The 242,635-nt window shown below is 37.2% G+C and overlaps 6 protein-coding genes across 7 annotated transcripts; 5 read left to right on the top strand and 1 right to left on the bottom strand.

Moving 5' to 3' along the window:
* Nucleotides 1–16,592: 16,592 nt before the first annotated feature.
* On the top strand, nucleotides 16,593–45,853 carry LOC117334614 (DNA mismatch repair protein Msh3-like). The gene is given in 22 exon segments (XM_033894316.1): nucleotides 16,593–16,923; nucleotides 22,533–23,210; nucleotides 23,780–23,898; nucleotides 24,339–24,454; nucleotides 24,706–24,836; nucleotides 25,912–26,078; nucleotides 26,951–27,060; nucleotides 28,016–28,130; nucleotides 28,546–28,740; nucleotides 28,967–29,102; nucleotides 32,897–33,084; nucleotides 33,922–33,982; nucleotides 33,984–34,091; nucleotides 34,265–34,329; nucleotides 34,993–35,109; nucleotides 35,800–35,907; nucleotides 36,670–36,787; nucleotides 37,402–37,559; nucleotides 37,881–38,067; nucleotides 39,491–39,605; nucleotides 42,491–42,689; nucleotides 44,999–45,853. Coding segments are annotated over 22 exon segments (3,492 nt in total). The 5' UTR covers nucleotides 16,593–16,737; the 3' UTR covers nucleotides 45,114–45,853.
* A 5,747-nt stretch (nucleotides 45,854–51,600) lies between these two features.
* On the top strand, nucleotides 51,601–98,381 carry LOC117334920. 2 transcript variants are annotated; one of them, XM_033894769.1, is made up of 22 exons: nucleotides 51,601–51,702; nucleotides 53,703–54,080; nucleotides 58,477–58,948; nucleotides 60,059–60,093; nucleotides 73,401–73,958; nucleotides 74,303–74,431; nucleotides 74,790–74,912; nucleotides 76,078–76,152; nucleotides 77,623–77,747; nucleotides 80,909–81,001; nucleotides 81,890–82,000; nucleotides 82,328–82,438; nucleotides 84,910–85,141; nucleotides 85,428–85,577; nucleotides 85,967–86,049; nucleotides 86,270–86,340; nucleotides 86,607–86,711; nucleotides 88,660–88,807; nucleotides 91,823–91,896; nucleotides 92,790–92,872; nucleotides 95,441–95,855; nucleotides 96,288–98,381. In XM_033894769.1, exons 2-18 carry the CDS (start codon nucleotides 53,708–53,710, stop codon nucleotides 88,763–88,765), a joined length of 2,952 nt encoding a protein of 983 aa, XP_033750660.1. In that variant the 5' UTR covers nucleotides 51,601–51,702; nucleotides 53,703–53,707; the 3' UTR covers nucleotides 88,766–88,807; nucleotides 91,823–91,896; nucleotides 92,790–92,872; nucleotides 95,441–95,855; nucleotides 96,288–98,381. The 2 variants fall into 2 exon arrangements, with proteins under 2 accessions (XP_033750660.1, XP_033750659.1); XM_033894768.1 differs by having other exon boundaries at nucleotides 95,441–98,381.
* An 18,531-nt stretch (nucleotides 98,382–116,912) lies between these two features.
* On the bottom strand, nucleotides 116,913–140,257 carry LOC117333997. The gene is made up of 18 exons (XM_033893417.1): nucleotides 140,196–140,257; nucleotides 138,212–138,284; nucleotides 137,524–137,642; nucleotides 134,731–135,869; nucleotides 133,725–133,753; nucleotides 133,324–133,395; nucleotides 133,064–133,186; nucleotides 132,765–132,887; nucleotides 132,287–132,361; nucleotides 131,454–131,584; nucleotides 125,606–125,692; nucleotides 125,140–125,229; nucleotides 120,782–120,901; nucleotides 118,735–118,912; nucleotides 118,219–118,362; nucleotides 117,765–117,850; nucleotides 117,288–117,358; nucleotides 116,913–116,997 (listed from the first exon to the last, which is right to left on the bottom strand). Exons 2-18 carry the CDS (start codon nucleotides 138,246–138,248, stop codon nucleotides 116,913–116,915), a joined length of 2,709 nt encoding a protein of 902 aa, XP_033749308.1. The 5' UTR covers nucleotides 138,249–138,284; nucleotides 140,196–140,257.
* Nucleotides 140,258–140,357: 100 nt separating this feature from the next.
* Nucleotides 140,358–181,692, top strand: LOC117333995. The gene is made up of 21 exons (XM_033893416.1): nucleotides 140,358–140,419; nucleotides 141,502–141,994; nucleotides 149,419–149,486; nucleotides 151,119–151,257; nucleotides 152,515–152,582; nucleotides 153,322–153,445; nucleotides 154,257–154,349; nucleotides 155,391–155,578; nucleotides 155,857–155,970; nucleotides 167,592–167,725; nucleotides 168,172–168,301; nucleotides 168,716–168,961; nucleotides 169,389–169,568; nucleotides 170,204–170,347; nucleotides 172,961–173,061; nucleotides 173,303–173,412; nucleotides 174,273–174,400; nucleotides 176,965–177,145; nucleotides 177,626–177,791; nucleotides 181,369–181,444; nucleotides 181,681–181,692. The coding sequence occupies exons 2-21, from the start codon at nucleotides 141,535–141,537 to the stop codon at nucleotides 181,690–181,692; spliced, it is 2,862 nt and encodes a 953-aa protein (XP_033749307.1). The 5' UTR covers nucleotides 140,358–140,419; nucleotides 141,502–141,534.
* A 222-nt stretch (nucleotides 181,693–181,914) lies between these two features.
* LOC117334926 lies at nucleotides 181,915–192,829 on the top strand. The gene is made up of 4 exons (XM_033894776.1): nucleotides 181,915–182,099; nucleotides 183,229–183,352; nucleotides 191,221–191,364; nucleotides 192,146–192,829. Exons 1-4 carry the CDS (start codon nucleotides 181,969–181,971, stop codon nucleotides 192,413–192,415), a joined length of 669 nt encoding a protein of 222 aa, XP_033750667.1. The 5' UTR covers nucleotides 181,915–181,968; the 3' UTR covers nucleotides 192,416–192,829.
* A 2,825-nt stretch (nucleotides 192,830–195,654) lies between these two features.
* On the top strand, nucleotides 195,655–229,698 carry LOC117334925. The gene is made up of 35 exons (XM_033894775.1): nucleotides 195,655–195,731; nucleotides 196,529–196,654; nucleotides 198,100–198,230; nucleotides 200,747–200,824; nucleotides 201,533–201,673; nucleotides 202,022–202,759; nucleotides 204,362–204,500; nucleotides 205,255–205,449; nucleotides 205,967–206,132; nucleotides 208,901–208,971; nucleotides 209,195–209,295; nucleotides 211,647–211,793; nucleotides 214,118–214,207; nucleotides 215,195–215,301; nucleotides 216,141–216,228; nucleotides 216,553–216,699; nucleotides 217,259–217,420; nucleotides 217,657–217,767; nucleotides 218,929–219,026; nucleotides 219,793–219,940; nucleotides 220,136–220,253; nucleotides 220,604–220,696; nucleotides 221,412–221,514; nucleotides 221,987–222,218; nucleotides 222,416–222,591; nucleotides 222,926–223,028; nucleotides 223,999–224,181; nucleotides 224,764–224,940; nucleotides 225,573–225,693; nucleotides 226,278–226,330; nucleotides 226,929–226,973; nucleotides 227,314–227,470; nucleotides 227,961–228,061; nucleotides 228,509–228,723; nucleotides 229,552–229,698. Exons 1-32 carry the CDS (start codon nucleotides 195,668–195,670, stop codon nucleotides 227,383–227,385), a joined length of 4,524 nt encoding a protein of 1,507 aa, XP_033750666.1. The 5' UTR covers nucleotides 195,655–195,667; the 3' UTR covers nucleotides 227,386–227,470; nucleotides 227,961–228,061; nucleotides 228,509–228,723; nucleotides 229,552–229,698.
* The last annotated feature ends 12,937 nt before the right edge of the window (nucleotides 229,699–242,635 follow it).

Genomic DNA, 242,635 nt, shown 5'->3' with positions numbered 1-242,635 from the left:
CTTACAAGCTTTCCAAAAACTTACTCCAAAAACTTTAAAGTGGGTTTTGGTGCCAAAAAAGTTAAGTCCACTAAATGGTAAAATGCGAAAAAATCACAATTTTTTCCCGCATGATATTGCCATAACATCACTCCTAGACCTCTAATGAATTCATAAACTAACTTAGAAGGGCCTGAGGTGTATACTTTTGGACTTACAAGCTTTCCAAAAACTTACTCCAAAAACTTTAAAGTGGGTTTTGGTGCCAAAAAAGTTAAGTCCACATAATGGTAAAATGCGAAAAAATCACAATTTTTTCCCGCATGATATTGCCATAACATCACTCCTAGACCTCTAATGAATTCATAAACTAACTTAGAAGGGCCTGAGGTGTATACTTTTGGACTTACAAGCTTTCCAAAAACTTACTCCAAAAACTTTAAAGTGGGTTTTGGTGCCAAAAAAGTTAAGTCCACTAAATGGTAAAATGCGAAAAAATCACAATTTTTTCCCGCATGATATTGCCATAACATCACTCCTAGACCTCTAATGAATTCATAAACTAACTTAGAAGGGCCTGAGGTGTATACTTTTGGACTTACAAGCTTTCCAAAAACTTACTCCAAAAACTTTAAAGTGGGTTTTGGTGCCAAAAAAGTTAAGTCCACTAAATGGTAAAATGCGAAAAAATCACAATTTTTTTCTGCATAATTTTGCCATAATATCACTCCTAGACCTCTAATGAATGAATAAACCAACTTTGAAGGGCCTGAGGTGTATACTTTTGGACTTACAAGCTTTCCAAAAACTTACTCCAAAAACTTTAAAGTTTTGGGGTGGGACGCGGACGCGGATGCCGGGGTGACAGCATTAGCTCTCGGTTACTCGTAACCGGTGAGCTAAAAATAGTAAAGTGATCTGACCTTGTTCCCCGAAACTGAATCTTGATTGAGATAGTGTGGTCCTTTGTAATTGTGTGAAGTTTTGATCAAAATCCCTCAAGGAATGAAGTCACTCAAGCAGTGACAATTATTTTGATATTGTAATGGTGACCTTGACCCAATATCCCTGAAACTTGACCTTGAATCTGCTAGAGTGCAGACAAACTTCGGTAATACCTACGTATGTAACCAGACAGATGGAGAGGAAAACTTTAGTTCCATAGTTCCATCCCTCCCCACGTCAGTTCAATGGTAGGGGTCTAATAAGACTATTTCATATGAAGAAACAATGAGGAGAAAATATTCACAATACAGGTTAAAGGTCAAATATTGGAGCCAAACATTTCTTACAGATATGTCCTCTTATTTTGGACATTGTAATGTTAAACAATAAAACTGTTCAATTAACATCCATTTTTAGTTCACCTTTCCTGTGACAAACTCGTACACATTGTAGCTCATCTTTTGGCCATCTCCAGCGTTCAGTGTCCAGTCCCTCTCGACACTCAATACATGGTCAGCATCCAGAGGCTGTTTGGTGAAAAGTCCAGTCTTAGGAGCACTCTCTAGATCATGAAGAACCAACAGCTTGTAGGTGTTGAAAGCCTGAAGTGATTTATCTGTAAACATAAACAAAGATTATACATTGTATATGATATCTGGACCCTGGATATTTCAAAGTCTGTTTGTCATTGATATCGCAAATACACAGTTATCTTAGCTGTGAGAAATATATGGTATCCAGAATTGCATTTTGTGGGAGGAATATACAGCAATCCTCTTTTTCTCATAACATGGTGTCAACTGATCAGAACTTGATTCCAAGTGATTACATACCGATTAGAGCATTGGCCGACCTTTTACTGTACTCGTCATACGGTGGTGATATCAGAGGACAACCCTTTAAGTTTACTTGGTTTAGGTACTTTGCTACAAAAAGGGAAAATGATGGAAAAAACATTTAGTGACTCAATGGAAATATATTACAATAGTACACATACTATTTACAAATGTATGTGACAATTGAGAAACAATCTATACCAACATACATTTTATGTTACTCTCTCTTGTTGGCCTGGATGAAAGCTCGACCAGTTAGGAAATCGAACCCCCGCTGTCTAGGCGAAAGGCAAGTGTTTTACCACTATGCCACCTGGTGACCACTCCCTTCATTTTTGAAGAAATGTCAATTTCAAAATAGTAAGTTAAAAGTGGTTCACAAATAAGCCCTCTTCAAACTTGAGCACTATATTTAGGGGAGCCAGCTTACCCGAAGATAAGTATAGTGCTTGTCTATGAATGTACTATAATATGTAGCTGATATGTACACAACATTACCTGGAAGATGACTTGGGAATAAACCACACGATGTAGATGTTAGATCTATGAAGTTGCATGGGCTAGTTCTATTGAACAGGTTGTAGATACATCTGTGGGTCAGCTTCTTACAGCCTTTTAATGCAATCTGGATACAAAGAACAAAAATGACAGCAGAATCTTTTAATCAATTTGATTTGACCTAATAATCACAACTTGTATCAATTTAACATACACAAACAAAACCGGAATTTTTGTCTCTGAGAATGATTCTCAATTTATTTACATTTTCTGTCCAGATTAGATAATGGTTTTCATTTTATTTACAATCCTTTCTCATTAGATAATGGTTTTCAGTCTATTAACAATTCTTTCTCATTAGATAATGTTTTTCATTTTATTTACGATTCCTGCCTGATGCAGAATGATTTTCATTCTACTGGTATTTATAATTCCTGCCCGATGGAGAACAATTTTCAGTTTATTAACTATTCTTACCCAATAGATTACCATAATATGAAAAACACTCAATCTACAATTATGGCCTAATGGTAGATTGGTTATTGAGTTTTAATAGTTGAACAACCTAAACTAGAACTTAGTGCTACTTTTTTGACACCTATCATCTCTGTAAGGGACTGTAGATGATCATCATACCTCATCCAAATTTAGTTGTGGTATCTTGGACAGCCATTTGATCCCATCATCGGTGATGTGATGACAACCTGAATACAATCAAAGATCAGGAAATTAAACCGACAAAAAGGTAAACAGACAGTGCTGCAGACAGGAAAAATATAGGGCTAGGAAGAAACATAACTGTATCAAGTGAATACAAATGTAACATTAATTAGGGTCTACGATTTACCAGATTTATCTGTCAATGTAATGACAAGGGACTATGATTTATCTGTCAATGTAATGATTAGGGACTATGATTTACCAGATTTATCTGTCAATGTAATGACAAGGGACTATGATTTATCTGTCAATGTTATGATTAGGGTCTACGATTTACCAGATTTATCTGTCAATGTAATGATTAGGGACTATGACTTACCAGATTTATCTGTCAATATAATGATTAGGGACTATGATTTATCTGTCAATATAATGATTAGGGACTATGATTTATCTGTCAATATAATGATTAGGGACTATGATTTATTTGTCAATATAATGATTAGGGACTATGATTTATTTGTCAATATAATGATTAGGGACTATGATTTATTTGTCAATATAATGATTAGGGACTATGATTTATTTGTCAATATAATGATTAGGGACTATGATTTACCAGATTTATCTGTCAATATAATGATTAGGGACTATGATTTATCTGTCAATGTAATGATTAGGGACTATGATTTATCTGTCAATGTTATGATTAGGGTCTACGATTTACCAGATTTATCTGTCAATGTAATGATTAGGGACTATGATTTACCAGATTTATCTGTCAATGTAATGATTAGGGACTATGATTTATCTGTCAATATAATTATTAGGGACTATGACTTACCAGATTTATCTGTCAATGTAATGATTAGGGACTATGACTTACCAGATTTGTCTGTCAATGTGATGATTAGGGACTATGATTTATCTGTCAATGTAATGATTAGGGACTATGATTTACCAGATTTATCTGTCAATGTAATGATTAGGGACTATGATTTATCTGTCAATATAATGATTAGGGACTACGATTAACCAGATTTATCTGTCAATGTAATGATTAGGGACTATGATTTATCTGTCAATATAATGATTAGGGACTATGATTTATCTGTCAATGTAATGATAAGGGACTATGATTTTCCAGATTTATCTGTCAATATAATGATTAGGGACTACGATTTACCAGATTTATCTGTCAATGTAATGATTAGGGACTATGATTTATCTGTCAATATAATGATTAGGGACTATGACTTACCAGATTTATCTGTCAATGTAATGATTAGGGACTATGATTTATCTGTCAATGTAATGATTAGGGACTATGACTTACCAGATTTGTCTGTCAATGTAATGATTAGGGACTATGACTTACCAGATTTATCTGTCAATGTAATGATTAGGGACTACGATTTACCAGATTTATCTGTCAATATAATGATTAGGGACTGCGATTTACCAGATTTATCTGTCAATGTAATGATTAGGGACTGATTTACCAGATTTATCTGTCAATGTAATGATTAGGGACTATGATTTTCCAGATTTATCTGTCAATGTAATGATTAGGGACTACGATTTACCAGATTTATCTGTCAATGTAATGATAAGGGACTATGATTTTCCAGATTTATCTGTCAATATAATGATTAGGGACTACGATTTACCAGATTTATCTGTCAATGTAATGATAAAGGACTATGATTTATCTGTCAATATAATGATTAGGGACTATGATTTACCAGATTTATCTGTCAATGTAATGATTAGGGACTACGATTTACCAGATTTATCTGTCAATGTAATGATAAGGACTATGATTTATCTGTCAATATAATGATTAGGGACTATGATTTACCAGATTTATCTGTCAATGTAATGATTAGGGACTACGATTTACCAGATTTATCTGTCAATATAATGATTAGGGACTACGATTTACCAGATTTATCTGTCAATGTAATGATTAGGGACTGATTTACCAGATTTATCTGTCAATGTAATGATTAGGGACTACGATTTACCAGATTTATCTGTCAATGTAATGATAAGGGACTATGATTTTCCAGATTTATCTGTCAATATAATGATTAGGGACTACGATTTACCAGATTTATCTGTCAATATAATGATTAGGGACTATGATTTACCAGATTTATCTGTTAATGTAATGATTAGGGACTATGACTTACCAGATTTATCTGTCAATATAATGATTAGGGACTATGATTTACCAGATTTATCTGTCAATGTAATGATTGGGGACTATGACTTACCAGATTTATCTGTCAATGTGATGACCTACGACCTCTATTACACGACTCTCTTGTACCTGTAGCAATGACTGTAGTGCCCGAGCCCTACTGAAATCTCCTGTTATAAGCCCAGATAGGCTACACATCAAAATGAGAAAGTATGGAGTAGGATAATGACAAAGTGTTGGTAGACATTTTTCTCTACCTGCAACAACACATGACAGAGCTGGCTCATTTCCAGACATGGTTTTATTGTCAGTACATGCTTGTAATGTTTTACCTGTCACTCATTACCAGACGTAGTTTTATTGTCAGTACATGTTGTAATGTTTTACCTGTGGCTCATTACCAGACATGGTTTTATTATCAGTACAGGCTGTAATGTTTACCTGTCGCTCATTACCAAACATGGTTTTATTGTCAGTACATGTTGTAATGTTTTACCTGTAGCTCATTACCAGATGTAGTTTTATTGTCAGTACATGTTGTAATGTTTTACCTGTCACTCATTACCAGACGTAGTTTTATTGTCAGTACATGTTGTAATGTTTTACCTGTGACTCATTACGAGATGTAGTTTAATTGTCAGTACATGTTGCAATGTTTTACCTGTCACTCATTACCAGACATGGTTTTATTGTCAGTACATGTTGTAATGTTTTACCTGTCACTCATTACCAGACATGGTTTTATTGTCAGTACATGTTGTAATGTTTTACCTGTGACTCATTACGAGATGTAGTTTAATTGTCAGTACATGTTGCAATGTTTTACCTGTCACTCATTACCAGATATTGTTTAATTGTCAGTACATGCTGTAATGTTTTACCTGTCACTCATTACCAGATGTAGTTTTATTGTCAGTACATGTTGTAATGTTTTACCTGTCACTCATTACCAGACGTAGTTTTATTGTCAGTACAGGCTGTAATGTTTTACCTGTCACTCATTACCAGATATTGTTTAATTGTCAGTACAGGCTGTAATGTTTTACCTGTCACTCATTACCAAACATGGTTTTATTGTCAGTACAGGCTGTAATGTTTTACCTGTCACTCATTACCAGACGTAGTTTTATTATCAGTACAGGCTGTAATGTTTACCTGTCGCTCATTACCAAACATGGTTTTATTGTCAGTACATGTTGTAATGTTTTACCTGTCACTCATTACCAGACGTAGTTTTATTGTCAGTACAGGCTGTAATGTTTTACCTGTCACTCATTACCAGATATTGTTTAATTGTCAGTACATGCTGTAATGTTTTACCTGTCACTCATTACCAGATATTGTTTAATTGTCAGTACATGCTGTAATGTTTTACCTGTCACTCATTACCAGATGTAGTTTTATTGTCAGTACATGTTGTAATGTTTTACCTGTCACTCATTACCAGATGTAGTTTTATTGTCAGTACATGTTGTAATGTTTTACCTGTCACTCATTACCAGACGTAGTTTTATTGTCAGTACAGGCTGTAATGTTTTACCTGTCACTCATTACCAGATATTGTTTAATTGTCAGTACATGCTGTAATGTTTTACCTGTCACTCATTACCAGATGTAGTTTTATTGTCAGTACATGTTGTAATGTTTTACCTGTCACTCATTACCAGACGTAGTTTTATTATCAGTACATGTTGTAATGTTTTACCTGTCACTCATTACCAGACATGGTTTTATTATCAGTACAGGCTGTAATGTTTACCTGTCGCTCATTACCAAACATGGTTTTATTGTCAGTACATGTTGTAATGTTTTACCTGTAGCTCATTACCAGATGTAGTTTTATTGTCAGTACATGTTGTAATGTTTTACCTGTCACTCATTACCAGACGTAGTTTTATTGTCAGTACATGTTGTAATGTTTTACCTGTGACTCATTACGAGATGTAGTTTAATTGTCAGTACATGTTGCAATGTTTTACCTGTCACTCATTACCAGACATGGTTTTATTGTCAGTACATGTTGTAATGTTTTACCTGTGACTCATTACGAGATGTAGTTTAATTGTCAGTACATGTTGCAATGTTTTACCTGTCACTCATTACCAGATATTGTTTAATTGTCAGTACATGTTGTAATGTTTTACCTGTCACTCATTACCAGACATTGTTTTATTGTCAGTACATGTTGTAATGTTTTACCTGTGGCTCATTACCAGACATTGTTTTATTGTCAGTACATGTTGTAATGTTTTACCTGTCACTCATTACCAGACGTAGTTTTATTGTCAGTACATGTTGTAATGTTTTACCTGTCGCTCATTACCAGACATTGTTTTATTATCAGTACATGTTGTAATGTTTTACCTGTCAGTGTTAAAGACTGCAGTCCTGGGAGCTTGATCTCCTGAAACTTCATAGCTAGGAAGAACATATCTGTGAGCTGTTCTACACCTGCCAGATTCAGTGTTTGGATTTGAGACCATTCTGTGATCTTACTCTCCAAATGATCCTTAAACAACATAAAAGTACACCTTCAGAATGATTCTGTCATCAATTTTGCCTATTTTCTTTCATTTGATATTTGGATATTATACACCATAATAAGAGGAGGCATTTAAGGCAAACTCACCATTACAAGATACATGCAGAGATGATCTTCAATTTTAAATTTGTCAAACAAATTTGTTCTATCCAAATGCACTGCAAATTAAAAGAAGGAAATCTTATTAAATTGATGATAAATTCATAAATTGAGTATGATTTATAATTTATAGGCAAAAGATACACCATAATCACAAAGGAATTAGGATTTTTTTTTTAATCCATAAAGAAATAAAACATACACATAACCATCCATTCTTACCTGGCTGTCTGGGTTTGGTTTGACGAAGATTCTTTTTTGAAGACAGAAGTTCTGCGACTGTTACTTTTGGTTTATTCTGATTTGGAACAGTCCACTTCAGATAATCAGGTAATTGAGATATATTTTGTTTGTTTGGTGGTGGAGGGGGTGGGGGTGGGGGTGCAGGCTTTAGATTATGCGTAGAAGGGGCAAGGGCAGCATTGTCAGAGCCAGCATAACTGCTAAAAGAGTCCATTCTGTCCAGTCCATCTGAAAATGATAAAAAAAAAAAAACAGAATAGTTTAAAGATTGTTTTTTTTCCCTTTATGAACTTTTCTATTTCTATATTTTCACTTTCCAATTTGTTTCCTGTATAATTATACATGTTTATGTCAGATGCATGACCTTTATATTTATATAAAAATTATATGACCATTATGTTTACATGACCATTATGTTTACATGACCTTTATATTTACATGACCATTATGCTTACATGATATTAAGTTTACATGACGTTTATGTTTACATGACTTTTATATTAATAGGATCATTACACTAACATGATCAACATGTTTACATGACAATTATATTTACATGATGTTTATATTTACATGAAAATTATATTAACATGATGTTTATATTTACATGATGTTTATATTTACATGAAAATTATATTTACATGACGTTTATATCTATATGACCTTTATGTTAACATGATGTTTATATTTACATGAAAATTATATTTACATGACGTTTATATCTATATATGACATTTATGCTTACATGACCATTACATTTGCATGACAATTAAGATAACACACCCATTGTATAACCTGAACAATAAAATGATGAGGACATAAAAACATAATACATGATTATTACCTTGTTCTGGAGGAGGGGAAGAGGAGGTAAGAAACGAGGATTGCGAGTACATTCTTTCCAGTTCCTTATCAGGTACAGGATTACTTTGTGCTGAAAGAATAATTAAAATAGCACAGCATCAAATGATCATTTTTCTTCAAAACATGAGTTTAGAGTATTAAACTGTGCAATATATTCACACATACAATAATATTTCAACCTTGATTTACTGCTATCTTGGTTGTCTTGTAAGTCTTTAGTCATTTTTTGGCAACAATATTATCACATGACATATAATCTTTAAAGTTATCAAACTTATTGCAGATCATTATACACTATGTTATGAAGATCTGATGGTGGCTGGTTAGGGGTCATGTTCAGATGACCTTTCATCCCACCAATCATAACTCAACTGGCAAAATTTCCTCTCAGTAACTTCAAGGGTAACGTTGGTCCTTATTGAATAGATGATATCCAAGTGTCCCAAATGTCAACCAAACTTAGATGGCTGTGCCCCCTGACAGCCACCTCGCATTAAGAAACGATGTATTTAGTTGTCAAAGTATGGATAGTTTGTGGATTTTCCATTGTTGTGACATACAATGCTCGTGATCAGGATGGAAATGAAGTAGCAAAACAACAGATAGATCAGAGGCTAATTAACACTTTCAACACTGTTCTGATTACCCCTTTAATTTGAACACACTACCAAACAGGCAGTGAATTAATAGCTTTTTAAAAACAAAAATCAAGCACTTCAATAATCAAAGAATATCTTGTGAAAATAGTCGAATCGAAATGCCGATATATTATGTTTATGAAGCAAACCAAGCTTCAAAAAATCTGTTGAAAATCTATGGAAAAACAAAAGTTTACGAGGATGGACAGATGACAATGCCATGTGATAATACTCCTGTTAAGTTTGACTGACATATGAAATGTAACAGATTTAAACATGAATTATTACCTTTCTGTGTGGTTTGGGTTTGAGGAGGAGCTGGAGGAGGGGATGGTGCCCTAAATCTGGTCAATGAAGACCTTCTTTGGAATTTTTTAGCAGGTGCTGAAAGTATAATAAAAACAACACAATAGGAATGTATCCTTTGCATGTCCAAGACCTTTGACATGAACAAATTCAATTCAGTCAGCTCAAATCTATATAATTAATTTTTCTTTGTATTTATGGAAAATACTCAAATGTGATTGGTCGAAAAATTCTTTTCATTCTTCTATGAAAGAAATTCTGAGAATGACACGAAAAAATGTGACATCACAATACGACAATTGACGTTGCGTATTGATTTGAGAAAAAGAATCCCAAATAAAACCCGTAAAATTGTACATAAAACATGTTTTGAATGAGAAAGAGACAATTAACTGAAGTTAATTATAAGCATTGAGGTTGATTTTTTTTAATTTTCATTGGGGTATGAAAAGAATTTTTTTGCAAACTTTGTAAGAATCCGCGTACCGGTATATATTAGTGATTATAGTGATTACAATCTAACCCTGTACAGCTATCACTCTCTACCATAGTGATTACAATCTAACCCTATACAGCTATCACCCTCTACCATAGTGATTACAATCTAACCCTGTACAGCTATCACCCTCTACCATAGTGATTACAATCTAACCCCATACAGCTATCACTATCCACCATAGTGATTACAATCTAACCCTGTACAGCTATCACTCTCTACCATAGTGATTACAATCTAACCCTGTACAGCTATCTGTCTCTACCATAGTGATTACAATCTAACCCTGTACAGCTATCACCCTCTACCATAGTGATTACAATCTAACCCCATACAGCTATCACTATCTACCATAGTGATTACAATCTAACCCCATACAGCTATCACTCTCTACCATAGTGATTACAATCTAACCCTGTACAGCTATCTGTCTCTACCATAGTGATTACAATCTAACCCTGTACAGCTATCACTCTCTACCATAGTGATTACAATCTAACCCCATACAGCTATCACTCTCTACCATAGTGATTACAATCTAACCCTGTACAGCTATCACTCTCTACCATAGTGATTACAATCTAACCCTGTACAGCTATCACTCTCTACCATAGTGATTACAATCTAACCCTGTACAGCTATCACTCTCTACCATAGTGATTACAATCTAACTCTGTACAGCTATCACTCTCTACCATAGTGATTACAATCTAACCCCATACAGCTATCACTCTCTACCATAATGATTACAATCTAACCCCATACAGCTATCACTCTCTACCATAGTGATTACAGTCTAACCCTGTACAGCTATCACTCTCTATCATAGTGATTACAATCTAACCCTGTACAGCTATCACTCTCTACCATAGTGATTACAATCTAACCCTGTACAGCTATCACTATCTACCATAGTGATTACAATCTAACCCTGTACAGCTATCACTATCTACCATAGTGATTACAATCTTACCCTGTACAGCTATCACTCTCTACCATAGTGATTACAATCTAACCCCATACAGCTATCACTATCCACCATAGTGATTACAATCTAACCCTGTACAGCTATCACTCCCTACCATAGTGATTACAATCTAACCCCATACAGCTATCACTCCCTACCATAGTGATTACAATCTAACCCTGTACAGCTATCACTCTCTACCATAGTGATTACAATCTAACCCTGTACAGCTATCACTCTCTACCATAATGATTACAATCTAACCCCATACAGCTATCACTCTCTACCATAGTGATTACAATCTAACCCCATACAGCTATCTCTCTCTACCACAGTGATTACAATCTAACCCTGTACAGCTATCACTCTCTACCATAGTGATTACAATCTAACCCCATACAGCTATCTCTCTCTACCACAGTGATTACAATCTAACCCTGTACAGCTATCACTCTCTACCATAGTGATTACAATCTAACCCTGTACAGCTATCACTCTCTACCATAGTGATTACAATCTAACCCTGTACAGCTATCACTCCCTACCATAGTGATTACAATCTAACCCTGTACAGCTATCACTCCCTACCATAGTGATTACAATCTAACCCTGTACAGCTATCACTCTCTACCATAGTGATTACAATTTAACCCTGTACAGCTATCACTCTCTACCATAGTGATTACAATCTAACCCCATACAGCTATCTCTCTCTACCATAGTGATTACAATCTAACCCTGTACAGCTATCACTCCCTACCATAGTGATTACAATCTAACCCCATACAGCTATTACTCTCTACCATAGTGATTACAATCTAACCCCATACAGCTATCTCTCTCTACCATAGTGATTACAATCTAACCCTGTAAAGCTATCACTCTCTACCATAGTGATTACAATCTAACCCTGTACAGCTATCACTCCCTACCATAGTGATTACAATCTAACCCTGTACAGCTATCACTCTCTACCATAGTGATTACAATCTAACCCTGTACAGCTATCACTATCTACCATAGTGATTACAATCTTACCCCATACAGCTATCACTCTCTACCATAGTGATTACAATCTAACCCTGTACAGCTATCACTCTCTACCATAGTGATTACAATTTAACCCTGTACAGCTATCACTCTCTACCATAGTGATTACAATCTAACCCTGTACAGCTATCACTCTCTACCATAGTGATTACAATCTAACCCTGTACAGCTATCACTCTCTATCATAGTGATTACAATCTAACCCTGTACAGTTATCACTCTCTACCATAGTGATTACAATCTAACCCTGTACAGCTATCACTCTCTACCATAGTGATTACAATCTAACCCTGTACAGCTATCACTCTCTACCATAGTGATTACAATCTAACCCTGTACAGCTATCACTCTCTACCATAGTGATTACAGTCTTATAACCCTGTACAGCTATCACTCTCTATCATAGTGATTACAATCTAACTCTGTACAGCTATCACTCTCTACCATAGTGATTACAATCTAACCCTGTACAGCTATCACTCTCTACCATAGTGATTACAATCTAACCCTGTACAGCTATCACTCTCTACCATAGTGATTACAATCTAACCCCGTACAGCTATCACTCTCTACCATAGTGATTACAATCTAACCCCATACAGCTATCACTCTCCACCATAGTGATTACAATCTAACCCTGTACAGCTATCACTCTCTACCATAGTGATTACAATCTAACCCCATACAGCTATCACTCTCCACCATAGTGATTACAATCTAACCCTGTACAGCTATCACTTTCTACCATAGTGATTACAATCTAACCCCATACAGCTATCACTCTCTACCATAGTGATTACAATCTAACTCTGTACAGCTATCACTCTCTACCATAGTGATTACAATCTAACTCTGTACAGCTATCACTCTCTACCATAGTGATTACAATCTAACTCTGTACAGCTATCACTCTCTACCATAGTGATTACAATCTAACTCTGTACAGCTATCACTCTCTACCATAGTGATTACAATCTAACTCTGTACAGCTATCACTCTCTACCATAGTGATTACAATCTAACCCTGTACAGCTATCACTCTCTACCATAATGATTACAATCTAACTCTGTATACAGCTATCACTCTCTACCATAGTGATTACAATCTAACCCTGTACAGCTATCACTCTCTACCATAGTGATTACAATCTAACCCTGTACAGCTATCACTCTCTACCATAGTGATTACAATCTAACTCTGTACAGCTATCACTCTCTACCATAGTGATTACAATCTAACCCTGTACAGCTATCACTCTCTACCATAATGATTACAATCTAACTCTGTACAGCTATCACTCTCTACCATAGTGATTACAATCTAACCCTTTTAAATACATGTATAGTTGAATCAAAGTACTTTTCAGGGACAATCTAATTAAAATTAGACTTGTAATTTCTGTTCCTCTACGATACACTGCAATACTTGTATTGCAGTGTATCGTACAGGAACGGAATTTACAAGTCTTATTTTAATTAGATTGTTTTCAGGGAAAGACGAGGCTATAGCAGAAGACATCATAGACAATCAAAAGTTTACGCAAGACGGATGTCGCTATAACATAAATCCATAGGGTAGGATTAATCATTTTATTTGTACAAATATTGTAGATGGTACCAATTAATAGTCCAATATGCAAACTAACTACTGTAGTCCTATGACAGTATAATGTAAACAACCTGTCAATCCAATGTGAAATCTGACTCGTGATTCCAATTACATTGTAATTGTTGTAATGTATCTTTGATAAGTCTTTGACAGATTTCCATTATGCTGGTGTTTTCAGCTACCATTCAGTTAAAGTTACACATTAAAAAAAATCATTTTCTTTTTTTCATTTTTCTTTTCTGAAAATGAATCTCCAAAACATACCTGCACACTACATGTATATGTGCAAATTTATAGTTTTCCTGTTAAATTTTGATGGGCACATAAAAAGGGTTAACTTCTTAAAACTATGACATGCCTACAGTAGTGCATCAGATTGATGTAGGTACATGTATATGATGTAGGTACATGTATATGATGTAGGTACATGTATATGATGTAGGTACATGTATATGATGTAGGTACATGTATATTGAACCACACACCTCTACATGTGATCTTCATCTGAGGTTGTCTTGTAATGATGCAGTACTGACGGGTCCATGAGCTATCAGGACGTCAGTTTGTGGTAACAATCTAGATTAGTTCTTGTTCATGAGACAAGTTTTAACAGTGCAAACTATTATATAAATAAAATATCAAACGTTATCTCACATACCTTTAGACATGTTGATTGTTGGTTTATTTCTTTCCAGAGCTCTATCAAAGAATCTGTAATTTCTATTGCTCTATAAAAAGCTTCAGTATACCATTGTGAAAATGTAGAGGTCACAGCTAGACAACCTACAATGTAAGAATGAAGGAATTAAGAACTGAGTAAACCAACATGATAGTTCAGGCATATAGGTTCTGTAATCAGGTATTACAAGTACCTGTATACTAAATAGTCTGCATTTAAATTTCTGCTAAATGACTGATCCTAACACAACTTAGGATCAATTAAGTCATAAAGATCAAGATTTCTTCACTGAAAAAAATACAGTTAAAGCTAGTGTGAAGATGTCAAAATTGCATTGTTTCCAACTGCAGTAGAACTGAACTAAACTGACTGCCTGTGGCCAAAACTGTTTAAGTTGGCAGAACATATGTGAAATTTTTGTCATCGATGATATTACTTTTTGACACATATACACACCAAAACTACATTAAAAGGTCCTGGGTTCAACAATTTTTCCAGGCAAATTGTACCCTAGTATTTTAGTAGATCATTGATTTAACATACATCCTTTTTTAATACTCTATATGCTATGACTTTCATTATCTTGTGTTGCTCAAACTTTAAAAGTATCTGGTACTCATGTGATCATCTTATGTTTGTGCATGCTTTTCTATGTTGCTTTTATCTTTCAATTTTGCTTTAATAGAAAAATTAAGTTAACTATGTATGTAATTCTATTAGAGCATGGTCAATTGTCAATAACCAAATGGACATATATATAGCTAGATTTGATATGACCAACACAGAAAGTAATAATAATCCCACCTCTGTTACAGACCGTTGAAATAAGGTACGTAACCTAAGTGAGGTAATGGTTTGGTTTGTTTTGTTTAACGTCCTATGAAGAGCTAAGGTCCTTTAAGGACGGCCTCTCGTGCGTGCGACTTGCATGCGTGCGGCAAGTGCGTGTGTGTTTTGGGAGGCTGCGTTTATTTAATGTTCGTGTTAAGTCTCCTTGTGATAGGTTGAAACTTTTGGTATAATTGATCAGAAGCGTATCCAAGTGTATCTTCAGATGCATTGCATTATCTTTATTGAATGAAATCTATAGATGGATGTAGTTTTGTTAATAATAAAAATGAGAATGGCTAATATATTTTTTTGTATGAAGTAACAGAACACAGAAATTCTATAAAACAATTAAGGTGTTTACATATTTTTTCTTGTTTGATTTGCTTTTGTATTTTTTTCACCTGTTCTATTTTTTCTTTAACCAACAGTATCAAATGATATAACTGTTACCAAATAAGCATAGGCTATATGGATACCTAATCAGGTACTCCATCGGAAAGTCAAGACCGTCTCAATTATGCGAGGGTGTTCACAACTATAGGGCCATACAACTCATTATAATATTCAGTTTGTGTATTTGGATATATCCAAATTGCATATTTTCAGACGCATGTGTTATTTTTATCGAATAAAATCTAGAGCCCCCCCCCCCCCCCCCCCCCTAAAAAAAACCCAAACAAACAAACAAAACCCAAACAACAACAACAAAAACAACATAACCGAAGACTGAAGCAAATTATCAGGTCTACCTATTCCCTGGTGAAAAGGTCTGGCGGTAAGGTGAGTATCTGCTCTCTTCAAAGGCCTTGCCTCCATTCGTATGTACAGTTCTGTATGCACCAATATAGTTTGTCAATCAATGAATCACATCAAACTGGCCAAACTCACCACTGTCAACGCCCTACAATGTGGTGTGCAGTTATAATTAGTCGTGAATTTGTTGTCGGTCGTAATTATGTCAATAAAGATATATCTTACCTCGTATCACCTCCTCAAATAGTGTACAAGTGTTGTAACTAAGAACGCCATAGTGTAAATACCAAAAAACCGTAAAATGACTTGATCGTCATCGAAGCGCTTCACCAAATTCCTAATCCCCGCAGGTCGTTTCAAACACTTCTGTCATCCCGACGATCGAATCCTATTCGGAATGCCTTGGACGTTTTCATTAGAACTTGATGGAAGATACTTCGGACCCGATTCGTATGGCGGCAAAGAATTTAATGCAGTGGTTTGCAGAAAATGGTTAATAAACATTAGCGACTCACCTTTGAAGTAGACCTAGTTTGATGATGTCAGCAAGGAAAGGTCTTACCAGACTGAAATCATTTTCAAAGAGAACTTGTGAAGCTGATGTAAATGAGAAGAAGCAGGTGACAATCTCGAAATTCTTTGCATCCCAAGCTTCCAAAAATGACTCCGAAATTGTGATTATAGACGATTCTTCAAGGGATAGAAACCCTGGTGGAAAACAGGTTAGTAGCATTTCCGTTTATATTTGTGTTTTGGTTTAAGTGAAATATTCCAGGATCAAAGATTGACATATCATTGCAGGCTTGGCTATACCCGCTACAGCACGCGTACATGTAGTTTCGGGCAAAAACGATCCTGTGACCGTGTCTGTGAAACCACAGGTGCCTGACTCGTTTTATAAACTAATATCATATAGAGTACATATAAATCTCATTTATATGTACTCTATATGGTATTATTTTATAAAACGAGTCAGGCACCTGTGGTGAAACCCAACTTATTGAATTTATGGAATAAACAGCTTGGATAGTAATAAACAAACAGATGTACTAATTCTTGATTTTTCAAAAGTATTTGATAAAGTCAATCACAACCTGTTTACTCCACAAGCTCCAGCACTATAGTATCAGAGGGACTGTCGACACCTGGCTTTCAAATTTTCTGTCAGACCGAACACAATATATCAATCCAAATTGAAGGTGAACTATCTAGCTATGTATGTAGTCGAGTCGAGTAATATATGTGTTTATACGTAGCTAGTTCGGGGGATTTATTACATCAGAATAGCGGTAATATGATTGTTTGATATAACTACCAGCTTTAGAAGCGTTGTATGCAGTTGGTACGACGGCGTTCGCTGTTACAGGATAGATATAGCGCCTCTGTTATTCCGTTCTCGCTCTCAGGCAGCCATTTTGGAACGTGTGTCGGGATGTAAACATAGTGCAGATTTCTCATTGGCTGAGCTCAACACCAGTAGCCAATCAAAATGGACCGCGGCTTATATAAGCCGGTGTTCCCGTATAGACGAGGCAGACAGGCCTAGGGCTGGACAGCTCGTCAACAGTAATCTATGTCCAGGTAAGGATGGGTTAGCTGCCACTTTAGTATAGGGCCGGATGGCTCGAGAGACCCAGTATAGGCGTATGGATAGAGTTAGCACGTGCCAGCACGGGTTTATGGCTTGGTAGCCAACTTACAGTACCAAAGATATTTACAGCAGAACAGCTGATTGAGGGGTGTTTACATGTTATAAACAATAGGTCTATAGTTACCATAGTATTGAGGGAGCACAGCGCCACTAGGTGTGTCCGGAAAGTTTATCCGGATCCGGATTCTTTTGTAAACGTTTTGTTATTCTCCTCGTGTTTCCGGTTTAGCCATAGTAAAGTTTTGTGCGTTACAACATAACGTGTTTTGTGGTTCTGTCACTCACTGGCGTGGTGGCAGCGTTTGTGAACTCGCGTTTGGACAACAATAACGTAAGTGGCAGTAACAGTTACACGTTGTGAAGTATACATATTTGATCATGGCGCACAGGGCCCCGAAGCAATGGAGCCTCACAAAAACTGAAACTGTCAATTCATTCGAGAACTGGAAACAAAACCTCGTATATACTCTTTCACTTGACCCTAATTTTGCTCCATTTCTAATTGATGGCGCACATTGGGAAAGGAAAACGAGAGCCGCACCACATAGGGGCTTTGTAAACGACGGCGAAGATGTTGCCGAGGCTATACGTAAGACACGCGAACAAAAGGTAACCACCTTAGAACTTATGTTAGGACAAATAGCAAATTATGCCCCCATAATTGCCAGAAACACCATCGTTAAAAACTCTACCTCAATTGCATTTATCTGGCAACAAATCAGATTACATTATGGATTTCAGTCGACAGGGGCTCACTTCATTGACTTTTGTTCTATCAAACTTGAACCCACTGAAAGACCTGAAGATCTGTATCAAAGATTGATGGCATTTACAGAGGACAACCTGTTACGCACTGATTCCGGTATCACGCATCACGGTGAACAAATAGTTGAAGATGAGGAAATGACTTCCTCTTTAGAGAATTTTGTGGTTTTAACGTGGTTAAGACTCATTCATAGTGATCTCCCTAAATTAGTGAAGCAAAGGTATGGGACAGAGCTACGATCAAGAACTCTCGCATCCATCAAGCCTGAAATTTCTCAGGCCCTTGACTCATTACGCGAGGAGCTCCAAACTACTGAAGACACTAGAGCGATGCGTACCGGGGCATCATATCCATCAAAACGATCCTCCGCACCTCCAAAAACAGTACAGTTTAGAAAACCATGGAAATCATGCCCACTGTGCAAAGCAGAAGGAAGGGACAGTAACCATTTTTTAAGTAAATGTAGCTTCCTTCCAACACAAGACCAGAAATTTTTCGCACGTGCACGACAAATCATTGGCACTTGTGAGGATGATAGTTCAGACCATAATTCTGAGAGTGAAGAGGCTCTGCCTCCAGTCATAAACAGGGTCAGAGTTCAACAGTCTCCATATTTGGATGTGTTTTGTTCCCATACTGTAGTACTGTAGCAACACAAACTTCATCAGATGCCCCAGCATCAGTCGGCAGTCAATTTGCAGCCGACATTATCAAACGTGAACGCCAACTCATCCTTCTCGTACGCGAATGTGTTACATCATACACTTCAACCATGCTCATTGAAGACGAGCGTCGAGACACTCTACGGGATGGTATTCTGTGTTTGTGTGTTCCGCTGTGCCCATTGGATGGCCCTTTCGCAGTTATACGCACCGATGCTGCACCTGGACTCAAGTCCCTTGTTGGGGACGAGCTTCTAAAGAATCATCGCATCAGTATCGAGATCGGTAACGCGAAAAACATCAACAAAAACCCAGTGGCCGAAAGAGCGATACAGGAACTAGAGGATGAAATTCTTCGTCAGGACCCTTCTTGCCGTATGGTGTCTCCTTTGCAGCTCTCTCTAGCTACTGCGCGTGTCAACACGCGCATCCGAAGTCGTGGCCTTTCATCCAGAGAAATGTGGTTTCATCGCGATCAATTCCTAAACCAACAAATCCCCTTGGACGATGAAGCTCTTGCATTGAATCAGAAATTAGCCAGAGAGTCAAATCACACGTTTAGTGAGAGATGTAAAGCCCCTTCTGGCTTACGTCCGAAGTGTCCAACAATCTGCGTCGGCGACCTCGTCTACCTTCACTTCGACAAAAACAAACACAGAGCACGCGACAGGTATCTTGTCGTTAAAGTCGAAGGAGATTGGTGCAACATTCAGAAGTTCGTTGGCAACCAACTAAGAGCCTCCTCTTATCGTGTAAAACTCACTGAATGTTACAAAGTGCCCGATACTTACCCTAAGGACTCTATCCACGCTTGTCCAGGTGATGCCAGATTCACTGATCACGAAGAAGGAGAATCGACAACTCCTGTGCCCCCACCAAAAGTGCCTGATATTCCTACAGCTATATCAGTACCACTTGATAATACTCCACCCGAACATGAACTTGATCCCAATATTGACAGTAATGACTTATATACTACCAGTGCACCTGACTCTGCTGTTGATAACACGGACTCATCCGCTACCCATAGTACCACAGAAAAATTACCCGTCGCTCATCAGCCTACATTGAGCTCTCGACCAGTGCGCGAACACAAACTCCCAACACGTTTCGAGGACTATGTTATGGATTCATAAAAATGATTCTTTATTTAATATGCTGGGTCAAGTAACCCTTTCTAGTCTTAATTCCATCACCGTGTAAAAACTCAAGTATTTCTTGTTTTAATTCAGTCATGATTATGCTTTTAAGTTAAGTTATAATTGTCTTTACTCCAGTTCTAGTCAATTGTTTTCCAAACACCTCAACATTGTGACACTTCAGTTACCTCAGTGACTTTTCATATGTGACAATTTATATTACAAAAAGAGGAAAAGTGGTAACGCCACTAGGTGTGTCCGGAAAGTTTATCCGGATCCGGATTCTTTTGTAAACGTTTTGTTATTCTCCTCGTGTTTCCGGTTTAGCCATAGTAAAGTTTTGTGCGTTACAACATAACGTGTTTTGTGGTTCTGTCACTCACTGGCGCAGGACTGAGTACAGTTCATATATTTCCCCTGTGTAGAAATGTAATAGACCGTTTAACACTAGAGACAGCAGTCTCACTGTGGCAAGGTGGTAGTTTTATGAGCTTATGGGAGAAATATATGAATATTGTCAGTGTTAGGTTGAAATATAATTGCTAAGGTGAATATAATGAAGATAGGGGAGTAATAGCTAGATAAATTTCTAGAGTAGAATTATGTATAGCTCTGGATGCAGCTATTCGGGGAAGTTATTATATAGGAACTATTTAGGTAGTATTTACTGGTTTACTATCACATTATGTCTATAATTACAAGTTAAACTTAAGGACACTAGTCTCTGTGATAAAGTTTTTGATACTACTGCTGTCCATATTTTACAATGGCAACAACCTTTACAATTGTTATGTTTTCAGATGATGATTTGTTATGTTATTAAATACTGGAACTGTTATTTCTGACTCAAGTTTTCATTTCTCTTATCTCCCGCCTGATATAAAAGAACATTGTGGACGAGGGATATTGAGGAATGGGTGTCTGACATATAAGATCACAAAATTAAACACAACGCGAAGTACAAAATCATACCCGCTATATCCGGGATTGACACCTATTCGCCAGAAATCCCTTTTCTACTACATGTATACCAGTCATATTAGGAGTCCCCAGTGGGCGGTTCGCGGGTCAAGCTTGTTTTGTACTACATAAATGACATGCCTTGGTCTTGGTCTCGGTCCTCAGTTAGGTTTTGCCGATGATACTATTGTTTACATCGCAGTTAAATCCGCTGAAACATCAAACACCCTGCAGCCGCAGGCGGCCTGACTTTTTACTCAAATAACAAGATGGGAAAAAATGGAATTCCATCCCCAGAAGTGCAATTTCCTGTCAATTATCAAAAATAAAACTTCTCTGAAATTTAAATCATTTATGATTTTAATTGAGAACCTCGTTGGGCAGTAACCCAGCCTCTTGAGATGAAAATGAAGGTAATTTTTGTTTAAAATATTAAGAAGTTTTCTTTGCATGGTTAAGTGTGAATCATAAAGAGTACTCTTGAAATTAAATTTCCACACTAACTGAGTAACTGAAATAATTTTAATTTTACCAAGCATTATTGTCAAACATTCACATCAAACCATTAGAGAGAGCCATGCCTGCTAAAGTGTCATAGTGCTTTCTCATTCCAAAAGTACAAGAGTAATCTACCTTGAAGTGATATCTGTTGACAATTAAGCTCAATCAGACCAGGGGGAATTTGCCTTTAGCCAATTGGTGGGATGTTTGCCTTGAGAGCGGGAGATTTGGTGCTGTTGACCATTCCAAACATAGGAAAATTGAGAGGCTTCCTTGGAGCATAAGACCTTGGGTTGTGGCTTTCTTTTAGGGCGAAGAATTTGTTAAGGAAGTGGAGAGTGTATAAAGTAACCTCATTAGCTAGCTCAGGCGAGCGACAATTTCCCTCTATCCTACATGTAGTTAGTGGTAGGATGTTTGCCTTGTGAGCGGGAGGTTGCTAGTTAGAGCCCCAGCATATATATAGCGATATATGTAGTCTACATGTGTACTTTGACCACTTACATTGTACTATAAAAGGAACCAAATTTTTAAACACTGTCTTATGTTTGTGGTTTGATCACCTTTCCATGCTGTTTGAATATCTAATTAAAACTTAATGACAAAGTGGAACAGGTGACAATTAAGCATAATGCTTGTTTGTTTTAATTAGGTTTCATCGCCATTGAAGAAACGACGTAAGGTAAACGCAGATGATGATAATGGATCTAAAAAAGAGTGTTTAGATGAAGGAGGTGTGGATTGCCACATTCAGTTTTCTGATATGGATGTAGAATCAAGACTGTCTTCAGGCATCAACACTGACAGGAAATGTACAAATGAAGCGGAGTGTCTCAGAATCCCTAATGTTTCAGCAGATCACAAACCGTCATTGTTAAGTGAAAATACAAGATGCAAATTAAAGCTGTTTGAATCCATTGGAATTAAAGATGAGGAATCTAATACTAAAGAAGTAATCAGTTTATTGGAACTAAAACGTATCAGAAATTTACCACATACCCATACATCCTTTGAATCTAGCAGTTTGTTGAAAGAAAATGACTTGGAAGCTACAAAAACTAGAAAAAGCGATGAAGAATATGATGCTCCATGTACCTTTAATTCAAACATGACAGCACATACTTCTTCATCGACAAAGAGCAGGTGTAAAGGTAAAAGTGGTTCAACTTTGGCAAATAATAAAACTGAAAAGTCTCCTACAACTGCAGGCAAAAAGATCAAATACACTCCTCTAGAGCAACAGTTTGTCGACATCAAAGAAAAATATCCACATGCGGTTTTGTGTGTTGAATGTGGATACAAATACAGATTTTTCGGAGAAGATGCTGAGGTAAATATACATACATATATATACTGCTTAAAAGTTACCATTTTACCTAACATAGGTTTCCAGAGATGCAGGTTGACGAAGGTCATGGGAAAGATTTATGGTAGCCAGCATGATGTCATTTGGATTCTATTTCCTTGTGTGATATAAAGTTAGACGTGTTTGATGCTTCTTAATATGCCTTGTAGTCCTGTTGTCAAAATTCAACAGAACTCTGTCGAGCTGTAATGCATGTTTACCTCAAGAATGTTTACCAACAATATATCAGGAAATTAAAAGGGCATATAAATTCCTAGAACTTGCTTGTTATTTTGAATTATGGTTTCATTATAATGTATCTTTTTTGGATGTTTTAATTTGTAAATCTTGATGAATGTATATTTAATCAATTTTTAAATTAGCATTTTGTAGAAATGACCGTAAATTAATTGGCTATTTATTTTAACCTCACTGAGAATAATAACATGTTTTAATGAACAGATTACTGAAATATTTTCATGATAGGGCTGCCATGGGTCAAACCATACACAATTTTTAACTTCCAATAACTGCATGATGACTCCTTTCTTTAGATTGCTGCTGAAGTTCTGAAGATATTTTGTCATCTAGACCATAACTTCATGACTGCCAGCATTCCTACTCATCGCCTATTTGTTCATGTCCGAAGACTGGTTGCTGCTGGTTACAAAGTTTGTGCAATATTTATAAAGAATCTGTTGAATTCACTTGTTTAAGAAATCAGAAAAGGTTCCATATGATTCTTTAAAACTACAGCTTTTCTTTTTTGTTCAGCTATTGTCAATTGTAAAGAAATGTTTAGTATGATAAAGAGACTCCAGACTTTTTCTGAGGGCTTTTTGGGGCTTTTAATCGGCCCCATATTCCCAATTGAAATGATTTCATATTTAATCCTAAATCCCAAATTTGCAGTTTACTACTCAAGAACTCTTTTCCAATTCACCAATTTTTCTTCTAAAAAAATATAAAAGGCCTCATCCCAGTGAGAAAATGCCCTGAGAGTTAACCATATCTGAGTTTGAAGAGAAAGATTCAAAAGACTATATGGACAAGGTAACCTTATTCTCTCTTTATTTTTGAATGCGAGTAATTTGTTCTCTGTTTTCATAGGTCGGGAGTTGTAAAACAGATGGAAACAGCAGCGTTAAAAGCAGCAGGGGACAATCGGAGTGCACCATTTACTCGAGAGTTATCTGCCCTTTACACAAAATCAACATTAATTGGAGAGGGTAACTGAAAACAATGTCAGAGTGACAAGCTTTTGAAAAATAATTTTCAAAATGACCAAACAGAGACTTTCTAAATATTTTAAAGTGTTTTCTTTTTAATTCCTCTTCTTTTTAAAAACTTGTGATGAAAAGAAAAATTAAGCTTATTTTTTATCTCCAAAAAGTTATTTTTTTAAATACTTAAATGATCAGCTTTCAACTGATGGGGCTATATGTTTTATGAGTACCAAATTTATACCTGTTTTTAACAGATGTGAACCCACTCTTCAAAATGGAAGATTCTGACAACTCTTTAAGTGGTACCAGTAGCACTTCCTACCTCATGTGTGTGTATGAATCACCTCTAAACAAAAACAGCAAACAACTTACTACTGCCATCTTTGTAAGTTTACTGTGACCTCTACAAGGAATTTATCTTGTGTTTAAAATTAAATATGTATTATCTCCCATTGATGAAAAAAATGTTCCTAAAATTTAGATTGAATTAAGGTTGCAAAACTTAAAGTTTGCTTACATTTTAGCATTGGTAATAACTTTTCAATGACTTTTTATGTGACTACAATGTATGTTGAATGATCCTTACAACTTTGAAGATAGACACTTTCTTTTTTCTGATGTCTCTCTTGACACTCTGCTTCATTTTTGGTCTTTAGTTGAGCATTGTGAGGAAGGTTTTGGGCTCTGTCCCCAGGCCAAGACATATAGCATTATTACAAGGTGTCCCCAGGCCAAGACATATAGCATTATTACAAGGTGTCCCCAGGCCAAGACATATAGCATTATTACAAGGTGTCCCCAGGCCAAGACATATAGCATTATTACAAGGTGTCCCCAGGCCAAGACATATAGCATTATTACAAGGTGTCCCCAGGCCAAGACATATAGCATTATTACAAGGTGACAAACAAGAAGATACTGCTGTCTCCCAATACATGCAAGTCATGCATACAAATTCACTACATGAATCTCCCACAGTGGGGAGGATGTCCTTAAGTGATCATAGTGGTTGATCATGTGTTAAAGGACATTAGACAGTGATCAATCCAGGATTAGCACCAAGAGGGCCAGTTGGGCCCATCGTGTTAAAAAATGGGGGCCATTTGAAAGGAAAGAGGGCTGTTGAAAGTTGAATGTCTAAAAGATTAAAGAACTACGAAAAACACTTTAACCTGTTTTACGAATGGAAATGAAACATTTTTGACAATTGTTGCAACATAATGTGACTTCAGCTCAAATGAAATTTGAACCAGGCCAGCTAGTTTGATTATTTTCATAATACCAGCTAATTTGATAATGATACAGTATACATTCATTAATGCTATTCAACTCTCTGCCGGGAATTTTGTATATGAAAGCTTTGAGGATAATGAAATATATTTATACCCAGGCTATTCAGCCCTCGACTGGGGATGTTGTATATGACAGCTTTGAGGATAATGAAATATATTTATACCCAGGCTATTCAGCCCTCCACTGGGGATGTTGTATATGACAGCTTTGAGGATAATGGCATGCATGGAGAACTTGAGGCTCGCCTGTCTCACCTTCAGCCATCAGAAATCCTTGTTCCAGATGACATACACGAGGATACATATACTTTTATACAGCGTCTCACATCCATCAGGTATAGTGAACTGTGCTTGCAAACGTTTCAGATTTTCTGTAAGGGAGACATTGAGAGTGTCTGAATTTCGAAATTTCAACTCTCAGAAATTAAATTAAATTAGTTTATTTTACCCCATTAAGCAAATAAAAACCTAAATTTAAAACTATATGTTTTTACTTGCTATTGTTTACTATGTTTCTGGTGATCTGATTGAATTTTCAAATTTATGATATTAATGATAATTTATGCTTATGTATAAAATAATGGTAGCTTGCAATTGCCTCCAAAAGAGAACAGATTTAAATAAAAAAAATCAATGGAATACAGTTTAAGATGGTTATAAAGTCACTGATTTTTATTGAAAATACTTCATTTTCCTCATATTTTGTGGTAAAAGTTATAGCAATATATAAACAGATAAATAAATGTATTGAAGTCACTTTTTCATATGAAGATAACTGTAATCACAAGCACATAATTGGCAATGCACAGAAAAATAATACCACAGTAGATATATATATATTCAACTAACTTAAATTATGGAATTCTAGAAAAAAAAAACTATTTCCTGAAGGATGAAAGAGAATGGTCAGTGGAATGTTAATTTATAACAGAATCCAGGCATTATTAAATCATTAAGTATTTCAACATATTTTATTGACTGATGTTAATTATATCAATATAGGATTGGACATCAGGCAGAGCCTATATATTAAATCCTTGGTTTAAACATAGTTTTATTGCTTTGAAAATGACAAAAAGGATTAGGCACATATTTTTTTTAACTTAATGTTAACTTTAATCATTAAAAAGATAGTTTTACCTACAATGTATTTCTCTAGTCCGACTGCTTTTCAATGCATTCTACTGAAGATTTTGTGTGTTGACAGCTCCACCCCTGATGACCGTATGCGAGTAGAAAGGATCAACAGTCAACAGTTGGAGTATAACACAGCTTTCCAAACTGTCTCTAAATTCTACATGTATGGAAACAACACTGGTAAATATGCAGGCCCCAGTTCATCAACATTCCTTTATTAATTCAAAATTTTCCACTAATATATTGACTACCCTGAAACAGGTAGAAGAATTATTTCTTCTGTAAGTTTATGTTAATTTTTAGCCCTCCATCAACAGATGGTGGTGACTGTCACATCTTTTTCAGAAAGTCTTACATGGATATTTAATTGGATTCTCCGTGGTCCCTATGATAGTTTATGTGCAGTTTCAAAACAGATAAGAAAAGCAATATGGTGGAAAGGCATCTAGTTTGTATTTTGACACTTGAAAGTTTGGTATAGCTACAAATCATGAAGTACTGCTAGGATCTTTCTTTAATTCCATCTACATAGAATACCTTTGATCCATATTTTTGTGTATTTTGTTCTTTTGAATTTTTTAAGACTGATTTGAAAATACAAACAGCTAACAGGTAGCTGGCGCCCATCTTGAATTTTGACAGATGAAGTTTGTCATTTACTATTTCTCAGAAAGTAATATGTTGATCTTTTCCAAATGTTATTAATAGGTTCCTCTTTGTCCCTACATGTATATGGTAAAGTAATAAGAACAAAAGTGCTGTCATATTTTGTCAACTCAATAAAACAGGTTATTAAAAGAAAAGACAAGAAAAGAAAGAAAAACAAACCCCACATAGAACAAATACAGATTATAGAAGGCCCATTTGCAATGCATAATCTTAGAAAAGTCTCCAAAATTCATTTATACTGGAGATAATTTAATAACCAGAAACAGAAAGGGAAACATAGATTGAAGCAATAAAGATTATTAATTTTGATTGCGGATATCAAGATTTCTCTGGAATTTCTTGTTAGGAATATATATTCAAATTGGAAGGGAAATGTTTCATATCTTCACCTTACAGTTACCCAGGAACAATCTCCCAGATAAGTTTACTTAAACAAGTAATCTTAACCAGTTAATTTTGTATCCAGGAATCAATCGCTTACAAGAAGTCCTAAGTCTGCCTCGTACAGTCATTTCCTGTCTAGCCGGAACAATATCATATCTGTCGGACTTCAACCTAGAAAAGATTCTTACATTAACCAGGTAAGTTCAATAAAACCTTCAAATAATAAAAATGTGAAAATTACAAAATGTTATTTCATCAAATAAAAAATGTGAAAATTACAAAATGTTATTTTAGAAGATAGTGTTTTGACTGAAAATGTAAGTTTAAGAATAAGAAAAAATTCTCTATATTACTCTACAATGTTAATTTGTGTAAATTACTCATGTTTGATGTTTGTCAAAATTGTACAAGCCTTTTAAACAGATGTTTTGCATTGAATATAAATGTTTCAAAAGAAAATGGTAATGAAATTGGATACTAAATAATTTCTATCAAGTAAATTAGCCAAACATAACATCTTTCTACGTACATTTCTTTCATTGAATTATATGCAGCTAAAGAATATAAATGAAATATGTATCTGCATAATTTTTATCATGTTTTCATTTCTAGCAATTTTACACAGTTTTCTGTGAAGTCAAAGTTTATGCAACTACCTGGTAACACTGTACGGAATCTGGAAATCTTCCAGAACCAGACAAATAGCCGTGAACGAGGGTCACTGTTCTGGGTTATGAACCAAACAGTGTCCAGGTTTGGAAGTCGAATGCTACGAACCTGGCTGAGTAGACCCCTGCTATCTGTATGGTGAGTCCATATGGAGAAGTTCATTAAGTTTGATTCAGAAAAGTGCTAATAATGCAGGCCCCTTGGACCTCTTGTTAGAGAAAGATCTTTATAAGTTATTGGTTCACTGTTGAAATGAATACCTGTCTTAAGTATCTTTTTAAATGGGAAATTACAATGAGAAATATATGGCAATATCACTAAAGACATTTTGTTATCGTGAGGAAATAAAAAAAAATCTTTCTAGGGATATCAAAGAGAGGCAGACTGCAGTGCAGGATCTAATAGATGGACCATGTGCTGAATCTTTGTCCAAACTACGGGCTCTCCTCGGGAAAAGTCCAGATCTGGAAAAAGGACTTGCTTCAATCTATCACAAAAAAGTAAGCTTTATTAAAGGATATTTTAAAAAACCTTTTTAATACAGCCACCACTATTATAACACAACAGATGTTGATTCAGCCACTGTTAATACTGCCACCACTATTATAACACACGACATATGTTGATCCAGTCACTGTTAATACTGCCACCACTATTATAACACAACAGATGTTGATCCAGTCACTGTTAGTACTGCCACCACTATTATAACACAACAGATGTTGATCCAGTCACTGTTAATACAGCCACCACTATTATAACACACGACAGATGTTGATCCAGTCACTGTTAATACTGCCACCACTATTATAACACACGACAGATGTTGATCCAGTCACTGTTAATACAGCCACCACTATTATAACACACGACAGATGTTGATCCAGTCACTGTTAATACTGCCACCACTATTATAACACACGACAGATGTTGATCCAGTCACTGTTAATACAGCCACCACTATTATAACACAAGACAGATGTTGATCCTGTCACTGTTAATACTGCCACCACTATTATAACACACGACAGATGTTGATCCAGTCACTGTTAATACTGCCACCACTATTATAACACGCGACAGATGTTGATCCAGTCACTGTTAATACTGCCACCACTATTATAACACGACAGATGTTGATCCAGTCACTGTTAATACAGCCACCACTATTATAACACACGACATATGTTGATTCAGTCACTGTTAATACTGCCACCACTATTATAACACATGACAGATGTTGATCCAGTCACTGTTAATACTGCCACCACTATTATAACACGACAGATGTTGATCCAGTCACTGTTAATACAGCCACCACTATTATAACACGACAGATGTTGATCCAGTCACTGTTAATACAGCCACCACTATTATAACACACGACAGATGTTGATCCAGTCACTGTCAATACAGCCACCACTATTATAACACGACAGATGTTGATCCAGTCACTGTTAATACAGCCACCACTATTATAACACACGACAGATGTTGATCCAGTCACTGTTAATACTGCCACCACTATTATAACACACAACAGATGTTGATCCAGTCACTGTTAATACAGCCACCACTATTATAACACACGACAGATGTTGATCCAGTCACTGTTGATACAGCCACCACTATTATTATAACACACGACAGATGTTGATCCAGTCACTGTTAATACTGCCACCACTATTATAACACAAGACAGATGTTGATCCAGTCACTGTTACTACTGCCACCACTATTATAACACGACAGATGTTGATCCAGTCACTGTTAATACAGCCACCACTATTATAACACACGACAGATGTTGATCCAGTCACTGTTAATACTGCCACCACTATTATAACACGACAGATGTTGATCCAGTCACTGTTAATACAGCCACCACTATTATAACACACGACAGATGTTGATCCAGTCACTGTCAATACAGCCACCACTATTATAACACGACAGATGTTGATCCAGTCACTGTTAATACAGCCACCACTATTATAACACACGACAGATGTTGATCCAGTCACTGTTAATACTGCCACCACTATTATAACACACAACAGATGTTGATCCAGTCACTGTTAATACAGCCACCACTATTATAACACACGACAGATGTTGATCCAGTCACTGTTGATACAGCCACCACTATTATTATAACACACGACAGATGTTGATCCAGTCACTGTTAATACTGCCACCACTATTATAACACAAGACAGATGTTGATCCAGTCACTGTTACTACTGCCACCACTATTATAACACGACAGATGTTGATCCAGTCACTGTTGATACAGCCACCACTATTTATAACACACGACAGATGTTGATCCAGTCACTGTTAATACTGCCACCACTATTATAACACGACAGATGTTGATCCAGTCACTGTTGATACAGCCACCACTATTTATAACACACGACAGATGTTGATCCAGTCACTGTTAATACTGCCACCACTATTATAACACACGACAGATGTTGATCCAGTCACTGTTAATACTGCCACCACTATTATAACACATGACAGATGTTGATCCAGTCACTGTTAATACTGCCACCACTATTATAACACACGACAGATGTTGATCCAGTCACTGTTAATACAGCCACCACTATTATAACACATGACAGATGTTGATCCAGTCACTGTTAATACTGCCACCACTATTATAACACACGACAGATGTTGATCCAGTCACTGTTAATACAGCCACCACTATTATAACACATGACAGATGTTGATCCAGTCACTGTTAATACTGCCACCACTATTATAACACACGACAGATGTTGATCCAGTCACTGTTAATACAGCCACCACTATTATAACACATGACAGATGTTGATCCAGTCACTGTTAATACTGCCACCACTATTATTATAACACACGACAGATGTTGATCCAGTCACTGTTAATACAGCCACCCCTATTATAACACATGACAGATGTTGATCCAGTCACTGTTAATACTGCCACCACTATTATAACACATGACAGATGTTGATCCAGTCACTGTTAATACTGCCACCACTATTATAACACACGACAGATGTTGATCCAGTCACTGTTAATACTGCCACCACTATTATAACACACGACAGATGTTGATCCAGTCACTGTTAATACAGCCACCACTATTATAACACATGACAGATGTTGATCCAGTCACTGTTAATACTGCCACCACTATTATAACACACGACAGATGTTGATCCAGTCACTGTTAATACAGCCACCACTATTATAACACATGACAGATGTTGATCCAGTCACTGTTAATACTGCCACCACTATTATAACACACGACAGATGTTGATCCAGTCACTGTTAATACAGCCACCACTATTATAACACATGACAGATGTTGATCCAGTCACTGTTAATACTGCCACCACTATTATTATAACACACGACAGATGTTGATCCAGTCACTGTTAATACAGCCACCCCTATTATAACACATGACAGATGTTGATCCAGTCACTGTTAATACTGCCACCACTATTATAACACATGACAGATGTTGATCCAGTCACTGTTAATACTGCCACCACTATTATAACACATGACAGATGTTGATCCAGTCACTGTTAATACAGTCACCACTATTATAACACACTTCAGATGTTGATCCAGTCATTGTCAATACAGCCACCACTATTATAACACACGACAGATGTTGATCCAGTCACTGTTAATACTGCCACCACTATTATAACACGACATGTTGATCCAGTCACTGTTAATACTGCCACCACTATTATAACACAGGACAGATGTTGATCCAGTCACTGTTAATACTGCCACCACTATTATAACACATGACAGATGTTGATCCAGTCACTGTTAATACTGTCACCACTATTATTATAACACACGACAGATGTTGATCCAGTCACTGTTAATACTGCCACCACTATTATAACACATGACAGATGTTGATCCAGTCACTGTTAATACAGCCACCACTATTATAACACACGACAGATGTTGATCCAGTCACTGTTGATACAGCCACCACTATTATAACACACGACAGATGTTGATCCAGTCACTGTTAGTGCTGCCACCACTATCATAATACCACCAAAACAGCAACAATGATTGTACTTTGATCCTTTTTGTTTTGAAAATATTGAAATATCTTAAAACAAATTATTTGGCTAAATTAAGTGTATGCAGTACCATGTTTAAATATTGTCTTCATAACGAAGAGTAGGAATCTTTATATAAAACCTTCTCCATTTCTGTTTATTGTTTGTATCTAGTTAAGAAACCTATAATTTTCCAGTGTAGTGTAGCAGAGTTTTACACGGTGTGTAAAACTTTTAGCCAGCTACAGAAAGACATCCAGCTACTGGCTGAATTGCAGTGTCCACAGCTAACCTCTGACCTTCTGAAAACAATTCTGACCAGTGTTCCAGACCTTCTACAGGATATTGATTCATTTGTGTCCTCCATTAGAGAGAAGTCAATCAGGTGATTACACAACAAAACTTATAAACTTTGAAACAAAATTTAAAAAAAAAAAAAAAAAAAAAGATTTTCTGTCTTATTAACCTAGCTAGCAAAAATACAATGCCTATGTCTGTTTTAATCATAAATGTCTCTCAGTGTCTATGCTACTGTAAACTTGGTTATTTTCGCGGGGGTTAATTTCGCGATTTCGATATGTAAACTATACCCGTTGGGGTAATTTTCGCGATCGATCCACCTGTGTTTGTAGTTTGAGATTATGCAAATTGATATCAAAATAATACGCTTGGGGGAAATGTTCGCCAACAAAAGGACTCTGTGTAATTAGCATAAATTACCCTCTCGTGTAAATTTCCACGTTTACAGTAATAGAATTTAGCTTTTAACCTTAAAATTTATTTTTATGACAGTTGCGAAATATAATAAAAAGTTGATATATTAATCATTCATGTTGGCCCAGATGGAATCATTTGAGGGTACAATATGGAATGGTTTCTGGATACTTCATCCAGAAGAAAATTCAAACATGCGATAATCAGCTGTACATTTACTTATCAAATATTTAATCTACCTCTGTGTCAACAAACAGATATGCTGTAGGGTATCTAGCTTGATAAGTAAATGTTGCTGACTTTTTTCCCCCATAGAGAAGATCCTGTTAGATATACAGAACACATTGAGTTACTTGTACAATTTTGCTTGAAAATTTTGAAGAATTGATATACATCTGTGAGTTAGGTTAGTTCACATCGTTGTAGGTGAGCGATACGAGCCTATCAAACCTCTTGTTATTAGGTAGGAAAGCCTTGATGTCAACTAGTTCTGTTTTTCATTATTCAGAGACAATGACAAAACTGAGATATTTATGGATGAAAGTAAATTTCCGATAATAGTAGAGAGGAAAACAGTCCATACAGGACGTGATGAAGGAGATCCAGGCCCACAGACGTGACGTCCGTTTGATTCTACGTCTGCCAGCACTCGAGTACATCACAGTCATGGGAATAGAGGTAGGCAATAAGAATTCACTATAGCTCTCAACCAGTGATCAGTAGATGATACCTCTGGAAAATCTCCACTGTTCTTATGAAGAAAAAAAATAATTGAAAAATGCAGTATTTGTATAGAGTCAAAATATACCAGTGTATTTGGTGATACTTTCTGCATTTTCTTTTTACTTTAGTTTTTGATTGAAGTGAAAAACAACTCTGTCAACTTGGTGCCACAGGATTGGATTAAAATCAGCAGGTAATTTTAATCAAATTACATGGACTAGTTATGATAAAAAAACGTGGACTAATTGTAATAAAATTACTTGGACTAAATTATATTAAAATTACATGGACTAATTATATTAAAATTACATGGACTAAATTATAATAAAATTACATGGACTAAACTATAATAAAATTACATGGACTAAACTATAATAAAATTACATGGACTAAGTATAATAAAATTACATGGACTAAATTATAATAAAATTACATGGACTAATTATAATAAAATTACATGGACTAATTGTAATAAAACAACATGGACTAATTGTAATAAAATTACATGGACTAATTATAATAAAATTACATGGACTAATCATAATAAAATGGAGCTTCTTTATCATGGCAAGTTGTGGAAATTGCTTTGTATATTTTGTTACTAAGCACCGGTATCATGACTAGACAGTTTGTTATCGAACATGTGAACATATTCTGTATCTTTACTAGACATTATGGTAGGGGATATATTGTGTTATCATTACAGAATTTGTAGCAGTAGAAGACTTGTGTACTGTTACTACAGCATTGGCTATTGGTTTAGTATGAAAGGTTGGTCATGCAGATTATCTCCCTTGTCAAATTATGTTATACAGAGCAGTAGTTACTACAATATAATTCATGTTATACATTGCAGTACGAAGGCTGTGAGCCGGTTCCACTCACCGTTTATAGCGAAGACATATCGGAGGCTTCAACAGCTCCGAGAACAATTGAAGCTAGACTGTCACCAGGTTTGGCTGGAGTTCCTCAGGTATGATGGATGTTTGTATTGTATTGTTATGTGTTAGCCAATGCAACAATAATCTAACAATAAAACATACAATATTTATTGTATTTAATTTTGTGATTACATGGCAACCAAGAAAACAATAAAGGTTTACACATAACAAACAGCTAGGGTCATTTTGAGGCAAGGTATCCTTGTAGTAGTTGGTGACTACTATGCTGGACAACATACAAGAGGTGTGTAACATGCCATTCAGATCAATTAGAATAAGATATCGTGCGCTAGCATGCGACCATGACAGTACAGACCAGCCCGTTTCTTAGCTTCCCGAGAAATACAAACGGACACAGACAGGGATCGTCAAACCATTCACCTTTGATCTATACCTATAAGGTTAATTACATAGCGGGCACTGAGTATTGCAGCCCCTTGCCTAAAGGAGGATGAACATGGATGAAGGGTGATTTAAACAGACCACCATCTAATGAATGCTGATGGGCTAAACGTAATTAGCAGAACCATCCAATGAATGCTGATAGACTAAACGTAATTAGCAGAACCATCCAATGAATGCTGATGGGCTAAACATAATTAGCAGATACCACTACTGTAGAATTATGTATATTTTTATCATTGAAGGGTTAGAATGAATGATCATGAGTAAACATTCAAGTAATAAAACCATCTACTAATCAGTTATTTCTATATTGACAGCTCATTTGGAGAAAATTATCAGAACTACAGAAAGGCTGTTCAACATCTGGCTACTTTGGACTGTTTATTTTCACTGGCAGCTATGGCTAAACACCATGACTACTGCAGGTAAGTTCTCAAATAGCTGTTTTATATTGGCTATACCGATTACCATGGTTACCACTACCAGTACATACTGTAGTGATTTCCTTGCTGTTGAATACTGACTATTGTCAGGGAACACACATACTAATTATAGGGGAATCATGTTGGCATAAAACAAACCAATTGTCTGGATCTACCTGTCCATCAAATGCAAACAGCCTATAAACACAATATCTCATGAACCTCTCAGTAAAAATGTAAAATATTTATTTTACAACAACTGTGAAACAAGTTATACCAACTTATATTGATCATTTTTGTTGGCTTGGATGGAAGCATGCAAGGGGTTTAATTGTGGGAAGAAACTTGATTACTCTGAGAAAACCCACATTGTCAGATAGGTGAATCGACCCGGACTGTCTAGGTGAAAGGCAACACTTTGCCACCAGACCAACCAACCTCTTGGTAAGGTTGGGTAATAAACAAAATTAAAAGCTGGTGTACAAGTCCTTAGATAGCTTGTGAGTCCCCTAAAATATTTTTATTTATGGGACAGGGGGCTTCACCATAGTATTGTATTGTAATATAAAGTTCTTTATCTATTAAAAAGTCATAATGATTGTATTTATAAATTCAAATGATTTCTAATTTGGTATTGAGGTGGTTTTTTTCTGAGAAATCAGGTATATTGTATTGAAGTGTAACATGATACCCGTCATCCTTGTGTTTGATGACATTATTTCTAAATGAAAGGTACACTATCCTTTCTCCTAAAATGTTTTTCAGACCTGAAATTGTGGCTGATGATGAATTCTGTATCCAGATTGAAAATGGCCGGCACCCAATTATTCAACAGTTAATTGGGGAGAACGAGCAATATGTCCCAAACAACACCAGATTGTCTGTAAGTAATCTCACATTGAGTGTAATATATGTTGAATTTCCTATCAATCTAAGAACATTAGAATAAACTTTTTGATGTTGGAGATAAATTCTGAAAGTATTATAAACATTTTGTGATGATGGAAAAACAGGTATTAATCAAGGATCTATGGAAACTACCCTTTTTGGACAAAAGAGGAAAATCAGTCAGGCAAAGAGGAGATTTGAAAAATCACAAAGTTTTAATTTTTTACCTTAAAGACACATTTTCTGTGTGAAAACAGCAAATGATTAATAGAAAAAGCAAATCTGGAGGATTTTGGGATATTATTGCCATAAAAATGAGGGAAAGTACAATATTTCAGTGAATTTAACATAAGTCTGAGGGGGAAAATGAAACAAATTCCTGAGAAGATACTACCCATAAATGGTAGCGAAAAATATCTAGAGTGATCCCTGAAAAATGTCATGACAAGACTGGAAATAAAACCTTGGCCATCCGTTATTTAAATAGGTGCTCTTGCCATTTAAGTTATCTGGCAGTTGTTGACATGTGTTGGATGGGATTTACTTTGCAAGAAAAATAGGGTAATAATTGTGCTGTATTGTTGCCTGAATTTGCTTCTGTTTTTGTAGAGAGGATCAGATAGAGTAATGATAATCACTGGTCCAAACATGGGAGGAAAAAGCTCCTACATTAAGCAGGTAGCCTTGATTACGATAATGGCCCAGATTGGATCCTATGTTCCTGCTGAATCAGCGAGACTGGGCATCTTAGATGCTGTTTATACAAGGTAATGGGATCAACACTTTTGGCCAAAAACAAGTCGGCCAAAAACAAGTCGGCCAAAACAAGTCGGCCAAAAACAAGTCGGCCAACTTTATTAACGTCATGGATTTTAAATCTTAGTCATTCATTGCTACATAGCATTCCAAGAAGGTTGTCATCATGTCTTAACAAAATAAGATTAGTCCAGTGGGCAGTTTTGTTCATTGTTTTCTTTTGCTGCCTGAGGATGCAAAAATTACCCTTGGACCCAGTTTTCTATTGCCCCTGTTTCCATTGAAATGGATGGTAAATTCACCAAGATATAATTAAATTATGATTTATATAGAATGGGAGCCTCAGATGAAATCTACAGCAGACGAAGTACCTTTATGGTGGAATTACAGGAAACATCAGATATCATAGCAAATGCCACCAACAAATCCCTTGTCATATTGGATGAGTTAGGCAGAGGAACAAGCACTCATGACGGAACAGCCATCGCACACGCTACCCTGGATTACTTTATTGAAAAGGTAAGTCATTGTTAAAATTTAGATTGGATATTACATGCCGTATGACAGAATATCAATATTTTTACGAGTGGGAGGACGAACCTACGCTGTTTCACCCTGTGGTACCACCTTTGTATCAGACCTACATTGTTCCACCCCATGGTACCACCTCTGTATCAGACAGACCTACATTGTTCCACCCTGTGGTACCACCTCTGTATCAGACCTACATTGTTCCACCCTGTGGTACCACCTCTGTATCAGACAGACCTACATTGTTCCACCCCATGGTACCACCTCTGTATCAGACAGACCTACATTGTTCCACCCCATGGTACCACCTCTGTATCAGACAGACCTACATTGTTCCACCCCGTGGTACCACCTCTGTATCAGACGGACCTACATTGTTCCACCCCATAGTACCACCTCTGTATCAGACAGACCTACATTGTTCCACCCTGTGGTACCACCTCTGTATCAGACAGACCTACATTGTTCCACCACATTGTTCCACCCTGTGGTACCACCTCTGTATCAGACAGACCTACATTGTTCCACCCTGTGGTACCACCTCTGTATCAGACAGACCTACGTTGTTCCACCCCGTGGTACCACCTCTGTATCAGACAGACCTACATTGTTCCACCCTGTGGTACCACCTCTGTATCAGACAGACCTACATTGTTCCACCCTGTGGTACCACCTCTGTATCAGACAGACCTACATTGTTCCACCCTGTGGTACCACCTCTGTATCAGACAGACCTACATTGTTCCACCCTGTGGTACCACCTCTGTATCAGACAGACCTACATTGTTCCACCCTTTGGTACCACCTCTGTATCAGACAGACCTACATTGTTCCACCCCGTGGTACCACCTCTGTATCAGACGGACCTACATTGTTCCACCCCATAGTACCACCTCTGTATCAGACAGACCTACATTGTTCCACCCTGTGGTACCACCTCTGTATCAGACAGACCTACATTGTTCCACCACATTGTTCCACCCTGTGGTACCACCTCTGTATCAGACAGACCTACATTGTTCCACCCCATGGTACCACCTCTGTATCAGACAGACCTACATTGTTCCAACCTGTGGTACCACCTCTGTATCAGACCTACATTGTTCCACCCTGTGGTACCACCTCTGTATCAGACCTACATTGTTCCACCCTGTGGTACCACCTCTGTATCAGACCTACATTGTTCCACCCTTTGGTACCACCTCTGTATCAGACAGACCTACATTGTTCCACCCCATGGTACCACCTCTGTATCAGACCTACATTGTTCCACCCTGTGGTACCACCTCTGTATCAGACAGACCTACATTGTTCCACCCTGTGGTACCACCTCTGTATCAGACAGACCTACATTGTTCCACCCTTTGGTACTCGTGTTGATGTCTGTAGTACTATTTTGATTTATTTACAGGTGAAATGCCTATGTCTGTTTGTGACCCATTACCCAATGCTATCAGAGCTGGACCACCAGTTTCTGGGGATAGTCCAAAACTTCCACATGTCTTTCTTTTTGAATGATAGTGAAGGTAAATATATCATTTGTTAGTATGACTGAAATTGATCAGTAAAATTTTATATGAGCGTGTTCCCTGTGTCCTTGATATCTAAACCAGACTGTAAGACTTGGCTGGTCAGTACGAGGTCTGCCCAGAAAAGGCTAATGTAGGATTATTTTTCGCACATACTGTACTGTAACAAATTGTAAGAAGTTTTGAATCTTTTTCGTCACACCATCGTCAATGTCCCATAAAAATGTGCATCGTAATTGATGATGTCATCAATTGATGAGTTGGTTACACTATTGTGAGTGGCATCATATAGTGTCATGTGCCAGTTGTCTTTCCCTATCAGTTGATTTCATCCCTAGAAACCACAGGATCACCCTGTCAAGTATGTGAGAATAAGTGTAGTAGAGGATCACCTTGTCAAGTATGTGAGAATAGGTGAAGTAGGGGATCACCCTGTCAAGTATGTGAGAATAAGTGTAGTAGGGGATCACCCTGTCAAGTATGTGAGAATAGGTGTAGTAGGGGATCACCCTGTCAAGTATGTGAGAATAGGTGTAGTAGGGGATCACCCAGTCAAGTATGTGAGAATAGGTGTAGTAGGGGATCACCCAGTCAAGTATGTGAGTATAGGTGTAGTAGAGGATCACCCTGTCAAGTATGTGAGAATAAGTGTAGTAGGGGATCACCTTGTCAAGTATGTGAGAATAGGTGTAGTAGGGGATCACCCTGTCAAGTATGTGAGAATAGGTGTAGTAGGGGATCACCCTGTCAAGTATGTGAGAATAGGTGTAGTAGGGGATCACCCTGTCAAGTATGTGAGAATAGGTGTAGTAGGGGGATCACCTTGTGAAGTATGTGAGAATAGGTGTAGTAGGGGATCACCCTGTGATGTATGTGAGAATAGGTGTAGTAGAGGATCACCTTGTGAAGTATGTGAGAATAGGTGTAGTAGGGGATCACCCTGTGATGTATGTGAGAATAGGTGTAGTAGGGGGATCACCTTGTCAAGTATGTGAGAATAAGTGTAGTAGGGGATCACCCTGTGATGTATGTGAGAATAGGTGTAGTAGGGGGATCACCTTGTCAAGTATGTGAGAATAGGTGTAGTAGGGGATCACCCTGTCAAGTATGTGAGAATAGGTGAAGTAGGGGATCACCTTGTCAAGTATGTGAGAATAGGTGTAGTAGGGGATCACCCTGTCAAGTATGTGAGAATAGATGTAGTAGGGGATCACCCTGTGAAGTATGTGAGAATAGGTGTAGTAGGTGATCACCTTGTCAAGTATGTGAGAATAGGTGTAGTAGGGGATCACCTTGTCAAGTATGTGAGAATAGATGTAGTAGGGGATCACCCTGTCAAGTATGTGAGAATAAGTGTAGTAGGGGATCACCCTGTCAAGTATGTGAGAATAGATGTAGTAGGGGATCACCCTGTCAAGTATGTGAGAATAGGTGTAGTAGGGGATCACCCTGTCAAGTATGTGAGAATAAGTGTAGTAGGGGATCACCCTGTCAAGTATGTGAGAATAAGTGTAGTAGGGGATCACCCTGTCAAGTATGTGAGAATAAGTGTAGTAGGGGATCACCCTGTCAAGTATGTGAGAATCGGTGTAGTAGGGGATCACCCTGTCAAGTATGTGAGAATAAGTGTAGTAGGGGATCACCCTGTCAAGTATGTGAGAATAGGTGTAGTAGGGATCACCCTGTCAAGTATGTGAGAATCGGTGTAGTAGGGGATCACCCTGTCAAGTATGTGAGAGTAGGTGTAGTAGGGGATCACCCTGTCAAGTATGTGAGAATAGGTGTAGTAGGGGATCACCCTGTCAAGTATGTGAGAATAGGTGTAGTAGGGGATCACCCTGTCAAGTATGTGAGAATAGGTGTAGTAGGGGGATCACCCTTTCAAGTATGTGAGAATAGGTGTAGTAGGGGATCACCCTGTCAAGTATGTGAGAGTAGGTGTAGTAGGGGATCACCCAGTGATGTATGTGAGAATAGGTGTAGTAGGGGATCACCCTGTCAAGTATGTGAGAATAGGTGTAGTAGGGGATCACCCTGTCAAGTATGTGAGAATCGGTGTAGTAGAGGATCACCTTGTCAAGTATGTGGGAATAGGTGTAGTAGGGGATCACCTTGTCAAGTATGTGAGAATCGGTGTAGTAGAGGATCACCTTGTCAAGTATGTGGGAATAGGTGTAGTAGGGGATCACCTTGTCAAGTATGTGAGAATCGGTGTAGTAGGTTTCTCCTACTGTACATGTTGTTTTAAATTACATTATTTTATCAGGTTGTAAAAAGCAGATGTGTGTGTAGATGGTACACAGCCTCCAGAACATCCAATGTTTAAGTTTACTATCTTGGATCCAGGAAAGCTAGTCGTTCAGAATTGTGTTTTCAAATTGAAACAGTATGGTTGTGATCTTTACTAAAACTTCATTGTAGAATGATTCCACAGACTACAGACTTCCAAGAAAAACTATAAATCAATATGTATATAGGAATTGATTTATAAGATTCAGTGTTGATTTTCAGATTACCTTACAGATACACAAAGTATTGGTCCTATGACACACTTGTGACTGCTTAGCAGCAATCTCATTTGCATCGGGAAAAAATTAAAATGTTGTAAAACTTTCTTAATAATAAACAATAGATCTTTCATGATGAAGACGCTTAATGATATCTATGATGCTGTTGATGCATTGTTCAGGTGTATAGTCTAACATAGTGTTAGGATTTTGAATGATGAGTAAGATCATTTTTGCCCCAAGAAGAAATGTTCAGATATGTTGTACGTGTTTTGCAAAATGTATTTTATAATTGACTTCCATTATACCTTTAGCCATGGATATCCCGGTTCCTAAGATTTTAAACCGGGCAATTTAACACGTCTTTTGTTGTAGAGACTGTAACAGAAACTGAACAGACAGTAAGTGATACTTCCACGCCGGAATCCATCACCTTCCTGTACCAGTTAGTCACAGGTGTGGCTGGACGGAGTTATGGGCTTAACGTTGCCAGACTGGCTGGTATCCCACACAACATCATCAGGCAGGCAGCATATCAGTCACATGACCTAGAAACCAAAATTATGGAAAGGAGGTGAAATAAAAAAATATTTTTCTAAAGTATTCTGATTCATATACGAAATATAAGAAAGAATCTTTGCATACTTTCTTTTTACAAAATATTATTGGTTTAAAAATCTTAATCAAATTTATTACAGCGTGGGGAATCTCAATATAAACCTTATGATACAGCGTGGGGAATATCTGTATAAACTTTAGGATACAGTATGGGGAATCTCCATATAAACATTAGCATACAGTGTGGGGAATCTCAATATAATCTTTAGGATACAGTGTGGGGAATCTCCATATAAACTTTAGGATACATTGTGGGGAATCTCAATATAAACTTTAGGATACAGTGTGGGGAATCTCCATATAAACTTTAGGGTACAGTGTGGGGAATCTCCATATAAACTTTAGGATACAGTGTGGGGAATCTCAATATAAACTTTAGGATACAGTGTGGGGAATCTCCATATAAACTTTAGGATACAGTGTGGGGAATCTCCATATAAACTTTAGGATACAGTGTGGGGAATCTCCATATAAACTTTAGGGTACAGTGTGGGGAATCTCCATATAAACCTTATGATACAGTGTGGGGAATCTCCATATAAACTTTAGGATATAGTGTGGGAATCTCCATATAAACTCTAGGATACAGTATGGGGAATCTCAATATAAACTTTAGGATACAGTGTGGGGAATCTCCATATAAACTTTAGGATACAGTGTGGGGAATCTCCATATAAACTTTAGGGTACAGTGTGGGGAATCTCAATATAAACTTTAGGATACAGTGTGGGGAATCTCCATATAAACTTTAGGATACAGTGTGGGGAATCTCCATATAAACTTTATGATACAGTGTGGGGAATCTCCATATAAACTTTAGGATACAGCGTGGGGAAGCTCCATATAAACTTTAGGATACAGTGTGGGGAATCTCCATATAAACTTTATGATACAGTGTGGGGAATCTCCATATAAACTTTAGGGTACAGTGTGGGGAATCTCAATATAAACTCTAGGATACAGTGTGGGGAATCTCCATATAAACTTTAGGGTACAGTGTGGGGAATCTCCATATAAACTTTAGGGTACAGTGTGGGGAATCTCCATATAAACTTTAGGGTGCAGTGTGGGGAATCTCCATATAAACTCTAGGATACAGTGTGGGGAATCTCCATATAAACTCTAGGATACAGTATGGGGAATCACCATATAAACTTTAGGATACAGCATAGGGAATCTCAATATAAACTTTAGGGTACAGTGTGGGGAATCTCCATATAAACTTTAGGGTACAGTGTGGGGAATCTCAATAGAAACTTTAGGGTACAGTGTGGGGAATCTCCATATAAACCTTATGATACAGTGTGGGGAATCTCCATATAAACTCTAGGATATAGTGTGGGAATCTCCATATAAACTCTAGGATACAGTGTGGGGAATCTCAATATAAACTTTAGGATACAGTGTGGAGAATCTCCATATAAACTTTAGGATACATTGTGGGGAATCTCCATATAAACTTTAGGGTACAGTGTGGAGAATCACCATATAAACTTTAGGGTACAGTGTTGGGAATCTCAATATAAACTTTAGGATACATTGTGGGGAATCTCCATATAAACTTTAGGGTACAGTGTGGAGAATCACCATATAAACTTTAGGGTACAGTGTTGGGAATCTCCATATAAACTTTAGGATACAGTGTGGGGAATCTCCATATAAACTTTAGGATACAGTATGGGGAATCTCCATATAAACTTTAGGGTACAGTGTGGAGAATCTCCATATAAACTTTAGGGTACAGTGTGGGGAATCTCCATATAAACCTTATGATACAGTGTGGGGAATCTCCATATAAACTCTAGGATATAGTGTGGGGAATCTCCATATAAACTTTAGGATACAGCGTGGGGAATCTCCATATAAACTTTAGGATACTGTATGGGGAATCTCAATATAAACTTTAGGATACAGTGTGGAGAATCTCCATATAACCTTTAGGGTACAGTGTGGGAAATCTCCATATAACCTTTAGGGTACAGTGTGGGGAATCTCCATATAAACTTAAGGATACAGCCTGGGGAATCTCAATATAAACTGTAGGATACAGTGTGGAGAATCTCCATATAAACTTTAGGATACAGTATGGGGAATCTCCATATAAACTTTAGGATACAGTGTGGAGAATCTCCATATAAACTTAAGGATACAGTGTGGGGAATCTCAATATAAACTGTAGGATACAGTGTGGAGAATCTCCATATAACATCATCTTTTATATTTTTGATGAAGTGTTTGGAGTGACGTGTTGTTTTGTTATTGCAGAGATCAGCTGAAGTTGTTCCAAGCATTATTTACCTGCCCAGAAACAGAGATGACAGATATTTTACTTGAACTTCAGGGAAATGAAAACCAACAGCCATCATCCTCTACAACATAGTTATCCAGAAATAACTCTATTACAGCATGGGTCCTGGTCACCGACATCATACCTGTCCCTAATTGCTGGACACCTGTCTAATGTCATACCTGTGTTACTCTGATAGCATCTCATATCAATGTACGGTTACTTGTAGAGCTGTCTAATGGAAATTGGAAGTCTGTGCCTTTATCCACAATTTCAGTAGGCCATGTTTCTGTCGCTCAAAAAAGCTGTGCCTATCAATTTGTCCAAAACAAAACATAAAAACATGCCATGCCACAATCATTATGACATCTTACAATATGGAGGGAATTGTGAGAACTTATGTTAACATTCTTAGGAGATGCGAAACATTACAAGACTGACTTAAATGTGAAAAAAAAAACTTTTTATGCTGTATGTGCAATGAATGTTTTGTGTACATGAAATTCAAAAATAAATGTGATATTTTAACAATTGAAAGTCTACACAAGACATGAAATTGCAAAATATTGATAAAATCATTACACAAAATATTCCATTTCCTTTTGTAGATAGTAGACATATTAAATTTTGATGAGTAATGAAGTTTTATTAATATACAGTGAAACCTGACTTTAGCGACCACTGACTTAAATGACATCCTGTATCATCTGACTATATCCATCAGAATCGCAACAGACTCCACTATCATTTCTGCTGTGGTGAGATATGCTTGGTTATGTATTTTACTGTTAATGTATTGATTACATTGGTACAGAATAAACTTTTAATCTCTATAATGTTCCAGTTGTTATTTATACATGTATATCAAATTTGACGGAACCATTATGGTATGGCGTCGTCCATTCGGCATAAACTTTTGTTTCTCTTGAGATCTCCTGCATTTACTAACTGATTTCTTTGAAACTTGGTTGAATTTACAACCATAATATATACTTGTGTTTCCCAGAACAGCATTTTGATTTGATTGTTTTTGCAAAAGTTATTACCCTTTTTTATGTTGGCATTTAATTTTTTTGTCCAGAGATATCCTACATTTTTCAACCAATATCTTTTTAACTTTATTAGCTTTAATTATTACCATGATATATAGTTGTGTTTCCTCGAGAAGCATTTTGATTCAACTCTATTTGCAAAAGTTACTGCCCTTTGTTTATTTCAGTGTTTAATTTTTGTCCTGAGACCCTACATTTTTTTAATGATATCTTTGAAACTTACTAGGCTTTAATATAATCATGATACCGAGGCTTTAATATAATCATGATACCGAGGCTTTAATATAATCATGATACCGAGTTGTGTTAAATGAGTTGGAAACTCCTGATCACTGGTTTTCCTCAAACTGTTAGAAAATTCAACAGTGATTTTGTAGTGAAAAGTGACGGTGAAAATTCAACAGTGACTTTGTAGTGAAAGGTGACGGTGAAAATTAAACAGTGACTTTGTAGTGAAAGGCGACGGAGAAATCATGTCATCTAACTACTTATAAGGTGATGTAAGTCATATTTCAATTCACAATAGTTTATAATTTGAGTAGTGTGGTGTAGAACAATATATAGCAGTTGAATACCAGATAATGTTCTACTCCTGGTACATTCACTAGTTGTCACTATAGTGTATCAACACATACCAAGGATTTCATTATAGATGCCAAGATAGTACATGTATATTTACACTATGACACTTGACTGGTATAGTCTGTTCCACCTAACAGTACTCTTGAGGTAGTATATTTACACTATGACACTTGACTGGTATAGTCTGTTCCACCTAACAGTACTCTTGAGGTAGTATATTTACACTATGACATTTGACGGGTATAGTCTGTTCCAACTAACAGTACTCTTGAGATAGTATATTTACACTATGACATTTGACGGGTATAGTCTGTTCCAACTAACAGTACTCTTGAGATAGTATATTTACACTATGACATTTGACGGGTATAGTCTGTTCCTCCCCACAGTGCGCTTGAGGTAGTATATTTACACTATGACATTTGACGGGTATAGTCTGTTCCAACTAACAGTACTCTTGAGATAGTATATTTACACTATGACACTTGACTGGTATAGTCTGTTCCTCCCCACAGTACGCTTGAGGTAGTATATTTACACTATGATATTTGACGGGTATAGTCTGTTCCTCCCCACAGTACGCTTGAGGTAGTATATTTACACTATGACATTTGACGGGTATAGTCTGTTCCAACTAACAGTACTCTTGAGATAGTATATTTACACTATGACACTTGACTGGTATAGTCTGTTCCTCCCCACAGTACACTTCAGGTAGTATATTTACACTATGACATTTGACGGGTATAGTCTGTTCCTCCCCACAGTACGCTTGAGGTAGTATATTAACACTATGACATTTAATGGGATACTGGTATCAATCTAGTATCTCTGTCAATATATATCTACTTGATGTAAGGGATGAAATTGTGGCCTGTAGCTAACATCGGGATATAACTATCTTTTTTTTTAGATAAATGACCTTGACTCTAGCTCAAATGCCACAGTTTTTGCTATTTGTGTCCTGAAGTTAATAATTGTATATTGACACATTCAGCAGGTGACAGGTGTTACATGTACTGTCAGGTATTTGGAAATTATTTAACACCAACATAAGAACTATTAATTTAGTCTTTCTGTTTATCTTGTAGATGAGGTTTAGGACATACATATGTAGTATCAGTTACATGGAGCTTTAAGTTTTAGAATGGATTGCCAGATATACCATGACTATCTAGCATTCAATATTGTATGCTAAAAGTTTGCCAAAAAAATATTATTAAAGTTACAGAATTGTGAGACCCAAATTTTATCTGGAGAAATTAAAAATCTTCAATTTTCAAGATGCACAACCTAAAAAAGGCATTTATAATGTTGGTACATATTCATCAGGTAAATATTTAATTAATATGTACAATACAATAATTATTGTACATAAGTACAACTATGTGATTTTCTTCACCAAGTGCAACAGATATTACCTTAAAGAAAAAAGAGAGAGACAATATTATGCAGTGTATGCAGTCGGATATCAACAAGATCTCGGACAAGTTTGAAAACGGGAATTATTTGACCGTAACCTACAGAGTTATTTCCCTTTGTAATAACATTATTATTGGACCATGTAAACACGATAACTGGAGTAAATATCAGACAAGTTTGATAAAACTTTGTATGCAGCCTTATATTGACAAGATCTCAAATGAACTCGAAAATGGAAATTATTTGACGGTAACTTACAGAGTTATTGCCCTTTTTAATGATATCATTTGACCTTGTGTACACGATAACTGCAGTAAAATTATCAAAAAAGTTTTATGAAACATTATATGCAGCCATGTATCAACAAGATCTCGGACGAGTTTGAAAATGGGAATTATTCAACTTACAGAGTTATACCCCTTTGTAATGATATGATTAATCAACCATTTTTAGCTCACCTGCTTATGCCGTGGTGCGGCGTCCGTCGTCCGTCCGTCCGTCGTCAACTTTTTCATTCAAACAACTTCTTCTCAATAACCAAGAGGCCCAGGGACTTGATATTGGGCCTGTAGCATGCTGGGGTGAAGGACTACAAAGTTTGTTCAAATAAATGACCTTGACCTTCATTCAAGGTCACATGGGTCAAATAGGCTATAATCTTCAAATGACTTCTTCTCAATAACCAAGAGGCCCAGGGACTTGATATTGGGCCTGTAGCATGCTGGGGTGAAGGGCTACAAAGTTTGTTCAAATAAATGACCTTGACCTTCATTCAAGGTCTCATGGGTCAAATAGGCTATAATCTTCAAACGACTTCTTCTCAATAACCAAGAGGCCCAGGGACTTGATATTGGGCCTGTAGCATGCTGGGGTGAAGGGCTACAAAGTTTGTTAAAATAAATGACCTCGACCTTCATTCAAGGTCACATTGGTCAAATAGGCTATAATCTTCAAACCACTTCTTCTCAATAACCAAGAGGCCCAGGGACTTGATATTGGGCATGTAGCATGCTGGGGTGAAGGGCTACAAAGTTTGTTCAAATAAATGACCTTGACCTTCATTCAAGGTCATATTGGTCAAATAGGCTATAATCTTCAAACGACTTCTTCTCAATAACCAAGAGGCCCAGGGACTTGATATTGGGCCTGTAGCATGCTGGGGTAAAGGGCTACAAAGTTTGTTCAAATAAATTACCTTGACCTTCATTCAAGGTCTCATGGGTCAAATAGGCTATAATCTTCAAACAACTTCTCCTCAATAACCAAGAGGCCCAGGGACTTGATATTAGGCTTTCAGCATGCTGGGTTGAGGGGCTACCATTTTTGTTAAAATAAATGACCTTGACCTACATTAAAGGTCACAGGGGTGAAATCGGCTTAAATCTGTAAACAATAATTTTGTGATAGCCAAGAGCCTCTGAGACCTGATATTAGGTTAATAGAATGCATGAATGAAGGACTAGAAAATTTATTAATATGAATAAACCTAGCTTACTATGATATTTGAATAAAGAGGTAATCAGCATAGTATCTGTAGAAATGACATCAATCAACTTCAAAGTTGCTGTAGAGCCAGGTGAGCGATACAGGCCCATTGGGCCTCTTGTTTAGCTCACCTAGACCGAAGGGCTGGTGAGCTCATGAAATGGTGCAGCATCTGTCTTCCCTCTGGAGCATTACAATTTTGTATTGGGGCAAAAGAGATCTAACATATAAAGGGAGGGTGTGGTTCCCCAGGGGCTGGAGGGGTGGGGCCCAATAGGGGAAATTGAGGTTAATTCTTTAAATACTGCTGAATGGAATTTAAGGAAATTTGGATTGGAGAATTATTTGGCAATGTTGTATGTTGTATAAATGAAGGATGTGACACCTTGTGGGAGGAGAAACGGGGCCAATAGGGGAAATATATATAACAACAACAAAAAATGACTGATCTTTATACCTTTATGCAAAGTTCACAATTTATGGTCAAATGTGTTAAAACCCAAGAGCCTCATGCAGGGGTGTGATATTGGGCCATGAGTATAGCATGTTGGGATGAAGGGCTACCAAGTTTATTCAAATAATGATGACCTATTTTGGAGGTTACAGGGGTCAAATGTGTTAACAAATTTTCTACGACTTCTTTCGGACAATAACCCAAGAGGTCCAGCATCCAGATATTAGGCCAGTAGCATGTTGTGGGAAAGGGCTATACCAAGTTTGTTCAAAATGATAACAATTTACCTACAGTACATGGTACTTTCGACGTCACAGGGTCAAATGTGTTGAAATCTATGAAGAACTTTTCAGTAACCAAAAGGTGCAGATATGGGCCTGTTGTGTTCTGTATATCAATATGGAAAGAGCAATTATAAGTTGTAATAACTTGTGTCCAATCCTTTTGTGGATGTTTTGCAATAAAATATGCTGAAATTATAAATATATAAAAAAATCTAAATTTGCTAAAGTCATTGGACTAACTACATTAATCAAAGGTCAAGGTAAATGTTTAGATCCTTAAAACATTAGCTCGTAAAGAATTCTGTGTCTACATAATGATTCAAAGTTAATTGGTATCAAAAGTTTGATCACAAACCCAAGTTTGGGCAATCAAATCAAAATTTGATGTTCAATTAACTCTGTATGAATTTTATTACATATAAATTGGTAGCTTAGCTGAGTTTCCGCTGGCCCGGACACCAGATATGGGGCCAGGTCATTTTTGCTGACAAACCGTTCATCAGTTTTTAAATGTAGTATTTCAAACATGCATCTTGACGGAACAGTAGATATTAAAACAGACCATGGAAGTCTTTGTCAAGGCTCGTCTGAAAACAATATGAAACCACCCGGTCTGTCTATATTTCATAAACGAACAACACCGGTCCAACTGTAACAGGAGAAGTAGAAAATGTAGCAGCCAGACCAGGGTTCGAACCCAGGACCCTCCAAACTTTAGATGGACACTCTACCACTGAGTAAATATCTGGTCACCGATGATCGACCAGTCCAGTTCCTCTACATTCCTCCCTCCTTTTTTCATGTTTTCGCTCCCGAAGACCACATGTTTCGATAGCACTTTGCTAAGTATACTCCAAATGCTTAAATAAGGGTAGGCAAGCTCGTCAATTATGTAACAGGAGAAAATGTAGCAGCCAGAATGGGGTTCGACACTCTACCACAGAGCTACCTGGTCGCATATGATCGACCCAGTCCAGTTCCGCTACAAAACCGTTTGGACCGCAAAAACGAAAACGGCCTTGGTGTCAGGGCCAGAGGAAACGTGGGCTAGTAAATTGGGTACTGGATAATGTTAAGGTAGAAATGTGGTATAAGGGTAAACATTTTATTAAATTATTCATTTAGACAAAACTATTCCTAATCGAATTCATGAAATTGTTTCATCACTTCCATATGACATTGACGCCGGCTAAATTATCTTGGCCAATTTACTGATTTCCCTTTATGACGATACAGGCATCCTTAACATCTTGGCAAAGCGTTTTGGTAACGCCCTGTGACGCGATCATACTGACGCTTGAATTGATTGTGTAAAACGAAAGTATACGACAGGACACGGAAAGATTTTAGGTTTAGATGGAACTTCTATTTATTTGAACATTGTTGATTTACAACCACTTTCGGTAAGTTTAAGGAAGTTTAAGTTTATCAAATGTTTTGTTTACATAAATTCGACTGTGACAAGGAGAGATAGAATCGACTTTCGTTTTGCAGCTAACAACTGTCACTCGAATGTAACCCAAACAAAATGTGTAATACGTTTTGAAATAACTGCATTGTGAATCGAGGCACAGATAATTAATTATATCAGAAACATATCTTTGCTTAATTTAGGAACAAATATATGCAAATTTCTCTGAATTTGGATAATGGTTATAATTCAAATACATTCTTAATATAGCTCGGGGAAATCCCATTCTTGCGTCTGTGTTAAAATTTTGGGATTTCACGGTTTTTTGAAATGTGAATGAGTCATTTTTCCAAAAATCAGTGCTGCTATACATATATGAGTGAAAAAGAAATCCCAATGCACTCGTAGGGTAAGTACAAAATTAATGTACTGTGCGCATTGTAAGCAGATCAAGCAATACGTAATGGAGGAACACCAACGTGCAACAGAATAACCTACATTTAAAATTTGTAATTAATGTTTGTAGCAAAATCCATTACTTTGTAAAGACTCCTTTTCATGTTTAAGAATGTTGAAAGTGGAAAATATCTCCCTAAGATAGAGTTTTAATATTTATGAAGGATTTTGGCAAAAAAAACCATAAAAACCAACACTTTTAACTTAAGCTAACATTAGGATAAATACTAGTGTTTATGTGATATACAAAGTGTATGTTCAAGTAAATATGTGCATTTTGATGCTGCATATTTCATGATATGTATTTTAATGCTAATAATCATACCCAGTCTCCATCTTCCATACAGTAAAATCTTTTCCTTATCTACTACAATGTAATTGTATATACATTGCAACAGCTACATCTCATTCACAAATTAATTTTAACAGTTACAGTGTTTAGGTTAACATGGGTTGACACTAACTTCATCACCTTGACAGACCAAAGGGTTGCCAGGTTTCGAAACAAGGCAGCCCGAGTTGTCTTATGCATCAAACTGAAAATGTTGGCAGCCCACAGAGCTGCTGGACTGGACATTCTGGCAGCCCGACCACATTCCAAGCAGCCTGCAGGGCTTATGTATTGTTAGTGTCAACCTGTGGTTATATTGACCAACTTTATTTCCTCTTCCAGAAGTATGCTGATTTCCCTTCCTGTAACCATCGTATATGTTGACACAGTACACTGTATATTGGCAGCTGTACACTAACATTGTTAGTGTCAACCTGTGGTTATATTGACCAACTTTATTTCCTCTTCCAGAAGTATGCTGATTTCCCTTCCTGTAACCATCGTATATGTTGACACAGCACACTGTATATTGGCAGCTGTACACTAACATTGTTAGTGTCAACCTGTGGTTATATTGACCAACTTTATTTCCTCTTCCAGAAGTATGCTGATTTCCCTTCCTGTAACCATTGTATGTGTTGACACAGTACACTGTATATTGGCAGCTGTTTCTCTTTTGGAACATTATTATCAGACCTGTTGTAAACATGTATTTATTGTTCTTCTTCTATTGGGACAACACATAGATACCATAAAGATGTTTCATACAGTAAAAATGTATGCACAATTTGCTTGTAGCAATTTGGTGGTCATTAGTTTAAATTAAAGGTCAAAGGTCACATTTGGCCAAGTTTGAATTAAAAAAAAACAACTTGCATTTGTACACAATTTCTCAAGGAACGATCGCGATGGGCAGATTTAGTTAATTTTCACACCATAACATAACACCATCAATTTCTACATCGTATTAGATTTTGGTGGTCACCAGTCAAGGTTACAGGTCAAATGCCTGTGACACTTTCAGAAAGCTGGTACACATGACATGATATCTCGTGCACAGCGCAGAATGTTATTATATACTGTATGTACTAGGTATGTGTATTATTACTTACGTGCAATATTACATGTTAAGCTGAGCCCCCTCTCACTTTGCTTTTAAATTCATACAATGACCACAATGTACTATGTGTTATAATTTTTTGTAGGCAAAATGGAAGGTATTCAGGATTTGTTGAGAGGAATACAAGAAACTTTAAATCAACAGGGGATGCTTCTACAGAAAAATAACAGAAAGATAAATAGCATTAATCAACGAGTAAAAACTATTGAACGTCAGATTTATACCAATCACAGTGCTACAGCAACAACTCTAGAATATGTACACGAGGATTGTCAAAACATTTTTGACAATACAGTTGATTTACAGTCCAAAGCAAGGAGATCCTCTCGTATCATAAAGAATCTTGGTAATGGATTAAAGTTGCCCATGGATAAATATATGTCTGACTCTGACAGTTACAGTAGACGAAGTCATCCACCTGGGAATCGTCGTAATAAACAGATGAGAAGGAATCTAGAACCAGGTAGGTATCGATATGCTTCTATATATTTTTTTTTGTTAGCTTAAATTAAAAAAAAATTATTCGATTATACTGTTAATCATGATACATTATTGGTGTGGCATAAATGTGGTGTAATGTAATTTATTACACTGTTAATTATGATACATTATTGGTGTGGCGTAATGTATTTGATTACACTGTTAATTATGATACATTATTGGTGTGGTGTAATGTATTTGATTACACTGTTAATTATGATACATTATTGGTGTGGTGTAATGTATTTGATTACACTGTTCATTATCATAATGATAGATACATTATTGGTGTGGTGTAATGTATTTGATTACACTGTTAATCATGATACATTATTGGTGTGGTGTAATGTATTTGATTACACTGTTCATTATCATAATGATAGATACATTATTGGTGTGGTGTAATGTATTTGATTACACTGTTAATTATGATACATTATTGGTGAGGTGTAATGTATTTGATTACACTGTTAATCATGATACATTATTGGTGTGGTGTAATGGATTTGATTACACTGTTAATCATGATACATTATTGGTGAGGTGTAATGGATTTGATTACACTGTTAATTATGATACATTATTGGTGAGGTGTAATGTATTTGATTACACTGTTAATCATGATACATTATTGGTGAGGTGTAATGTATTTGATTACACTGTTAATCATGATACATTATTGGTGTGGTGTAATGGATTTGATTACACTGTTAATTATGATACATTATTGGTGTGGTGTAATGTATTTGATTACACTGTACATCATGATACATTATTGGTGAGGTGTTATGTATTTGATTACACTGTACATCATGATACATTATTGGTGTGGTGTAATGTATTTGATTACACTGTTAATCATGATACATTATTGGTGAGGTGTAATGTATTTGATTACACTGTACATCATGATACATTATTGGTGTGGTGTAATGTATTTGATTACACTGTTAATTATGATACATTATTGGTGTGGTGTAATGTATTTGATTACACTGTTAATTATGATACATTATTGGTGTGGTGTAATGTATTTGATTACACTGTTAATTATGATACATTATTGGTGTGGTGTAATGTATTTGATTACACTGTTAATCATGATACATTATTGGTGAGGTGTAATGTATTTGATTACACTGTACATCATGATACATTATTGGTGTGGTGTAATGTATTTGATTACACTGTACATCATGATACATTATTGGTGTGGTGTAATGTATTTGATTACACTGTTAATTATGATACATTATTGGTGTGGTGTAATGTATTTGATTACACTGTTAATTATGATACATTATTGGTGTGGTGTAATGTATTTGATTACACTGTTAATTATGATACATTATTGGTGTGGTGTAATGTATTTGATTACACTGTTAATTATGATACATTATTGGTGTAGGTGTAATGTATTTGATTACACTGTTAATTATGATACATTATTGGTGTGGTGTAATGTATTTATTACACTGTTAATTATGATACATTATTGGTGTGGTGTAATGTATTTGATTACACTGTTAATTATGATACATTATTGGTGTGGTGTAATGTATTTGATTACACTGTTAATTATGATACATTATTGGTGTGGTGTAATGTAATTTATTACACTGTTAATTATGATACATTATTGGTGTGGTGTTATGTATTTGATTACACTGTTAATTATGATACATTATTGGTGTGGTGTAATGTATTTGATTACACTGTTAATTATAATACATTATTGGTGTGACGTAATGTATTTGATTACACTGTACATCATGATACATTATTGGTGTGGTGTAATGTATTTGATTACACTGTACATCATGATACATTATTGGTGTGGTGTAATGTATTTGATTACACTGTTAATCATGATACATTATTGGTGAGGTGTAATGTATTTGATTACACTGTACATCATGATACATTATTGGTGTGGTGTAATGTATTTGATTACACTGTACATCATGATACATTATTGGTGTGGTGTAATGTATTTGATTACACTGTTAAAATGATACATTATTGGTGTGGTGTTATGTATTTGATTACACTGTACATCATGATACATTATTGGTGTGGCGTAATGTATTTGATTACACTGTTAATTATGATACATTATTGGTGTGGTGTAATGTATTTGATTACACTGTTCATTATCATAATGATAGATACATTATTGGTGTGGTGTAATATATTTGATTACACTGTTAAATATGATACATTATTGGTGTGGTGTAATGTATTTGATTACACTGTTAATTATGATACATTATTGGTGAGGTGTAATGTATTTGATTACACTGTTAATTATGATACATTATTGGTGTGGTGTAATGTATTTGATTACACTGTTAATCATGATACATTATTGGTGTGGTGTAATGTATTTGATTACACTGTTAATCATGATACATTATTGGTGAGGTGTAATGTATTTGATTACACTGTTAATTATGATACATTATTGGTGTGGTGTAATGTATTTGATTACACTGTACATCATGATACATTATTGGTGTGGTGTAATGTATTTGATTACACTGTTAATTATGATACATTATTGGTGTGGTGTAATGTATTTGATTACACTGTACATCATGATACATTATTGGTGTGGTGTAATGTATTTGATTACACTGTACATTATGATACATTATTGGTGTGGTGTAATGTATTTGATTACACTGTACATTATGATACATTATTGGTGTGGTGTAATGTATTTGATTACACTGTTAATTATGATACATTATTGGTGTGGTGTAATGTATTTGATTACACTGTACATTATGATACATTATTGGTGTGGTGTAATATATTTGATTACACTGTACATCATGATACATTATTGGTGAGGTGTAATGTATTTGATTACACTGTTAATTATGATACATTATTGGTGTGGTGTAATGTATTTGATTACACTGTTAATCATGATACGTTATTGGTGTGACATAATGTACTGATTACTGATCATGTATTCTCCCATCATTCACAGACTTGTCTCCTGTTTTACTTATTCAAAATTTCTCTGTCACCCCCTAGGGTGTGATTTCTCTGTCACCCTCTAGGGTGTGATTCCTCTAGGGTGTGATATCTCTGTCATCCCCTAGGGTGTGATTTCTCTGTCACCCTCTAAGGTGTGATTTCTCTGTCACCCTCTAGGGTGTGATATTTCTGTCTCCCCCTAGGGTGTGATTTCTCTGTCACCCTCTAAGGTATGATTTCTCTGTCTCCCCCTAGGGTGTGATATCTCTGTCACCCTCTAGGGTGTGATATCTCTGTCACCATCTAGGGTGTGATTTCTCTGTCATCCCCTAGGGTGTGATATCTCTGTCTCCCCCTAGGGTGTGATATCTCTGTCATCCCCTAGGGTGTGATTTCTCTGTCACCCTCTAGGGTGTGATATCTCTGTCTCCCCCTAGGGTGTGATTTCTCTGTCACCCTCTAAGGTGTGATTTCTCTGTCAACCTCTAAGGTGTGATTTCTCTGTCACCCTCTAGGATGGGATTTCACTATCAACCTTGGGGTATATCATGGCAAAAAAATCAATGACTTCACAGTTCACATCAACAATTTAATCACATCATGTCAACATTGTTGCAATATTTGAACAACTGGACCCTGTGTAAATAAAATAGTCTACTGATGAAAGGAAAATCTCCAATCCTTTGGGTGAATCCTTGGGGTGAATCCTTTGGGTGATATCCTTGGGGTGATATCCTTGGGGTGAATCCTTGGGGTGAATCCTTGGGGTGATATCCTTGGGGTGATATCCTTGGGGTGAATCCTTGGGGTGAATCCTTGATTGCCAGACCTCAAATGAGTCTCCGGTTAGACATCCACGAATGTCACCCCTTAGGTTGCAGATTTCTGTGTCACACCCTTAAAGAATTAACTAGCTATATGTTTTCTGACCTGACATCAATACTTAAGAAATATATTATAATTCATTATGGAATTTTACTTCAGATTTACTGATTTTTATAATCTGATTCAGAATTGGTTGAACACTGTTATTGTTTCTTAAAAGTCAATCTTCCTATTCTATAACTCTTGAGTTTGAGGGAGATGCCTCATTTTCAACAAAGTACAAAATGACTACCAATGAAATGTAGCCCTCTTGAACTTGATGTCAATTATGGTTTATGTTTTCACTAGATATCAAGGAATGCTGTTGTTGGTGTATTGTTCATAAATAGGTTTGTTTTGGTCTACAAATGTTGAGAATGATCAGAAGATTTTTACATGGCAAAATTTAAAATGAGATATTACAACTTTGTGTCATTGTTACATTGTGGAAAGAGAACTTATTAAAAATAAGTAATTTTTGTATTTTCAGTGATTCAATTAAAAATAAGTAATTTTTGTATTTTCAGTGATTCAGAATCACAAGCCATTTAGTACACCGGCATCCGACAGTGACAGCGATGATGACGTTGATATGTTTGTGAATGAACCACAGGCTGGAGATCACCGATTGATCCCTAGTGGCCATAAGAGCCTATCACAGAGCCAATCCCAGGGGGAGCCACATGTCACAGAGGAAGTCCCCACCACTGTGCCACCCATGAATAACATGGTAGATGACATTAAAACCCTTCAGTCTGCAGCCAACAATTCACAAGGTCAATATCAACCTGATGGTCAGTTCAGTCCTGTCCCGGGGCAACCAGCAAACATCTCGGGACAGACAGTATCTACAGATTCCGCGTCGAACATACTTATGTCGCCAAAAGAACAACTGTCCTCTAGTACCAAATCTAAAAATCTCTCCAGTTCTTTGAGTTCTAATGGCTCCACAAACCAAATGGAACAGAGTAACGCTCTGTCTCCGTCACAATCAAATATGTAAGTCACTCTGTGTATGTTTAACTCTTTTCCTACTGGGTATAGTTTCTCCCCTATGTACAGGTATCTTACATAATAGAACTGTACTGTTTATAATTGCATTGAAGTCCAATTTAATCTTGATATTTGTACACATAATCAGTACCTAAGATATGTAGTTGAGTGCTACTGCATGCAGGTTTGAAGCTTGTACACATGTTTTTATCCCCCGCTCAACAAAATTGGCAGGGAATATACAAATGGGTTCCGTCCGTCCACCTGTCCGTCCGGTCGTCCGTCCGGTCATCCGTCCAGATTAGCTTTCCACATAATATATTTTGAAGAAGTAATCAGATTTTTATAAAACTTGCTTGGTAGACTTATTACCTAAACCCCTTGCTGAAGTTTTATTATCATTATATTCTGCATATATTTAAAGAGGCTGCTGTGATCTGACTGACTGACTGATTTCTTTCCGTGTGATATCTTTTGAAGGAATGATCAGATTTTAATGAAACTTGCTTGGTAGACTTATTACCTAAACCCCTCGCTCGAGTTTGATTATCATCATTTTTCGCACATATTTAGTGAGGCTGCTGTGATCTGATTGGCTGATTGCTCTCCACACAATGTCTTTTGAAGAAATGATCGGATTTTGATGAAACTTGTTGGTAGACTTGCTACTAATTTTGTAGCTTTCACAGGAACTTGATGATTGAACACAAATACATGTAATGATTCCAAATGCTATGTCACATATCTTATGTTTTCATGCATGGTGCCCACTTTAATTTCATGTAATACAGTATTTGCCTTAGTGGGGGATCATGACAACTATGACCTTGTTCATTTTGATGATTTTCCTGGGAGTTTACCCCTCTTGTATAGTTTTGTCTGAAGCCTTAGTCCTTGACCCTCCCAACCATTGTTCATGAAACCTTGTACACATGAACAGTACATAAGTTAGTTGCCACTTGCTGTCAGCTCTCTTGAAACTATCCTGTGAATTAATATATAGCCTCTCTACTGATTTTATTACACAAATTTTATTTAGGAGCAGGGCTTTGTACTTTAGTTATCCTTTGGCTTAAAATTCTAGCAAACATTTCAAAATCTTTTTAATATTTACAGACCACCACAGACAAGACAGAATGTTTTGCCCTCAGGTAAGTGTACAATAACTTATATTAACATAAAAACAATGACATGATGAATGAAGTGTCGAAGTACGATGTGTGTGGGTACCTAAACCTGACCGGGGTTTTGTTACAATTGTAACTCATTCATCAGAGGTAGTTGCACTTCAACCTTGAATCACACTTCGATCATTACGGGATGTAGAGTATCAAATCATTCATATCCTTGACACGAACTCCTCATCCTCTGAAAGATGTAGAGTATCAAATCATTCATATCCTTGACACGAACTCCTCATCCTCTGAACCCACCTCCCACAGGAGACAATCAGAATACTACTGGACACACCAATTACCCTGACACCACTGGGGATCAATGTCCAAGGGTAACGTTGTATCCTGCTGGACACACCAATTACACACACTGACATCACTGGGGATCAATGTCCAAGGGTAACGTTGTATCCTACTGGACACACCAGTTATACACACTGACACCACTGGGGATCAATGTCCAAGGGTAATGTTGTATCCTACTGGACACACCAATTACACACACTGACACCACTGGGGATCAATGTCCAAGGGTAATGTTGTATCCTACTGGACACACCAACTATACACCCTGACACCACTGGGGATCAATGTCCAAGTGTAACGTAGTATCCTACTGGACACCCCAATTACACACACTGACACCACTGGGGATCAATGTCCAAGGGTAACGTAGTATCCTACTGGACACACCAACTGTACACCCTGACACCACTGGGGATCAATGTCCAAGGATAACGTTGTATCCTACTGGATACACCAATTACACACCCTGACACCACTGGGGATCAATGTCCAAGGGTAGTGTTGTATCTTACTGGACACACCAATTACACACCCCGACACCACTGGCGATCAATGTCCAAGGGTAACGTTGTATCTTACTTGATACACCAATTATACACCCTGACACCACTGGGGATCAATGTCCAAGGGTAACGTTGTATCCTACTGGACACACCAATTACACACACCGACACCACTGGGGATCAATGTCCAAGGGTAACGTTGTATCCTACTGGACACACCAATTACACACACTGACACCACTGGGGATCAATGTCCAAGAGTAACGTTGTATCCTACTGGATACACCAATTACACACACTGACACCACTGGGGATCAATGTCCAAGGGTAATGTTGTATCCTACTGGATACACCAATTACACACCCTAACACCACTGGGGATCAATGTCCAAGGGTAGTGTTGTATCTTACTGGACACACCAATTATACACCCTGACACCACTGGGGATCAATGTCCAAGGATAACGTTGTATCCTACTGGATACACCAATTACACACCCTGACACCACTGGGGATCAATGTCCAAGGGTAACGTATCTTACTGGGCACACCAATTACACACCCTGACACCACTGGGGATCAATGTCCAAGGATAACATAGTATCCTACTGGACACACCAATTACACACCCTGACACCACTGGGGATCAATGTCCAAGGATAACGTTGTATCCTACTGGATACACCAATTACACACCCTGACACCACTGGGGATCAATGTCCAAGGGTATACAATGCTGGTTATTTTCACTTTTATTCCTTTAGGGATTTACATCAAACTTCAGATATTTGTTAGGCCTTAAAAAAACCTGTGTTTCCGCTAACCCAAGTCAAGATTGCTTGTCTATTTAACCTTAGTATTAAAATCTGTTTCAAAAATAAAAAGATTTCGCTACCTACCTACCTGATTTTTTTCTGGCTTATGGAAACACATTTAAGCCTTAAGGATAGCAATAGCTAGCGGTGGCCAATAGGGGGCATGTATTGCTTTAGCAATAATATTTAGAAGTGTTAGAAGACTTAGTATGTTTGTTAGAAAGTAATTATCAAAAACATGAATACATAAATTTTGCTAGTACAGATCACTGTGTTTTGTGTAGTAATATCATAATTTTGTTGTTGTGTGTATTGTTGTATATGTCTGGGAAATATGATTTATAGAAATTTTGTTGTGTGTATATTGTTGAATATGTCTGGGAAATATGATTTATAGAAATTTTGTTGTGTGTATATTGTTGAATATGTCTGGGAAATATGATTTATAGAAAATTTGTTGTTGTGTGTATTGATTTTGATTTTGTTGAATATCAATCTCAGTAGTTTATCTGCATATATTTGTTGATTAACAGGCAGTGATTGTGAAGGTGAGAAATGAAAGCAAAAATTCATGAAAAATAAATGTGTATTTGACAACACTTTCCTGCACAAATTTTATAAGGCTAGTTTTGCAATGCCTGTCTTTAAACACTGTCTGAACATTTGTAAGATCACCTATCGAGACTTCAACTGCTTAAAGCTTAATACTCCTAATGATTCACTTTATATTTATTTATATAAATTTCAACTCAGTTTTGTAACAAATAATTCTATTTTAAAATAAATTGACTTAGTTTGACTGTTCTTTCTATGGTAAAAGGAAGAGATAATTTTGAGGCTCAAAGTAATAACCTCCTGCTTTCTCAGTGTACAACCCCCGTATACATCCTAACACTTGCTGAAGTGAAATTCCTACAAGCCTGAGCTATTATGGTAACCATGTCATCCAGTTTTTCACAACTTTCTCTTTCATAAAGTCTTCAGCCATGAAGATGAATAAATTCTCTCAATCTTCTGTAGCTTAATACATTTGGGGTTATCAGTGGCACCAAATCAGTCAAAAAGTATCTGCCTATAAAATGACTTGTTTCTAAAGCCATATGCAATAAAAAATTATCTGTATTATTTTTCTGAAGTTAATCAAAACATATCTGTCTATCAAGAGTACCTGTTTCTAAAGTCAATTATTGTCTATGAAAACTACCTGTTTATAATGCCAATCAAAATGTATCAATGTCTATGACAACTACCTGTTTCTAATATTAATGCCAATTAAAATGTACAGTATCAATGTCAATGAAGACTGCCCGTTTCTTCAGCCAATTAAAATGTACAGTATTTATGTCTATGACAACTACCTGTTTCTTCAGCCAATTAAAATGTACAGTATTTATGTTTGTGAATTAAGACTACCTTAGGTATCTTCCTCAGTTACAATGTAATTATGATTTTCTTTCAAATCTACATGCATCAGCCATTTCAATAATTATATAATCCAGAATATGACAATGTAAACTTTTAAATATTATCAATTAGCATATTATGTAACTTTAAACTAAAACTTGGTAGTTGAGTGAATTCCATTCATTTTGACTTGAATGTTCATGAATGAGTTACAAGATAGCAGGATTGTTAAGTATTTACTATAATATTAATTTTATCAGTGCAAATAAAAGAATTTTTTTCTAATTTCCTCATATTAGAATTATTGATCATGTCTGATTCACTTAGAAGGAAGTGATTTATTAAAAAAACAAAACAAACACCTAACTGATGATGTGTGGAAGGATCCAAACAAAGAATTCGTGTAAATTTTAAGGTATGATATATTATAGTGCATAAATGGGCATAATAGCAAAATGGTAATGTGCATCAGATATTTATGTATGCTAAAGAAATGTGTACAGAGCAGTAAGTCCCTAAGTTAGTTCAATTGAAATATTTCCTTGTTAGTGATCTATCCACAAGGTTATATATATGTGTGTGTGCGGTAGTATTGTATTTTTAGGTCACCTGAGACGAAGTCTCAAGTGACCTATTCTAATCGCCTTTTGTCCGTCGTCGTGCGTCGTGCGTCCATCAAATTTTTACATTTTCGACTTCTTCTCCAAAACCGCTTAACAAAATTCAATGAAATTTGGCAGAAAGTTTCTATGGCTGAAGGTCAACCAAAATTGTGAATTATATGGTCCCCACCCCCCAGGGGCCTGAGGGGTGGGGCCAAAAAGGGTCAAATTGACTAAAACTTCAAAAATCTTCTTCTCTACTCTCAGATATGGTGGAGTCAAACACTCTTTATAGATGAAAGGGTCTTGTGGTGCTTTACCAAAATTGTGAATTGCATGACCCTGGGGTCTCACGTTTGCCCCTGGGGAGGGGGTAAACTTTACTATAGTTTATATAGGGAAATCACATTTTTGACTATTATTTGTTGGATTTGTATTGGAATTCATTCTAACTTGGTTCAAATTATCAGCATGGGATGACACTTTGATGGTATGTACATGTTGGCCCTAATTGACCCCCAGGGGCTGGTGGGCGGGGCCAAAAAGGGTCAAATTGACTAAAACTTCAAAAATCTTCTTCTCTACTCTCAGATATGGTGGAGTCAAACACTCTTTATAGATGAAAGGGTCTTGTGGTGCTTTACCAAAATTGTGAATTGCATGACCCTGGGGTCTCACGTTTGCCCCTGGGGAGGGGGTAAACTTTACTATAGTTTATATAGGGAAATCACATTTTTGACTATTATTTGTTGGATTTGTATTGGAATTCATTCTAACTTGGTTCAAATTATCAGCATGGGATGACACTTTGATGGTATGTACATGTTGGCCCTAATTGACCCCCAGGGGCTGGTGGGCGGGGCCAAAAAGGGTCAAATTGACTGAAATTTCAAAAATCTTATTCTCTATACTCTCAGATATGTTAGAATCAAATACTCTTCATAGATGGAGGCTCTTCAGGTGCTTTACCAAAATTGTGAATTTCATGACCCTGGGGTCTCACGTTTGCCCCTGGGGAGGGGGTAAACTTTACTATAGTTTATATAGGGAAATCACATTTTTGACTATTATTTGTTGGATTTGTATTGGAATTCATTCTAACTTGGTTCAAATTATCAGCATGGGATGACAGTTTGATGGTATGTACATGTTGGCCCTGGTTGACCCCCAGGGGCTGGTGGGTGGGGCCAAAAAGGGTCAAATTGACTGAAATTTCAAAAATCTTCTTCTCTACTCTCAGATATGTTAGGATCAAATACTCTTCATAGATGGAAGGCTCTTCAGGTGCTTTACCAAAATTGTGAATTTCATGACCCTGGGGTCTCATGTTTGCCCCTGGGTAGGGGGTAAACTTTACTATAGTTTATATAGGGAAATCACATTTTTGACTATTATTTGTTGGATTTGTATTGGAATTCATTCTAACTTGGTTCAAATTATCAGCATGGGATGACAGTTTGATGGTATGTACATGTTGGCCCTAGTTGACCCCCAGGGGCTGGTGGGCGGGGCCAAAAAGGGTCAAATTGACTAAAATTTCAAAAATCTTCTTCCCTACTCTCAGATATGGTAGAATCAGATACTCTTCATAGATGGAAGGGTCTTCAGGTGCTTTACCAAAATTGTGAATTTCATGACCCTGGGGTCTCACGTTTGCCCCTGGGGAGGGGGTAAACTTTACTATAGTTTATATAGGGAAATCACATTTTTGACTATTATTTGTTGGATTTGTATTGGAATTCATTCTAACTTGGTTCAAATTATCAGCATGGGATTACAGTTTGATGTTATGTACATGTTGGCCCTGGTTGACCCCCAGGGGCTGGTGGGCGGGGCCAAAAAGGGTCAAATTGACTGAAATTTCAAAAATCTTCTTATCTACTATATGTTAGAATCAAATACTCTTCATAGATTGACCCCATTAGGACTGATGGGTGGGGCCAAAAAGGGTCAATTTAATTGGCCGAAATATTTCAAATCTCAGGTGACCATTAAGGCCCTTTGGGTCTCTTGTTATGAGTACAGCAGATATTAATTAGGTGTTAGCGTTGACTATACGGTAGGTAGAGGTTAATTTATCCACACTATATATGTCAAGAGACAAATGTTATCCTTGTACATTTACTGTACAGTTCTATTTCATCATGCCAATATATTGTTATTCAGAACATGAAAAAAAAAAAATTATAATTATAAGGTAAAGTTATAGTGATATTAAATGGATAATCTGACAATTATGCACCAATTTTTTAGGTCACCTGGGAAAGTCATGTATCCTATTGTGATGCATTTTGTCTGTCCGCGTCTAGCATGTGTGTGTGTGATAAACAATCAACATTTTTAACTTCTTCATTATAAGCAAGATGCCCAGAGTTATAATATTTGGCAGGCTAGAAGCATGTTGGGAGGAAAGGCTACCAAAATTGTTCAAATAAATGACCTTGATGTACTTTCAAAGTCATTGGGGTCAAATGTGTTGCAATCTTTTAATGACTTCACAATAACCAACAGGTCAAGGCCAATCTGTAAACGACTTCTCAATAACCAACAGGTCAAGGCCAATCTGTAAACGACTTCTCAATAACCAACAGGTCCAGGCCAATCTGTAAATGACTTCTCAATAACCAACAGGTCCAGCCCAATCTGTAAATGACTTCTCAATAACCAACAGGTCCAGGCCAATCTGTAAATGACTTCTCAATAACCAACAGGTCCAGCCCAATCTTTTAATGACTTCTCAATAACCAACAGGTCCAGCCCAATCTGTAAATGACTTCTCAATAACCAACAGGTCCAGCCCAATCTGTAAATGACTTCTCAATAACCAACAGGTCCAGCCCAATCTGTAAATGGCTTCTCAATAACCAACAGGTCCAGCCCAATCTTTTAATGACTTCTCAATAACCAACAGGTCCAGCCCAATCTGTAAATGACTTCTCAATAACCAACAGGTCCAGCCCAATCTATAAATGACTTATCAATAACCAACAGGTCCAGGCCAATCTTAGTAAATGACTTCTCAATAACCAACAGGTCCAGGTCAATCTTTTAATGACTTCTCAATAACCAACAGGTCCAACCCAATCTGTAAATGGCTTCTCAATAACCAACAGGTCCAGGTCAATCTGTAAATGACTTCTCAATAACCAACAGGTCCAGCCCAATCTGTAAATGACTTTTCAATAACCAACAGGTCCAGCCCAATCTGTAAATGGCTTCTCAATAACCAACAGGTCCAGGCCAATCTGTAAATGGCTTCTCAATAACCAAGAGGTCCAGCCCAATCTTAGTAAATGACTTCTCAATAACCAACAGGTCCAGGCCAATATGTAAATGGCTTCTCAATAACCAACAGGTCCAGCCCAATCTGTAAATGACTTCTCAATAACCAACAGGTCCAGGTCAATCTGTAAATGACTTCTCAATAACCAACAGGTCCAGGCCAATCTGTAAATGACTTCTCAATAACCAACAGGTCAAGCCCAATCTTTTAATGGCTTCTCAATAACCAACAGGTCCAGCCCAATCTGTAAATGACTTATCAATAACCAACAGGTCCAGCCCAATCTGTAAATGACTTCTCAATAACCAACAGGTCCAGGCCAATCTGTAAATGACTTTTCAATAACCAACCGGTCCAGGTCAATCTGTAAATGACTTTTCAATAACCAACAGGTCCAGGCCAATCTGTAAATGACTTCTCAATAACCAACAGGTCCAGCCCAATCTGTAAATGGCTTCTCAATAACCAACAGGTCCAGGCCAATCTTTAAATGACTTCACAATAACCAACAGGTCCAGCCCAATCTGTAAATGGCTTCTCAATAACCAACAGGTCCAGCCCAATCTGTAAACGACTTCTCAATAACCAACAGGTCTAGCCCAATCTGTAAATGACTCCCCAATAACCAACAGGTCCAGGTCAATCTTTTAATGACTTCTCAATAACTAACAGGTCCAGGCCAATCTTTTAATGACTTCTCAATAACCAACAGGTCCAGCCCAATCTGTAAATGACTTCTCAATAACCAACAGGTCCAGCCCAATCTGTAAATGGCTTCTCAATAACCAACAGGTCCAGGCCAATCTTTAAATGACTTCACAATAACCAACAGGTCCAGCCCAATCTGTAAATGGCTTCTCAATAACCAACAGGTCCAGGCCAATCTGTAAATGGCTTCTCAATAACCAACAGGTCCAGCCCAATCTGTAAATGACTTCTCAATAACTAACAGGTCCAGGCCAATCTTTTAATGACTTCTCAATAACCAACAGGTCCAGGTCAATCTGTAAATGACTTCTTAATAACCAACAGGTCCAGGTCAATCTGTAAATGACTCCTCAATAACCAACAGGTCCAGCCCAATCTGTAAATGACTTCTCAATAACCAACAGGTCCAGCCCAATCTTTTAATGACTTCTCAATAACCAACAGGTCCAGCCCAATCTGTAAATGACTTTTCAATAACCAACAGGTCCAGGCCAATCTTTAAATGACTTTTCAATAACCAACAGGTCCAGCCCAATCTTAATAAATGACTTCTCAATACCGTATAGCGGGAAATTTTAGCGGTCATAAAATTTGGCGATTTGGTCATGAAAACTGGAAGTTAAATTTTGGCGGGTTAATATTTAACGATTTCCCTCAAATCGAGGGTTTTAATTTGGCGTTGAGCATATGTGTTATCTACCGGTATATATAGATAATTATGTTATGTCCATACATCCAATCCATGTTGATTAAGTGTGTTGTGTATTATCGATTCTCTGTCTCGAAACCGGAAACTATTACCAAAAATTTTCAGACGAACACATACATGTAGATTTACTAAATTGGTGTTTATATGAGTAATGTGTGCAAACAACAGACAAAGAGAATTTAATCAATCGTATTATATCGCGTGGTTATCTATTTATGATGTGTATACGTACAGGTAAGTTTAACAATGAGTATACAGGTAAAGTGTTAACATCAGTTCAATGAAAGGTATGGGTAGATGGCTTTGTTTTCACACAAAAATAATTATAATGCGGTAATTGTCTTTCCTGTATAGCTATACATGTATCGTGAGTAGTTGTTCACTAGCTACTCTTATGTAACTATCGGTATTTTGGCCGAGAGTTGCCAGGCAACAACCATGTTACGCATCACTCATTACTCCCGGGAGTTATCAAAGGTAAATGATGGTCGAACGGAAACTATTGGCGAAATTGAAATTTTAACGTCTTTTAAATTGGCGGTGTTAAAATTTGTTGGGTTAAATTTTGGCGATTAATATACGGACCCGCCAAATTAAAGCTCCGCTAAAATTTCCCGCTATACGGTAACCGACAGGTCCAGGCCAATCTTTAAATGACTTCTCAATAACCAACAGGTCCAGCCCAATCTGTAAATGACTTCTCAATAACCAACAGGTCCAGGCCAATCTGTAAATGACTTTTCAATAACCAACAGGTCCAGGCCAATCTTTTAATGACTTCTCAATAACCAACAGGTCCAGGCCAATCTGTAAATGGCTTCTCAATAACCAACAGGTCCAGCCCAATCTTTTAATGACTTCTCAATAACCAACAGGTCCAGGCCAATCTGTAAATGGCTTCTCAATAACCAACAGGTCCCGGTCAATCTGTAAATGACTTCTCAATAACCAACAGGTCCAGCCCAATCTGTAAATGACTTTTCAATAACCAACAGGTCCAGGCCAATCTTTTAATGACTTCTCAATAACCAACAGGTCCAGCCCAATCTGTAAATGGCTTCTCAATAACCAACAGGTCCAGCCCAATCTTTTAATGACTTCTCAATAACCAACAGGTCCAGGCCAATCTGTAAATGGCTTCTCAATAACCAACAGGTCCAGGCCAATCTTTAAATGACTTCTCAATAACCAACAGGTCCAGGCCAATCTTTTAATGGCTTCTCAATAACCAACAGGTCCAGGCCAATCTGTAAATGACTTCTCAATAACCAACAGGTCCAGGCCAATCTGTAAATGACTTCTCAATAACCAACAGTTCCAGGCCAATCATTAAATGACTTCTCAATAACCAACAGGTCCAGGCCAATCTGTAAATGACTTCTCAATAACCAACAGGTCCAGGCCAATCTGTAAATGACTTCTCAATAACCAACAGGTCCAGCCCAATCTGTAAATGGCTTCTCAATAACCAACAGGTCCAGGCCAATCTTTAAATGGCTTCTCAATAACCAACAGGTCCAGCCCAATCTGTAAATGACTTCTCAATAACCAACAGGTCCAGGCCAATCTGTAAATGTCTTCTCAATAACCAACAGGTCCAGGCCAATCTTTAAATGACTTCTCAATAACCAACAGGTTCAGGCCAATCTCAGTAAATGACTTCTCAATAACCAACAGGTCCAGCCCAATCTGTAAATGACTTCTCAATAACCAACAGGTCCAGGCCAATCTGTAAATGACTTTTCAATAACCAACAGGTCCAGCCCAATCTTTTAATGACTTTTCAATAACCAACAGGTCCAGCCCAATCTTTTAATGACTTTTCAATAACCAACAGGTCCAGGCCAATCTTTAAATGACTTCTCAATAACCAACAGGTCCAGGCCAATCTGTAAATGACTTCTCAATAACCAACAGGTCCAGCCCAATCTTTAAATGACTTCTCAATAACCAACAGGTCCAGGCCAATCTTTTAATGACTTCTCAATAACCAACAGGTCCAGCCCAAACTTTAAATGACTTCTCAATAACCAACAGGTCCAGGCCAATCTTTAAATGACTCCTCAATAACCAACAGGTCCAGGCCAATCTGTAAATGGCTTCTCAATAACCAACAGGTCCAGGCCAATCTGTAAATGACTTTTCAATAACCAACAGGTTTAGGCCAATCTATAAATGACTTCTCAATAACCAACAGGTCCAGGCCAATATGTAAATGGCTTCTCAATAACCAACAGGTCCAGCCCAATCTGTAAATGACTTCTCAATAACCAACAGGTCCAGGCCATGATATTGGGACATTGACATGCTTGTATAACACTGAAAAGTTTGTTCAATTGAATGACCTTGTGCTACCTTAGGTCACACTGGTCAGATGTATTCAATTCTTAATCCAAAAAGAACAAACATCAACTTGCAATATCTAAATTGTATTTCAGAACTCTACAGGAAGGGTAACATCATGCAAGCTAACTTTTTCATGCTATATTGCCTTTGATAATAATTATGTAAATATTGGAGGAGGGGGGAGAGATTTTTAATGATATACCTAGCCCTGTTACCGTATAGCATTTTTTCCTGGGGAGATATTTTGTTAATTGGCGGATAATGGATGTGATCACGAAAATTTGATCCATAACATGACAAGCATAAATGTTATCCGCGATATAAATGATATCAGCATGGTGACTAGCAGGCATGTTCATGTTGAATTACAGTCTAATCTGTATGAAGCGACCACTCAAGGGAAGTTGAAAAACGATTTCTTAATAGATGATCAAAAGCTTTTTATTCACCTTTTAAAATGACAATAATAATTACTAACATATATGAAAAATAAACCATCCAATTGAACAAAATAAAATTTAAAAAAATATTGTAAAAGATTTTTTTTTTTCATACTTAGAACTAATTATTTTTTTTTAGATAACAAAACACATTGTTATTAAACATTAGAAATATTTTTTTGTTAATTTGATTACTTTCCAATGCCTATGTACCATTTATTTATTTATCTATTTATTTTAATTCTTGAAATTCTGGTTCGAACATCCATCCCAATTATTAGTTACATTACTGTATTTCCTACTTTATAAACAGCGACTTTTTCACTGGCAAATATCTGTTCTAATGTCTCAAAAAGATAACAAATCATGATTTGTAAGTTTGACTGTTTAAGCTTTCCTTGTTTATACTTTTCTTGCATTTATATAGTTTAACAGTCAGAACATCTGAAAATCATCAAAATTCTATAATGTCTTATTATTTTCTCCTCCTCTCCCGTTCTTTTTCACAAAAAGAAGAACTACTTGGGAGTTATCAAGACAAAAAGGCTAATGGAAGGCATTTTGGAGAATTCTGGTCACTTAGTAGAGTTTTTTTTTTAACACAGGTAAAAAATTTGCGGTCAATGGTTTATGTAAACAGGGGGTTGCTTAATAGAGTTAAAATATAGAGCAAATCTGTTTAGGGGAATTGAAATGGTGACTTCGAACAGACGGTCGCATTATAGAGATGGTCATTTGGACAGTTTGGACTGTATATCTCTTAACTTCTGGTATTTCGGCAAGTATGATTGTTAAGAAAACATTGTTTGTAAATTGACTTGTTAGATTTTAATGTAAGACATAGAAGACTTACATATTAGAATAACATCCTAATGAGTAAGTAAGTCGTGCTGATATAATTAATATCCCATGTTCCACTATCGTTTGAATTGCTTTATATAGCATTTGATAAATCGCCTACAGAAATACCAATGTAGTAAATGAAAAATGCAGAGGAAATCGAACATTATAAATTAGCTCATACAGGTAAGTTGTACAGGTGTACACTGAGATCGGGTAAGCTGTACAGGTGTACACTGAGATCTGGTAATCTGTACAGGTGTACACTGAGATTGGGTAAGCTGTACAGGTGTACACTGAGATCTGGTAATCTGTACAGGTGTACACTGAGATTGGGTAAGCTGTACAGGTGTACACCAAGATCGGTTAAGCTGTACAGGTGTACACTGAGATTGGGTAAGCTGTACAGGTGTACACTGAGATTGGGTAAGCTGTACAGGTGTACACTGAGATTGGGTAATCTGTACAGGTGTACACCAAGATCGGTTAAGCTGTACAGGTGTACACTGAGATCTGGTAATCTGTACAGGTGTACACTGAGATCGGGTAAGCTGTACAGGTGTACACTGAGATCGGGTAAGCTGTACAGGTGTACACTGAGATTGGGTAAGCTGTACAGGTGTACACTGAGATCGGGTAAGCTGTACAGGTGTACACTGAGATCAGGTAAGTTGTACAGGTGTACACTGAGATCGGGTAAGCTGTACAGGTGTACACTGAGATCGGGTAATCTGTACAGGTGTACACTGAGATCAAGTGAGGTGTACACTGAGATCAAGTGAGGTGTACACTGAGATCAAGTGAGGTGTACACTGAGATAAGTTCAGTGGTAAATACAGATGATACATTGATGTTAATAAACTGAAACTGATTCAGTAGTGTTAACTGGTTGTCATCATTTTTAGAATTAATTCAGTACACAGTCCTCTGTATTGAGCAACAGACCTCATTGAAATGAATATACTTAAGTTGACCCTATTCCAGAAGGGGATAGTTGTCCTGAACTCAGGAACTCTTAGCAAGTTACATCAGAAACAGTTCTCTTCAATGATAGACATTACAGGGTAATAGGTAATTTTAAAGAGGACATTATCAGCAAAAATAATATTTAATCATATCTCTGGAATTGTGACAATTTAATTTGTGCAAATTTGATTTCCTCATTCTAAGTAAAAATCACAAAAATTTAGATCCATGAAAAATAATCGGCTATACGGTAAATTTCAATTGCAAGAATGCTCTTGGTACAGTTTTAAATAATATTGCTTTAGCACAATAGTGATTTTGTTATTAACTATAAGGCCATTTGTCTTATTTTTATTTTCAGGAAAAGATAAGTCGTCAAATTCCATGTTTCTGGATCAAAGACCGAATATCGACGTCCTTCCACATACACAACCAGAGACGTCATCTTTGTTGCTTGTCCCAACCACTACTGAAGTGGTCATACCCCATCAGGCTTCACAACAGACCACTACCTCACCGTCTTTATCAGAAGCCATACCCACAACTCTACAGACCACACCCACAGCAAGACGGACCACACCTGCACATGAGGAAGCCACATCCACCTCACTACAGACCACACCTACATCTATTCAGACCACACCCGCTTCCTTACAGACCACTCCCACAACTATTTCTAACATACCATTAACAAATTCTTATCATACAAATGTCACACAGGCAACACCTTCATTACCAGTAGTTACAAATGTACCAACCACACTCTCATCAAGAGGACCTGCAACAGCATCAGCTCCTTGGACAGGTGAAATGGGTTTGTTCCTCGAGCCAGACTTCAGTAGTATTGAGAAGGTGATTGGATCTCTGGAACTACCAGACAACAATGATACAAAGAGAGCAATCAATACTGCTTTTGCAAGTAAGGATCAACTTTTGTCACAGAAAGTTAGCTTCGAAAGGTTTCTGAAATTACAATCAGTATTATGTCGCTACAGAATGCCATGTATTGTTTACTTTTTCTCCATGATGGAGGCATGGTGGTCTAGTGTTAGGATAATTTCAAGGCTGGTGACTCAAGTATCTTGATTATCTTGTTCCAGACTGGGCATAGCATATCATTCTTGAACAAGATACTCAACACTCTGCAGTATTCCAGTTATGAATTGGTTCATAATCATTGTGTATTGTATCCATCAAATCTCACCTAAAAAGTTTTTCAGATTTGACCTTTATGTTATACTGACCTTGACCTTTGTTACCTAGGTGATGTTGAGCCTTCCATGGAGCGTCCTAAGGGCCTATACACTGTTTTGTTGGTAGATACTTCCTTTAGTACTAGTTCTTCTGTAGTAAAGACTGCCATTAAATCCTTTATCGAGGGCTTCATGGACGGTAAGTAGTTATTTCAGTTGATAGTGTTCGTCATCCATTCTTGCATACCGTATTCTCTAACTGGTTTTCCATCAGCCTGTGCTTGCATGAATTGGTAAAATATAGAAAATATTTTAACTTAGTTCATTTTAGAAAAACCTTTAATATATGCTTGGGGAAAATTTTTAATTGTTTTCCCTATTGTAATATAAATACCTCATATGGTAGCTTCTTTATTAATAAGTTTCTACTTCACTGATCTTCTAAAATCCTCACTTAATATGCAAAGTTGAGACAGTTAGCTAGACACGTGTACAAATGTAATTATTTTTCATTGAAGTGGAAGATTTGGTTCTTGATTCTTATCTTCTTTTGATAGAGATTGAAGATTCAGCAGCAAATGAAACGCTAGAGGAAAATGTTGCCTTGGTTACGTTTGGCAGGAATACTGGTGTTCAGCAGGGTTTTACAAACGATTTCTCTCTCATCAGGGATGCATTTGGTAAGTATCTTTAGCCTGAACTGGAAACTATTTTATCATTACTAGTATTGTTTGAAATACCCAGGATTTCATATAAAACACATAGTGTAATTACACAAGTTTAATAAACTTTCTTACTATATTTGTTGCACGGCCAGAAGCTATATTTTTGGTTTAGATCCAAAATCTTATTTGATTGATGATTCAGTGTTTCATTATTTAGTGGATCTAACTCAAGTGTCCATAGACTATTTTATTAATTTCGGGGAGTTGATGTCTCGTGTGTGATGAAGTCGCGAAGTGAGACAGAAGTGGTACTTTTTGGTGGCTGCTACAACGGCAACATCCGCGTCGGCGTCAACATTTCTGATAAACTCTAAATTTCTCTTGAAGCAGTGATATATCTTAATAGAACGTTGGATATACTTGTATCTATGTATAACCATCCAAGTGCAAATTTCAGATCCAGAATTTAAATTTTACTTTAATTGGACCTTGTTTATTAATACTGGGCCATTTTATTATAATAAGTTTCCATAATAGCTGGGGGTTGAGTTTAATTTCTCACAAAGTATTTATTATGTACTGTCAGAAGTTTAGTTTATTATTGAGTTTAATTCTCATTAAGTTGGATAGGTTGGTGTTAATGATGAGTTGTGTAGACATAGACCAAAGGTCATAGGTCAAGGTCACTGTTACTATAAATGAAAAATATAGCTGAAAATAGATCATTTATTTCTTTTTTTTTTGGGTCCATCAAACTCAATTTTATGAAGTTTTTCTTTAACACAAGTACTTGTATAGGGTAGTTTTTATACAGATCCGAAGGTCATGATCACTGTTACTATAAATAGAAAATCTGTTTCTGTGCAATAAATCTCCGAATCACCCAACTTTCTGCCCAGGCGAAACATCCACTTCTGTGGAATTCTTGTTGATGAAATAAATTAAACAGTTCAATGCTTCCTGAACAGGAGTGTTAGATTCTATTTATCATGCATGTAAAACTGGGGAAACATGCTTTTAAATGTGTTTTAATGTTCCTGTATACATGTCGTTACATTTGAAAGAAGATATATCAGAATAAATATATATAATAAACCATACCAAGATAACTGAGTATTTGGTTTATATAATAAACCATGCAAGATAACTGAGTATTTGGTGTCTTTAATAATTGTTTCAGATTCTCTGCCATATGCTGGAAGGTCCCCCTTAGCCACTGGCCTTGCTGTCTGCTTGACATACATGGAGAAATCAAGTTAGTTTAAATACTGTATTTATCCTCAAATAAGCCCCTACCCTTATTGTAAAAGTTCAGTATCATAATTATCCTCAAATAAGCCCCCTCCCCACTAGTGTAAAAGTTTAATACCATATATATCCTTAAATAAGCCCCCCTCTTCTATTGTTATATTTCAGTGCTGTACCTATCCTCAAATTAGAAAAATAAGCCCCCTTCCCAAGTGTAAAATTTTAGTGCCAAATTTATTCTCAATTAATCCCTCTCCCTTAGTGTAAAAATTAAGTACTGTATTCATCCTCAAATAAGCCCACTCTGTTTCAATGTTGTATGAAAGTTAAAAACCGGCCATATCTATTCTCAAGTAGGCCCCACTCCCTTAGTGTAAAAATTAAGTACTGTATCTATCCTAAAATAAATTCAATCTCTTAGTGTAAAAGTTAAGTAGGGGCCATATCTATCCTCAAGTAAGCCTGCCTACCACTGTTGTAAAAGTTCATTTCCATATGTATCCAAAAGTAAGCCCACTACCTTAGTGTAAAGGCTTATTATTAAAGTTTAGGGGTGGCTTATTTGTAAACCACTGTTACCTTACTATTTCAAAATTGAGGATTCTACTAAAAATAAGGGGGGCTTATTTGTAGGTTGAGAGCTTATTTGTTGATAGGCTTATTTGTGGATTGAGAGCTTAATTGTGGACAGGCTTATATGTGGATAAATATGATACAATTATATCTCTGTCCTGCATCCATGTACAGGTCCCATCTTTTGAGTAAATGTGGTCTGTACTGAAATCAGTAAATAAAAGTCACTGAACTAAGTGGATACTGGTATACAATGGCTAGTCGTAAGTATTGGGTAATGATGGTGACACTTTTGAATTGTTATGCAGAAAAATGAGGATGCATTACAATTTGTTAGTACTGTAAACATGCTAAGTAAGGTCATTAGCATATTATCAAATTTTAACGGATTAGCGGAAATCATGAATTATCAAATTTTAACGGTTTAGCGGAAATCATGAATTAGCTCACTATAGTATATGACATAGAAATAGTTGTAAAGTATGTAATCAGTAGCCATGATATAGAGGAAATCTTCCACTGCAAAAATCTCTAAAATATGCATGTTTATTTTATTTTGATAGATATTCAACATGCATTGCAAAACCTTAAGCATTTCTAGTTTATCTGTACTGGTACTGTGACTACACTTGGAAATCTCATTGTTAATAATGTCATATAAAGATTATAACTGAGCTGTATTTTCCTTGTTTTGCATTTGTAATCAATGCATACCACTTGGCTCTAGAATTTTCTCTTTAGCTTGATCGGTTGAGAGTAAGACTAGAAAACCAGAGGTTTGACCCAGTAGTGGAAGCATTGGAATGAATATAATTACCTCCCGTTACATTTATTTAATGAATTGGCCATATTTCAATGTCATACCTGTTCAAAACTCACTTGTATTTGTATTGTTGGTAATTAGGTAAAGAGTTGCAGCAGAATGGATTGGAAATTTTTCCCCGATTAATCCTTTTGACTGACGGTTATGCAACAGAAGATGCAGAGTTTGCTGATGACAATGACCAACCTGATCCAACTGCAGTTGATGTGAGTACTGCTGATAATGCAGGTGGCAAGATGACTCCAACTTGTCCAGAGATGACATTCCACAGTTAATGTCCACTGTCAGTTCCCACAGCCAATGTCCACAGTCAATGTCCACAGTCAATGCCCACAGTCAGTGCCCACAGTCAGTGTCCACAGTCAGTGCCCACAGTCGGTGCCCACAGTCAGTGCCCACAGTCAGTGTCCACAGTCAATGTCCACAGTCAGTGCCCACAGTCAGTGTCCCCAGTCAGTGCCCACAGTCAGTGCCCACAGTCAGTGCCCACAGTCGGTGCCCACAGTCAGTGCCCAAAGTCAATGCCCACAGTCAGTGCCCACAGTCAGTGCCCAGTCAGTGCCCACAGTCAGTTCCCACAGTCAATGTCCACAGTCAGTGCCCACAGTCAGTGTCCCCACTCAGTGCCCACAGTCAGTGCCCACAGTCGGTGCCCACAGTCAGTGCCCACAGTCAGTGTCCACAGTCAGTGTCCACAGTCAGTGTCCACAGTCAGTGTCCACAGTCAGTGTCTCCAGTCAGTGCCCACAGTCGGTGCCCACAGTCAATGTCCACAGTCAGTGTCCCCAGTCAGTGCCCACAGTCAGTGCCCACAGTCAGTGTCCCCAGTCAGTGCCCACAGTCAGTGCCCACAGTCAGTGCCCACAGTCGGTGCCCACAGTCAGTGCCCAAAGTCAATGCCCACAGTCAGTGCCCACAGTCAGTGCCCAGTCAGTGCCCACAGTCAGTTCCCACAGTCAATGTCCACAGTCAGTGCCCACAGTCAGTGTCCCCACTCAGTGCCCACAGTCAGTGCCCACAGTCGGTGCCCACAGTCAGTGCCCACAGTCAGTGTCCACAGTCAGTGTCCACAGTCAGTGTCCACAGTCAGTGTCCACAGTCAGTGTCTCCAGTCAGTGCCCACAGTCGGTGCCCACAGTCAATGTCCACAGTCAGTGTCCCCAGTCAGTGCCCACAGTCAGTGCCCACAGTCAGTGTAGTCTATACTTGGTGGAGCCTGTGTGCAGACATATTTATGTACTGTGCAGGTGCCATTTCCAGTTTATCATACATGTTTTCATATTATAAACTTATTTTTGCTCTACAGGTAGGGCATAAGAATTGTACCTGCTGTCCCAATTGCATGAGCGACTTATTTTAGAATCTTATCTTTTTTCTTCTTTCTAGCAACATTATTCCTGTTAATGTCTCTCTTGACACTGCCTCACTTTTGGCCTTCAGTTGGGCATTGGCCCCTGTGAGGACGACTTCGGGTCCTGTCCCGTGGCCGAGTCATACCAGAGTCTATAAAAATGGTAGTTGTTGCTCTTGCTAATGCTCAGCATTTTATAGGGAGCGGGACAACTGGTCTGCGTCTGCCAATTGTAAGTACAATGTGACCAGTTGAGGTGTCCTGCTGGGTGTCTTGGCAGTATGCTTCAGTGAGGTAGCACTATAAAGTCAACAACAGTTTCATACTATCACAAGGAGACAAACACATACATACCACAGCCTCCAACAACACAGGTATATACTACCTACATCTCACACACAGGGAGACAACACAAACATACCACGGCCTCCAACAACACAGGCATATACTACATACATCTCACCCACAGGGAGACAACACAAACATACCACGGCCTCCAACAACACAGGTATATACTACATACATCTCGCACACAAGGAGACAACACAAACATACCACAGCCTCCAACAACACAGGCATATACTACATACATCTCAAACACATGGGGGGCCATCCTTAAATGAATATAGATGTTGATAGGATGTTAAACAATGCCAACCCAACCAAACTATAAACTGATTTGATCATCCTGTCCAACATCTTTAACCACAGAGATTCATATAACCAGTTTACATTATACTGTATGTTGATAGGTAATTTAAAACACACCTAAATACTAACACAATACATGAATGGTTGCATTGTTCCAATAACCGGTTACATTTAATATTGCTTGTTATAATTATATTACATTTCAATTATCGTAAGTAACAACAGAGAATACATTAAAACGAAGCCGAATTTCTAACTCAGAATAAAAAATGCAGGCAAATCAAACAAAAACATGTATGTTTGGAGGCCCTTGAAAAAGTAGTAGTATAAGACCATGTGATATGGAAGGGTCTTTAATTGCTTTATCAATGACATCCGCCATACAAATCTATTATTATTCAAGACATTTGGTTGAGGTTATTATTGTTTAACGTCCTATCAACAGCTCAGATCATTTAAGGATGGCCTCCCATGCATGCGATAAGCGTGCATATGGTGAGTGTGTGTGTTTTGGGAGGCTGTGGGAACTTTTGCTAATTTATAGTGCTATCTCACTGAAACATACTGCCAAAGACACTCAGCAGAACACCCCACTCGGCCACATTATACTGATAGCAGGCAAAACAGTTGTCCAACTCCCAAAATGCTGAGCGCTAAGCATGAGTAGTGACTACCATTTTTCAAGACTCTTGTATGTCACGGCCTGGAAAAGAACTCACTGGGGTGAACGCTTAAATAAAGTGAGGCATTGTCAAGGGAGACATTAGGAAGAGAATAGTTGTTAAGAAAGAAGAAAAAAGATACAATCCTAAATATGGCTGTGTCTTACGATCAATGCAATGGGGGCAGCAGGTTAAGACACGTTCTGTACATGAGAACTAAGGAGGAACCACCATGCATATCATTAAACATCAAACACATCTGACTTCATATCAAGGGAGTAGACTATTTCTCAATGAGGTCATGGTGATAACCATAAAACTTTCCCGTTGTCTTTATCGACCTGCATCTCTTGGAATTTTGTTGTTAGTTTTTTCTGTTAGTAGATCATATCTGTCTGCATGAAAATTGTGATAGTTGGTAGAGAAACAGCTCCACATTTCATTATACAATTGATAAGTCATTGGATATTTTCACATGTAAAAGTCACATAATGATGTTCTTCAAGTTGGAATTACCATTACTGCCAACTTTTTTCCCCATTTTATACACTATTTTATTGTCCAAAGCATATGGAACACGGTCAGATTGCCAGAGTTATGGCCATTTGGTTCAGCTCTCTTCAGTAGTATTAATTCCCGCCATAGTAATATGGCCCTCCCCAGTATCTCATTTCCTGATTCATTGTTTTATATTGTTTTGTAGGTGAAGGCTCGTGTTATACAGATAGTGCGGCTCTTTCACGCCAAAAAATACCCACTGTCCTGTGGAGCTGTCAATCAAAAATACAGTGATGAGGTAAGATTATTTTGGGCATGAAATGAAAGTTATCATATTTTAAAATCACATTAGAAAATCCAGTATCCATGCAAGATTGCATACCATATGAGCAAATATGTCTAGACATCAATATAGCCAAGATCCATATTGATAAAATTTGATCCCATAACAGATGTTTTCATTATAGTTCCATAGATTTATCACTGCAACTTATTGTACTGTAAAAATAATTATCTGTGGTTTAGTGTTTAATGACCAAACAATAAAAGACATTAAATGTATTAAAAAAAAGGAAAGATTATTCTTGCTAAATTGATAGAAAGTAGTTCAAAATGGATCTTGTATATAAGAATTATTTTGGTATACATGTGTATGTTTTTGATTTGTATCTGCCAACATTGGAGCATATTATACTATTGTGATATCCATCTGTTGGTATATCCTCACCAAGCTGTATAGATGGACTATGCATATTACCTCCAGAATATAATTGTGTACCTTTAATTATACATGATTTTGAGTTTTTAACAATAGGTGATTATCTGTAAAGAATACTTCACAAAGTACATACTGTACCTGCATCTTGTACATGACAAGTGAAGTAAAGTTTGTTTTTAAGAAATAATTCACACATTTTCAGCATTAAATAACAAATATAATATTCCCATTAGTTCCAAGAAAAACATTTGAAAAGTTGCAAAAAAAAAAAAAAAAAAAAGATAGAAAAACAAATAACTAGAATTTATTTTTAAAAAATGAATAGAATTTACTTTCAAATGACCAATTCCTTAGCAGAGGTTTCATGCCTGTTGCTCAGTATTTCGAGAATTAAATTGTATTATCCCACAGTCAGTTTAGGGCCTCTGTTGTTACCATGCTAACAGGGTTATTCACTTTGGTTTACAGGCTATGATCGATGATATTTCTGCTATTGGAGGAGGGACAAAGATTGAATTGTTCCCGCAAGCTAATGGTCTGGATCAAGCAAAGGTTCTTGGACGATATTACTTGTATCAAGTAAGTTATTAAACACATTATTGTTAATTTAATCAGTGGATTGATCATGATGTTTTATTGTGGTGCACTGTCCATACAATTTAAACTACGGTACTTAATTTAAAAAAAAAAAACATTTTGTAAGAAATAATGGGAATCGGTGCTCTTAGTAGTTTTAATTCAAAAATACTTAAGGAAACTTTTTAATTAGCATTTCTAATTCAATTCATTTGTAAATATTAAAAGATGAAAATAGAAATTTGCAACAGGAAGCTTTTTACGAGTTCATTTCATCAGAGTTGTGTTACTGAGATCAGTGTTTTTCATAGCAACATGATTCTTTGACAGACAATAGTTGCCCAGGTGAAGAATGAACTTGAAGAGAGTGGAGGTTTGGGAGATGCGAGTAAGATCCTCATGGATACAACCGAAAACAAGACTCTCGACCAAAGAGATAGGGTAAGGCTTATTCACACTTAACATGACTCTCAATCAGAGATAGGGTAAGGCTTAGTCACATTTAACATGACTCTCAATCAGAGATAGGGTAAGGTTTAGTCACACTTAACGTGACTCTCAATCAGAGATAGGGTAAGGTTTATTAACACTTAACATGACTCTCAATCAGAGATAAGGTAAGGTTTAGTCACACTTAACAAGGGTCTCAATCAGAGATAGGGTAAGGCTTAGTCACATTTAACATGACTCTCAATCAGAGATAGGGTAAGGTTTAGTCACACTTAACATGACTCAATCAGAGATAGGGTAAGGCTTAGTCACACTTAACAAGGGTCTCAATCAGATATAGGGTAAGGCTTAGTCACACTTAACGTGACTCTCAATCAGAGATAGGGTAAGGTTTAGTCACACTTAACAAGGGTCTCAATCAGAGATAGGGTAAGGTTTAGTCACACTTAACAAGGGTCTCAATCAGAGAGATAGGGTAAGGCTTAGTCACACTTAACATGACTCTCAATCAGAGAGATAGGGTAAGGCTTAGTCACACTTAACATGACTCTCAATCAGAGATAGGGTAAGGCTTAGTCACACTTAACATGACTCTCAATCAGAGATAGGGTAAGGCTTAGTCACACTTAACATGACTCTCACTCAGAGATAGGGTAAGGTTTAGTCACACTTAACATGACTCTCAATCAGAGATAGGGTAAGGCTTAGTCACACTTAACGTGACTCTCAATCAGAGAGATAGGGTAAGGCTTGGTCACATTTAACAAGGGACTCTCAATCAGAGATAGGGTAAGGCTTAGTCACACTTAACATGACTCTCAATCAGAGATAGGGTAAGGCTTAGTCACACTTAACAAGGGTCTCAATCAGAGATAGGGTAAGGCTTAGTCACACTTAACATGACTCTCAATCAGAGAGATAGGGTAAGGCTTAGTCACACTTAACGTGACTCTCAATCAGAGAGATAGGGTAAGGCTTAGTCACACTTAACAAGGGACTCTCAATCAGAGATAGGGTAAGGCTTAGTCACACTTAACATGACTCTCAATCAGAGAGATAGGGTAAGGCTTAGTCACACTTAACAAGGGTCTCAATCAGATATAGGGTAAGGCTTAGTCACACTTAACAAGGGTCTCAATCAGAGATAGGGTAAGGCTTAGTCACATTTAACATGACTCTCAATCAGAGATAGGGTAAGGCTTAGTCACATTTAACATGACTCTCAATCAGAGATAGGGTAAGGCTTAGTCACATTTAACATGACTCTCAATTAGAGAGATAGGGTAAGGCTTAGTCACACTTAACATGACTCTCAATCAGAGATAGGGTAAGGCTTCGTCACACTTAACAAGGGTCTCAATCAGAGAAATAGGGTAAGGCTTAGTCACACTTAACATGACTCTCAATCAGAGATAGGGTAAGGCTTAGTCACACTTAATATGACTCTCAATCAGAGATAGGGTAAGGCTTAGTCACACTTAACAAGGGTCTCAATCAGAGAGATTGGGTAAGGCTTAGTCACACTTAACAAGGGTCTCAATCAGATATAGGGTAAGGCTTAGTCACATTTAACAAGGGTCTCAATCAGAGATAGGGTAAGGTTTAGTCACACTTAACATGACTCTAAATCAGAGAGATAGGGTAAGGCTTGGTCACATTTAACATGACTCTCAATCAGAGATAGGGTAAGGCTTAGTCACATTTAACAGGACTCTAAATCAGAGAGATAGGGTAAGGCTTAGTCACACTTAACAGGACTCTAAATCAGAGAGATTGGGTAAGGCTTAGTCACACTTAACAAGGGTCTCAATCAGATATAGGGTAAGGCTTGGTCACATTTAACATGACTCTCAATCAGAGATAGGGTAAGGCTTAGTCACATTTAACAGGACTCTAAATCAGAGAGATAGGGTAAGGCTTAGTCACACTTAACAGGACTCTAAATCAGAGAGATAGGGTAAGGTTTAGTCACATTTAACATGACTCTAAATCAGAGAGATAGGGTAAGGCTTGGTCACACTTAACATGACTCTCAATCAGAGATAGGGTAAGGCTTGGTCACACTTAACATGACTCTCAATCAGAGATAGGGTAAGGCTTAGTCACACTTAATATGACTCTCAATCAGAGATAGGGTAAGGCTTAGTCACACTTAATATGACTCTCAATCAGAGATAGGGTAAGGCTTGGTCACACTTAACAAGGGTCTCAATCAGAGAGATAGGGTAAGGTTTAGTCACACTTAACAATATTCAGATGTCATCAATTCTGTTTTTTGATTTTTCTTTAATAAGAAACTTTGCTTTATTTCCAATCCAAATATGGACTAAATATTCAATTTGTTTTCAAATTAAAATGCTTCGGACATTATTGTTAGGGGTCTGAAACATATCAGCAAGGCAGGTTCTGAAGACAGGTTACCAATTCATTTTAGTTGATTATTTTGGTTACCATGACTACAGGTTGAACTGGTCGACATGCTGCGTTCACATGACATTGTGGCAAAATTTGATGAGCAGCTAGCTGGAGTAGGAGGCTCTGAGGAATCGGACAATGAAATGCTGAAGAGCTATACATTTCAAGAGCTAGCACACATGCCACCGATAGGTAGCCGTGTAAAGAAAGGACCGCAATGGAAACAAGGGATGTCTGATCCAGGAGGGCTGGGAACAGTTGTGGCACATGCTTCTGAAGGTATAACCTACTTATAGTCTGTAGTCAACTGGTTTTGCTGGCACAAGTCAACGAAGCAGTATCTCTCATAAAATCATCTATGTAATAGTTTTGTAGATATCACTTGTGAAATATATATGTACCCTGAAGCATTGTTCATTGGCTATGCAAGTCATCCAGACATGAACATTGAAATGGGAAAAAAGATGAGGGTGTAAATGTTGATCCCTATTAAACTGTGGTCTGTCTTAAAAGGATGTTGTGCTGAATATTTCTAGGATGAACTGGTCATTGTTTTGTCCTGTAGGGGTTGTGGTGGTCAAGTGGGATAAAGGTAAGGTTGATCGCTATCAATATCGGACGGACTTTCAAGAGGTGACATTTCCTGGTGGACCTAGCCAGCCACGCCAGTTCCGGTCTGAGCGGGACATCAATGTGGGATGCTGGGTAAAGCGAGGTATGTTGTTGGATGGATATAACCAAATGTTATCATACATGTAGGTAATGCATTTATAGCAATATATCAACATTGAACTCTGATAACTCTGATAACATAAAGTAAATATACATGTAGTTGTGAAACCTAATAATTCTCATAGCAAGAATAAGTTCTATAACTCCAAGGAATCCTATCAATTCTCCTAGTTTACACTTGGAGTGGTCAAATTTGGCACTAAATCTCTAATTGGAAGGAGTAATGAAAAATACCCTACTCATGCTGGGCTTCCAACTAGTGAATGCTTGCTCTCAAGGCAAATATCCTACCACTAAACTAACGGGAAATCCCTTTACATTATTACAATTTTGTGTGACAGTTTTAAGTTGTATGTTCTTGTCTCCTCACAGGACGTCACTGGAGTAAAGGTGACGAGGACGGTCAAGCTTCCCACGGAGTGGTCGTTAGGCGCCATAGAAACATGTCTGTCACAGTGAGTCACTTTAAGTCAGTTTTAAATATCATATCTAATCCCTCTAATTCTCAAAAATTGCCAGTAGGTACATGTACATGGAACGGAAGTTTTCTGATATAAACTATGCATTGTTACTGAGATCCTAAAATCAAAGGTGGCTAAGCTACCAGTAGGTCAATGCTACTATTAGATATCTGGAAAGATTTACTTTTGTCAAACTTTAACTTGTGATTGACAGGTGAAATGGCCAATTGGTATTGTAGAGAGGTATAAGTGCGGACAAGATGGTATCATGGAGGTGGAAGCTGTGTAAGTATTTTCTTAATGATAAAATACTAAAATATATATGCCTGGCATAACTATTTTCAGCTGAGCATGATTGTAATCTCATATGCCTTAAAACTGAATTCTATTTTCTTGTTCCTTAGAAGTAAAGGTTAATTATCTGGATTCCTGATAAATCTTTACACCTGTTTATCGTTGTACTGATTATAAATTATTCTGCTGTTTGTTTATGACTCTGACTCCTTTGGGACAATACAGTTTGACAATGTGGTGTTGTTTTTCCCCCACAGAACCTACGCCCCTGAGTCTCAGCTTCAATCCAATGGTCAACAGCCTCAGTCCCATGGTCAACAGTTACCCGTCCCGACAAGATACTGGGGCTGTGGGAGCACCAGGTACAGTGTTTGTTTGTGTGGGGATTTATCATCTTCAAAACAGTAAATTGAAAAGTGAGATGACAGTGGAATTCTTTAACGATGAAGTCAGCTACACCAAGGTTACTACTGCTAGGGTGGCTGTGGCCTCTAATACCAATTGACCCAGTCCATAGTCGTGTCATACACTGGTCATGTGATGATAAAGGTGTGGGAAATAGTCGTGTCATACACTGGTCATGTGATGATAAAGGTGTGGGATATAGTCGTGTCATACACTGGTCATGTGATGATAAAGGTGTGGGATATAGTCGTGTCATACACTGGTCATGTGATGATAAAGGTGTGGGATATAGTCGTGTCATACACTGGTCATGTGATGATAAAGGTGTGGGATATAGTCGTGTCATACACTGGTCATGTGATGATAAAGGTGTGGGATATAGTCGTGTCATACACTGGTCATGTGATGATAAAGGTGTGGGATATAGTCGTGTCATACACTGGTCATGTGATGATAAAGGTGTGGGATATAGTCGTGTCATACACTGGTCATGTGATGATAAAGGTGTGGGAAATAGTCGTGTCATACACTGGTCATGTGATGATAAAGGTGTGGGATATAGTCGTGTCATACACTGGTCATGTGATGATAAAGGTGTGGGATATAGTCGTGTCATACACTGGTCATGTGATGATAAAGGTGTGGGATATAGTCGTGTCATACACTGGTCATGTGATGATAAAGGTGTGGGATATAGTCGTGTCATACACTGGTCATGTGATGATAAAGGTGTGGGAATAGTCGTGTCATACACTGGTCATGTGATGATAAAGGTGTGGGATATAGTCGTGTCATACACTGGTCATGTGATGATAAAGGTGTGGGAAATAGTCGTGTCATACACTGGTCATGTGATGATAAAGGTGTGGGAAATAGTCGTGTCATACACTGGTCATGTGATGATAAAGGGTGGATAGTCGTGTCATACACTGGTCATGTGATGATAAAGGTGTGGGATATAGTCGTGTCATACACTGGTCATGTGATGATAAAGGTGTGGGAAATAGTCGTGTCATACACTGGTCATGTGATGATAAAGGTGTGGGATATAGTCGTGTCATACACTGGTCATGTGATGATAAAGGTGTGGGATATAGTCGTGTCATACACTGGTCATGTGATGATAAAGGTGTGGGATATAGTCGTGTCATACACTGGTCATGTGATGATAAAGGTTGTGGGATATAGTCGTGTCATACACTGGTCATGTGATGATAAAGGTGTGGGATATAGTCGTGTCATACACTGGTCATGTGATGATAAAGGTGTGGGATATAGTCGTGTCATACACTGGTCATGTGATGATAAAGGTGTGGGAAATAGTCGTGTCATACACTGGTCATGTGATTATACCCGGTATAGTTAATATTAGATATTAGTTAATAAGTTGAATGGAAGTAAAAGACAAATGCCCTGTGGTACTACTATAGAGCCTGATTGGTGTCACCACTGACCACTGATATGTATAAGATGATACTGGAAGTGTTTAACCCATTTCATTCCCATAAACAATGAGGCTCGATATCGTTTGAAATGTTCAAACTAGTCAGATGTCTGAAGTGAATAAAATATCAAATTTCGTAAGCAAAATCTCACATGGGAGGATAGGTTTGAAAAAAATGAACGTGCATGGTTTGTCATCGAGATTGCAATTAATTAAGAAAAAAACAACATAATTTGATACCAAGTTTTAATACTTGTCCAGATAGTAAATTTTGATACTGGTCATGATAGTAAATTTTGATACTTGTCCTTGTTGTAAATTTAGATACTTGTCCTTGTTGTAAATTTTGATACTTGTCTTGATAGTAAATTTTGATACTTGTCCTGACAGTAAATTTTCTATACTTGTCCTTGTAAATTTTGATACGTGTCCTAATCGTGAATTTTGTGCGTTGTCCACAGTGAGAGGAGACGACATGGTGTCCTGCTGGCAGTTCCAAGACGGACTCAACCAGTGGCGAACTTTGACCTTGGAGGAGAGTGCCAAAGTGGACAACCACGCCGATAACAACAAACAAGGACTGATCACAGTCACACACAAAGGAACACAGTCAGTGCTTAGTCAAATGGTTATATCATCACATTAATATCAAAACAGGAAAAAATAATCCCTTTTACATTAACGCTACAGGTGTACTATTTCAGTTTAAGGATTATAAGAGTAGAGAAAATTGAAAATTGCATTTATTTATTTATTGATAAAATAAACAGTCCATCTTTATCCTGAATTGTTAAGTCTACCCCCAGATGTGTTGATGACATCATATCTTTTGTTTTTAGCTCACCTGGTCCTAAGGACCAAGGTGAGCTTATGCCATACCGTGGCGTCCGTCGTCTGTCCGTCGTCCGTCCATCCGTCCGTCAACAATTGACTTATTTGACTTCTTCTTCATAACCGCTGATCGGAATTTCACCAAATTTGGTCAGAAGCATCCCTATGGGTAGGGGACTCAAAATTGTACAAATGATGGGGCTGACCCCCTGGGCGCCTCTAGGGCGGGGCCAAAAGGGGTCAATTTAGCTATTTTGATATAAATGACTTCTTCTCGGAAACCGAGCATTGGATATCGCTCATATTTGCTTGGTAGCATCACTATGGGGTGGGGATTCAAAATTGTACAAATGATGGGGCTGACCCCCTGGGGGCCTCTGGGGCGGGGCCAAATGAGGTCAATTGGGCTATATTGATATAAACGACTTCTTCTCTGAAACCGAGCATTGGATATTGCTCATATTTTCCTGGTAGCATCACTATGTGGTGGGGATTCAAAATTGTACAAATGATGGGGCTGACCCCCCAGGGGCCTGAGGGGCGGGGTCAAATGTGGTCAATTGGGCTCTATTGATATAAACGACTTCTTCTCTGAAACCGAGCAATTGATATCACTCATATTTGCCTGGTAGCATCACTACTGAGTGGGGACTCAAAATTGTACAAATGGTGGGGCTGACCCCCCGGGGCGCTGAGGGGCGGGGCCAAACAGGGCCAGTTTGGCTAGATTGATATAAACGACTTCTCTGAAACTAAGCAATGGATATCTCACATATTTGACTGGTAATATCCCCTTGGGGTAGGGATTCAAAATTGTACAAATGATAGGGCTGACCCCCCTGAGAGCTGAGGGGCGGGCCAGAAGGGGTCAATTTGCCTAAATTGATATAAACAACTTCTTCTCTGAAACTAAGCAATGGATATATATATATCGCTCATATTCGCTTGGTAACATCCCCTTGGGGTAGGGATTCAAAATTGTACAATTGGTGGGGCTGACCCCCGGGGGGCTGAGGGGCGGGGCCAAAAGGGATCAATTTGGCTAAATTGACATTTTTAGAATTACAATAAAAACAATGTTCATGTAACCATATAAAATGCATATGCATAAATATTGACATAGCAATACCAGTGGCAAATATACTTAAGCATAGTTCTTGTTTCATATCTCATGAAACCAGGTGAGCGATACAGGCCCTCTGGGCCTCTTGTTTGGGTTTTAATTTTAATCATATTTGCCATTTTGCATTGTCAATAGATTAGAATATTACAGTATTATCTGTGTTGTTAGCATCCACACATAAACCAAGAAATTATTTGTAGTTATTAAGCTAAGACCTATCGGTATGTATATAGTTGATGTTAATTTGTGACACTATAGCGGGACTGTTAGAAACACCACTATATAGTTGATGTTAATTTGTAACACTATATAGGGGGACTGTTAGAAACACCACTATATAGTTGATGTTAATTTGTAACACTATATAGCGGGACTGTTATAAACACCAGTATATAGTTGATGTTAATTTGTGACACTATATAGGGGGACTGTTATAAACACCAGTATATAGTTGATGTTAATTTGTGACACTATATAGGGGGACTGTTATAAACACCAGTATATAGTTGATGTTAATTTATAACACTATATAGCGGGACTGTTATAAACACCAGTATATAGTTGATGTTAATTTGTAACACTATATAGCGGGACTGTTATAAACACCAGTATATAGTTGATGTTAATTTGTGACACTATAGTAGAACTGTTATAAACACCAGTATATAGTTGATGTTATTTTGTGACACTATAGTAGAACTGTTATAAACACCAGTATATAGTTGATGTTATTTTGTGACACTATAGTAGAACTGTTATAAACACCAGTATATAGTTAATGTTAATTTATAACACTATATAGCAGGACTGTTATCAACACCAGTATATAGTTAATGTTAATTTGTGACACTATATAGGGGGACTGTTATAAACACCAGTACAGTCTGTATGTAATACTATATAGGGGGACTGTTATAAACACCAGTACAGTCTGTATGTAATACTATATAGGGGGACTGTTATAAACACCAGTATATATAGTTGATGTTAATTTGTAACACTATATAGTAGAACTGTTATAAACACCAGTATATAGTTGATGTTAATTTGTAACACTATATAGCGGGACTGTTATAAACACCAGTATATAGTTGATGTTAATTTGTAACACTATAGTGGGACTGTTAGAAACACCAGTATATAGTTGATGTTAATTTGTGACACTATAGTAGAACTGTTATAAACACCAGTATATAGTTGATGTTAATTTGTGACACTATAGTGGGACTGTTATAAACACCAGTATATAGTTGATGTTAATTTGTGACACTATAGTAGAACTGTTATAAACACCAGTATATAGTTGATGTTAATTTGTGACACTATAGTAGAACTGTTATAAACACCAGTACAGTCTGTATGTAATACTATATAGTAGAACTGTTATAAACACCAGTACAGTCTATATGTAATACTATATAGTAGAACTGTTATAAACACCAGTACAGTCTGTATGTAATACTATATAGTAGAACTGTTATAAACACCAGTACAGTCTGTATGTAATACTATATAGTAGAACTGTTATAAACACCAGTACAGTCTGTTTGTAATACTATATAGCGGGACTGTTATAAGTACAGTCTGTATGTAATACTATATAGCAGGACTGTTATAAGTACAGTCTGTATGTAATACGTATCATTTTGAAGTTCATTTGTTAAACTCAGATACCGGTTTGAGCTGCGGAACATGAGGTACAGAGAGCAGGGAGGCCAGACTCAGGGAGCTATACAGCACACATGTTAGTATATTAATAGAATTTTATATGTCACAAACCTTTACCGCAATTCCCTATTTTCTCTCAGAAAGTACATTTACTATCGTGACTATCATGTGATTTATTCGTCATAAAATTCATGCTGGCACAATAGGACTGTTAAATGTGTTTGACAGTATTTAGTACATGGTTATATCAAATGGTAGACCAGCATGCAGGCTATTTTCATCATAAATACATAGCCTTGTTATAAGTATGAGAGACAAAATTTAATGATAAATTGCATAGTAATAAGAATGTTCTTACTTGTCAGCAGCCCTAATTATAAACACTCATATCAAAGAAAAAAAAATCTAATGATATTTATATATAGTTAGAATGAAGTGAGATATATTAAGAGCTGAAGGTGTTTGTGAGATATATTAAGAGCTGAAGGTGTTTGTGAGATATATTAAGAGCTGAAGGTGTTTGTGAGATATATTAAGAGCTGAAGGTGTTTGTATCATATGTTTATATATTATCTAATTATACTGTAATATATTATCTATCATACTGGAATATATTATCTATTATATATTATCTGTCATACTGTAATATATTATCTGTTATATTGTTACATATTAACTATTATACTGTTATATATGATCTATTATACTGTATTATATTATCTATAATATATTATCTATCATACTGTAATATATCATCTATTATACTGTTATATATTATCTATTATACTGTTACAGTAATATATTATCTATTATATTGTTACATATTAACTATTATACTGTTATATATGATCTATTATACTGTATTATATTATCTATAATATATTATCTATCATACTGTAATATATCATCTATTATACTGTTATATATTATCTATTATACTGTTACAGTAATATATTATCTATTATACAGTTGTGAGTCAATATGAGTACCAGACTAGAATGATGGTGGAGGATATCGGTGCCTTATAACTATGGAGAAAGATATAACACAAAGTAAGATATCGGTGCCATGTAACTATGGAGACAGATATAACACAAAGTAAGATATCGGTGCCTTGTTACTATGGAGACAGATATAACACAAAGTAAGATATCGGTGCCTTATAACTATGGAGAAAGATATAACACAAAGTAAGATATCGGTGCCTTGTTACTATGGAGACAGATATAACACGAAGTAAGATATCGGTGTTACTATGGAGACAGATATAACACAAAGTAAGATATCGGTGCCTTGTTACTATGGAGACAGATATAACACAAAGTAAGATATCGGTGCCTTGTTACTATGGAGACAGATATAACACAAAGTAAGATATCGGTGCCTTGTTACTATGCAGACAGATATAACACAAAGTAAGATATCGGTACCTTGTTGCTATGGAGACAGATATAACACAAAGTAAGATATCGATGCCTTGTAACTATGGAGACAGATACATGTATAACACAAAGTAAGATATCGGTACCTTGTAACTACAGATATAACACAAAGTAAGATATCGGTACCTTGTAACTATGGAAACAGATATAACACAAAGTAAGATATCGGTACCTTGTTACTATGGAGACAGATATAACACAAAGAAAGATATCGGTACCTTATAACTATTGAGACAGATATAACACAAAGTAAGATACCGGTACCTTGTTACTATGGAGACTGATATAACACAAAGTAAGATATCGGTGCCTTGTAACTATGGAGACAGATATAACACAAAGTAAGATATCGGTGCCTTGTAACTATGGAGACAGATATAACACAAAGTAAGATATCGGTGCCTTGTAACTATGGAGACAGATATAACACAAAGTAAGATATCGGTACCGTGTAACTATGGAGACAGATATAACACAAAGTAAGATATCGGTACCTTGTTACTATGGAGACAGATATAACACAAAGTAAGATATCGGTACCTTGTTACTATGGAGACAGATATAACACAAAGTAAGATATCGGTACCTTGTAACTATGGAGACAGGTACATGTATAATACAAAGTAAGATATTGGTACCTTTACCGGCTTGTAACTACAGATATAACACAAAGTAAGATATCAGTACCTTGTAACTATGGAGACAGATATAACACGAAGTAAGATATTGATACCTTGTGACTATGGAGACAGATATAACACAAAGTAAGATATCAGTACCTTGTAACTATGGAGACTGATATAACACAAAGTAAGATATCAGTACCTTGTTACTATGGAGACAGATATAACACCAAAAGTAAGATATCGGTTCCTTGTAGCTATGGAGACAGATATAACACAAAGTAAGATATCGGTACTTTGTAGCTATAGAGACAGATATAACACAAAGTAAGATATCGGTACCTTGTAACTATGGAGACAGATATAACACAAAGTAAGATATCGGTGCCATGTAACTATGGAGACAGATATAACACAAAGTAAGATATCGGTGCCATGTAACTATGGAAACAGATATAACACAAAGTAAGATATCGGTACCCTGTAACTATGGAGACAGATATAACACAAAGTAAGATATCGGTACCCTGTAACTATGGAGACAGATATAACACAACTTAAGTTATCGGTACCTTGTAACTATGGAGACAGGTACATGTATAACACAAAGTAAGATATTGGTACCTTGTAACTATGGAAACAGATATAACACAAAGTAAGATATCGGTACTTTGTAGCTATAGAGACAGATATAACATAAAGTAAGATATCGGTGCCTTGTAACTATGGAGACAGATATAACACAAAGTAAGATATCGGTGCCTTGTTACTATGGAGACAGATATAACACAAAGTAAGATATCGGTACCCTGTAACTATGGAGACAGATATAACACAAAGTAAGATATCGGTGCCTTGTTACTATGGAGACAGATATAACATAAAGTAAGATATCGGTACCGTGTAACTATGGAGAAAGATATAACACAAAGTAAGATATCGGTACCTTGTAACTACAGATATAACACAAAGTAAGATATCGGTACCTTGTAACTACAGATATAACACAAAGTAAGATATCAGTACTTTGTAGCTATAGAGACAGATATAACACAAAGTAAGATATCGGTACCTTGTAACTATGGAGACAGATATAACACAAAGTAAGATATTGGTACCTTGTAACTATGGTGACAGATATAACACAAAGTAATGATAACATCAGCTTCAGAAACTGGTTTATTTTTAGCGTTATTAAATCATGAACCTTCAAGGCAAATATTGCTCAGGGAATTAGCAGAAAATGTTAAAATTTAAAACAATGCCTATAAATGAAAGTACTGTGATTCAAAAGTACCAATGAAGCATAAAAAAAAAGATCGAAAAAAGAAATAGTTAAGGTGAAAATGAATAAAGATATGATAAGTTGCTGTATACCTGCTAACTGTATAGAAAGTGTTCAAGGACTTTGATCCAATACAAGGCCTAATGCATGATGAATATGCATGGATCATATTTTAACAGAGAAACTAAATCTACCTTTATGTTTCTGTAATCTGTCGACTATTGAGGAGATTTGTTCCTCAGTAATTTACAGGACTGTTCTTTGTTACAGTGAGTAAAACCATCTGATGGAAATCTGCGATACAAGCTCTTGGAACAGCGTCTTGGAATCTCTGACGGGAATTGCTGGACATTCTGTTTTTGCTTCCAATCATGGAGAATTATAATTGTTTCACACAGTACTTACATTAAAAATTAATGTTTGTGGTGAAAACTGCTGTGATGTTGGAGATGGACAGATATGAAGGATAGAATGTGGTTCCTAGCTACCTTAACTACATCTTATTTATATTGTAAAGGAATATCCAAAGAATGTGGTGCTTCAATCCTCTCCCAGCTTGTGTAGGTCATCAGAAAAAAATCACACCCCTTGGTGAGCACCTGAAGATTGGACAAAACAGATTTTCTGATGAGTCTGATAAGTGTCATTGTATCGAAACTGGACTGGGCTGAATGGCGGTAGCTAGGTATGATAAGTGTCATTGTATCGAAACTGGACTGGGCTGAATGGCGGTAGCTAGGTATGATAAGTGTCATTGTATCGAAACTGGACTGGGCTGAATGGCGGTACCTAGGTATGATAAGTGTCATTGTATCGAAACTGGACTGGGCTGAATGGCGGTAGCTAGGTATGATAAGTGTCATTGTATCGAAACTGGACTGGGCTGAATGGCGGTAGCTAGGTATGATAAGTGTCATTGTATCGAAACTGGACTGGGCTGAATGGCGGTACCTAGGTATGATAAGTGTCATTGTATCGAAACTGGACTGGGCTGAATGGCGGTAGCTAGGTATGATAAGTGTCATTGTATCGAAACTGGACTGGGCTGAATGGCGGTAGCTAGGTATGATAAGTGTCATTGTATTGAAACTGGACTGGGTTGAATGGTGGTAGCTAGGTATAGCTAAAATGGTTAGATCATCTGTCTATAGTTCCGAGGTTCCAGGTTTGAGTCCCGATCGGGTTGTTGCATTTTTCCTCTCCTGTTACATCATTATTAAGAACATTGAAGTTAATGTGTTGATATTACATTTATTTGATGTGAATTGTAACTGCTTTTTGCTAGATTTGACAGTATGTCCTGTCATTACAGTGGATGATTCAGATCTGAACAAGGCACAATCCTAGAGAAAGCCAATTCAAGATGAATTGTTACCGTCTTTAGGGTGTAACTAATTAGCTGGTTGTCTAACAATACAAATTCAGCATTCACAGTTCATTAAATTTGTCCCAAAACCAACTCAATTTATTGCCTTGTGAAATTGGCTAAAGCAGGAAACATCTGATTAGATTTGGTAATATCAGTGAAGGTTAAGGGGTCAAAGATCACGCTGACCACTTGTTAGTTTGACAGTTATTTTTAATCCTGCTAGTAATTTTCTCTCACTGTGCCTATCATTTTAATGCATAACAGGAATGATTAAGCTGAAAACAACATGCATGTAAAAATATTTATCATAAAATATCATTGACCAAAAAAATGGATTTGAAGGCTAAATCCTTCAAGGTACATTTTGTACCTGGTGAAAAATTGACCAAAGTGTGTCAGAAGGATTAATTGAAAGGGATAGTTCTGCCAGTACAATTTTACCTGTAGTTAACCTATCAGGGTAAATAGTCCTACATTGTTTGGTACTATTTTACCTTTACCTGTAGTTAACCTATCAGGGTAAATAGGCCTACATAGTTTGGTACAATTTTACCTGTAGTAAACCTATCGGGGTAAATAGGCCTACATTGTTTGGTACGATTTTACCTGTAGTTAACCTATCAGGGTAAATAGTCCTACATTGTTTGGTACTATTTTACTTGTAGTTAACCTATCGGGGTAAATATTGTTTGGTACAATTTTACCTGTAGTAGACCTAGCTATCGGGGTAAATAGTCCTACATTGTTTGGTACGATTTTACCTGTAGCTAACCTATCGGGGTAAATAGTCCTACATTGTTTGGTACGATTTTACCTGTAGTTAACCTATCGGGGTAAATAGTCCTACATTGTTTGGTACGATTTTACCTGTAGTTAACCTATCGGGGTAAATAGGCCTACATTGTTTGGTACAATTTTACCTGTAGTTAACCTATCAGAAGATTAAATAATCCAACATTACATACAAGATGTTTGTGTCTGTAACTGGGATAGTTGAATAGTATAAATTAAGCTTAATCTTAGCATCATACGTTTTATTTGAAAACATTTCAAAAGAGATCATTTTTTTGCCCAATTTAAAACTTAATAGTCATATATATTTTACATTTCTATGTACATTGTACCTTTGTGTTCATATTAGCTGACATTACTCAAAGTGCCAGTGAGCTTAATGTATGGCGTGCGAGTGGATGTCCGTTGTCCAGTGTCCGTCCATTCGCTAACTTTTAACTTCTTATAGAAAACTTTAAGCAACTGAGAACTGATAATTGGCCAGCAGGTATATTTGTAAGAATACATGTACATTTAAGTTTCCTCATTTCAATTACTTTGACCTATTTTCAAGGTCAAATGGGCCTTCTGCAGCCAGGGTTGTATTAAGAAATGCCAAAGGACACGAGCAAATGTTCATGATCTTGGCTTTCTGTGAAATATAAACTGTATTGAGTAATGTTCAAAGATACAGTCGCGATGTTGGTAACCTTTCACCCCTGAGTATTGATCAATGATTGGTCACCTTTCACCCCTTCTGAGTACACATTGATTTTGAGGGACAACATTCCTGCCTTACAGATACATGTATTTTCTTTATTTTTCTGGTGTGAACTGATTGCATTTGCTCAGTAACTATATATTAAGTGATGAAAGACAGGATTTTGGTTGCATCTAAGTTCATGCTGTGAAAGAGCATGCATTGTACATTTTCTCAAGAGTAAGGTGAGATTGTGTTGTCACAGAAGCAGACAGCAGTTACTGTATGTCATGTTCTGGGATTGTCACCAGATGGTGTCTGACAGTTGCAGGAATTTTAGTGCCAAAAAACAAAAAAACAAAAACAAAAAAGGATGATCAGAAAAGGAAAAAAATCATAAAACCAGTAAATGTACAGTTAAATAAATAATATACTATATATACAATTGAGTTATAATATACTATATATACAATTGAGTTATAATATACTATATATACAAATGAGTATCCAAATTACCAGTGAAGTTTTAAGTACCTAGCTATATAGGTATAAATGGCTATTCCTCAAAGGTTATATATATATATAGGCCTCCCGTCATGTATACATATTAGGGAAGTTTTGTAGCTGAAATTTTATAATATGTAATGATAAAGGTATTCATGTGTAATGAGTTGTTGAACATTTGTCTTTTTACTGTTAACCTCTGTTTTCACGCAATACAAAATGTTAATTTTTTTAAAATTGACAAATGTTATTTTTTATCTATTGGTATAATTTTCCATATCAATGATAACTAGATTGACTGTTAAGTTTATGTTCACATTAATTGAGGCTATATATGTATGTGTTATGGTGTCATGCTTTATTTAATGGATGAAAAAATGTATGCTGTAGGTGGTCGAGGCTGTATGATAAAATATTTATCAATCGCAATGCTTTTTTATATCCCTAACTTTGCAATTGCATTGCAGAGAGGTTATTTTTACAAATGGATTTTTATTCAAAATCAACGTAACTTTACAATTGACCGTGAATATTTTGTATTTGACAGAAGTTTCTGCTGTAATAGTTCATACTAATTATGTATGTGATGACTCCAACATTCTCTAGCTTTGTATATTACCTTCAGTTTTTAGCTCACCTGCCCGAAGGGCAAGTGAGCTTATGCCGTGGCGCGGCGTCCGTCGTCCGTCCGTCGTCCGTCCGGCCGTCCGGCCGTCCGTCCGGCGTCAACTTTCCATTCAAGCAACTTCTTCTCAATAACCAAAAGGCCTAGAGACCTAATATTGGGCCTGTAGCATGCTGGGGTGAAGGGCTACCAAGTTTGTTCAAATGAATGACCTTGACCTTCATTCAAGGTCACAGGAGTCAAAAAGGCTAAAATCTTCAAACGACTTCTTCTCAACAACCAACAGTCCCAGGGAGTTGATATTGGGTCTGTAGCATGCTGGGGTAAAGGGCTACCAAGTTTGTTCAAATGAATGACCTTGACTTTCATTCAAGGTCACAGGAGTCAAAAAGGCTAAAAAAAAATTAGACAACTTCTTCTAAATAGCCAAAAGACCCAGGGACTTGATATTGGGTCTGTAGCATGCTGGGGTGAAGGGCTACCAAGTTTGTTCAAATGAATGACCTTGACCTTCATTCAAGGTCACAGGAGTCAAAAAGGCTAAAATCTTTAAACGACTTCTTCTCAATAACCAAGAGTCCCAGGGACTTGATATTGGGTCTGTAGCATGCTGGGGTGAAGGGCTACCAAGTTTGTTCAAATGAATGACCTTGACTTTCATTCAAGGTCACAGGAGTCAAAAAGGCTAAAATCTTTAAACAACTTCTTCTCAATAACCAAGAGTCCCAGGGAGTTGATATTGGGTCTGTAGCATGCTCGGGTTAAGGGCTACCAAGTTTGTTCAAATGAATGACCTTGACTTTCATTCAAGGTCACAAGAGTCAAAAAGGCTAAAATCTTCAAACGACTTCTTCTCAATAACCAAGAGTCCCAGGGAGTTGATATTGGGTCTGTAGCATGCTGGGGTGAAGGGCTACCAAGTTTGTTCAAATGAATGACCTTGACCGTCATTCAAGGTCACAGGAGTCAAAAAGGCTAAAATCTTTAAACGACTTCTTCTCAATAACCAAGAGTCCCAGAGGCCTAATATTTGGCCTGTAGCATGCTGGGGTGAAGGGCTCCCAAGTTTGTTCAAATGAATGACCTTGACTTTCATTCAAGGTCACAGGAGTCAAAAAGGCTAAATCTTTAAACGACTTCTTCTCAATAACCAAGAGTCCCAGAGACCTAATATTTGGCCTGTAGCATGCTGGGGTGAAGGGCTACCAAGTTTGTTCAAATGAATGACCTTGACTTTCATTCAAGGTCACAGGAGTCAAAAAGGCTAAAATCTTTAAACGACTTCTTCTCAATAACCAAGAGTCCCAGAGAGTTGATATTGGGTCTGTAGCATGCTGGGGTAAAGGGCTACCAAGTTTGTTCAATTGAATGACCTTGACCTTCATTCAAGGTCACAGGGGTCAAAAAGGCTAAAATCTTTAAACAACTTCTTCTCAATAACCAAGAGTCCCAGGGAGTTGATTTTGGGTCTGTAGCATGCTGGGGTGAAGGGCTACCAAGTTTGTTCAAATGAATGACCTTGACCTTCATTCAAGGTCACGTTGATCAAGTATGCTTAAATCTTTAAATGACTTTTAGTGAAAAGCCAAAGTGCAGAGAGACATTATATTGGTCCTGTAGCATGCTTTCAAATAACTGCAGGATCCATATATGAAAAGATCACTGCATTGCAGGTGAGCGATTTGGGCCCATTGGGCCCTTGTAGCCTATAGCTGTAGCTATGTATGTAGCCTATAGCTGTAGCTATATATGTAGCCTATAGCTGTAGTTATATATGTTGCCTATAGCTGTAGTTATATATGTAGCCTATAGCTGTAGCAATATGTAACCTATAGATGTAGCTATATATGTAGCCTATAGCTGTAGTTATATATGTAGCCTATAGCTGTAGCTATATATGTAGCCTATAGCTGTAGCTATATATGTAGCCTATAGCTGTAGTTATATATGTAGCCTATAGCTGTAGCTATATATGTAGCCTATATCTGTAGCTATATATGTAGCCTTTATCTGTAGCTATATATATGTAGCCTACATCTGTAGCTATATATGTAGCCTATAGCTGTAGCTATATATGTAGCCTACATCTGTAGCTATATATGTAGCCTATAGCTGTAGCTATATATGTAGCCTTTATCTGTAGCTATATATGTAGCCTTTATCTGTAGCTATATATATGTAGCCTATAGCTGTAGTTATATATGTAGCCTTTATCTGTAGCTATATATATGTAGCCTATAGCTGTAGTTATATATGTAGCCTACATCTGTAGCTATATATGTAGCCTATAGCTGTAGCTATATATGTAGCCTTTATCTGTAGCTATATATATGTAGCCTATAGCTGTAGCTATATATGTAGCCTGTACAACTGTTTTAAGGATAGTATATAGGTCCAGGATAAACATTTCCATTATCATTTGTTGCTATTCAGATTTTTGGATTTTAACCTAACTTTGAGTGTTTTATCACTTTTGTAGATTTTAATGTTACATTACATTGGATCATATTTATCCTGTGATCACCCTAGAAGTCCAGCATATATATATAAACAGGGGGGGGGGGGGGGGGGGGGGGGTCTGCTCTTGATACATGACAGGGAGGGGGATGTTTGTTCATATTTTCACACTATAGTCTGGTAATTGTAAAATGCATGGTATTATGCAGAAACTTAAAACCATGTCACTTTGTGTGAGTATACAAATCTTACACAGTCATTGTACCTCTAAATATGAACCGTACCACTCTTTGATAAAATCTTATTATTTTGATTTAATTTTCTGAATATCTTTTATGACAATATCAAAAAGTTGTATACAGACCAAAATAAACATGATAATTTAATTAGCATTAGGAAACATCTCCATGGAACAATCCATGGTTAAACTTCAAAAATTTCCCAAATTCCAGGTTCATTATGTATGCATATCTATGGCAATTAGGATTCTGTTCTTTGTTGCTATTCATAATATATTTTCAGAAATTATGATTAAGCTTTTAAAATCAATCTCAAAGTCAACACCCTCCAAATGGAAGAATTCATCATGTCAATAAGAATATTTTAATTTTGCAAATTTCCGGCTTCTTAACTGTGGGCTATTAAGATGGATGTGACATGGATGTCTTGTTGCATAGTTTTCTGTCAGGGGATGGTTAGGTAGCCCCAAATTTGTAAAATTAACCTTCTCTTTTGTCTGATTTGGAATATTATCAAATCTGTTTTTAGGAAATTAAATACAAATAAAATTTAGAATGGATGCTGATGATATGTATAAATTGTAATTAGGACTGTTTTTATTAGAGTACACGAGTGTTAAAGTCTGGGGATGGGAGCCTTTAATTAATATACATGTAGATAACCAGTAAAGTCTGGGGATGGGAGCCTTTAATTAATATACATGTAGATAACCAGTAAAGTCTGGGGATGGGAGCCTTTAATTAATATACATGTAGATAACCAGTAAAGTCTGGGGATGGGAGCCTTTAATTAATATACATGTAGATAACCAGTAAAGAAAAATCATCTGTAAGAAATACTACTGGGCATCAATATATATAGGTTGGCTTGTTACCAGACATGGGTTTATTACTAGACATGGACTAATTATCAGGCATGGACTTATTACTAGACATGGACTTATTATCAGGCATGGACTTATTACCAGACATTGACTTATTACCAGACATGGGTTTATTACTAGACATGGACTAATTATCAGACATGGGCTTAAACAGGGATGGACTCATTACCAACCAAGTACAAGTATGGGTTTCACCAGACATGCATATGGTTTATTGCCAGATACATACAACAATGGAGATTACAGTGTTCTTGTTTTAAATCTGTTCATGTCAAATTGTTTGTAGTTTCATCAATAACACTTTATCATTTCCTTTGAAAGTATTTATTTCATTGTTTGATTTATCACTTACTATTATTTTCATAAAGTTGCTACATGTACATGATCATATAATCTATTGTTTTCCCATTATCAAACAACATCCATTAATCAAGTTTGTGATGATGTCGTCCATTCTGTAAGATCCTGTTTTTCTCATTAAAGACAGCTAGATCACTTGATATTTTGTTTTCATTGTTTTTATTCGATGAATGTATTATGGAATAGTGTCTTTGACCGTCCGTTCCTTCGGTAAATGTTTCCGTTTGTTCGGTGGTCTACAGTTCAGTCAGATCATGTGTTACTAGTATTGTCCTAATTTGTGGCATGGATGTTGATGTGGCATCTAACAAGGATAGTATGCATTTGAGTTTGGAAAATTATTTTAATTTTTTTTTTTTAATTTTGGATGTGTTAAAATTGAACAATATGGATTTAATTTCTGGTAGTAATCAAACTACATATCAGCAACGGAGAACTGATATTTTGCCAGAAGGTACATATAAATGACCTTGACCTATTTTCAAGGTAACAGGGGTCAAATATGTTAAAAATTTCAAGAACCTTCCTCTCAAGCTCTACAAGACCTTGGGCACTCAACTTGGGCCAGTAGTTTCCTGCTATGGAGTGCTATTCAATTCCCTCATATAAATGACATATGAATGTTCAGCTCGAGTTCTAAAAGCCCTGGAGCATTCATCTTTGGGCAGTAAATACCTGCTATGGAGTACTATAAAAATTCTTAATACAAATGACCATGACCTATTTTCAAGGTCACAGGTTGAAAGTTCAGACATGTTGAAAATTTCCAAAATATTCTCCCCAAGTGGCCAGTTGCTAGAAGGTACCAAGGGCAGGGTGGTATGAGGGTTACTCATATAAATGACCTTGACCTATTTTCAAGGTAACAGGGGCCAAATAGTTGAAAATCAATTTACAAATCTTCTTATCATGTTCTAAAAGACCAAGGGTTACGCATCTTAGACCAGTAGGTTCCTGCTATGGACCGATATGAAATTTCCTCCTATCAATGACCTTGACCTGTTTTCAAAATATGTGACCTATTAGGTACACTATGCATACTACACAGGACCAACAACATGTTTCACATTGCTACAGTACCATACAGTATACATGTATAATGGGTTTTGCATTGCTTATATTGTTTCATTCAACAAAAACACCAACATATTATTTTTTTTATAATTCAATGGAAAGCCCTAGATATAGCTTCAATTCAGTTCTGTTCGAAATATTGTATACCATTTCTAAAAAAAAGCTAACATATTACTTCTGTCATCATGGAGTCAAATTGGAAAAAGTAATTTTGACGTATTTCCTAACTGGCCATTTGAGCAACCCCTGTTTTGAGCCTGATCTAGAAAACAAAATGGCCACCAGAAAGCCTATTAGATTTTGACAGTTGAATTCTGCTATGGCTGTAAGGCAGTTCAACAACAGTGTAAGTTTGGTACTGCTACATCTATACTAATTTTATATACAGTTTTTCTCAGATCTGTCTTAAATGTCATAGGTATAAGTTCCCCTTGTTACAAAAGAGAAAAGAGCAGTCTTGCACAAAACCAATCAAAATCATACAATAGTGGGCATTATCATGCCGTTACTGGTGTATAATTGTGGTTTAACCGATAGGTATATCTTAAGATAATTATACTCCCTGCGATGCAGTTGGATTGGATATGCTTGGATCAGTCGTCTGTAGGTTTGTCTGAAGACAGAATCTTGACAACTCCTATATTTTTATCCTAATTATGTGAAACTCACTGACCTATATAGTCGGCACACACTGAAGTCTGTGTAGACAGAAACTTATTAACATCACATTCCATATACATCAAACTAAAACATCATATAAGATTAAAATATGATTTTATTTACAAAAATATTATCATCACACAAGACTCGCAATCTTAACAGTTCGAAGGGTTGTTAATTGCATGAAGAATTAAAATTCCTCTGTAAAAAATTGCAAATATTCTGACACCTACATGTATATAGTAGTTAATCCATATAGCATTAGGCAAATTCGACCTTAGTGCTACATCAGTAATATCAACGCCTATACAGTGGATTGACATTACGACAATGGTACAGAGGGTGTTTTACAATGACGTACCAATCTTGTGGCTACACAAAAATAAGTAATTACGACATTTGTAATGAAATAAAACACAACAGATGAATAAGAACAGTAGCGATTAAAACTGTGTTACAACTCATCACTTATATTTTTTGAACATACAGTTTTACTCAATAATACATCATGTATATATACCGCCTACAAATCTACGGATCTATCATATTTTGTAAATGAAGACGATCTAGTATATACCAGTAATACAAAGCTGTCACAAGCACACATCACGTACAGTTACCCATTAAGAACTTAATAACATCAAGGCTATCTGAATAGTGACCCTTGAAGGTCAGTTTTGATCGTTAGTCAAAATCATTTTCTGAAGAAAAGCTTGTTTGTATAATCATTGCAATAAATTTTATCTCAGATTTCTTGTTTAAAAATGCTTGACAATATAACACAGCCTTAATACATATACAGTAATTTATATACATGTATGATAATATACAGTGGAAACTCTATAAACCGAACATGAATGGGACATGGATATTTGTTCAGTTTACAGAGGGTTCAGTTTGAGGAAGTTGATAGAAATAACCGGTCAAATTGCGGACATAATTGGTTGGACGATGTTTTGTTACATTTATTATGTAGATTGTACCTGCATGATTACAAACCGGCACTTAAAGGCCAACTGTACGTAGACGGTACGTAGACAATTTGGTTTGTCTAAAGAATATTAAAGAGGCTTTCCCGCAGAGAGATCAGAAAAATTGGCTAATAGAAAAAGATCTTTTACACATGACAGATTGTTGGAATTGTTGAGTTTTTCATTTTATTTTCCTTATAAAACGCTGAAAAGTGATATTAAAACCTCATTTTTTAAATATTATTTATTTAATCGCAACCCGCAATAAGTCCCCGCTATAAAGTGGAGTCTAATTTGATTGACACATCAAAGAAACAAGCACATGCACAGTGCCGCACAGTGATAACTTCAAAGGCAGCGGCGATTTACATAGAAGATTTGCCGTTATATTTCATACATTTCCCTCTCAGGTTGAGTTTTAAAACGTCTTTTAAATACATATTCTGTAATTGTTTTCAAGAAATAAAGTCGGAAAGCCTCTAATTTTGTCACATAGAAACGTGTACTGAAGTTTATTTAGTGATCGGAGATGTGCCGTTTACCGGTCCGTCTGCGGGTAAGCCTCTTTAACCATATCATGAAAGTAAATCAATGCATATATTGCTGATTATATACGAAATGAAAATGACTATAACTAATTTTTATACAGTATTTGTACATTAACTGCACTTCACGATTGACCTATATTCTGTTACATCCGGCTGAAGCTTGGCCTTTTGGTGGGCCCCAATACTTAATATTTAATTATTTTACAAAAACGGAAATCAAATGATACGAAAGTGTGTAAAGATGTGTTGTTTCAATATTAATTGCAATTGATCAGTTAATACCAGTCATATTCCCAACATTGGTATTGTCTTAGAAATAAATCACCTACATGTATACGTAGGTCCTGATCGAGACACAATTAGGCTTCATACAATACCTGCACAGGTGTTGTTTCACGGTTGACTGGATGGACCTTGTAATTGTTCAGGTAAGGCCAGTTTTCAGAAGTAATTTTTGGTAATTAACAGAAACTGCACACAAAATTGGTCCAGTGTTCGGAATTCAGAGGGATTGGTATTTGGAAGTTTTTTAATACTGTAATAAAGAAGGACCAATTCTGTACAATTACAATTCGTTCGGTACTCAGAAGTGTTCGGTTTTTAGAAGGTTCTATCGGTTTTGGGAAGTTGCACTGTAGGTACAGTGCAGATACATCTAGCTTGGATGGACAAGGTCAAGAAGAGCACCAATGGAGTATATTTTCAGCCTTTTTCTTTCACTGTACTTGACTATTCATGGTGAAAATTACAGCCAAATTATGGTACTTATATAAATTTCTACATCCCCAAACCCCAGATGGCATAAAAAAGTACAATGTATATATATATATTACAATAATATTAACCTTATTGGATCTATATAATTTGATTTGTACCAGATGCTCATGTGTGTGTAATTGGTGACATATATAAGTTACACGTGTGTATCTGATGATTAAAATCCAACAGGACAGATTAACTATTACAGTTTCAGCTGCTACATTGTCAATTCTACATTTTATTCCATTTGACCTTAGTGCAACATATAACAAATATTGTAATTCGACTCTCGGCGACGAAATCTTCATCAGACAAACATACTATGTTTTTCTATACTCACACAAAATACTTACATATTTCACTTCAGTTATTAATCCTACATGGACAACAATTTAAAAACAAATTATTTTATTTACTAAATTACATGCATTAACATTTTGTTAATAAACTCTTCATTTTTTTTATACCAAAACATTTGATTGGGCTGATAGCATCTCTTAGGTGATCCAAACTTGGTACAAAAAAAATACGGGATTTAAAGAGTTACTTTTCAAAATTAATTAAAATTTACCTGCTTAACAAACAAAAAATGCACACATGTAGTTGGTAAGCCAAAGCAAGGTGAATACAGGGTTCCACATGGACTAAATGTTTACGATCCGTTCCCTCTGTTCTGACTAGGTAGGTGATGGCTGAATTCCACATATGACATACTCTCAAAACCTTAATATGTTTCTTGTCTGTTCTGAAGTTATATAATTATACAAGAGGCCCATGGGCCTTAACGGTCACCTGATTTTTGAAATATTTCAGTAAATTTGAATGAAAGACTGAATTTCAAAACAAATAAAACAAATGATAGTCAAAAATGTGATTTCCCTATAACTATATTAAAGTTTATCCCCTCCCATGGGGCAAACGCAAGACCCCAGGGCTAGGAAATTCACAATTATGGTAAAGCACCTTAAGACCTTCGATCTGTGAAGAGTAATTAATTCTACCTTATTTGGGCTGTAAGAAGATGATTTTTAAAATTTCTGTTAATTTGACCCTTTTTGGCCCCGCCCATCAGCCCCTGGGGGTCAGTCTGGGCCAACATGTACATACCATCAAAGTGTCATCCCAAGCTGATAATGTTAACGAAGTTAGAATGAATTCCAATAAAAATTCAACAAATAATAGTCAAAAATGTGATTTCCCTATATAAACTATAGTAAAGTTTACCCCCTCCCCAGGGGCAAACATGAGACCCTAGGGTCATGAAATTCACAATTTTGGTAAAGCACCTTAAGATCCTTCCATCTATGAAGAGTATTTGATTCTACCATATCTAAGAGTAGAGAAGAAGATTTTTGAAATTTTTGTAAATTTGATCCTTTTTGGCCCCACCCACCAGCCCCTGGGGGTCAACTAGGGCCAACATGTACATACTATCAAAGTGTCATCCCATGCTGATAATTTGATACAAGTTAGAATGAATTCTAATACAAATCCAACAAATAATAGTCAAAAATGTGATTTCCCTATATAAACTATAGTAAAGTTTACTCCCTCCCCAGGGGCAAACATGAGACCCCAGGGTCATGAAATTCACAATTTTGGTAAAGCACCTTAAGACCCTTCCATCTATGAAGAGTATTTGATTCTACCATATCTGAGAGTAGAGAAGAAGATTTTTGAAATTTTTGTCAATTTGATCCTTTTTGGCCCCGCCCACCAGCCCCTGGGGGTCAACTAGGGCCAACATGTACATACCATCAAACTGTCATCCCATGCTGATAATTTGATACAAGTTAGAATGAATTTCAATACAAATCCAACAAATAATAGTCAAAAATGTGATTTCCCTATATAAACTATAGTAAAGTTTACCCCCTCCCCAGGGGCAAACATGAGACCCTAGGGTCATGAAATTCACAATTTTGGTAAAGCACCTTAAGATCCTTCCATCTATGAAGAGTATTTGATTCTACCATATCTAAGAGTAGAGAAGAAGATTTTTGAAATTTTTGTAAATTTTACCCTTTTTGGCCCCGCCCACCAGCCCCTGGGGGTCAACTAGGGCCAACATGTACATACCATCAAAGTGTCATCCCATGCTGATAATTTGATACAAGTTAGAATGAATTCTAACACAAATCCAACAAATAATAGTCAACAAGAGGCCCAATGGGCCTGTATCGCTCACCTGGCTCTACAGCAACTTTGAAGTTGATGAGGTCATTTCTAAAGATACTATGTTCTAGTCCTTCATTCCAGCATTCTATTGGCCTAATATCAGGTCTTGGAGGCTCTTGGCTATCGCAAATTTCACCCCTGTGACCTTGAATGAAGGTCAAGGTCATTTATTTGAACAAAATTGGTAGCCCTTCACCCCAGCATATTACAGGCCCAATATAAAGTCCCTGGGCCTCTTGGTTATTGAGAAGAAGTCATTTGAAGATTATACCCTATTTGACCCATGTGACCTTAAATGAAGGTCAAGGACATTTATTTGAACAAACTTTGTAGCCCTTCACTCCAGCATGCTACAGGCCCAATATCAAGTCCCTGGGCCTCTTGGTTATTGAGAAGAAGTCGTTTGAAGATTATAGCCTATTTGACCCATGTGACCTTGAATGTAGGTCAAGGTCATTTATTTGAACAAACTTTGTAGCCCTTCACCCCAGCATGCTACAGGCCCAATATCAAGTCCCTGGGCCTCTTGGTTATTGAGAAGAAGTTGTTTGAACATTATAGCCTATTTGACCCATGTGACCTTGAATGAAGGTCAAGGTCATTTATTTGAACAAACTGTGTAGCCCTTCACTCCAGCATGCTACAGGCCCAATATCAAGTCCCTGGGCCTCTTGGTTATTGAGAAGAAGTCGTTTGAAGATTATAGCCTATTTGACCCATGTGACCTTGAATGTAGGTCAAGGTCATTTATTTGAACAAACTTTGTAGCCCTTCACCCCAGCATGCTACAGGCCCAATATCAAGTCCCTGGGCCTCTTGGTAATTGAGAAGAAGTCGTTTGAAGATTATACCCTATTTGACCCATGTGACCTTGAATGAAGGTCAAGGTCATTTATTTGAACAAACTTTGTAGCCCTTCACTCCAGCATGGTACATGCCCAATATCAAGTCCCTGGGCCTCTTGGTTATTGAGAAGAAGTCGTTTGAAGATTATAGCCTATTTGACCCATGTGACCTTGAATGTAGGTCAAGGTCATTTATTTGAACAAACTTTGTAGCCCTTTACAACAGCACGCTACAGGCCCAATATCAAGTCCCTGGGCCTCTTGGTTATTGAGAAGAAGTCGTTTGAAGATTATAGCCTATTTGACCCCTGTGACCTTGAATGAAGGTGAAGGTCATTTATTTGAACAAACTTTGCAGGCCTTCACCCCAGCATGCTACAGGCCCAATATCAAGTCCCTGGGCCTCTTGGTTATTGAGAAGAAGTTGTTTAAATGAAAAAGTTGACGCCGGACGGCCGGACGGCCGGACGGACGACGGACGCCGCACCACGGCATAAGCTCACTTGCCCTTCGGGCAGGTGAGCTAAAAATGTGATTTCCCTATATAAACTATAGTAAAGTTTACTCCCTCCCCAGGGGCAAACATGAGACCCCAGGGTCATGAAATTCACAATTTTGGTAAAGCAACTTAAGACCCTTCTATCTATGAAGAGTATTTGATTCTATCATATCTGAGAGTAGAGAAGAAGATTTTTGAAATTTTTGTCAATTTGATCCTTTTTGGCCCCGCCCACCAGCCCCTGGGGTCAACTAGGGCCAACATGTACATACCATCAAACTGTCATCCCATGCTGATAATTTGATACAAGTTAGAATGAATTCCAATACAAATCCAACAAATAATAGTCAAAAATGTGATTTCCCTATATAAACTATAGTAAAGTTTACTCCCTCCCCAGGGGCAAACATGAGACCCCAGGGTCATGAAATTCACAATTTTGGTAAAGCACCTTAAGACCCTTCCATCTATGAAGAGTATTTGATTCTACCATATCTGAGAGTAGAGAAGAAGATTTTTGAAATTTTTGTCAATTTGATCCTTTTTGGCCCCGCCCACCAGCCCCTGGGGGTCAACTAGGGCCAACATGTACATACCATCAAACTGTCATCCCATGCTGATAATTTGATACAAGTTAGAATGAATTCCAATACAAATCCAACAAATAATAGTCAAAAATGTGATTTCCCTATATAAACTATAGTAAAGTTTACCCCCTCCCCAGGGGCAAACATGAGACCCCAGGGTCATGAAATTCACAATTTTGGTAAAGCACCTTAAGACCCTTTCATCTATGAAGAGTATTTGATTCCACCTTATCTGAGAGTAGAGAAGAAGATTTTTGAAGTTTTAGTCAATTTGACCCTTTTTGGCCCCATATCCCTCAGGCCCCTGGGGGGTGGGGACCATATAATTCACAATTTTGGTTCACCCTCAGCCATGGAAGCTTCCTGTAAAATTTCATTGAATTTAGTTCAGCAGTTTTTAAGAAGAAGTTGAAAATGTAAATTGTTTATGACGCACGACGGACGACGGACGACGCACACCGCACGACGCACGACGCCGGACAAAAGGCGATTGCAATAGGTCAACTCAGACTTCGTCTCAGGTGACCTAATAACATATGTGTGTGTGTGTGTGTGTGAAAACTTTGGAATGATACCTATAATTCAATACATACCAAAATACATATACTTAGAATACATTGTCAATTAAGACATTCAGATTAAAATGATTAAATGTCTATCACAAAGTCAGGAATAGCCTGATCGTATAAAGAATGTTCAACCAACAAAAAAGTTATCATCTTCAAACTGATTTCACTGTTAAACCAGTTCTGTGCCCTTGCTATGATGTCTCAGGTATTTCTGAAAGATAAATGTTTTACCCGATAAACATGCAGCACAGGTTTGTTTAAAAGAATATCATAACAAAATTTGTATGACATCAATTATATTTCATCAAGGGGAACCTTGATATTTGATTTCGAAATGTTTAAAGTTATACAGGTTCGATTTTCTGAAGAAGTCTTAGCAAATTTTCTGTTCAATTAATTACGGGTAGGGTGACTTCTTGGAATTTCCAAATTAAAGCTTTCAAATCTAAGAAAAGTACAGAGTTTCTTTGATCAATATAAAAAAACCTTACACATTTTAAGTTGGTCTTTTTGTGGATTAATTGGATTTAAAAAAAATTATGAATAATCAAGAAGTTTCATTGCTTATTTATACCTATATAAATTTGGGCACCAATTCAGAAATCTCCCTCCATGTTTTGTAAAGGTGGGCTGGTTAGTTCGTTATTATGATTTTTAAAACTGTTGCTTATTTCTATAAATATTAACAAGAGGCCCAGAGGGCCTGTATCGCTCACCTGGATTTCATGAGATATGAAACAAGAATGATGATTAAGTATATTGTCACTGGTATTGCTATGTCAATATATATCATAGGCATTTTATATGGGTACGTGAGGTTTTTATGCCAAAAATGCATTAATCCATGAAATGAAATTGACTTTTGGCGCAACCCCAGATGCTACCACACAAATGTGAGCGATATCCATTGCTTAGTTTCAGAAAAGAAGTTGTTTAAACCAACTGACCCCTTTTGACCTCGCCCTCTGCACCCTGGGGTCAGTTCCTTCCGTTATAAAATTTTGAATCCCTAACCAAAAGGATGCTACCAGTCAAATATGAGCTGTTTCATAGAAGTTGTTCATATCAATTTAGCCAAATTGACCCTTTTTGGCCCCACCCCTAAGTCCCCCGGGGGGGGGGGATGGTCAACCCCAAAATTTGTACAATTTTGAATCCCCACCCCATGACCATGCTACCATACAAATGTGAGTGATATATCCATTGCTTAGTTTCAGAGAAGAAGTTGTTTATATCAATTCTGCCAAAATGACCCCTTTTGGCCCCGCCTCTTAGCTCCCCGGGGGTCAGCTCTGTCATTTATACAGTTTTGAATCCCTACCCCGGGGGTTGAAGCAGGCAAATATGAGCGATATCCATAGCTTAGTTTCAGAGAAGAAGTTGTTTATATCAATTTAGCCAAATTGACCCCTTTTGGCCCCGCCCATCAGGCCCCAGGTAGGTCGGCCCCACCATTTGTACAATTTTTAATCCTGGCCCCAAAGGGATGCTCACAGTCAAATACGAGCAATATCTATTGCTTGATTTCAGAGGAGAAGTTGTTCATATCAATATAGCCAAATTGACCCTTCTTGGCCCCGCCCCTCAGGCCCCCGTGGGGTTAGCCTTACCATTTGTACAATTTTGAATCCCCACCCCATACTGATGCTACCAGGCAAATATGAGCAATATCCATTGCTCGATTTCAGAGGAGAAGTCGTTTATATCAATATAGCCCAATTGACCACATTTGGCCCCGCCCCTCAAGCCCCCGTGGGGTCAGCCTCACCATTTGTACAATTTTGAATCCCCATCTCATAGTGATGCTACCAGGCAAATATGAGCAATATCCATTGCTTGGTTTCAGAGAAGAAGTCGTTTATATTAATATAGCCAAATTGACCCCTTTTGGCCCCGCCCCTCAGACCCCTGGGGGGTCAGCCCCACCATTTGTACAATTTTGAGTCCACACCCCATAGGGATGCTTCTGACAAAATTTCGTCAAATTCTGATCAGTGGTTATGAAGAAGAAGTCAATTGTTGACAGACGGACGACGACGACGGACGACGGACGACAGACGACGGACGACGGACGACGGACGCAACGGTATGGCATAAGCTCACCATGGTCCTTCGGACCAGGTGAGCTAATAATGACCAATGACAGGTAAGATATTTATAGTAACAAACCTTCTCTCCTGATCGTGTTTTCTACACCAGACACTGTGTTTCTCTGCTTGCGGTTTTGGATTACAACTCGGTACCTAGACAAACAGAAATTGTTTTTAGATATGTGACATTTCTGTACTGTTAGGGTCAATTTTTAATCATCAACAATTTTAGTTCATACCCTTCCACTAATCAATTATGATAAGCAAGTACATACTTAGATGCATGAATTTATACCTAAAATTCTTTTCTTTTCAATAAAAGCAAATCTGTTAAACATTTGAATTTTCATCTTTGATATATTTATTTGAGGCCACAAAAGATAAACTGAGCATTGGACAAACTCGGGTGAAGATCCATCCAAGGTGAATGTATGGTTAGTGTATGGTTTATCCAAGGTGTATGGTTCATCCGAGTTGTATGGTCCATCCAAGGTGTATGGTCCATCCAAGGTGAAGATCGGTGTATGGTTTATCCAAGGTGTATGGTCCATCCAAGGTGTATGGTCCATCCAAGGTGTATGGTCCATCCAAGGTGAAGATCGGTGTATGGTTTATCCAAGGTGTATGGTCCATCCGAGGTGTATGGTTCATCCAAGGTGAAGATCGGTGTATGGTTCATCCGAGGTGTATGGTTCATCCAAGGTGTATGGTTCATCCGAGGTGTATGGTTCATCCAAGGTGAAGATCCATCCAAAGTATATGGTTCCATTCCTATCTAAGGCAGTTTGGGTTCCTTGACTGTCCTTATACTTTAATGGTTGTGTCATTGTGACACTTTATATCAATTGCTTGGTCATCATGTTAAAGGCATCCAGTGTTCGTTGTCATGGTATCACCAAGGTGAGGGTTCATCCCGACGTGTATTGTTCACTGCAAGTGAAGATCCTCCAAAAGTACTGTAGATGGTTCCATTCTATCTAAGGCCCAGTTTGGTTCCTGATGTCCTCAATTTTGTTGTGCATTGCTTTGCAAGCTTGGTTCATCCAAACCCCGGCTCTTGTTTTGTTCATGAGTATCGACCACTAACAACAAAAGGCTCATTCTCAAAAAACACCAAGTGGTCAGTGGTCACTAAAACACCAAATGGTCAGTAGTCGATCACTAAAACACCAAATGGTCAGTAGTCGATCACTAAAACACCAAATGGTCAGTAGTCGATCACTAAAACACCAAATGGTCAGTAGTAACTTAAACACAAAATGGTCATTAGTCACTAAAACACCAAATGGTCAGTAGTCACTAAAACACCAAATGGTCAGTAGTCACTAAAACACCAAATGGTCAGTAGTCACTAAAATGCCAAATGGTCAGTAGTCACTAAAACACCAAATGGTCAGTAGTCACTAAAACGCCAAATGGTCAGTAGTCACTAAAACACCAAGTGGTCAGTAGTCACTAAAATACCAAATGGTCAGTAGTCACTAAAACGCTAAATGGTCAGTAGTCACTGAAACGCCAAATGGTCAGTAGTCACTAAAACACCAAATGGTCAGTAGTCACTAAAACACCAAGTGGTCAGTAGTCACTAAAACACCAAATGGTCAGTAGTCACTAAAACACCAAGTGGTCAGTAGTCACTAAAATACCAAATGGTCAGTAGTCACTAAAACGCCAAATGGTCAGTAGTCACTGAAACGCCAAATGGTCAGTAGTCACTAAAATACCAAATGGTCAGTAGTCACTAAAACACCAAGTGGTCAGTAGTCACTAAAACACCAAATGGTCAGTAGTTTACTAAAACACCAAGTGGTCAGTAGTCACTAAAACACCAAATGGTCAGTAGTCACTAAAACGCCAAATGGTCAGTAGTCACTAAAACACCAAGTGGTCAGTAGTCACTAAAACACCAAATGGTCAGTAGTCACTAAAACACCAAATGGTCAGTAGTCGATCACTAAAGCACCAAATGATCAGTAGTCACTAAAGCACCAAATGGTCAGTAGTCACTAAAACACCAAATGGTCAGTAGTCGATCACTAAAGCACCAAATGGTCAGTAGTCACTAAAACACCAAGTGGTCAGTAGTCACTAAAACACCAAATGGTCAGTAGTCACTAAAACACCAAATGGTCAGTAGTCGATCACTAAAGCATCAAATGATCAGTAGTCACTAAAGCACCAAATGGTCAGTAGTCACTAAAGCACCAAATGGTCAGTAGTCGATCACTAAAGCACCAAATGGTCAGTAGTCACTAAAACACCAAATGGTCAGTAGTCACTAAAACACCAAATGGTCAGTAGTCACTAAAGCACGAAATGGTCAGTAGTCACTAAAACACCAAATGGTCAGTAGTCACTTAAACACCAAATGGTCAGTAGTCACTAAAACAATTAACAAATGGTCAGTAGTCACTAAAACAACAAACGGTCAGTAGTCACTAAAACAACAAATTGTCAGTAACTTAATCTTATCAATTTTTTTATGACTGCTGTATTACTGAATTTTTCAGTTATCCAACAGACAAATTATCTCATTATCTCACAGTAATTGCTTCAAGTGAACCCCAAATATGGAGAGACATTTTTTTTATCAGAAACTGTTATGTGATATCTACAATCTAGAATTTGCAGGTGTATTATGTAAGAGTGGGTGCCTTTTTCCTTAAATGTATGTATATTATGTTATCCAATAAGTTGTAAACCTTACGGAAATAAGTTGAATTGAATTGAATCACATCTTAAATGTGAATTGCATTCAGTTGATTTAACTTCTAAAAATTAGTAGTTATTCAAATGGCTACATCATGTATAGTCACATACCCGAGAGAAACATGTAATGATCAAATTATGTATCTGCTAAAGTAAAACTTTCAGTCCAAACATCAAACACTGAAATTTGTATAGCTATGTCAGGATCACTTATTTCATAGCAACACTAAACAGTGATCATTGTTACAAGTATGTGAACTTAAAGATACTGAAAATTTACATGATTCACATCCACAGGATACGTCCGGGTCACGGCACCTAATTACTACTTCTCAAGTTAAATTCTAGCAACATTTCTCACCTTTGACAGGGGTTGAGGCTTGTGTACCACTTGATGCTCCTCCATTCTGAACTGGCTGCCTTCCTGGGCTGTAGGAACAATTACAGGTTTAAAAATAAAACATCAACACCTTCCTTCAAGTATGTAACAGTTTTCAGGTACAATTCACCTAACGGGCCTGCACTGTAAACCTTTTATCAAGCGGTATTAAAAACACATCACAGATCTAGCTGTGACCTTCAAAACATGCTACTTAATAAATATTAATCTTTGCCTTTCAAACAATTTTTGGAAGCTAGCTAGATTATGACAACCTTACTTTGACTGTTTTCAATAGTTGTTTTGGTACTTTGAATAGCTATAATAGTTAGACCCTTACCACATCTCTATGTCAAATTTACCATGGATACCATATCTGTAGTTTCCTCTTTTACCATTCTGCCAACGTACCTTTAACCAACATGCAAAACAAATCAGTCAGTTTTATATCTGTATGAATATAACATATCTTGTAATAACATTTTCATATCTGTTTAAATATAACAAATCTTGTAATAACATTTAAGCCTCACTTTTTTCTATGACATAATTAGAAAGTTCAACATCTACAGATACAAGTATTGGAATCACTGCATGCCTGACTGATGCCAGGCAGTTACCATGTGTACCAGGGTATATTATCAACCAACTCTGATGGACAGCAAACCAAGAAATTACATATATATAAGTCCTTAGTTAACTTGCAGACATGCATAGATATGTCATCTCATCATTTCATTTTAACCAATCTTTATGCTAAGACCTTCTCAAGGATGGTCTTTGGTATCTCGCTGTCATCATTAAGATATAAACTCACATGTATGACACCATTGTCTTCAATTTTAAAGACAATTCCCACTTGGTCTTCTCCGCCATCTTGGTTATCCCATTCCCAGTCAGGTCCTGAAAATCAAAATACAAAAAATGACAAAAATGAAAATCAAAACAGAATTAAAAAAAAAAAACAAAAAAACAACATGAAAAGTCTGTAAGACAAATGCGCGGCACTGCCACATGACACCCTGCCTGAAACACAGTTTGGTGAGGATCACAACAGCAATTCCAGAGATTAGCTTAAGTTACATTGCATCAGGACAGGACGGGATGGGGCGGGCATGTAACATTATATGCCCCCCCCCCCCCCCCCCCCCCCCCCCCCCCCCCATTTCATTTTATCTTTTATTTTTATTTAATTTCATGGCAGTTGCATAATTAATACTTTTATGGTTATAATGAAATTAACATGCATGTATCATAAATATTATTCTTACCTCTTCTACAACAGACTCCGACAGCTCCCAGCATGCCTTCTGGCAGGAAACGTGGCTCCTCCACACTTCGCAGGTCATACGATTCTTCTGCTCCCATTCGGTATTTTCCCTTCCGTCCACTGTCCCATTCCACGGTAACAAATCCTGAAGAGAGGTCACAAAAGGTCACACAAGGTCACCAAAGGTTAAAAGAGACTAAAATTATATTTTGTAAATATGTGTATCAGGAAATCAGAATTCTTGTAAAGTTAAAATAATAAAGGTGCCACCATTTTCCTAGGGGGATGTTGGCATTATAATGAGACAGGCATTAAACTGAACAAAACAGCTATTGTTAGGTATTACACTTTATAATGATAGCAGTATACAGAGATATATATTCACCAGAGGTATCCCCTATACCTGCAAATTAATGATATCTTTTAAAACCTCTTGTTATCAACCACAAAAAAATTCACATATGAAGTTAAATATGTATTAATATTGGTATGTACATCAATAATATACTTTTCCTACCTCGTTGTTTATGTCCAATGATTGTACCAGCCATATTATCGTCTTGATCATCCCAGATCCAGTCTCGACCCCTCCGTACCCTCGTCCCCACAGGGAGAGGCCCCTCTTCTACACCAGCTCCATCGCGACCACCTGGGTTGTCTTTTAACTCGGCCATCACCTTGTCAAACACTACATTCTGAAAAAAAAGTATAAACCCATGGTCCAATGTTTATATGATATCAATTTAATTAAAACTGATATAGAGGAGTGTTTAAAGTGACTGTATTACTGTGTCATTAAGCACTTCACCATGCAAGCATTCTAGGGGGTTCAGGGGGCATCAAAAAAATTAATATTTGTACTTCAAAGGGTGCCATTTGGTCGTATTTGGACTATCCAAATATCAGATACGAAAAAATTATCTAGATATTAAGTAAATTTTTATGCAAACACTTAAAAATTGAAATGTTACAGGAAGTGAGTTAAATGAAACAAAAGCTTTAAATTATTCAGAACAAACATTAAATGTTAACATATTCCTTGACTTAAATACATCTTGTTTGAAAAATGATGTGCAAGCAGGGGCTTGTGTGCTTACATGGTACATGTAGGTCAAACACTATCATCTCATCAGCAGTAGGACCAAGGAATATTACAGGTAGAATACTTAACATCTCGTCAGCAGTAGGACCAAGGAATATTACAGGTAGAATACTTACCATCTCGTCAGCAGTAGGACCAAGGAATATTACAGATAGAATACTTACCATCTCATCAACAGTAGGACCAAGGAATATTACAGGTACAATACTTACCATCTCGTCAGCAGTAGGACCAAGGAATATTACAGGTAGAATACTTACCATCTCGTCAGCAGTAGGACCAAGGAATATTACAGATAGAATACTTACCATCTCGTCAACAGTAGGACCAAGGAATATTACAGGTACAATACTTACCATCTCGTCAGCAGTAAGACCGAGGAATATTACAGGTACAATACTTATCATCTCGTCAGCAGTAGGACAGAGGAATATTACAGGTAGAATACTTACCATCTCGTCAGCAGTAGGACCAAGGAATATTACAGGTACAATACTTATCATCTCGTCAGCAGTAGGACCAAGGAATATTACAGGTAGAATACTTACCATCTCGTCAGCAGTAGGACCAAGGAATATTACAGGTAGAATACTTACCATCTCGTCAGCAGTAGGACCAAGGAATATTACAGGTAGAATACTTACCATCTCGTCAGCAGTAGGACCAAGGAATATTACAGGTAGGACACTTACCATCTCGTCAGCAGTAGGACCAAGGAATATTACAGGTAGGACACTTACCATCTCGTCAGCAGTAGGACAGAGGAATATTACAGGTAGAATACTTACCATCTCGTCAGCAGTAGGACAGAGGAATATTACAGGTAGGACACTTACCATCTCGTCAGCAGTAGGACCAAGGAATATTACAGGTACAATACTTACCATCTCGTCAGCAGTAGGACCAAGGAATATTACAGGTACAATACTTACCATCTCGTCAGCAGTAGGACAGAGGAATATTACAGGTAGAACACTTACCATCTCGTCAGCAGTAGGACCAAGGAATATTACAGGTAGAATACTTACCATCTCGTCAGCAGTAGGACCAAGGAATATTACAGGTAGAATACTTACCATCTCGTCAGCAGTAGGACCAAGGAATATTACAGGTAGAATACTTACCATCTCGTCAGCAGTAGGACCAAGGAATATTACAGGTAGAATACTTACCATCTCGTCAGCAGTAGGACAGAGGAATATTACAGGTAGAATACTTACCATCTCGTCAGCAGTAGGACCAAGGAATATTACAGGTACAATACTTACCATCTCGTCAGCAGTAGGACTGAGGAATATATTACAGGTAGAATACTTACCATCTCGTCAGCAGTAGGACCAAGGAATATTACAGGTAGAATACTTACCATCTCGTCAGCAGTAGGACAGAGGAATATTACAGGCAGAATACTTACCATCTCGTCAGCAGTAGGACCAAGGAATATTACAGGTAGAATACTTACTATCTCGTCAGCAGTAAGGTCTTTTCCTGTGGTGCTATCCCGGACAATTTTCTCCATCACCTGTCGCCCAAAGTCTGACTTACTGCTAGCTTCATCTGTCATCACACGCGCCACTATTGTCTGTTATAGAAATAATACATAATGAATTGTTTTATGAATCCTATCACAGTCATTACTTTATTTTCACAAATGTAAACTAATTGTATATTTGACAAGCTTTAAGAAGTTAGTATAGACAAAGTTTAACATATATAGCTGCTAGATGTTTGGATACACTTAATTGTTTCTCAGCTTGCCAGTACTACATGGTTATATCACATGTATCTGTGTATTTGTAAGTACTAATCTATAAGTGTCTAACTCAATTTCTGAATACCGGTTGCACGTCTAACATTAATACAAATGTATATTTGTTTTGTGTATTGAAATGTGAAGAAAATCAATAAAAAAAAAATCTAAAATCTAAATAAATTCAAGAGTTTTTCCTGTATGAACCAAACAGAAGACACTCAAAACTTTACTTTAAACATGCAAATGTACATTCTAAATCATTTTCTGTTTTAAAGAAATATATGCCCATTAACTGGAGAAAGCAATAGTTTTATTTGTCTACCATTTAATGTTAAATTTGCCTAACAAACTCATACAGCAATAAGACATTATTCTGATAAGGAAGTTAATGTACCACAACCTGGTTTAGCGAGGCCTACAATTGTCTATCAAAGTGTTCATATCTATGTGGTAAGCACTTCAAGTGTTCATAATTGTCAATTTCCGCCACAAATTCTATTTATTTTCCTTGTGCAGGGTTCTATGATACAGTCATATATAATGATACACCTGACAAAATTATCTCTGGACTTTACATAATAATCACCACCTAGAGCAATATCTTTAGATACAAAATTTAAATATAGTTTCACACAAACAGTAAATTATTGCAATCATCATCAAAAGCTTGCGATTAACACTATAAAATAAAGTACATTCTCTATTTCAATTATGCCACTGCATTAAAGTGTTGTTAGTCAAATGTTACATTGTATAATTGACTCACTGAAATCTCAGGACACAGACTTTATCAAAGTACTGTCTCACTGTAATAACATGACACAGACTTTATTAGAGTACAGTCTCACTGAAATATCATGACACAGACTTTATTAGAGTAGTCTCACTGAAATTACATGACACAGACTTTATTATAGTACTGTCTCACTAAATAACATGACACAGACTTTATTATAGTACTGTCTCACTGAAATAACATGACACAGACTTTATTAGAGTACATTCTCACTGAAATAACATGACACAGACTTTATTAGAGTACAGTCTCACTGAAATAACATGACACAGACTTTATTATAGTACAGTCTCACTGAAATAATATGACACATACTTTATTAGAGTACAGTCTCACTGAAATAACATGACACAGACTTTATTATAGTACAGTCTCACTGAAATAACATGACAGACTTTATTAGAGTACAGTCTCACTGAAATAACATGACACAGACTTTATTAGAGTACAGTCTCACTGAAATAACATGACACAGACTTTATTAGAGTACAGTCTCACTGAAATAACATGACACAGACTTTATTAGAGTAGTCTCACTGAAATAACATGACACATACTTTATCATAGTACAGTCTCACTGAAATAACATGACACAGACTTTATTAGAGTACAGTCTCACTGAAATAACATGACACAGACTTTATTAGAGTACAGTCTCACTGAATTAACATGACACAGACTTTATTAGAGTACAGTCTCACTGAAATACCATGACACAGACTTTATTATAGTACAGTCTCACTGAAATAACATGACACAGACTTTATCATAGTACAGTCTCACTGAATTAACATGACACAGACTTTATTAAAGTACTGTCTCACTGAATTACCAGGACACAGATTTCCTTAAGCTTATATTACTAGTAACAGTTGAACTGAAATATTAGGACACAGATTTTATTATAGTTCTGTCTCACTGAAAATCAGGACACAGATTTCATAGAAGAGTCTCACTGAAATATCATGACACATAATATTATAGTTCTGTCTCACCGAAATATCAGAACATAGATTATTATACCGTATAGCGGGAAATTTTAGCGGTCATAAAATTTGGCGATTTGGTCATGAAAACTGAAAGTTAAATTTTGGCCGGTTAAAATTTAGCGATTTTCCTTCAATCTAGGGTTTTAATTTGGCGTTGAGCATATATATTACCTACCGGTATATAAAGATAATTATGTTATGTCCATACATCCTATCTATGTTGATTAAGTGTGTTGTGTATTATCGATCCTCTGTCTCGAAACCGGAAACTATTACCAAAAAATTTCAGACGAACACATACATATAGATTTGTCAAATTAGTGTTTATATGAGTATGTATACATGCAGGTAAGTTAAACAATGAGTCTACAGGTAAAGTGTTAACATCAGTTCATTGAATGGTATGTGTAGATGGCTTTGTTTTTTACAAAAAAATAATTATGATGCGATATGTCATACTTGTATTGTTATACATGTATCGTTAGTAGTTGTTCACTTGCTATTCTATTACATGTACCTATCGGCATTTTGGCCGACAGTTGCTAGGCAACAACCAACGTTACGCACCAGTCGTTACTCTCTTGAGCTATCAAAAGTAAATGGCGGTCGGAACTGAAACTATTGGAGAAATTGGAATTTTCGCGTCTTTTTATTTGGCGGTGTTAAAATTTGACGGGTTAAATTTTGGCGATCTTTATACGGACCCGCCAAATCGCCAAATTAAAGCCCCGCTAAAATTTCCCGCTATACGGTAGTTCTCTCTCCATGAAATATCAGGACACAGGTTTTATTATAGTTCTCTCCCACTGAAATGCCAGGACACATATTTCATTATAGTTCTCTCACTGAAATGCCAGGACACATGTTTTATTATAGTTCTGTCTTACTGAAATACCAGGACACAGATTTTATTATAGTTTTGTCTCACAATAATATCAGTCACACTGAAATATCAGAAAACATTTTTATAGTTATATCTAATTTTTGTTAGTCAGCTAAAACAGATAATGTTCATGATTTCTTATTCCATGACCAGCCCTTTTTGTACCTAAGAAGGTATACAAGTTCCCTCCTACATGGATAATGATCATGTCAATAAATACATATCAAATGCAAACAAGAGGCCCAGAGGGTCTGTATTGCGCACCTGGATGGGTTAAAATAATGTCCACATTTAATTTTTTAATAGCTTTACTTGTTGAATTTGAACAATGCTATATATGGTTATGGAATGGAAATCTCCACTGCTTCAAGGATATAACCCAGAAACGAAGTCCAGACTCCCTAGAGCAGCAATACAGTAATATGGGACTTGAGTTTAAAATGAGAATACCTCCTTTATATTACCATAACTAACTGATAATAATTAAGTCTAGATCTTGTCAGCATACATGCTTATTAAGGTTTATTTCAATGTCCTTTAATAAGCAAATCCCAAATTTCAGTCAAACTCTATGTACCCCCCGGACTTATTACAGAAGGATATGGCATGCAAATACAGCAATCCATGTGAACTAATTAAAGTTAAACTTACATCTAAAAGGAACTGTTTATTAAGTCTCCCAATGTTTAACTTACATCCAAAAGGAACTGTTTAATAAGCCTCCCAATGTTTAACTTACATACAAAAGGAACTGTTTACTAAGTCTTCCAATGTTTAACTTACATCCAAAAGGAACTGTTTACTAAGTCTTCCAATGTTTAACTTACATCCAAAAGGAACTGTCGACTAAGCCTCCCAATGTTTAACTTACATCCAAAAGGAACTGTTTACTAAGTCTCCCAAAGTTTAACTTACATCCAAAAGGAACTGTTTACTAAGTCTCCCAATGTTTAACTTACATCCAAAAGGAACTGTCGACTAAGCCTCCCAATGTTTAACTTACATCCAAAAGGAACTGTTTACTAAGTCTCCGAATGTTTAACTTACATCCAAAAGGAACTGTTTACTAAGTCTTCCAATGTTTAACTTACATCCAAAAGGAACTGTTTACTAAGCCTCCCAATGTCTAACTTACATCCAAAAGGAACTGTTTACTAAGTCTCCCAATGTTTAACTTACATCCAAAAGGAACTGTTTACTAAGTCTCCCAATGTTTAACTTACATCCAAAAGGAACTGTTTACTAAGTCTCCCAATGTTTAACTTACATACAAAAGGAACTGTCGACTAAGCCTCCCAATGTTTAACTTACATCCAAAAGGAACTGTTTAATAAGTCTCCCAATGTTTAACTTACATCCAAAAGGAACTGTTTACTAAGTTTCCCAATGTTTAACTTACATCCAAAAGGAATTGTTTACTAAGTCTCCCTGCTTCCTCCACACTAGCTACCTCACCTCCTGTTGTGCTGGCCAAGTTCTCCAGCACACTCTGAAAATTAAATGATTATGTTTACTTTTTCTTGTTGATTACTTCTTATGCTTAATTCCACCAAATATCAATTTTCAAAGACTGTTATCAATTTCTCTGTCAAAATCTTAAAAAACATCTATTCTATAACTGCTCTGTATTTCATTACATGAAAGTATGACTGTAAAATTAATGTAAATCTGTATAAGTTATGTTTAAGTAGAAACACTTGTGGGTCTGGTCATCAAAGATGGCCGCATGACCACCAATTTGCTTATTATAAATGAAGAAGCTCAATAAAAGACCAAAAGAATATGTATGTACATGTGGTAATTCCTGTATAATAATAGTAGCAATGTTAGCATCTCATCAAGGTTAATAACTTAATGCCACTCACCATATCAGCCACACCCACAGGTATGCAGGTGACCTTACGATGTTCATTTTTGAGTCTATCTGAAAATTCTACTAGCTGCTGTTTTGCCTTCAATGAAAACAATAAACACACAAATCAATGTACTTCCCCAAACACTTTACTTTTTTACAGTTACAGGTGATGCCTTTTACTTAGTACAGTTACAGGTGATGCCTTTTACTTAGTACAGTTACAGGTGATGCCTTTTACTAAGTACAGTTACAGGTGATGCCTTTTACTAAGTACAGTTATATGTGATGCCTTTTACTAAGTACAGTTATATGTAATGCCTTTTACTAAGTACAGTTATATGTGATGCCTTTCACCAAGTACAGTTATATGTGATACCTTTTACTAAGTACAGTTACAGGTGATGGCTTTTACAGTTACAGGTGATATCTTTTACTAAGTACAGTTACAGGTGATGTCTTTTACTAAGTACAGTTATAGGTGATGCCTTTTACTAAGTACAGTTATATGTGATGCCTTTCACCAAGTACAGTTATATGTGATACCTTTTACTAAGTACAGTTACAGGTGATGGCTTTTACAGTTACAGGTGATATCTTTTACTAAGTACAGTTACAGGTGATGTCTTTTACTAAGTACAGTTATAGGTGATGCCTTTTACTAAGTACAGTTATAGGTGATGCCTTTTACTAAGAACAGTTATATGTGATGCCTTTTACTAAGTACAGTTACATGTGATGCCTTTTACTGAGTACAGTTACAGGTGATGCCTTTTTACTAAGTACAGTTACATATGATGCCTTTTACCAAGTACATTTACAGGTGATGCCTTTTACTAAGTACAGTTACAGGTGATGCCTTTTACAAAGAATAGTAACAGGTGATGCCTTTTACAAGGTACAGTTACAGGTGATGCCTTTTACTAAGTATAGTTACAGGTGATGCCTTTTACTTAGTACAGTTACAGGTGATGCCTTTTACTAAGTACAGTTATATGTGATGCCTTTTACTAAGTACGGTTATATGTAATGCCTTTTACTAAGTACAGTTATATGTGATGCCTTTCACCAAGTACAGATGCCTTTTACTAAGTACAGTTATAGGTGATGCCTTTTACTAAGTACAGTTACAGGTGATGCCTTTTACTAGTACAGTTACAGGTGATGCCTTTTACTAAGTACAGTTACAGGTGATGCCTTTTACTAAGTACAGTTACAGGTGATGCCTTTTACTAAGTACAGTTACAGGTGATGCCTTTTACTAAGTACAGTTACAGGTGATGTCTTTTACTAAGTACAGTTACAGGTGATGCCTTTTACTAAGTACAGTTACAGGTGATGCGTTTTACTAAGTACAGTTACAGGTGATACCTTTTACTAAGTACAGTTACAGGTGATGCCTTTTACTAGTACAGTTACAGGTGATGCCTTTTACTAAGTACAGTTACAGGTGATGCCTTTTACTAAGTACAGTTACAGGTGATGCCTTTTACTAAGTACAGTTACAGGTGATGCCTTTTACTAAGTACAGTTACAGGTGATGCCTTTTACTAGTACAGTTACAGGTGATGCCTTTTACTAAGTACAGTTACAGGTGATGCCTTTTACTAGGTACAGTTACATCTGATGCCTTTTACTAAGTACAGTTACAGGTGATGCCTTTTACTAAGTACAGTTACAGGTGATGCCTTTTACTAAGTACAGTTACAGGTGATGCCTTTTACTAAGTACAGTTACATCTGATGCCTTTTACAAAGAATAGTGACAGGTGATGTCCTTTTACTAGGTACAGTTACATCTGATGCCTTTTACTAAGTACAGTTATATGTGATGCCTGTTACTAAGTACAGTTACAGGTGATGCCTTTTACTAGGTACAGTTACATCTGATGCCTTTTACAAAGAATAGTGACAGGTGATGTCTTTTACTAGGTACAGTTACATCTGATGCCTTTTACTAAGTACAGTTACAGGTGATGCCTTTTACTTAGCACAGTTACAGGTGATGCCTTTTACTAAGTACAGTTACAGGTGACGCCTTTTACTTAGTACAGTTACAGGTGATGCCTTTTACTAAGTATAGTTACAGGTGATGCCTTTAACTAGGTACAGTTACAGGTGATGCGTTTTACTAAGTATAGTTATAGGTGATACCTTGTACTAAGTACAGTTACAGGTGATGCATTTTACTTAGTACAGTTACAGGTGATGCCTTTTACTAAGTACAGTTACATATGATGCCTTTTACTAAGTACATTTACAGGTGATGCCTTTTACTAAGTACAGTTACAGGTGATGCCTTTTACAAAGAATAGTAACAGGTGATGCCTTTTACAAGGTACAGTTACAGGTGATGCCTTTTACTAAGTATAGTTACAGGTGATGCCTTTTACTTAGTACAGTTACAGGTGATGCCTTTTACTAAGTACAGTTATATGTGATGCCTTTTACTAAGTACGGTTATATGTAATGCCTTTTACTAAGTACAGTTATATGTGATGCCTTTCACCAAGTACAGTTATATGTGATACCTTTTACTAAGTACAGTTACAGGTGATGGCTTTTACAGTTACAAGTGATATCTTTTACTAAGTACAGTTACAGGTGATGTCTTTTACTAAGTACAGTTATAGGTGATGCCTTTTACTAAGTACAGTTATATGGGATGCCTTTTACTAAGAACAGTTATATGTGATGCCTTTTACTAAGTACAGTTACATGTGATGCCTTTTACTGAGTACAGTTACAGGTGATGCCTTTTTTACTAAGTACAGTTACATATGATGCCTTTTACTAAGTACATTTACAGGTGATGCCTTTTACTAAGTACAGTTACAGGTGATGCCTTTTACAAAGAATAGTAACAGGTGATGCCTTTTACAAGGTACGGTTACAGGTGATGCCTTTTACTAAGTATAGTTACAGGTGATGCCTTTTACTTAGTACAGTTACAGGTGATGCATTTTACTTAGTACAGTTACAGGTGATGCCTTTTACTAAGTACAGTTACAGGTGATGCCTTTTACTTAGTACAGTTACAGGTGATGCCTTTTACTAAGTATAGTTATAGGTGATGCCTTTTACTAGGTACAGTTACATCTGATGCCTTTTTCTAAGTACAGTTAAAGGTGATGCCTTTTACTAAGTACAGTTACAGGTGATGCCTTTTACTAAGTACAGTTACAGGTGATGCCTTTTACTAAGTACAGTTACATCTGATGCCTTTTACAAAGAATAGTGACAGGTGATGTCTTTTACTAGGTACAGTTACATCTGATGCCTTTTACTAAGTACAGTTATATGTGATGCCTGTTACTAAGTACAGTGACAGGTGATGTCTTTTACTAGGTACAGTTACATCTGATGCCTTTTACTAAGTACAGTTATATGTGATGCCTGTTACTAAGTACAGTTACAGGTGATGTCTTTTACTAGGTACAGTTACATCTGATGCCTTTTACTAAGTACAGTTATATGTGATGCCTTTTACTAGGTACAGTTACATCTGATGTATTTTACTAAGTACAGTTACATCTGATGTATTTTACTAAGTACAGTTACAGGTGATGCCTTTTACTAAGTATAGTTACAAATGATGCCTTTTACTAAGTACAGTTACATCTGATGTCTTTTACTAAGTACAGTTACAAGTGATGCCTTTTACTAGGTATAGTTACAGATGATGCCTTTTACTAGGTACAGTTACATCTGATGTCTTTTACTAAGTACAGTTATAGATGATGCCTTTTACTTAGTGCAGTTACAAGTGATGCCTTTTACTAAGTACAGTTACAGGTGATGCCTTTTACTGAGTACAGTTACAGGTGACGCCTTTTACTAAGTACAGTTACAGGTGATGCCTTTTACTTAGTACAGTTACAGGTGATGCCTTTTACTAAGTACAGTTACAGGTGACGCCTTTTACTTAGTACAGTTACAGGTGATGCCTTTTACTAAGTATAGTTACAGGTGATGCCTTTAACTAGGTACAGTTACAGGTGATGCGTTTTACTAAGTATAGTTATAGGTGATACCTTGTACTAAGTACAGTTACAGGTGATGCATTTTACTTAGTACAGTTACAGGTGATGCCTTTTACTAAGTACAGTTACAGGTGATGTCTTTTACAATTACAGGTGATGCCTTTTACTAAGTACAGTTACAGGTGATGCCTTTTATCAAGTACAATTACAGGTGATGCCTTTTACTAGGTACAGTTACAGGTGATGCCTTTTACAAAGTACAGTTACAGGTGATGCCTTTTACTAAGTACAGTTATAGGTGATGCCTTTTATCAAGTACAGTTACAGGTGATGCCTTTTACTAGGTACAGTTACAGGTGATGCCTTTTACAAAGTACAGTTACAGGTGATGCCTTTTACTAAGTACAGTTATATGTAATGCCTTTTATCAAGTACAGTTACAGGTGATGTCTTTTACAGTTACAGGTGATGCCTTTTACTTAGTACAGTTACAGGTGATGCCTTTTACTAAGTACAGTTACAGGTGATGCCTTTTACTAGGTACAGTTACAGGTGATGCCTTTTACAAAGTACAGTTACAGGTGATGCCTTTTACTAAGTACAGTTATAGGTGATGTCTTTTATCAAGTACAGTTACAGGTGATGTCTTTTACTTAGTACAGTTACAGGTGATGTCTTTTACTAAGTACAGTTACAGGTGATGCCTTTTACTAAGTACAGTTACAGGTGATGTCTTTTACTAAGAAGTTACAGGTGATGCCTTTTACTAAGTATAGTTACAGGTGATGCCTTTTATCAAGTACAGTTACAGGTGATGCCTTTAACTAAGAAGTTACAGGTGGTGCCTTTTACTTAGTACAGTTACAGGTGATGCCTTTTACTAAGTACAGTTACAGGTGATGCCTTTTATCAAGTACAGTTACAGGTGATGTCTTTTACTAAGTACAGTTACAGGTGATGCCTTTTACTTAGTACAGTTACAGGTGATGCATTTTACTTAGTACAGTTACAGGTGATGCCTTTTTACTATGTACAGTTACAGGTGCCGCCTTTTACTATGTACAGTTACAGGTGATGCCTTTTTACTAGGTACAGTTACAGGTGATGCCTTTTTATTAGGTACAGTTACAGGTGATGCCTTTTACTATGTACAGTTACAGGTGATGCCTTTTACTAGGTACAGTTATAGGTGCTGCCTTTTACTATGTACAGTTACAGGTGATGCCTTTTTACTAAGTACAATCACAGGTGATGCCTTTTACTAGGTACAGTTACAGGTGATGCCTTTTACTAGGTACAGTTACAGGTGCTACCTTTTACAAAGTACAGTTACAGGTGATGCCTTTTACTAAGTACAGTTATAGGTGATGTCTTTTACTAAGTACAGTTATAGGTGATGCCTTTGACTAAGTTAAGTTACAGGTGATGCCTTTTACGATGAACAGGTTGTTTTTGCATTGGTGTTTTACTTTTTAATTTCAGATTGATTACAAATTTGGAAATCTAAATGATTATTGTGATGAAAATTGAATTTTGAAAATTAGATGGAAGGCAATGCAATGACTGGATGTATTCTCAGAAAGATTGACAACACAATGAATAAAATGTAGGTACAACTGTTGTTTATTTAATTCAAAAATATAAGTAAAGAAACCAAACAAGAGCTGAGCTGAGGCCTCATATTAAAACATCCATTTATAATATTTCATGCCAAATTTTAACACATATAAACTTTAACTTTATAGCTTCTTATTTGATTAAATGCTATTATTTTATGTAGCGTTCAGTGACCTTTGACCTAAATGCATACAAGGTGAGTCAAAGTTTGACTTTATTGAGCAATGTTGAGTGACCAACATGAAATGTTTAACTGCCTTACCTCTTCCTCACTCATACCATGGGGGTGAGCAACATCTGGCCCATCCATTATCCTGGCATCCGTCACATGACCATCCGATACCAGTAGAATACGAGGCATGATTTTCCTGTTACGGAAGGATACCACACCACCTATTGGAAAGATTTTTTTTTAATATTTACATACACTCACAAAAAAAATTGAACATCTTGAAAAATATTCTGTGACTTGCATATATATAGTGTGTATAATTCTGACATGGTCACGGAGAATGAGGTCAATAACTGTCATAGTTATCGTGGAGATCAAAATCCAAACTCTATCTTTATTCACCAAACAAAATCTTATAATTCTACCTGTACGGCATATCTAATGGATTTAAGCTTTCTGTCAGACAAAATGGGAAGTCACAGAACAAGAGACCCAAAGGGCCTGTATTTCTTAGTGTCTCTAATGCAACTTTAAAGTTGATCTAGAGCCAATTACCACTTTATTCAAATATAAGTCAGTCTAAGTATATTCATGAAACAATTTTGAAACACTTCATCCCAGCATACCATTGGCTAAATATCCTAGTTATGGCTCTTAGTTTCTTATTCAGGAAAAAAGGGTCATTCATCCCAGCATGCTACATATCAGTACCCTGAGCCTTTTGGTTATCAAGAAGTCATTTCAATATTTTTACATAGTTGACCCTTGTGACCTTGAAAGTAGGTTAAGGTCATTCATTTGAACATGCTGCAGGCCCAATATCAGTACTCTGGGCCTTTTGGTAATTGAGAAAGAGTTGTTTAAAGGGAAAATATGGTGTAGGTATGATGACCAGGTGAGTTAAATGTGGATGTGGAAGTTACCTCTTATATAGATAGCACTCATACACAACACCAGGCCGGTCATTATAGGACTGGCTCCCTCAATCTCCAGATCCTCTGGAATGAAAAATGGTACACGATGCCTTAATGTCATCTTGGGTTGAAATTGTTAATATAGTTATATACAAAATGGGGCAGGAATACAAAATGTACTCATGTAGTTGTGAATTCATTAAAACTGGCATTTTGATTTCATATCAAGTGATTTTTGAGAAACAGATTTTTGTTTCTTACTTTCAAGATCCAGTCTTACTGAAGACATAGGAGATTTTCGAAAAACAAAATTACTGAAATTTTCAATAAAAAGAATCACTACGAAAGTGTGTAATTGATAAACTTCGTCCCTTATTCTCAGACGCAATGTAACTGCTTAATTTTCTAGAAACCATCTGACGGGGATGTCTTAATTCTCAAGAACCAGACATAAACCGGTCACCCCTCCATGATATAACAGACTTACCCAGGATGTCTCTGATTTTGGAGTAGTCATTCGTTAGGTGCTGTGCTACACCAGTAGTTTTACCAAATGTAACTATGGCGATGTTCTCCTCTAAAGCATGATTAACTGCACATTCCTCAATACCTGGTAACCATAGAAACAGATTAATCTATTCAGAAATATCACACTGGAATGCACTCAATGCAATCTTCTTTTTTAAAATTATATTAGAATTATTTCAATTATTATTTTTTTTCTTTAATGCACTACAGTTGTGTATTTGATGTTTTTATCCATTAAAGGATTATGAATATTTATACCTTCTAAGAAGTTGTTGATAAAGTCTTTGGCTTGCTGTATGGGGACACCCCTCATGCTCTCCGATGTATCTATACATATGATAGTATCAGCGCCATCAGATTTTGGATCCCTACATTCAGCAGCTGAAAAATGCACGATTTGATATAATGAAAATTTCAATTAAAAGCTGAAAAGTTGGTTAAGAAATCCAACAGCTCAACAATAAGATAATAACTCTTCATATCAAGAATGTAATTCTACTATTAAGAATAATTGTCACCTCTCTGGGCCTCCTTTAGGGTTAGACTCTCCAAAAATTGCCTCTCTTTGGGAAGGGGGCCACCAGATGAATCTGTAAAACAAGCCGTACTTATAAATTATACCATACAAGATAATTTCCTCAAAATTCTCAAGCTAAGTTGAATTCAAGTAGTCTTTAAATCCACCAATCTCACACCACTATAGGAAATCAAATCCTGAATAAGCTGATGATATAATTCAATGCTATAATAATTATTCCAAATTACTTATTTTTTGTTTTCCTTCCTTCAATGAATGGTTTATTTATTATGGATGTTGATCGATCCTGTATGACTAACTAGAAAATGGTACTACATATTAACTATTTGAATGAACATTTTGTTCTCAAGATCACTAACAAACTCGAGTTAAAATAATTACCATCTGCTGCTTCTTTATCTGCAGTTTTACTGAAAACAACAAAACAATGTTATATGATGAGTTCTATGTTTGTTCAGTAGCTACACAAAAACTAGAAAGTATAAATTCATGAATTTTCCAGAATTAAAATATAAGCATTAACCTGTAAGCATACTATGAGAAAAACTAGGATTGGTACACAGAATATCAAGTAGATCTAACAACATATATGACTTAAAGTCCATGAGTGGTATTATACCTACATGTATGTAAATTGATCATATATGTAAAGGGTTTCCACTATCCCTGATAGTTCCTTCTATATAAAGCTATCCCTGATGTAGATAGTTCCTTCAATATAAATAGATATAGTAATGGTGGTATAAGATATAACTCACTAGTAACTTTTTGCGAAATTGTATAGAGGTTTTGAACTCAATAATATTGTCTTTAATGACCCTACCACCCAACTCCCAAAGATCATCTAGATCTCTTCTTTAGTCAGGGGTTCAGACACTTAGGACAATGGTATTTAACCCGTAAGTCTGGACAAGGAGGATCTAGATCCCTTCTTTAGTCAGGGGTTCAGACACTTAGGACAATGGTATTTAACCCGTAAGTCTGGACAAGGAGGATCTAGATCCCTTCTTTAGTCAGGGGTTCAGACACTTAGGACAATGGTATTTAACCCGTAAGTCTGGACAAGGAGGATCTAGATCTCGTCTTTAGTCAGGGGTTCAGACACTTAGGACAATGGTATTTAACCCGTAAGTCTGGACAAGGAGGATCTAGATCTCGTCTTTAGTCAGGGGTTCAGACATTTAGGGGAATGGTATTTAACCCCTTCTTGTGTCTTGATTTTGATCACAGCACAAACATGCCACAAAAATGTCCTTCAAACAAATATATGTTAATTTTATAATAGTTTTTTAAACACATAAACTTTATGATTTCTTAAATAAATGCCATGGTAATTAATTAAAGTGTAATATATACATACCATGTTCTCTACATTATTACAAATTACCTTGGTTTGGCAATAATAGGTGATACAGTAGCTGTTGCTACTTCTGTATCGGCAGCCTTGACTGGTGTTCCCGTGGCAACTGTTTCCCCACCAGTCAATCCAGACTCCATCTCCAGGGAAGAACTTTCCGATTCTACTTGTACAGATTCTGCACCTTGTGTTGTCTGTATCCTATCTGTCATAGATCTTGGTTGCTCAGGCTCTTGAACCATTTCTTCCTCCTGATCTTGCTGTGACTGTAATGAGGCCACAGGATCAATGTCTTCCACAGGCTGTGGCTCTTCTTTTCTTATCTCCATTACAGGAGGCGGCACTTCCTCCATGTCTGGAGGAGATATTTTATGGTAGACAAACCTATTGTCTTCTTTTCTTGGTGTGATTTTAATTTTGAAAGCATTAAAATTGATGTTAGGCTGTGACTCCAAGCTAGTATTGAAGTGTGCTTTCTGTTGTATGACACTTTCTTCATCTTCTGTCTTTTGTCCTGTTGTGTGCCCAAGACTTCCTGGGGATGGAGATTGGTATTCCCCTTCTGTTCTAGAGTAGGACCTGTCTACCAGTGACCCTGTGCTAGCATTAGAATTCCATTGTCGTGGATCTCTATTGGGTGAAACAGGTTCTGCTGAACTTTCAGCCTTAGTCGTTGTTTCTTGTCTCAAAGAGCTTTGCGTCAAACTTGATTTTCCACCAAGAGAAGAATCTTGTGGTGTATGTGTTCCTAGATAAGATAGGCTTTGTTCCTGATATGTTTGACTTGATCCAGTAACAACTATACCAGAATGTGGATCTCTGTCTTCAATCTTTCTTTCAAGTTTATTTCCACTTGGTGTTACCTCTGAAAAACTGCTGTCGGCCTTGGAATTTGACCTTGAATACTGTGCAGGAGATGGAGTTTCCTCAGTATGGGTACTCCCCACAGCATGAGAAACCTCCTGATCAAGGTGATCCCTTTTTATGTCATTATCAACCTGCTCAAGTTGTCTTCCTTGTTGAACATGATTGACTTCTTCAAAGGATGGTGACAGAACATTGGAGACCTGTTCCACCCTTTCGTGAAGACTTCCCAGGCTCTGTTGTACATTAAGGATTGTCGTTTGTAGATGATCTATCTTACGTAAGGAGTGCTTGATATCTTGCACCTGAAATACAGTTTAAAATGTTCACATAAAAACAAAGGATGAATGTTGTATCCTCACTTATTCCAAGTACAAGCTTATGTTCTCTGTTCCCTTACATTTAACATAAATATAAATATTGTGATACCCCTATTGGGTACAACTCTCAGGAGACAGGTCCAAGGGTACAACCCTCGAGACTCGGGTCAAAGGGTTGTACCCTTGGGAGACAGGTCCAAGGGTACAACCCTCGGGAGTCAGGTCCAAGGGTACAACCCTCGGGAGTCAGGTCCAAGGGTACAACCCTTGGGAGACAGGTCCAAGGGTACAACCCTCGAGAGTCAGGTCCAAGGGTACGACCCTCGGGAGTCAGATCACAGGGTACAACCCTCTGGAGTCAGGTCCATAGGTACGATCCTCGGGAGTCAGGTCCAAGGGTACGACCCTCGGGAGTCAGGTCCAGGGGTACGATCCTCGGGAGTCAGGTCCAAGGGTACGATCCTCGGGAGTCAGGTCACAGGGTACGACCCTCAGGAGTTAGGTCCAAGGGTACGACCCTCTGGAGTCAGGTCCATAGGTACGACCCTTGGGAGTCAGGTCCAAGGGTACGACCCTCGAGAGTCAGGTCCAAGGACACGACCCTCGGGAGTCAGGTCCAAGGGTACGACCCTCGAGAGTCAGGTCCAAGGACACGACCCTTGGGAGTCAGGTCCAAGAGTACGATCATCGGGAGTCAGGTCCAAGGACACGACCCTTGGGAGTCAGGTCCAAGGGTACGATCCTCGGGAGTCAGGTCCAAGGGTACAACCCTCGAGAGTCAGGTCCAAGGGTACGACCCTCGAGAGTCAGGTCCAAGGGTACGACCCTCGGGAGTCAGATCACAGGGTACAACCCTCGGGAGTCAGGTCCAAGGGTACAACCCTCGAGAGTCAGGTCCAAGGGTACGACCCTCGAGAGTCAGGTCCATAGGGTACGACCCTCGGGAGTCAGGTCCAAGGGTACAACCCTCGGGAGTCAGGTCCAAGGGTACGATCCTCGGGAGTCAGGTCACAGGGTAGGACCCTCTGGAGTCCGATCACAGGGTACGGCTCTCTGGTGTCAGGTCCAAGGACACAGCCCTCGGGAGTCAGATCCAAGGGTAAAACCCTAGAGAGTTAGGTCCAAGGGTACAACCCTCGGGAGTCAGGTACAAGGATACGACCCTCGGAAATCAAGTCTAAGGGTACGACCCATGGGAGTCAGGTCCAAGGGTAAATGATGAATCCTCAGTCATTCCTATATGTCCACATAAATATCAATTGTATAATTTGTATTCACAGAAACTCCATTATTAATTAAAACATCGATAATTGATCAAAATTATTTATTATAATAACTTATCTTTCATTGGCCACAAAGGTAAAACATTCATTTTCATTACTGGGTACATGTATTTATTTTTTCTATATTTTTAAACTTTCTCAAAAACTTTCTTTTTCCTTTTAAAATTTTTCCTCCATATTTTTCAAGAAAGATATAATGTCAGTTTTCAACAGTTTAAGACAGCTGTTATCTTTAAATTTAAACTTTTTATATCGAACATTGAGGGTACCAGTAACACAACATACAGTAACCGATACAGTACTCTGCTTAAAATAATCAAAAATGAAAACTTTTTATTTTTCTTTCAGTTGAATACCTCTTTTAAAATGATTGTCAAGATGGGGTGCGTATCGCTCCCAGAGGAACTCGAAAATACTGTTTGGCTGTGATCCATTATAACTCCCTCAGGCTGACTGCAGCCAACTTTCCTGCGATCTAGACAATAGATAACAAACATGTGTAATGTCAGTTCCAAAACACACACGAGATCAAATGTTGAGTCAGGATCCCTATTCAGCTATTCAACCTCAAGTTCAATCAATATTTTCTATATTCTAACTATTAATTTTTTTTTATTTGATATCTTTGTATTTATTTATTTTTTATTTATTCATTTTGTTTCTTTTATTTATCTTGGTTTTCATTATTTGTTTCTATATAAATCAAATATTTTTTTATTGTTTTGGAAATCCTTATATTTCACAATCTTTGCTATTTTCCAAACATTTTAGAATAAAATTAGACAATGTGAAAAGGCCTTTTGTTGTTGGAAATATGAAATACATGTAATTTGGGAAGCATAGAATGTATTGGTTATTTTTAATAGATATCTGAGGGTAAGCTAAGGCTTATGTTGAATTGACAGATCAATTGCTCATCAATTTCCCGAATCTTCTGCATGCATGATTTTAAACACAACACAGAAATATAACCTGACCTTTGATGTCAATCTCAATTTTTTATTAGTCCAGTTCCGCTACAATAATATCTGTATGTTTACTTACCTTCGCCTAATCCATTCACTGCTTGGTAATCTGTCATACTCACTTCCTTGTTAATCAGTTCAATTCATGCTCCCTAAATAACAAAAACAAGACATCTATAAACAGATCACAACAATACAATAATGGTAACTGAAGGATAATAACCAATGAATTAAAATGTATCACTTAGTGGTAATCCAGTCTGGAGCCCTAGCTGTCACACTGCCAATTTATAAATGAAGGATCTAGTGAATCTAGGTAAATCTAGGGAAGATGACCACCAGGGCTTTCTTATACAACCTGTAAGGAAAATATTTTCTTCGTAATAAAAGGCGAACAACAGTGATGAGGATATGGCACATAAAGCTGTCAAATAGAAACATATGTTTGGTATAGATAGACAACAGATCAAGATGGTTGACAATGTATCTTCATCAGTAACCACAGTGAATCCCCAATCCTAGCATGTTAGTATACCATTGCCAAACTGTGACATTATGTCATTGGAGGAGCAGCCGATAAACCTGAGTGCCTTTAAACACATCTCATTGATCAAAATCGGACAAGACAGTGATTTTTTTTGGCCAGATCTACAGCCGACTTTAGGCTGTTTCCCCTTGCCAAAAAAAGTTGTATTTTCCCAATTTTGAAACATCATTTTTCCCAATTTAAAAAAAAATAAAAAATTGTATTGAATTTCTATCTGGTTATCTGTATTGTATTTCATTCCTAGAATATGTGAATATTATGGTACGATAGTTGATCATCATACACGTGAACAGTAGACCGACAAATTTACTTCCGCGATAGGCAAGTTGGCCTCAATTAGTCTTATAAACGGTATAAGGGAGGTAACTCGAATCCTGATCACTGTTGCGCAGAGAGTCCGTAGACAAACGCCAAGATGAAAACAAGAAAACTTCCTTTGTTTTGTAGTCTAAGTACAGTAATAACCCAGGATGCTTGCTACTGACTCTTCATATCATGAGGCAGACTAGAAAAGCCAATAAATGAAGTGTTTTGACTTATTTAAGTATTTTGTCATTATTTGCTATTTTCCCAAATTCACCAAACACCGCAATTATTTTCCCAATTGAAAAGGCATCGGCTGTTGAAAAAATTTCCTGAAAAAAACACTGCAAGAGGATATGGCACAAGTTATTACAGCTTAGGTAACCATTTTCTTACAGCAATATAAGCTGAAAAAGCAGATGATGATATAGACTGCCAATTGCAGTACATGATAGAATTTTTAAAGATGTAAACAAACTCATATGTACCTTGTATGAAAAACACAAAAACAAAACAACACATTTTAAAGTCAAGTTCATAATCACATTGGATGTTGGAAAAAATCAAGAATATCCTGGTGTGTATTATCTACATAATAGTAATGACCACCTACATCTATTTGAATAGCATGTGATGTGTATATGAGATATGAGTGAGTGAGTGAGTGAGTGTGTGTGTGTGGGGGTATTAATGGCCAGCTTTCTACAGTATTTTGGACTACACTTACAATGGATTGGCTGCAAAACAATCAACATGTACGTCACATGTGTTCTAGAATATTAAGTATTACAGGTGATGGAATAAATCAGACCACTTTTGATAAAGAAATATCTAAATCCAACAAACTGAAAGTACAAATTCATTATATAAGTGGGTTTTTGGGTTTTTTTTTGTGTTGTACACATTCTGATAAATGGCTTGTGTAGACATAAATTTCAGAATCAATATCGCGAACCTATATGCAAATATATCAAATTTAATCCAATATGAGACATACCGCCATACGTGGTTGTTTGATAATTCATCATGGTTTCTATTTCCTCAACGCATTTTGTCTTTTTCATGTGTTACAGGCTCTAGCACTTTAACGTTTATATCTAGATAACCAGAATTAATCTACTATTTCATATAGACAAAAAGTTAATGAGGTCGAAAATTATAACAAAGTGTTCAAAATATAAATGTAATATCTAAGCTTTTTTTCAAACCGTACCGTCCTGGTCTCAAGTATCCCGTAGCTTTTCACCTAAACTGAAAGCAGAACGGGTTTTCCTGTGGTATTTCCCTGTACTATTAATAGAATTATTTAATAAATCGTGACCAATCAAAACACTGGAAATTATATATCCGGTCAGTGCTTGTCACGTGCGAAGTTATTCGAGTTGTTATTTACATCGTGACATCATGGCGTCTTGACTACATGGATGCTGGTGAAATGTTGGTTGCATTTATCATTAGATGACTACATAGACTAGTACAAGCATGTAATAATATAACGTCACTGATTCAAGTATTGTAGAAAGAATATGAATACCGAACTATAAAATATTTGTTTTAGTAATGAGAACAGTAAGACGTGTGGTAGATATCAAACTGATCAGGGACATACTAGAGCTCTACTGTATTTGCCGCATACTAAACCAGAATTGACCAGAATGCTTTAACAATCAACAATTACGGAGACTGATTCAAGTTATGATCTTTTATTTTTATTATACAGGATAACAATTTCATGCTATCATTTTTTGGGAGAATATACTTATAATATAAATTAGTGCTTCCACCTGATTTCAAACAAAATGATGTACGTGTTTGCTTTTTAGCCTGATGTAAAACTACATGTATAATAATTAAATTTAAGCATGCACTGCCAATTGATATTATTGAGAGGGTTAATTGCAGTATCTGTGTTCTGACCTGTAGATGGGGTTAATTCTATTTGAAAGGATGTCTTTACCATTCCACAATTAACCTTACATCTATCTGAAAGCTAAATTAAGTATACGTAATAAAAAAAAATAATAATAAATTTAAACAGAGTTTGAATTGAAGGCATTCCCATAGCCTTAAGTTTGAAGCATTATTGAAAATGGAAAGGATCAAAAATTGTTCAGGAAGTTCATTCAAATTATACAGATGGACACCTTTTTATCTGAAAAAGGACCCCATTTATGAAATATGCAGCATAAACCCTCATATGTACATGTACATCAATGGGATTTAGCTTGGGTAAAATCCAAGCTTCAGACAGCTCATTCAGACATTAACATCTGTTCGTTTAGATTTGCTAGTAAAAGATGTCCGAGTCGTCACCTTATGAAGGGAAACAGCTCCACCGACTTGTACATAAAGTCATGAGAGATGTCTCCCATTATTTACAAATAGTAATCACTAAATGTAAGATTAGCTATTAAGCACCCACACAAGAGTTTTGACACGTACTGTTTAAGCAATAAACCACATCATAGACATATATAGATTATTGCATGATGTTATTATTACCTTTAATAATTTTTCAGAAACAGCATCCTAAACTTTCAAAAACAGTGACAATGGCATATAAAATGGAAAATGAAGATCGGGTAAGGGATGAAGCTAATTCATTGCCGGATGATTTGGAGGAATTTCTTGGTTTAGCCGACAATAATGTTGACGATGCTACAGAGGAAACTTTTGACTTTGACAAGGAATTCGAAGAGACTACAAATGAAAGTTTTGACTTAGTGGATGATGATTTTTCTGTGAATAATGCATCTGGAGTCAATAACTTGACTGAAAGTGCATTTCAGCTGAAACCTGAAAAATCAGGTGGTCTCAGAAAAAAAGGAGGTTTTAAATTTGGAGAAGGAAAACAGACATCCAAAGCTGGAGAAGGAAAACAGACATCCAAAGCATTTTCACTCTTTGGTGAAAGTGAAAATACTGAAAGTTTAAACAAGGATTTATTATTGCCCACTGAGGGTCGGCAACAGAAGCAAAAGACACCGAGAAACCAAATCCAGGTGTTTCCAGGTAGTAATGTTAAAGACCTTACTTAATACATCAATCCCAACAAAGTACTCAATACACTACCCCCAACAAAGTAAGGGGTGGGCGGTTTATCATACTTAATACACCAACCCCAACAAAGTAAGGGGTGGGCGGTTTATCATACTTAATACACGACCCCCAACAAAGTAAGGGGTGGGCGGTTCATCATACTTAATACACCAACCCCAACAAAGTAAGGGGTGGGCGGTTTATCATACTTAATACACCAACCCCAACAAAGTAAGGGGTGGGCGGTTCATCATACTTAATACACCAACCCCAACAAAGTAAGGGGTGGGCGGTTTATCATACTTAATACACTACCCCCAACAAAGTAAGGGGTGGGCGGTTTATCATACTTAATTCACCAACCCCAACAAAGTAAAGGGTGGGCGGTTTATCATACTTAATACACTACCCCCAACAAAGTAAGGGGTGGGCGGTTTATAATTCTTAATACACCAACCCCAACAAAGTAAGGGGAGGGCGGTTTATCATACTTAATACACTACCCCCAACAAAGTAAGGGGTGGGCGGTTTATAATTCTTAATACACTACCCCCAACAAAGTAAGGGGTGGGCGGTTTATCATACTTAATACACTACCCCCAACAAAGTAAGGGGTGGGCGGTTTATCATACTTAATACACTACCCCCAACAAAGTAAGGGAGGGTGGTTTATCTTACTTAATACACCAAGTCCCAAACAAAGTAAGGGGTGGGCGGTTTATCATACTTAATACACTACCCCCAACAAAGTAAAGGGTGGGCGGTTTATCATACTTAATACACGACCCCCAACAAAGTAAGGGGTGGGCGGTTTATCATACTTAATACACCAACCCCAACAAAGTAAGGGGTGGGCGGTTTATCATACTTAATACACTACCCCCAACAAAGTAAAGGGTGGGCGGTTTATCATACTTAATACACGACCCCCAACAAAGTAAAGGGTGGGCGGTTTATCATACTTAATACACGACCCCCAACAAAGTAAGGGGTGGGCGGTTTATCATACTTAATACACCAACCCCAACAAAGTAAGGGGTGGGCGGTTTATCATACTTAATACACCAACCCCAACAAAGTAAGGGGTGGGCGGTTTATCATACTTAATACACTACCCCTAACAAAGTAAGGGGTGGGCAGTTTATCATACTTAATACACTACCCCCAACAAAGTAAGGGGTGGGCGGTTTATCATACTTAATACACTACCCCCAACAAAGTAAGGGGTGGGCGGTTCATCATACTTAATACACTACCCCCAACAAAGTAAGGGGTGGGCGGTTCATCATACTTAATACACCAACCCCAACAAAGTAAGGGGTGGGCGGTTTATCATACTTAATACACTACCCCCAACAAAGTAAGGGGTGGGCGGTTTATCATACTTAATACACTACCCCCAACAAAGTAAGGGGTGGGCGGTTTATCATACTTAATACACCAACCCCAACAAAGTAAGGGGTGGGCGGTTTATCATACTTAATACACCACCCCCAACAAAGTAAGGGAGGGTGGTTTATCATACTTAATACACTACCCCCAACAAAATAAGGGGTGGGCGGTTTATCATACTTAATACACTACCCCCAACAAAGTAAGGGCTGGGCGGTTTATCATACTTAATACACCAACCCCAACAAAGTAAGGGGTGGGCGGTTTATCATACTTAATACACCAACCCCAACAAAGTAAGGGGTGGGCGGTTTATCATACTTAATACACCAACCCCAACAAAGTAAGGGGTGGGCGGTTTATCATACTTAATACACCAACCCCAACAAAGTAAGGGGTGGGCGGTTTATCATACTTAATACACCAACCCCAACAAAGTAAGGGGTGGGCGGTTTATCATACTTAATACACTACCCCCAACAAAGTAAGGGGTGGGCGGTTTATCATACTTAATACACCAACCCCAACAAAGTAAGGGGTGGGCGGTTTATAATTCTTAATACACTACCCCCAACAAAGTAAGGGGAGGGCGGTTTATCATACTTAATACACCAACCCCAACAAAATAAGGGGTGGGCGGTTTATCCTACTTAATACACCAACCCCAACAAAGTAAGGGGTGGGCGGTTTATCCTACTTAATACACCAACCCCAACAAAGTAAGGGGTGGGCGGTTTATCCTACTTAATACACCAACCCCAACAAAGTAAGGGGTGGGCGGTTTATCATACTTAATACACTACCCCCAACAAAGTAAGGGAGGGCGGTTTATCATACTTAATACACGACCCCCAACAAAGTAAAGGGTGGGCGGTTTATCATACTTAATACACGACCCCCAACAAAGTAAGGGGTTGGGCGGTTTATCATACTTAATACACCAACCCCAACAAAGTAAGGGGTGGGCGGTTTATCATACTTAATACACCAACCCCAACAAAGTAAGGGGTGGGCGGTTTATCATACTTAATACCACTACCCCTAACAAAGTAAGGGGTGGGCAGTTTATCATACTTAATACACTACCCCCAACAAAGTAAGGGTGGGCGGTTTATCATACTTAATACACTACCCCCAACAAAGTAAGGGGTGGGCGGTTCATCATACTTAATACACCTACCCCCAACAAAGTAAGGGGTGGGCGGTTTCATCATACTTAATACACCAACCCCAACAAAGTAAGGGGTGGGCGGTTTATCATACTTAATACACTACCCCCAACAAAGTAAGGGGTGGGTGGTTTATCATACTTAATACACTACCCCCAACAAAGTAAGGGGTGGGCGGTTTATCATACTTAATACACTACCCCCAACAAAGTAAGGGGTGGGCGGTTCATCATACTTAATACACCAACCCCAACAAAGTAAGGGGTGGGCGGTTTATCATACTTAATACACTACCCCCAACAAAGTAAGGGGTGGGCGGTTTATCATACTTAATACACTACCCCCAACAAAGTAAGGGGTGGGCGGTTTATCATACTTAATACACCAACCCCAACAAAGTAAGGGGTGGGCGGTTTATCATACTTAATACACCACCCCCAACAAAGTAAGGGAGGGTGGTTTATCATACTTAATACACTACCCCCAACAAAATAAGGGGTGGGCGGTTTATCATACTTAATACACTACCCCCAACAAAGTAAGGGCTGGGCGGTTTATCATACTTAATACACCAACCCCAACAAAGTAAGGGGTGGGCGGTTTATCATACTTAATACACCAACCCCAACAAAGTAAGGGGTGGGCGGTTTATCATACTTAATACACCAACCCCAACAAAGTAAGGGGTGGGCGGTTTATCATACTTAATACACCAACCCCAACAAAGTAAGGGGTGGGCGGTTTATCATACTTAATACACCAACCCCAACAAAGTAAGGGGTGGGCGGTTTATCATACTTAATACACTACCCCCAACAAAGTAAGGGGTGGGCGGTTTATCATACTTAATACACCAACCCAAACAAAGTAAGGGGTGGGCGGTTTATAATTCTTAATACACTACCCCCAACAAAGTAAGGGGAGGGCGGTTTATCATACTTAATACACCAACCCCAACAAAATAAGGGGTGGGCGGTTTATCCTACTTAATACACCAACCCCAACAAAGTAAGGGGTGGGCGGTTTATCCTACTTAATACACCAACCCCAACAAAGTAAGGGGTGGGCGGTTTATCCTACTTAATACACCAACCCCAACAAAGTAAGGGGTGGGCGGTTTATCATACTTAATACACTACCCCCAACAAAGTAAAGGGTGGGCGGTTTATCATACTTAATACACGACCCCCAACAAAGTAAAGGGTGGGCGGTTTATCATACTTAATACACGACCCCCAACAAAGTAAGGGGTGGGCGGTTTATCATACTTAATACACCAACCCCAACAAAGTAAGGGGTGGGCGGTTTATCATACTTAATACACCAACCCCAACAAAGTAAGGGGTGGGTTGTTTATCATACTTAATACACTACCCCCAACAAAGTAAGGGGTGGGTTGTTTATCATACTTAATACACTACCCCCAACAAAGTAAGGGGTGGGTGGTTTATCATACTTAATACACCAACCCCAACAAAGTAAGGGGTGGGCGGTTTATCATACTTAATACACGACTCCCAACAAAGTAAGGGGTGGGTGGTTTATCATACTTAATACACTACCCCCAACAAAGTAAGGGGTGGGCGGTTTATCATACTTAATACACTACCCCCAACAAAGTAAGGGGTGGGCGGTTTATCATACTTAATACACGACCCCCAACAAAGTAAGGGGTGGGCGGTTTATCATACTTATATACCAACCCCAACAAAGTAAGGGGTGGGCAGTTTATCATACTTAATACACCAACCCCAACAAAGTAAGGGGTGGGTGGTTTATCATACTTAATACACTACCCCCAACAAAGTAAGGGGTGGGCGGTTCATCATACTTAATACACTACCCCCAACAAAGTAAGGGGTGGGTGGTTTTTCATACTTAATACACCACCCCCAACAAAGTAAGGGGTGGGTGGTTCATCATACTTAATACACCAACCCCAACAAAGTAAGGGGTGGGCGGTTTATCATACTTAATACACCACCCCCAACAAAGTAAGGGGTGGGCGGTTCATCATACTTATATATATAATTAATACACCAACCCCAACAAAGTAAGGGGTGGGCGGTTTATCATACTTAATACACCAACCCCAACAAAGTAAAGGGTGGGCGGTTTATCATACTTAATACACTACCCCCAACAAAGTAAGGGGTGGGCGGTTTATCATACTTAATACACTACCCCCAACAAAGTAAGGGGTGGGTGGTTTATCATACTTAATACACTACCCCCAACAAAGTAAGGGGTGGGCGGTTCATCATACTTAATACACTACCCCCAACAAAGTAAGGGGTGGGCGGTTTATCATACTTAATACACTACCCCCAACAAAGTAAGGGAGGGTGGTTTATCATACTTAATACACTACCCCCAACAAAGTAAGGGAGGGTGGTTTATCATACTTAATACACCAACCCCAACAAAGTAAAGGGTGGGCGGTTTATCATACTTAATACACTACCCCCAACAAAGTAAGGGGTGGGCGGTTCATCATACTTAATACACCAACCCCAACAAAGTAAAGGGTGGGCGGTTTATCATACTTAATACACCACCCCCAACAAAGTAAGGGAGGGTGGTTTATCATACTTAATACACTACCCCCAACAAAATAAGGGGTGGGCGGTTTATCATACTTAATACACTACCCCCAACAAAGTAAGGGGTGGGCGGTTTATCATACTTAATACACCAACCCCAACAAAGTAAGGGGTGGGCGGTTTATCATACTTAATACACCAACCCCAACAAAGTAAGGGGTGGGTGGTTCATCATACTTAATACACCAACCCCAACAAAGTAAGGGGTGGGCGGTTCATCATACTTAATACACTACCCCCAACAAAGTAAGGGGTGGGCGGTTTATCATACTTAATACACCAACCCCAACAAAGTAAGGGTGGGCGGTTTATCATACTTAATACACCAACCCCAACAAAGTAAGGGGTGGGCAGTTTATCATACTTAATACACTACCCCCAACAAAGTAAGTGGTGGGCGGTTTATCGTACTACCCCCAACAAAGTAAGGGTGGGTGGTTTATCATACTTAATACACTAACCCCAACAAAGTAAGGGTGGGCGGTTTATCATACTTAATACACCAACCCCAACAAAGTAAGGGTGGGCGGTTTATCATACTTAATACACCAACCCCAACAAAGTAAGGGGTGGGCGGTTTATCATACTTAATACACCAACCCCAACAAAGTAAGGGGTGGGCGGTTTATCATACTTAATACACCAACCCCAACAAAGTAAGGGGTGGGCGGTTTATCATACTTAATACACCAACCCCAACAAAGTAAGGGGTGGGCGGTTTATCATACTTAATACACCAACCCCAACAAAGTAAGGGGTGGGCGGTTTATCATACTTAATACACCAACCCCAACAAAGTAAGGGGTGGGCGGTTTATCATACTTAATACACTACCCCCAACAAAGTAAGGGGTGGGCGGTTTATCATACTTAATACACCAACCCCAACAAAGTAAGGGGTGGGCGGTTTATAATTCTTAATACACTACCCCCAACAAAGTAAGGGGAGGGTGGTTTATCATACTTAATACACCAACCCCAACAAAGTAAGGGGTGGGCGGTTTATCATACTTAATACACTATCCCCAACAAAGTAAGGGGTGGGCGGTTGATCATACTTAATACACTACCCCCAACAAAGTAAGGGGTGGGCGGTTCATAATTCTTAATACACTACCCCCAACAAAGTAAGGGGTGGGCGGTTTATAATTCTTAATACACTACCCCCAACAAAGTAAGGGGTGGGCGGTTTATCATACTTAATACACTACCCCCAACAAAGTAAGGGGTGGGCGGTTCATCATACTTAATACACTACCCCCAACAAAGTAAGGGGTGGGCGGTTTATCGTACTACCCCCAACAAAGTAAGGGGTGGGCGGTTTATCATACTTAATACACCAACCCCAACAAAGTAAGGGGTGGGTGGTTTATCATACTTAATACACCAACCCCAACAAAGTAAGGGGTGGGCGGTTTATCATACTTAATACACCAACCCCAACAAAGTAAGGGGTGGGTGGTTTATCATACTTAATACACCAACCCCAACAAAGTAAGGGGTGGGCGGTTTATCTTACTTAATACACTACCCCCAACAAAGTAAGGGGTGGGCGGTTTATCGTACTACCCCCAACAAAGTAAGGGGTGGGCGGTTTATCATACTTAATACACTACCCCCAACAAAGTAAGGGGTGGGCGGTTTATAATACTTAATACACTACCCCCAACAAAGTAAGGGGTGGGCGGTTTATCATACTTAATACACTACCCCCAACAAAGTAAGGGGTGGGTGGTTTATCATACTTAATACACCAACCCCAACAAAATAAGGGTTGGGCAGTCCGATCTTTTCAAAACTTCACTGATTAATTCAGGACAAACTGAAGTGGTGCAACTGTGAATGTTTTTTTATTCATACATTTTTATGACAGTTATGCCTTATGTACAATTTCTGTGGACAACTTCTTGTCTGGACAACTCCTTCCGCACAGTTTTCATCCAACCTTTTGAATTTCTTGGTACCGGAAGGGTTTACTATCTTTTGGTAATATTCTACATGATTTTGATGTTCATTCAAAAATTTACTGAGCAAAAGTATGAAAGTAGTCTTCAGCTACAGTTTTTCAGAAGATTTAGAAGTGAATAAAAATTAGATCAAATTTTTACAATGTATTATGAGAGTATTTCAAGATTAGAGCATTGAAATCAATAACCAAATCAGTTCTGATACTTACAATGCTTTTGCTTGAACTTTAATATAAACTGTAAAATTGCTTTTGTTTATCTCTTTAGTTACCTTGGATAACAAGAAACTTGTGGAAGAAAATGTAATCGACCACTTCAGCTTGTCATTTGCCCTGGTAAATATATATATATACTATAGACCAACATTTCATGTATCTCCTGCAGAAAATTTATCTCTGATAATATAGCTGTCTTGATACCCTGACTCCTTACTTCAATATCACCTAATAAAGAAATCCGGGCCTAATTATGTCACTGTCCTTTTGCTGTCATGTGACAGTACTCCCATTACCTTATATAATAGCTCCTCCCTCGCTAATGTAAAACCCCTCCTACTTTGCTGGAGATGTACATGAAATGTAAAACCCCTCCTACTTTGCTGGAGATGTACATGAAGCTCCTCCCTCGGTTATATAAAGCTCCTCCTACTTAATTGGAGCTGTACAGTTAGCTTCTCCCTCGGTAATGTAAAGCTTCTCCTGAATTATTGGAGATGTACATGTAGCTCCTCCTCCCTCGGTAATGTAAAGCTTCTCCTGAATTATTGGAGATGTACATGTAGCTCCTCCTCCCTCGGTAATGTAAAGCTTCTCCTGATTTATTGGAGATGTACATGTAGCTTAATATCCTCCTCCCTCGGTAACGTAACGCTCCTCGTACTTAATTGGAGATGTACATGTAGCTCCTCCTCCCTCGGTAACGTAAAGCTCCTCGTACTTAATTGGAGATGTACATGTAGCTCCTCCTCCCTCGGTAATGTAAAGCTTCTCCTGATTTATTGGAGATGTAAATGTAGCTCCTCCCTCGGTAATATAAAGCCCCTCCTACTTTGTTGGAGATGTACATGTAGCTCCTCCTCCCTCGGTAATGTAAAGCTTCTCCTGATTTATTGGAGATGTAAATGTAGCTCCTCCCTCGGTAATATAAAGCCCCTCCTACTTTGTTGGAGATGTAAATGTAGCTCCTCCCTCGGTAATGTAAAGCTCCTCCTACTTTGTTGGAGATGTACATGAAGCTCCTCCTCCCTCGGTAATGTAAAGCTTCTCCTGAATTATTGGAGATGTACATGTAGCTCCTCCTCCCTCAGTAATGTAACCCATGTACGCTCCTCCTACTTAATTGGAGATGTACATGAAGCCTCTCCCTCCGTAATGTAAAGCTCCTACTTTGTTGGAGATGTATATTTAGCTCCTCCCTCGGTAATGTAAAGCCCCTCCTACTTTGCTGGAGATGTACATGAAGCTCCTCCCTCGGTTATATAAAGCTCCTCCTACTTAATTGGAGCTGTACAGTTAGCTTCTCCCTCGGTAATGTAAAGCTTCTCCTGATTTATTGGAGATGTACATGTAGCTCCTCCCTCTGTAATTTAAAGCTTCTCCTGATTTATTGGAGATGTAAATGTAGCTCCTCCCTCGGTAATATAAGGCCCCTCCTACTTTGTTGGAGATGTACATGTAGCTCCTCCTCCCTCGGTTGTGTAAAGCTTCTCCTGAATTATTGGAGATGTACATGTAGCTCCTCTCCCTCCGTAATGTAAAGCTCCTACTTTGTTGGAGATGTATATTTAGCTCCTCCCTCGGTAATGTAAAGCTCCTCCTACTTTGCTGGAGATGTACATGAAGCTCCTCCCATTGCCAGCTCTATTACAGGTGTAAAGCTCTTCCCAGTTGATATCTTTACACTTTATACGATGATTTTATAAGCTGATACCTGCACTGTTATAGTTTTACATATTAAACTCTTTTCAGGATGCTTTCAGACTGGACATTAAATACTATATAAATAGTCTGTCACTGACAGGAGTGGAACAGGTCACAGACATGTTTTTCCTTACCTTAAAGATCCAACACATTGAGCTACCTAAAATTAAGAGCTTCTCAGTGACAGGTACGTACTATACAGAGCTTCTCAGTGACAGGTATGTACTATACAGAACATCTCAGTGACAGGTATATACTATACAGAGCTTCTCAGTGACAGGTATGTACTATACAGAACCTCTCAGTAACAGGTATGTATTGTACAGAACATCTCGGTGACAGGTATATACTATACAGAGCTTCTCAGTGACAGGTATGTACTATACAGAGCTTTTCAGTGACAGGTATGTACTATACAGAACCTCTCAGTAACAGGTATGTATTGTACAGAACTTCTCGGTGACAGGTATATACTATACAGAGCTTCTCAGTGACAGGTATGTACTATACAGAGCTTCTCAGTGACAGGTATGTACTATACAGAACCTCTCAGTAACAGGTATGTATTGTACAGAACTTCTCAGTTACAGGTATGTACTATACAGAACTTCTCGGTGACAGGTATATACTATACAGAGCTTCTCAGTGACAGGTATGTACTATACAGAACATCTCGGTGACAGGTATGTACTATACAGAACTTCTCAGTGACAGGTATGTACTATACAGAACTTCTCAGTGACAGGTATGTATTGTACAGAACCTCTCAGTGACAGGTATGTACTATACAGAACTTCTCAGTGACAGGTATGTATTGTACAGAACTTCTCAGTGACAGGTATGTACTATACAGAACTTCTCAGTGACAGGTATGTACTATTCAGAACTTCTCAGTGACAGGTATATACTATACAGAACTTCTCAGTGACAGGTATGTACTATTCAGAACTTCTCAGTGACAGGTATGTACTATACAGAGCTTCTTAGTGACAGGTATGTACTATACAGAACTTCTCAGTGACAGGTATGTACTATACAGAACTTCTCAGTGACAGGTATGTACTATACAGAACTTCTCGGTGACAGGTATGTACTATACAGAACTTCTCAGTGACAGGTATGTACTATACAGAGCTTCTTAGTGACAGGTATACCTTCTTAGAAAAAATCTATTTTTGCTGCCGGGGAAAATATTAAAAAGAAAATAAAAAATATAAATGTTAACAAAGTTTAGGTTGAGCATTTACAATTGTTACACAGTAGTAACTTAGTGTCTTAGGCACTTGCTCTATTGAATTTAATGTAATCCATGGTTTCTCATAACAGAAACTCCAGAAAATATAATATGTTATATTGCTGAATTGTTGGCAATGTTCAACAATTTTTTATCACTATTCTTTTTTTTTTATTTGAATATAAGCTGACATATGAGTTATAATTTCAGGGTGTCCATTCATCACAGACCAAGGCATCGAATGGCTGTCTGAGAGTAGAGACATCAGACTACAGGAAGTGCGTAAATCTTCTTATTGAGACATATTGGGGAGACAGGAAGAAGCAGTAGAAGTGTACAATACAAAAAAAATGTTTCTTTAAGTATTGTACTTCATACCATAGATGTCTCTATATAAATGTGTACCTGTACAGGTATTGGGTCAATACATTATTATATTGACGGCCTTATTAATATCACTGAAAAGCAGACAACATTACAGTGGACAGTGTACCAGTTTAGTTTTTGGTCACCCGAGAGGAAGTCTCAGGTGGCCTATTGCGATCGTCTATTGTCCTTTGTCATCCATTGTCCATCATACCTTCATAAACAATTAGAACAGTAATATCTTTTACTTCTCTATAACCAAAAAGCCAAGGGTCGGTCATGATATTGGGCCAGTATGTGTAATGATGTGATGAATGATCTCTACCTACTTTCAGATTTTTAGGAAGCATTAGGGAGTTTGTTTGGAACTATTTTTAGGGAAAACGACAAATTCTAGATGAGAGATTCAAATTTGGAGCTTAATATATATTTATCAAAGTGACCCTATATTGCAGTTGAGAAAAGAGTAACTTAGTTTGACATTTCATCAAATTTTTATTTTATGTGATTTTCATGATAGCATTGCAAATTAAGTTAGTTTAAAAGTTATACTTTCAGTTTGTATGTTAATGTCCAATGTCTGACTACAAAAAAGAACAATTATTATAGAAGAGATAAAGATATAATATCACCTTTTTAATTTCTTTTCAGATTTCATTCATGGGGTGTAAAAACTTGACACACAAAAGTTTACACACTCTTCTCAATATGGTTCCTGTACCTACATCGATAGACATGTCTTTTACAGCTGTTTCCTCTGTTCAAATGATGCCATGTAAGTTTTTACATGTACATATTGACAACAGACATAGATTAAACTGTAAAAGATTTTGAAAACAAAAACTTTACAAGCGTATTTATTTATATAATGATACATGCTATTTACCCCAGTAGTTATTAGCTATAACCTATGCAGTCCTCTTATGAATTATTGCCACCTCATTGACCTCTTCCCCTTCAACACCTCACCACCCTCTCCACCCTTGCCACCCTTGCCACCCTTGCCACCTCACCACCCTTGCCACCTCACCACCCTTGCCACCCTCTCCAACCTTGCCACCCTTGCCACCTCACCACCCTTGCCACCTCACCAACCTCTCCACCCTTACCACCTCACCACCCTTGCCACCCTTGCCACCTCACCGCCTTGCAACCCTCACCACCCTTGCCACCCTTGCCACGTTACCACCCTTGCCACCCTTGCCACCCTTGCCACCCTTGCCACCCTCTCCACCCTCTCCACCCTCTCTACCCTCTCCACCCTCTCCACCCTTGCCACCCTTGCCACCCTTGCCACCCTTGCCACCCTCTCTACCCTCTCCACCCTCTCCACCCTCTCCACCTGTGCCACCCTCTCCACCCTCTCCACCCTCTCCACCTGTGCCACCCTCTCCACCCTTGCCACCTCACCAGTCTTGGGTTTTCAGTAGATATAATAACCAATGTTAAGTATCAATGAGCTAGGACATATTGTTAAATGTGAGTGTTTTGAAGTTTGAAAAGTACAGGTACATTTATTAAATAAGCTTTCATTCACTGGTCATTGGGAACAATTTATTAAGATGTATACAATTATATTGATTCAGCATCAATAACTACACTTAAACTTGATGGCTGTCCCATGATATCCCCACCAGCGACCATGCTGAAAACTAATGATCTGGAGGACATTATGAAGGGTATGTTACAATGATCTAGGGCATCACAGATCTTAACTGGCGCTGCAGCTAACAAAAACATAGTGTCGTTTTTCACTTCCTGTGGTTTGTTACATTAATGTTAATTCCACAGTATGAAAACCTAACATGTAACACCTCACGGTTTTGTCTTGAACAGTTTTGAACATAGCCCTGCATAATCAAGAAGAAAAGGATGTTTTCCCACTTCTTTGTAAAGATAGTCATATGGGTTTTCCCCGCCGCAGCAAGCTTTGTAATCTCAAACGCAATGTTTGTCCTACAAAATAACACACAAGGTATTGGCCAAAAAATGGCTCACCTATATGAAGGTGGCCAAAGAAATTTATTATTAATCATTAAAGTTTTAGGTAAAGTTTACAATGAAATTAAATACTTTTCAAAGACTTGTTTTTTGAGTGAATGTGAGGCCTTAAAAAGGGCCCTGATTATTTGTGTAATCAAGCAAAGAAAACAAACAGACTTACCCGGATATTATCGTCGATGTTTACAGCACACTTCTACATCGAGGATAAGTGTCAAACGCTTGATATCAACATAATTAAATACAAATTAACACAAAAGTTTTAAAGATATTAAAAAAGGTGTCTTTAATTTTTAACTGTCAGTTTGAAATGGCTTCTACGCAGACTCACCAGCCAAACCACGTCACATGACATAATCAGCCAATCAAATATTACATAAATAAAGTTGAAAGCAGGAAATACAAATCATATGTAAAAAATTGTCTCTTAAATGTACATAGGCTCTTTATTTAAAGCGCCACCAAATATACTGTATAATCAGTTTTATTGTGCGTTTGTCAAATAAATGATATTAATCTACTTCTGATCAGGTGATTCCACTCATTCCAGCGTTCTTAACGATGTAAGCAGGTCATAATATGGCCAATGTCAGACTGAAATTCAGGAACAGATACGATAACAACTACACAGAAGCAGTACTAGTTGTATGTGATTTTAACGAGGAAAAGGTTTCTTTATATCTCCAACTACAATTTATAATACTATCTAATGTTTTCAGACAAAGTTTTGACTCCTTATGAAAACTACAAGTTGGTAGTCGTGCACAATCCAAGTGATGTCAACAAAACTGGATTTTTTTCAAAAAAGCTACTGGACTTGAGTAATCCAATTTGTGTGGAGAAAGGCTGGCACCTGGAACAGACTAGCAGCCCCCAGTACAATGTGTATGAGTGTGTCGATGGCACTGTAAGGAAATTCTAATTTAAAAGTAAAACCTTCAATTCTCACAAAAATGATATGTCAGTAGGTTGGAATAGTCACCATAATGTCTAAATGAATCTATTTTATATAATATTCACCATTTTATTTATTAATTCTGTCTTTTTTGATGCTTCAAAAGTACAGCTCTGCAAAAACTAATCAATATGGACATTAACCATTAATGGAACATATATTAGCACAAAAAACACAAAAATTAAAATATGTAAACTACTGAGAACTTTACTCCTTTGACCTTGTTTCAGGGCTGTGAGAACTTGGTGCTGAGTAACGGCTGTGTTGTTGTACTGCCATTCTCCAACACTGATGATGTTACAGCAAAGAAAATAGCAACACAGATCATATCCATCATTGGCCAGGTAAGTACGTTATGTAACAGTAACAACGTAGGTTTTGTACGAAGAACTAATGAAAATATGTCATGTTCAAGTAAATAAGTACCAGTAAAATGTTAGCTGGTCTTAAACAATTTTGTCACATAAAATATTATCAATGACAGACTTGTGAGGGTTTAGACTTTTTATTAATTGACTGACCTAGACCCATAAGGAAATCGCTATTTGTGTCAATCACCGCTAATCAATAGGGCAGACCAGATCCATTTAATGTACCCGACAGCTGTGAATCTATTATATTATACCTTCAGACTTACAGGTGTATTATACCTTCAGACTTACAGGTATATTATACCTTCAGACTTACAGGTGTATTATACCTTCAGACTTACAGGTGTTTTATACCTTCAGACTTACAGGAGTATTATACCTTCAGACTTACAGGTGTATTATACCTTCAGACTTACAGGTATATTTTACCTTCAGACTTACAGGTGTATTATACCTTCAGACTTACAGGTAATTATACCTTCAGACTTACAGGTATATTATACCTTCAGACTTACAGGTATATAATACCTTCAGACTTACAGGTGTATTATACCTTCAGACTTACAGGTAATTATACCTTCAGACTTACAGGTATATTATACCTTCAGACTTACAGGTATATTTTACCTTCAGACTTACAGGTAATTATACCTTCAGACTTACAGGTGTATTATACCTTCAGACTTACAGGTGTATTATACCTTCAGACTTACAGGAGTATTATACCTTCAGACTTACAGGAGTATTATACCTTCAGACTTACAGGTGTATAATACCTTCAGACTTACAGTTGTATTATACCTTCAGACTTACAGGTGTATTATACCTTCAGACTTACAGGTGTATTATACCTTCAGACTTACAGGAGTATTATACCTTCAGACTTACAGGTGTATTATACCTTCAGACTTACATGTATATTATACCTTCAGACTTACAGGTGTATTATACCTTCAGACTTACAGGTATATTATACCTTCAGACTTACAGGTGTATTATACCTTCAGACTTACAGGTGTATTATACCTTCAGACTTACAGGTGTATTATACCTTCAGACTTACAGGTATATTATACCTTCAGACTTACAGGCATATTATACCTTCAGACTCACAGGTGTATTATACCTTCAGACTTACAGGTGTATTATACCTTCAGACTTAAGCTTACAGGTGTATTATACCTTCAGACTTACAGGTGTATTATACCTTCAGACTTACAGGTGTATAATACCTTCAGACTTACAGGTGTATTATACCTTCAGACTTACAGGTATATAATACCTTCAGACTTACAGGTATATAATACCTTCAGACTTACAGGTATATTATACCTTCAGACTTAAGCTTACAGGTGTATTATACCTTCAGACTTACAGGTATATTATACCTTCAGACTTAAGCTTACAGGTGTATTATACCTTCAGACTTACAGGTGTATTATACCTTCAGACTTACAGGTGTATAATACCTTCAGACTTACAGGTGTATTATACCTTCAGACTTACAGGTATATTATACCTTCAGACTTAAGCTTACAGGTGTATTATACCTTCAGACTTACAGGTGTATTATACCTTCAGACTTACAGGTGTATTATACCTTCAGACTTACAGGTGTATTATACCTTCAGACTTACAGGTATATTATACCTTCAGACTTACAGGTGTATTATACCTTCAGACTCACAGGTGTATTATACCTTCAGGCTTACAGGTGTATTATACCTTCAGACTTACAGGTATATTATACCTTCAGACTTACAGGTGTATTATACCTTCAGACTTACAGGAGTATTATACCTTCAGGCTTACAGGTATATTATACCTTCAGACTTACAGGTATATTATACCTTCAGACTTACAGGTGTATTATACCTTCAGACTTACAGGTAATTATACCTTCAGACTTACAGGTATATTATACCTTCAGACTTACAGGTGTATTATACCTTCAGACTTACAGGTGTATTATACCTTCAGACTTACAGGTAATTATACCTTCAGACTTACAGGTGTATTATACCTTCAGACTTACAGGTATATTATACCTTCAGACTTACAGGTGTATTATACCTTCAGACTTAAGCTTACAGGTGTATTATACCTTCAGACTTACAGGTGTATTATACCTTCAGACTTACAGGTGTATAATACCTTCAGACTTACAGGTGTATTATACCTTCAGACTTACAGGTGTATAATACCTTTAGACTTACAGGTGTATTATACCTTCAGACTTACAGGTAATTATACCTTCAGACTTACAGGTATATTATACCTTCAGACTTACAGGTATATTATACCTTCAGACTTACAGGTGTATTATACCTTCAGACTTACAGGTGTATTATACCTTCAGACTTACAGGTGTATTATACCTTCAGACTTACAGGTGTATAATACCTTCAGACTTACAGGTGTATTATACCTTCAGACTTACAGGTATATAATACCTTCAGACTTACAGGTATATTATACCTTCAGACTTACAGGTATATTATACCTTCAGACTTACAGGTGTATTATACCTTTAGACTTACAGGTGTATTATACCTTCAGACTTACAGGTGTATTATACCTTCAGACTTACAGGTATATAATACCTTCAGACTTACAGGTATATTATACCTTCAGACTTACAGGTATATTATACCTTCAGACTTACAGGTGTATTATACCTTCAGACTTACAGGTGTATTATACCTTCAGACTTACAGGTGTATAATACCTTCAGACTTACAGGTGTATTATACCTTCAGACTTACAGGTATATAATACCTTCAGACTTACAGGTATATTATACCTTCAGACTTACAGGTATATTATACCTTCAGACTTACAGGTGTATTATACCTTTAGACTTACAGGTGTATTATACCTTCAGACTTACAGGTGTATTATACCTTCAGACTTACAGGTGTATTATACCTTCAGACTTACAGGTATATTATACCTTCAGACTTACAGGTATATAATACCTTCAGACTTACAGGTGTATTATACCTTCAGACTTACAGGTATATAATACCTTCAGACTTACAGGTATATTATACCTTCAGACTTACAGGTATATTATACCTTCAGACTTACAGGTGTATTATACCTTCAGACTTACAGATGTATTATACCTTCAGACTTACAGGTATATTATACCTTCAGACTTACAGGTATATTATACCTTCAGACTTACAGGTGTATTATACCTTCAGACTTACAGGTGTATTATACCTTCAGACTTACAGGTATATTATACCTTCAGACTTACAGGTGTATTATACCTTCAGACTTACAGGTGTTTTATACCTTCAGACTTACAGGAGTATTATACCTTCAGACTTACAGGTGTATTATACCTTCAGACTTACAGGTATATTTTACCTTCAGACTTACAGGTGTATTATACCTTCAGACTTACAGGTAATTATACCTTCAGACTTACAGGTATATTATACCTTCAGACTTACAGGTATATAATACCTTCAGACTTACAGGTGTATTATACCTTCAGACTTACAGGTAATTATACCTTCAGACTTACAGGTATATTATACCTTCAGACTTACAGGTATATTTTACCTTCAGACTTACAGGTAATTATACCTTCAGACTTACAGGTATATAATACCTTCAGACTTACAGGTATATTATACCTTCAGACTTAAGCTTACAGGTGTATTATACCTTCAGACTTACAGGTGTATTATACCTTCAGACTTACAGGTGTATTATACCTTCAGACTTACAGGTATATTATACCTTCAGACTTACAGGTGTATTATACCTTCAGACTCACAGGTGTATTATACCTTCAGGCTTACAGGTGTATTATACCTTCAGACTTACAGGTATATTATACCTTCAGACTTACAGGTGTATTATACCTTCAGACTTACAGGAGTATTATACCTTCAGGCTTACAGGTATATTATACCTTCAGACTTACAGGTATATTATACCTTCAGACTTACAGGTGTATTATACCTTCAGACTTACAGGTAATTATACCTTCAGACTTACAGGTATATTATACCTTCAGACTTACAGGTGTATTATACCTTCAGACTTACAGGTGTATTATACCTTCAGACTTACAGGTAATTATACCTTCAGACTTACAGGTGTATTATACCTTCAGACTTACAGGTATATTATACCTTCAGACTTACAGGTGTATTATACCTTCAGACTTAAGCTTACAGGTGTATTATACCTTCAGACTTACAGGTGTATTATACCTTCAGACTTACAGGTGTATTATACCTTCAGACTTACAGGTGTATAATACCTTCAGACTTACAGGTGTATTATACCTTCAGACTTACAGGTATATAATACCTTCAGACTTACAGGTATATTATACCTTCAGACTTACAGGTATATATACCTAGACTTAAGGGTATATACTTTAGATTACAGGGTATTATACCTTCAGACTTACAGGTATATTATCTTCAGATTACAGGTTGATTATACCTCAGACTCTACAATATTGATCCTTTAGACTTACAGGTTATTATACCTTCAGACTTACAGGTATATAATACCTTAGACTTACAGGTGTATTATACTTCAGACTTACAGGTATATAATACCTCAGACTACAGGTATATTATACTTCGACTACAGGAATTAACCTTCAGATTACAGGTGTATATTACCTTCAGACTACAGATGTATTATACCTCAGACTTACGGTATATATACTTCAGACTTACGATATTTACCTTCGACTTACAGGTGTATTATCCCTTCGACTTACGGTGTTTACTTCAGACTTACAGGTATATTATACTTCAACTACAGGTGTATGTTTACCTCAGACTACAGGTGTTTTATACCTTCAGACTTACAGGGTATTATACCTTAGACTACAGGTTTTTATACCTTCAGACTTACAGGTATATTTACCTTCAGACTTACAGGTGTATTATACCTTCAGACTTACAGGTAATTATACCTTCAGACTTACAGGTATATTATACCTTCAGACTTACAGGTATATAATACCTTCAGACTTACAGGTGTATTATACCTTCAGACTTACAGGTAATTATACCTTCAGACTTACAGGTATATTATACCTTCAGACTTACAGGTATATTTTACCTTCAGACTTACAGGTAATTATACCTTCAGACTTACAGGTGTATTATACCTTCAGACTTACAGGTGTATTATACCTTCAGACTTACAGGAGTATTATACCTTCAGACTTACAGGAGTATTATACCTTCAGACTTACAGGTGTATAATACCTTCAGACTTACAGTTGTATTATACCTTCAGACTTACAGGTGTATTATACCTTCAGACTTACAGGTGTATTATACCTTCAGACTTACAGGTATATTATACCTTCAGACTTACAGGTGTATTATACCTTCAGACTTACATGTATATTATACCTTCAGACTTACAGGTGTATTATACCTTCAGACTTACAGGTATATTATACCTTCAGACTTACAGGTGTATTATACCTTCAGACTTACAGGTGTATTATACCTTCAGACTTACAGGTGTATTATACCTTCAGACTTACAGGTATATTATACCTTCAGACTTACAGGCGTATTATACCTTCAGACTCACAGGTGTATTATACCTTCAGACTTACAGGTGTATTATACCTTCAGACTTAAGCTTACAGGTGTATTATACCTTCAGACTTACAGGTGTATTATACCTTCAGACTTACAGGTGTATAATACCTTCAGACTTACAGGTGTATTATACCTTCAGACTTACAGGTATATAATACCTTCAGACTTACAGGTATATTATACCTTCAGACTTAAGCTTACAGGTGTATTATACCTTCAGACTTACAGGTGTATTATACCTTCAGGCTTACAGGTGTATTATACCTTCAGACTTACAGGTGTATTATACCTTCAGACTTACAGGTATATTATACCTTCAGACTTACAGGTGTATTATACCTTCAGGCTTACAGGTATATAATACCTTCAGACTTACAGGTATATTATACCTTCAGACTTACAGGTGTATTATACCTTCAGACTCACAGGTGTATTATACCTTCAGGCTTACAGGTGTATTATACCTTCAGACTTACAGGTATATTATACCTTCAGACTTACAGGTGTATTATACCTTCAGGCTTACAGGTATATTATACCTTCAGACTTACAGGTATATTATACCTTCAGACTTACAGGAGTATTATACCTTCAGGCTTACAGGTATATTATACCTTCAGACTTACAGGTATATTATACCTTCAGACTTACAGGTGTATTATACCTTCAGACTTACAGGTAATTATACCTTCAGACTTACAGGAGTATTATACCTTCAGACTTACAGGAGTATTATACCTTCAGACTTACAGGTGTATTATACCTTCAGACTTACAGGTATATTATACCTTCAGACTTACAGGAGTATTATACCTTCAGACTTACAGGTAATTATACCTTCAGACTTACAGGAGTATTATACCTTCAGACTTACAGGTGTATTATACCTTCAGACTTACAGGAGTATTATACCTTCAGACTTACAGGTAATTATACCTTCAGACTTACAGGTATATAATACCTTCAGACTTACAGGTGTATTATACCTTCAGACTTACAGGTGTTTTATACCTTCAGACTTACAGGTGTTTTATACCTTCAGACTTACAGGAGTATTATACCTTCAGACTTACGGGAGTATTATACCTTCAGACTTACAGGTATATTATACCTTCAAACTTACAGGTATATTATATCTTCAGACTTACAGGTATATTATACCTTCAGACTTACAGGTGTATTATACCTTCAGACTTACAGGTGTATTATACCTTCAGGCTTACAGGAGTATAATACCTTCAGACTTACAGGTGTATTATACCTTCAGACTTACAGGTATATTATACCTTCAGACTTACAGGTGTATTATACCTTCAGACTTACAGGTATATTATACCTTCAGACTTACAGGTATATAATACCTTCAGACTTACAGGTGTATTATACCTTCAGACTTACAGGTATATTATACCTTCAGACTTACAGGTATATAATACCTTCAGACTTACAGGTGTATTATACCTTCAGACTTACAGGTATATAATACCTTCAGACTTACAGGTATATAATACCTTCAGACTTACAGGTATATTATACCTTCAGACTTACAGGTATATTATACCTTCAGACTTACAGGTGTATTATACCTTCAGACTTACAGATGTATTATACCTTCAGACTTACAGGTATATTATACCTTCAGACTTACAGGTATATTATACCTTCAGACTTACAGGTGTATTATACCTTCAGACTTACAGGTATATTATACCTTCAGACTTACAGGTGTATTATACCTTCAGACTTACAGGTATATTATACCTTCAGACTTACAGGTAATTATACCTTCAGACTTACAGGTATATTATACCTTCAGACTTACAGGTATATAATACCTTCAGACTTACAGGTGTATTATACCTTCAGACTTACAGGTGTATTATACCTTCAGACTTACAGGTGTATTATACCTTCAGACTTACAGGTATATTATACCTTCAGACTTACAGGTGTATTATACCTTCAGACTTACAGGTGTTTTATACCTTCAGACTTACAGGAGTATTATACCTTCAGACTTACAGGTGTATTATACCTTCAGACTTACAGGTATATTTTACCTTCAGACTTACAGGTGTATTATACCTTCAGACTTACAGGTAATTATACCTTCAGACTTACAGGTATATTATACCTTCAGACTTACAGGTGTATTATACCTTCAGACTTACAGGTGTATGATACCTTCAGACTTACAGGAGTATTATACCTTCAGACTTACAGGAGTATTATACCTTCAGACTTACAGGTGTATTATACCTTCAGACTTACAGGTATATTATACCTTCAGACTTACAGGTATATTATACCTTCAGACTTACAGGTATATAATACATTCAGACTTACAGTTTTATTATACCTTCAGACTTACAGGTGTATTATACCTTCAGACTTACAGGTATATAATACCTTCAGACTTACAGGTGTATTATACCTTCAGACTTACAGGTATATTATACCTTCAGACTTACAGGTATATTATACCTTCAGACTTACAGGTGTATTATACCTTCAGACTTACAGGTGTATAATACCTTCAGACTTACAGGTATATTATACCTTCAGACTTACAGGTATATTATACCTTCAGACTTACAGGTGTATTATACCTTCAGACTTACAGGTATATTATACCTTCAGACTTACAGGTGTATTATACCTTCAGACTTACAGGTGTATTATACCTTCAGACTTACAGGTATATTATACCTTCAGACTTACAGGTATATTATACCTTCAGACTTACAGGTGTATTATACCTTCAGACTTACAGGTATATTATACCTTCAGACTTACAGGTGTATTATACCTTCAGACTTACAGGTGTATTATACCTTCAGACTTACAGGTATATTATACCTTCAGACTTACAGGTGTATTATACCTTCAGACTTAAGCTTACAGGTGTATTATACCTTCAGACTTACAGGTGTATAATACCTTCAGACTTACAGGTGTATTATACCTTCAGACTTACAGGTGTATTATACCTTCAGGCTTACAGGAGTATAATACCTTCAGACTTACAGGTGTATTATACCTTCAGACTTACAGGTATATTATACCTTCAGACTTACAGGTGTATTATACCTTCAGACTTACAGGTATATTATACCTTCAGACTTACAGGTATATAATACCTTCAGACTTACAGGTGTATTAAACCTTCAGACTTAAGCTTACAGGTGTATTATACCTTCAGACTTACAGGTGTATTATACCTTCAGACTTACAGGTATATAATACCTTCAGACTTACAGGTGTATAATACCTTCAGACTTACAGGTGTATTATACCTTCAGACTTACAGGTGTATAATACCTTCAGACTTACAGGTGTATTATACCTTCAGACTTACAGGTGTATTATACCTTCAGACTTACAGGTGTATAATACCTTCAGACTTACAGGTGTATTATACCTTCAGACTTACAGGTATATTATACCTTCAGACTTACAGGTATATTATACCTTCAGACTTACAGGTATATTATACCTTCAGACTTACAGGTGTATTATACCTTCAGACTTACAGGTGTATTATACCTTCAGACTTACAGGTGTATAATACCTTCAGACTTACAGGTGTATTATACCTTCAGACTTACAGGTGTATTATACCTTCAGACTTACAGGTATATTATACCTTCAGACTTACAGGTGTATAATACCTTCAGACTTACAGGTGTATTATACCTTCAGACTTACAGGTATATAATACCTTCAGACTTACAGGTGTATTATACCTTCAGACTTACAGGTGTATTATACCTTCAGACTTACAGGTGTATTATACCTTCAGACTCACAGGTATATTATACCTTCAGACTTACAGGTATATTATACCTTCAGACTTACAGGTATATAATACCTTCAGACTTACAGGTGTATTATACCTTCAGACTTACAGGTGTATTATACCTTCAGACTTACAGGTGTATTATACCTTCAGACTTACAGGTGTATTATACCTTCAGACTTACAGGTATATAATACCTTCAGACTTACAGGTGTATAATACCTTCAGACTTACAGGTGTATTATACCTTCAGACTTACAGGTGTATTATACCTTCAGACTTACAGGTGTATTATACCTTCAGACTTACAGGTATATAATACCTTCAGACTTACAGGTGTATTATACCTTCAGACTTACAGGTGTATTATACCTTCAGACTTACAGGTATATTATACCTTCAGACTTACAGATGTATTATACCTTCAGACTTACAGGTGTATTATACCTTCAGACTTACAGGTGTATAATACCTTCAGACTTACAGGTGTATTATACCTTCAGACTTACAGGTGTATTATACCTTCAGACTTACAGGTATATTATACCTTCAGACTTACAGGTGTATAATACCTTCAGACTTACAGGTGTATTATACCTTCAGACTTACAGGTATATAATACCTTCAGACTTACAGGTGTATTATACCTTCAGACTTACAGGTGTATTATACCTTCAGACTTACAGGTGTATTATACCTTCAGACTCACAGGTATATTATACCTTCAGACTTACAGGTATATTATACCTTCAGACTTACAGGTGTATTATACCTTTAGACTTACAGGTGTATTATACCTTCAGACTTACAGGTATATAATACCTTCAGACTTACAGGTGTATTATACCTTCAGACTTACAGGTGTATTATACCTTCAGACTTACAGGTGTATTATACCTTCAGACTTACAGGTGTATTATACCTTCAGACTTACAGGTATATAATACCTTCAGACTTACAGGTGTATAATACCTTCAGACTTACAGGTGTATTATACCTTCAGACTTACAGGTGTATTATACCTTCAGACTTACAGGTGTATTATACCTTCAGACTTACAGGTATATATACCTTCAGACTTACAGGTGTATTATACCTTCAGACTTACAGGTGTATTATACCTTCAGACTTACAGGTATATTATACCTTCAGACTTACAGATGTATTATACCTTCAGACTTACAGGTGTATTATACCTTCAGACTTACAGGTGTATTATACCTTCAGACTTACAGGTGTATTATACCTTCAGACTTACAGGTATATTATACCTTCAGACTTACAGGTGTATTATACCTTCAGGCTTACAGGTGTATAATACCTTCAGACTTACAGGTGTATTATACCTTCAGACTTACAGGTGTATTATACCTTCAGACTTACAGGTGTATTATACCTTCAGACTTACAGGTGTATTATACCTTCAGACTTACAGGTATATTATACCTTCAGACTTACAGGTGTATTATACCTTCAGACTTACAGGTGTATTATACCTTCAGACTTACAGGTGTATTATACCTTCAGACTTACAGGTATATTATACCTTCAGACTTACAGGTGTATTATACCTTCAGACTTACAGGTGTATTATACCTTCAGACTTACAGGTGTATTATACCTTCAGTCTTACAGGTGTATTATACCTTCAGGCTTACAGGTGTATTATACCTTCAGTCTTACAGGTGTATTATACCTTCAGACTTACAGGTGTATTATACCTTTAGACTTACAGGTGTATTATACCTTTAGACTTACAGGTGTATTATACCTTCAGACTTACAGGTGTATTATACCTTCAGACTTACAGGTGTATTATACCTTCAGACTTACAGGTATATTATACCTTCAGACTTACAGGTGTATTATACCTTCAGACTTACAGGTGTATTATACCTTCAGACTTACAGGTATATAATACCTTTAGACTTACAGGTATATTATACCTTTAGACTTACAGGTGTATTATACCTTCAGACTTACAGGTGTATTATACCTTCAGACTTACAGGTGTTTTATACCTTCAGACTTACAGGTGTATTATACCTTTAGACTTACAGGTGTATTATACCTTTAGACTTACAGGTGTATTATACCTTCAGACTTACAGGTATATTATACCTCAAAATCATGAGGATAATGTATAATGATCTGTTACGATGTACACTTATTCAAATGTTAATCTGTTGCAGTGTCGTGATAATCTATTTATTTTGGGCGGACTTTCCAATGTCAAGGAAGATTTACTAAAAATAATGTTGGACAAAGTCAACGAAACCCTAAGAGGCTGGGCTGATCTGCTGGATGGAGCAATATATTACAAAAAGTGAGTTATCTGATGCACATATCATATATGAGAGATTTATAATTACCCTGTAGACCTCCTAGCTGACACACATGAGAGATTTATAATCACCCTGCATGACTGAGTGGTCTGTCCTGTAGGTTTGTTTCTATATTAAGAGTGACTTAGTGGTCCATGACTGAGTGGTCTGTCCTGTAGGTTTGTTTCTATATTAAGAGTGACTTAGTGGTCCATGACTGAGTGGTCTGTCCTGTAGGTTTGTTTCTATATTAAGAGTGACTTAGTGGTCCATGACTGAGTGGTCTGTCCTGTAGGTTTGTTTCTATATTAAGAGTGACTTAGTGGTCCATGACTGAGTGGTCTGTCCTGTAGGTTTGTTTCTATATTAAGAGTGACTAATTAGTGGTCAATGACTGAGTGGTCTGTCCTGTAGGTTTGTTTCTATAATTATTGAATTTCTACTTCAGTAAGGAAGATGAGCAGTTATTAAAGGAACACAAGTTTGATGACCAGGTACAGACGGGATTAGGTCACACACTTCTCGACAATCTCAACTCAGTTCTGAAAAACAAAGATCTTCTCAGAGCTGTCAGCTTGGTAAGCTAACAATACTTGATATCATGAATATAAGTACATCACATGTATTCCATTTAATACCAGACTTTCCCAGTACTGTCAACTTACATGATCAATTGGTTAAACTTTATATTAGATGGAATAGAGTTATGTACACCTGTGATATGAGGATATTACTGGAAAATATGACAGTGTCACACTCTGTTGACAGAATATTTTACTGTTTTTCACTAATGGAATATTCTGTCATACTCATGAAATCTAATCAAAATAATATTAAAATCCTCTCTTTATTGCACATTTTTAGAAGCAAAGTACATACAAGGGTTAGATGAAGAGGAATTGACAGTTGAAACTCCACCAATCAGGAGTAAAGATAATGTATATCGATAAACATGTATGCATAATAACTTTAGATTCCATTTTAATTCTAAGGCAAATGATCCAAAGCATTCCTTCCTCAAGTCAACCCAGAAAACTATGAGAAAGTTATTCCCGTGGAACAATTTTGGGTTTTTTACGGAAACCTTGAAGGCATTCGAAGCTCTAACAACCAGACCTCATCCAATCGCATCACTAGCTGACATTACAAAAACTTGTCCTCCCGCTCTGCTCAAAGAGTTTGATTCCCAGTCAGGTTGCCGTGAAATCAGTAAGATTCTGGACATTCTACATGAACGAGTGAGTATAGACAAATAAATGGGGTTGGAGTAGGTTGTTTTGTATGTTTTAATAAAACAGTGTTGATAGCATTGTGAACTCACGGAATCATACTTATTACTGATCCATGGCCATTTATCTGAAGATCAAACATAATATTGACCAGGAAAATAAGTTATAGCTAAATTTACGGGGAAATCAAATGTGTCGTTAGCATTTGTGAAACCAGTCATGGACATTAAATTTTGTGTAACCACCCCTTGTTAATATTCTGCTGTAGACTTATATATGAATGTTCGCTGGGTATTTATTTTTGCATTATTCTTATAATGACTGCAAACAAAGCAAAATTAAATCCCCCCAAAATATTACCTGCTATATGGGAATATGTCTAGAATATTCCATTTAATAACAAACAGTAATTAATATTCATCCTGTATTTGTCCAGGGTTGCTGTTTGTACTTCCCCGCCATTGACAGGAAGCCAGCTTTCTGTGACCTCAGCAGGCTGACCTCACTTATCAGCCTGGGGGGTCAGGCTTCTCAGCGTGAGCACATTCCCGGTGTCGGGACAGACATACCCTGTTGGAGGATGGATGACTTCAAAATTCTTTTTAATGGCAAAAGTGTAGGTTGTGATTAGTTTTAATAAATATTGTGTCATTCATAGGAGTTTTACTACTGTCAAACCAAGAGGTCATAAAGTCCATGATTGCAGAGGTCAACTTATTGTGCCTCTGTCATTTATTTTAATGTATTTTCAGTTACTAACAACATAAATAAAAAAGAAAAATCAGGCATGTTACCGAAAGAATTGCACTTGGACGCTACCAGTAAATACATGGATATTCAGAACCACAAATGTGTTTCTCTGTTGTAGAAGTGTGAATAGTATTCATAGTATTGTACTGTGGGTGTGACAGGGGAAGACAAACATGTTGTAGATGGAATAAATGGTCCTTTTGTCCTCATTTCGCAGCAACATATTCCGGTTTTAAATTTAAGTATGGATATCTATATACAAATCAATGGCATCGTGTAAAAGATCGGTATGTCCGACATTCCATGTGGCTATTTACAATGTCATAAGACATTCAGAAATGTGCAAATGATGACATAGATGTCACTTTCCTCTCCCTCTGTCGCCATTGTTGACTATAGCCAAGGTGTTGTCCGGCGTTGGAATAACTGTTAGTGTGTTTCCATTTACCAGTGTGATAAGCTATTGTTATCCTTACCAGTCTATTTTACAACCCATTGCAGGGTCAGATCAACCTATTCCTGGACGTTCTGACAGAACAGGGTTTGGTGTTCAGGTTCCCATGTTCTCTCAAAAATCCAAAGTTAACAGACGCCCTTGTTTATGTGATGTCTGCAGACCTCCCAAAAGATCCAGACATACCAGTGGTAAGTAGTGAATAATGATTATCTCCCCTGATGATCCAGATATACCAGTGGTAAGTATACGTAGTGAATACTGATTATCTCCCCTAATAGTCCAGATCACATATGGTAAACAATGAAATGTAATAAGCTCCCCTGATTCTCAGACAGATTGGGCTAGTATAGTGATGATCCAGACTTTGGTTAGTTGTGAATCGTAATTATCTCTCTTGATGATCCAGACATATTTGGTTAGTAGTGAATTATAATGATCCATACATATTTGGTTAGTAGTGAATCGTAATTATCTCCCTTGATGATCCAGACATATTTGGTTAGTAGTGAATTGTAATGATACAGGCATATTTGGCTAGTAGTGAATTGTAATGATACAAACATATTTGGTCGGTACTGCATTGTAATTATCTCCCCTGATGATCAAGACATATTTGGTTAATATTAAATTGTAATGATCCAGACGTATTTGGTAGTGAATGAAATGATTAATTGTAATTTTCTCCCTTGATTTTGTCCCTGCAGGTAGGGCGTAAGAATTGTACCTGCTGCCCCCATTGCATGATCGTAAAAGGCGACTAATCTTGGGATCTTATCTTTTCTCTTCTTTCTTAACAACTTTCTTCTTCCTAATGTTTCCCTTGACAATGCCTCACTTTTGGCCTTTAGTTGAGCGTTCACCCCTGTGAGGAAGGCTTTGGGTTCTGTCCCCTGGCCGAGACATACCAGAGTCTTTAAAAATGGTAGTTGCTGTTCCTGCTTAGCGCTCAGCAAATTAGGAGTGGGACGACTGGTTCGCCCGTTGTCAGTATAATGTGACCGGGTGGGGTGTACTGCTGGGTGTCTTCGGCAGTATGCTTCAGTGAGGTAGCACTCTAAATCGGCAAAAGATCCAGCCTATCACAAGGAGACTTAACACGAACATACCACAGCCTCCCAAAATGACCTTGGTCGTCCTTAAATGACCTTAGCTGTTAATAGGACGTTAAACAAAATAAACCAAACCAAACCAAACCAAACTCCCTTGATTATATACCAGATGTTTATCAAAAACCTCTAATTACTGATAGTTTCTTATCATGATATTAATCGCTCTCCAGAACTAAGCTACTAGAGGAGACTGTAGATTATATAGTCAGTCTCTCATCCAGAACTACCAGAGGAGACTGTAGATTAGTTAGTCTGTCATCATAACTACCAGAGGAGACTGTAGATTGGTTAGTCTGTCACCATAACTACCAGAGGAGACTGTAGATTGGTTAGTCTGTCACCATAACTACCAGAGGGAGACTGTAGATTGGTTAGTCTGTCACCATAACTACCAGAGGGAGACTGTAGATTGGTTAGTCTGTCACCATAACTACCAGAGGAGACTGTAGATTAGTTAGTCTGTCACCATAACTACCAGAGGAGACTGTAGATTAGTTAGTCTGTCACCATAACTACCAGAGGAGACTGTAGATTGGTTAGTCTGTCACTATAACTACCAGAGGAGACTGTAGATTGGTTAGTCTGTCACCATAACTACCAGAGGAGACTGTAGATTGGTTAGTCTGTCACCAGAACTACCAGAGGAGACTGTAGATTGGTTAGTCTGTCACCATAACTACCAGAGGAGACTGTAGATTAGTTAGTCTGTCACCATAACTACCAGAGGAGACTGTAGATTGGTTAGTCTGTCACCATAACTACCAGAGGAGACTGAAGATTAGTTAGTCTGTCACCATAACTACCAGAGGAGACTGTAGATTAGTTAGTCTGTCACCATAACTACCAGAGGAGACTGTAGATTGGTTAGTCTGTCACCAGAACTACCAGAGGAGACTGTAGATTGGTTAGTCTGTCACCATAACTACCAGAGGAGACTGTAGATTGGTTAGTCTGTCACCATAACTACCAGAGGAGACTGTAGATTGGTTAGTCTGTCACCAGAACTACCAGGGGAGACTGTAGATTGGTTAGTCTGTCACCAGAACTACCAGAGGAGACTGTAGATTGGTTAGTCTGTCACCAGAACTACCAGGGGAGACTGTAGATTGGTTAGTCTGTCACCATAACTACCAGAGGAGACTGTAGATTGGTTAGTCTGTCATCATAACTACCAGAGGAGACTGTAGATTGGTTAGTCTGTCATCATAACTACCAGAGGAGACTGTAGATTGGTTAGTCTGTCACCATAACTACCAGAGGAGACTGTAGATTGGTTAGTCTGTCATCATAACTACCAGAGGAGACTGTAGATTGGTTAGTCTGTCACCATAACTACCAGAGGAGACTGTAGATTGGTTAGTCTGTCATCATAACTACCAGAGGGGACTGTAGATTGGTTAGTCTGTCATCATAACTACCAGAGGGGACTGTAAATTGGTTAGTCTGTCATCATAACTACCAGAGGAGACTGTAGATTGGTTAGTCTGTCACCATAACTACCAGAGGAGACTGTAGATTAGTTAGTCTGTCACCATAACTACCAGGGGAGACTGTAGATTGGTTAGTCTGTCACCAGAACTACTTGAGGAGATTGTAGATCATAGTCTTTGTGTCAAGTCTATGAACCATGCATGAATTAGGACTTGATATACAGATCTTTTACAGCTACTGTACATGTATTGTATATTACAGGATGAGGTTTGGCCAGCAGCCGTACCAGATGGAGACCTACAGAGAGACACCTACTATACCTGTCCTTCACTTCCTCCATGGTTGTTCCCCTGCTTCATCAGGTAACATGGCTATTAAAGAGTTTACTCTCACTAATCGTTTTATAAACCTATTTTTTTTACAGCGTTATAAAAACCTAGTACACTACTATATTAATCACTTGCCTGGGTTGAAGTGGGGGATGGGTCTTATAATGACAGGAAACCAAAGTACCCAGAGAAAGATCTCATGGTCGAACAGATGACTCCATGTAAACTCACATAGTGGATGATAATTTTGTATAAAGTTTCTTTACAATTGCAGAAAGCTACAAGAGACCTCCAAGATGGTGTTGATGTGGAAGTCGGGCCTAGTCCTCCATCAGGGCCCTGTCATGGTGTTGGTGGAACTCCTTACAAATGAAATTAACCAAGGTGAGTTTCTTGGCAGAACTCCTCACTGACAAATTCAACCCAGGTGAGTTTCTTGGTGGAGCTTTGGTGGCGACTCACCATGACACACCATGACACCATGACACACCATGACACCATGACACACCATGATACTCCATGACACACCATGACACAATTGTACACCAAGACACACCATGACACACCATGATACTCCATGACACACCATGACACAATTGTACACCATGACACACCATGACACACCATGACACAATTGTACACTATGACACACCATGACACAATTGTACACCATGACACACCATGATACTCCATGACACACATACACACCATAACACCAAGACACACCAAGACACAATTGTACACCATGACACACAATGACACACCATAACACACCATGACACATCATGACACAATTGTACACCATGACACACCATGACACACCATGACACAATTGTACACCATGACACACCATGATACTCCATGACACACATACACACCATAACACCAAGACACACCATGACACAATTGTACACCATGACACACAATGACACACCATAACACACCATGACACATCATGACACAATTGTACACCATGACACACCATGACACACCATGACACAATTGTACACCATGACACAATTGTACACCATGACACACCATGACACCTCATGACACAATTGTACATCATGACACACAATGACACGTCATAACACCATGACACCTCATGACACAATTGTACACCATGTCACACAATGACACACAATTGTTCACCATGACAGACAATTATACACCATTGTACACTATGACACACCATACTGTGTTGTGTTTAAGGTTTTCAGAACATGTTGTTTATTTGTTGACAGATCTGCCTTGCATTGTAATCAGTGCCAGAGTGCAAATGGCTGCCATGTCTGATACCCTCCATGTGACCTTCACCAATGTCAAGACGATCCTTTCCGGAATATTGAATTCCAGAAATGTGTTCGCTGTGGTATGTCTCATAATAGTGTAAATGAAGAATTTCAATAGGACAGCAATTATTTACAAAAATCTCCCAACCATTAAATCAAAATTGACATGATTGAGATCAGAGCTGTATATCTATAATTTATATCTTAATATTATGTACTGTCAAATGTTAAAAGAAAAAGGTGAGAATGTACTGTAATCATGTATAATTATGTTGCCCACCAGACATTTAAAGATTGGAAAAAAAATGTAAACATTTCTCCCTCACACACACACAAACATCTCTTATCTACGCTCCCCCCCCCCCCCCCCCCCCCCCTTCCTCCATCCCGGACACACCCTATCCCTAATTTACTTCCCCCTTCTCTCCTCCCTCCCACACACATCCCATCCATTATCTCGTTCCCCCTTCTTTCCCTCTCCCACACACACCCCATCCATTCTCTCGTTCCCCCTTCTTTCTCGCTCCCACACACATCCCATCCATTATCTAATTCCCCCTTCTTTCTCGCTCCCACACACATCCCATCCATTATCTCGTTCCCCTTCTTTCCTCCCTCCCACACACACCCCATCCATTCTCTCGTTCCCCCTTCTTTCCTCCCTCCCACACACACCCCATCCATTCTCTTGTTCCCCCTTCTTTCCTCCCCCCCACACACACCCCATCCATTCTCTCGTTCCCCCTTCTTTCCTCCCCCCCCCCCCACACACCCCATCCATTCTCTCGTTCCCCCTTCTTTCCTCCCTCCCACACACACCCCATCCATTCTCTCGTTCCCCCTTCTTTCCTCTCCCACACACACCCCATCCATTCTCTCGTTCCCCCTTCTTTCCCCCCCACACACACCCCCCATTCTCTCGTTCCCCCTTCTTTCCCCTCCACAACACCCCATCCATTCTCGTCCCCCCCTTCTCCCCCCTCCCACACACACCCCATCCATTCTCTTGTTCCCCCCTCCTTTCCCCCCCACACACCCCCATCCATTCGTCTCGTCCCCCCCCCCCTTTTTTCCTCCCCCCCCCCCGCCACACACCCCATCCATTACTCTCCGTTCCCCCCTCCCTACTTTCCTCCCCTCCCACACACACACCCCATCCATTGTCTCCGTTCCCCCTTCTTTCCTCCCCCCCCACACACCCCATCCATTCTCTCGTTCCCCCTTCTTTCCCCCTCCCCACACACCCATCCATTCTCTCTTCCCCCTTTTTCCTCCCCCCCCCACACCACAACCCATCCATTATCTCGTTTCCCCCTTTCTTTCCCCTCCCCTACACCTACACCCCCCACACACACCCCATCCATTATCTCGTTCCCCCTTCTTTCCCTCCCTCCCCACCCACCCCCATCACACCATTTCTTCCCCCCTTCTTTCCCCTCTCCCACACACACCCCATCCATTCTCTCGTTCCCCTTCTTTCCTCCCTCCCCCACACACACCCCATCCATTCTCTCGTTCCCCCTTCTTTCCTCCCTCCCCCACACACCCCATCCATTATCTCGTTCCCCCTTCTTTCCTCCCTCCCACACACACCCATCCATTCTCTCGTTCCCCCTTCTTTCCTCCCTCCCCCACACACCCCATCCATTATCTCGTTCCCATCTTCTTTCCTCCCCCCCCCACACCCCCCATCCATTCTCTCGTTCCCCCCTTCTTCCTCCCCCCCCCACACACACCCCCATCCATTCTCTCGTTCCCCCTTCTTTCCTCCCCTCCCACACACACCCCATCCATTATCTCGTTCCCCCTTCTTTCCCCCTCCCACACACCCCATCCATTCTATCGTTCCCCCTTCTTTCCCTCTCCCACACACACCCCCATCCATTCTATCGTTCCCCCCCCCCCCACACACCCCATCCATTATCTCGTTCCCCCTTTTTTCCTCCCCCCCCCCCCCACACACCCCATCCATTATCTCGTTCCCCCTTCTTTTCCCCCTCCCACACACATCCCATCCATTGTCTCGTTCCCCCCTTTTTTCCTCCCCCCCCACACACCCCATCCATTATCTCGTTCCCCCTTCTTTCCTCCCTCTCACACACCCCATCCATTATCTCATTCCCCCTTTTTTCCTCCGCCCCCCCCACACACACCCCATCCATTATCTCGTTCCCCCTTTTTTCCTCCCCCCCCCACACACCCCATCCATTATCTCGTTCCCCCTTCTTTCCTCCCACTCACACACACCCCATCCATTATCTCGTTCCCCCTTCTTTCCCCTCTCCCACACACATCCCATCCATTATCTCGTTCCCCCTTTTTTCCTCCCTCTCACACACACCCCATCCATTCTCTCGTTCACCCTTCTTTCCTCCCTCCCACACACACCCCATCCATTCTCTCGTTCCCCTTTCTTTCCTCCCTCCCACACACACCCCATCCATTCTCTCGTTCCCCCTTTCTTTCCTCCCTCCCACACACACCCCATCCATTATCTCGTTCCCCTTTCTTTCCTCCCTCCCACACATACCCCATCCATTATCTTGTTCCCCATTTCCTCACCATTATATCCCTGTCCCTGATGCAGTTCACCATCTTAGAGTAAAGAAAAACTAATACCAGATGATTTCCTCACTGTTTGTAGAAAACGCTTTGCTGTAAGGTGTGTAACCCGACCAGGAACAGGAGACGGGCCCTGAGTGCTCAACACAACTGTTGTCATGTCACAGAAATGAAATTCAAGCATTTGACAAAAAGAGATGTTGTTATGTGCAAGAAAAGAAATGCTGATGTTTTAATGACCAAGGAGGAGTTTGTTGGCCCAGGTTTGTTTATCGACAATGCTGTTGTTATTTCTACACTGTTAGACCATTGCTTGTCCTTCACAACAGTGGACAACTTTGCAATGTATGGAGTCTTCAAAAAAAAAAATGTTGCTTCTTCATAACGCAGTGTATTGCAGTGTATTGCACTATTTTGTCACTTGTTACCTGACCTTCTGAGATTTACATAGGCATGAAAAAAAACCATCAGATTTATACAGAATACAAACATATAATGTGACACAATTGAGTGCAATGTTGAATTTTGATATAAATTATTTTAAATGAATTTTCAGCTTATTTCCATTGATTAGCATGACTTCACTTCATTCATAGATAGATTTTAGTGTACAATGTATTATATAATATTAAAAAATCCAATTGAAAAAAAATTTGCAGCAGTTTGTTAATATTTGTTTATAGTTTCTAACCCAGATATGTTTGAGATTGAAATTCCCTGAACTCTTTGTTAATATCTTACAGATTACAAACCATATGATCATGTCCCAAACCATGTTGTTTTAAGCAACATTGTAACAGCAACCAACAGTGAAAACATGGACAAATCTCTACGATGTCATCTTTGTAACAACTGTGGACAGAATGGAATGAGTTGTCACGGCAACTTGGAATCTGGTATAACTTCAAAGTAAGTACACTAAATGTAGTATTCTTCATCAGGTGGTATATTTGGTTTACTAATTTACAGAGAAAGTGTTTCTCCCCCTCCCACACATCTCCAGTAATCAGACTATAAAATAATCTGTAATATGAGGCTGTACAAGGAAGATGTTTAGGTATTAAATATGTGATATATATTGTAGGGCAATAAGTTAGCAACATACCATATGATTTTTTTTTATTGTGATGCTCCAGATTGATTTATAAAGAATTTTCATCAGTTTTACATTGTAGTTATCGTTCAATCTATATACATGATTGGTTTTTTAGATCATTCACTACCAGTTCAATAGCAAAAGGCATCACTTATTAGACCTTATTATACCCCTGCAACGAAGTTAGGGGGTATTCTGGAATCAGGTTGTCCATCCGTCTGTCCGTCTGTCTGTAGACACATATTGTCCAGACAATTCCTCCTAAACCGAAGGACCGATTCCAATGAAACTTAATTCACACACATATTAATGATCATGTGTAGATGTGCATGCCACTTTCTTTTTCTCAAAATTATGGTTGCTATGGCAACTGGTCACTATAAACAGGTTTTCTGATAAGAACCATAACTTTAAGTTTGTCCAGACAACTCCTCCTAAACCGAAGGGCCAATTTCAATGAAACTTCACACAAATATAGAGGACCATGTGTAGATGTGCATCTCACTTTCTTTTTCTCCAAATTATGGTTGCTTTGGCAACAGGTCACTATATTACTGGGTTATCTTAGTTAGCCTTTAATTAAGAGTTCCAATTCACCATTGACTCGTGCAGATTGCAGGGGTATTAGTCAGCCATCCTGGGGACAGTTCTAGTTTTTATTAGTCCCCTGCCATTTGGAAAATTGGGGGACTTTAGGTTTACCCTCCGTCTGTCTGTCCCTCCGTCCATCCGTCTGTCGCGCAACAATTGTTCAGACAACTCCTCCTAAAGTGCTACTCCGATTTTAACGAAACTTGGTATACATGATCAGTATAACATGTAGTTGTGCATCCCACATTTTTTTCTCAAAAATTCATTTTTTCAAAATGGCCGCCGGCTTCTCATTGGTTGAGGCTTGTCCAGACAACTCCTCCTAAAGTACTACTCCGATTTTAAAGAAACTTGGTATACATGATCAGTATGACATGTAGTTGTGCATCCCACATTTTTTTTCTCGAAAATCCATTCTTCAAAAATGAATAGGTGCACTTCTAGCTCAGGCAGGGGACTTTGTATTGCTGTTGCAATACTATCAATCCTTGTATAACTGGTGATCATGTTTTCTGGATTCCTTTACTGGGCCTTATTTTTAGCTCGTCTCTTCGAAGAAGAGTGAGAGCTTATGTCGTCACTCGGGCGTCGGCGTCAGCGTCAGCGTTAGTTTTTCAAATGTTAAATTTTTGGTGCAAGTGTTGAAAGGCATAGTAATTTATGGTAATATGGTCCCTGTTTTGGTCAAACTATCCCCTGCCAGAGTTAAATTAAAAGATTTTTTGGAAAAAAATAGATTTTTGAAAAATTTTTGACTTTATAATTGTACTAGGGTGCTGATATTTGGCAATAGAGTCCCTCTGGGATTAAATTATCCCCTGCCGGGGTTAAACTAAAAGATTTTTTTGGGAAAAAAACAGAATTTTCAAATTTTTTGACTTAGAATATTTCTGCGTTAAGTTTTTGGTGCAAGTGTTAAGAGGTTTTAATACATCACTTTATAATTGTACTAGGGTGCTGATATTTGGCAATAGAGTCCCTCTGGGATTAAATTATTCCCTGCCGGGGTTAAACTAAAAGAATTTTTTTGGAAAAAAACAGAATTTTCGAATTTTTGGACTTAGAATATTTCTGCTTTAAGTTTTTGGTGCAAGTGTTAAGATGTTTTAATACATCACTTTATAATTGTACTAGGGTGCTGATATTTGGCAATAGAGTCCCTCTGGGATTAAATTATTCCCTGCCGGGGTTAAACTAAAAGAATTTTTTTGGAAAAAAACAGAATTTTCAAATTTTTGGACTTAGAATATTTCTGCTTTAAGTTTTTGGTGCAAGTGTTAAGATGTTTTAATACATCACTTTATAATTGTACTAGGGTGCTGATATTTGGCAATAGAGTCCCTCTGGGATTAAATTATTCCCTGCCGGGGTTAAACTAAAAGAATTTTTTTGGAAAAAAACAGAATTTTCAAATTTTTGGACTTAGAATATTTCTGCTTTAAGTTTTTGGTGCAAGTGTTAAGATGTTTTAATACATCACTTTATAATTGTACTAGGGTGCTGATATTTGGCAATAGAGTCCCTATGGAGTAAGACAATCCCTTCCTGGAGTAAAACTTTAAAATCTGTGTTTTTTTGTTTTTGTTTTTAAATCTTTGGTCTTTGTGTAAAGTTTATTATTTGAGTGTTGAAAGGCATAGTAATACATGGTATTAGGCTCCCTGAGGGGGTTAAACTATCCCTTGCCGTAGTTTAACTGAAATTTTTTTGGGGGGGAAAAAACACATTTAAAAAAAAAAATTTGTGCAAATGTTGAAAGCTATTAACACATCACTTTATGATTGTACTAGGGTGCTGATATTTGGTAAAAGAGTCCCTATGGAGTTACACTATCCCTTCTTGGGGGTGAAACTGAAAATAAAACAATGTGAAAATGCTCACAATAGACAATTTATACCGGCCACATTTTTCAAGGGAGACAACTCTCATAAGGATAATATTTTGTCAAAATATTCAAGAAATATGTCCAAAAGCAATTATATTTGTATCTAATATATTCATTTAATCTACAACAGCATAGCATGTCTCCCGAATGTTTGTCAATAAATAATTTATATATAAATTGGTATGGTTTTAAAAATTGCATAAATTCACAAAACATAATCTGATCAAGTAAACAACATAAATATTATTAATGCAATTTGCGAAACCATTCCTATTAATATATTTTAATTATTTATTGACAAACATTTGTGAGACGAGCTATGCTGTTCTCCAACAGCTCTTGTTATATAACTGGTGATCATGTTTTCTGGATTACTGAACCTTATTATACCCCCCGCAACGAAGTTAGGGGGGGTGTACTGGAATCAGGTTGTCCGTCCGTCTGTCCATCCGTCTGTAGACACAACGATGTACCGGCTACTCCTCCTAAACTACTGATCTGATTTCAACGAAACTTCATGACAATAATCCTTATACATTGTAGATGTGCGTAATCTATATCACGTCGTAATTTTTTTAATAAATCCCATTCACACTTTACCTTTCACATAACCTTTTTAATTTTTTCTTTGTTATAAATTGATCAGTTGAAAAGATTTTCTCATGTGAAATCATTTCATAATGTCATGCACAACAATTTATTTATAATATAGATAAAAAAAGAATTAGGTTAACCAAGAACACTGAATAGGACTAAGTGAGATTTAACTGTAATATATATCTCGTTTATTGTATAAATGAACACATAGATATGATGGGGGTTGCAGGAGCGGGGGGTATGAGTTGGCCCTCTTGACGATCGACAGTTCTAGTTTTTATATTACTGGTGATCATGTTTTCTGGATTCCTTTACAGACACTGTAGCTGTCACCACGAGTTAAGTCTATGTTCCTACTGCGGAGTGTGTGGTCACTGTACACGGGTTCTGGCGGTTAGTTATATAATCATCATATACACAGATGGTTAAAGGTTCGGTAACAACAAAAGTTCTTAAGTCCTGAAAATATTGATAATCTGTCTCTATAGGGGAAACATTCGAAATATTTCTGATACATTATACATGACTTCAAGACATCAAGCTAATTCAATAACTATATTCATTATTCAAGATCAAGAACATTAATTTGTAAACTAAGATATTTTTTTGCCTAAAAATGCTTATTTCAGAAAAACCTTTAACCATATATTTTGTGCATAGGTCCAAAAACATTGTTTAGAAGGTCTCAAAACTTGTTGCATGAAAATGAAACTGAGACAGATATCAGCTGCTGAAAATCATTGTTTGAAATTATTTCAACATTAAATTCAATAAAATAATGTAATTGCTAAACACAAAAAGAGGAGACATTACTATCGGTTATTTTATTGATTATGTTAATATAGGAGGCGTATGGGATGGTACATCCTAGCTTCCGTGTAAGAGACCTGAGGAGAATTAGCTGTACTGGAAGCATAATGGCAGAAAATGAGTTTGGAAAAAATGATGATAAATACTTTTTTCCTGATTTGCTGTCACTGGCTTACTTCAGTCATATAAGTATGTACATGCTGACATCGACTTGTGACTACTACATCAAGATCAGCAGGTAATTAACCATATTCCATAGGTAATTTACGATATTCTACAGTTAATTTACAGTATTCTACAGTTAATTTACGGTATTTTAAAGTTAATTTGCGGTATTCTACAGGTAATTTACGGTATTCTACAGGTAATTTACGGTATTCTACAGGTAATTTATGGTATTTTAAAGTTAATTTACGGCATTCTACAGGTAATTTACGGTATTCTACAGTCAATTTACAGTATTTTAAAGTTAATTTGCGGTATTCTACAGGTAATTTACGGTATTCTACAAGTAATTTACAGTATTCTACAGGTAATTTATGGTATTCTACAGTTAATTTATGGTATTTTAAAGTTAATTTACAGTATTCTACAGGTAATTTATGGTATTCTACAGTTAATTTATGGTATTTTAAAGTTAATTTACGGTATTCTACAGGTAATTTATGGTATTCTACAGGTAATTTACGGTATTCTACAGGTAATTTACGTTATTCTACAGGTAATTTACGGTATTCTACAGTTAATTTACGGTATTCTGCAGGTAATTTTCGGTATTTTAAAGTTTATTTACGGTATTCTACAGTTAATTTACGGTATTTTAAAGTTAATTTACGGTATTCTACAGGTAATTTACAGTATTCTGCAGGTAATTTAAGGTATTCTACAGTTAATTTACGGTATTTTAAAGTTAATTTACGGTATTCTACAGGTAATTTACGGTATTCTGCAGGTGATTTACGTTATTCTACAGGTATTTTACGGTTTTCTACAGGTAATTTACGGTATTCTACAGGTAATTTATGGTTTTCTACAGGTGATTTATGGTTTTCTACAGGTAATTTACGGTATTCTACAGGTAATGTACATTCTACGATTTACAGCAACCTGAAGGTTATTTATAGAAATCTATAGGAAATTAAATATATTCTATAGGTAATTAACATTATTCGAATTAAAAAGGTAATTAACAATATTTTCTTCAGGTAATTTACAGCATTCTTCAGGTAATTAGTAATATCATACAAGTAGTTTATATCATTCTACAGGTAATTAGTTATATCATACAGGTAGTTTATATCATTCTACAGGTAATGTACAGATTTTAATTGTAATCTATACATATATATTTAATTTCTGGTTCACAGCCCTGGGATGTCTGTTGATTATAAGACAGGCATGGGGACAATCACAATCAATGGTGAGCAGAAGGCACAGGAAGTCAAGTGTAAAATGGGGGATCATTTGGAGCTGAGGGTACTACAACAGATGGTAAGATTTCAACCGAAAATACTACAACAGATGGTAAGACTTCAACCGAGGATACTACATCATATGGTAAGATTTCAACCGAGGATACTACATCATATGGTAAGATTTCAACCGAGAATACTTCATCAAATGGTAAGACTTCAACCGAGAATACTACAACAGATGGTAAGATTTCAACTGAGGATATACAACAGATGGTAAGATTTCAACCGAGGATACTACATCATATGGTAAGATTTCAACCGAGAATACTTCATCAAATGGTAAGACTTCAACCGAGAATACTACAACAGATGGTAAGACTTCAACCGAAAATACTACAACAGATGGTAAGACTTCAACCGAAAATACTACATCATATGGTAAGACTTCAACCGAGAATACTTCATCATATGGTAAGATTTCAACCGAGCTAGGATACTACAACAGATGGTAAGATTTCAACCGAGGATACTACAACAGATGGTAAGACTTCAACCGAAAATACTACAACAGATGGTAAGACTTCAACCGAGAATACTTCATCATATGGTAAGATTTCAACCGAGCTAGGATACTACAACAGATGGTAAGATTTCAACCGAGGATACTACCTTAGATAGAAAGATTTCAGTTGAGGATACTACAACAGATGGTAAGACTTCAACCGAACATACTACAACAGATGGTAAGATTTCAACCGAGAATACTTCATCATACGGTAAGATTTCAACCGAGCTAGGATACTACAACAGATGGTAAGATTTCAACCGAGGATACTACCTTAGATAGAAAGATTTCAGTTGAGGATACTACAACAGATGGTAAGACTTCAACCGAACATACTACAACAGATGGTAAGATTTCAACCGAGAATACTTCATCATATGGTAAGATTTCAACCGAGCTAGGATACTACAACAGATGGTAAGATTTCAACCGAGGATACTACAACAGATGGTAAGACTTCAACCGAGGATACTACAACAGATGGTAAGACTTCAACCGAGGATACTACAACAGATGGTAAGATTTCAACCGAGAATACTTCATCAAATGGTAAGATTTCAACCGAGAATACTACATCAGATGGTAAGATTTCAACTGAGGATATACAACAGATGGTAAGATTTCAACCGAAAATACTACAACAGATGGTAAAATTTCAACCGAGAATACTACAACAGATGGTAAGACTTCAACCGAGAATACTACATCAGACAGTAAGATTTCAACCGAGAATACTTCATCAAATGGTAAGATTTCAACCGAGAATACTACAACAGATGGTAAGATTTCAACTGAGGATATACAACAGATGGTAAGATTTCAACCGAGAATACTACAACAGATGGTAAGATTTCAACCGAGAATACTACATCAGACGGTAAGACTTCAACCGAGAATACTACAACAGATGGTAAGATTTCAACCGAGAATACTACATCAGACGGTAAGACTTCAACCGAGAATACTACATCAGACAGTAAGATTTCAACCGAGAATACTACAACAGATGGTAAGATTTCAACCGAGAATACTACATCATATGGTAAGATTTCAACCGAGGATATACAACAGATGGTAAGATTTCAACCGAGAATACTACATCATATGGTAAGATTTCAACCGAGGATACTACATCATATGGTAAGATTTCAACCGAGGATACTACAACAGATGGTAAGACTTCAACCGAGAATACTACAACAGATGGTAAGATTTCAACCGAGAATACTTCATCAAATGGTAAGACTTCAACCGAGAATACTACAACAGATGGTAAGATTTCAACCGAGAATACTACAACAGATGGTAAGATTTCAACCGAGGATACTACATCATATGGTAAGATTTCAACCGAGAATACTACATCAGATGGTAAGATTTCAACTGAGGATATACAACAGATGGTAAGATTTCAACTGAGGATATACAACAGATGGTAAGCTTTCAACCGAGAATACTACATTATATGGTAAGATTTCAACCGAGGATACTACATCATATGGTAAGATTTCAACCGAGAATACTACAACAGATGGTAAGATTTCAACCGAGGATACTACATCATATGGTAAGATTTCAACCGAGAATACTACAACAGATGGTAAGATTTCAACCAAGAATACTACATCAGACGGTAAGACTTCAACCGAGAATACTACAACAGATGGTAAGACTTCAACCGAGAATACTACAACAGATGGTAAGACTTCAACCGAGAATACTACATCATATGGTAAGATTTCAACCGAGGATACTACAACAGATGGTAAGATTTCAACTGAGAATACTACAACAGATGGTAAGACTTCAACCGAAAATACTACAACAGATGGTAAGACTTCAACCGAGAATACTACATCATATGGTAAGATTTCAACCGAGGATACTACAACAGATGGTAAGATTTCAACCGAGGATACTACAACAGATGGTAAGACTTCAACCGAGGATACTACATCATATGGTAAGACTTCAACCGAGAATACTACCTTAGATAGAAAGATTTCAGTTGAGGATACTACAACAGATGGTAAGACTTCAACTGAAGATACTACAACAGATGGTAAGATTTCAACCGAGAATACTACAACAGATGGTAAGACTTCAACCGAGAATACTACATCATATGGTAAGATTTCAACCGAGGATACTACAACAGATGGTAAGACTTCAACTGAAGATACTACAACAGATGGTAAGACTTCAACCGAAAATACTACAACAGATGGTAAGACTTCAACCGAGAATACTACATCATATGGTAAGATTTCAACCGAGGATACTACAACAGATGGTAAGACTTCAACCGAAAATACTACAACAGATGGTAAGACTTCAACCGAGAATACTACATCATATGGTAAGATTTCAACCGAGGATACTACAACAGATGGTAAGATTTCAACCGAGGATACTACAACAGATGGTAAGACTTCAACCGAGGATACTACATCATATGGTAAGACTTCAACCGAGAATACTACCTTAGATAGAAAGATTTCAGTTGAGGATACTACAACAGATGGTAAGACTTCAACTGAAGATACTACAACAGATGGTAAGATTTCAACCGAGAATACTACATCAGACAGTAAGATTTCAACCGAGAATACTTCATCAAATGGTAAGATTTCAACCGAGAATACTACAACAGATGGTAAGACTTCAACCGAGAATACTACAACAGATGGTAAGACTTCAACCGAGGATACTACATCATATGGTAAGATTTCAACCGAGAATACTACAACAGATGGTAAGACTTCAACCGAGGATACTACATCATATGGTAAGACTTCAACCGAGAATACTACATCATATGGTAAGATTTCAACTGAGGATAATAGATAGATGATAGCATGTTATCATGGAATATAGATTTAATCTCTTGAAGTGACAAAAATAATTTCCAGATGCCTATTGCATGTACAAATCCCATTGTTAATTGGTGTAGTAAAAAGACTACTAAGGTCATTCTACTGTCCTCTCTTTGTAACAGGTGGAAGGTTCCTTGGGAGAAGTACTAGAGGTCAGAAAAAATGATGTGACCCTGGTGTCCACTCGATTCGTGTATAGGTCGGCGAGAGTTACCTGTACACGTCGACCGCCTAGCAAGATGTTGGTGTTTACACACAAGCTGATGGTAAGGGTTTGTTGTAATATCAAATATTTTCTCTGTATGATCTCTACTTTATGTGCTTTTAGTTTTGAAAAAACGTTATATCTCAAGCACCTAAAACATGTCCACTCCCATATACCCCCACAGAGATATAGCAAATGAATGGACCAGTATGTATCAACTTCATACAATTTGTGTGTCAACTTCATACAATTTGTGTATCAACATGGAAATTGATTGAGGGAAATGGTATATCTTCACAATTTCAAGCAGATGAAAAGTTTGACAAAATTGTAATGTAAAACTACATATATAAGCTTCTGAGAATTATTTTGATAGACCAATTGGATTTTAAGATTTATGAACAATAAAGAAGATAAACGGATAATTGCAGGGAAAAATTGTAACCCAAAACAACACAATAAACAACACCAAAGTATAAGTGTACTTTCAATAAACGATTTCTTTACAATTGACCAGTCATATCCCTCTAACATTGACCACTCTATCCCTCTACCATTGACCAGTCATATCCCTCTAACATTGACCAGTCATATCCCTCAAACATTGACCAGTCATATCCCTCTAACATTGACCAACTGTATCCCTCTACCATTGACCAGTCATGTCCCTCTACCATTGACCAGTCATATCCCTCTAACATTGACCACTCTATCCCTCTACCATTGACCAGTCATATCCCTCTAACATTGACCAACTGTATCCCTTACATGGTTGATGTAAACTTGTCATGTTGTTGCTGATTTGAAGCAATGAATTGTTTGTCTGTGTTTCTAAGGCATAAAGCATGTTATGTAAATTGTAGGCAATGGAATACATTCAGAAGACTCAAAACCTTGACAAGGGTCAAAAGGGACAGGCAAAAATAGAAAAAGGAGAGGACGAAGTGTTCAAGTGCTGTGGGCCTTTTCCTGACCAACTGTATCCCTACCATTGACAACTCTATCCCTCTACTATTGACCAACTATATACCTCTACCATTGACCAACTCTATCCCTCTACCATTGACCAACTATATCCCTCTACCATTGACCAACTATATCCCTCTACCATTGACCAACTATATCCCTCTACCATTGACCAACTATATCCCTAAACCATTGACCAACTATATCCTGTACCATTGACCAACTATATCCCTACCATTGACCAACTGTATCCCACTATCATTGACAACTATATCCCTCTACCAATGACCATATCTATCCCTCTACCATTGACCAACTGTATACCTCTATCATTGACCAACTATATCCCTACCATTGACAACTCTATCCCTACCATTGACCATCTCTATTCCTCTACCATTGACCAATTCTATCGTTCTACCATTGACCAACTATATCCCTCAACCATTGACCAACTATATCCCTACCATTGACAACTATATCCCTCTACTATTGACTAACTATATCCCTCTACACTATTGACCAACTCTATCCCTCTACCATTAACTATATCCCTCTACCATTGACCAACTGTATCCTTCTACCATTGACCAACTCTATCTCTCTACCATTGACCAACTATATCCCTCTACCATTGACCAACTATATCCCTACCATTGACAACTCTATCCCTCTACCATTGACTAACTATATCCCTCTACCATTGACAACTATTCCTCTACCATTGACAACTATTCCTCTACCATTGACAACTATATCCCTCTACCATTGACAACTATATCCCTTTACCATTGACAACTATATCCCTCTACCATTGACAACTATATCCCTCTACCATTGACAACTATATCCCTATACCATTGACAATTATATTCCTCTACCATTAACTATATCCCTCTACCATTAACTATATCCCTCTACCATTGACCAACTGTATCCCTCTACCATTGACCAACTGTATCCCTCTACTATTGACCAACTATATCTCTCTACCATTGACAACTATATCCTCTACCATTGACAACTATATCCCTACCATTGACCAACTATATCCCTACCATTGACAACTATATCCCTCTACACTATTGACCAACTCTATCCCTTACATGGTTGATGTAAACTTGTCATGTTGTTGCTGATTTGAAGCAATGAGTTGTTTGTCTGTGTTTCTAAGGCATAAAGCATGTTATGTAAATTGTAGGCAATGGAATACATTCAGAAGACTCAAAACCTTGACAAGGGTCAAAAGGGACAGGCAAAAATAGAAAAAGGAGAGGACGAAGTGTTCAAGTGCTGTGGGCCTTTTCCTACAGGTAAACACTCATCATGGGTAGCTATATACAGCACTGATGTTAAACATCACCTAGAAATGATTCCAAATGATGAAAAATATAATTATCTATTTTCACTCTTAAGGAAAATAACAAGAAAATACTGATATTGGGTCATTCTACACTGTTTAACAGGTAAATTTCATAGCATAGAGTTCCCACTTTATGGTCAGACTGCAAGGAAAAACAGAATTATCTGCATGGTTCCTGCACAGTGCAGTAAGGTTGTAGTAACAGTGAGAGGAGATCAGTCATTGTGTGATCATTGATTGAGGATGAAAGGAATATCATTAGGGGAGGACAATTATAAGTCATACAAAAGAGGCTGATTCGACCCTTGGAGACATAGCGATGGGGCCTTAAATAGGGAACTTAATAGGTAAAATTTGCTTTAAAACACTACCCTTCCTTAATGCCTGTATGAACTACAACCAAATTTGAAAAGAAATTGAAGGAGGGTTGATCACTTCCGAAATAATTAAGGGTCATTTGACTCCTGGGGACAAAGAGGAGGAGCCCAAAAATTTGGCTTTAAATGATTTTGATGAATGACAAGTAATTTAAGTTATGCAAATGAGGCTTGTTCAATTCTTGGAGACATAGGCAGGTACTTGTTGGTAATCAATATCACTTCAAGCCAAATTTGAGCTAATTTTGGTGCCTTTCCTCTTTGTCCCTAGGGGTCAAATGACCAACTGACTCACTGACCAAAACTTCCGCAATGGAAATCAAATTCTTAGTGGGAGTTTTTAATCAGATAACCGTTAAGGTCCATGTTTTGGTTCTTTACAGTAATAGAGAGACGAATGTCATATGCTTACAAAGGATTTGAAGTGTTTCTTGCTGAAAAGTTGGAGAAGATGTTCTCAGGTATGTAATGTCTCATTGTATTGATATACAGTGTTATTGTTAATTACAAGTATTTCTGGTGTAAGATTTACCTGTATGTTTACTCCAGGTATGGCTGGTATAAAATGTACCTGTGTGTTATTGTTAATTACAGATATTTCTGGTACAATGTATAAAATTTACCTCTATGTTTCTTCCAGGAATGTCAGGTATTTACCTGATATTCATTAATTACAAGTATAGCTGGTATAAGATCTACTTGTAAATTTCTGGTATAAGATCTACCTGTAAATAAGTTACAGGTATTTCTGGTATATGATTTACCTGTATATTAGTTACAGGTATTTCTGGTATATGATTTACCTGTATATTAGTTACAGATATTTCCGGTATATGATTTACGTGTACATTAATTCCAGGTATTGATAAATGACTTGTACATTAATTCCAGGTATTGATAAATGACTTGTACATTAATTCCAGGTATTGATAAATGACTTGTACATTAATTCCAGGTATTGATAAATGACTTGTACATTAATTCCAGGTATTGATAAATGACTTGTACATTAATTCCAGGTATTGGTATATCATATGACTTGTACATTAATTCTAGGTATTGGTATATGACTTGTACATTAATTCTAGTTATTGGTATCTTGTACATTAATTCTAGGTATTTTTATATGACTTGTCCAACATAAGGTATCCCACAGGACATTTCATGGTGATTTTTACAACTGATGTGTTCTCTCGGAGTGGATCAAGCTTTCTAATTTTAAGAAAATCCAAACTGATAAATGAATAACTTGCTTGTCTTAATCTTTGAATACTAAACAGATGGTAAGACTTCAACCGAGGATACTACATCATATGGTAAGATTTCAACCGAGAATACTACAACAGATGGTAAGACTTCAACCGAGGATACTACATCATATGGTAAGACTTCAACCGAGAATACTACATCATATGGTAAGATTTCAACTGAGGATAATAGATAGATGATAGCATGTTATCATGGAATATAGATTTAATCTCTTGAAGTGACAAAAATAATTTCCAGATGCCTATTGCATGTACAGATCCCATTGTTAATTGGTGTAGTAAAAAGACTACTAAGGTCATTCTACTGTCCTCTCTTTGTAACAGGTGGAAGGCTCCCTGGGAGAAGTACTAGAGGTCAGAAAAAATGATGTGACCCTGGTGTCCACTCGATTCGTGTATAGGTCGGCGAGAGTTACCTGTACACGTCGACCGCCTAGCAAGATGTTGGTGTTTACACACAAGCTGATGGTAAGGGTTTGTTGTAATATCAAATATTTTCTCTGTATAATCTCTACTTTATGTGCTTTTAGTTTTGAAAAAACGTTATATCTCAAGCACCTAAAACATGTCCACTCCCATATACCCCCACAGAGATATAGCAAATGAATGGACCAGTATGTATCAACTTCATACAATTTGTGTGTCAACATGGAAATTGATTGAGGGAAATGGTATATCTTCACAATTTAAAGCAGATGAAAAGTTTGACAAAATTGTAATGTAAAACTACATATATAAGCTTCTGAGAATTATTTTGATAGACCAATTGGATTTTAAGATTTATGAACAATAAAGAAGATAAACGGATAATTGCAGGGAAAAATTGTAACCCAAAACAACACAATAAACAACACCAAAGTATAAGTGTACTTTCAGTAAACGATTTCTTTACAATTGACCAGTCATATCCCTCTAACATTGACCACTCTATCCCTCTACCATTGACCAGTCATATCCCTCTAACATTGACCAGTCATATCCCTCTAACATTGACCAGTCATATCCCTCTAACATTGACCAACTGTATCCCTCTACCATTGACCAGTCATGTCCCTCTACCATTGACCAGTCATATCCCTCTAACATTGACCACTCTATCTCTCTACCATTGACAACTATATCCCTCTACACTATTGACCAACTGTATCCCTTACATGGTTGATGTAAACTTGTCATGTTGTTGCTGATTTGAAGCAATGAATTGTTTGTCTGTGTTTCTAAGGCATAAAGCATGTTATGTAAATTGTAGGCAATGGAATACATTCAGAAGACTCAAAACCTTGACAAGGGTCAAAAGGGACAGGCAAAAATAGAAAAAGGAGAGGACGAAGTGTTCAAGTGCTGTGGGCCTTTTCCTGACCAACTGTATCCCTCTACCATTGACAACTATATCCCTACCATTGACAACTCTATCCCTCTACTATTGACCAACTATATCCCTCTACCATTGACCAACTATATCCCTCTACCATTGACAACTATATCCCTACCATTGACAACTCTATCCCTCTACTATTGACCAACTATATCCCTCTACCATTGACCAACTATATCCCTCTACCATTGACCAACTATATCCCTCTACCATTGACCAACTATATCCCTCTACCATTGACCAACTGTATCCTTCTACCATTGACCAACTATATCCCTACCATTGACCATCTCTATTCCTCTACCATTGACCAATTCTATCGTTCTACCATTGACCAACTATATCCCTCAACCATTGACCAACTATATCCCTCTACCATTGACAACTCTATCCCTCTACTATTGACTAACTATATCCCTCTACACCATTGACCAACTCTATCCCTCTACCATTGACTAACTATATCCCTCTACCATTGACCAACTATATCCATACCATTGACCAACTCTATCTCTCTACCATTGACCAACTATATCCCTCTACCATTGACCAACTATATCCCTCTACCATTAACTATATCCCTCTACCATTGACAACTCTATCCCTCTGCTATTGACTAACTATATCCCTCTACACCATTGACCAACTATATCCCTCTACTATTGACTAACTATATCCCTCTACACTATTGACCAACTGTATCCTTCTACCATTGACCAACTCTATCTCTCTACCATTGACCAACTATATCCCTCTACCATTGACCAACTATATCCCTCTACCATTGACCAACTATATCCCTCTACCATTGACCAACTATATCCCTCTACCATTGACAACTATATCCCTCTACTATTGACCAACTGTATCCTTCTACCATTGACCAACTATATCCCTACCATTGACAACTCTATCTCTCTACCATTGACCAACTATATCCCTCTACCATTGACCAACTATATCCCTACCATTGACAACTATATCCCTCTACCATTGACTAACTATATCCCTCTACCATTGACCAACTATATCCCTACCATTGACAACTCTATCCCTCTACTATTGACCAACTATATCCCTCTACACCATTGACCAACTCTATCCCTCTACCATTGACTAACTATATCCCTCTACCATTGACCAACTATATCCCTACCATTGACCAAATATATCCCTCTACTATTGACCAACTCTATCCCTCTACCATTGACAACTATATCCCTCTACCATTAACTATATCCCTCTACCATTGACCAACTATATCCCTCTACCATTAACTATATCCCTACCATTGACCAAATATATCCCTCTACTATTGACCAACTCTATCCCTCTACCATTGACAACTATATCCCTCTACCATTAACTATATCCCTCTACCATTGACCAAATATATCCCTCTACTATTGACCAACTCTATCCCTCTACCATTGACAACTATATCCCTCTACCATTAACTATATCCCTCTACAATTGACCAATTATATTCCTCTACCATTGACAACTATTCCTCTACCATTGACAACTATATCCCTCTACCATTGACAACTATATCCCTCTACCATTGACAACTATATCCCTCTACCATTGACAACTATATCCCTCAACCATTGACAACTATATCCCTCTACCATTGACAACTATATCCCTCTACTATTGACCAACTATATCCCTCTACCATTGACCAACTGTATCCCTCTACCATTGACAACTATATCCCTCAACCATTGACAACTATATCCTCTACCATTGACAACTATATCCCTACCATTGACCAACTATATCCCTACCATTGACAACTATATCCCTCTACACTATTGACCAACTGTATCCCTCTACCATTGACCAACTATATCCCTCTACCATTGACTATATCCCTCTACCATTGACCAACTATATCCCTCTACCATTGACAACTATATCCCTACCATTGACCAACTATATCCCTACCATTGACAACTATATCCCTCTACACTATTGACCAACTATATCCCTCTACACTATTGACCAACTATATCCCTCTACCATTGACCAACTATATCCCTCTACCATTGACAACTATATCCCTACCATTGACCAACTATATCCCTACCATTGACAACTATATCCCTCTACACTATTGACCAACTGTATCCCTCTACCATTGACCAACTATATCCCTCTACCATTGACTATATCCCTCTACCATTGACCAACTATATCCCTCTACCATTGACAACTATATCCCTCTACCATTGACCAACTATATCCCTCTACCATTGACAACTATATCCCTACCATTGACCAACTATATCCCTACCATTGACAACTATATCCCTCTACACTATTGACCAACTGTATCCCTTACATGGTTGATGTAAACTTGTCGTGTTGATGCTGATTTGAAGCAATGAATTGTTTGTCTGTGTTTCTAAGGCATAAAGCATGTTATGTAAATTGTAGGCAATGGAATACATTCAGAAGACTAAAGACCTTGACAAGGGTCAAAAGGGACAGGCAAAAATAGAAAAAGGAGAGGACGAAGTGTTCAAGTGCTGTGGGCCTTTTCCTACAGGTAAACACTTACCATGGGTAACTATATACAGCACTGATGTTAAACATCACCTAGAAATGATTCTAAATGATGAAAAATATAATTATCTATTTTCACTCTTAAGGAAAATAACAAGAAAATACTGATATTGGGTCATTCTACACTGTTTAACAGGTAAATTTCATAGCATAGAATTCCCACTTTATGGTCAGATTGTAAGGAAAAACAGAATTATTTGCATGGTTCCTGCATAGTGCAATAAGACTGTAGTAATAGTGATTTGACGAGGAAATCAGTCATTGTGTGATCATTGATTGAAGATGAAAGGAATATCACTAAGGGAGAACAATCATATGTTATACCCAAGAAGCTGATTCGACCCCTGGAGGTATAGTAATCGGGCCTTAAATAGGGAACTTAATAGGTAAAATTTGCTTTAAAACACTACCCTTCCTTAATGCCTGTATGAACTACAACCAAATTTGAAAAGAAATTGAAGGAGGGGTGATCACTTCCTAAATAACTACGGGTCATTTGACCACTAGGGACAAAGAGGAGGGGGCCCAAAATTAACCAATATTTGGTTTTAAATGATTTGCTGAATGACAAGTAAATTAAAGCTATGCAAATGAGGTTAGTTCAATTCCTGGAGACATAGGCAGATACTTGTTGATAATCAAGATCACTTCAAGCAAATTTGAGCCAATTTTGGTGCTTTTGTTCTTTGTCCCAAGGGGTCACATGACCAACTCATGACTCACTGACTAAAACTACCGCAATGGAAATCAAATTCTTAGTGGGAGTTTTTAGTCAGATAACCATTAAGGCCCATGTTTTGGTTCTTTACAGTAATAGAGAGAAGAATGTCATATGCTTACAAAGGATTTGAAGTGTTTCTTGCTGAAAAGTTGGAGAAGATGTTCTCAGGTATGTAATGTCTCATTGTATTGATATAAAGTGTATTATGTCCATCTTAAAACATCTGGAGATATCTTTGAATCACATTTGTATATTATTGTTAATTACAAGTATTTCTAGTACAATATATAAAACTCACCTCTGTTTCTTCCAGGAATGTCGGGTATTTACCTGATGTTGATTAATTACAGATATTACTGGTATAAGATCTAGTTATACATTAATTCTAGGTATTGGTATATAACTTGTACATTAACTCTAGGTATTGGTATATGACTTGTACATTAATTCTAGGCAGTGGTATATAACTTGTACATTAATTCTAGGTATTGGTATATAACTTGTACATTAATTCTAGGTATTGGTATATGACTCGTACATTAATTCTAGGTATTGGTATATGATTTGTACATTAATTCTAGGCAGTGGTATATAACTTGTACATTAATTCTAGGTATTGGTAAATGACTTATACATTAATTCTAGGTATTGGTATATAACTCGTACATTAATTCTAGGTATTGGTATATGACTTGTACATTAATTCTAGGTATTGGTATATGACTTGTACATTAATTCTAGGCAGTGGTATATAACTTGTACATTAATTCTAGGCAGTGGTATATAACTTGTACATTAATTCTAGGTATTGGTATATAACTTGTACATTAATTCTAGGTATTGGTAAATGACTTATACATTAATTCTAGGTATTGGTAAATGACTTATACATTAATTCTAGGTATTGGTATATGACTCGTACATTAATTCTAGGTATTGGTATATGACTTGTACATTAATTCCAGGTATGGCTGGTGTACTGTTACCCGAGGTTGTAACTATCAACAACATACTGTATCCCAGTGCTGAGGTCCTGAGAGGACTCCAGGTCTACCATCCTGTTTGTCCCTTCAATATTTCCAGTGTCGATGGTAGGTATTGTCTGATTGTGTAACCTTCAATACTTACAACTTGGATCATATAAATGGGTGTAATCATGATTAGATTTGACCTGATTTTTGGTAAGGGGTGTCACAAAATTGATCTTATTTAAGGCCCTATTAGAGGTGTAGGTCCTTTCATCTCTCCATCCTTCTGTCCATTTATCAGATCGTCCAAACTTTCATTTGAAAATTTATCTTGGACTCCAAAACTAAAAACAACTAGAAATTGTTATTCACACTTTGACAGGCCTTTCACCTACATTATAAAAAAGACCTAAAGACTTCATATTATCAAAAGGAAAAACTGGTGTAAGATGTTTTATTGGCACCCATCAAATTCTAATATTGTCTCGAGTCTCAAGTCTGGCCGTCAGGGAAAGTTGGACAAGGGGGTAACCCTTACTACCATACCCCACAGTTGCTTTGCGCCCATCAGGTCAATGCATATTTATTCACCACAAACTAGATAGAGCGGGCATATGTTGTATTACATATATGTATGTGTAGAAAAAAGTTTGGGATGTTACGGGATAAAAACAGGTTATGGACTTTTGCTTTAATTTTTCTTTGTCTTTTTTAACAATGTCATGTTCTTTTTCAAACATGTTCTTTAACCATAAAATAGAATGAAATATCATCTTAAAAGAGGTTAGATTGACAGAATCTTAAAAATATTTTATCTCATTTTACCCCTATGACCCTGAACATTGGTTATGGTCATTCATATAGAGAAACTCGAAAGTCCATTGCCTGGGTATGATGTTCATCGAATATCATGAATTTAATTGGATCACTTGATTGTTAGAAAAAGGTTTTTGCAGTTTATTTCACAAAATCACATATTTTGAATTTACCCCCTACTGAATACCAGAAGTTGACATTTGATGATCACTCTTGTACATACACTTGGAACCCCCATCACCCCAGCTTAAATGCTACAGACCGAACATCAATACCCTTGTCATTTCTGTTATTGAGAAATGGAGTCTTTTAGTGGTTTTAACATAGTTGATCCCAGTGACCTTGAATAAGGGTCAAGGTCGTTCATATCATTAAACTTGATAGCCCATTGCTTAAAGATGATTTTCACCAAATATCAGCCTATTTGGTGCCTTGGTAATTGAGAAATTTAAAAAAGTTTTATTCACAAAATTACACATTTGAACTTTCACCCTTATGAAATACTGGAAGTTGACCTTAGATGGTCATTTTTGTGCATATGCTTGGTATCCCATTACTCCAGTATGCTATAGACCAAAAATGAATAACCTGGAAAAATTCAAGAAAATTTCCAGGTTTCATATATATTTCTGGCAGGTAAGACTAAGTATTTGTTTGCATCTAACTGTTTATTTAGAAAGAGAAGCAATGCTACTAGTACTTAGGGAGAGAAGCAATGCTACACAAAATGTATATTGTGTTTATCATAACAGATAGTAAAGACCCATGTAGATTCAGCCTTGTACACTTGGTGAACGGACGAGGTATGGCAATACCTGAGAGGATAATGGAACTACAGCGAACCCTCATACTGGGTATACATATCATCCTCATACACTCACAGGTATGTCATCCTCATACACCCACAGATATGTCATCCTCATACACTCAAAAGTATGTCATCCTCATACACCCACAGGTATGTCATCCTCATACACTCACAGGTATGTCATCCTCATACACCCACAGGTATGTCATCATCATACACCCACAGGTATGTCATCCTCATACACCCACAGGTATGTCATCCTCAAATACTCACAGGTATGTCATCCTCATACACTCATTGGTATGTCATCCTCATACACCCACAGGTATGTCATCCTCAAACACTCACAGGTATGTCATCCTCATACCTCATTGGTTTGTCATCCTCATACACCCACAGATATGTCATCCTCATACACCCACAGGTATGTCATCCTCATACACCCACAGGTATGTCATCCTCAAACACTCACAGGTATGTCATCCTCATACACCCACAGGTATGTCATCCTCATACACTTACACAGGTATGTCATCCTCAAAGACTCACAGGTATGTCATCATCATACACCAACAGGTATGTCATCCGCATACACTCATTGGTTTGTCATCCTCATACACTTATAGGTATGTCATCCTCATACACCCACAGGTATGTCATCCTCAAACACTCACAGGTATGTCATCCTCATAAACTCACAGGTATGTCATCCTGATACACCCACATGTATGTCATCCGCATACACCCACAGGTATGTCATCTTCATACACTCGCAGGTATGTCATCCTCATACACCCACAGGTATGTCATCCTCAAACACTCACAGGTATGTCATCCTCATACACTCATTGGTTTGTCATCCTCATACACTTATAGGTATGTCATCCTCATACACCCACAGGTAGGTCATCCTCATACACTCAAAGGTATGTCATCTTCATACACCCACAGGTATGTCATCCTCATACACCCACAGGAATGTCATCCTCATACACTCACAGGTATGTCATCTTCATACACCCACAGGTATGTCATCCTCATACACTCAAAGGTATGTCATCCTCATACACCCACAGGTATGTCATCCTCATACACCCACAGGTATGTCATCCTCATACACCCACAGGTATGTCATCCTCAAACACTCACAGGTATGTCATCCTCATACACCCACAGGTATGTCATCCTCATACACTCACAGGTATGTCATCCTCATACACTCACAGGTATGTCATCCTCATACACCCACAGGTATGTCATCCTCATACACCCACAGGTATGTCATCCTCATACACTCACAGGTATGTCATCCTCATACACTCACAGGTATGTCATCCTCATACACCCACAGGTATGTCATCCTCATACACTCACAGGTATGTCATCCTCATACACTCACAGGTATGTCATCCTCATACACTCACAGGTCAGTCATCCTCATACACTCACAGTTATGTCATCCTCATACCTCATTGTTTTGTCATCCTCATGCACTCACAGGTATGTCATCCTCATATACTCATAGGTATGTCATCCTCATACACCCACAGGTATGTCATCCTCATACACCCACAGGTATGTCATCCTCATACACCCACAGGTATGTCATCCTCGTACACTTATAGGTATGTCATCCTCATACACCCACAGGTATGTCATCCTCATACACCCACAGGTATGTCATCCTCATACACTCACAGGTATATCATCCTCATACACCCACAGGTATGTCATCCTCATACACTCATAGGTATGTCATCATCATACACCCACAGGTATGTCATCCTCATACACTCAAAGGTATGTCATCCTCATACACCCACAGGTATGCCATCCTCATATACTCACAGGTATGTCGTCATCATCATACTCTCATAGGTATGTCATATTCATACACTCACAGGTATGTCATCCTCATACACCCACATGTATGTCATCCTCATACACCCACAGGTATGTCATCCTCATACACCATACGTATGTCATCCTCATACACTCACAGGTATGTCATCCTCATACACCCACAGGTATGTCATCCTCATACACCCACAGGTATGTCATCCTCATACACTCATGGGTATGTCATCCTCATACACCCACAGGTATGTCATCCTCATACACTCATGGGTATGTCATCCTCATACACCCACAGGTATGTCATCCTCATACACCCATAGGTATGTCATCCTCATACACTCATGGGTATGTCATCCTCATACACCCACAGGTTACGTCATCCTCATACACCCACAGGTATCTCATCATTATACACTTACAGGTATGTCATCCTCATACACCCACAGGTATGTCATCCTCATACACCCACAGGTATGTCATCCTCATACACTCACAGGTATGTCATCCTCATACACCCACAGGTATGTCATCCTCATACACCCACAGGTATGTCATCCTCATACACCCACAGGTATGTCATCCTCATACACCCACAGGTATGTCATCCTCATACACCCACAGGTATGTCATCCTCATACACCCACAGGTATGTCATCCTCATACACCCACAGGTATGTCATCCTCATACACTTACACTTGTATGATTCACCTTTGATACCCTATTTTCATTGTAGATGGATCTACCACAGTATGACCAACTGTTTCCTGAGCTAACATCTGCAGTTTCTAACAGAAAATGCACAGAAGCTCAGGTGAGATATTTTTACTGTATTCCTTTTGTTATAACTCCAGAGAACTTCCAAATGACATCATAACCAACATTGATAATAGAGGTCTTGAACTTTCAACAATCAGTCACATGCAGATATTAAATTGATTTACATGATTGACATATCTTATCAAAATGAATTAAAAAGTCAAACGTCAATAATGTTTTACAGTGTTATAGTTGTACATGTATCATCAAATTAGATCATGTACAATGTGACACAAAGCCAATCACAGGTTAAAGCTACACTTATAGGTACATGTTGGTAGTTATAGCTAGGTGCACAGTCACATATATACAACAGCTCACACTTACATCTAAAGTCGTACAATACATACCGAAATACAGTGTACATCATAAGGAACCTACAATATATAGCGATACCCACCACATATGTATGAACTTTGTTGTAAAATCTTTTTTGCTGCTAATTATGCCCCACAAAGTTTGGAGACATGTTTCCTGAGAACCGTTAGGAGGATTTAAAAAAAAGCTTTACATGAGCGTTCAGCAAGTGTAAGACCAGCAGTGTATAAGAGTATTTTCATTTTTCGATCTGTCATCCGACCGGTTAGCCAAGTCGAGTCCTCTGGTTAAAATTTAGTTTGAGTTTGTGGGACCTATGTAATGGTTCTCGTGTTACAATTAGTACTTGGTACAATTTTATCTTGTTTGGTTTTTTTTTTTTCAGATAAGAAATGGAGTTCAGGAAATTCTCAGGATAGCTGCTGTCAACATGGTCTTTTCAATATTTGACTCTTTCAGCTTTGATGCCTTCCAGAAACAGAACATCTTTGCTAATGATATGTTGATAGCTGATGACATTACATGTGTAAGTATTAATCATAATATATGTATCAGGGATACAGATATATATATAATCTTCTACCTAACATCAACGTACTTATCCTCAAATAATCCTGATCCCCCAGTCTAAACGTTTAGTATTAAAGATTGCAAAGGGCTTATTTGTGGACCACTCTTAGCTTACCAGTTTAACAATTGATGATTCTGCAAAAAATATGAAGAGGACATGTGCTTGTGGGCAAGAGTTTATTTGTGGATAAATATGGTATATCTGAGACATCTCAAAGCTACTAAATCCTGTATTAAAAAAAATCAAATTTTAAGTTAATATAAAAGTTTATATTTTTCTTACTGAAAATTTCTGTACTTTCAGAATGTTTTTAAAGTTTTGCAAGAGAATCTGGAAAGATCTGGTCTTGAACGAGTTGGAATTCTTGATCCGGAGATTTATGAATCCTGTTTCTCAGATGGATTGGCTTGTCCTGGACATAGTGTCTGCTGGAAAGCTGGTGATAACGTCACAGAGGTCACTCCAAACTGGTTTGGCAGATACTCCAAGTTCATCACCTCTTTCCATTTAGGTGGCAACCAGTTGACTGCCTTGCCACCAGAGTTATTTCAGGAAATGTCACAACTCAAAGTCCTTGACCTTCATGCCAACTATATAGATGTTCTACCAGACACTCTTGGACTTTGTAAGTGTTTGGAGGAACTTATCCTGGAAGGAAACAACCTGTTTGACCTTCCATCGACCTTGGATGGTTGTCAGGAGCTTAAACGTCTCAACATTAGTTCAAACAGGATGGAGGTGCTGCCACCTATCATCACTAAGCTGTACAATTTGACACATCTACATGCCAGGGGACTTATGTTGACTAGTCTACCTGATAATATTGGAAATCTCTCCAAACTGATTGTCCTCAACTTGAATGAAAATTGCCTTACAAAGCTTCCCAAACTTCCCAGAAGTTTTTCAATGTTACATAACCTGAGAGAACTGTATTTGGCTGGCATTGGTTGGATTCAGAACAAAGCTAATAACTTCCTGTCAAAAACAAACTTTGATGCAGCGACAGGCACTATAAAAAGATGGCTGGAAGGCAATGATGATGTAAGTTTTATTTTCAGATGTATACAAGCAGTAATTAAAGCAGTGCTCAAACAATCCTTTGTCAATGGTCATTGGGGTTTGGAGACATCAGATATGAAATTGATGAGAAGTAGAATGTGTTAAAAGTTGTCTGATTCAGTGAATAATTCCTGTGCGGGTCAAACATAGGGGAGATCTTTTAGGTCACCTGAGACAAAGTCTCAAGTGTCCTATTCTAATCGCCTTTTGTCCGTTATCGTGCATCGCCCATCCTAAAACAATTTACATTTTCAACTTCTTCTCCAAAACGACTGAACCAAATTCAATGAAATTCAGCAGAGGGCTTCTATGGCTAAAGGTCAACTCAAATTGTGAATTTTATGGTCCCCAATCCCCAGGGGCCTGAGGGGTGGGGCAAAAAAGGGTAAAATTGACTAAAATTTCAAAAATCATCTTCTCTACTCTCAGATGAGATGGAATCAAACACTGGATCTTTATAGATGGAAGAGTCTTAAGGTGCTTTACCAAAGTGTGAATTTCATGACACTGGGGTCTCACGTTTGCCCCTGGGGAGGGGGTAAACTTTACTATAGTTTATATAGGAAAATCACATTTTTGAATATTATTTGTTGGATTTGTATTGGAATTTGTTCCATCTTGGTTAGTATTATTAGCATAGGATGACAATTTGATGGTATGCACATGTTGGTCCTGGTTGACCCCCAGGGGCTAATGGCCTGGTTGGGCTAAAAAGGGTTAAAGAGACTTAAATTTCAAAAATCTTCTTCTCTTCTCTCAGATATGGTGGAATCAAACACTCTTCATAGATGGAAGGGTGTTAAGGTGCTTTACCAAAATTGTGAATTTCATGACCCTGGAGTCTCACGTTTGCACCTGCATGGTGGGAGGGTGAACTTTACTATAGTGTATACAGGGAAATCACATTTTAGACTATGGTTTTTTTGGATTTGTTTTGGAATTCATTCTTATTTCGTTAACATTATCAACATGGGATGACAGTTTGATGGTATGTACATGTTGACCCTGATTGACCCTCAGGGGCTAATCGATGATGGGCGGGGCCAAAAAGGGTCAAATTAACCGAAATTTCAAAGATCTTTTTCTCAAGACCCAAATAAGGTAGAATCATATATTCTTCATATTGGGTCACATGTACGTTTGCTCCTGGGGAATGGATAAACTTTACTTTAGTTTATATAGGGAAATCACATTTTTGACTATCATTTGTTTGATTTCTATTGGAATTCATTCTAACTTTGTTAATATTATCACCATGGGATGACAGCTTAATGGTATGCACATATTGGCCCTGACTGATGAGACGGATCAAAACGGGTCAGTTAAATTTTCTGAAATATTTCAAATCTCAGGTGACCGTTAAGGCCCATGGGCCTCTTGTTTCTTTTGTAATCTTATTTCATTGAGCATTATATAAACAGATATACATGTATATGAGATTATGTTTGAGATTTTTAAGACTGGTGAAGTTAATGTAAAAGAAATAAATTTTGTATCAAGTTCCTCATTTCAGAATTCAAACATTTCATTAAATGTTATCTTGTTGCCTTTGCGCTGATGATCTGTTTTGGAATATTTTAACAGAAAAACCAGGAAAATGATATGTTTCAATACTTTGACCTGGATGGCAGTGGTACGTTAGACACCCAGGAAATATCACGGGCCAATGCTGTACTGTATGAGGTTTTCCCAAGGTTTGGGTATAAAGGGAAGTCTTCACCAGGTAAGTAAAATCATTACTGCATAATGTGTAATGTTGTGTGTACTTTCTATCGAGGTTTGGGGAATTCAAATTGTTATTACATGGGTTGAAACTTTCATGGTTAGCCCATATAACAATATGTAACAATAATACATACAACAATATTCATCGTATCTATACTCGTGGTTCCATAGCAGAACAACAAAAGTTTATATACTGCGAATGTTTCATGTTTCATGTCATACAGCAATATCTTGCAATGATCTGTGGGGGTGTACCAGGTATATGATAGATAGCCCGCTGCCTCGTGTATGTCATAATTACACAACTCAATGATATCCTTAACATCATTATACCCCAACCCAAAAATGTCTTTACTGGTAAATATTTTGTTTTTGACATTATGAACCAGGATTATCACAATGAAATGAGTAAATGCATCCTTTAAGGTCAAGGTAAGAGATCAGAACAAGACAATGATTTGTTAGGATATACCATGTATGTTAATTTAAGTTGATTTAAATGAGGAATCACATGCGTTTATGGTTATGGGTCTAATATCTAGGTCATATTTTAAAAATGTCATTTTAATTTCATTAACTATGTTACGAGGATAAACTTGTACATGTGTTGTCCTGAAGGTGCCCTATAGATGGGCAAAACAGGTTGACAGTAATAAAAGCAAGAAAAAACTTCCACTCTGAAGCTGTCGTGATTGTTATCAGCTTTTAATAATTTCACGGTTTGCTGTACATACATTATATTTTCATTGTAGATGACAAGACCTCCAGTGGTTTTCCAGAAGAAATATTGACCCTGAAAAACCTTCGTATCCTCGACTTACAATATCAGGGAATAGTCCATGTTCCAAAGGGCATCGAGAACTTAAAGAATCTGACCACACTACAGCTCAACAGTAATCCACATCTGTTGTCCGTGGCAGCCGAAGCTGGACGGTGTCCACTTCAACGTGAGTAGATATATATATTAGTTTTGTTGGTGTTCACATTAACTCTGCATTTGAAACTTTCCTTATCAAAATTTGAGGTGGCTTGGTAGTGCTGAGGATGACGAACTTGCCTTTCACACAGTCGGCGGGGTTCAATTTCCCAATCAAACATTCACCTGCCTGGCAGGGTAGATTTTCTTCCACAAAAAGATCTTCTGATTGTCTCAATTAACAAGGGCTGATTTATATGATTGATAAAACATGTTCATGGTTGTTTAAGTCAGACGAGAAGATGAGATTTTGTGGAACTACATAGAACTGATACACAGAATACTAAATACATTAACATGTAGTGCAATGTGACATTCAAATCCATGTTTAGAAAAAGTTATAGTTGTGGGATTATGACAATATCAGGCTGTATCATGGCCTGTTCATTTCTGATACATATATCTATACTTTTTGTAGAAATGTTAAACACTGTTTCTGGGGATTATGTTCCTTTCAATCTTATTTTTTTTCTATACATTTGATATAGATTTGAATATCAGTGAATGTCCGTTGCTGAAAACCCCTCCAAAAGAGATCAGAGAGCGAGGATTTGCGACAACCCATGCCTACCTTAAACGTCTGCTGACAGGATCTGTGGACTGTAAACGTACAAAACTGATGTTGGTGGGTCTGGGAGGAGCTGGTAAAACCAGGTAATTTATTCATGTGGGGGAGGTCAAACTAGGTAATTTATTCATGGAGGGGAAAGTCAAACTAGGTAATTTATTCATAGAGGAAGTCAAACTGTGTGATTTATTCATGGAGGAGAGGTCAAACCAGGTAATGTATTCATACAGGGGAAGGTCAAACCAGGTGATTTAGTCATGGATGGGGAGGAGCTGGTAATCCCAGGTAATTTATTCATAGAAGGGCCAGAGGTCAATCCAGGTAATGTCTTCATGGAGGGGAAGGTCAAACCAGGATGAGATGACAGTTTGATGGTAAATACACATGTTGGCCCTGACTGACCCCCTGAGCTGATGGATGGGACCAATCTTCTCTAAACCCTTAAAAGGTAGAATAAAATACTCTTCATAGATGGAAGGGTCTTAAGGTCCATGGCTTATAAAAATTGTGAATTTTATGACCCTAGGTTCTCACGTTTGTCCCTGGGGAGAGGATAAACTTTACTATTATAATAGTTATACAGGGAAATCACATTTTGAATATTATTTGTTGGATTTCTTTTGGTATCATTCTAACTTAGTTAGAATAAACAGTTTTGGAAGGCAGTTTGATGGTATGCAAATGGTGGCCCAACTGACGCCCAGGGGCTGAGGGGCGGGGTCAAAAAGGGTCAAATTGACAGAAATATTTCAAAACTCAGGTGACCATTAAGGCCAATGGGCCTCTTGTTCATTAAAATATGAGTATACATGTTTGCAATATAGATTCCAGTTGGTGAACTCACCACCTAATTCTAGTGGGAGGTATAGTGATATACAATGTGAGGCGAACTTTGTATGGATGATGGTACTCTTGTTAATTTATGGAGGCGATAAAAACTAGGGAATTCCTTTGTGAAGATCAGACCTGGTACTGTATCTTGCAACATCTTTTTAAACTCCAGTAAGGTAGCATACTACCTTAAGTGTCCATGTCACAGACAACTTAGCATCGATCCTTAAGTCTGTATGTAGCAGTAAGGTAGCATACATCCTTAAGTCTCCATATAACAGTAAGGTAGCATACATCCCAAAGTCTCCATGTCACAGTAAGGTAGCATACATCCTTAAGTCTCCATGTCACAGTAAGGTAGCATACATCCTAAAGTCTCCATGTCACAGTCAGGTAGCATACATCCTTAAGTCTCCATATAACAGTAAGGTAGCATACATCCTTAAGTCTCCATATAACAGTAAGGTAGCATACATCCTAAAGTCTCCATGTCACAGTCAGGTAGCATACATCCTTAAGTCTCCATGTCACAGTAAGGTAGCATACTACCTTAAGTGTCCATGTCACAACAACTTAGCATCGATCCTTAAGTCTGTATGTAGCAGTAAGGTAGCATACATCCTAAAGTCTCCATGTCACAGTCAGGTAGCATACATCCTTAAGTCTCCATGTCACAGTAAGGTAGCATACATCCTTAAGTCTCCATGTCACAACAACTTAGCATCGATCCTTAAGTCTGTATGTAGCAGTAAGGAAGTATACATCCCAAAGTCTCCATGTCACAGTAAGGTAGCATACATCCTTAAGTCTCCATGTCACAGTAAGGTAGCATACATCTTTAAGTCTGCATGTAACAATTAGGTAGCGTACATCTTTAAGTCTCCATGTAACAGTAAGGAAGTATACATCCTTAAGTCTGCATGTCACAGTAAGGTAGCATACATCCTTAAGTCTGCATGTAGCTGTAAGGTAGCATACATCCTTAAGTCTCCATATAACAGTAAGGTAGCATACATCCTAAAGTCTCCATGTCACAGTAAGGTAGCATACATCCTTAAGTCTCCATGTCACAGTAAGGTAGCATACATCCTTAAGTCTCCATGTCACAGTAAGGTAGCATACATCCTTAAGTCTCCATGTCACAGTAAGGTAGCATACATCTTTAAGTCTCCATGTCACAGTAAGGTAGCATACATCCTTAAGTCTCCATGTCACAGTAAGGTAGCATACATCCTTAAGTCTCCATGTCACAGTAAGGTAGCATACATCTTTAAGTCTGCATGTAACAATTAGGTAGCGAACATCTTTAAGTCTCCATGTAACAGTAAGGAAGTATACATCCTTAAGTCTGCATGTCACAGTAAGGTAGCATACATCCTTAAGTCTGCATGTAGCTGTAAGGTAGCATACATCCTTAAGTCTCCATATAACAGTAAGGTAGCATACATCCTAAAGTCTCCATGTCACAGTAAGGTAGCATACATCCTTAAGTCTCCATGTCACAGTAAGGTAGCATACATCCTTAAGTCTCCATGTCACAGTAAGGTAGCGTACATCTTTAAGTCTCCATGTAACAGTAAGGAAGTATACATCCTTAAGTCTGCATGGAGCAGTAAGGTAGCATACATCCTTAAGTCTGCATGTAGCTGTAAGGTAGCATACATCCTTAAGTCTCCATATAACAGTAAGGTAGCATACATCCTTAAGTCTCCATATAACAGTAAGGTAGCATACATCCTTAAGTCTCCATGTCACAGTAAGGTAGCATACATCCTTAAGTCTCCATATAACAGTAAGGTAGCATACATCCTTAAGTCTCCATGTCACAGTAAGGTACCATACAACCTTAAGTGTCCATGTAACAGTAAGGTACCATACAACCTTAAGTCTCCATATAACAGTAAGGTAGCATACATCCTTAAGTCTCCATATAACAGTAAGGTAGCATACAACCTTAAGTCTGCATGTAACAGTAAGGTAGTGCAGATCCTTAAGACTCTAGTTGGCATATTTTATCTTGCAGTTTGGTGAATTCTCTGTTGAATACCTTTAAAGGAGAATCCTCTCTGACAGAGACGGCATCTGTTACTGATGGTTTGTATGGCAGCTGTAATTTACTCAAATTATTACATTGACACACATCTTATTAGTAAACATATCATCTTTATTAAATGTCTGAACTACAAGTCAGTTGTGAGCTTTGGAATTTGAAATTACTATTGAGGGCTAACTTGTAAAGATTTCAAATCTATTGGCCCAGAGAAGAGATTGTATAAGAAAAAATTAAATGATCCTATAACTATTTATAACTCTTCAGGTATTGACATCTGTACCTGGGATGTGAATTACAAGGGAGAGACAGTGTCCTACAGTGTGTGGGACTTCGCTGGCCAGACTATCTATTACAACACACATCAGGTAATGGCAGAGTCAAAATTAGGGCCCATATCTCACAGGGTAACAGCACACATCTAATAATAGCTGTCCTAGGACAAATTAGGGACATCTGGAGAGGAATTGGAAGGATTTTTTTTCAAACTTTATATGTGGGTTCCCCTTGGTCCCTAAATGTGCCATTTGATTTTATGTCTGATATGGAAAACAAACCAGGCAGCCATCTTGGATTTTGACGGTTGAACTTGTTGTTTTCGCTTTTTCTTCAGAAGTACTGGGAAGATTTTTAGCTCACCTGGCCCAAAGGGCCGTGAGCTTATGCCATGGAGCAGCGTCTGTCCGTCTGTCCATCTGTTCACTTGCTTCAAATCCTTACTTATCAAAAAGTTAAGATTGGATTTTAATCAAATTTGGTAAGACATATTCTTGGGAGTGGAACAGATTTCGCATCGTTGGTGACTCTGAGAATCCCCCACCCCCTAAATCGCTACTAGTCATAAAATCCTGAATGGATTTGAACCAAAATTGGTCAGAAACATCCTTGGGGAAGAAGAACAGAGCCGGAGGTGTGGAGCCCAATACAGGGAAATGAAGTAAGTGCTTTAAATCACTATTTGTCATAAAGTTTTGTAAAGATTTTGCATAAATGGTGACTCTGACACCCCTTGGGCTGGGGGTGGTGGGAGGAGGGTTCCAATATGGTAAATTGAGGTTAATCCTTTAAATCTACTTATCCTGAATGATCGAATGAATTTTAATGAAATTTGGTCTGAAACAGTATTGGGCTAGAGAGATCTCCTGTTGTATAGATGGAGATTGTGGCTGCCTTGGGACTGGAGGGGTGGGGCCCAATAAGGGAGATTGAGGTAAATCCTTTAAATCGCTGCTTTAAGTCCTGGACAATGAATGGATTTTAATGAAATTTGGTTAGGAACATTATTGAGCAAAAGATATCTTATGTTGTATAAACTGAGGGTGGGGGTCCCTTGGGGCCGGAGAAAAAGCCCCTATGGGGGGGGGGGGGGGGATATTTGGTTTAAACCATAGTTGGAAGATGCAACAAAAAGGCAGAAAAATAATTGTAATGTAACTTGAAATATTTTTGCCAAGATTACAGAAATATCCAGGTGAGCAATGCAGGCCCTCTGGGCTCTTGTTCACAAACTTTACAGGTAGTTTCCCTTGGTCCCCAGTTGTGCCTATTTGATTTTGAGCCTGGTCCAGAAAGCAAAATGGCCATCCTGGATTTTGATCATTGAAGATTTTTATTGCTATTTCTTGGAAAATAATGGAGGAATACTTCTCAAACTTCACTGGCAGGTCCCCCTATAGCTAGTTGTTCAGAGTTGAACAATGAGTCAGCTGACCAAAGGCCAGGGTCATGGGGTCAAAGAACAGTTTGTTAAGCCATTATGAAGCAAAGTTGAACTAGGAATCAGCTGACTAAAGGTCAAGGACATTGGGTTAAAAGTCAAAGTCACATTCTGTATGTTTTTACTGATTAAAACTTTATGGTGACATTATGAAGCAAAGTTGGTCACAATTAAATAAGCAGTCAGCTGACCAAATGCTAAGGTCATGGTCAAGAGTTCTAGGTCACTGGGTCAGAGGCTAGGGTAACTTTCTTATGTTATCACTCATTAACATTTTGTTATGAGATTTTTAATCGAAGTTGGTTGAAATTTAAAGGAGTCTTCTTGCCAAATGTCAAGGTCATCACTGAGTCAAAAGTGACAACACAGTGTTTTGTCTTTTCATTAATGAACATTTTGTTAACACATTATTAAGTTGGTTAGAAATAAACAAGGAATCAACTGTCCAAAAAATCACTGGGTCAAAAATGAATGACTTTTGGTTGGAATTGTCAAGGTCAAAGTGGATCTCTGAATATGACCCTTGTTCAAATCTAACAATTGAGTTTTATTCCAACATTTCTGTTTCTATTATCCCAACAGATATAGAGGCAGAAATGTATGATGGATATTTTGCTCCCTTGCCACATGATGAGATCCTTGCTGACCTCTCAGTGTTCTAGCTTTATTTTGAGTTTGATCAAGAAAACAAAATGGCTGAAAGTTAAAGCAATGTATTAAGTTTCTATTTCACAAAAAGTTCTTCCTAGATATCTCTTAGATTCATATGTAGGTTCACCTTGTCTCAAGCTTCCTATGTAGGTTTCCCATGGTCCCTAGTTACCAATTTGATTTTGAATCTTGATCCAGAAAGCAAAATTGCTGACAGTAAAGTTTTGCATTGCTATTTCTAATCCACAGAAAATTACTCTCTAACATGCATGTCTCTTAGATTTCATATGAAGGTTTCCTTTATATCAGTAACAATCGTCTGATGCAAGTATTTTTTGCTTTTTTCTTCAGTTTTTCCTGTCAGACCGAGCTGTGTACCTGTTGCTATGGAATATAAGACTTGGACATGAACATGCTGGTCTGAATTTCTGGCTCAACTCCATCACAGTTCACGCTCCTAAGGCTCCAATCTTTGTGGTCGGAACCCACACTGACCAGGTGAGGTACCATCACAGTTCACACTCCTAAGGCCCCCGTCTTTGTGGTGGACACCCACACTGACCAGGTGAGTTACCATGACAGTTCACACTCCTAAGGCCCCCATCTTTGTGGTCGGAACCCACACTGACCAGGTGAGGTACCATCACAGTTCACGCTCCTAAGGCCCCCATCTTTGTGGTCGGAACCCACACTGACCAGGTGAGGTACCATCACAGTTCACACTCCTAAGGCCCCCATCTTTGTGGTGGACACCCACACTGACCAGGTGAGGTACCATCACAGTTCACACTCCTAAGGCCCCCATCTTTGTGGTGGACACTGACCAAGTGAGGTACCATCACAGTTCACACTCCTAAGGCCCCCATCTTTGTGGTGGACACCCACACTGACCAGGTGAGGTACCATCACAGTTCACACTCCTAAGGCCCCCATCTTTGTGGTGGACACCCACACTGACCAGGTGAGGTACCATCACAGTTCACACTCCTAAGGCCCCCATCTTTGTGGTGGACACCCACACTGACCAGGTGAGGTACCAACACAGTTCACACTCCTAAGGCCCCCGTCTTTGTGGTCGGAACCCACACTGACCAGGTGAGGTACCATCACAGTTCACACTCCTAAGGCCCCCATCTTTGTGGTGGACACCCACACTGACCAGGTGAGTTACCATCACAGTTCACACTCCTAAGGCCCCCGTCTTTGTGGTGGACACCCACACTGACCAGGTGAGGTACCATCACAGTTCACACTCCTAAGGCCCCCATCTTTGTGGTGGACACCCACACTGACCAGGTGAGTTACCATCACAGTTCACACTCCTAAGGCCCCCATCTTTGTGGTCGGAACCCACACTGACCAGGTGAGTTACCATCACAGTTCACACTCCTAAGGCCCCCGTCTTTGTGGTGGACACCCACACTGACCAGGTGAGTTACCATCACAGTTCACACTCCTAAGGCCCCCATCTTTGTGGTGGACACCCACACTGACCAGGTGAGTTACCATCACAGTTCACACTCCTAAGGCCCCCATCTTTGTGGTCGGAACCCACACTGACCAGGTGAGGTACCATCACAGTTCACACTCCTAAGACCCCCATCTGTGTGGTGGACACCCACACTGACCAGGTGAGGTACCAACACAGTTCACACTCCTAAGGCCCCAGTCTTTGTGGTCGGAACCAACACTGACCAAGTGAGGTACCATCACAGTTCACACTCCTAAGGCCCCCATCTTTGTGGTGGACACCCACACTGACCAGGTGAGGTACCATCACAGTTCACACTCCTAAGGCCCCCATCTTTGTGGTGGACACCCACACTGACCAGGTGAGGTACCATCACAGTTCACACTCCTAAGGCCCCCATCTTTGTGGTGGACACCCACACTGACCAGGTGACGTACCATCACAGTTCACACTCCTAAGGCCCCCATCTTTGTGGTGGACACCCACACTGACCAGGTGAGGTACCATCACAGTTCACACTCCTAAGGCTCCCATCTTTGTAGTGGACACCCACACTGACCAGGTGAGTTACCATCACAGTTCACACTCCTAAGGCCCCCATCTTTGTGGTGGACACCCACACTGACCAGGTGACGTACCATCACAGTTCACACTCCTAAGGCCCCCATCTTTGTGGTGGACACCCACACTGACCAGGTGAGGTACCATCACAGTTCACACTCCTAAGGCCCCCATCTTTGTGGTGGACACCCACACTGACCAGGTGAGTTACCATCACAGTTCACACTCCTAAGGCCCCCATCTTTGTGGTGGACACCCACACTGACCAGGTGACGTACCATCACAGTTCACACTCCTAAGGCCCCCATCTTTGTGGTGGACACCCACACTGACCAGGTGAGGTACCATCACAGTTCACACTCCTAAGGCCCCCGTCTTTGTGGTGGACACCCACACTGACCAAGTGAGGTACCATCACAGTTCACACTCCTAAGGCCCCCATCTTTGTGGTGGACACCCACACTGACCAAGTGAGGTACCATCACAGTTCACACTCCTAAGGCTCCAATCTTTGTGGTGGACACCCACACTGACCAGGTAAGCTACGGACACTGACCATATATATATAGTAGGAGTGGGCTTTTAACATAACATGGGCTTATAACCAGATAAATACATTTCATCACCAGTTAACTTTGTTATAGACACTTTTACTGAACCATCAACACTCATGGTCCTTATTTCTGATAGAAACATTTGTTTGGCAGATATTATAGTATTTCTGAATTGTGAGGGTAGAAATGTTATCTGCTGGACAGAATTAACATAATCATTAGGTTTGTATTTACAGATGACTAAGATGTCTTTGCCAATGGACGAAATGAAACAAAACTACCACCAGATAGAAGGGTTCCATTTCGTCAGCTCAAAGAATGGAAATGTAAGTTTTAACTCCCTATGTGATAAGTAACACAAAGATAAACTGAATGTTTTAGAAGAGGGATACATTTGGATGGGTATCTTTGACCTGAAGGATGTGTTGTTTAATGTAGAACTATAATATTTACTACAACAGGGTATCTCTGACCTGAAGGACGTGTTGTTTAATGTAGAACTATAATATTTAATACAACAGGGTATCTTTGACCTGAAGGATGTGTTGTTTAATGTAGAACTATAATATTTACTACAACAGGGTATCTCTGACCTGAAGGACGTGTTGTTTAATACATTACTATAATAGTTACTACAACAGGGTATCTCTGACATAAAGGATGTGTTGTTTAATGTAGAACTATAATATTTACTACAACAGGGTATCTCTGACCTGAAGGACGTGTTGTTTAATGTATATAGAACTATAATATTTACTACAACAGGGTATCTCTGATCTGAAGGATGTGTTGTTTAATGTAGAACTATAATATTTACTACAACAGGGTATCTCTGACCTGAAGGATGTGTTGTTTAATGTAGAACTATAATATTTACTACAACAGGGTATCTCTGACCTGAAGGACGTGTTGTTTAATGTATATAGAACTATAATATTTACTACAACAGGGTATCTCTGACCTGAAGGCTGTGTTGTTTAATGTAGAACTATAATATTTACTACAACAGGGTATCTCTGACCTGAAGGACGTGTTGTTTAATGTAGAACTATAATATTTACTACAACAGGGTATCTCTGACCTGAAGGACGTGTTGTTTAATGTAGAACTATAATATTTACTACAACAGGGTATCTCTGACCTGAAGGACGTGTTGTTTAATGTATATAGAACTATAATATTTACTACAACAGGGTATCTTTGACCTGAAGGAAGTGTTGTTTAATGTAGAACTATGATATTTACTACAACCGGGTATCTCTGACCTGAAGGACGTGTTGTTTAATGTAGAACTATAATATTTACTACAACAGGGTATCTCTGATCTGAAGGAGGCCTTGTTTAAAGTGACTCTGAAACAGGAATACATGGGAGAAAAGATTCCACAGGCATGGCTTCAGTTGGAGTCCAATCTTGCAAAGTATGACTTTTTATGATATACTCAATAAGCAGCAGTTTAAAAAGTTCAATTTTTTCAAGTTTAATTAGGAAAATTGAATTACATTTCTTGAAATCAAAAGAAGATATGTATATATATTTATATTTAAATGTATTTGATAGAGGTATGTCACAGACTATAAATCTGGATTAAATACAATTTGTGAAAATATAGTAGAATTAGACTAAGTTAATTGTTAAGCTATACAAGCAATGCTCGAGAGTAGCTAAACTCAACTTCTTAGCCATGTCCAGTAAGGACATATAGCCATTAAGTTTTGTCTGTCTTTGCATGTGCACCTTGTGTAAACTTTAACTTTCAAATCGCTATTCCTCCTTAATGCCAAAACATATTACAACCAAATTTGGTCCGAGACATCATTTTGGAAGGGCAATCTGCATGTGCACCTTGTGTAAACTTTAACTTTCAAATCGCTACTCCTCCTTAATGCCAAAACATATTACAACCCAATTTGGTCCGAGACATCATTTTGGAAGGGCAATCTGGGGACATGAGGACAGAGGGGCGGGCTTAATGGCTGAAATTTTGTTTTGTAATGCTAGTATTCCTCAATCCCTTTATGGATTATAACCAAAGGTCTAAAAAATCACGGCGAGAACAGTCATAATTTTTATAAATGAGTCTGGTTCAAACTCTTATGATGGATGGGCGTATCCCTGTTGTATTTGTCAGATGACCATTCAGGCTCATCGGCCTCTTTTCTTCATTCTGATATATCTCTCCGTTTAAGATGTATTCTATTAATATATGACCATGTAGATACTTATCATGATATAATAAGTGTCTTTAATCTTGGATAGGAAAAGGGTTGATCTGTCTGTCAATGTAATGGATTACAAAGACATTGAGGCCGAGGCTTTGGACGTTGGAATCATTGACAAAGTCGAGGTTGGTATACATGTATATACAGTCATAATGTCCTTATTGTGGTCAAAACAATGTAAGATAATATAATCAATGTATACATAATAGCTTGTTTTATAAACTTACTTACTGAATGATAAATTTTTCAAATTATAAAAAAAATAAATAATTTTTTTTTTTTAAAACTGACAATTTAAGATATACTTGGTCTCTTGTCATTCAAACTTCGTGTATAAGATTTAATATTAATTTTAGAAATTTAATATTTGTTTTAAATGATAAGGAGGTTAAATTGAAAATGGCTATTTGAACAACCTATGCCAAAGCTTAAACCGTTTTGTTTGTTAGGTGACCCAAGCAATCCAGTTCCTACACGACCTGGGAATGGTACAGCACTTCCAGAACGAATACCTCAAGGACCGTGTTGTGATCAATCCGCAGTGGATTGTGGATGTTATGGCATGTGTTGTTTCTGTCAAACAGACGATAGTCAAGGTAAAACAACATCAACATCACTTTACATTGTAATATCATTAGCCCTTGATTGAAGATCAAAAATGGATACTGTAATATTGGTGTTCATCTGTTTGTCCTTCCGTTTGGCATGCTGTCCACCCAGATCACCATTTCCAGACAATAACTTAAATGGACCAATCAGACTCATACTTCACACATTGCTTCCTTATTGAGAATGCTTGGATTTCTCTTTAGGAACTCTTTAGAGTTTGCCTGGGATGAATGTATTCTAGGTCAAATGTAAAGTGTAAAGGCCACTGTTACTATTAATAGAAAATTTGTTTCAGGTCAATATCTTGAGTTACTTGAGACAGACATCTTTATTCAGATACCAAATCCACACAATAACACAAGCTCAATATACTTCAATACTTGCTTGCTACATTTTTTTTCAATTTGAAAGGTATACTGTATGTCAATATCGCCAATATGGAAAATGACTTGATTGACATGATTATTATCGTTCGGCAATAAAAGGTAATGAGTACAGTTGCTTCCTGTAACAATTTAACTTAAAAAGATTGTACTGTTGTTGTAGGATGGCCGACTGAAGCATTCTGACATCTTTGAAGTGTGGAAGGAGTACAAAGACATGGCCAGCTGGCTACTAAAACTCACGGAGGAGTTTGACCTCACCTATCCCCTGGAGGGGGAGGACTGTAACATTGTCCCTTGTCTTCTGCCAGAGAAGCAGCCAGATGTAAGTTTTAGATACTGTTAAAATGTGGAAAACTTATATTGAAAGCAGTCTTAATGATTAACATGTGAAAACAGGTCTCTGTTGTTTTGCAGTAGCATTTCAAACTATGCATGCAGTGACATTGCCAACATGAAGCCATGTACATGCTGAATAATCATAAGAGTGAACACTGAAAATAAATTCTAATTTTACATAGGAAATATGATGATGATTAGAATTTTCCTAATGTTTTGCAGTTTGATTGGCCAGAAGTGAAGAAGAAGAACAAAAGGAGGCATCAAATTCTGGAGACAAAGTTGGTGTATATATTTGACTATCTCCCGGCTGGCCTCTTCAATCGAGGACAGGTACCACATTAGTCATTATACTTTGTATCGAGAAATCCTGAACTTAATGTAGACTCATAGTCTGATAAAATAGTAAATACTGAACTTAATGTAGACTTATAGTCTGATAAAATAGTAAATACTGAACTTAATGTAGACTCATAGTCTGATAAAATAGTAAATACTGAACTTAATGTAGACTTAAAGTCTGATAAAATAGTAAATACTGAACTTAATGTAGACTTATAGTCTGATAAAATAGTAAATACTGAACTTAATGTAGACTCATAGTCTGATAAAATAGTAAATATTGAACTTAATATAGACACAGTCTGATAAAATAGTAAATACTGAACTTAATGTAGACTCATAGTCTGATAAAATAGTAAATACTGAACTTAATATAGACTCATAGTCTGATAAAATAGTAAATACTAAACTTAATGTAGACTTATAGTCTGATAAAATAGTAAATACTGAACTTAATATAGACACATAGTCTGATAAAATAGTAAATACTGAACTTAATGTAGACTCATAGTCTGATAAAATAGTAAATACTGAACTTAATGTAGACTCATAGTCTGATAAAATAGTAAATATTGAACTTAATGTAGACTTATAGTCTGATAAAATAGTAAATACTGAACTTAATGTAGACTCATAGTCTGATAAAATAGTAAATACTGAACTTAATATAGACTTAAAGTCTGATAAAATAGTAAATACTGAACTTAATGTAGACTTATAGTCTGATAAAATAGTAAATACTGAACTTAATGTAGACTTAAAGTCTGATAAAATAGTAAATACTGAACTTAATGTAGACTCATAGTCTGATAAAATAGTAAATACTAAACTTAATGTAGACTCATAGTCTGATAAAATAGTAAATACTGAACTTAATGTAGACTTATAGTCTGATAAAATAGTAAATACTGAACTTAATATAGACTTATAGTCTGATAAAATAGTAAATATTGAACTTAATGTAGACACATAGTCTGATAAAATAGTAAATAGCTGAACTTAATGTAGACTTATAGTCTGATAAAATAGTAAAAGCTGACAGGAACAACTTACTTCTGTGATGGTCCAAACCCTTACAGAAAAAGACACAGAGATACCAGCTCAGACTGATATAACAACCCCCTGAATGTCCTATATACTGACCTGTTGTAGGTGAGACTGTATGGAATCTCTGATCAGGATGTTTTGATTTGGAAGAGAGGCACTTTCCTGAAGAAGAATGGACAGTTAGCTTTGATACAACAGATCGGGTAAGATTCTTTCCTCTAGTATCCACCTAGTAAGGTTGTTGAGAATTGTCTTTTTCCAGGTTTAATTTGAACTGGAAGTTTTAAATAAAAAATAACACTTTCACATTTTTTTTGCTTTAAGCTCACCAGGACGAAGTCCAGGCCTAGGGAGCTATTGCTAAATTTACTCTTATGTTGGCATTGTTGACATTATAGATGTTGTCCATTGACGTACAATCTATGTTTAAGTTTTTATAAAACAGTGTTGTGGCAATACTAATGAGGATACAACTTAGGTATTGACTTGCATGTTCTTTGTGACAAGACCTTGCCACTGGTGCTACATTTGCCATTCTGATGACCTTGACCATGACCTTTGACCTACTTTTAAAAAGCTTTAACCTAATTGGCAGCAGTATATATATTAGCCATACAAGAAACTTTCATATTTGACATATGTGTTTCTGGTGATAAGACCTGTCCATTGGTTCACTGTACTCCATTTACAGACTTGCTGACCTTCACTGTGATTTTGACCTACTTTTACAAAACTTTATCCTTGGCCACTGTATGTTAACTGTATGAGATAGTGAGGGCTTTCATATTTGACATGTGTTCATGTGTTCCTTGTGGCAAGACCTTTCCATTGGTACTATAGTTGCAGACCTTTTGACCTTGACCCTGACCTTTACTGTGACCTTTAACCTACTTTTTAAAAGTTAATTCCGAATTTCAAGCTACTCAGCAAACTATGTTGACTTTGATATCTCTTGTTTTTTTTCACCAGTGATTCCGAGCTCAATGTGAAGGTCCAGGGACCACAACCAGACAATCTCTTGTTCCTTTTATACGAGGTGTTTGAATGTCTGATCAAGGAATCTTTCCAGGGTGTCACTTATGAGTGCAGAATACCATGTCCAGACTGTGTAAAACAGGTCTGTATACCCAAATCAACTCATGGAAATGATAATACGATATCCAGTGATTATCATATCTGTAAAGAACACAATTCATATTTTGAAATATGTAATATGTAAAAATGTACAGAAGTATATCATAACATTATATATGAGGTAATATTGGTTTACATGAAACAATATCTACTTTCTGTTTGTGTTTCCACTTTACAGTATTCCAAATCTCCACACATGTTCCCGGCGTCTGTGGTTCGCAGAGCCCTGGAAGTAAAGGCTCCATTCCTACAATGTCATAAGAATTTCCACTCCACAACTGTCCTTGACCTTCAAGGTAAAGTTTAGAATAATTCAGAAAGAGCGATGAACATAAAATGTTTTTACAATTACAGTAAATCTTGTTTAACTTCATCAGATACTCATTTTTAACCCATGTTAATTTTGTTTGAATTCGGCCCACATTACTCTAAAACATCAGAGCTCATTGTAGCTAGGATGTTACAGGGATGTCCCTCCCCTAGTATGAACGTTTAGTATTTAAGTCTGTGGAGGACTTATTTGTGAACCACTTTAACTTTCTATTTTGTAATTGATAATTCTGCAAAAATGATAAGGGCCTTACAATGTATTTATGGGCATGGTTAATGGCAGATAAAAATCAGCTCACTGTCTGTTGATATACAGGGATCCTGGCCCCAGACGACAATGCTGACTATGACATCCACATGTCTCAGGACATCTTCTCTCTTCAACAGATACAGGAAGCCATGACAGTTGGTGAGTTTACCCTGGTTGTTTATATAATTACCTGGTTGTATACCTGGTTGTTTACCTGGTTATTTACTTTGTTTACCTGGTTGTTTACCTGGTTATTTACTTTGTTTACCTGGTTGTTTACCTGGTTATTTACTTTGTTTACCTGGTTGTTTACCTGGTTGTTTACTTTGTTTACCTGGTTATTTACCTGGTTGTTTACTTTGTTTACCTAATTGTTTACTGTTACACCTGTCTACAGGAAGACATTGACATATGTGTTCATATCAACTAAAAGATGTATGTAGGTGTATATGATTTAGGTTCAGAGCCTAATCAAGGTGGTTCTGGTCCAACTTCTTCACCCTCGGGTAGAGTATCCGTCTCCCACGTATATATGTACCTACATAATTATGGTTGACTGTCAGCATCCTAGATCAAGTGTCCCATATTATACAGAGTTATGTCCCTTGATTCACCTTGTGTCATTTAATATGAGGCGTGTCATATATACCGACACTTACATTTCCTTAGTTTTGTAAGAGATAATTTACAGGGGAGAAAATAAACATGTATTTCATAAACTGTAATCAGGTCTTCTGATGCACTGTATTTAGAGTCACACTCCTTAATTTGTTCCTGTCTGATATCTTAAAGTTTGCTGAGTAGTGGGAGATGGTAGATGGCTGCCATTGTATCTTTTTCATTTTCATTGAGAGTTTTTGTTATATACTATCAGATATCTTCATCTCCTACTGTGATAAAGATGCACCCAAGAACAGGTCAAAGGTCATACACCCAGCAGATGTTTGTACTGACCTTGAACGAGAAGGGTATACCTGGTAAATATGTTTATATACTAGGGCTATCAAAATTAATTATGTAATGGAGTATTTTGACATTAAGTAGATAACATCAAAGTTATAGTCTGTTTTAAGTTTATAAGACCTTTGTTAGACCAGATGATCAAATTCTATATGTAAAGTGTTTTTGTTTTAGTAAACATTTGTCATTTTGAGCAGAAAAAATATGACTGAGAGGAAACTTTGTTTGGTTGTTTACTCCTCAAAGTTTTGGTCAAATGGTGAAATGACAATGTGATATCTGTAGCATGTAAAACATTGGTGAATGATGTAGTTATATAAAAATTCAAAACTTACCATGCATCAGATTTACCGCTAACATAACTCTCAAGCCAACAGGTAAAATCTATAGCTTATATAAAGTTTTCTCTGAGATGTCTATTTATGTAAAAAGTTATCGCTACTACAAACTTATTGAAAGGGATTAAAAGTTTGATAAATTTGATTTTAGCTTCTTCCCCCAAGGTAAGCAGCTTGAGTCTAGAGAAGAGATGGCAAAGAAGGTCGTGCATGCCTCGGTCCTACTGGTGTTTGCTTCCAACAATTATGCTGCAAATGATGTCTGTTGTGATGTGTACAAATATGCTGTGAACACCATAAAGAAGCCGACCATCATTGTCGCGGTGGGTGAGAACTTTGCATGGAAGCAGAGTGCCACTCTTGGCGTTTTTATGTCGGATGTGGTAAGTAATATATAATTCCTTTGTCTTTCCAATATACTGATACATTGTATGATTCGAATTTCAACCAAAGGCAAATTAATACTGAAGTGCTGTATATATTTAATGATCGAAGCTTTTCATTTCAAGTCAAAGTTAATTCATAATGTTGTAGCTATATAGTTCTTTTTGTAACTACCAGTGTACAATGTCTGTTGTAGGTTTTTGTGAACATGATCAACTCTAAGAAGGATGTGTACAAAACCAAGTTTGCTGAACTGCTGACCACTCTACAAAAGAACGAGCAGCTGAGTCTGACGAGGCCGGAGACGTCCAACTCTTGCTTCATCAGTTACTCCTGGGTCAATTCTCAAACCGCAGTGGCAATGGGCTCAAGGTGTGTCCTCTTTGTCGTTACAAAACATTTTCACCTTATCATTGTAAAGTATTTGGAGATTTTCAGATCTGTATACCTCTCTGTGGTATCCATGTCACAGAAATAAAACATTATCACATGATTTTTAACCGAATTCTTTCATTCATTTGCCTGTTATGTAACAGTAAGCAGGGATTTAAACTTACATGAACAAAAATTGTAATGATAATAATCGGTAAAACAAGAGCAAAGTAGATATTCTGGTGACAACGGTAGAAAGTAGATATTCTCGTGACAACGGTAGAAAGTAGAAAAGTAGAAAATGTTGTTCCATATTTGAAAACAATTTTTACAGATCTATACCTGGTGCTGTGGGTAGAGGTGATCCGCGGAAATTTAAAACTTTCCTGGAGAGTCGAGGTATTCGCTGCTGGCTGGATGTGGAGCAGGTCAATGTGGTCAGTACAATATTGAAGCCATTTGCTATATATATGGATCATTGTTATTATTGTAATTATAGAGGTTGAAATGTTTCATTGATTTCTCATAATATTTGACACTTTGATTTAATGTATGATGCTGTCCAATGTGATTTACTCCTTTAAAACAAAGACTAGTTGTGAGCCGCCCAAGATTGTGATATTTGTCATTAGTTGCCTGGGACAATGTACCACATGTAAATATAAATGAACTCAGCTTACACTCAAGGTCACAGGAGTCATAAGACAGAAAATTTTATGATACATATTATATGACCATGTGCTTGCTTGGCATGAATAGATGAACACAATCATACTATGAATGAATGACCTCTGCCCTAGCTGGAGACTTATTCCTATGGCCATAACATGGAATCAGTGTCATCCTGTTTCTCCCGAAACTAAAAAATATATATCCCGGTTGTCCCAAGAAAACTTATGTAAACAATATAGGTGGAGTGTATGTTTAACAGTTAGGTTACCTGTTACCTGTACAGGTAAATCCAAAGTTCCTGTTTTACTCTAGTGGATCCAAATATCAAATCTCGCATTCTCGCTCCCTCGACCTTAGGTCGAAAACGTGAGAATGGGAAAATGCGACGGTGAGATGATGAATACGTTAGAATTCGTAAAGATGACTGCGAGAATGAGAAAAGGCAGTATAAATTTCGCAATCATGATTTCACATTTAAACTTGAAAACTTAAATTTGATATGAATTTCATATCACTTCAACCTCAAATGAGTGATTGAGGGGACAGAGTCACTTGTAATAACATATCGCAGAATAGTTAGTTGTGTGAGACCTAGAGGTAGAGGTGTGTAGCTTATAACAGTACAACAACTAACCTTCATATATTGTAAATTATTGTGAATAGTCATTTCATAGAGGAGCTATAAAACGTTAATGTGCAACTGAGGTTCAAGTTCATTTGCTTTCTGTCCGACAGAATGACCAGTTATTCGCGAGGATTGCCAAGGGTCTGTCTGAGGCCCGTGTCATGGTCGCCTGTGTGTCAGACGAGTATGCTAAGTCAGAAAACTGTGTAAAAGAGATGAAGTTCGCTATGCAGCTCAGACTGCCGATCATCATAGCTGTGGTTGGCACGGGAACAGACTGGCTCCACACAGAGGTACGAGGCTCTACTTCAGCCTATCAAATCAGATACTAATACTTTTCTTTCCCTTGCAGACATGTACTCATACATTGTAAATAATGGTATTTAATAATAATAAGACAACATTAATTCCAGGATTTTAAACTTGCTGTCAAATTTTGTTCTTTTGTTGTCTTGTGCATGCCAAAGTTCTTGAATAAAGACATTTTATAACAAGGGGAAAGCTTTCATACTTGAAACTTCGTAAATTTGGCAAAGCAACATTGGAACTACTGTTTTGATATGAGACTTTCCTTGTGGTCTAGTGTCGACATATATGTACATTGTCATGTGATTTAGACTTAGTGCCAAGCTCTTTTTCTGATTGATTGAAATTGTCATTTCTATCAATTTCTATAAAACATAGATTTAGCTGTAGATTTGAATGATTGAATGATGGAGTCCTCCCTGATCATGAAAAAAATAGTTGTAATTTTATACAGTGCTAGCTTTATGAGATATAGGTATAAGATATAAATAGTGGGGTTAATTGCTACCAATCTACACAATTACAGAAATACTTGGACATTAAAGTTTGTAATACATGTTTTATTTCAGATTGGTCTTCTTGCTACAACCTATCCTAAAGTCAACTTTCAGAACAGTCCTAACGAGGAGACATTGCAGACCTTATATCAACTTATCCAGGACAATATGATACCTGATCCAATCAAGGATATCGACACCGAGGATAGTAAAGATGAGTCTGAGGAGAACAATGAGATCTCTTACCAGGTAAACCCGCTGGAGGAAAGGCTGTTCAGGAATAAAAAGAATTTCATTTAAAGTTTTACTGTAGTATAGATATCAACAAGTTTCTTACTTTATTATGCTGAACCCTGCCATTTCTAGGTCAGGATATATACAATACTGTTACCCTTTGATGAAATTTCATTATAAATTTACTTTATTTCTTCTACTGTAACAGTTATTGCCGTTTAAATTTTTAATTAAATTTTTTTATAAAATCGATAGGACCAAAATTTGAGAGCCTTGACTGGCTGCCGTGGGATAATTTTAAAAATTACAGAACAAAAAATATTAGATAATATCTTGATTAAGGGGCAATTTTCAGGGCGGCTTTAAATGACTTCACCTCAAAAGAAAATTAAACCAGGTCAGCTGGTAATTTGTTTAGGCAGCCATCTTTGGTCAACCCATACAATTGGCTTGTTCTGAAACATCATGACCTGCTCCTAACAAAGTGATAATAACAGCTAAAAGTTCCGAACTTTTCTTTGGTTACCTACAGGGACACTCGTGTTTTTGTTTTTAAAACTTGTTCAATGTTTGTCAATGAATAGTTGAGTTTGAATTTGTTTACAATTGGAAAACTCATAACATGGATTTGTTTTCTCACATTTCAGGAAATGTATGAGCTGGCTCAACGGAAATTATTAAGGCAGGTCTCCAATCACGCCAGTACACATGACATTGGAAACTACCCTCGTCTGTTTGTGGTAGATATTGAAGAAACATCCTCATCCAGTAAGATGTAGTTGATTTATGATTTAAAGTATAGAGAATGTAGTGATGTAGTATTAGTGCTGTGATTTTTGTTCAGAAGTTATTACAGGATAAATGTCACTCTGACTGTACATGTTTAGAAAATCAGATTATAAAATATGAAAATTTTGCAGAGCCACTTTGAAGTTACTTTCAATTGGTAAGCATACGAAGGAACATAATGTTGCAGGAAATTTGGTTTGTTAATTTTTACTTCTTCCAACATATAAACAATTTTAATTTATTTGAATACCGTGGAAGGAAATGCTATATAAAAGTCTTTCATTTTGAACATAAAAAAATTAATTAGAATGCATCCCCGAGGAGGGTATGATAAGTATAAATAGAGGAATATTCCATCCAGAACAGGAGAATATGCTATTGTTTATTTTCAAAATTTAATGCTTAACTCCAATTTATGTGACATACATACAGTATCATGGTTTATGGTCATTTGTAGCCAGTAGATTTGATCATGATCACAGGATACCAATATAACAGCCATACCGTTACTGTATTTGTGTGTTATTATACATTGCCTGATTTTGATTACTGTCTGTTTACAGATGTTGACAGAACTCTACAGTATCAGGTCCATACACTGTGTGAATATGATCAGGTAACACAACAAAACAATATTATTTCTCAGGTGTACAATTAGATTGTAGTAAAACTACAAACAATATTATTTCTCAGGTGTACAATTAGAATGTGGTTAAACAACAAAACAATATTATATCTCAGGTGTACAATTAGAATATGTATAGTTACACCTGAACCAACAATAGATAAACAGAGCTTCGGTCAGAACATCAAATAGTTGTCAAATCTATAAATTATTTTTCATCATATGACTGTTATTTTATCATTGATATTATTTTATTATTAATTTTCTTAGATATTTTAAAGGTCAAAAGGTGTATCCATACAATCAGATTTGGTCTTTTTCATTCATCCTGTGGATATCAATTAGATTATCACATTTAAGAACAAAATCAATTTGTTTGGTAGTAAAAATCTAAGTAGATTGAGATATTGATGTAGATTGAGATATTGATACTTCTGTTTGTGTTTCTATATTTGATATCACATCATGTCTATAGTCACTGTTCTATTGTGTTTCTATATTTGATATCACATCATGTCTATAGTCACTGTTCTATTGTGTTTCTATATTTGATATCACATCATGTCTATAGTCACTGTTCTATCTACAGGGCTGGCACAGTGTCACCGACCCTATTGTGATAGGTACTGAGAAGGTAAGGATTTCTGTAATAACTAATACTAGGCATACAATCTGAAATATTGTAAAATAAAGATACGTCGTGTGTAAAAGTTTTAAACTAAGACTACCGTCATGGATTTTTGTAGATTTCATATTTAGGTTGTATGTGCAATTATGAAACTGATAGATACCAATTAAAAGTATCAATTTGAATTTGAAAATTAATGGAAGCACAATCAGATTTAATTATACATTTACAAGGATTTTGATTAGACAGGAAATCTATGCGAGGATGATAAGAATGATGAGGAAGTGAAGTTTTGGTTCTGGATGTAAGGTTCATTAAATGTATGACCATTTTATATAAATTACAGAGAAATGCAGACATTGAGGACTTGGATATGAATAACTATGGAGGACTTCACTCCCTACCTCTCTCGAGTTAATAACGTGATGGAACACAATTCAGGCTTTGTCCTGAACTTGTTTACCAGTGTAACAGGTCAGAGATGTCTTCAGCAGATCCAAAAGGTACATATATCTGTAGTGTATCACTGTATTTTAAAAGTATTGTTCCAACCACAATGAGGGGTGGTGCTGTCTCTGTCTGTCATTTTATCTGCCATTTCTTTAAAGCTGTAGGTGCAATAGTCACTGAAGGTAATATATGTAAATTCAAGTGTACTAGGCCAAAGGTAGGTCACTGTGACCTACTTTCCTGTTTGAAATACATTCCATTGGTTTGAATTATTCTCTTTGACACTTGGTTGCATTTAGTTCTGTTCTATTAACAGCATTTTTATTGAACATTTCCTGTAGCCACCTTTTCAATATTTTATGGATTTTTATACCAAATATCTTTGACACTTTGGCATCTGTCAAACTTACACATTTTTTCCTGTTACATTTCTATATGTTATAAATTTTGATACAAACATCTAATTGTCATGTCTATATTGTTCCCTCCCTTTGTTCTCCTGTTGTTCCTGATATTTGACTGATCAATCTCTTTCTCATTAAGCTGGCGATGATTTGCTCAGAGAGTTTCCAGACATCCTACCACTTGCTACGTGTCAAGGTTCATGAGTTGGACGTGACAGAAAGGAAAGGAAATCTTAATCGGTGAGTATAATGTAAATAAAAATATCACCATTTTATTGATTAGTATATGATAGTCGGTGAGTATACTGTAAATAAAAATATCAACATTTCATTGATTAGGACATGATAGTCGGTGAGTATACTGTAAATAACAATATCAACACTTAGGATATAATAATAGGTGAGTACTCTGTTAAGTAATTAGAGAGTTAATACAATTTTTTGCTGTCATCTGTCACGTACTGGTTCAAAACACACCATATTGGGCTAACAGCTTTGCTGACAAACATATCAAATTGGGCTAGTATCTTGGGAATATGATGCATGCAAAGGTGTCTTATGTATAATGACTATAAAAATCAAACCTTTACAACACCTTGAGAACATTTTTTTAAATTGGGAAATGCCATATTAGTCTATGTCATGTTTCCATTGGATCAATGACTAAGAAGCTGTTGTACATTGTAGATGTCGTCTGTCCAGCGGAAAGATAATTTGGCTGTGTAAGGAACACTCGGTCCAGATGAAGGTCACGGTTCTAAGTGAGGAGGTATCAGAGGTCAAACATATGGTCACCAACCAACCGTGGCTTGACTCCATGGTGGAGTTTCTGAGGCATGGGGCTTCAAAGCATAACCCTTTTGAATTTAAAAGCAACAGGAAAGCGAAAAGAAAACCGAAAGGTATAACTTGAATTTAAATTATTCAAATTAGCATGTCTTTAGCCCACCATCATCAGGTGGTGAGCTATTCAAATCGCATTGCGTCCGTGGTCCGTCAGTGGTCCATGGTCCATGGTCCATGGTCCGTCCATCCATCCCTCTGTAAGCAATTCTTGTTATCAATATTCCTCAGAATGTACTGAAGAAATCTTTCTCAAATTTCATATGTGAGTTCCCCTTGTGCACATAGCATTTTGGGACCGATAGGGAAACAACATGGCCGACAGGCGACCATCTTGGATTTTCACAATTGAAGTTTGTTATCGCTATTTCTCAGAATGTTGCAATTGTTTTTTTTCTCAAATTTCATATGTAAGTTCCCCTAGGTCCCTAGTTATGCACATTGCATTTTGGGACCAATCAGAAAAAAACATGGCCGACAGGTGGCCATCTTAGATTTTGATAATTGCAGGTTATTCCTGCTATAATGTGTTATGTAAAGTTTTTAATAAATGTTTTGAATTAAGAGTGAAAGGAGGGAAAAGAAGGGAAAAGATTAGTCTTTTATTTGACTGATATGGATCATTCAATTGTGGGCACCAAGATTCCTCTGGGACCTCTTGTTTCAAATTGGTATTTGGATATTTTAAACAATATATTATTTTGGTTGTAATGCAGTAATTGTGATCTTGTTGAGAAGCAACCCATCAATTGCAGATAATTGTGTAAAATTATTCATGACAAATTGTCAGAATTAATATTATTATCAATATTTTGATTTTTGCATATCTTATAGTGGTAGAATTAAGATGTGTATTGACTGTAAGAAATGATATCCTATCATTTCAGACATGGTTGCCGGGGTTGATGACGTTGTGAGAAATATTAAAAAATCACTTCTACGCAGACAATCGTCATTAAGCATATCACCTCAACTACAAGTTTTGTCAGATACTAACTCCCAGGCTCCAGCAGCCGGATCCATTGAGGAAAAAACTGAATCTGAGACAAAGAAGAAAAAGGAGAAAAAGGAGAAAAAGAAGAAAAAACGAAAAGATTTGCAAGAAGAGGAGCAATTTTCTAAGGGGTCTACCTCCCAGAATGTAACATTGGAAAAGGAGGTCACAGATCAGGCATCTGGAAAGGAAGTCACAGATCAGGCATCTGGAAAGGAAGTCACAGATCAGGCATCTGGAAAGGAAGTCACAGATCAGGCATCTGGAAAGGAAGTCACAGATCAGGCATCTGGAAAGGAAGTCACAGATCAGGCATCTGGAAAGGAGGTCAAAGGTAAAAAGCGTAAGCAGGAAGAGAAAAAGGAGGAATCTCATTTTGAGCATTCAGAAGAAAATGAAGAAAAAGATGTAAAAGAAGATAAGATGATAATGGAAACAGAGTCTGTTAGTCCTGCTCCTACACCAAGAGCCAGAAGTGGTACAACCTTGTCTGACCCCAAGTCTGACCCTGAGGTCAGAAGATCTACTGATACACCACCAAAACCCAAAAGTGGTGCGAAATCTCCCGACCCAAAGTCTGAGGCTGAGGTTAAAAAATCTACCGATCCATCACCAACACCCTCTCCCAATCCACAGTTTGAGGCTAGCAGATCTACACCTTCTCCTTGTCCAGATGTTAGGGGTGGAAATACAGCCCCTCCCCCCAGGGCGGGGGACAAAGCAGCTGGGGAAAAGGGTCATCAGCCGACAGAAACCACTAGTAAAGCTTGTGTTGTGTTATAAAACACTGATAACAGAAGCTGTAAGTAGGCTTAGTATGGGTATAGGATGTTAGGTAGGTGTTAGAGGCTAGGATATATATTGTATGTGATATATATTGTATGTATAGGATCTATGCACCTGGGCAAGCTACTTTACACTTAATACTATTGTTCACTTTTCACCATATTTTCCATTCAAACATGATCAATGTGGTATTTTTGACGTTTGTATGCATATTCTTTTCCTTTTTTTATGCCCCCGCCATGAAATGGCATCACATCGCGTCCAGTCCCGTCCCATCCCATCATTCCGTCCTGATGCAATGTAACTATAGCTAATAAAAGGAACTGTTGATCCTCACCAAACTGTGATTTGAGATTTCAAGTGGAAGGGAGGGTATTTGTGCCATACAGATATTTTCTAATTTGTATAAAATTCTTACATCGTGTACAATTTTTTATTTTCTTTTTGTGTTTTGTTATGAGAAGAATGATAACCATATATATATCCTGAACAGTTTCTAAATGTACAATTCAGCAGGGCATTTGTAATATATTGATTTGATGGTAACTGTCCCATGTATTTGTTTTGTTAGCTATATATGACTTAATTAATACAATCATGATTTTTTGTTGATTTATGGTATTGATTTCAGTTGAAGGTAAATTATACACAGGTTAAAGGTTGATAAGGTTAGAGGTTATAAGGTCAAAGGCCATAACCTAGACATACCTATAAGGTAAGAAACAATTTAATTGTCAACTTATTTTTATACTTTCCTTATTTGTCCTGCAATAAGTCAGGGGACCAATCAAACCTCTGCCTCACTCAATGAATGGTGGAATTGGTGTGTAGGGGGTGGGTTCTTGGCTTACTGTAGACCAATGCTATGTTTGGGCATTCATAGTGAGCTGTATGGGTGAGTGTATTACCAGACGTGGACTTATTTCCATTAGATAATACTGTATATTTTTTTAGTATTTATATGTACACTATTTATATGTATTTTGTAGTTTATCTTTAATTTATACATAGATATGTAAATTCTGGATACTTTTTCTGTTTGTATTTAATTCACAGTACTATTTTTAGCTACCCTGCCCGAAGGTCACATTTGTCAAATAGGTTATAGTCTTCAAACGACTTCTTCTCAATAACCAAGAGGCCCAGGGACTTGATATGTGGCCTGTAGCATGCTGGGGTGAAGGGCTACCAAATTTGTTAAAATAAATGACCTTGACCTTCATTCAAGGTCACATGGGTCAAATAGGTTATAATCTTCAAACGACTTCTTCTCAATAACCAAGAGGCCCAGGGACTTGATATTGGGCCTGTAGCATGCTGGGGTGAAGGGCTACAAAGTTTGTTAAAATAAATGACCTTGACTATCATTCAAGGTCACCTGGGTCAAATAGGCTATAATCTTCAAACGACTTCTTCTCAATAACCAAGAGGCCCAGGGAATTGATATTGGGCCTGTAGCATGCTGGGGTGAAGGGCTACCAAATGTGTTAAAATAAATGACCTTGACCTTCATTCAAGGTCAAAAGGGTCAAATGAGTTATAATCTTCAAACGACTTCTTCTCAATAACCAAGAGGCCCAGGGAATTGATATTGAGCCTGTAGCATGCTGGGGTGAAGGGCTACCAAATTTGTTAAAATAAATGACCTTGACCTTCATTCAAGGTCAAAAGGGTCAAATAAGTTATAATCTTCAAACGACTTCTTCTCAATAACCAAGAGGCCCAGGGACTTGATATTGGGCCTGTAGCATGCTGGGGTGAAGGGCTACCAAGTTTGTCAAAATAAATGACCTTGACCTTCATTCAAGGTCACCTCGTCAGATGTCTCAAATCCCAATTCTATATTGTTATATTGAACCAGTCTTACATATCTGGGGTTTTTCCATATAATGTTCTCAATTCAAGATCGCACCTAATCAACTCAATTGTTGTGACTAACATGGGCTGTATTTGTTTTTTGATACTAAACAAAATATAATTGCCAATTACAAATATGACAGTTTCAGCACCTGGTCAGAATCAGAAGTGATTTACATACTACTTTTGTAGCTAAAGCTGATGTCTCAAGTTCACAATGTCCTGACTGTCATATTGATTTCTTTATGCTTTTGTGTGCAATATTCTGAACAAATGGCTTATTTATATTTTGGGGTGAATATCAGTTAACTTTACATTTATATCTATTGTGTAATTAATAACAATTTTGATATTTCTATAAAAAACAATTTATCATCCATAATGTGTATTTATTTCCATCTGTGATACAGAGTTTACACCATTGATTTCATTAAATTCCAGCCATCAGAGATTTATTTTATCTTTCAATCATAGTTTTCCATACATCCTGGACAGTATGCTTTTTACTCCTTCAATATTCTGGACAGTACACAATTGATGCTTAAGATAATGGAGAGAATAATTTTGACTCCTTGATTAGATTCTGAACAGTATAATTATGACTCCTTAATTGATTCTGAACAGTACAATTAAGGCTTTTTAGTGCCAGGACAGTACGATTTTGACTCCTTTCGAGCGTCTGCCATATGCTTTAGGCTCCATAGATCATGGAGAGTATGTCTTAAGTAAGGGGGCACTTATCTGTTTGATATGGATTCCAAGCCCCTCATGATTTAAGGAAAGAAGTCTTTTTCTTATATTTCAAAACAAAATGATCTCAACTATTTATTAATCATGTTTCAACTACATGTATTGTAGCCCAACATTCACATAAGCTGTAAACTGGCTATAGTGGATCAACATTATTGGTACATATCACATGTCAAAGTTTAAACCATTGTAGTCCAACATTCACATAAACTCTAAAACTGGCTATAGTGGATCAACATTATTGTACCATACATTCACATTAACTACTCTATTGGATCAAAGTTTTAGCTAAATTTCTGTTTTGATTTTCAAACTCCAATTTATTACTTGTGTTAACATTCTCATCATCAGTCTATTGCTTTATGTAACAGGAGAGGAGAAAATGTAGCGGCCAGACCGGGGTTCGAACCCGGGACCTCCGAACACTAGCCGGATGCTCTACCAATTGAGCTACCTGGTCACCGATGATCGACCCAGTCCAGTCCCGCTACACACCTCCCTCCTTTTTTTCAAGTCTTTGCCCTCGAAGACACACGAGACCCTTATACCACCACCGTGGGTATTTTAGTTGGGCGCCAATTTTGTAACAGGAGAGGAGAAAATGTAGCGGCCAGACCGGGGTTCGAACCCGGGACCTCCGAACACTAGCCGGATGCTCTACCAATTGAGCTACCTGGTCACCGATGATCGACCCAGTCCAGTCCCGCTACATTTATATAAGAGGCTGAACAATGATCTTTCCTGGGATGCTATCTCCTCCATTGACTACCAAATATAACAAATATACAAACAATTAATTAATTATAACATGCATGTATCTTAATATTGTATCTTAATATTTATTTCATACAATACATCAAATTATAACATGCATGATACATCCCCTCTGTAATAAAACATAGATAACAGGGTAAAGTAAAGAATCTGATTTACTTAGATTCACATTATAAATAATGTGTCTAAAAACTTTTTTTCTTATTTCTGTAAGTGAAAACATAAATTAGGAGTATATGAAGTACTACATTATAATTTAGTATGTTGTACTCACTGTTCTTGCAATATGTACATTGTACATGTGATAATGTCTGTAATGAGATTATAAAAACGGGTCATTGTTTTTTTTAAATTTACATGAAATATTACTATGTATAAGTCTACTATAATATTTTAGTATGTGATAAAGAAATGTTACTTATTACATTACATTCGTGTTATGCTATGAATGCACGTACATGTATAATGCTGTATTTCTGCCTATTACCCAATGTAGTACCAATATTTCCCAGTGTGCATTGCGGTTCCCTTTTACAAGGAACCCTGGGATTAATTGATATATCACTTGTATCAGTTGTTGTGCAGTCAATGATGACAGTGGATATCTTAAATTGTATTGTAGATATAATTGTTGTAAATGTTCTTGTACATTCCTTCTTGTGTAAGAAAGAAGAGGCCCAGAGGACCTGCTTCGTTCACCTAGATATTTCAGTAATCATGGCAAAAACTTTTGCTAAATGCTCCTATTGGGCCCCTAGGGGAGCCACACTATCCATTTATACAGCGCTAGATCTCTTTTACCTAATAATACTTCAGACTACATTTCATAAAAATAAAAATCCATTCAGTTGTTTTGGATATTACAATTTAATTAAAGGAAATGTTGACGGATGGCCGACGGAAGAAGAGACTAGTAAATAAGGACACTGCCCCATAGTATTAGCTCAACGTCCCTGAAGAGACAAAACGATATTTTAATTTGCCATGTTCTATAAAGTGTGTCCTCAAGACCAACAGGAAAGAAGAAGACTTTACTAAATTGAAAAATCTCTTAACTTGACAGTAAATCTGACTCCTTAGTAATTGCATGTACATTTTTTTGTATACCAAGGAGTTGTCATTTAAGCTGTACCTTTATATTATTTGTAGAACGAATGATGAACTGTCATTCAAGATTTTAACTACATTGTGTATCTCATTTAAAATAGTCTATTGTATAACATGACATTACATGCATTCCAAAACCTAAATTCCCACACTGATATTTGTGACATTCCTTGGTATGAACATCAGCAATATTTATTTATTCACTCATGCATCTTTCCTGACGAGATTAAATATAAAAAGCAACACAATACTGAGTCAGTGCTCATGAGCAGGTTTCCCATACCTACTGACAAAACAACCTAACTATCAGTCCTTATATAACGCCCATGCCAACGACTCTAAGATGTGAACATGTACAAACTTGTAATCAAATAGTTCATTTTGTTAACTACAACTGTGCCTTTTTGTACACTGGGATGGTTAATAGTCTATTTAAAGTCTTCTATGTGTGTGTGTGTATCTGGGCTCGATTGTCCTGACTTAGAACCGGCCTGCTATGACGTACCAATATTACTTGTCTTAGCTGTCTTTTGAAAATACTGCTGTTTCTTTGGCTTGCTTTAGATACAGACTCCAAAATTCCTCAGTTTCTGCAACAGACAATGTATCGTAGTTCTTGCATCCGTCTTGGAATAAGCATTCCTCACTTAAGATGTACAAGGATATACTGCAAAGTCCCGAAACATTCATGGCTGCTGTGATATTATGATCGCAATATGTCCTCTCGAAGGGTTTCCAATACCCTCTTTAATGTTCGGAATGCCTACTTGCCCTTTTATCATATTTTCCCCTTGGTGTCCCTTCTCTAATCCTTTCTTTTCCTTTCATTATAAGTTGTTAGCTTATTTTATTGAGTGCCCAATCAGGATATGCACATATCTTCAAAGCGCAAGGCACTCTGTTCTTGTTGTTTTTGTTTTTGTTTTTTGTTGTTGTTTTTTTTTGACAACCGAATCATTTTCATTCTGTCACGTTTGTATAACGCATTACTTCTGGTGCAAGGGGTGGAGGAACTAGAAGCTGAGGTATTGATCAATGTTTGTATTTATCTATAGAAATTTGGCAATGCCATGCAAGAAGGGTGGTACATATAGGTTATCTCCGGTATTTATATACCTAGTTACATGTCGTTTATACAGGCGATGCTTGCACTCCAAGACAGCAATGACAGTAGCTCATTTCTCAACATGCTCCACGAGTAAATTTGCCATAAACGGAGAAAATGTTCTACCTGTGCTAAAGTATTTTCAATAGATGGTATTCCAGATAGTATATTGGTAAAAAGAGGCCAAAAATGCAAAATAAATCCTCTTCTTTTGGAATCACGACCGTGGACATGCTTACGTCAGGTCATTCGCCTTTATTTTCTAAACTAGACTCCCTTAAATGTCCGTAAGAGTCCGGGGTACATTATAACTCATGTAAGTAGTATATATAGTCCACAATGGCTCGCAGTGGCTTCCCCTGTTTACTGATCTGTAGGATGTTCTCTGAAGTTGACTACAGATGTCATTGTTGATATACGGTAATCTTGCTTTCTTCTAACCCATTCCGTCAGTAATGATTTCATTTTGTCTGATAAAGATAAAGAAAATTACGCATTCAATACGAAAAATCTATTCACAAACATTAATTAATTAGAAGAAAATGTTTCATAATATACGAAGCCATTTGGTATATGGCGGTACATAACTGTTCTATATAAACTACAATAAGCCGTCTATATATATATGTGTTATTGTGTCATTGTTGTACCATATTTTGACGGATCTTCGATAGCTTTTATCTTTATTGTTCTGATGTTTATATACGAAGTGTGGTTAATATGCAATATAAAATTTCACTAATCACTTTTTTGATTAGAATATATTTTCAATTTGTTTGATGTCTTTTCAAAGCACGAATAAAACGTTTGTTCACTTCATTGAGTCATTCTTCTGTCTATACAAATTCCAATCAACGAATGGCTGAGCGTGGAAACCTTTTACACGGCTCCTTAGGGAGGCCTATATATAACATATTGGATATATTACATCATTTACAAGTACCGTATTGAATAGAGAAAAATTGCTGCATATGCCATCTAAACTGTTCTATCGATATGTTGAGTGGCATAATCAATAAGGATAAAACAGTATCCCTCTGTTCGGAGAATTAATTTTCGCAATGACCTAATTAGAATTACATCAATCACATAGGATTGTTACAACTTTGTATGACAATAGTGAAGGTCGTAAGAAGACGATACGAAGGCTGATTGGACCACACAAGGATAGTGTCATGGCGCAGCCACACTGGACGGTCACCGCTAGGATAATGTAGTAGAATCCCAGTTGTATTTTACAAGAACCAATTTACCTTCGGTCACTTTACCTTAGATTGTGAATGTGGATAATAATCAATTTTGCAGACATTAGTTTTCTTTCAAGGTCACAAAAATATTTCAGTGTTTAACAGAAAAACTACATTACATTTTATGTTAATTTTTGTTTGGATTTGAATATGCAAGAGAAAAACTATTGAACTATTCCGCGACGTATGCTTTGCACGTTGAAAGAATTCCAGATTTTTTTCTTTCGGGAAAATGATTATAAGACTCTTTCATATGTGTATATGTAGGATAGGGATATTCCACCCGAGGGGTCACAAAATGTGGTGAAACCCGAGGCTTGCCGAGGGTTTTACCACATTTTGTGATCCCGAGGGTGGAATATCCCTATCCTACATACACACATAATGAAAGAGTCTTTTTCTTTCATATCATTACCGAATTTCTGGCGAAAGTGTCCCTCAGCCATCCATTTTCTTCAATTTTTTAATTTCTTTATTTGACGTTTTTACTAAATATACTTGTGATATTCTGAAAGATCATACCCTATTTTGCCAAACTACGTTTGCACACAAATTTCATTCATTTTGTGGTTAAGTGATTAACGAATGAACAATTCGCCGATAAAAATAACCGTAACTTGACCGACTTTTACGTGGCCGTGATCAAATTGTCAACATCCGAGAAAAAGAAGTTCTATCAACAATACTGAAAGCCAACGCTGAAACGAGTTTTCCAACTTCACATATAATTTGATTTGCACCTCGACATATTTAATCATTTCACAGAACACACTGTACTTTTAAATGTCAAGTCAAATTTTTTTTATAAAATACTACGTCACTGCATGACGTCACGACTGTCATTGGAATTCCATTCATAGTTCAAGGATATTGAGAGTGATGGCGATCTTGATCGCCATGACGCGGCGATGTTTCGTGGCTGGTAATTTTAAATTCACTGTGATTTTGGCAACTTTGTGTGTGAACCAGCGAACAGTGACTCTATACGAGTATTCGATCTTTTCTGTGACATAGGGTTATATGTGTTTAACCGCGTTGTCTTGATGGAATGACGAAGGTAGGTCAGTCGATAGGCTAACGATGATCATATTGAAAGGCTAGGATGGCAGTTAGTTTTCATGGTTACTCTACACAAACATATATAGACTCTGAGTTACAATTAAAATAAATATTTTTATATGAACATCGAGGGGTGTCATTTTTACCGAATGTTCGTTCATTTAAGAGCCAATTCCCAACTTCCAAATACACAGGTTACTGAGTAGGCCTAACAGTTACTGACAGTACAGTAGAGTAAACAAATTCCAGGGCCCCCTGCTGACGCAAACGGAACCATTTCATAGGTTGTGACGTTTGACATTTTCTTTTTTATATTTTTTATGTATGGCTTTTATTTTACTTCCTGTCATTGCTAGGTGATTGTGTGTGTTACATGTTTTTAATGACAAATGACAAATCTGTCGGGTAGGCAAGTCTGTATTGTACTGTAACTGTTACTGTTTGTTACAGTAACGGAGTTATATATGTTCGCTCAGATGACATGTCTAATCGTTTAACCGTGTAGCCCTATTTATTTACTGCTGATATGATATATATTTATCTAAGAATGTATGTATTTTTATAGTGAAGTCCAACGTTTCAAAACCGACACCGACGATAAGGACTGTCGGATGTAAACACAAGCAGACGACGTTGTGAGAGTTGTCCCCCTTGATAGCAGATTACTCCGCGCGCGTGAAATGCTATGTAAGATAGATTTATCTTACATAGCTATCTTACATGGGCAAACTCTATCCAACATGGCGAGATATGAGAGAAAAAACGGTCATTTTAATACGTCCACTTTCAAATAGAAAATTCATCAAGATATTCATGAAAAACATCATTTACTGTGAAAAAAGTAATATTGAAATAGTTTTAATACTTACTATTAGGTCAACTCCAATGTTCAAAAATCTGCTTCCTCGAAGTTACAAAATTCGTGAAGAAACACGTTTGTGAGCGTTTTGTTTTATGTTATATATGGAGAAAGCAGAACTTAGAGACTTTATGAAGATAAATTAGATTTTTTTGATAGAATAACATAATTCGAATGCACTGATCAAGATTGCTGTTCGAATAGTCCTTAAAGTTAATCAAAATGGCCTTTAAATCAATGCTCTGGTGCAATTTAACAGGTGTAACCTTATCAATTGCTAGTATGCATCATGGCTAAACATGGACCTTACTGTTGATATGTAATATGTTAAGTTCTTTGTAAAGTGTATCAGGGGGACACAATCAGCTCATTTGCGTCACATATATTGACAAGATAAACCGTTTCGCTCACAAGTGTCTTTACCACACATTAGGAACATTAGTTTGACCGGATTTGACTTTATGTTTGTATAAACATTGATTCTATTTTGACCTTGATATGCAAATGGAGGTTGTGAATAATATCGCACAATTATGACATTGGCAGGTATTTTAAACATCGAAAATGAGACTGTTAAGAACTCTGAACATGGCAGGAAGACAGACTGTTTGGAGGAAAAATTGTTCAACCACTGAGTATGAAGTTATAGATCTGAATTTCTGAAAAAGGCCCCAAGCTACACAGTTTAACTAATTGTTTTGAACCCACCCTTTTACTACAATCTGATGTCATAAAAGTACGAAATAGGAACATTTTTATTGATTGAAATGCCTCGCTTGGTGCCATATTTGTGTAATTCGTTATTCACAGCCGCCATTTGCATTTCAAGTTCAAAACAAAAATAAATGTATAAACACCTGTGATTCTAACGGTATGCTAATTTGTCAGGTTTGTATGTTATTGTGACATATAATTGTACCTTGCTACATCTTACCACAAAGCATACCTACAGAAGAAAATGTTAGTATCCGCAGCAAAATATTTGTTATTTGATAAACTGCATTACAAATCTGGGGGTTTTAATTCGGTTTTGAAATTTAAGATTTATCTGCTTTATAGATTTCCCTTAATTGTTTCATACTTTCTGATTCGTAATTTAATTGTAAGCGTGCCACAGGAGCCTAACATTAATATGCGTTACGTAGTGTAGTTCAGAACTGATAGTACTACGTTATATAAGGGACATGTACATTATTGTATGTCCCTGGTTATATAATGGTAAGTGGGGGTTTAAAAGGCGAAAACCGGCTCTAAATTGTGTAAATAGGAATCTTAGTGTTTCATTTTACCTGCTCAAACGGTACATGTACTGTACATTTTCTATATCGGTACATGTACTGTACATTTTCTATATCTAGCATGTTTAAAAAAAAATATTAGAAAAAGAATCGACATGTCGTATTTTCACGTTTTGCTAAACGTGGTGTTATTGTTTTCCTTTGATTTAGTTCACAAGTACCCAAGTACAGAGCTATTGTCCTTTGATAAATCATATCCTTGTTCCAATGTAAATAAACAACAACCAAACAATATTGCACCCAACGTTACAATGGCCTGTGTTAACTATGACTACCGCTACAATATAATAATGCATGCACACAAACGTGTATCCTTGTATCAAAATAGAATTGATTTAGTCAAAATAAAAGTGTCAAACAAAAAGATTTTTAACAACTCTAGGTTCTCTTTGAATTTTCATTTTGAAACATAGAATGTAAAATAATACCAATGTACTTAAAAATGTTTGCAAATAGAAATTTCCGGATGAAATGGGCGTGTTGGGAGAGAGATGGAAAATATTGATTTGGTAAACTTTACATTTATTTTACAACAATTGCGAAGCAAGTTATATAGACTTTTATTGCGTTTTTTCCAGTGAAATATAGAAATTCATCAAACTATATATTAAAACTTGCATGTTTTTGACTACCAATCAGAGCTAACCGTTGTATTCACCTCATTGAAACTTGCAGATTTTTCCAATCCAAGCGAAGATAGATAAACTGGTTATTTTGCTGTATTTCTGAAATATTCTGACTAGTTTTTGACAAAATACTCCCTTGACGTTAGTCATTCATGCACATATTCTTCGATAACAGCAGAAAAATCGCTTAAATTGCGGTGACAGTCATCAGTCCTTTCAAAATGGCGCCGTTAAGTTGACGTGGAGTAACGTCACGAAGAGATGACGTCATTAATTATGTTATAGATTCCCGCACTATTACTTTTTCGATGTTTTTAATTGTGTATCACAGAATATTTCGATATTTTTCACTCGTGCTTCAAACTCGTGAAAATATCGATATTCTGTCACACTCGTGAAAAACATGTTATATTAAACGAGAAACCATTCAATAATCCTCCATATATTAATCACGCTTGTTGACCCGGATGGAAGGGCGCGAGATGGTTTTACTGTGGGAGGAAACCGGAGTACCCGGGAAAAACCCGTATGGTCGGGCAGGTGACCCCATACCTTTTCACGTTCGATCGGGGAATCGAACCCCAGCCACCTAGGTGAAAGGCAAGTGTGTTTTTACTGTGTCATCTGACACATATTGATATTTTGCTCATCGTATTGTTTTCCTAAGTAGATTTACTAGGTAGGTAGGTGATCCAGTCTCTGATTGGTTGATTTACTAGGTAGGTAGGTGATTCAGTCTCTGATTGGTTGATTTATTTGGTGGTTTGCAAGTTTATCTACTTTGGTGATTTGTTTGTTGATTTATCGGTCGGTCGGTCGGTCGGTCGGTTGCTTTGTGTGGTTGGTTGGTTGGTTGCCTGGTTGATTGGTTGGTTGGTTGGTTGGTTGGTTGCCTGGTTTGTTGCCTGGTTGGTTGGTTGGTTGGTTGGTTGGTTGATTGGTTGCCTGCTTTGTGTGGTTGGTTGGTTGGTTGATTGGTTGCTTGTTTTGTGTGGTTGGTTGGTTGGTTGGTTGGCTGCTTGCTTGCTTTGCTTGGATGGGTGGTTGGTTACCTGGTTGGTTAGGTTTTTGATGGTTTGCAGGTTAATATATTAGTTGGTAAGTTGACTGAATGGTTGATAATGTATATGATAAAAAGAGCCAACCTTAGGAGTTATAACGTTGACGACGACAGGAGGTTAGCGAGATCCGCGCTTGTTAAAACGTATGTTTACCAACGAATTTACAAGGCTATACTATATATAACAATATACGGACCATAGCGATACATTCATTATAACCAGCGTTAACCTTTACAGTTTAAACAAACATTTTAATACAATCTCAATCAATAAATAAATCATGATATAGAAAGATCTGCATAAATGTTTATTTCTTTCATTTAGAATGTCTAATGGCTCATGGTTCCATAATTGGCGTGTGTATATCGTGCTCCGGTCCCTTCGTTCTATGCAGACATCATTTGAGCATGTCTACTTAAATTGAAGTGAGGATATCATGTTGTGAAAT

The sequence above is a fragment of the Pecten maximus genome, chromosome 9, assembly GCF_902652985.1.
Source record: "Pecten maximus chromosome 9, xPecMax1.1, whole genome shotgun sequence".
Lineage (NCBI taxonomy): Eukaryota > Metazoa > Mollusca > Bivalvia > Pectinida > Pectinidae > Pecten > Pecten maximus.
Note: the sequence above shows the minus strand (reverse complement) of the source record. Positions and strands in the feature narration are given on the sequence as shown.

Excerpts from the sequence above, each read along its gene's own strand:
- LOC117334920 (XM_033894769.1), top strand. The coding sequence starts at position 53,708 with ATGGAAGGTATTCAGGATTTGTTGAGAGGAATACAAGAAACTTTAAAT. Across the intron at positions 76,153-77,622 it reads GACATACATGGAGAAATCAA|GTAAAGAGTTGCAGCAGAAT; the intron begins GTTAGTTTAAAT and ends GTTGGTAATTAG. Across the intron at positions 77,748-80,908 it reads CTGATCCAACTGCAGTTGAT|GTGAAGGCTCGTGTTATACA; the intron begins GTGAGTACTGCT and ends ATTGTTTTGTAG.
- LOC117333997 (XM_033893417.1), bottom strand. The coding sequence starts at position 138,248 with ATGACAGATTACCAAGCAGTGAATGGATTAGGCGAAG. Across the intron at positions 135,870-137,523 it reads TGACAATCATTTTAAAAGAG|GTGCAAGATATCAAGCACTC; the intron begins GTATTCAACTGA and ends ACTGTATTTCAG. Across the intron at positions 133,396-133,724 it reads AGATAAAGAAGCAGCAGATG|ATTCATCTGGTGGCCCCCTT; the intron begins GTAATTATTTTA and ends CTTGTTTTACAG.
- LOC117333995 (XM_033893416.1), top strand. The coding sequence starts at position 141,535 with ATGGCATATAAAATGGAAAATGAAGATCGGGTAAGGGATGAAGCTAAT. Across the intron at positions 155,971-167,591 it reads TCATATCCATCATTGGCCAG|TGTCGTGATAATCTATTTAT; the intron begins GTAAGTACGTTA and ends AATCTGTTGCAG. Across the intron at positions 177,146-177,625 it reads GGAGGAGTTTGTTGGCCCAG|ATTACAAACCATATGATCAT; the intron begins GTTTGTTTATCG and ends AATATCTTACAG.
- LOC117334926 (XM_033894776.1), top strand. The coding sequence starts at position 181,969 with ATGGCAGAAAATGAGTTTGGAAAAAATGATGATAAATACTTTTTTCCT. Across the intron at positions 182,100-183,228 it reads TACTACATCAAGATCAGCAG|CCCTGGGATGTCTGTTGATT; the intron begins GTAATTAACCAT and ends TCTGGTTCACAG. Across the intron at positions 183,353-191,220 it reads TGAGGGTACTACAACAGATG|GTGGAAGGCTCCCTGGGAGA; the intron begins GTAAGATTTCAA and ends TCTTTGTAACAG.
- LOC117334925 (XM_033894775.1), top strand. The coding sequence starts at position 195,668 with ATGTCATATGCTTACAAAGGATTTGAAGTGTTTCTTGCTGAAAAGTTG. Across the intron at positions 206,133-208,900 it reads GGAGGAGCTGGTAAAACCAG|TTTGGTGAATTCTCTGTTGA; the intron begins GTAATTTATTCA and ends TTTATCTTGCAG. Across the intron at positions 224,182-224,763 it reads CAGACTGGCTCCACACAGAG|ATTGGTCTTCTTGCTACAAC; the intron begins GTACGAGGCTCT and ends GTTTTATTTCAG.